Source organism: Pempheris klunzingeri, chromosome 7 (genome assembly GCF_042242105.1).
Source record: "Pempheris klunzingeri isolate RE-2024b chromosome 7, fPemKlu1.hap1, whole genome shotgun sequence".
NCBI classification, from domain to species: domain Eukaryota; kingdom Metazoa; phylum Chordata; class Actinopteri; order Acropomatiformes; family Pempheridae; genus Pempheris; species Pempheris klunzingeri.
In genome coordinates this window covers 12,686,623-12,917,659 of record NC_092018.1, presented here as the reverse complement: position 1 = coordinate 12,917,659, position 231,037 = coordinate 12,686,623, and the positions used below count along the sequence as shown (strand labels likewise).

The 231,037-nt window shown below is 40.0% G+C and overlaps 17 protein-coding genes across 26 annotated transcripts; 6 read left to right on the top strand and 11 right to left on the bottom strand.

Moving 5' to 3' along the window:
- Nucleotides 1–6,954: 6,954 nt before the first annotated feature.
- On the top strand, nucleotides 6,955–19,114 carry scarb2a (scavenger receptor class B, member 2a). The gene is made up of 13 exons (XM_070833594.1): nucleotides 6,955–7,244; nucleotides 11,267–11,424; nucleotides 11,625–11,772; nucleotides 12,084–12,278; nucleotides 13,140–13,231; nucleotides 13,916–14,035; nucleotides 14,450–14,628; nucleotides 16,028–16,146; nucleotides 16,783–16,856; nucleotides 16,981–17,032; nucleotides 17,122–17,274; nucleotides 18,498–18,545; nucleotides 18,872–19,114. Exons 1-13 carry the CDS (start codon nucleotides 7,122–7,124, stop codon nucleotides 19,001–19,003), a joined length of 1,593 nt encoding a protein of 530 aa, XP_070689695.1. The 5' UTR covers nucleotides 6,955–7,121; the 3' UTR covers nucleotides 19,004–19,114.
- An 11,617-nt stretch (nucleotides 19,115–30,731) lies between these two features.
- On the bottom strand, nucleotides 30,732–42,154 carry ppef2a (protein phosphatase with EF-hand domain 2a). Its single transcript, XM_070834084.1, has 17 exons — nucleotides 42,103–42,154; nucleotides 41,912–41,920; nucleotides 40,082–40,209; nucleotides 39,927–39,981; nucleotides 39,658–39,833; nucleotides 39,283–39,397; nucleotides 38,818–38,864; nucleotides 37,649–37,815; nucleotides 37,526–37,562; nucleotides 36,879–37,028; nucleotides 36,441–36,782; nucleotides 34,507–34,692; nucleotides 34,215–34,357; nucleotides 33,501–33,607; nucleotides 32,563–32,729; nucleotides 32,304–32,391; nucleotides 30,732–30,985 (listed from the first exon to the last, which is right to left on the bottom strand). The coding sequence occupies exons 1-17, from the start codon at nucleotides 42,152–42,154 to the stop codon at nucleotides 30,732–30,734; spliced, it is 2,223 nt and encodes a 740-aa protein (XP_070690185.1).
- Nucleotides 42,155–45,826: 3,672 nt separating this feature from the next.
- LOC139204073 (flavin reductase (NADPH)-like) lies at nucleotides 45,827–52,379 on the top strand. Of its 2 annotated transcripts, none has more exons than XM_070834031.1 (5): nucleotides 45,827–45,844; nucleotides 48,950–49,163; nucleotides 49,668–49,869; nucleotides 50,399–50,563; nucleotides 51,490–52,379. In XM_070834031.1, the coding sequence occupies exons 2-5, from the start codon at nucleotides 49,029–49,031 to the stop codon at nucleotides 51,645–51,647; spliced, it is 660 nt and encodes a 219-aa protein (XP_070690132.1). In that variant the 5' UTR covers nucleotides 45,827–45,844; nucleotides 48,950–49,028; the 3' UTR covers nucleotides 51,648–52,379. The 2 variants fall into 2 exon arrangements, with proteins under 2 accessions (XP_070690132.1, XP_070690134.1); XM_070834033.1 differs by lacking the exon at nucleotides 45,827–45,844 and adding an exon at nucleotides 48,778–48,794.
- Nucleotides 52,380–55,335: 2,956 nt separating this feature from the next.
- LOC139203746 (long-chain-fatty-acid--CoA ligase ACSBG2-like) lies at nucleotides 55,336–66,914 on the bottom strand. Of its 3 annotated transcripts, none has more exons than XM_070833603.1 (15): nucleotides 66,770–66,914; nucleotides 65,206–65,274; nucleotides 64,834–65,015; nucleotides 63,238–63,521; nucleotides 62,137–62,225; nucleotides 60,872–60,992; nucleotides 60,699–60,779; nucleotides 60,455–60,604; nucleotides 59,333–59,500; nucleotides 59,069–59,250; nucleotides 58,045–58,278; nucleotides 57,345–57,562; nucleotides 56,596–56,735; nucleotides 56,269–56,512; nucleotides 55,336–55,937 (listed from the first exon to the last, which is right to left on the bottom strand). In XM_070833603.1, exons 2-15 carry the CDS (start codon nucleotides 65,262–65,264, stop codon nucleotides 55,858–55,860), a joined length of 2,232 nt encoding a protein of 743 aa, XP_070689704.1. In that variant the 5' UTR covers nucleotides 65,265–65,274; nucleotides 66,770–66,914; the 3' UTR covers nucleotides 55,336–55,857. The 3 variants fall into 3 exon arrangements, with proteins under 3 accessions (XP_070689704.1, XP_070689707.1, XP_070689705.1); XM_070833606.1 differs by having other exon boundaries at nucleotides 66,717–66,795; XM_070833604.1 differs by lacking the exon at nucleotides 66,770–66,914 and having other exon boundaries at nucleotides 65,206–65,336.
- A 1,679-nt stretch (nucleotides 66,915–68,593) lies between these two features.
- hint2 (histidine triad nucleotide binding protein 2) lies at nucleotides 68,594–71,705 on the bottom strand. 2 transcript variants are annotated; one of them, XM_070834115.1, is made up of 5 exons: nucleotides 71,362–71,705; nucleotides 71,126–71,263; nucleotides 70,884–70,988; nucleotides 68,983–69,055; nucleotides 68,594–68,894 (listed from the first exon to the last, which is right to left on the bottom strand). In XM_070834115.1, the coding sequence occupies exons 1-5, from the start codon at nucleotides 71,584–71,586 to the stop codon at nucleotides 68,803–68,805; spliced, it is 633 nt and encodes a 210-aa protein (XP_070690216.1). In that variant the 5' UTR covers nucleotides 71,587–71,705; the 3' UTR covers nucleotides 68,594–68,802. The 2 variants fall into 2 exon arrangements, with proteins under 2 accessions (XP_070690216.1, XP_070690217.1); XM_070834116.1 differs by having other exon boundaries at nucleotides 71,500–71,700.
- A 561-nt stretch (nucleotides 71,706–72,266) lies between these two features.
- Nucleotides 72,267–76,368, top strand: mrps30 (mitochondrial ribosomal protein S30). The gene is made up of 5 exons (XM_070833339.1): nucleotides 72,267–72,873; nucleotides 73,632–73,777; nucleotides 74,023–74,128; nucleotides 75,044–75,220; nucleotides 75,892–76,368. Exons 1-5 carry the CDS (start codon nucleotides 72,279–72,281, stop codon nucleotides 76,149–76,151), a joined length of 1,284 nt encoding a protein of 427 aa, XP_070689440.1. The 5' UTR covers nucleotides 72,267–72,278; the 3' UTR covers nucleotides 76,152–76,368.
- Nucleotides 76,369–77,110: 742 nt separating this feature from the next.
- emb (embigin) lies at nucleotides 77,111–86,178 on the bottom strand. 2 transcript variants are annotated; one of them, XM_070834077.1, is made up of 9 exons: nucleotides 86,045–86,178; nucleotides 82,319–82,396; nucleotides 81,476–81,659; nucleotides 80,920–81,002; nucleotides 80,588–80,724; nucleotides 79,312–79,473; nucleotides 78,550–78,667; nucleotides 78,393–78,423; nucleotides 77,111–77,988 (listed from the first exon to the last, which is right to left on the bottom strand). In XM_070834077.1, exons 1-9 carry the CDS (start codon nucleotides 86,115–86,117, stop codon nucleotides 77,928–77,930), a joined length of 927 nt encoding a protein of 308 aa, XP_070690178.1. In that variant the 5' UTR covers nucleotides 86,118–86,178; the 3' UTR covers nucleotides 77,111–77,927. The 2 variants fall into 2 exon arrangements, with proteins under 2 accessions (XP_070690178.1, XP_070690179.1); XM_070834078.1 differs by lacking the exon at nucleotides 82,319–82,396.
- Nucleotides 86,179–87,854: 1,676 nt separating this feature from the next.
- On the bottom strand, nucleotides 87,855–100,935 carry malt1 (MALT paracaspase 1). Of its 2 annotated transcripts, XM_070833903.1 has the most exons (17): nucleotides 100,711–100,935; nucleotides 99,757–99,923; nucleotides 99,114–99,235; nucleotides 97,776–97,923; nucleotides 96,506–96,684; nucleotides 96,175–96,271; nucleotides 96,020–96,067; nucleotides 94,704–94,727; nucleotides 94,549–94,593; nucleotides 93,463–93,666; nucleotides 93,164–93,341; nucleotides 92,452–92,523; nucleotides 92,233–92,360; nucleotides 91,459–91,608; nucleotides 90,235–90,392; nucleotides 89,849–89,974; nucleotides 87,855–89,188 (listed from the first exon to the last, which is right to left on the bottom strand). In XM_070833903.1, exons 1-17 carry the CDS (start codon nucleotides 100,857–100,859, stop codon nucleotides 88,685–88,687), a joined length of 2,499 nt encoding a protein of 832 aa, XP_070690004.1. In that variant the 5' UTR covers nucleotides 100,860–100,935; the 3' UTR covers nucleotides 87,855–88,684. The 2 variants fall into 2 exon arrangements, with proteins under 2 accessions (XP_070690004.1, XP_070690005.1); XM_070833904.1 differs by lacking the exon at nucleotides 96,020–96,067.
- Nucleotides 100,936–105,972: 5,037 nt separating this feature from the next.
- Nucleotides 105,973–113,551, top strand: prlrb (prolactin receptor b). The gene is made up of 8 exons (XM_070834036.1): nucleotides 105,973–106,033; nucleotides 106,844–106,976; nucleotides 108,309–108,478; nucleotides 109,833–109,996; nucleotides 111,270–111,411; nucleotides 111,506–111,602; nucleotides 111,696–111,765; nucleotides 111,846–113,551. The coding sequence occupies exons 1-8, from the start codon at nucleotides 105,973–105,975 to the stop codon at nucleotides 112,617–112,619; spliced, it is 1,611 nt and encodes a 536-aa protein (XP_070690137.1). The 3' UTR covers nucleotides 112,620–113,551.
- Nucleotides 113,552–115,053: 1,502 nt separating this feature from the next.
- secisbp2 (SECIS binding protein 2) lies at nucleotides 115,054–123,951 on the bottom strand. Its single transcript, XM_070834237.1, has 18 exons — nucleotides 123,824–123,951; nucleotides 123,201–123,310; nucleotides 122,925–123,096; nucleotides 122,760–122,835; nucleotides 122,416–122,615; nucleotides 122,242–122,320; nucleotides 122,056–122,150; nucleotides 121,211–121,357; nucleotides 120,981–121,070; nucleotides 120,730–120,831; nucleotides 120,508–120,640; nucleotides 120,195–120,361; nucleotides 119,964–120,090; nucleotides 119,693–119,867; nucleotides 119,293–119,513; nucleotides 118,573–118,727; nucleotides 118,268–118,451; nucleotides 115,054–118,087 (listed from the first exon to the last, which is right to left on the bottom strand). Exons 1-18 carry the CDS (start codon nucleotides 123,830–123,832, stop codon nucleotides 117,963–117,965), a joined length of 2,367 nt encoding a protein of 788 aa, XP_070690338.1. The 5' UTR covers nucleotides 123,833–123,951; the 3' UTR covers nucleotides 115,054–117,962.
- An 883-nt stretch (nucleotides 123,952–124,834) lies between these two features.
- On the bottom strand, nucleotides 124,835–130,685 carry mfsd10 (major facilitator superfamily domain containing 10). Its single transcript, XM_070833338.1, has 13 exons — nucleotides 130,594–130,685; nucleotides 129,274–129,458; nucleotides 128,604–128,700; nucleotides 128,396–128,499; nucleotides 128,107–128,265; nucleotides 127,654–127,845; nucleotides 127,189–127,291; nucleotides 126,961–127,072; nucleotides 126,773–126,881; nucleotides 126,571–126,661; nucleotides 125,907–125,954; nucleotides 125,708–125,797; nucleotides 124,835–125,436 (listed from the first exon to the last, which is right to left on the bottom strand). The coding sequence occupies exons 2-13, from the start codon at nucleotides 129,424–129,426 to the stop codon at nucleotides 125,333–125,335; spliced, it is 1,362 nt and encodes a 453-aa protein (XP_070689439.1). The 5' UTR covers nucleotides 129,427–129,458; nucleotides 130,594–130,685; the 3' UTR covers nucleotides 124,835–125,332.
- An 11-nt stretch (nucleotides 130,686–130,696) lies between these two features.
- coq2 (coenzyme Q2 4-hydroxybenzoate polyprenyltransferase) lies at nucleotides 130,697–153,537 on the top strand. Of its 4 annotated transcripts, none has more exons than XM_070833342.1 (8): nucleotides 130,697–130,771; nucleotides 148,801–149,173; nucleotides 149,727–149,893; nucleotides 150,146–150,267; nucleotides 151,088–151,173; nucleotides 151,286–151,419; nucleotides 152,091–152,279; nucleotides 152,542–153,537. In XM_070833342.1, the coding sequence occupies exons 2-8, from the start codon at nucleotides 148,849–148,851 to the stop codon at nucleotides 152,695–152,697; spliced, it is 1,179 nt and encodes a 392-aa protein (XP_070689443.1). In that variant the 5' UTR covers nucleotides 130,697–130,771; nucleotides 148,801–148,848; the 3' UTR covers nucleotides 152,698–153,537. The 4 variants fall into 4 exon arrangements, with proteins under 4 accessions (XP_070689443.1, XP_070689442.1, XP_070689444.1 ...); XM_070833341.1 differs by lacking the exon at nucleotides 130,697–130,771 and adding an exon at nucleotides 148,259–148,306; XM_070833343.1 differs by lacking the exon at nucleotides 130,697–130,771 and adding an exon at nucleotides 148,282–148,329.
- Nucleotides 131,421–147,185, bottom strand: LOC139203607 (zinc finger protein 462-like). Its single transcript, XM_070833425.1, has 10 exons — nucleotides 147,102–147,185; nucleotides 141,155–146,136; nucleotides 140,772–141,061; nucleotides 140,561–140,679; nucleotides 140,024–140,149; nucleotides 139,667–139,910; nucleotides 135,572–135,714; nucleotides 134,813–135,036; nucleotides 133,061–134,267; nucleotides 131,421–132,134 (listed from the first exon to the last, which is right to left on the bottom strand). The coding sequence occupies exons 2-10, from the start codon at nucleotides 146,129–146,131 to the stop codon at nucleotides 131,992–131,994; spliced, it is 7,473 nt and encodes a 2,490-aa protein (XP_070689526.1). The 5' UTR covers nucleotides 146,132–146,136; nucleotides 147,102–147,185; the 3' UTR covers nucleotides 131,421–131,991.
- A 316-nt stretch (nucleotides 153,538–153,853) lies between the features above and the next one.
- On the bottom strand, nucleotides 153,854–156,632 carry mboat4 (membrane bound O-acyltransferase domain containing 4). The gene is made up of 3 exons (XM_070833424.1): nucleotides 156,573–156,632; nucleotides 155,484–155,588; nucleotides 153,854–154,808 (listed from the first exon to the last, which is right to left on the bottom strand). The coding sequence occupies exons 2-3, from the start codon at nucleotides 155,555–155,557 to the stop codon at nucleotides 153,854–153,856; spliced, it is 1,029 nt and encodes a 342-aa protein (XP_070689525.1). The 5' UTR covers nucleotides 155,558–155,588; nucleotides 156,573–156,632.
- Nucleotides 156,633–159,917: 3,285 nt separating this feature from the next.
- Nucleotides 159,918–178,176, top strand: gldc (glycine dehydrogenase (decarboxylating)). Its single transcript, XM_070833945.1, has 25 exons — nucleotides 159,918–160,324; nucleotides 160,490–160,568; nucleotides 163,645–163,780; nucleotides 164,221–164,385; nucleotides 164,857–164,934; nucleotides 165,195–165,342; nucleotides 165,837–166,033; nucleotides 166,170–166,266; nucleotides 166,405–166,510; nucleotides 166,671–166,810; nucleotides 167,405–167,485; nucleotides 167,654–167,751; nucleotides 168,434–168,518; nucleotides 168,618–168,659; nucleotides 168,807–168,949; nucleotides 169,745–169,820; nucleotides 171,503–171,628; nucleotides 172,092–172,241; nucleotides 173,031–173,143; nucleotides 173,592–173,733; nucleotides 174,507–174,618; nucleotides 174,796–174,891; nucleotides 175,063–175,235; nucleotides 175,344–175,424; nucleotides 177,102–178,176. The coding sequence occupies exons 1-25, from the start codon at nucleotides 160,037–160,039 to the stop codon at nucleotides 177,240–177,242; spliced, it is 3,093 nt and encodes a 1,030-aa protein (XP_070690046.1). The 5' UTR covers nucleotides 159,918–160,036; the 3' UTR covers nucleotides 177,243–178,176.
- Nucleotides 178,177–179,750: 1,574 nt separating this feature from the next.
- On the bottom strand, nucleotides 179,751–183,310 carry LOC139203604 (monocarboxylate transporter 13). Its single transcript, XM_070833422.1, has 4 exons — nucleotides 183,085–183,310; nucleotides 182,856–182,999; nucleotides 180,565–181,335; nucleotides 179,751–179,932 (listed from the first exon to the last, which is right to left on the bottom strand). Exons 1-4 carry the CDS (start codon nucleotides 183,284–183,286, stop codon nucleotides 179,751–179,753), a joined length of 1,299 nt encoding a protein of 432 aa, XP_070689523.1. The 5' UTR covers nucleotides 183,287–183,310.
- Nucleotides 183,311–185,941: 2,631 nt separating this feature from the next.
- Nucleotides 185,942–203,519, bottom strand: jak2b (Janus kinase 2b). The gene is made up of 23 exons (XM_070833337.1): nucleotides 203,297–203,519; nucleotides 202,624–202,747; nucleotides 202,220–202,337; nucleotides 198,881–199,026; nucleotides 198,211–198,502; nucleotides 197,650–197,769; nucleotides 197,294–197,451; nucleotides 195,980–196,091; nucleotides 194,966–195,152; nucleotides 194,682–194,806; nucleotides 194,343–194,477; nucleotides 193,273–193,360; nucleotides 192,131–192,258; nucleotides 191,880–192,018; nucleotides 191,392–191,543; nucleotides 190,567–190,717; nucleotides 190,289–190,425; nucleotides 189,727–189,916; nucleotides 188,560–188,684; nucleotides 188,300–188,472; nucleotides 187,938–188,055; nucleotides 187,501–187,614; nucleotides 185,942–186,789 (listed from the first exon to the last, which is right to left on the bottom strand). Exons 1-23 carry the CDS (start codon nucleotides 203,517–203,519, stop codon nucleotides 186,682–186,684), a joined length of 3,363 nt encoding a protein of 1,120 aa, XP_070689438.1. The 3' UTR covers nucleotides 185,942–186,681.
- Nucleotides 203,520–231,037: the final 27,518 nt, after the last annotated feature.

Genomic DNA, 231,037 nt, shown 5'->3' with positions numbered 1-231,037 from the left:
GGCTTTGTCAGACTATGTACAACGCATATATTGTTGCATAACTCTCCACTAAAGCCCCTGGGCACAGCTGACCAGCTGAGAGTGGGGTCTCACATTTTAAACATTTTAATCGTGGTGAACACTTTACATGTTTTAAAAATGTCACGATGGAGACCAACATCATTGTTTTCCTGCCATTGTAATGTGGTGTGATAGTGGTCCCTCCTTGAATTCTTAAATTAACACTTTGTTGCTACATGCGGGAACAATGAGCTGCTGTCTCTTGTTACAAAACACATTGGCTGAATGGTGGGAAATGAGCCACACCTAGGTGGACAGAGGACTTCTATGGTCGGTCCATCACTTAGCTGCTGTTGAGTAAATAAACTTGAAAGTCATTCCATGCGAAAGAATATACAATACATACAATGACAAAGACATACATCGGCCTTTGGTGTACGTTAGAGTATAGCAGTGGTGGAAGAAGTACGTAGATCATGTACTTAAGTAAAAATAGCAATACCACAATGTCCTGGGGTCGAGCCCCTTCAAAGGGGCACAAGACAAATTTGTGGAGTCTTGAAACAGAAAAGAAGAAAAAACTAAGCTCTGACACACAAATTTGTAATAATTTCCGGGCCTTTTTCCAGTAGTTTGTTTTTGTGAACCAAACTACAAACAGTTGTTAAAATGAAACCATCTTAAAGTGGTGGAACAACCAACAAATCATGAATCAAGTTTTCATCCAAATTTAGCACAGATTTTAACCATATTTCCATAAAATCAACAAAAGAACATACTGATTCATATGCAAATCCATCCACTACCGTTATGTGAATATTAGGAATTGGGCACATAAAGAGTTGGTAGCGCCGATTCTCCAGTCATTAAACCATTACAGAAGAAATGGGCTCAACAAGATGCGTAATTTAAAGGCAGGCAAACCTCAAACACGATGGAAATGTGTCATTTATGTTTTCACGCTTCACGGAAGTCATGACTTATTTGCAGAGTCTTCTTCTGCACTTGTTGCAGTTTGCCTCTATCAACACATCAACCTTTCTACCTCATCCAAGTGAAGTTCATCCAATAGGAAAAAGCTTAGCAAATTTTTTTTTTTTTTAGAATTTTTCATTTTTCCAATCAGGTTTTGTTTATGTGCAAACTGAAAATGTGCTTTTTAGAGATCTGAAACTTGATAAATAGCTTCAACTAAACAAAGCTCGCCAGCCAAAAAGCTACAATAAATTGTGTTTTATCAGACTGCGGTGTGCTTTTTCATGTAAATTTTGAATCTGCTGCCAGATAAATGAAGTGGACAGTACGGAGTAGACGTAGCAGAAAAAACTAAAGTACAACAAGAATATACTGTACTGGAGTAAAATGTATTTAATTACTTTCCAGCAGTAAAGAATAGGACATTGGACCTCTCAGCTATTCTTCTAACCACACCTTTTGTACTTCTCATATTACCCAACATTTCTTTTGTCTGTTACAACACAAGTAAGTTCTTTCGGTCACTGTGATCCTCTCCAAGGAGAGCAAGGAATGGATTAACACAGGGATAAATTCAGCAGTGTACTCTTCCCATAGCACTTAATGGCTCAGTTTGAATGAATCACCTCCAGTGAAAAGGTCTGCCACTCCTCACAAATCTCCACTCCCACAGCTATGCCTGTATATCAGTCTCTGGCCTTACAAAGACTGTCTCAGCCTCCAATGCACCGTGACTTAACGTTTGGTACCAGGCTCCACCGTGGTGCAGCCCTGTGGGGCGGAGAACACCGCTTACCACGTCAGGCAGTATTTACAGAAAGAGTTAATGTTGTCACTGTTGCATTGGTCTAAGGAGGGAGCAGCAGATAGGGAGGACAGATGATGGAATGTGACTGGTGGACGATGTGGTTGGTTTTCACATTTTTTCATCTTACAGTCAGAAGATTGTTGTTGTCAAGGAAAAAATACAACTCCTCCAAAATTTCATGTTTAAGAATAGCTGCCATGATTTGTGCATGGATCTGTGCTGTTTCGAGAGTGCCTGGTTTAAAGACAGGGTTGAAATGTTTTTCTATAAAAAAAGATGGTTGTTTTTTTCCCCCATGAAACACTAAAATTAACATTTACAGCTGAGACAGATCATTGTGTTGTAATGTGAAATGCAGGTTAAGGATTTGCATATCACTTTCATTGTGCAATACCTTGTATATTCACTGTCTCTGTTTAAGAAGAATGAGTTGCAGCTTTGTTTTCAGTCTTTCGGTCTTTTCAGTGTTTTGATAATAATTTCAGTTTATCATTTCAGATTTTCCCCCCAAAAACTTCAAACTTTAGGTCCACTCACTTGTTTTTTTTTTGACAATTTCAACCACATTTAAACTCTATCTGCTGTGAGAAAGAGATGTGATTAAAAATGCACAAAAAGCTACACAAGGGCCTTCCTGACAAACCTGTTTTCAAGGTCAAGATTGAACTTTCAGGAGTAATTCCTGAAAGTTCAATCTTGACCATTTTAGATTTATAAACTAAATGGCTGTAGGAGTTTATAAGCCCATAGTAGAGGGTGATGTTTGCGTTAAAGTTACATTTGTCTTTTTTGCCATGCTGGCCGTGTGGCTGTAGGAACGGCAATAGTCGCTCCGTTGGCTGGTCCGACACTTTGGTCTAGACTGAAATATCTGACCAACTATTTGATGGATTGCTATGACATTTTGCACAGTCATTTGTGCTGCCCAGAGGATGAATCCTACTGACTTTGGTGATCCCCTTATTAGCAGATGTTAGGATGCTAACGCGCTAAACTAAAATGGTGAACATGCTGAACATTATACCTGCTGAACATCAGCATGTTAGCGCTGTCACTGTGAGCTAGTTACAATGCTGAAGTTAACATTTAACAGACAGCCTCATATAGCCGCCATAGGCTATAGGCTGTGGACTCATAACTGCCTCAATCCAATCACACCTGGTTATCCTTGTTCCCTTGTTGATGTACAAATTCAAACCTCAGATAGCTTTGTGTTTGAGGGCGTTGGCAGTAGTATTTGCACAGTACAAATACAGTACGGTACGAATTAGAATTTGATGGATATGTCAGTGTGACATGAAGACATGAGTCATTGTTTGCATACTGCGTGTTTATTTGATATCTTTTTTGGCAAGTAAAGCATTCTTGCTCTGCAAAGTGCAAAATGAATCAACCCATCAACACTACACTTAACTGCATCACAAACAAGTGAAACTGAACCGCAGCTAGTGAGTTACTCGGTTGAACTCCTATTCTAATTATTGGGTGTGAAGATGGTGACCTTAAATTCCTCCCTAACACAATATGAAGTAAAGCCCACATGAGCTGCACATTGCCCATTTTGCACGGTTATCGCAGACAACTCCGAAAAGCTGACTGTGCAGAATGTATGAAACATTCAGACAATACTTTCCTTTCCGGACTCATGAATGGACATTTGTGTCCTAATAAATGTGAGTTCTGTTGAGCCACATTTGCACTTTACTCATGTCTTCAAAATGGGGGTCAAAATGTGTCGTAACACAATGAATGATTTGTGGGGACAACAGACCCTAGTTTGAAGAACTTGTCCGTAATTGTTTAGGCTTCGGATAAAAGTCTCCTTATTGTGGTATGTATTGAATGTTGGCCTTATTCTCACCATGAACCCCTTTTATGATGCCGTGCATAGAGATATAAAAAAAAACTATCTCTGGCCATCAAATAGCTTTGTGTAGGCGTTCAAAGTCGGGTCTCTTCTGTGTCCAACAACAAAAAAACAGAAGAAAAAAAAATCAGTGTCGCTCTGCTGACCAAACATAAAAAGAAACCATTACAAAGGTTGAACTGTTTTACCCCTCTTCACCCTCCCACCCTTTCTTTTGGCAGAAACAATGTTGCTGCATTACTTGACTGTTATCCTTCCCCCCTGATGATTTTCTTTAGCATTTTTTACTTCTCTTGTTTGAACAGATGCTGCCCCCCTCTTGCAGCCCCCGTCCTTAGGGATTGCCATAAGGCTGAGTACAATGAGGTAACACTCAATTACATTAATGTTGAGAGTCCAGCCCATCCAGTTCCTTCCAGTAAGCAACATCAAACAATATGATATATATCACTTCCTGAGGAAAGATTGTAGTCTTTTGTCCTCCTTTATCTATGAATGGGTTATGAAAGAGGGGGCTGCATGACCGTGTTCACCTTTCAGCCTATTCCTGCCCATTAAGCATTTTATAGAAGGACGTATCCCAACACATTGGCCAGTCAGTGAGTTTGGTGAGTGATCTGTGAATGAGCAGGGGAGTGGAGGCAGATTTAGCCAGCCTTCTCGTCTCATTAGGCAACCTTGTATCTGAACTGGCGTCTCCTCCACAAGAATTATGGGTAAAAGCAGCTGGTGTTGTCTGTAAATAAGGACGGTGGTGGCTCACAATTCCCAGTGTCCTGTTTCAGGCTCACACCGGTGAGATGCTTTGAGTGCCACAGAATCCAAAAGACATCAAGGAATCCCAGAGAAATGTCACCTTTGACCTTTTGTGGCATTAAAACACGGTCGTATTTCGACCAAATTCCTGCAACACATTTGAGGGCTTGACGTTGTGAGGAACTGGCGGCATTTGGAGGTGTGAAACATCTTCAGCATGCATTAGACGGCAACGGGTGACGTTCAGTGTTACTTTTCCGCTCTCGAAGCAGCTTCAGCAGCTACAAGCCCACTGGTGCAGGACTAGATTCTGACGCTACCACAACTACGTTAGTATTTTTGCTGCAGTTATAGTGAAAAATGAGCACAGAATCAATGTTCACTGGGCTGGAGCTCAGAGAAAGCTGCCCAACCAGAAGCTGCAAAGCACAGATCTGTGTTCGCTGTGCTGAAACAAATGAATTTTGTTGATTGTGTCTGCAGAGTTAAGGTTATTTCTATTTGCTGCGTGTAACATTAAGAATTCACACCACCTCTGTTACCACTGAAGCACTGCAGATTAAAATGTGTGTTTGCAACAAAGGGAAGTTTTTCCACAGTAGCAGAATGACACAACAGCTCAAAGAGATATACAAGCACAATTGTTCTGTGTTTCTTTCACTGACATTTTGCAGGTGAAACCATTAAAGACAACCTAAAATGTAGGTTGGTGCACAGACGTACACAACATCACCTTTATCCAACCGAGCCCTGCATGCCCATGTTAGACCAGTGAGAAGATTTTAGGCGTGACATAAAATACAGAAAACCTGTCGTGTAAAATAACCAAAACTATTGTAACTGTGACAGAAAATCTAGTGTTCAGTGTAGCGCTCATATGCCAGTGTTGCTCAGAAGGAGAAGCTGACTGGGAAAACAGGTTTGCTGGGCCTTTAATGGAGTGTTACTGCACTGTCCAGCTGTAATATGAAGACAGAAATAAATATGAACAAATATTGGACTGCATTTGAGAAGAAGATACTAAATATCAAAAGTTCAGAGGCAAAAAAAACATCATCAGGCCAGCTTCTCTCACTTTAGAACAAGAAATATCAATCTACAGTCAAGTTATGTGTTACTGCTGCATCCTGTTCATAGAATCTTATGAGGTTTTGTAAAAATTGACTGAAATGTAGTTTTAATTGGCTGAAAACACACACTAGTGTAAAATCAGCTCTTCAAGAGCAAATGTGAGTCATTTTCTTTTAGCACACAGTTTGGCTCAAGGTTAACTAAATTGTTGTCAACAGATCTTGCTGTTAAACTGTCTTGCAGCTCTGCAGTAACATTTCCTGAGGACTTTACATGCTCTTGTGTGCATAGAATTTATGTTTGTCAATACTTAGTGGTCGTTGGCCTCATGATGGCCATAATGCACGCCGTAAATCACCCACTTTTCTTCTGTTTTTCCTCTAGATCATCATCTGTGGTTTGAGTGGGCTCCGCAGCAGCAGTGGCTGAACATCCACTTCGTGCCCGTGCGGAGCATCACGCCGTCGGTTCCCCCTTTAAAGGAGCTCCGCCCCGAAATCAGTCGATCAAATTCAACATCGCTCTCACCAGCGACTGACCAATCAGCGCGCAGAGGGGGTGGTCTCGAGACGGTGGTCCGGGAGGGCAGCAGCCAATGGGAGCTCGAGCTGATCGGACAAAGGGCTCGCGTCAACGATCGTTGGTTGCTTGACTGAGACATTATTCATGTCCACGCGGTGCTTATTTAAGGAGACGCGATGAGGTGAGATAGCGGCATCCTTATAAAAGGTAGCGGAAACTCCTCCGCCTTCAAACACACACTGCTGGAGCTGAGAAGGAGAAGTCACAGGCTTTATTAAAGTTTAAAAAGTGTGAACCTGAGCATGTGAGCACCAACACACTCCCGCTAAGCTCGTTAGAGGAGTCCCCAGGTGAATTAAGGCTACTACCACCGGAGCACGCTGCCGCTAATTCATTCATAATCCCTGGTGGTGTTTGGCTGTGTAGTGCAGGCCCGTGCATGCAAGTAACTGAATATATGATCACACCAGCAAAAGCATCAGTGTAAAAACTCCACATCAAGCTCCTAAAAGTCTGAGAAGTTGTGCGTAAAAGCGCATGAAAAAGGCCAATAAATGTGAAAAATAGTCCCTCTTTTTGTTTATAACATTACTGTTTGGACTCGTGACATCATCCATGTCAGCTAAAGCTTCATCACTGCTTTTTTTTCCCCTTCCTTTTTACACACACCCACCGCCCAGGCAGCCTCCCCAAAACGACGCTTTTCGCCTGACCGACTTCATTAATGCGTAGAGGTAGGGAGGAGGCGGGCCGCCCTTCTTCGACGTCCCGATGTGCTGAGAGCTGCCGTTTCATTTCACCACCGCCTCCGAGCAGCTCGGTCCTTCCTCTCTTCAGGTGCCAGGCCGGATTTTTTTTCACGAGAAGTGCCAACATTTTTGATACTCGTTGTTTTTCTTTGTTTACCCCAGCCTCTCCTGCCTCGCCTCACCGGTAGGGAGACCACTCCAAGGCGGCGAAGAGAGAAGTTTAAACCCCAGCTGCCGCTCAGTGGATCAGAGGTTTCACGACCCCGCACATCCCTGCCACATCTGTCCTTTCTTTTCTTTTATTTTGGGAAGTTATCGCCGACTTCAGTGAAGTTTAATCGCCCGCGAGAGGACAACACATCCGCCCGGCATCATGACTCGGAGATCCTGTGCCATTTACGCCACGGGGATCGTGTGCGCTCACCTTCTCATAGTGGGGATCGCCCTGGTTGTGGCTCAAGTCTTCCAAACAATGATACACAGCCGGCTAAAAAAGGTGAGTGCTCCTTAACGTCAGCGATTTCAGTGTTTTTGTCTCCCCTCCATTCACACTCCCCCCATCTGTCACACTTGACGGGTTTAAATGTTAAAACGTTTCACCTGCAGTGTCCAACCGTGCGCATTGAGCAGCACACCGGTGGTCGTACGTGCAGGGTCACAATTTCATCCGGTGTGTTTGTGTGTAAATTGTCTTAATTTTAGAAGTCATTCATATTTTTGCTGCATTCTGCATCTCCAGCTCAGCGGGATGAACTCAAAGCCTTCCCCCCTCCACGAATCCGCATAATCCGAGGTTGTGCAGCGTGTAAGTCCCATTACATGGTTGGTGCAGCCTCGGGGTTTTGCATTAAAACAAATGATGAATCAGCGTGTGTATTTTAGCCGTATGACACCTCCCAATATACGCGTCGCTTTAGGTAGAAATCCCCTGAAACTCCCACAAGGGGAGGAAGGATTGTGTGGCTCTCAGAGGTGAGATTATCGTGACCTTACCCCCTTTTTATGGCGTTTTTATCTCCATTCACATTCCTTTACGGATCTGCTGCCTTTATATGTTCTGAGCAGTAATCCCATGATCCAGTTGTATCCAGTATGTTCTTTCAGATGGCTGATGCTGTAGCATTTTGATAATCTGCCCAGCATCCTGCGCATGACCCCCTGGCACATTTCTGTTGCAGGCTTGATATACTGACTCCTTCAGGGTTGTCTATTCTGAGGAGGGCTGCTGGTAGTAATAGTAGAAATCTCAGGCAGCAGGGACACGGTGGGCAAGGGGGAAGTGTGCAGGTCTTGAAGGAATGGGGGAAGGGAACCTGGGTGAGTGGACAGGCAAGTCAGTGAGTTCCCTGACTGCCTGTGGTGGATCTGTAGCAGGTTTTACATAGTGTGGCAAGAGGAGTGTGAGTGGCAGGCAACCAACTTCTATAAATGAGGCAAATCTGCATCCATTTGACTGAAGCATTCTTATATTTTGAAAGCGGTAGAAGCACTCATGTAAAAGGTGTTTCTAAGGCTGAATGATCCTGCAAAATACACTCGATTGTGCATTTGCAGGAGGTATAAATGCATGAAACTGCAATATTGGTCTATTTTGAGTCTTGACTGCTTCACAAATCAATCAGGGCTCGATCAGCTCTTTCCCTCTCTTGAGATGCTTTCTGCAAGTTCAGTAAGTTAACCAACACACAGATGTCATTTCCTTGAGCTAGTTGACTTTTTGTAATGATTTAACATTCATGCAGACAGCCTAGCGTGCAGGACACATTTAATTTTCAACTTGGAGGCATTGACATTAAGACAGAAATGACCACTCTTCTTTCATGAGTGTCCAGTGTCTGTTTATCAGGGCATTGTAGGGTGATGGGGTGTCAGCCCGATGGGGTGGGTGTGTTGGCAGCTGACACCCTGCAGATCCACCGCTGCTCTGATCCTTTTAAAATACCTCACATTCCTCCTTACTGAAATGACTCCCTGCGCTGGACACACTGTGCTGCTCATAATCTGTCTCTTCAAACCCCCTCCCTACTTCCGGTAGAGAAAAAGCCTGGAACGAGTCAGCAGAAAAGCTAGACGCACTATTTGTCCAAGTAGGTGACTCGCAAACAGTTTCCTCACTGACACAGTTTCCCCCTCCTGGAGCTCAATGTAGGTCTGCGTCTCATTTTGAATCATGGCAGCATCCCAGGGGACCCAAATTAAAAGAGTTAGTCAAAGTTCATTAACAAGGGACATAATTCTGATGTGGCTGGCGATTACATGAAATGACAGCATAGCTAATCCTCTTTGGCCTCAGTCTTCCCATTGAATTAGACGGGCCCGGACACGCTGAACCGACTCCAAAAATCTACCTAATCTGATGTTCGAATGTGGCTCTCTGTAATAATGATGTAGCCTAGTTGTTTGGGACAAGTCGAAGCTACCTCCAGGACATGGACTCTGTATGTCTAGTGAGCTGGGTGTGGAGAGAAGCAGTGTGAAAGCCATGTGAGGAATTTGACAGACTTCTTAGCCTTGAGGGCACAATTTTTGCCGTGGAGCTTTGTTGTTGTCGCAGCCTCGGCCTATCCCGAGTCGTCCTGCTCAGACAAGGAAACACCCGTTCGTGCCACTCCCCTCAGCCCTGTTTGGGAAGTCTCAAGGTAGTATGACTGATTGAGCTGAAAGCATTCAAGAGCAATGTCACGCTGGTAAAGCACAGTATGTTTCAGCTCAGAATGACCACTAACGGACACAGGGGACACTTAAACATTGTTAAAGGAGCGCCTTCTTTTTAGTAATGCGCATTTCTTTTTAACTGTTTTCCACATGTTGATAAAAGCAGGATCTTGTCATGCCACACCTTTGCTGTGCCTGAAGTTGTTTGGCCAAGACCCGGTTCTCATTGCCGTCAGTGTTTAGTTTGTGCGTTCAGCCTTTCCATGAGCAAATGTACTTTAAATCACACTGACAAACCTCTCCACTCTGTCCCTCGCTTCTTTTTTTGTTAGTTTGTGATAGACCAAGGTTTTTTTGTGGGAGATAAATGATGTACATTTAACTTTTTTGAAGGCCTTTTTGAAAGACCTTTGTTCAAGGTTGGTAAACACAGGGCCACAGTCACACGTTGGTCTGTCAAATGCTGCAGCAGAAAGGTCATTACGAGGCAGAAGCCTGGCTCAAAAAGTGATAGTTTGCATTTTGCTTTTAAAAGGGAACAAATTGGGTCATTTCTGCAAGTCTTGCAGTGCACTGACAGCCCACAATGGTCACACGCTTCTATTACATTACTTGGCTCTTAATTAAGAGGCAGAATGACTCAGGAGAATCACACTATTTAAATACCATCAGTTCCTTTTTAAGTTTTTTTTTTTTTTTGGGAAGTAGTAACGCAGCAGTGACATCAACGAAATAGATTATTCGTCATTTAACTATGACTGTTTGAATGTTAGATTGGGTAACGCAACATCAGCGATTCTTGATTATTAGAGATAGAATAAGAAATGTAAGGTGCTGAACGTAATATCGAACCCCTCTAGAGCTGCAACGACGAGTCAATTTATTAATCGTTTGATCGAAAGAAAATTAAATGGCAGCTATTGTGATCATTTTTCTCTCTTCTCCAATGTGAGAAAATGCTGCTTTTCTGTTGGTATATGATTATAAACTGAATATTTTTGGCTACATGGTTGACAAGTTAGCCTTTTTCCTTAGCTGTGTGTTTGAACCATATGTTTCTCCTCAGTTAGTTGAACCATCTCACCGTTTTTTTTATGCAGGCTATCAAAGGAGATGTTTTGGTTGACCCCTCTTTCCCCTCCTTTTCTCAAGTTTAGAAATACCAAGAATGGAGAAGGCTTGCTTAGTTTCCTGGATCACATTTCCAGTGAACTCACTCGCTGTTATGCAGTTTGAAAGGTATAGTTGACGGTTACGGCTCGTCATGTTCAGACATGTGACGACCACGCTCATGTCAAACGTGGTTATTTACCACTGACATCAATTTTCAGGGTTGTTTTATCACAGTGAAAACATCTGTGAAGCCACAACCGCCTTCTACATTTTGGCTTACGTTGTGCACGTAGTTTGTCATTTGGCTCATGCTGCAGAGATGCTCTCCCTAATCATTGCAACACGTTGCTAGATTGTGTGGGCTGACTAGTAGCCCACAGTCAGACTCTGGCCTTGGGCTTGCTGAGGTCAGAGACTGAGTGCAAAAGATTTTTCTGCCTGTCCTGAGGTTTTTTTTTTCTTTTTCCAGCTGTCTGAAGGACTTTTCTCTGCTTCCCTCTGGGTTTTGAGATCTTAGCCTGGCACCAGCTCCTTGCAGAAAAGTGCCATGTGTACTAACTCACAAGAGCGAAGAGGGTTGAAAGAGCCCAAACGGGAATAAAACATTGCTGCAGTCAAAGCGTGAAATTTGAGAAACCAAATGCTTTTTGCTATAGCTTTCCAAACTCCAAAATCAACACAAAATGCCGTTGCTCCTTTTTTTGTGTGCTGTTTCTCAACCTGAATTTGTATCTTCTTCTTTTGTTGTAGGAAATTACTTTGACAGAGAAGAGCCAAGTATTTGAGGCATGGAAGAATCCACCTCCACCTGTTTATATGGAGTATTACTTCTTCAATGTGACCAATCCAGAGGTGTTTTTGACAGGCGGGAAGGCAGCTGTTAAACAGATTGGACCTTATACTTACAGGTATGTACGAAATGAACACCCAAAAAATGTGTGAGTGATACTGTAAACGTGTGCTATGTATGGCGAAGGAAAAGGAAAGTGGTAATCATGTTAGTCATGTTCGGAAAGGTCCCGATGAAGGAAAGCCAGCTTGCATCTGGGTCATTGTGAAATCAAAACAAGACATCTGGACTAAGCAAGTCATGTCCTTTCCACACCAGGGAATACAGGCCGCGGGAAAACGTGACTTTCCTGGAGAACGGCACAAAGATTTACGCCCTCAACCCCAAAACTTTCGTGTTTGTGCCAGAGAAGTCAGCCGGTGACCCCGAGGTTGACATCATCAGGACCGTCAACATCCCATATGTGGTAAGACGATGTGTCTGTACAGGATGATGTGTGTTATGATCACATCCCATAGATGAGAGGTTTAAGCTATTTGATTGGCACGTGTGTCTTTATTTTTTCATACTATTCCCATAACACGTTGTCCCCTAAGCCATTGTCCTTTGGTTTTGTTGTGACATTTTGATTTATTGAACATACAAACCTCAGTCACATCAGGCCAAGACAAACAAGCCAAGTGAACTTAAGTGCAGCATTTAATTGAATTGTGTGTGATTGGCGCCAGTCTCTCCTTTGCCTAACTGTCTCTTTTTTTATTTATCTTATTTCCTTAGGCGGTGATGAACGAGCTGAACTCCTACTCCTTCTTCCTGCGAACTCTAGTTTCTATGTACCTGAATAGCCTGGGCGTCGATGTGTTCATGACCCGCACTGTCCATGAGGTCCTGTGGGGCTTCAAAGACCCTCTTCTCACAAAGATCCACTCCCTAAGGCCTGAGGTGGACGAATATTTTGGGCTGATGTGGAAGGTGAGCTTAGCACTGTTCCTGAGTCTATTTTAAGAGGCACGCTGAAGTTATTCCAGTGCAAAAACCTTAAGAAAGCTGTTGCATGTTGGTTGTGAGGGGTTACTAAAACAACAGACAAGTGGAAGTGTCTGTTACTGTCACGTAAGAGAAGTGAGATCGGCCACTTGCTGATGTAAGATGCTTGTGCTTCCTGTTTATAGAGCAACGTCGTCAACTTGGCACAGGCGGTGAAGACACCAGCCTTGTGATACTGAGTGCAGCGCTTAAATAGAGCTTGGCTCAGTCGAATACTTGATAAGCAGAAAGTTTGTGGTCATTGTTTCAGTCACTTTTAAATGAAAAATGTCAAAACTTCACGGCTCCCAGCCTCTCAAATGTGAGAGCTGGGTGATTTCTTTGTCATATGTGATATTAAACTGAACGTCCTTGGTCAGAAACAAGAAATTTGAAGAACTCAGATTGTAGGAAGTAGGAAATGAGCATTATTCATTATTTCACACTTTATAGGAAAAATAATTAATCTGTTATTCTAGACAAGAAATTGGCAGATGAGTCAACATGAAAATCATTTTTGGAGCCCTAACTGTAAAGAACACCCTCTAAAGAATCACTTTGAGGTCGAAACTGTTAAGTTTTTGTGCTCTTCAGTCATTTATTAATGCCTTACTGTGTGGAAATCAGATGAGAATACACTATGGGACATGCTAATGACAAATAAAGCAGTATTTATTTCACAGTTAACACGGTCCTTTGTCAACACACAAACACTGTTTCTGACTCAGTGTCTCTCTGCTGTTTCTTGGCCAGTCATCTATCACTGCAGCTCTGTCTGAACCTCGTGTGTCGTCTTGTTTTCCACAGAAAAATGGCACCCATGAAGGAGAGTTTGTGTTTCACACCGGCGAGGAAAACTACTTGGATTATGGCAAGATCGACACATGGAACGGCCTGAGGTAAAGACTCGTATCAGGCAGTATTTTTCTTTTTTCCTGCTTTCCTCAATGACCGGAAACACTTGTCAGCACATGGCTTCCCCTTACCCATGATCTTAACCTGTACCTCGTTACATAAGCTGTATTGGAAAGTGCAGAGGAGAAAGCTGTTGCCCCAGGGTTTTCGGTAGAACACGATTGCAAAATGAATGTTTGAATATCCAGAGTGACTTTGTACTTTGAATGCAATCCGCATGTGAAGGTAGATTCCACAGTGGAAGTATTTAGATAATTTACCTGAGCAAAAGTCCCAATAAAACTGCCCAAAAAAACTCTGTGACATGTAAAAGATCTGCATTTAAACTCTTTGAATTTTTATTTTATTTAATTTCATATCCATAGAAAATTCATCAGCAACTATTTTGACAGTCAAATAATCATTTCAATCATTTTTTAAAGCAAAAATGTCAAACATTTGTCGATTTCAGCTCAAATGTGTATCAAAAAGTCGTAGATGATGTTAAACTGAATCTCTTTGGGTGTTGAGACTGTTGGTTAGACAAGACCAGACATCTGAGGACGTCACCTTGGACTGTGGGAAACTGTGATGGCCATGCTTCACCATTTCATAGACAGCATAAAATCAAAATATTCATCAGGCAGCTACACACAACACTAATACACCCTGTGTTTCTTAATCAATAGGGAAATGTCATGGTGGTCCTCCAATCAGAGCAACATGATCAACGGCACGGACGGAGCAGTTTTCCACCCTCTGATAAACAGGAACGAATTGCTCTACATCTTTGCTGCTGATCTCTGCAGGTATGTGCACGTTGCTTTTGTGGTTATTAATTTGTTTAAAGTCAAAGCATTCTGGCAGGGCGAGGACCAGGACTGGCGGCTGAGTCATACACAATATGCTTTTATATCCACTGATAAGGCCCAGAGTTTGTGGTTATAAGCACTTCTGATAAGGCTGATTTCAAAACACACGTGGGAAAGCAGAAGAGCGTGACCTGGGAAGCTTATAAGAATGATTATACAGGAAATGATCACCATGTATTTACTATTCTCAACCTAACTGCCTTGAAATTAAAGAATAGGGAGGAGATTGTAGCTTTTTCCTTCTTCTTGATGGCTCTTAAGCTCTTAAATTAGACTCTTTGACAGTTTCTTGACAAATTCTTACTTTGATTCCCCAAAGTAGGCACTGAGCTTGTTTTCTTTCTCCCTTAGGTCTATCCATCTAGCCTATGTGGAGGACGTAGAGGTGAAAGGCATCCAGGCGTACCGCTTCGCACCCCCTAATGACGTACTCATGAGCCCCAAAAACAACCCCACTAACGAGGGCTTCTGTGTGCCAGCTGGAGACTGTCTCGGCACCGGGGTGCTTAAAGTCAGCGTTTGTCGAGAAGGTAAAGGACTTCCCCCTCCACCCTCAGCTGCCACATAGAGTCTGACCCAGTTATCCACCACCACCCACTTCTCTTTGAGTCCAAACGAGCCCCATGACACAGTTTTCCCCCCTGTTGCTACCCCTCTAAAAATGTCCTTTCAGTCAGCGACCATGTCCCCTGCCTGGTATCTGGCATTCCCACTGTTTGAGCATGCCAGATTTTTACTCAATACACGGTTCAATGATTAGCCGTGCTGACTGTGTGTGGAGGCCGTTGAAGTATTTTATGGTGGTCATTGACTGGAGGGCGATTGCTCTGATAAGGCAATCTCTACTAGAATTGACACATGAAGAAGGTGTAGTATCAGTGAAACGTGCTACTGTAACCAAGAGGGCTCTGCTGTTTGTACAATTTACATGATTTAAAATGATTAAATTATTTTTTTTTTGTAATTTTCTAGACAACACATACAGTCAGACAGTGGGAGACAACACTCACAGTGTATAACAGTAACACATAATGAATCATTTTAGAAAAGGTTTGTGCTGGTTTCACTTTGCTAAAACCTGATTGGCTGCCTACATCAGCTTCTTTGACTCATATGAGGTAAACGCGCCTGATTGGATGGATTTTTGTGATGCTTCATCAAGAGCCAATCAAGACCGAGCCCTGTTGTCATGTGCAAAGTGGTGTCATTCTTAAAGTCCCTGTTTGGCTGCCTCCCTGCTTTTTAACCACAAAAAAAATCAAGCAAGAAAAAAAATATAATGTTGCTTATAATAATATGATTGTGATACAGCAGTAGTCCTCTTTAGGCTGGTTCCTGTATTCTTAGATTAAGTTGTTAGTTTAAATTTGGCTTCTTTTATAAATAAAGCTTTCATCAATTCGCCTCCAGAATTTCATCCCTGGCAGTGTTGAAGGTTTTGAAACTGCATTTGGACCCTTATATTTGGAAATATAACTTCAAGAAAGTCTAGTTGAACAGTTAAATGAATAATAATGAATAACATGAAAAATCCAAATAATAATAAAAAAAAAAAATCAGAACTGGTGGTGGTAGGGTGTCTATTAGGGGACTCATGACCTCCACTATTTCTGCATTTTTAGCTACAGCCCTGCCCATGTGAGGTAAAGATGGGCAAACATTTATTATATTTATTGTGGCAGCTAATCATTATTTAGGTCCATTACAGTATCAATCACATTCTTTAGCTATCTGCTGGACTATACGGGCTACAGATACACCTTCATATCTACATATATCTGTACAAAACACCAGATAGTTCTTTCATTTTATCTCACATTTCTACTTTAATCTGTCCTCCGTCTTCGTTGTTGACAGGGAGTCATTGTGGGATATGCACGACTGACTGACTGACTGACTGACCCATGTGTTTGTCTTGTTCCCGTCAAGGCGCTCCCATCGTGGTGTCTTTCCCCCACTTTTATCAAGCCGACCCGATGTACATCAACGCCGTTGATGGGCTCAGCCCCAACAAGGAGGAACACGAGACGTACCTTGACCTGCAACCGGTATGGATAATGTTTATTATCCCATGTGGAGGGTTTATGACTTTATCTAAATGAGAGGAGTTGTTTTGTTTCTTAGTAATCGCTCCTCTTGTTTTTGTTTGCATTGAAGGTTTGCGTGTATTATTTTTTTTTTTTTGTCATCTTGAATTGGAAATGCTTTACAAAATGTTAAATTTATACTTGTTTACATATGATGATATTCATAGTTTGTAGATTTTAAAATTATAGGAAAAAGAAAATGACAAAGTAAAAACAAGATTGAAACTGTAGTTACATGGCAAATATTAACAAATATATTACGTGATAATACAGACTTACTTATGTAACTATTTCCCTTACTTATAAGGGACGAGAAGTCATTCAAAAAAACTAAACTAAAAATGCTGATCAGTCAGTCTTTTTGTTCAGACACAAGGTAAAAAAATAACAAAATAAACATAATAAATAACTGTCTGTCTTGTATATTTCCTGTGTGTACTTAATTCTCTAAATGTGAGCTGTGAAATCAATCATCCAGTTTCATTTCAGTGGTTGGGACAGAAGTTTTTTTCCTCTGTTTGAGAATTTTAGGAAAGAAAATGTTTCTGTGCTGCAGTGGGATTCACAGAAATATTTCTCTTCCTGGTTTTGTTTCAGACCACAGGCGTTCCCATTCGTGCCTGCAAGAGAGCTCAGCTCAATATCATCTTGAAGAGAGTCCAAGGCTTCCCGTAAGTCGACCTTTGTTGAACTCTGACCCACTTCCCTCTTGTCACACACTGTTCCCATTTTTGGCAAAATGTTGAGCCAGAAGTCCTCCCTGACCCCCCTCATCTCTCTCTTTCCACCCTGCAGCAAAACTAAGTTCATCAACGAGACCATTTTCCCCATCATGTTCGTCAACGAGGTGAGTGATTTTCATTATTCCAGTGAGACAGGTCTGTTCCCATGACTACAAGAAAGCCACAGATCAATAATCATCTCTCTCCACTCTAGACGGCGACTATTGACGACGAGTCAGCCTCCCAGATGAGAACGATGCTCCTGATCGTGACTCTCGTGTCAAACTTCCCTTTGCTCATCGTGGGCATGGGCATCATCCTGCTGCTGGTGCTCGTCGTCTTGTTCTGTCGAAACCGCCAGAAGAAGGTAAGACCTGCCGCTGTTGCTGTGGACTTAACTGTAGCATTAATCCACACAGTTACCCTGGTTTGAGAAGTGTGTGCTACCCGCTGGCATTAGCCTCGCAGTGTAAATATAGTCTACGTACTGTAGATAGATGGTAGTAATATGTCACAGTAAATGCTGTAGTTTTTGGGGAGTCTGAGTGGGTTTTTTTGCATGTCAACACTTTCCTGCATTGACCCCACCGAGCTGCTGCAGGTTTAACCTCAAGTTGCGTCAACTAACACATTGCATGATTCCTGTGCAGCAAAGCCAGCATGAGCAGTTTTCGACAATTCTGGATCAAATGTTTTTGTCTTTTTTTTTTTTTTTTGTTTGTTTGTTTGCTTGTTTTTTTTTTTCCTTGCTGAATATTTTCTAACAGTTGATGAATCTTTGTATTAAGGAAGAAAGCATCTTCTTTACCTTTTTGGTCAGTGTAGTTATGAGTCTATCAGCTAGTTTAGCACTATTGAGTAGCAAAATGCATTGAACTGGAATAGTCCTGAGAATGATGTACAACACATGTTCAGCTCTTATCTCTAGTAGTGCAGTGATTGTTACTCTGAAGCCTGGCCTCACCGCTCTCAAATTATTAGAGTTCAAGGTAGTCACTGTCTGAAGAGAGCGGCCTGCGGCATGTCAAAGGAATAGCTTGATATTTTGGGAAATGCGTGCTTTTTTTTGGCTGAGGGTTAAATGAGAAGATCAATACATCCTCATTATCGTGTGCTAATTATGAAGCTATAGCTAGGAGGAGTTAGCATAGCTCAGCATAAAGACTGAAAACTAGTCCAAAGGTAACAAAATCTGCCTAAAATCAGCACTAAGATGTTTTGTTTCTTGTCCAGAGGTGCTCTTATATGGATTTTATTAACATTGGAAACGAGGAACAAGCTGCCATGGCTTTATCCGGTCTTTGTGCTGGGCTAAGCTAGCCGTCTCCTGGCTCAAGCTTCATTTTTAGCACACGGACATTATCGGAGTGGTATCAATCTTCTTGCCAAACTCTCAGCGAGAAAGCAATTAAGCATATTTCCCAAAATGTCAAACTACTCCTTTAACATACACTTGCATAAAAGTTGAGACCTTTAAGCTTAGCATTTAGCAAATGTTAAAGAGGTGCTTAATTGCAATGTGAAGTGTTGTATTAACCATGTTCTAATTTTAATTTTCTGTAACCCCCCTTTTTTCCTTTTCTGTTTTAGAATGAAGTAAAACGTATTGATTTTACTGAAGCTTTTCATTCTTTTACTGTAAGTCTTAATTTTTGCCTTGTTTGCTATTCCCTTTTTTAATTTGTTTATCCATCATCTCTAATTATTATCATTTTTAATTATCTTTATGGGACATCATATTCCCTTTTCAGTTCTCGCCTTACAGTGTAATATGTTTCTTTAGTTAATTCTGTGGTGGTGGTTGTTGTAACTGGTGCATATATAGATTGATGTGGCTCACTGTGAACATTTCATTCAAAACATTTATTCATCTTTTTAACGTCAGTATTAAAGAATATGTGGGCGTCTTGCCACTTCTGATGTTTGTGCTAACGCCCTTTGTCTTCCCGACCTTTCCCGTCCAGACGGTGAAAGACGAAACGGCCTACACTCAGGTCAGCGACAAGCCAGACGAGCCGTCAGAAACGGCGGCCAACCAGCCGATGAGGAACGGCTCGTACATCGCCATGTCTCCAGTGGAGGCCCAGAAGTGTTGATCGAGGATCCCCTCCCCAAGTGTGGAGCTCAGGAAGGGGGCTGAGGGAGCAGCACATGGGCGTTACATTACCACGGGTGGGGGTTTGCATACACAGTGGGCTCATTTTCACTTGCGCTGGGTGGGTGGGGGAGGATAGGGGAAGGGGTGGGGGACACAAGCCCCAATAAATGTTAAGTCAACAAAGACATCGCTCCTCTTGCTGAGCCCTCTTATGACTGTCTGCCCTCCTCTACTCTACCTGCTGAGCATGGCCCTCACAGTCTGCCGTACTGCAACACAACAAACTCCAACACTCTCTTCCTCATTTCCGTCCTGGTTGGCCCTCAAGACGGAGGGACAGTGGACGGGCTCGGTCAGGACAAGCCTTTTTCCATTATTCTTCTGAGGGAACACGGTAGCATAGGTGTCGCTGTTGTACACAGATGCATGATCTTCTGAGCAGACTGCAGATTCATGTGGCTCAGCGAGTGTTTTAGTATTCACCTGAGCAACAGTTGGTGTCGTTACCGCTGTATTCTTGCTCTTTCTTCTCTATCAGTGTGGCGTGAGGAGAAAACTTCAAGCCAACAGATTTTTTTTTTTTTTTTTTTTTTAAAAAAGCCCCGAAAACTGAATTTGTAGGACGAAACTCTGAGCTCATGGGCGCAGAGGATAAAATGCTTTTGCTATAATCTTAGCATTTCCTTTTTGTATGAAAGGAGAAAAACGGACTGAGCCAAACTATTTATAGCATTTTTGCCTTTTTTTTTTTTTCTTAAGATGAATTAGTGCGCCCACACACACACACCACACTTCCAGTATCAGTTAGTGAAAGTGTGTGTGCACCATTATATTACACTTTAGTGTCCTGTTTTGATGGACAACAATTTTTCTTGATGCAGGCACAGTGTAGTGTGACACCTGGAATACTTGTGATTTCGATCCCTACCCCCCTCCTGTCTTTTGTCAGCATTACCAGAACACTAGTAAAAAAAAAATGGAAATATCCAGAGACCTCAGCTACATTTCCAGGTCACCATTAGTTAAGGTGACGGCTACTTGGCTGTGACATTGTTAAAAGGTTAAAGTTGCACCTTTTTCTAGGCTTCATCACGCATCCAACTTACAAGGGAGACTTGAACCTGTTTTCTGCCTTACAACGGTTCAGTGTGTTCATTATGTTCATACATTGTTCAAATAAGCTGGAAAATCGCTTGTGTCGTTGTTGTACATATGTAAAGGGGAAATATTGAGATACCTCTGACCAAATCCAGCAAGCAGTCCCTCTACGCGTGCTGAAAAAGACACTAACTTTGCTCTGGTGTCGACCGCTCCTGCACGTCTACACTGTTACTTATTAGAGAAAGCACAATTTGGATTGCTAAAACCAGTCCTCACACAAGGCTACCAGGTTTTTTTTCTTTTGTCCTATTCTATATACTTACATCTGACCTGTCAGAGACACTGTCAAGTGCCGAAACTATTAAGAAGAAAACAAAAAGTGGAATCATTTTGGTTTTGAGGGAGCCCTGCGCACCACTCGCCGCTGTGCAGTCATTCAGTTTGCCAAGGAGCTGTAGGCATTCAGGCAAATACGCAGCGCGCAGCACTTGAATCACTGTTTGTCTTACGTTTCACGTTGTTTCTCATTTTTCTGTCCGCCACACTTGTCTCGTCACATGTCAGACGCCAGTGGGAAGTGAATTTAAGGCCATAATACTGTCAACATGTAAAATTCCCTACACTTTGCCTGGAAATTGTGCCCTGTGTGTTTTTCATTGTTGTTCCTTTTTTTTTTTTTTTGTCCTGGTCGTTTTCAATGCAGGTGGTCCCTATGTTCACTACATTTCAATTTGTCCTCGTGAGTATTGGTTATGAAGGATGTTGTTGTAAATGGACAACAGACATCCACGCCTCTGTGTTACTTGCATTTTCTGCACATGGAGTGTCTTCTTTTGATATACTTTTGTATTTGTTATTGCTGCTAAAAAATGCCATAACCTATGGACTTGTATTTGTATATGGGGTATTAACCATAACGTGCTCGTATTCAGTTTCAGGTTGATCCACAGAGGCTTTTCTTTCCCTCCTTTCCCCCCAAAGTCTTCAGTCTTAAAGGCTTTCTGTGTTGCCAACCCTGTTGACACCTGAGCACAAGATACAAAGCCCAAAGCTTGCTGCCATTTATTGGAATTAGCAGTTACAGTTATCACTAGCAACATTTCTGTAAAGTTATCACATCTAACCACTCTATTAGTAGATGACCATATCGTGTGTATCGTTGGGGATTTTATAATAGGATTAGTAAATTTACCAGTGCGCTGGAGGTGCACAAAAAAGGATGAGCCACAGATTGGTGTCAGAAGTATGATTCTGGGATTAATAACACTGCGGTGGAGAGCATAAATCTATTCACTGAAGGCCTTTTTATTCCACCTACATGCAAACTCACAGTCCATCATTATCCACCTTTTCAAAATCTTGACTTGAACCAGAAAGACCTTAATCCCAAGAATCGTGTGTGAGTGTTGCTTGTACAGCATTTGTTCAAACACACACACACACACCCGAGCCATCACTCCTGCACTGTCTGACTTCTACTACACTGACCTTTGAGTCCAATCTTTCAAACCCATTGGCTCATCCCTGCTTGACCAAAGATAACCTGCATAGATCTGCCCCAGCGCCGTGTTTACTCTCCTGTACGATAACGGCTGTGCCAGAAAACCACCGCCTACCTTTTTTTTTTTCTTCTTTTTAAAAAAAATTCGTGCCACCATTTTCGTGAAGTATTTGCCGCAGTGTTGTGTGAACATGAACGGACGCGTGTATGTGCCTTTTACATCAAGGCGAAAAAGAAAAATGACACAAATTGGTAATCTGATGGGTATTGCTTTTTTTTTTTCCACAAAAGTAATCGCTGCTCTTTGCGAGCAGATCTCAGTATTATATAAGACAAAGCAATACAGACGTGTGTGAAATAATTGTGGATGTTTTGTAAGGGGCCACACAATATTTGTGTATTTTGGATTTGTCATTTTTGTTAGTTTCACTTGTGTAGAAGTATTTCCTTTTTTTTCTATAGTGTGATTTTAGTTATTTGAGTACAAGCACATTTCATTTTTGATCATTTGTTTCACACTGAAAATATAAAAAAGTGTAAAAGATGGACCAGTGTGTCACACTGGGAGCTTGTGGAGCCCTGTAAAATGCCTGTAAAGAGTGTTGATGAATGATTTCAGATTGTTTGTGTTGGATGAGTTTGTTTGTAAATTTGTGGAGCCAGTGCGCCGTTTCTGTCAAACTGGAGTCGTTTTACTGGAAGGCTGATTATCTTGATGAGTGAGTAAAGTAAAGCGTTGATGCTGTGTAACCTAATCTAGATGAATGAAGCCCTCCATCAGGGATGAGCACTAGTGCCATACCATCCTTTATTATTATTATTGATATTGTTATTTTTATTTTTCCTTAATTTGCTCTTGGGCATAACATCCACATCTCCCCATTTCAATGTTCTGAAGTCACTAACAGACTTTTCCTCTTGAGATATACAAATTTGTTTTGCTGCTGAAAATGACAATCCCCCTTGTCATGTTAGGTGCAAAATGAATTCTGAGTAATATCCATTTTTAGTTTTGATAATTTACACTGCACAGATGTTTCTACAGTGCTTTTGTAAACATTTCTAGTGTATTTGCAAAAAAATAAAAGTTGCAGTCAAGTGCAAAGTTCAAACGGTCGTCTGCTGTCATTTTTACGAACTGTCAGAGGAAGAAATATAAATCAGTTTGGTAATAAAACTGCTTAATCCAGAGGGACCTTATGCACTATGTGTTATAGACATTTAAACTCCTTATTGTTGAATTTATTCCCTACTAAATACTTTTATGAATATACTGTATATTACTGAAGTATTTCACACAGCTGACTAATTTTAAGCATTTTTATAGCTTCACAAATTCAGATACCTCAGATAATCAGGCCGCTCCAATCAGGTTACTTATGATCAACTCCTGATGAGCAACGAGGACGTGTGGATTTTCTGTCTGAAAAAAGTTTTTGAAGTTTCAAAACTTGAAAGAAACCACATAAAATTTCAAATTTAACCAAAACAAGTTCAGATTTTTGACTATTATTATATTTTCTGAAATGCGCATTCACTTTCTTGCTGAGAGATGATTAGATTGATACCACTCTCATGTCTTTGTGTTAAATATGAAGCTACAGTCAGATGGGTTAGTTTTAGCATGAAGACTAGAAATAATCCCAAAGTATTGTCACGACCGTGAGATTTAGTTCACATTAAACAAATGAGATATAACTTGTGCATTAGTGAGCAAATCAACTTATGTTGATTGTTTCCACGTTTCCCAAAATGACTGCTTTAGTTGTAGTTGTTAAATGTCACAATTTGTCATTTAAGGGATAATTTACAACGAGCCGGTCGGTCAATATTGCAAAATGAACACTGACAGGGTGATGCAGGTCCTGTTACAGAAATAATTTCCCAATCATAGATGAATATTCAACAAAGCCGAGTAATAATCAGTCATAAAATGACTGCTTGTAATATTCACATTATTATTATTGTCACCTTTTGTTGCCTCTATGTATGTGGAACAGCTGATGTGGCCGGTGACTTCTGCATGTGTTTAAAAAGTCTTATTAAATACAGTCGTGACATGTTTGTGGAGGGGGATCATGTTGTTTTTCTTCAAATAACTGGAGAAACACCTCTGGTGGAAAGTAACTAAGTACTGTAATCAAGCAAAAAATTTGAGGTACTTGTACTTTACTTGATTATTTTATACTTTTACTTCACTACAATCAGAGGAAAATATTTGCCTTTTTACTCCATTACACTGTTACAAGTTCAGATAACAAAAAAAAACAAATAAAATGTTGTTAGGAGTTTAACCACAGTGATTTTCCCCTCCAAGAAGTTACAAAAAATAACTCAAATGTGTGTTTTTGAACACACTGAAACAATCAGATAATGTCATTTATAAAATAAAGTAAATTTTGCTGATAACACTTTTACTTTTTAAGGACCTTCCAACACTGGATTAAATACAGCCCTGATACAATTTATTTTCAAAGAGGAAATTCCTTTATAACTATGACTCAGCATTCAGTCATAGGTCTGCTGGTGCTACTACTTCTGCTGAAAGTAGATTTCCATTTTCCGTGATTAACTGGACAAACAGACAAAGATTAAAGATCAAGGACTTCCCCTATGTTTTGCAGAGGAGCTGTCTCTCCCCTCCCTCTTTGCCAACCTCACATAGTTTCTCCCGCATGTACAAACCTCCATCTGAACTGGAACAAGCTCAGGCAGGTTTCCAAGGGGCAGAGAAGTTCACACACTTCTGTCATCTCAGCCTGAAACAGAGATGAATCCACGTGGTGTTGAAGTGCTCATAACTCAAACTTGTCCTCGTCTGAACTCTTCTGAGAGCTCACATCATCTATTTTCTCCTGAGATGATCGTTTCAGGGTCTGCAGGCGTCAGCACACACGCACTTTCTCCTTCCAGTAGGTGTTTATCTTTCACTTTTTAAAGACCTGATCGACCTTCAGCAGAGTCGACACTCATGTCTAATTCATTTCTACCCACTGGGGTCTGGGCTAATTTGTTTTTTTTATTCCTTGTTTAGCATCTTTATAAACTGCCCTCACCCCCATATGTGTGGTATCCTTTTTTCTGACTTCTCATTGGGTCATATCAATTGATTATTGATTGTACAGGTACCTTTACATGCACCCCTTTATTCTCATATTCTCTATCGTAAATATCAGTATTTCATATTTTATATTCACATTTATTGATTATGCGCCAGTATACTGAAGCAAATACCTTGTACCCACTTGGCAATTAGCACGATTCTGATTTTGTCAATTTAACAAAATATAAAGCTGGAACCCAAAATAAAAGAACTTATGAAAATGTATAAATTTGAAGTAACAAACACTCAAAATATTACTGTAGAGTAGTGCAATGCTGATAAAAAATACAGTTTTTTCATACACACAAATACAGCAGAAAAATGTAAAAGAGAATAAAACTATTATACAGTCTGTTAACATGCGAAGTGATTAAGAATTCAGAAGTTGTAAAATGTTCATATGTAAGTGAAAATAGCACTTTTTTCACACAAGTAGCAGGTCCTCTCATTGGAGAAGCTGAAAACATTTTTTCATGATTTCTGCTTGAAAATTAACTAAAAACGAGATTATCTTTGCCTCCACTGACTGATTGTATCAGATGTTTATGTCAAACAGCCTCACCTCTCCCTGGAGGCTTTTTAACCCAAGAAGTTAGTTCATGTTTATGTTCATCCTCTTTTTCTTTTTTTTTTACCTTTCACTTGATTTGTGGTTGTTAACAGTTTCTTCTTACAGTTCAAGCTACTTGGTGATAATTTCCTACAACATTTTGTGGAAGGCACTTTGTCATTTAAGTTAAACTAAAGCTAAAAAGCTGTAGACAGGGACAGCAGCTACTATAGTTCAACATGTATAAAGATGTTTCCATAATGCATGAAAATCCTCCTCATACTCATCACAACTAAACTAAATCGTAACTGTTTTTTGGTGACTTTCTAATAAATCTTTTGGAAATTACAGACTTCGGAAATAAACCGTCACCAACTGGAGTTGAAAACGATCAGTTTTTGCACATTTCTTCATTTTTTCTCATTAAATAATTGATAATTTTTTTCATTTGAAGAGCCTATTCTTGTTTGATGTCATTTTTCGTATACTGCAACTTTGAAGCTAAGTGAGGAGAAACTTATAGGAAAAGTTGTTAAATAAGAGCCGTCAACACTGTGTGATCTATAAAAAGTATTCTGTGGAAATGTGGAAAAATCCCTTATTTAAGGTAAAACCAGCAGGTCCAGGTGACACAAACACACTGATAATTTCAAACAGTAACTGATAGACTAATTATTCCCTTTAAGACCTCAGCAGTTTAATGTTATGTTAAAGTGCTGTTAGGACTCCAGTTGATGACTAATCTAGCACAGCGAGTGCTTTGAGACGCTCCAGTTGACTGAGAATCCTTCATTCAGATGTCTTCATTAGGCTTTACAACTGTAAGACCACCTGCAGACAGCAAACAATAGACGCTACCCTCCTCCGGTGCACTGAAAAATAGGTCCAACTGCCCTTCTCTTTTGTCCCACTTGTCGCCAGTGTGTGAGTTTTTGTACTTTGGGGGTGGTGGCGGCTGGATGTGAAAAGCAGCAGAGGGCAGGCGGCTGCATGTCGGCCTCCATCTCTGAGGGAGCAAACTGTGGGCTTTTTTTTTTTTTTCACATGTGTTTAAAATGTTGATTGGAAAACGTACTTGTGTTTTTACTTCTAATACTTTCAGTACATTTACTGATTATACTTTGGGTACTTTTTTAGTTTTAAGTACTTTTACTTCCTCTGTACATTAGTACACTCACAGGGACATTTTTCTGCATGAGTATTTTTACATTTAATTTTCTAAATATAGTTTCCTACTAATACTCTGCTTTTACTTAAAGTGAAAATAGAATATCTTATATTTTATAGTGTAACTTGGATTATTTGCTTTCTTGGTGAGAGTTAGATGATTAGACTGATATCACTCTCATGTCGGTGTGTGTTAAATATGGCACGACAGGCAGGAGTCAGTTAGCTTATTTTAGGATAAAGGCTGGAAATAATCCTGTGTGTATAAGTATTGTCACCGCTGTGAGATTTTGAGCACATAAAACTAATGAGATATAACTTGTTAATTAATGAGCGTAAGAGGTGCTGGTAGGTGGGTTTTGTTACCTTTAGACAGAGGCAGGCTAGCTGTTTCCCCTTGTTTCCAGTCTTTGTGCTAAGCTAAGCTAAGCTAACCAGCCGCTCCTGGTAGCTACACACAAGCATGAGAGCACTGTTGATCTTCTCAACTAATTCTCTGAAAGAAAGCAAATCAACTAATTTCTCAAAATGTTTCCCAAAACCACTGCTTTAAATGTCTGGGAGCAGCTAGTTAGCGTAGCTTAGCATACAGACCGGAAACAGGCAGCTGTGTCTGAATGTTAACAAATCTGCCAGTCAGCACCTCTAGAGATATCTGATTAATTTAACATTATATGTCTACTTTCTTTCTAAAGGCTACAAAACTAAACTGAAGTGTAAAAAAAGATGTGGTTTTAGTTTAGTTATGGGTTGGACTTGGTGCAGTCAAAATTACATTGCTATGCAACTGTCAGAGAAAGAAATCTGAAACTGCAACTTATTTAACAAAACAAAACTAAAAACCAAGATATAATGTGTTAACACATGAACTTTAGGGTTGCTGGTGGGTGGATTTAGTTTGAGCCAGGCTCTGTTTCCAGTTAAGCTAAAGTAAGCTAGGCTAAGCTAAGCTAAACTAAAATAAGTGGCTGCAGGCAGCTCTGTGCGTGCTTTAATATCCACCCACTTGAGAGATAATCATTTGAAAGGTAAACTACTGTCCAAACACGGGAGCTTTTAGGGAGATAATGCAGTTAAAACCCAGAAGAATTTCCATTGTGTGCTGCTGCAGCTCAAATTCAGGGCGCGGTGCCTTCAGAAATCACAGTTCGCCTGTTTGTTTGCTCTTTTGTAGCCATTTTTGATCACTAAAACATCTTTAACAACTAAAACACCATTAGCAACTAAAACATTTTTAATAACGAACCAATTCTTCTCATTAGTATAGTTTTAAAAAATGACTTCATGTACTTGAAGTACATCAGTTGTGATGTTGAACAACAACCATTTATCACACTGATGTCCACAAGTACTGAACTGAACTAAATGGTCTTTTGTGCCTCCTGCTGGTGATTCTAGTAATACTACTACTACTACTACAACCAACAACAACAACAACAACAACAACAACAACAACAACAACTACAACAACAACAACAACAACAATCTGACCTGCCAGGAAAAATCATAAATATCAATAAAACACTGTTGATAATTTGAAGTAAAAGTATTGCCTAAAAATGTATAGTGGTTGTTTATTTAAGACGAGGTAATTTAACTCTGTTAAATGAATTAAAATGTATAAAATGTCTTTGTGCAATTTTTAATTAAATATTACATCTTTTTTTTATCATAGAGTTGAAATAATTTGTTGTTTAATTGAATTGTTGAGACATCATTTATCAGGACCAAATGTCATTCCAGCTTCTTAGAGAAGAGAGTTTTATTTCTTTATTCATTTCTTTGTAATAAATCATAATAGATTTATTATCTAATAGTTTTTCAGCTGTTAGTCAGAGAAAACAACCAATTCCTCACTGATGATTAAAATGATTAATCAGTTTATTGAGAAAATAATCAGCAGACTAACTGACAATAAACAATGACTGCAGCCTTGAATTGTTGTGCGTTGATGTTGTGTTTTATGTGTATTAAAGAACAATGAATGAATGAATGACTAATGCTCACTATATGCAAAGGCAGCCTTAACAAAAGAAAAAGGAACAACAAAATAAAAATAACAATTAATGTCTATGGCTGAAATGAATATTAATGATCAGATCGCTGAGTTAAATTAGCTTCCACCGTTTACTTTTGTTAACTGAGGAGAAATTAAGAGGAAATATTGGAGAAATATTGGGGTAGATTGAAGATACATGCTCTGTGTTTATAGTACTGGAGATTTTCTAAAGGGTTATAGTTTCCCCAGCATGCAGCTTTTTAATCTGTTATGGTTCTATTGATTGTTAATTAAACATGACTGACCTCAAACACACACACACACACACACACACACACACACACACGAATGAGTGCTACAAATTTGACTGCGAGATGTATTTACAGTAAACATTTTACATGGTCGGCATGCTCAAAAAAATATACAATAAAATTTTGATTTTATAGACAAAATTTTACACAAGCACACACTTGATTTATTCATGTCTCTTGGTTGAGTTAATCAAAATTAAACAATGCTGGATTTTTAGCTAACAAAAACTGAAACAGAGATGATTTAACTAAAAAAGAACATTGACATCTCCATATATTAAAGGAATAATTCAACATTTTATTCATTAATAACTTTCTTGCTGATAGAAGAGATCCAACTCATCATGTCTGTGTGCTTCATATTAAACAGAAGAAAGCAAAGAAATATATTTCCCAAAATATCAAACTATCCCATTAAAATACAACAAATGTTCTGGGCTTCAAACCAACAGTTTGAAGGTAAGCACACCCTAAAGGTCGAATGAATAAAAGTTCTCCGCTCTGGACCAGGTGAGGGTTCGAATCCCACCTGAGAAGAGGATGGACCCCAGGACATCGTTGGCAGTTGGCACTGATACAAAACATCATCAGTGCACATGTCAGACTTAACTGCATCTCTAGAAGTTACAACGCCTCTACCGCTAAGGCACCAGCAACGTTTAGTTGCAATTAATTTGTGCAAATGTAGAGCTGCACAATTATTGATTGTTTCGTCATATAATTAAATTTCTGTTCAGTTTCTGGTATCCACATAAAGTCTTTAGGAGGAGTGAAGTTATTTGCATGTCACATGTGGATGCAAGGCTGCACACTGACTCACAGGGAGCTTTAAAATGTACAGAGGAGGATTCCTCCCTGAAACACACCTTAGACAAGCTGGACTAAATGGTCTTTTGCGCCTCCTGCTGGAGGTTCTGAAAATAACAACCGTAACCTGACAGCAGGGAGCAAAACTCACCACAGGAAGGACAGTAAATGCCATAAATATTGATATTCATTTGATATGAGTTTTAGATGTTTAAAGCAAAAAACAAAATCATTCCCTGAAAATCTACATAGGTGGTTTATGACAGAAAAATGCATTTTTTCAAGAATAAAATGGAAAATTCACTGTTTCCTGATAGCAAAATGTGAAGATTATCTAGTCTCAAATGTGAACATTTGCTCATTTTTTGTCTTCACATTACAATAATTTGGATATTTTTAGGTTTTGGCCACATTGGTGATGGTCATTTTTAATGAGTTTTCTGATGTTATGTGGACCAAACAAAACATTGATTGATTAAATAATTAATCTTTCTGGTGAAATATGTTTTAAATACGTTTTGTCATATAATGTTTTTGTATGTTTTCGAGATATTTCTTGATAAATTTCATGTATTACTGTTACTGTGCTCCCATCTGTTGGTACATTTCAACTGAGTTTTTATTGTGTACTTCTTGAACTGTTGAATCATTTTGAGGTTTCTAAACATGACCTGATAATAATCTGCTGTTGTCCATTTAAAAACATTTGTGGTCAGTGTGCAAGGGTTTCATCCTTTAAGTCTTTCACATCCACCAAAACATTTTCTGTCGTTAAATAATGATCAATATGAATATAAAATGCAGAATTCCTCATAATAACTATGATCAGTGCAGCCTTTTTGTTTCTGCATTTGTGAATTTGTGTTTTTGCAACAGTTTTAAAATATTCTAATTTAGCAAAGAAGAATAAATTCTTCCTCATGCTGTTTCACCCACTCGTCCTCGGTGGATAAAACTGCTTTAAATGAACATTTGCCGTCAAATACCCTGAACTCTAACCTCTTCTTAATCCCCTGCGATGCACATGGCTGCTGTTCAGCACCATCCAACGTCTTCATGTGCGTCATTAAAGCAGCTTGCGTTGGCTGCATCCTCCCGCCCTCCCGCCGCCTCTGCTCTTCTGCTCTGCTGCCTGCCGAGGAGTCCGAGCTGAGGTCACTCTCTGTTTTCAGTCACTCTCTCACTGCTCAAATGTTGGGGTCTCCCTCCAGCTTGGTGAGGTCGCTGGCCGTGCCCATGAACATGCTGCGTCCTCGCTCCAGTCGGCTCTTCTTGTCCGTGAGGCGGAAGGCCTCCATGAACTCGTCGATGTCGATGCTGCCATCCTGGTTCCTGTCGATGGTGATGGCCAGGTCGGAGATGGCCTCGTCCGTGATCTCCATCTTTAAGTAGACGCTCAGCAGTTTCCAGGTCTGCCGGAAGTCCTCGATGGTGATGAAGCCTGGAGAGGTTAAAGGTGAAAGACCCAGGGGCAGAAAAGAAGAGATTAGAGAGACATACTGAAAAAAAAAACAGTGTGTGTGTGTGTGGTCAGAGGTGGGGGATGAGGGAACCAGTAGATCAGTGGGTTAATCTTCATCTTAACTGGGAGGATTCAGGAGGCCGTAGCAAACTGAGGCCTCTTTTGCACGCTACAGGTGGATTAACAGAGGTTGACCTCAAAAACATCTCTATCTGGTCACAATAAACACTTCAGCTTTGACACAATTCACACCTTGACGGCACCAGACAGCAGACTGACTCTCTGGGTCAGTACAGTAGTTTCATCACCCAGTGTATAAACAAAACCGCGTTCTGGTGCAGGTTAATGTATCTCTGCTTCACTGTGGTGCACATATATGGGATAAAAACGTCTTATTAAGAACCTATTTCACGATGATTATGTTTTTGTTATGGTTTATGGAATAAAAACATCTTATTGGGGGCTTATTTCATCATTATTACATTTAATTCAAGCTGCTTAATTAAAAGGGTAGTATGATTCATGAACAACATATTAAAAAAAATATTGTCAAAATGGAAACGGCAGAGTTTAAAGATATCCTGACTTTTAGTCCAAACAACATAGGTTCCTACACTCCCCACAATGCAAATTGATCTTATTGTACATTAAATTGTTTTGGTGTTTTGGACTGACAGAGCGAGACATTTGAAGATACTGTGACGCACAGTTTTTCTCTGTTTTCTCATGTTTTATAGACTACAGGATTAATTACTTAAAAATTAACTGATAAAGAAAATAATTAGAGGCAGAAGCCTTTTACTGCTGTTTTCACAGACTTGAGTGCCACATAAATACTCTGAACTATGTACAAAATCGGTGGAGTGCCCCTTTAACCAACTTTCTTTTTTCTTTAATACTCTGTTCATTTTGTGTTATGCTTTTATTAGTTTAATTTAATTTCATTCTCATTTATCTCACTTCTGCCTCCTTCTATAATCTGTTTATGAAGTGTAAATTAACTAAAGTAAACTTCTACAATGACTCTTTTTCCTATAAGATTATTAGATTATTAATCCATAATGTTGAAAGTGATGGTAAAACCTGATATTTCATGGATATACCTAAAGATTTACATCCATGTCAAATAACAAATAAATAGACGGTTTAAATATAAGGAAATAGAAGGTAGAGTGACATTTTAAGGTGGATTTTCCATCTTAGAGGCAAGAGAACAACAGAAAATGTGTCCCATTAAAAAGAGGAAGAAGCCAGTGGAGTGTGTAGATGTTCACAGTCTGCATGCAGATTGTTTTACCGGAGTTGTCTGTGTCTACGATCCTGAAGATGGTCTCCAAGGTGGAGCGGTGGCGGTACAAAGTCTCAAGCAGACTTTGGTCGATGTGCTGTGAGAAAAGAAATCATTTTCATAAAAAAATCATTTCATAGTGAGAAAGGTCCTGACGGAGAGCTTTCAATGTTACATAAACAGCATTTAGGTGCATGATTAATCTAAAGTGTGATAAGCAGACAGAGGTGTTTCTGCGGCCACCGTCCTCTCCAGCTCGGGTACTTACATCCGTGTTGGGTCTCGCGATGGCGAGCTCGTTGAACCACTCGTAGTAGTCAATCATGCCGTCGCTGCTCTTGCAGGTGACCAGCTGGCAGCGCAGCATCCTCCAGGGCAGACCGAGGTACATCACACTCTCCACGGCGGAGGCCCAGTCGCACAGAGACACAAGACCTGATGGAGGAGGACATTTCTACCTGTTACCTGGTTTCTATTGTGGCATTAGACTTCAGCCAAATTCTCATCTGTGTCCTCATAAGGCCAATCACATGACTCCAAAGATCAACTCTAAAATCATCCAAAGTAGAGCTAATAAATCAGCAGACCAATATTAGTATTGGTATATTAGTATTATCCAATAAATAACAAGAAATTGCAGGATAGAAATGTTAAAGAGATGTTTGAGGGAACAATGTCAAATTTATTTTTCTACTGTAAAATGTCTCACTCAGTACAAATCTTGTGCTTTAATAACCAGATTTTACAGGATGCCTACTTATCTTTAAAACATGTTTCATTGTAACTGCCTGAACTATCAAAGGACTTTGCCCAGATTAACATTTAAAGGACCTTAAAAAACATTCTTTGGAGTTGATTTGTAAAGTGACCCTTTAGGATTTAGCCATGCAGGATTTTAGGAAAGAGTAAGTAAGTCTGTAGTAAAAAGACATGAGCTGAATAGAGGAAACTTGCTTATTTTCTTATTATGTTACCTGAGAAACAAGGATGATGACTGAATTACTGAACAGTTTCAGCTGAGGTTTCTGTGAAATTGTTCAGAATATTTTTTTTGTGAATGGGGATCAAAACGTTCCACACAAAAGTGTGAGCTCACATTTCTCCCCAGTCAGACGTGGTCCTTTGAGCACCACAAGGGAGAGAAAGAGGAAAGTACACGACAGACCTGTAATAAAACACTAAGTAACACCTGATCGCACCACACACCTGTGGTCTCACTGTCGTACTTTCTGAAGGCACAGATGAGGTCAGATTTGTGCGCAAACAGCTGCTCCCGCAGGACTTTGAGGGCTGAGCGCTCGGTTCGGCCGACACTGCAGAAAAGACAACAAGAAAATCCAACAGATAACAGATGGAGCGTGTGAAGGCCCTGCGGTTCTTCTAATTCTACGTCTTTAATGATAAAACAAAACAAACAAACTGGCACACACTTGGTGAAAATACTTAATATAATATGTGGCAAAACGGTTTCATAGCGCCTCCTTATATGATTTCAAAACAACACGTTTCTGTTTCATGTAAAATGTCCAGACTGACCTTCAACCAAGTCAGCCATTTTGAATTTAATGTGAAGTTGGTAGTTTCCTGGTAGTTTTCAGTACAGGAGGGAAAGACTTTAGGCTTTAAATCTACTGACTCTGAAGATTTTAAGGGATAACTTAAATATTTTCAAACATGAGGCCTGTTTTTACATATTTTGGGTTTGAAATGACTCATAGGTACAAAAGCTTTGGATCTTCATGTCTATGAAGTTCTTGTCTAAACCAGTAACAGATACAAAAGCATAAAAATTCATGTACTGTTATCAGAGTAGATGCACACATCCACACATATTACTGTATATGTAAGGGATAATGTTCAGTTGCCCCAGCAGAATTAATCACATAGTTCTGATGAACATTTTCTGGTAGTTTTCTGTACCTTTGTCTCACGGTTAGCTCTCTGGTCATGCTGCTAGCCTGGTACTGAACCATATAAGGCACAAGGTCTGGACCCAACTTCACGTAGGCCCCCCTGTTGCTTCCCACATCGTAGTAATTGGAGGCAGAGAACAGAGTGAGGACCTGAGTGAAGTCAACCAAGGGTTCATGTTTAACAGAGAGTGATACAGAAGGAATTATTTTGAAAAATCTGTGATCTTATGAAATGACGTATGAAATTTAACTTATATCACGTTGCACATAGTGTTGAACTGTTAAGTGTCTGAGCTCACCTTACGATTGTGGCAGAACTCATAACCCTCCTGTTTACACTCGTGGGAGCGAATGATGAGCTGCAGGTTATGTCTGTTCAGGAAGTCGTCGGTAACGTCAGGGCCCCAGTAGCAGCCTCCGCCCCGCACCTCGTTGGGTACGCAGCCCTCCTGGACCATTGGGTCGCTCCACAGCAGGTCCAAGATCTAGAGGAATGACAGGAGGGAAAGACTTAACTTTAAACCTCCTGACTGAAGATTTTAGGGGATAACATATCGATTACATATTTTGGGTTTGAAATGACTTGCACAAAAGTTACAAAAAGTTACAAAAAGTTTTGGTATAGCTCCAGTAGATCACCTCAGCCAGCAGCCGAGAGCCAGCATCGAATGAACAATAACGGCTGTAATGTAATCCTTTGTTGCAATAGATCAAACTATGTCAACTAAAGGCGCTTGTTTTTGCCACTGATAGGCTCAGTTTGTCTTTCAAAGTGTCTGACAACTTTACAGAAAGGATCCCGATATAGCAAGACCTGTAACATCCTTTTGTTTATATAAATAGCTATTATATTTCTTAGTGTCTAAAGCCACCGGTCTCCATTGACAAAAACAGTAATTTTGCATGGGAGTTGTCTACCACTGTCATGATCAGTTTGTTTGTTTGTGTTCTTGTGGGAATTTGGTCTTTTAAAGGGTAAACTTGGACCCAATACAGTATTTCTATAACATGAAATAACACAAACAAAATGTCAATCTTTTTGTCAATGAAGTCTTATGAGTGTGAATACTGCAGTAAAACAGCTGTTTCTAGTTAAACAAAAAGGATCTTGCAGATCTATCTCAGTGGGGATCCTTTCTGTAATATAATCAGACACTTCAACAGCTCATAATCTCATAATGCTTTACATCGATTGAGCATGGTTGAACCTCCAACAAGTACCAGAGCCACATTAGACCACTGATTTCTCTTCAGGTGGTGACGGCCAGTCTGAAAAGCAGATTGAATTTACAGCAGATGGATTAATGACGCAGTAGATTACAGCGTGTTAACACCCACGCAGGCAACAATCCAGAGCACAGCAACGCTCCTCTGAGGTGAGTGTTGATCACTGATGGAGCGTCTCTCAGGCTGTGACTCAGGACCCATTTAGTCCACTGGAACAGAGCCGAGACGCCAAGGCCACGACCTCTCACTGAAGTCACTAATTAAATATTTCCAGTGGGACGTGTAAGATATTCAAGACCTGAAAACAACAAACAACAAACTTGCCCACAGAGTAGAAAAAATGAAGAATTATCACCTTCATTCCTAAACGAGATGTCCGTACTTTGAAAACACTTCCTCTAATTTAAATTGCAGATTGCAGGTAACTATTAAAGAAATTTTCTATGAGTGAGTCTTCAGTTTGTTTATCTTATTTGATGGGTCTAGCTTCTAAAACGTTAGGAATTGCAGATTTAATTCCTGCAATATGATTAATTTTATAGACCAAATGATTAACAAATCATTAGAAGTAGAAGTAGAAGTAGATTAATCAATTATAAGAAGAATGTTTGTTTGAATCTTTATTTGAAGAATACGTAAGTATTCTAATTAGTGTAATTTTAGCATTAAAATATATTTTTGACCTTGGAAACAGTCGTGGTCTTCCTCAGTGGAAGCAAATGAAAGCCAGTCAAAGGATGTTAAGTTAAAAGAAAGTTTTCCATCATTATATTATTTTCTGAGGAATTGCTATTTTAAAAGCACTTGTGTCAAATGAGATTCATGTTTTGTTTTGGGTCATTGGATTATGAAAGAATGACGCTGCTATCTTTTGGCAGCACTAATGAGGTTCTTTAGGAAGCTCAGGCAAACAAAAGTTAAAACAAAGTGGGTTCGGTTGGTTAGAAGGACAGAAATCAGTCTCAGATTATCTGAGCTACACTCATGTTCAGCTCTCATCCATCACCTGTTTCCACTCGTCCTTGGAGTTGTCGTTGTTGATGGAGTCCGAGGACACACAGGAAATCGTGTCTTTTTCTGGTCTGTTCATGTCCAAGTTGAAAATGGACTGTTTCCTCCTGCGGCTCTCCAGCTCGTCCGCCGTGTTCACTTTGATCCGGTTGGAGAAGTCCTGCAGGGAGCGGTTCTGGAAGCTCTCGCGGGTGCCGATGGGTTTGGGAAACGTGAGGGAGGTCCGACGCTGGAAGAGCTTGTTGGTGGACCAGACGTCCTCATCTATGTCTGAGTCGATGGAGATCCCAGCAGAGCTCTGTTGTCTCCTCTTTGGAGGCCTCAGCGCTGACACATACTGGGGGAAAAAATAACAGACGAGAGTGAAGATTTCAGGGACTTTTAAATTAAAGCGTATCTGTCTCTGATCCAGGAGGGATGAAAGGGTCCTCACATTGTGTCGGTCCAGTCTGGAGAGGACGCTGAGGTCTGTGGTGTCGGAGATCCCTCCGTGGAGAACCAGCACCTTCTGGTCGATCACCGTCGCTAACGGCAACCAGCTGAAAATCTTCTGCAGCAGCTTCAGGATCCGTTTGCCGTGCATCTGAGGAGAAGCACAAACAGGAAATGACCTTCTGCATCCTCCTCTTCTTTTTGTTTTCTTCGTTTTTCTATTCTTTTTCTTTTTTGAGGTATACATTGTTCTAGTTTTTTCTTCATCTTTTAGGATAAAGCCTTTATTCATTATTCATTAAGTCTTTATTCCAAGGCTCAGGCCTTGGACCAGCCCCTTGTTATTCTGCTACAGGGGACTCCACCCGGACCTCCCAGACTCATCAGAAGCCAACAGAGTCAGATGTCCTGCCGTCATCTGGTTTAATGACCTCAAATCCTCTTAGCGGCAAGGAGGAGTCACCGGTGTTGTGTTAGGACAGAAGCTGGCCTATATCAAGCTTTACTGGGAATGTGTAGTGTTGTTGCTCCAAAGATAGTAGAGATTAGGGCACATTTTGGCAGTCTGGCTAGTTTGATAAGCAGGGATGAGGAGTTCCTACCAAGCAATAAATAAAAGAAAAGGGGTGTGTTGAGGCTTAAACCCACCTTGTATTTAGTCAACACCTCCTTTGTGAAGCCATACCTGCAACAATTAGAAATGTACGTTATATGTCATCAATTCTGAGAACAGGCGGAGCGTCACTGTCCCTCAGTTCAGTTTTCTGTCACCTCAGGTTGACTATATGGTCCTCGTGGTTTCCTCTGTTGAGGTAGACGTCACTCGGATAGACGAGCAGGAATGAAAACAGAATGAGGACAATCTCAATGGAGTCTTTGCCTCGGTCCACAAAGTCTCCGTTAAACACGTATGGCTTCTCCAAGGACGGCATGCCATTCTGTAAAGTAAACAACACGAGATAGAGCAGAGTTAAAGGGTCATTCTGTAATCTAAATGTAAACAAATGAGTTCAGATCCTGTTACATTCACTAGGTGATTTGTGGAGCTTCTTAAAGTAGAAAAATGCATAAAACAACATCTTTGTTTTAACCAAAGATTACAGGGAAACAATCAGTTGATTTATGGATTAGCTGATCAACCCTTCAAGATCAGCAAGAATTTTGTTGTTCCATTAGTGGTTTAAAGAATAACTTACGTGATTTTAAACCTGGGCCCCATTTTCTTTTAAATATATTTTGGGTTTGAAATGAGTAGTAAGTACAAAAAGTTTTGGAACTGGTCCAGAAAATACTCTCAATCAGCAGCCGCAAAACAGACTGCCATAAAGTCTTTCAGGACAACTGTGGTGTAGTGTGTTACATCAAAGTCACACATTAACACAAACAAACTAACCAATTTGGGCAGCAACAGACCAGCAACTCCTGTATTCTGCAAGGTAAAATTAAGGAGTCTGGAAGATTTGAAGAGCAATGTGATAATTGACTCTGTTTGAACGAGAAGGTCTGTCTCTGTAGGGATCCTTTCCATAATGTTGTCACTTTGACACTTTGACTAATAATCTGAGCTTCTCAGTGGCAAAAAAAGTGCACTTTTAGTGGACGCACTTTGATCAGGTGCAGATTGCCTCCATAAGTTTTTGTTCCTACCAGTTATTTCAAACCCATAATATGTAAAAATAGGTGTTAGACTACTGAAGTTATCCTTAAACCAAGAAAAGAAGGTAAAATGTGTGAATTTAGCTTCTTAAATTCGTTTTTTTTTTTCTCTCGTTTGACTTATTTGGCCACCTTAGTGTTTTCCACTATGTTTTTGACATCTTCAAAAATTGATAATAACAGCTCAGAAGCTAAAACACACAAAGATGGTCCTCAGCTGTGGCTCTAAGTCAGTTATTTCATTATTTGTGAAATTTTAAGATGTTAGAGGATGAGGTGCGGACCTTGTAAAAAATCAGCAGCAGGTCTTCCAGTTGCCCGTGCAAATCCCCTGTAACCAGAAGGATTTAACGTGGTTAAATAATAGTTCATTCATTACAACAAACAGAGAGAAACAGAACAACTTTGGCTCTAAAATTATTTTCCAGGAATTATATTTAGATGCTCTATATTATTAATATCAGTCTTTTGGCTTCCTAGTGCCTCAAGGGTTTAGGGTTTAAGATTTTTTCTGCCAAATGTTTTCTCATTTTAAATAATTTCAACTAGAAAATATCAGACATTTTATAAATGTGTAAAGAATTTTGCTTTGTAAAATATAGAAATAAAAGCACAATTAGACATTAACCCCCACCCCAAAAAAGATTCAGTTTTCTATGATAGGACATAAATAAAACTAGCAAATATTTGAGAGGCTTTTGAGCATTTTGTTAAAAATTATTTTAAATCGATGATTTCTTTCAGCTCACCACAAATAGTGATTTCCTTGCTGTGACAGGTGGAGACGCGATTGATATTTGGCAACATCCGAAACCGTTTCCACGTCTCAAGCAGGAGCTGGAGGACGTAGCGCGAGTGCAGCTGCTACTGGGAGAGAGACTTGTTAGCAAGAGGGTTTCAGGGCCACATGAACAGGTAGACATATTGCAGTGTTTGATTACTGCCGTCATATTTGCAAGCATGCTTTTTTTCCTTATTTGTTCCACAGAACTTGAAAAAAATAAACTAATAGTACATTCGATTTAAAGATTGTTTAGTAATACAAAACCAGGAATGTCAACATAAACTGCGATCAAGGCGATGTCTCTTAGAGGCAGAGCTGTACAGCAGTGGCGTGCACCTACTTTCTTGTTCCTGAAGGCCTCCACCAGCCCGACTGCCTGCTCCACCGTCAGAGGGAAGGTGAGGTGAGGTCCTGAGTAAATCTCAGGCACCTCGATGTTCTTGTAGCAGAAGTACCGCTCCCACTCTGCGTCCCGACAAACCTCATTCTCTCTGAAGATGTGCGAGATCAGGTTTCCTGGATGGAAAGTCAAGACGACAAGTTCAAGCTCAGATTTCCAGTTTTACATTGAAGGAAAAAGTAGTTTGTTAGTGGAAGTGGAAGTCTTACGTTCATTGCTCGATGGTGTGAAATTGTCCATGAGGTAGCCAAGGAAATTATAAAGCTGCACGGGGAGGAGACGTGAAAGAGGAGCTGTTATTTTTCATTATTACTCTATAGCAAATATACAGAGCAATGCTGGGTCGTCTCTGGTAGCTTCGCACCTTGATCTGGGCCTGTTCTCCAGAGTATTCGATGGACTGGAAGATGTGCCAGGTGTATCTCCGTCTCATCTCTGTGCGGGCTACATACTGACGGTACCATCGCTGAATCAGGACAGCAGCTTTTATGGCTGAAACACAAACAGGTGGTCAGAAAATATCTCTAACTTATTCTTCACATTTTACCCAACAGCTTTGCGTGATTTTCCTCAGAGAGGGGACATACGTGATGGAGGAGGGTAACTCAATACATTTACAAGTACTGTACTTAAGCACAATTTTGTGGTACTTAAGTATTTTTGTTCTCAGCTATTTAATACATCTACTGCACTAAAGTTCAGATGCAAATAATGTCCTTTTTACTCTGCTACATCATATCTGCTCATAACTTTAGATACTTAGATGCAAATTAATAATAAAAAATATGACAAATAAAACAAATGAACTGTGATGTATTATCATAGTTTAAGATAAGGCTTTACTGATCCCTGGAGGGAAATTCACAAGCTGCCCATCAGATCAAGTAAATAAAGTGGTCAAAATTGGCTCCACCCTTACCAGCTGCTGCAAGTGTGCACATTCATACATCAATAATTATAATCCAATCATAATACAACATTTTCTGAGGTGGATAAAGTGCATAATGAGTACTTTTACTTTTAGTACTTTAAGTATATTTTGTTGGTAATACTCTTTTACGTGAATGTAGGACTTGATCTGAGTAGTTATTCCACCACAGTAGAAGACAGTAGCAGGGCTGTGTAATAATCTTAAAATGTGTATATGTTTGCATATATTGTACTGCCTACATATCCCATATTGTAATATATTTCAGCATCTACATCAACATAATATTCATAATAATATAGTGGTATTCTGCCATGTTGCCCTGCTCTATTTCATACTGAAGAAACTGTCACAAATAAAACAGTCCAAAAAAATCTCCCCACCCTTTGGCGGCCAACGTTTGTGTTCATGCCAATTGGCTAAAAGGGAGCGTGACAGTGGGAGTGGCCTTTCATGAAAAGGTGCATAACAACCGAATGGATTCACAGACTTGAACAAGATTTTGTGGAAACTGATTCACGAGGAATGGACACCCACACACACACACACAATCTTTTTGGGGACTTCCTTGAGACACAATGTATACTGTAACTAAAGAATACTAAGCTATCCCTGACCCTAACACTTAGCCAAACCTTAACCATCAGCTCACAAATATTTTGACTATTTTAGTTTTATCAGTAACAACAACATAGTTTAGAAAAACATTGATCTCCTGGTGAGGTCAGGCAAAATGGCCCCACACTGTGGGTGTTCTCCCAGTTTTCTGGTCCCTCTAAGTAAGTAACACAAGAACACAAGAACACACACACACACACACACACACACAGCCTCCCAGGAAAGTCTACATCAAATGGCTGGGACGGTGTAGAGACGGGGCAAAACGCCACTAATGAAAGTGTGTGTGTGTGTGTGTGTGTGTGTGTGGTTGCAGCTATTGTACACACTCCACCTCCTCCATCAGAGAAAGTACAAATCTTTTGAGCTCATAAACAAATCAGTGACTGCAGAATCATGAGTCGACCCATTTAGGAAACATTAACTTTGTTCAGTAACTTATTATCATTTTCAAACTTTTGTCTCCAGTTTCTTCACTTCAGCTCAGCCGGAGTAAATTATGTAGAACAGTTTTTTTCTTTTCTGCTGAAGTTGGACATTAACTTTGTCCACGAGCTGCTGCGACCCAGATATTTGTGGTTTAAGCTTCAACATCAGGCAAACAACAACAACAACAAAATCAAACACAGTCGGACAGGTGTGGCTTACTTGTGACGGCTGCATGCAGCAGAGCAGAAAGATGGGAAAGAAACACAGACACATTAACACAACACTTACAACAACGCAAAGCAAAGAAAAAAACAAGAGAACCGTGAGGTGGTGATGATTTGTGTCAATCTGAGAAGATGAAAAAGAAATAAACCACGTGTATCAGTGTCTGTCTGAGGGACCATGGTTACCTTTTCCGGAGTTTTTGTGGAACTGGTCAGACTTTGTGACGCCACATCCCATGACTGTTCCTGTTAAAAACACCAAACAATCATCACATCAGCTAAAAATCAGATTTTTTGCTGTTGTTTTTATCCCACCCCACAATGTGAAACACTTTCTAATATCTCCCCCTTCTTTTTTATATTCCCCCTTATGTATATTATATTGTTTCTATTTTTATACTTCCTTTGTCTTAACTGTACATATCTTTTATATCTCCTCCTGTCTGCTGTGACATTGTAAATTTAGGAATATCTTATCTTATCTTAAAAGTGATTACAATCAGTGACAAAAAACGTACAGTTAGGTCACACTTATGTCTAATATGTATTCAGCTGTCTTGCTGAAGCGCTACAGGATGAATCCTGCTCTCTTAAAGTGACGTTTTGGAGTCACAAATCTGACTATTCATACATTTTTAGGCTGGTTCACTAATCCCATGGGCCTCTGTGAAACTCCTTCATTCAGAGAAAAACTTGAGTGCGTCTCGGCAGGAGCAGGGGAGCTGAAGCTGCAGGATGCTCGATTTTGTGCCCTTTTAATCTCATTACATGCTGGTTCACTCCTAACTTCAGTGATTGGCCTCAATCCTGCAGCAGAGGGCTGTTTTCCACGAATTCTACAAAGGCTTACATTACGTAACCTATGAAACCGGGGGGCAGGAAATGTCTTCACATCCTAAAGTTGTTTCAATGAAATGCAACAGCTGAGACATTGACATTTCTAATTGTCCTTCTGTTGTTTTAAGAGAACATGTTGCCTGAATTGCTGTTTACAATCTACAAACCCACAAAAAGGCTGAACACTTTAAGTCTGAACATGGCAGATTTCATCAAATTGTATGTTGGACATAACTTTCTGGTTCTGCAGGGCAGGTTTTGGCCTACTTACATAAACAGATGGGAGGCTCTTGTCACATGTGAAGATATTTAGCAGCAGGTCAAAGTCAATGGGTTTTCTGCTCTAAATCTTCACAGCACAGGCCTGGACTAGGCAAACATGACATTTTAAGAGGGCTAAAACAGACTTCTGGACAATTATTTGGACCATGTCTGCAACATCAAGATGTTTAAGACCAAAACTGAGATTTATAACATCAGATGTTTCTGTCTGTACCTGCTTATTTTGTGTTTTATTGAAAATCTAAAATGGTTACTCTATTACTCAACTGTGAGGTCTTTAAGTCTTTAAGTTTACTTACGCGGTCACCTCCTCTGTCCAGTCACCAGTTCCCAAGTTGTTTGGCTGTCTGTTCTCAGTTTCAGTGGGTGATTAAACAGCCATTTGCTCTGGTTCATCCTCCACCAACCCACCAGGATCAGGTGAAGAACTGCAGGACCAGACCGCTCATTGTAGGTGGATGAATGACAGCAGCGCCCAGTAACTCACCACAGAGGCCTCATATATGAAACTATCCCCACGGCGCAGCTCCCTCCGTCTGTGCTGCAGCTGGTTTAGCCTTTAGTCCCTCGTTGTGATCGCATAATCAAGGCACCGAGCCACAAGTGGATTACTTGAGCTAATGACTTGATGCGACTAGACTGGGCTTTATATAGGAAGATGGCAAAGCGCAGAGGTAAACATAGGCAGCAAGAGGGATGCCGGCATCTGTTTTTGGAAGTGTTTTTGATTACATGTGCTTTTTCTGGAGTCCAGGATTGTGTGTGTGTTTGTGTTGGACCAAAACTCAATCACATCTTCCAACAGGAACCCGTGAGTTGTTTTTTTATGAAATGGCTTGAGTGCACCACCATGCTTCAACAGTGAGTGCTGAAATCAGTTCATGGCAGGAGCACAAAATCACAACCCCTCCCCAAAAACAAGTTATACTGCCCTATATCATACATTTGAGGATATCCTTAATTAATTTATGATTTTCTGTTTGGTGTCTCTGTTATTTTACTGTGTTACTTTTGACCCCTTAAATGTTTTCCCTAAATAAAAAGTGATAATCAGTCACAGGAAGTAACTTCATTCCACTTTTATAAATCCTGAATCCCACAGGCTTAGTGAAATAAATGAATCTACATATGAAACACACATATAACTTATAACCTTGACGGCAGGAGTCCAGTCAAGTCAGGAGTGTGGGGAATTTTATTATTACTTTTGATCACTACTTATAAAAGGCCAATTATACAATACTGAGCCTCAAATTTGTACTAACTGCGCTAAATATATATGTAACAGAGTAAGTACTAACAACATCATATATAACCAATTAAAGAACACTGGATTTGAATTAACACTATTAATGTATTGATTAACGTTACCACAAACTGTATAACCTTTATTTGAACTAACTAAATTACCTGTGAGTGAACTAATAACACTATATAACCAATCATTAGAATCATTTGTGTTGCTAACATTGGAAGCTCAGTTCTTACTGACAATGTATGCTCTATGTTAATCAGCAGGGAGAGACTTATTAATGCAATGCACCGCCACAGGGAAGAGCCATACCCCATAGTTGCTAAAGAGGGGAACAAGCACTGGCCCCAGGTTCTGAAGGGTCAGACACATGACGATCAGGTGGGACATTTATGGCAAGAAAGCACAAGCACGCTTACATGCACTACAATACACACCTCATAAACCACATCTCGCACCATATACTGGGAGCTCCAAGGGCAAGGTTGGTGGAAGGCCGTGATTGTAACGGGAGGATAAGATAGCAGGCAGGGGAGGATGCTCTCAGAAAGACTCCATTGTAAGAAGCTCTCACATGATAGGGAAAGGTCATTAGGGAGGATACTTCGTTTACAGGTACGGCTGCTGGTCAAGGTCGTGATGCCCAGAGGCTGGGACCAGCCTGTGCACCAACGAAGGGAGGGCCAAGTCTAAACCGCGGTTACTCCCCAACTAGACAACCAATCAAAAATAATTGTATTCTTGCTGGAATGTATATACTGTTACTGCACATGTGTTTCGGGGCTCACTCTGTGACCTGTTGGCTACAGACTAACAGCTTGCTGACTGTGGTTTTCAGAGCTCAGACTGAGTCCTTGATCAAGATCAATACTTATTCACACAGAAAATAAAACACCTCAAATGAGAGAAGTTGCCTGTCCTTCATCGAAAAAAAACGAACGCGCTGACAGGAGGCATCCTATAAATAATCAGTAATTATGATTTGTGGGTTACTGGTGTAAGAATGCCATCAAAAAAAAAAAAAAAGATGAATGCTCATCACGAGAATACCAGACTCTACAATTTTGTGTTTATATTTTAGGATTGTCTCAATTTAACTCAAGAAAACATGGAAGAGCACACAAACACTACATCTGACAAGCTGTGAGCTGTAACTTTGGGGTACTTCTATTGATCTGTATTTGTGTCCTGCATCTTTTAGATGTTTCCCTGCTCCAACACACCTGAATCAAATGAATGGGTCGTCATCAAGCTCTGCAGAAGCCTGATAAAGACCCGTTCATTTTTAAAAACATGCAGGGCTCCAGGAAAAGGGTTGAGAAACGCTGGAGAAGTTAGCAAATAGTCACTGATTAGCTAATTTTCAGTAATATCAGTTTCGTGTATGCTAACGGTGTGTGTGTGGAGTGACACATTCTCCGTCTGCTTATAATGAACAAATATAACTTTGAAGCCATAATAAATGTACTAAACTGATAAAATCGTTGCTTTTCAAACAGACCTGAACGCCGCCGCTCCCGAACGTCTCCTTCAGCGGACGTTCAACGTATGGTGAAGGTGAGTTAGCTAAACGTTCGTCTGGAGGTTAGCTAGCAGCAAATTTACAGCCACGACTGAGCTTTCCTCTCTTTGACTGGGATAAAACTTAATGCCGAAGTGTAGTGTTTTGGAGAAATGTGGCAAAATAACATAAATAACTAAATTACATTAGAGAAAAGGGCATTTACGAGTCGGTCGAAAATACAAATGCACCCCGGTTACATATAAGTTCAATCAATCAATGGTTGATAAACGTTCACTCACCAGCTTATCAGGTAAATGTACCTAAAACTAATGCCATCAAACAGCGGTCCTGCGGTAAATAATGTTTCTGTGAAGGTTAAAGTGTTCAGCTTGACATAACCACTGATCCAACACCAGTGGGAAGGAAAGTCAACACTTCCTGAGTTTTCCAACTGATCATGAGCATTAAACAAGAAAACAAAGGTTTTACAACATTAAAGTCTGATTTATCCTTGTATTGAATGTCAGGTAAAGATGTCAGATGTTTTTTGTCAAAGGGTCTGAGTTTGGCTGTCAGTATCTATGTGCTGTAAGTGCAGAACCACAATGAAAGAAGCCTTGTTTTCATAGCTGGAAAGACCTGATGTGCTTTCAGTTAATTTTCAACACTTATAAAATAATTTTTCATGAATGCAGACACTCAGTGTGTTACATTATATGCGTATGCTTTCATAATCATCAGCAGAAGTGGGAGATGTGATCTCACGGGATTGTGATGCCAAAATGTTGCTTCCTTCATGCAAACCACCAGATTAATTTGAAGGATTTCTCAGGACATAAAGCGCCTCAGGGGCTCATTAAAACAGCAGTCAAATGCAAAATGGAAATCGTCCATCCATCCTGACCTGAATGAAGGTCACACAACGTGTGTTTTCCTCTTTTTTGGGGGGAACTTTTAACAGTTTTAAGTGCCAGAACAAGAGCAAAGACAGCTGTAGTAGAGCACAAAGTGACCTTTGACCCTCCGGTTAGATTAAAGGTCACAAAAGGTTCAGTGTAGTATTTATCGTTAAGGCTATAAATCTGTCTGGATTACAACCACATATCATAGGAACTTATCTGTTTATTCAGTGTGGCAAGAGGGTAAAAACTCCATGAAGGTGTGTACTGTGAAATATTTGAAGTACTACCGAGTAGTAGAGAGCTTCTAGCACTTAAATTGGTGTTTAAAGGGTGATGACACTTCAGGTACTTTTTACAGGAGCGTTACATTAGAGCTATAAACATTTTGTATTAGGATCATTTAAATCCAACTGAATTGTGGAAAAATGTGAACTTTAAAAACCTTAAAAATAAATTTTTTATATATTAAGGCACCATTTACATTATTGACTAACATTATTTGAACGTATATACACTACTCACAAAAAGTTAGGGATATTCGGCTTTCAGGTGAAATTTCAGGATGAACCTAAAATGCATTCTAACCTTTCCAGGTGAACTTAATGTGACCTTCTCTAAAATTTTTAATGCACATGTCCAACTGTTCAGTGTTTCAGTACTTTTTGCATAAGTTGCTGTTCTCTAACAAGGAGCTTAACAGCAAAATTCACAACAGGTTTGATCCATGAATCGACCAATACATTTCCTGCTTCAGTTAGAATTGGTATTTAAACAGTCCTCCTCATCATGCTGTTCACATTCTGACATCATGAGACCAAGACAACACCTAACAATTGATCAGCAGCACCTCGCCATTGCGAGGCTTCAAACAGGAAGTCCTCAGACGGAGGTGTTCACTGAGCTTAGAGGGTCACAGAGTGTCATCAGGAGGTTGTAACAGTGATACAGAGTGACTGGAAGAGTCACAGAAAGGAGAGGAGTGGACGTCCTTTGGCCACATCCCAATTTATTGAGACACTGAAAATGTTTTGTTGTGGTATACCTACCACTGTTGTTAGCTTTTCTTTCAATAAATAGTTTAAGATGAATAAAATTGCCATTGCATGCTTCTACTTAAATGCCCTACTTTCATGATATAATATCACTGTAGCATTCACTTTTTACATTTTCCATATATTTCACCTGAAAGTCGAATATCCCTAACTTTTTGTGAGTAGTGTATGTTGAGTTTTACTATTCAAAAGATATAAAATGTCAAGACATTTACAGCATGTACGTGACCCCTTTCAGCAAGAAGCTAACACGAAGTGCTTTACATTAGACAAAAAAGCCATTAAGATAAAAATGTCTTAAAGCTTTTACACAACACTGCAGTTACAGTTTAGCTTGTGGCTCCATGTCCACCAGAATTATCTTGAACACAGCAGCTACTGTATAATTTACCAAGAAATATGTTCCCAGAATAATTTCCTTACCAACATCAGCATTTGAGCTTCAGTCAACAGTATCTGCTCAGTCTCCTGTGTGAGCATCTGACCAACAGGCTTGTTATCCTCCGTCGCTGGAGAAATAATCCATCCGACCCAGTCAGGACACAACAAAGACGAGCAGTGAGAAGTATTCTTCTCACCTGCACGTTGGCTTTTTACAGCATTTTGATATTGACAGTAGCATAAAATACTCATAACTGTCTGAGCACGTATTAAAATCTTCAGATTGATGGCAGGTTGCTATTCCATGTAAGTCTGAAGCAATTAGTCAATTTATTGATTAGCTGAGAAAAAAAAAATGAAAAGAAAAATTATTCTCAAACAATTTTGCAGCCAAATTGATTAATTGTTTAAATAATATTTGCTGTTTTATTTTATATAATCTAAAATGTAATATATTTGGGTTTTGTCCTGTTAATTGGACAAAAAAGCATTTTTTGAATTAAAGTTTTACTATTTTCCAGCCTCTGCAGCTAATTGATCAAGATAAGGAATGACCAGTGCATTAATTGATAATGAAAGTAAGTTATTAGTAATCATCCTGTGTTGTGATTTTTGGTGGCAGAAGTACTCCACAGATTGTCCTCACTATACATGATTTAGCCTCTTAGGTAAGTATTTCTGTCGGATTAATGTATAAACAAGGATTCAGTGTGGCATCTATGTGCATTTTGAAGAGTAAATGCATCACATGATGATACATTTGTCAGAGAGGGCCTTTTTATTGCACCGTAGCAATCATTTTTTACACTTGAACTTGAAACAGGGAGGGAACTTCCCGGCTGTGAGTCTGAGGAGGTCCGAGCATTCAGCTGATCGGCTTCAGCCCTGACTGAGCTCTGAGGATGAAGATCGCCGTACTGGGAGCCACTGGGCAGACTGGGCAGTATCTGGTCAACCAGGCGCTGCAGCAGGGTCACATAGTCACCACCATCGTCAGGAACCCGGAAAAACTCACCATGCATCATGACAACCTGAAGGTACTGAGCTTGTGTCAGTCACACAGTGCTGCTGCGTGTGGGGTTCAGAGGTCAGGCGGTGGGAGGTCACATGATCAGTGTTTTACCAGGGGGTTGTATGAAAACCTGAAGTGCTGCAGGTGTTTCTGAAGAGCAGTTGCAAATGTTCTTGTCGGTTTAACGTTGACTCGTGTGACTCGGTGTGAGTAGCACTGCTGAGAACAGCACAGACGTAACACTGCACAGAGAAGCCTGGTGGTGCTGTTGTATATATTCCTCTTAACAAGTCACTGAAAAGGTCAACTAATGTATTATGTATGGGACTTTCTTTGGGGAGGGGGTTATCCACATTAATCAATTATGAATTCTGAAATTGGATTTTAAATGATCTCAATTACAACAGCAATGATTAATTGATTATTAATATAGTTGCAGCACTAACCTCAACCCAACAAAAGGGGCGTGTCAGCTAAAGTTAACATAAAGTTTAATTCCCTTCATGTGTCCCTGTCTTGCTGCCTTCAGGTGGTGAAAGCTGACATTTTCTCAGGAGACACTCTGAAGTCTCATTTCAAAGGACAGGATGTGATCATGTCCTGCCTCGGCTTCCCGGCCTCCATCTTGTCGGCGGTGACGGGCTACACCATGTCCATGAAGGTCATGATCGGCGCCATGCAAGAGGCCCGGGTCAACAGGATCATCACCATGACCTCCTGGTATACTGAGCGTAAGTGCAGCTCACGTTACGATGCCTTCTCTGGGGCCTTTATGTGGTTTTTCATTTATTTGTGATTTAATACGTTACAGGTTTGGGACGTTATGGGAGTTGTTTCATGTTGATATACTTGAATTTACTCTTAAATCTTCTCAAAACAATCATCAGATGTCCTTAGTGAGGCTGCAGCTTCAATCCAAACACCTCCAGCTCCTTATTACCAACTAATCTGTGAACATCGGCTTGTCGCTGCACTGCGGAGTATCGACGTTCTGTTACAGCAGAAATTTCCTCAGTTCATTTTCTGCTTATTTGATTTGGATTTTTGTTATCAGCTTTGGATCAAACCTTGTTTGAGCTTCTGGCACCAAATCCTGGCGTATTTTGTTATCTCATTGTCCACTTGTTAGCATTTATTTATTTTCCTGGAGTTTTAACATCACTTAATAGTCTGTATCAGTGGACAGACCTTTGTTTAAGTTGAGTCTTTAAGTCTGTGTGATTTCTATATCACTTTATCTTACTCTCTTTTTTCTGTTAGCTAACTCTGGAACACAGTCATCTTTCCTCATTCGGTTCCTCTTGCTGCCGATGATCCGAAGCACCCTCACCAACATGTACGAAATGGAGCAGTTTCTGCAGAAGACCGACGACATCAACTGGACCGTGGTTCGCCCGCCTGGTCTTAAGAACCTGCCCGCCTCAGGTAAAAGCAGATAAGCTTTGGCCAACAAGGGGCAGAAACAAACCCACAAACAGACTCTGGAACATTTATTTAACAACCAAAGTGAAGTGTTTACAGGATAACTTCAGTATTTTTAAATCTGGGCACTGTTTTTACATATTTTGGGTTTGAAATGATTGAAAGGTACAAAAACTTTTGGAATTGGTCCAGTAGATCTGAGAACGGGTTACAATGGCTAAATGCAACATAATCCTTTGTGGCAACCTTGCCCGTCAAAGTACCTAATACACCTACTGAAAATGTTTGTTTTTGCCAATGAAAGGCTCAGATTGTGGGGATCCCTGCAGAGATACACCTGTAAGATCATTTTTGTTAAACCAGAAACAGCTGCTTTATTGCCCTTTTCAAACCCACCAGGCTCCATTGATAAAAACAGTAATTTTACCTTTCAGAATTTGGGAGTTGCTGGTCTAGTTGCTGAGACGGTCCAAACTGACTCTTTATAACACCGAAGTCACACAGTAACACAAATTCACAGATTAAGGTAGCAGTAGAAAGGCAAACGGTGCCAACAACAAGCACTGTGACGACCGCAGTTGCCCCGAAGGATCACATTACAGCACTGTGGTTTGTTCGCTGCCTGTTCTCACCTGCTGGCTGAGGTGATCTACTGGACCAATTCCAAAACCTTTTGTACCCACCAGTCTTTTCAAGCCCAAAATATGTGGGGAAAAAAAAGAGGGCAAGGTACTGAACTATCTCATTAAGAATCCCTTCTACCTCAGGACTTTTTTTTTTTTGGAGTAAATGCTGTTCCTTTCCTCAAGGTTTTCAGCATGAATCCAGGTTCGCTGTTATGTACCTTTCACTAACTTAAAGACCAAATGAAAATGCTGTTGCTGTGAAGCGTCTGACTCCCAGTTTTTCCATCTTTGTGTCCTCTACAGCTCAAGAGTTTCTGACCCACGAGGGATACTTTGTGCCCGACAGCAGTGGTCAGCCTGCAGGCAGCTCGGTGGGGAGAGGAGACGTGGCTCGCTTCATGCTCTCTCTGCTCAACAGCAATGCCTGGGTGAAGAGGGGAGTCGCCATGACTACCAAATGAGAAAGAAGAAACAAGGGTTGGTTAACACAAAGTTAAAAAAAAAGAATATGTTTACTCACAGATCTCAAATGGTGTCTATTCAAACACCATTTGAGAGTAAGATTGCCTCTACCCCAATAGAGCACAGAAAAATGGCTCATTTATGCTTTAAATAAACAGTAGATTAAGTTACTATTTGTAATGTGAAAGGGGACTCTTGTAGTGAATTATCACCCTTTCGCACAATTCCCTCGATATCTTGAATCCCGGGTAAATAAAGTCCAAGCTGTCCTCATGGTCAGATTTCACCAGAGATTAGGGAGGAACAAATGTTCCTCTTTTAATTGGGGTGAACTGGCCCTTTAACAAGTCTATTGGATACTAGTGAATATAACTGCACAGTTGCCATATACAGCCTAATCTGTCTGATGAATGCCTTTATTATTTGCTCTCATTTGACATATTCTTGTTTTTAAATGTTTGAAAACCGTCCTACTAATTATGTTGCTGCTCCTACTGATTGTAGTACATGATTTCAGCCACACGGCGGCAGTGCTGTGCCGCAGTAAGAGAAAGCCAGCTGGATTCACAATATTTCCATTTGCTTTTTTAACTCATAATGAATGAAAGTCTTCATAATGTTGCATCATGTATTCACATGAGTGCTTCATATCCAAATATGTACTGTATCAGTTGTAAAATAAATACACGGTAATGGAAGTGCTGGAGGATCTTCAGTGCTGCAGGTGCTAATTGAGATCTTTTCTGCATCGTTTAAGGGAATGTGCCTTTCTTGACGGTTTTGGAAATCCTGGGAATTCTCCAGTATTTAAAGAGAGAACTGAAACTTATTTACCTCAATTTTAAGCAAGCATGCGGCACTGTGGGCCTCACCTGAGGCTGCTACATCAAAGCAGATGTTTGATATCATCTGTCAAAGGTGAAACATCTGGCCGGCTGTGATTCCAGTGGTCTGGTCAGGGGTCAACATGCTGGGTATATTGTCACAGATTATTCCTGGTTTCACCTCCTTCATTATTTCTCCTAGCAGAGGGGTGTTTTTTTAAATCTAATTTTTCATTATTAGCAGCTCCACCATGCATGATTGAATCACTTTCATTAATATGCAGTGTTAAAGCCTAATACACTAAGCTTTGTTGGTTGGTCACGGAGCAAGGAAAGCCTCCTTTAGTGTATTTTTATATTGACCTAAAGGCAATATGGTTTCTAACAACTGTCATTGTCCAAGGCGATGTCAGCATTTGGTTCCTACCCAAACTTACACATTAAACATGCAACTCTGTGGAACATGTAATAGATATGGCAAAAAGTACATCTGAACAGAGCCTAAAACATGACAGAGCTGAAGAACGGCTCCACTTTAAGATTCCTAAACAAAGTACAACCCAGAGTGGCTGCATAGTCCTGCAATACTCGGCTCCCATTCCAGCAGTTCAGATCAACGTGATCAGACGACAGAATAATTAAGATGGTGTTTATCAGAATGAGAAGCAGGTTTATTGCCAAGTATTACAAGGACTTTTACCTTGGTACATTGGTTTATAATAAAAAAAACATACATATATAAATGTTTACAATACGGGATATGAGAGAAATTTATTAATAAACACTGTACACTATATTTGTTTATAAAAGCTAGATAAAGCAATAAAAGGTTCCTGTACAATCAATAGTTCAGTGCAGCACAGATGACTCACACATTGTATGAGTGAACAGATTATACACAGAATGAGTCAGATATTAAAGCAGTGGAGCCTCCTAAGTGCCACCTAATGTGGAATAATCGCACAGTTCTTTGTGTTCAAAAGAGCTGAGAGGGTGGAAGAGTTTGTATATCTATAGGAATAAATCATGCTGTAAAGTTAACCTCATTAAAAATAAGCTTTTATGGAAGTTTGAAGAAAAATGGTTCTAAAATAACCTGCAAAAGCCAAAGTTAAGAACATGAAGTATCACATGTTACATCTCAGGTCATTCATCAAGTCAAAGGTCTTTAGTTGCACAGTTTAGAACAGGTGTTCTTCCTCTTTTAGGTCAGTCGATTGACCACAATGCGCCCTTTTTTCTTTTTTCTCCTGCACAAGTCATGATGATTTTAGTGGGTTCATTTTCCATGAATCGGCTCGACTAAACACAGGAATATTCGGGCAAAAAACTGGAATCTCTATTACATTTCAGTGTGTTTAATTTAGCTTACTCTGTTTAATAAAACAGAAAAAGGCCTGTTTTATTTAAGTAGCATTTATCCTGGTTTCTCCAGTTATACATAGTTAATGTTTTCACAGTGGTTTAAGAGTCCTGTAGACAGTGATGGCCTGATGGTCGGACTGTGAAAGTGCACTTTATTTAGATGTTATCTGTAGTGAACAACCTCGTACAAATAGTTTAAATAGTCAAACATGTTGGAGGATAAGATGCATAGATATATTTTCTTTTCCTCTGGCTAAACTACGGCAGTTTTGTTTCAAATGCCATCGTAACTTTAACAATCTGACAAACTGTTCTGCAATTAGAAGCAACACAACCAGTTGTCCAAGAATGCAATCTGATACACCTGTGGGCCCATGGGGAATTTTTCTAGATGTTTGTCTTTCAGTTTGAGGTGAAGAAAACAGAACTACAGCACAGACAGCAGCAGGAGCGATGTAGCAAAAACCAGGACCTCCTCTCAGTAAACAGAAACAATAATGATGAAGACCAAAACACAGTGAAAATACATGAATTTAGACCTGTGTTGATGTGGTTTACATGTTTTCTCCATGTTTGCTTCGGTCCTCGTTACCAAAGTTTCAAATGGCCATAAAATATTAGGCTTAATTTTTTTAGCTGCATTGTCAGTCCACTTTAAAAAATCAAAACGCACTGACTCTTGTAATAAAAATATGTAAATATATATCTTGAATACAAGTAGCAGTGAAAAATATCTCTACCAACCCACAAAATATAGCAAAAAAACCCCTAAAATCAAGATAAACGTAGATGCGGAGTCCTATTTGACTTTACATTTTGTCATCCTTTTCAGAATAAGAGGGATGATCATCTTTATAATGCTAAAACAATGAATTGATCAGAAAATACATCACTAAGTATTTTGGTTTATTCTAATTTATAAACGAGACAAACAGTCTACAGCCATGGTAGCGTTCACGAAGATAACCAGTAAAATTACAATTTATCTTGAGGTGAACATGAATGTTGTACCAAATTTCATTGTAATACTTTTATTAGTTCATGTTTAACTAAAAACCTCAAACGTCAACCTCATGGTGGCAAATTTTTTTTCCTTTTAAGCTTTGCTACAAATATCCATGTAGTCATCCTGAGGCCAAACACTTCACTGTGTTTAATTAGGACAAAAAAAAGCCTGAATAGTAGCATGTTCAGTCATATGTTGCCATAATTTTCAAAATTAGTCAGATGGTAATCTTTGAAAAGCTGAAAGGATTATTCGGCCACATGGTTTGATGAATTATAATTTATATTTTAAGTCATTAATCAAGCAAAAAGTGCCACATATTTGCTGATTCCAGCTTCTGTTTTGCACTTCGCTGCATCATATTTTAGTACATTTTATATTTTAAAGTGAAAATGTAACACAGATCTGATCAGATCCTTCCTGTATATGTTGTACACGCAAGTCGGCACATAAAAAAGCACGTTTAAATCTGGTTTGGTCAATTTGTCCAAATCACTCATTTTTTATTGACAATCATGGAACATCTATCACAAAATAAACATTTCAATATTTGTCAGACTGTACACACAGAAGCACAAATTAAAATGTACGCTTTACAATTTGCACACGCTTTGTGATTGGAGAAATTCAGACATTTGATATTCGTGTCACATTATAAAAATGCTTATTGTCTGCAGCTTTGCCGGATGTTGATTCTTTTACGTACAGAACATGAGAAGTTAATGATGACTGATGCCATCCAGCGTTTCTCAGTTATAATGTACAATTCACCTGTATATGCCACACAGTAAATGGCAAGATTTTGGCTCTGACTTGGGTGTTTTATTTACAAAATAGCTGCTGTGAAACAATATGTACATTTGACAGCTTAAATAAACCTCCCTTAAATACAACACAATCAGAAGCAGGATTTTTTTTTCTCTCCCTTAAGTCTCTTTTGCACTTTTAACATTCGGGGCACAATACAGTGTTCACGACCGCCTCTCTTCAGTATTATCTCATCTCAGTCTACTTCTATGCTGCTGCATACATTTCGTTTATTTTCTCCTCGTGCATCTTCACAACAATGGGCCTCCTCAGTTTCATGGTGGGTCCTGCACAGACAACAAAACAGAAAAACGGGTTAAAGCGCTCTAAAGATCCAGTTTCTGCACCATCACAATGGCAACATTTGATCCACCGTTTAAAAAAATGTTTCTGAGGGAGAGATTCAATCGCTATCGAGCAAACTCCCCTGGAATGTCGTCTGGCATACGACACAGTCACAAGGCTTGTCTTATTACGACATGACCTTGATTGAAGCTGATTAAACGCAACAGTAGACACAAATACTTCCTTAATATTAATATTGGGTGGAGACCTTTGCTCCAGTTTTAATACCAAAAGGAAGATAAAAGGAAGCAAAACAAAACTCCAGTAACTCACCAAGTTCTCCTCCAACGACAGAGAAGTCTCGCTCCAGGATGATCCACTTCTGGACCCTCTGGGCATTTGACGTCGCTTTGGCGTTGATGCGCTCGAAGCCCTCCTGAATGGCTTTGTAGATAGCTGGCTCCTTATTGGATATGATCTCTGACACCTTGGTCGCCGTGACACCGTGCTGCTGGCAGAAGTCCAAAGCCTCGGGGCTCAGGTCGTCCGTCGGTTCACCGTTGTCATCCATGGCACACTGTGGAAACGGAGAAAAGGGTCATTATTGTGTTTGTGTTATTTATTTAGTGGCTGTGACTGCATAAGCGTAGGTCCAGTTACTTTGAGAGTGAGCAGCATGGAGAGGAACTTGAGCTTGTCTCCGACCAGCATGGCGTTGCTGATGATTGGCACCTCAGCCTTCAGTGCATCCTCAATGGGCACAGGAGGGATGTTCTCTCCGCCAGCAGTGATAATCAGTTCTGCACAGAGACGACAGAAACACAATGACCTTTGTAGTTTCTGACACATCTTTGCTTTGTGTGTTTTCCTGGATATGTGCAAATGTTGTCTTTTATAGAACAACTAGTGGAGAAATTTATCATCAAGTTACCACCCCTAACTCTTAAGGCCAACTTCCTTTCACTGCAAACTCATGTAATACAGGAAAAGAACATCACAAAAAGTAATGTAAAAAAAGTATGTTTAAAAATATGAATAAAAAGAGTGCATTTGCATGCATAAATGCATAAATGATTTGTTGGATGATTTATAGAAAGTTAAATGGATAATTAAATCAATTTAAGTTAACTTAAAAATAATTTAAGTCACCTTAGACTTATTATGTAATTATGAGTTCCAGTTCATTTCACCTCTAAAGTGTACCTAAGTGCAGTACAGATAAATGAATAATACAGAACAAATGTCCTGTCTAAATGCACTTCCCACCATGGACTCTTAATGCTCGGGTGGACCAATAAAGACTTATGGGATGTCCCTGTGTAAATCCATGTTTCATACCAAAAATGCCCCAAAGAGATTCTAGTAGTGCATTTTCCACAAACTAAGACCATATAAAGAAGACATCTCACCCTTGATCCTTCCTGTGATGTACAGGAAGTCGCGCTGGTCGTGTCTTCCCAGATCTCCGGAGTGCAGCCAGCCGTCCTCGTCTATAGCCTCTGCTGTTTTGTCCGGCATGTTCAGGTAGCCCATAAACACGTGCCGACCCCAGAAACATATCTCTCCAGTCCCCTCCTTATCTGGCTTGTCCAGCTTAGTCTTGCAGCCTGGTATCACCTTTCCACAACTGGATAGACAAATCATAAGTCAACAACATGCTCACACAGACCTGACATGACCAAAAGTTGCACAACTGCACCCCTAATGACGTATAACACAACGTCAGTAGTATCTGTGATTATTTAAAGCACTGGTTTAAGGATTAAGTAGTAAATGGTTTGTTCCAGTAGTTCCCAGTGAGCAAAGACGGCAAAGATTTAAAGCTCTAATAATCAATATTTTCATATTAACATTGGACCACATGACTACTTGTCATGCAAGTGTGCCACATCAATTTTATAAGGTGTTAATCTAATGAAACACACAAAACATCTGTATTGTGTTTACAGCTTGTTTTTGTTGACCCCAAAAAATAAATTACTAAGGATTGAAATGTAAAGTATGCTTAATGGTGCTTTAATAGCTGTTTGGGACGGGTCACCACTTTGTTAGATTAGATATATCAACAAAACATTTTAATTATATTTTCCATAATGCTTTGCGTCTGACCTTGTGATGTGGTAGTCGTCGTTAAGGGAGATGGTGTGCGGGCCAGAGCTTTCACTCATGCCGTATAGCTCCAACAAAGGGATGTTCAGACTCAAGAAGTACTCCAGACTTTCTTTGGTGATCGGGGCAGCGCCTGTGAAGCAGACCTTGCAGCGGTCTAAGCCCAGCGCAGCACGCACCTTCTTAAAGACCACATTATTAGCCAGCATGAAGCCCCATGGCACCCGATTCTCCCTGTAAAACAAAAGGTAACAGGTCATATTTTTTAAATAATTTGATAGGAATTAAAAAGGAAACATCACCTAGATGGCAACGTTGATCTAGCTGTTGTTCATTAATATTTTTGGTGATAACCTGGCTTTTTTCCAGCACCGCCATGAAGTTGATAATTGTGTTTTTTATATGATTTGACAACTATTACACGGATTTCCAAGAAATTTGGTATAAACATTCATGGACCGCTATGGATATATTGTAAACACTTTGGTGATCCCATGACTTAACATCTAGCTCCATCATTGAGTCAAAATTTCGCATTGGTAGGCGCATTGCATTTACTAAAGAAAAATAAATTAATTTATAACTACCATAACATAATTTATAACATAACATAAGCACAATTTTCATGTAATTATGAGATACTGTGTGGTAATATTAATATAAAAAGTCATAACTATGAGACCATTTGTCCATCTATGAATGCAATGCTCTTCTATACCTGTATAACAAAATACAGTAATATTTACAGCATACAATTACATAAATGCAAAGTTAATGCCAATCCCATCCGCTGTACTTTGTGTTAATTGATATCTAGCAAATGTTAACACGTTAGAGAAGAACTGCCATTGCCACTGTTGAGATAGGGATGACTCATACCAATATCTGTGGAAACCTTGTCCCATGCTTTAAAAAAGCGTTATGGTCCAGTCATGATAATCGCAACCAAATAAAAAGGGGTTTTGTTTTCAACCAGGTGCACAAACACCTGACATGTGCTCTAACATCCCTGCTGCTGTCTCACCTGTTCATAACACTGTAGTTGTACTGCAGGCCTATGGACTTGGCCCAGTCCGCCACTCTCTTCTTCATTGGCGACACCTTGGCACCGACAGCTTTCATCTTCTCCTGCATCTTCTCCCACACGCGAGGGACCCCCAGGAAACACGTTGGGCGAGCTTCTTTCAGGGTGGTTACTAAGGAGCCCTGGAAAAATCAACGGGGATATGGTCACAAAAAGAAACCTTCATTATCAATTCCATGTTTATACAACAGTAGGCATCTTTACCTTGAGGGCATCTGGTTCTGCAAAGTAGGTGGTCACAGCAAAACTAATACACATCCACATGTCGAATATCTGGGCTGCCACGTGGCTAAGCGGCAGGTAACTGACCACCACCTCCTCAGCGTAGTTAATATTCACCATGGAAGCTGCTGTGTGGGCTGTCCATGTTAGCTGCACATTAAAAAGTAGGAGAGAAGACGTCAGTTTTTTTTAACTGAAATTTACTGAAATCAATTTTCCCTTTGAATTTTACAGTACAAATGCAAAGCAAAGAAACTGCTCACCAGACACACCAACATCAGCCTGCATTTCCATACATGCATGACATAAAAGGAATAATTCGATTTTGAAAATAGAGCAAACAGAGCTGCCCAAATATGGGCAGTGAAAGGGTTGGGATCAATAACTGTGCACAATTGGAACCTAAATTAGCACCAAATCTGAGGAGCCCCTGTCTGATTCTCTAGCTCCTGGAGTTCCCCAAGGCTCAACATTAGATCCTCCTCTTCATTTCTTTTACATAAATAGCTGATCAATGCAATACAAATGTGTTCTCAAAAAACCTGAGCTCTCTTCCCTATACAGAAACTACTGACACACTAAATTTATTCTGCCTCATTTTCACATGTTCTGTATTTTTTGGTGTAATGAATTTACTACACGTATTCATGTCCAGTTATCCTGCAGTACACATTGATTTGCGATTTCATCTTAATTGACCTTAATCACTATTTAAATTTTTTTTAATTTTACTTTAAACACAATTTTTTCACATTCAAAAAGCCTGTGCCTGTCAGACCTATCTATGTAAAGATTAAATGAAAGAAGGAACAGAGCTGAAACAATTAGTCAATAAACTGATCGACATAAAAGTAATTGGCAGCTATAAGGATAACTGATCAATTATTTCAATTATTTTTAAAGCAAACATAGTGAAAAAATTTCACGATATTCTCTGGTTCCAGCTTCTCAAATGAGAGGATTTGCTGCTTTGTTTGTCATATTTGACTGTAAATTGAATATCTTCTAAAACAGTCGCAAGTTGTTATACCTTAGAAGGAACATGTAAAAGCAGTTAAGTAGTGTGAAAACAATGAAAGTTGTTGTCTTATCTAGATCACTCACATTGTCATGGCTCAGCATGACTCCTTTAGGGGTGCCAGTGGTTCCAGAGGTATAGATGAGAGTGCAGCACTCGTTGGCTCTAAGACTGTCAATCACAGCATTCAGCTGCTCTTCAGGCACGTCCTCTCCCAGCTTCATGAACTCTGCCCACTGCAGAAATAAAAAGGTATTTTGCATTAAAAGTGGTGCATCTGTAGGCGTCACATACATTGCACTACCAGATGTTGTTGTTGAGTGAACGTACTGTGTACAGAGATGGTGCTTTCTGCTGCAGCTCGCCTCTATACTGAACAATGGCTTTCAGATGAGGTAGATGATCTTTAATCTGTTGGGAGAGGCAAATTAAACTGAGTCATGTGAGGAGAGAATAGTTATTACAGGCTCACAAGAGGGCGGTGAAGTAATAAAGCTCCTGACCTGCAGGATTTTGTCAAGCTGTTTCTGGTTCTCCACAACCAGTACGTTGGCCTCACAGTTGGCAGCAACATATTGACAAGCTTCAGGTGAGTTGGTAGTATAAATTCCAGTTGCAAGACCCCTATGGCACAAATCAGATACAGGACAGGAAAAAGCTTATTCAAATACACACCAGTTCACTGTGGATTTTACTAATTTGTAACGCAAGATTTGTATCACAAAACTGGCTAATAATTTTGTTCCAAACTATTTTCAGAGAAACTAAGCAGAAATTACTGAGGTCATTGTTTATTTTATTTATTCATTATTCTTTTTAAAACCTTAGTTTAACCAGAAGAGTCTGAGTGAGATTGAAAACCTGTTTTTCAAGAGTTTCTGGGGCAACATAGGCTCTATTAACAATGCGCTAAAACCATAAGACAGCTAACACCATATATTCTATCCTAGAAACAACCTAAATACCATTTTAAATTGACCTAAAATGTGCAAACCAATCTGACGCAACACATCAAGAATCAAAAATACCCCCAAAAAATCGACAGCTAGAAGAGAGAGCGCACAGTTTCTGCATTATCCACATTTATCCACAGGCCATTGCACTATTGAACACTTAAATCTACTATACTGAATTCACCCATATTCTACCAACCTCATGTATATATTGGAACCTGTACATAGTAATTCCATATTTACTCCAGCATCTTTGCACTCTGTATCATTGCACTACTGTCTTTTCACACTCTGTCATAGTTGTTTTTTTTTAAAACCTATACTTTTTTGCTGAAGTTAAATGTGTGTTTACTTTGGTCAGCTTTGTTGCTCTTGTCTCCCTTTTTGTCTGGTTATGTGTGAGTACACGAGAGCAGCGGAAAAACCAAAGTCAAATTCCTTGTATGTGTTCTCATACTTGGCCAGTAAAGCTGATTCTGATTCTGATTAATGATTAATGATTTAAACTGATACATTTGTTTTACTGGATATTTCATCGACTGCAGAAATGTATGTTTTTTCACTTAATCATCTGAAAATAGCAGCTGAATGCCAAACACTGACAATACTTGCTGTTGCGTCCAAAGGATTCTAGACAGCAGTGAGGAAAAGGCCTAACACCTACATTAGGTTCCCTGAGACTTTAAACTGGTGCAGGCAGAGACACAGAGATGGACTTTGAGATAAGCACAGATGTTGATAAGCGTGCAGTGTCAGGTGAAACAATGCTGAAAGTCAACACGGAATCTACCTCAGTGCCTCAAACGTGGTCTTACCCTGCAAAGATGCAGCCGATGTCTGAGATAAACCACTCGGGGGCGTTGAATCCCAATATGCCCACGCCATGGTAACGCTCCAGCCCCAACTAAAACGAGACAAGTTGTGTGTGTTTTTTTGAGAACATGTATCTTTAATGACACAGTGCCTCCATTACTTTTGACCTACATCTCGTTTCAAAAGCCACTCCAATTCATGGAACACAAACATGCCCATGAAACAAGATATGTAACACAAGCTGTGAATTTCACACACCCAAGTGTTGGTTTTCAGCAGCTATTTCTCTCACTACGGAGATTACAGTGAGAGACGGAGTAAATTCTGAGGCACTGTTTACAAAATAAATGCCAGAAAGCTTTATGCAGCCTGCAGTATCTGATATATAGTTAATGTCACACTAATGTCACAGGAATGCATACATTGAATCAAAAACTACTGCTATGCTAGTTTAGTTTACTTAAGATAAGTAGAGTAGAGTATCACCTACAATGCAGGCAAAAAGTAATAGCTAGTGATGTTTGTCATTGCTCTACTTCAGCACACTGGGTTTGATTTAAACAGTGACTATGACTTTAAAGTGCTGATGGTCCCCATGTCCACTCAAGGTGTGAAACTTTATCCCTAATCATCCAGTTTTACTACAACACAGGAGAGTAATGATTATAAATGCAAAGCAACCAAGACTTAGGACTTTAGGAATTTTTTGGAGGCCAGGCTAAAAGCAAAAAGCCCCTGAAGCAGGCACTAAAGGTCGGGTGGAGCATCACTGGGAAAGATACCAAACGGCTGCAGGGTTGTACCATTAAATATGATGACATTATTACAAACTGTTATAATTCTTCCTCTGTGTATAAACTGTCATGTGCAATAAATCAATTTGCATTTTCTGTTCCAGAAAATTGCTGCAGCACGTATAATGTTAAAACATCCACCAGCCACCACTTTAATCTCACAGTTAATGTTTCACTTAGAATCCGATGTGCTGAAGTAGAGAGCCAACACACCAAAAAAAAAAAGTGTCACTGCAGAAATATTTCCTGATTGTAATAGTACAACACAGTGAAACATATATATATAAGTCCATTAGCAAACAAACAAACCTTTAGGAAACTTTTAGCAGCTGCCCGACACTGGTCATAGTAGTGCCTCCAGGTCAGGGTCACCCACTGGCCCTCTTTCTTGGAAGCTAAGGCTGGATGATCCCCATATTTTTCCACCGTTTCCAGGAACATCTGATGGATGGTTATGGGCGTCACTGAGGCCGGGCCTGAGCCCTCCATCCTCAGCCTTACTGCCTTGTCTCTGCTGGAGCTCCATGGCTGGTCAGCTGGGGCCAGAGTCGTTGATACATTTGCAGGCGTCAGGGGAACTGCCTTGGGCTCTCCTGTATTGGGACAACAAGGACAGCATTTACCCGCCATCAATGACAAGTCAAATTCAGATGACTCGCACCGCACCAAGACACAGCAAGCTCGCAGAAGAGTCAGGTGTGGGAGAGGACAGCAGACATCTCTGGACTACGACTGTGTACACCTGCTGGCTCAGAGCAACATGATTGGGAGGTTATGCAGCGAACGGGGGAGGCTAAGCTGTCACCTGAGACGAAGCAGGAAGCTATGAAATGTCCATGCCTACCTGCCAATCAGGTTTGGTTAGAGGAAGAATTATTGTTTCAATAGAAAGTAGATTTGAGTTACTAGATTAGTTACTCAAAGATTGATTGAGATTGAAAGAACACAGTCACAATAATACTGCATTTGTTTGTTTTTTTACAAAATAATGCACAAAGGCCTTGCTAAAATTCTCTCGTTTTTCGCATTTTATTCTTTTTTTTTATTATTGTGCACAATGTTATTTTATTTTCCTGTCATCGCTCTGTCTTTTTATCTATTTTTTTAGTACCAGTCTCTCAGATAGTATTGATTTTTGTTTGCTCTTCTTTACCTGAAGTAAAAAAAAATCTGTTTTATCTTGCAGTCAGCTTCCCACAAAACATGTTCTCAACCCTTTGACACAACACTTTCGCCCCCAGCAGTTCATCTATTGGTACAGCTCTTTGACCTCAGGTGCATTTCCTCTTTGCAGTGAGGCTCATGGCTGTTAATACTTCATTTTAAGGTAGTCCAGTTTTACACAGCTTCACTGAACTCCAGCTCTTTTCATAAAGGTCACAAATGTCTGTCAATTGATGCACAAACTTATTTTATTCCGATCTTATTTTCTAAATAGCATGCTCTCCATGTTATCTGTCTTCTTCTACTGACTAATTCAGTATTATTCTATCTTTCTGTATTTCATTTTCCTTGATTATATTGTACACAAGCTCATGTTGCTTGCAAGACACACAGAGCCCAGAGTTTATGTTAATTAATCAGTTCAGTCCCTCACATATTTCATTCAAATCCATTTAAAAAACTTGCTCTTTCTGTCATAATTGACCTTTTACTGTCTGTTTTTTTATGTGATGTGTTTTATTGTTGCTTTCTAAATGTCCTTTTTGCTTTGTTTGCTTACATTTCTGCCCTTTTGGTTTTTTAAAGCCATATTCCACAGTCTATTCATCATCCTTTTTTGACAGACTGCATATTTCTACAAGTTCAACCTAAGAGCGATGCAGCCTTCTCAGATTGTATCATTTGAATAGTCTGTATCTTTTCCTATCAAGTTAGTTCCTCTCTCCAAACTCAGACTCTTACCAGATGAAAGTCCCTCTGCAGCTCCATCCAGCTCAGTAGATCTGGCAGGAAGGTTCTCCTTGTTCTCTGAAGTTGATGCTGCACTGAGCTCAGCTGTGGCGGCTTCTCCGTTTAGGATGAGAGTGGAGTGGGTCTTTATGTTTGAGGAGTCTGACACAGTCTGTGCCTTTTGGGTAATGATGCTGTGAAAGACATCGAGTACCCAAAAATATAATATCAAATGTTATCCAAAAATGAAAAAATTTAATTTTGAGATCCGCAGTTTAAAGTTTAATAATACTACTACTAATAATAATAAATGGATCAAATCAACAAAAAAATCATTTGGAAAAAAACTAAAAAGTAGTTTGGGATGTGCATAATTTTACTTACCTTGCAGTGTTTCCATTCATGATTGCAACACCATTGCTCGAATCTTTTTTACAACTCATCGTGTATTAGCTGGAATAAGAGAGAAATCTTAAATGGACATGAAGTAAAATTAGTATTAAAACACTTCAGACGTCCTCCTCTGAGGACCCTCCATGCAGATAAGATCTCCTGTTATGAAATGGCTCATTTATACGAGACTGACATTCACAAAAGCCATTGCAACAGATCAGAGCCAATGACCGCCATCGCTCATGATCACATAAGGCAGTGGGCTAAATGTCAGAACTTTGATTAGTGCTTGCATGCAGATGTGCCAATGCTTTCTGGCTCAATATTCAAACTCTTTGCCCCAGATTGTGAGAAGTTTTAACCTTTAGAAGCAGAATACACAGTATTCTATTCATATGCACAGTATTTCTCAGTCATCACTGGTTAACTCAGATATTAGATAAAATGTTGTCAAAATGACGAGAGCATGGCTTGAGCGCTCCCCCTCTTGTGTATGTGATGAAGGCAATGAAATAATGCCATCTAGTGGACACTATTCAATTAACTGCCTTATGGTCACAAGTTTTATCTTCAACCATCTACTCTGCAAAACAGTAAATCAATAAAAAAAAAATCCACATAGATAAAATATAAATTAACAACAAATGAGCAAATTCCCTGACATATGTCATCACACATTTGTAAACTAAATCGTATTTGATCAAGATCTGCCAACCCAGCAGACTCAGCCTGACCTCAGGTTTTTAAGATTACTTAAGTCAAGATTTCTCTGGAGCAAAGTTCATACGACTTACAAAACTACAGTGTGGCAATATGAAGTGGCAACAGCTCAGTCTTTGCCCTGGATTATGTAATTATCAATTAAAGTGCCCTGTAATGCACAAAAAGCAGATTTCAGTCTCATTACCAACCTGGATTTGCCCGTTACCCAGACAAGGAGGCATTACCTTTGAAAAAAATGTCTTAAGTTGAATCTTTAAGTAAATACAGTAAAAGTCCTACAGTCCCATAGGAAATACCAGCGAATCAGTCTGAGTGTGTAAAGATGAGATCCAGGAGAAAACACTTCATACTTGCAGCTGTTTGTTTAGCTTTTAGCTAAAGCCAATAGTTGTGGAGAGAAATGTTTAAAGAAAAACTCAGTCACAGGTCAAACAATAAAAGTCGAGGACTGGGCTGACATCAGATGGGGGTATATCCATATTTTAGTCTTGTGTTTGTCTCAAACATAATTACCATACATCCCTGCAGGCTGGTGACTTCAATGTGCTTCTGTCAACATGTAAAAACTCCAAAAGGATGCATGGTGGTGCACTGCCATTAAAAACCTACCTTAATCTGTGAGATTCATTTTTTATTTCTGTAATTAAACCCACAAATTAACACATGACTAAAAAGTTTTCTGTGTGCAACTTGGTGTAGAAATCCTCATAATTAACATGTAGTCCCAATGAAACTTCTGACAACAAAAAGACACCATACACAAGTTTTTTCACACTTACTGTCAAAACCTTCAAAAAGCATTCAATGGAGACATTTTGCAGATGATAACTACCTTTTCTGAAGCTGACTGGGATCAACTTGACTGCTGCTGTCAGGTGCAGGAGAGACCTGAGTCAACCTTTGCTGGGCGCAGGTGATCAACTGTTGCCCCTTGAACAAACTATCAGCCTATAGAGGACTTTCATGAGTGCATACCAAGTCCCCACACACTCGTCCAGAGCAAGAGAGACTTGCGCAATCCTCTGAACACCTGCTGCTGACGCCGATCCACAGATAAACTTGACCAAAGGTTATGGCTCCTCGAGGTGAAGACGACCTGGAACCTGACACACAAACAGCCTGCAGGCAGCTGAACCTGCCTTGTTTACATTAATTATACTAGCTGACACCTGCTGGCTTGGTCACAGTCCAAATCATTTAAGAGTATAAAGACTGAAGGATCCTACAAATCAATGTGATGGAGCTTGAGTAGGTGGGAGGTGTTGAGGCTTCTCTTATCCCAGATTGATTTATGAGGACAGTCATTATCAGATATGCATGACAGGGCTTGTCAGAGACATAATGATAAAACCACATATGTTCTCTCAGAGACTTTAACCCATAAAAAAAGTTATTCAATAGCGGAACAAAACTTGTGCAACTCTAACTTTTTCTGCCAGATTGACACATTGAGAAAGACGTTTCAAGATGTTGGCAAAATATGCTAAAATACACCAAATATTAGGGATATTTGGACTTAGTTTTCTTCACAACTCCTCTAATTTTCCTCTTCTCTGTTTATGTCTAATTCTTTTTGTTTGGTATAAAGTGTATAAAAGAAATCAGTAGGGGATAATGACTTTTACTTGCCAGTGCACTTCATGGAAATATGTTAAAACGTCCAAAAATCAGACTCTGCACACTCATTCTCATTAAATGTCATTAACGCAGGCTTCATTTCCTCTTTTCTGCTGAGCTACATGTCTCACAGCTGCGTCTGTCTGATAGCAGGAGGTAAACATAACTTTTTAAGTAAATACAGGGGAAGGTTCAACCAAATGACACACAGTTACCTTAGTCCACGGTCATGGAATCACACCACCTAGTCACACCACATCTGTCCTGACTCCGACCTTCACTGCTAATATCTGGGCGCATGCCATCTGTGGAGTTTGTGAATGATTACGGAGACGATTAATCAATGCCAGCAATGATAAAAAGACTAGATGACACGCAAGAGCATTTCAAAAGTGCTGTACGGTGTTGTGTGCCTTCAAACTGGGTTCTCAGAGCAAAAATGCCAGACTCTTCCCCTGATTTTGATTTTTAAATATTCAAAATGTATCTGATCTACCTTTAAAGCTCCCACTTGAGTTATTTGATATACATTTATATTACATTTAGTGTCAAAACTTTAAAATTTTTATGTTTGACATTTTTTTGTTTGTCTGATTTTAAAGAGTTTTTTTAAAATCAAATATCGACACGGTAATTGTTTAAGGTGTTTGACATTTGCCTTTGGCGTTTTAGGATTTTGATACTTTTTAAAAACAGTAAATTATAAAACATAAAAGTATTAAAGTATAAACTATAAAGAATTGTTTTAAATTGTGAATTTGATGCCCAACGAAGGTCCACAACAAAAAGTGTCTAATAATTGAACTAACAATTTTCTCCACATGATGATTTCAGTTAAAAACTATAGTGCAAAACATTCAGAAAATATGTACAATCTGTTAATCTGTTGTTCTATATTGCCATCTAGATTGAATTTCTGTTGTATTTTGTAACCCACAGTCAAATAATCTGTTGATAGGAACCTGTTGTTCTTACCTGTTCCACCAGATTAAAAAACTGAGTTGAGTCTTCGGCTTTCATTATTAGAAACAGTGTCTTTATTTACAGCCATATCAAACATAATATCTTTACTACTTTGATTTTTACATTTGTCGAGATCAACATATTTACATGTGATATTTTGCGTGTTTTTGTATTTTTGTATGGAAAATAAAAAGACAATATTAGCTACCATGTCAAGCTCACGGGATTAAACACATGAAAGTAGCCTAAAAACACAGAGAAGACTAATGAAGACACATGAAACCATTATCCTGGTGGCCACATCATCTGTCTCCCTCCCAGGATGTGGATGTGAAGGTGGTAAACTGACTGAGCACCGTGCTTTCCATCATTGATCACTGCAGATGGAAGAAACATACCCAGAATTTAAATAAACAGCTCGTATTTTCACATAAAGGGCTATTACAACTAAATCATGTGACCTACCCACTCTGTAGCCTTCATTAAGAGATTCTTGCTTTGCCACATTTTTGGCAACAACCAACAAATGTCCCAAGAGCTGAAAGTTAAAAAAAATAAGTTACTTTCAAAGATTCAAATTCTGAGTGTGACATGTAGGACATTTTGCAAAAAAGGACAAAGGTTGTACTAGATCCCTGGTGGTCAGGCTATATCCTGAAAATACTGATTTTAATATTTATCACATCTTAGTGTTTGGATTTTAATGTAAGACAATTTACCTTTAAATTGTTTTACGTGAATACCATTGCCTCACTTTAACTCTTCAGAGTCTTGGACTGCCCGTCGGCGTCAAAGACACAAACACAAAGAAAGCAAGCTAAACAGTTTTAACAAAGGTAAAATGAAAAGTAGTAAAAAAAACAGCCATTTTACCCCAAGACTCTGGAGGGTTAATATTAGATTTAGGACTGCAGTCATGTGTTTTCTAAGACTGTTAACTACTGTTAACTTATTTTAATTGAACTAATAAAACAATACACCTCAGGACACGTACAGAAGTTGAACAAATGAAAAGAGAAAACATTGAATAAACATCAAATACATAAGTGACTTTGGAGGAGTGTTCATCGGTGGTCAGCACTGCTGCCTCACAGCAAGAGGGCTGCAGGTTCGAGTCCAGGGTGTACATGATATTTCTATTTTGTCAAATTAGTTGAGCTACTGTATACTTTTTTTTTCCATGTGTCCCCAGGCAACTGCAGATGTATCCCCTGGTTGGGATCCACTCTCTAAGATGGAGGGGACACTGTAAATGAGTACAAAGTTGATCTGCGCGAACACCTTTTATCCTGTGATCAAACATTTCTATCCTGACGGGAGGGGTCTCTCCCAGGACAACAATGCCCCATCCACAGGGCATGAGGGGTCACTGAATGGTCTGATGGGTATGAAAATGATGTGAATCATATGCTTTGCTTTGGCCTTCGCTGGCACCAGAGCTCAATCCGACTGAACACCTGTGGCAAATTTCGGACTAATGTGTTTGACAGCGCTCTCCATCAACAACATAAAAACACCTAATAAGGGATTAGAGACAAGTGCTGGTCCAACATGTTCCTAGGACACATTGTATTGGTTTTTCCTTTAATCTGTCACCCATCTTTATAGAATATGTTGGATTTCTGCTCCAAAATATCTATAATATTGTCAGTTACATGCCAATGCAACCAAATCCTCTCAGTAAGATCAGCAACATTTATTCATATCTATGTTCAGATTCATATTTATGATTTTGGGTGGCAACAAGATGCTGTCCAGCTCCTCTGCTTAGTGTAATATGTCCTGAATATAATGTAGCTAAATAATTATTCTGAAGGCTGCATGTTGTGACAGTGACAGCAAATAGACTTTATGCACACAGCAGCCGGTCCTGGGTTTGAACCTGCGGGTATGCTGGGAGGAGTTTGCGTATCTTCCCAGTTTGTTTGACGATTGTTTAGTCAGGTGAACAAAAAAAAAGTGTTGCATGTACATATCACTATATGGCCTAAAGCATGCTGACATACTTGCGTACTTCTGGTTTGACGCTATTTCTTAATGGGCTGCTTAGGTTCAATTAAGGGAAACTTAATGCTACATGCAGTTGAATTTTAGACTATGGCATGCTTCCAATGTTGTGCCAACAAAGCCCAAGAAGCGATGCTTTTCTGAGTTTGCTGTAAGAACTTGAATAGCCCCGACATCGACCAGCTCTGTTGATGCCACTGGCCACCCAGCATCAGTGTCTGACCTCACTAATGCTCTTGTGCCTGAACGGGAGCAAATCCCTGCAGCCAAAATCTTGTTGGGGGTGTCTTCTTAGACCAGTGGATGCTGTTATATCAGCAGGGAGTCTGCGAGTGAAGAAAGCGGATGGACAAACTTACCTCAGCATCATCATCTTTGGCCTCACTTATCCTGGGAATAGGGACCCTTGGAATGACCAGGAAATGAACAGGAGCCTGCGGGCTGATGTCTCTGAATGCCAAACACTGACAAAAACACAAAAACAACATATATGAAATGTTGAATTGCACAAATTCCTTTATCTACATCTCAACAAACATGTTAGCATATCTCTGAACTCCACGTGGAGTGGACCAAATGAGATAAGCCCAGCATGTTTTACCTTCTCATCCTCATAAATAATATCTGCAGGGATGCTTTTGTCAATCACTTTGGAGAAGATGGTTGGAGCAGGGGAGCCATACTTCTTGCTGGCCTCCTCTGCCAGCCTCACTTCGTCGCTTTTGGTGCACAGTGGTCTCTGTGGGGGCAGTGAGAGAAATGGCACAAGGGATAGCTGCTGCTAGCATGCACACAAAACACACCAAAACAACTTCTGAGAGGCACAATAAACCAAACCTCTTGGTGGTGGGCCGCTGCAGGTTCCCTACAGCCACCACCAGAGCTGGCAGGACAGCTGCTGTCAAAATGCTCTGCTGCAGATAGTGAAAATAAAATGTTTAAGAGGACAAGACTGTTTATTTTTAGAGCAGCTACCTCGGCTCGACAAACACGGTGCAGACGGTTCAGGTGAGCCGCTCTGATCCCGACGAACTGCGTCCGCAAAAGCTGACGAAAATACATAACTAGCTAATTGGCTATTATTTTATAATATATCGAATATAATTATATATTACAGTTAGTACATCCTTCAGGGTTTGTCGCTGGTTTAACTGACAGTTTTGTTCACAGACCAAAACTCCAGGCGCTAATGCTGCCTTCACGTAACCCCCGTTGACACGTTTATGTATGCTTTGCTGAATCATGCGCCGTGTGTGTGAATCTCTACTCCACTCCCATGTAATTTACTGAAACAAAGCAGACTCTTTTCCTGTCACTTACTGGACACCACTTTGTTGCTCCTCATCTTTTACACCCAACTGTGTATTTTTTTAGCTTATTTAAATCTTACTATTTCAACGGTGATGTTGTGTTTAATTCGCATTTACGATATTTTTAGTGCACCCAAAGGGGGCATTTTTTCACCGTTGCCAGGGTCGCTTCAAGAGCATCAACGTTCTGCGGTGCTAACCGTGATGCTAACATTAGCAACATTAGAATAAATCATATAATATGGCGTTAAACGGAAATAAACGAGAATAATTATGTTTATTTCTGATAGTTTCTATATGAAGGTAGATTTTCAGACAGCCCTAACATTGTTATTAGACTTTTATTGTGACTTTTCGTGCTGTGGGGGCGCTGTTGTGGGAGTCTGCTAGTTCATATGTCAACGGAGCGGAAGGAGGCGAAGAAGTCACTCACGAACAAGCAACATGGCGGCCCGCAGACGGCTGCCCTTGCTGCTCCCTCAAAACCTGCCACGGTTCAGAAACCAAAAGCTTGTCCACACCGAGGCTGCCGTCAAGGAGCCCGCTTACCCCCCCATCGTCGCCTCTTTGACGGCTAAAAGCAAGTCTGCCCGGCTGCGCCAGGTTGAGGAGCAGGTGAAAAAGATCTGCGCCTCCCCTACGCAAGAGAAGCTCTCCCTCATCACTCGTACCCAGCGGGAGAAATTCGTGGTTTACCCCCAGACTTTTGCCCGGAACGCAGACAGGTGGTACCAGCACTTTACCAAGACCGCGTACATCCCGGGTCTGCCCGAGAAATTCACCCCGAGCCCAGATGAGCCCACGGGGGAGGAGACCTCCCCGCCGGCCGCGGTACCGGGGATCAGCGATGAGGCGTTCAGGGACATCCGCTCCTTGGTCACTCATGCGATTCTACATGAGCACTGGCAAATTAAGAAACGCAGACCTTTCCTGTACAGGGAGCAGGAGCAGATGGTCGGGCCTGTTCTGAGAAACCTGGTGACTGGACTCACCTACAGTCTGGCCAAATACAACCCACTACTCCCCCTGTCCAGTCTAGGTATGGATGAGCCACTTTGGCACTATTAGACCATCAATTCCTGCAGATATATTGTGCAGGTGACTGCACAATAGCTATATGGCCCAATATATCGGGTTTGACTAAGGTTTGGAGAACATATTAACTCATGGAAACAGTTGTAAGGTCATGTGGATACCACTGGGGAAGTAAAGACATTCATAGTTTATTTGCTGCTGAAGCGATTAGTCAATTCTACTAGTCTATCAATATAGAATTACATGGTGATTACTTGCTAAAGCAACAGCTGTTTTACTTGACTTTTCTGCAGTTTGTTCGACCATTTTCTCAGAGGAAATGATTAAGATCAATTAAGATTGTAATAAAGAAAAGTCAAATTTAGGGAAGGGTGTTGTTTCTTCTGTTGTGACACTAGAGCCTATTAGATATCTTTAATTTTCTACACAACCCTTTTCCATTCAACAAACTGTCTGACTAGAAAAGCTGTTTGAACAGAAGTAGCTGAAACTTTGCACAAATAAAGCAGTGTAGAAGTGGCAGATTTATGAAGATAAAGACAAAGAAAAACTCACAAATCTCACCAGACACATGTAGCAGGTCTTAATATTTTATAGGCTTTGAGACTCCAAAAACTACCACAAAAAAAGTTTTGAGATCTGACACTCAGACGCAAACGAAGATAATACATAAACCTGACAGTGTCTAGCTTCAGATTACAACAGCCACATTTCTGTACATTGGCTCAGCTGTGTGTTGATTTGTTTTGTGTTTCTTATCAGACATTAATCCCCAGGTAAATTTCTATTGGCGGAGAGGACAGAGGATCATCCCAAAGGGGCACCGGAGAGGCCGGCTGGAGCCAACCAGGTTCCAGATCGATGACCAGCCACACAGTCAGATTAGGATCACTCAGCAGCTGCCACAGGTAGAAATCATTTTCACACCGTGCAGGACGTGCACTCAATACCAGCAACACAAAAGCATCTCAAAACAAATCATTGCACACCATTAAAGGACACAAATCATCAACAGACACTGAAAGATTTTACAAAATGCTACTAAAGTTGAACTTTCTGTTATACGTCTCACACCAGAGACTGAAAAGACAAAGAATTACTTCCATTTAATGTCAACCATATGTGTGATTTTTGTCATTTTGGTCTTTCTTAGTTTACCCCTCTGGAGGCATCTTATGCAGCTGAAGTCCCAGAAGTCACATTAGCTCCCAACCTGGTGCCTCTGTTCAGAAGACAGTACGCCAACCACATCTTCACAGGTGACACAGCCGCAGTCACATCCACCGTGTCTGACGTGATGTTTGAGCACCCAAACATAAATCAGTAGTGTCGTATGCTGTTTCCATGCTTTGGTGTTTGAGTTCAATTCTCTTAATTCAGCTACGACTTGTTGCCACTAGGAGCCGCCAACACGCAGCTTTCAGTGTGTGATCAGTCTGTCACATGCTAAAACCTGCAGTGTCTGTAAGACATTTGTTCTTCCTGATTCTGGAGATATTTTCACTAAAGACAAACATCATTTCCTCTCATAGCATTCACACTAGTTTCAGCTTTGTTTTCTCTTTACTGTTTGTTCCAAGTTGGATGCTGTACTGTTTCCATACATCAACAACACATTCCTTAATATGCAGCAGCATTAAATATTATATGGAATTTATCCAGGTGAACGATTTATGTCGGTGAAGTTGGATTTTGGTGGGGGGGGTTCGAATCAGTGTGTAGGCTTGTGTACTCGCTGATACCCAATCCACCATTTTAGGCACCTGTGGTATTGATACTGTTCATCCGACAATTACTTTCAATATCAATAAATCTGCCAATTGTTTCCTCGAATATAAATAAATAAAATGGCAGGAAAATGTGAAATTGCCCATCATGCCCACCCAAAGACATTCAATTTACCATCATGTAAGACAAGAAAAAGAAAAATTCTTTGAGAAGCTGAAGCCATCAAATGTTTGGCGTTTTTGCTTAAACATTTACGAGAATAGTTGCTGATTAATTTCCTTTCAATCGAGTTGTCATTGCAGATCTGATCTTTTCCTTGTGGGGTAAATTGAACAGTTTTCATTATTTTAATATCAAACGAGAATGGAGAATATTAGAAATAATATCAGCATCTTACATTAACTCCTCAGTTTACATTAACCCTGCCTTCCTGGTGTTATTATCAGGTGCCAAGCTACCAGACCCGGCATGCTACGGTCACACCCAGTTCCACCTGGTGCCCGACCGCTACCACAGACACCGGATGGCTCGGCGGCAGCAGTCTGATCAGGTGGAGGTCTTCCTCAGAGCCAACGCACTGGCCAGCCTCTTCGCCTGGACAGGAGCTCAGGCCATGTACCAGGGTGAGTTATCAACAAGAGACTTTAGAGGCATCTGTTATTACAGCAGAGCTCCTGGAACATCCTGATATCACTCTGTCTACAGTTAGCCAAGTTTTAGTTAAAGTAAAGAAAGTTTGGATTATTTGAAGTGGGATTGTATGAGATACTTATTACCATCTATGTACAGTAGTTGGGGTCAGGTCACCTCAGTTTGAGGAGCAGACAGGAGCTGTGGACCGCTGTGGAAAGCTCACCTAAAATAATCAACTTCAGTGTCAAATGTACACTATATTTAGAATATTTTCTCTGCTTTATGTTCCCGTCAGAGCCGTTCTCTATTTCACTTTGCTCACTTCAAATCTACCAGACTCCATTGACAAAAACCTTAATTTTACCTTGCAGAACACCGTAGTTCACAGTGCTACCACTGCCTCAGTCAATTAACTAGTATGTTTGGCTTCAAACTAACTGCTTCTAACGGCAAAGTCACACAAAACACAAGCAAACTAACCAATTGAGGCAGCAGTAGACTAGCAACCCCCCAAGTCCTCTGAGGTGAAAATGACTGAATGTTTTTGTGTCAGCTTTAAATACATTAGCTATGGATCAATACCTCATACAATCCATACAAGCCCCATCCCTTTAAGAGACAAGAAACAGCTGGTGGTCATACGTCCCTCTGGCCTCTGCAGGTTTCTGGAACCACGAGGACGTCACCAGGCCTTTCGTATCCCAGGCCGTGATCACAGATGGCCAGTTCTTCTCCTTTTTCTGCTACCAGCTCAACACAGTCGCCCTCTCTGTGGAGATGGACACCAACAACCCCCGGAAAAACCTCCTGTGGGGCACAGAGAGCCTGCGACTGTACGAGAGCGTACAGGATGGAGTAGTGGTTGGTCTGGACGACGGCGTCCTCAAGCTGCTGGTCCAGTTCCTCCTGAACAAGCCGTAGAGTCCGTCAGATTTCTCTCTGAAAAATGGCTACGGGTTGAACGAGCTTTTAAAGACCCCGACATGGCAGACATGAGGAAGCTTTGAGTGTATAAAATGGTCAAAAAAGCTGAAAATGTGTCAAACAGGAGGACTGAAAATTACTGTACGCACATCCCTCGTTATCATTACTGTGCAGATTGTATTTATGCTAAATAAAACCATATGTTTCAAACTGACACTCAGTGGTTTTGTGTGTTTGTCAGTGGTTTCAAACTTTTACATTAAAACTTTAACATTAATGAGACATGTTTTTACTCACACACCCACTTTCCTTTACAACAGCACTACACAGATTATCTTTGTGCTCCTTTAACATTGGACTCACACTGGAGAGTTTAAAAAAAGGGATCAAAATCAATGCAGCAGAGATTATTTCAAAACAAATCTCACCTGACCATAATCTTTTTCTGGGTTTACATCCAATGAAACATAATCATTTAAAAAATGAACAGACGTTCAAAGATATTTAGTTGCTTTATACCAAAATATGTATTACACCTTTATGGAAAAATATCCAGATGAAGCAATACTCAGTGGGGAAGACAGATACTCAATAACGTATATTTTAAAGACATTTGAGAATATATGGAGGCCCTTCAAAATTAAGTTTAGGATTTAGATTTAACAGATGATCAAGTGAGTGACTAATTTCTGCAGACAATGCAGTGTCTAAGCTTGTAGAATTTTTATTTTTCTATCTAAAGTCCTTGTTATATTCTGCATCTAATGTTTTGTTTAAATTACCATTCATTAAAATAGGAAGAGCAAAATCCTTTTTTTTCTTCATTTTGTGTCATGCAGCAATTCTGTCATGTGTGACACATTATATGAATGTAAAAAACTATATTCCATGATGTTGAAAGTTTTAATAAAACTATTGTTGAAAAAAAGAAAACCGATGCAGCAGGACCAGAGATATCGTCTTTTATTATCGTCTTTTATTCCACACATTCTTCCTCCTGAAAACCTGCCACCTACATTACCCCAAAAACTGGCGGAGTTTAAAGACGCTCTGTGTGGTCGTCTGTATCAGCTAAGTTATAACAGGCAGGTACTGAAACAAGCACAACAGACGGTGACTTGTGTAGGTTTAATTTGCTTGTATATATACGCAGTGGGACAACTTCTACGTAAAGTGCAATTTGACACACAGACACACAGTTGAAGTTGTGATTTGAGTAAAAATTATCTTTCTCACCATCTCCTGATACATTAAAATGAAAAATCTACACAAGCATCTGCACATATGATGATATATCAGGATATATATTGTTATTAAGATAATATACAGTATGTTATAGGCACACATTAGTGCAAGGACAAACTCTAAAAAGTGAAAGAAAAGTTGTTGCAAGCAGTGTGAAGTGCTTTTTAAGAGGGTAAGGCACTGCTCACAAACCATGATGCTGAAGCAACGAGTGAAGAGTTGAGGCGTAGTGGTGTGTTTTTCCACAGGAAGTGAGAGTGAAACCGTTAGTAAACGTTATGCTTATCCAGTCATCGTGACACCACTGTCTAGCAAACAATAAAAATATGTCTTCCAGTGAAATACAGTTAAAAAAAATTGTGTGTGAATCAAAATTAGGACTATTACATGGTTGTTATTGAGCTGTCTTTGTTTGGTGAAAATATTTTGCATATATTCACAAATCAGTTGATGAAATATTGCTTTAAAGCTCTATTGTTAACATGTGAAAAGTTTTAAAGAAGCTCACATTTAATTGGATTACAGTCTTTAAACTCTCCGTTGCCTCATTGAAGAACTTCCCTCTGATCCGTTATTTTCTCCCTGGGTCCTGATGAGAGCATAAAAATCTACATCAGGAAAAAACATGTGGAGGAGAAAACTGCCATAATTCACAATAATTGAAAGCAGTAACTTAACAGATACATTAATATGCCATTAAATGCTCCATAGTATATTCATATTCATAGCATTTGTATAATGAAGCAGAAATGCAGGCAGAAATAAACATAAACACATAAACAAATGGAAAATTAAATGGTAAAGTAAATAGAGAGGGGAATGAATACAGAAGCAAGTTAAAACAGATTTATAAATCAATGAATTCCTATATTCCTATATTTAATTTTTATTCTTTTTGGTACATTAAATGGCATTTTAATTAATTTGGTGAAATTCATATTCATCATTAACAATATATATTTTAAAAATATATATCGTTCCTTTAGTACTCACACTGTGTTGCTTTGGTCATTCGTCCCATTTCCTGAGAATGAGGCAGATAATCTGAAGTTAAAATACGACGTACTGGATGCACACACACACACACACTGTGTGTGTGTGTGTGTGTATGCAAAATATGAACGAGAGCGTCTTTATGCTGTCTGACTACCTGCTGTGTGGTTTTTCTTGGACTGGCTTCTCTCGTAGAGCAGAATGGCGGCGACCAGGACGATCACTTCGACCACGATGGCGATGAAGGGCTTCAGAGGCTCCTGGAAGCTGATGACCTTCAAGTCATAGCAACAGCAAACCAAAGTAAAAATACTCCATCACAAGTAAAAACGCTGCATTCAAAACTGTGCTATTATATATATTATTACATATGAACATTACTAGATTACTAATACTGATGGATTCATGTGTGAGCAGCTTGTTACTGTTGTAGCTGGTTGAGGTGGAGTTAGTTTTAACTACAGGTTGGTAGTACAGAGGTTCCCATCTTTGGGTTTGAGTCACTACATAAATCTGGGGAGTCGTGAGAGGTGGAAAAGAAGAAGGAACAAAGTTCTGCTACAGAAATCTGTGTCCACTTTACTCTAAGTTTAGCTTTTTTGTGAAATATTGGAGACTTTTTATGTTTTTGGGTCTCAAAAAGTTGTTAAAACAAAACAATTGGAGAAGTTCAGAGGGGACAGTAGTGGCCAAAAAGGTTGGGAACCACTGATTTAATCTTTGATAGTATTTAATAAGTTTATTGTGTGTTTTTTAGGTAAATTCGTGAAAGGTAACAGGTAATTAGAGCAGTTAGATAAATGTAGTGGAGTAAAAAGTACAATATTTCCCCTAGAAATATATGTTAATATAACAGAAGCAGTCAAAATTGCGAGTAAAAAGTAAATGTACTTCGGCCAAGTTAGTTTCTTCTTCTGACCTTCAGCTCCACGTGGCTCATAGCGGTGCTGATGGCGTACACCGCTCCGCAGTAGTACAAGCCAGTGTCGGCCTTTGTCAGGTTGTGCACCAGCAGTTTGGTCTTCCTCTCCTCATTTTTGATTTCATAGCGGTGAGGCTCTGCAGCAGTGAAAATCTGCTCCTGCGGCACAAATGTGTTTAATATTCATTTCTCATCATCTCTGTTGGGCGTGTACTCAAGGGAAAATACTTTTCTCTGGTTTTCCAATCTCTCACAGTACAAAACATAAGTAAAAATATGTTTCTAATATATGTTAATATCAATACACTTTTGTTGTAAAGTGAGTTTTTGACTATGATTACGACTGAAGTCCTGTAAAATGCTCCATTCTGACTGCATAGATGTTACCAGTAACCGCTTATTCAAAGTTGTTTAGATCTCAGCTCAGGTTTGGAGCTATACTGGGATTAAGTGAGGTCACTGAATTGCATACATTAATAGAAATGCTAAAAATGTCCCATTTAAAGGATAGCTGGTATTTTTAAACCTTTGCCTCACAATGACTGACAGGTACAAAAGTTTTGGAACTGGTCGAGTAGATTGCCTCAGCCGGCAGCCACGAAATGAGCTGTAATGGCTGCAGTCTTTTGGGCAGCCTCGCCATCAAAGCACATCCACTAAAGGTGCTTATTTTTGCTACTCACAGGCCCAAATCGTTGTTCTAAGTGTCTCACAACATTACAGAAAGGCTCCCTACAGAGATAGACCTGTAAGATTAGATTGCTTTTGTTTAATAGAAACCATTAAAGCCATTACATTGCTTGGTTCAAAGTCACCAAACTCCATTGACAAAAACAGTGATTTTACCTTGCAGAACTTGTGAGTTGTGGGGCCTAGGTCAGGATCCAGTCTGTGCCCTTTTGCTGCATGTCATCCCCTCTCTCTACCCCCCTTAAGTCTACTCTGTCCTATCAAATAAAGCATGAAAAATGCTCAAAAACAATCTTAAATAAAAGAAGTTTCTGTGACTTTGGTGTTTTAACACTTTAGTTCGGAGCTTAACTAAATCTTCAAAACACTAAAGTCAAAGAATAACACCAACAAACTAGCCACTGTTAGTGTAATCAAACTCCCTTGTCCTTTACAAGGCAAAGAAGAGGTCTATTCAGGCAAATGAGTGAAAACACCTGTATGTTTCGGGGGCTTTAACCAACCATGAAGACCTGTTTGCGTGCTGGTGTCAAATCTCACTTAAAAAAAGCACACAGCATAAAGCTCTGAGCAGCTCACCCACCTTATCTGTACCATTTTCTTTATACCACCTCCAGGTGTTGGGCTTCGGTTTAGTTTCCTCCATTTTACAAGCAATCACCACAGAGTCCCCCACATAGCTGACTATCGGCTTATCTCGCACCTCACCGATCTGTGGAGCTGGTGGACAACAAGGAAAAAGAGCACAATAATGAGAAAATGCCACAGTACAATCTGCAGCATCAACCACAGATAATCTGAGTGAATATTGGTATTCATTAAGAATAAGCTGCTGGGACTTACTGTAGTAAGCTGAAGGCAACATAAATGTTTAAATGTGCTATTTATATAACTTGTGAAAGGATGTGGTCAGACCTGCCAAAACAAAGTCTATTTTTGCTTCGCTGCCAAACACACATGAGTAACTCCCGAGGTTTTCTTCACTGACGATGTTGAACCTGTAAAGCAGATAAGAGATTTTATACCAAAAACATATTATGTTCAATTTAGGATGAATGTTATGAAACAGTCTGTACATAATATGTGACTCTTTCATCAAAACATGGCTATTCTTCAAAAAATCTTGTAAAGATTATTCTTAATTGAACAAAACAGTAGTGGCAGCATCTCAGTGTGCTTTACTTTCATGTAAATCAAATAAGATCTTTATTTTCTTTTTCCAAATAGAGTCATTATAAAGTAAGATTGGGGTGCAGATGGATAGAAGCCGCTTTTTTGATACCCGACTCAAGTTCTCATGCAGCTGTATATTTTAAAAATATGCATTTAATTTGTGTAAAATATTTCCATATATTTTAATTATCAGGCAATACAGCTATGGGTATATACCTATCAACACAGACAAGTCAGGATAAAAAAAATGCATTTTCTGAAGGAAAGGGATGGGACAATGAAGATGTGAAGTATTTACACTCGTTTCAGATTATACTGCCCATTCTCCAGCGGCACTGTGAGTTGACTGTTCTCTATTTCGTCTCCATCTTTTCTCCAGAGCCCAGTTATGTTTGGGTTTTTGTCCTGATCGCCAGCCCAGGTGCACTCCAGTGTCAGACTGACGGGGTTCAACAGCTCGACCTTCTCAGTGAGACTTTCACCTGTGAGGAGGGTTGTAGACGGATTTCAAATACGGTGAGAAATCAGACAAATGTTCATCCTGGAAAAGTATGATAACGTTTGAATGAACAAGCACTCCTGGAGGCCGTGTGGGCTGCATTGATATTCTTCATTTATATATGCACTCATAGACTGTTTAATATAGAAGTGAGTGTTGCTTCTGGGCCTGTAATGCGGAAGTGCCTTGAACATGCATTCTTTCAAATGGTCAGCAAGAGGCGATTATGCTGGTTGCAAAAAGAATTTCAGTTGTATGGAAGTCTATGGGAAAAAGACCTTACCCCAGTAAATTACCCAAGTAAACACTTTCTTGGTGGCTTAATGGTCTCAGTCGGTAATTTAAAGTCTTCTTCAATACAGCATGATGTTCATTTAGTAAAGTATGGTCCCATTTAGAGGAAAATAGACAATAAAGCATGGTATGCTTTAGGGCGGGACTAAGCTGTTGACTAACCAATCAGAGGCGGTCTTCATGGAACAAACGTCACTTCTGGTTCCAAAAAAACCAAGATGGCGACGCCCTCAAAGCCAAACTAGAGGCTTCAAAATGACGGTCCACAAACCAATGGGTAAAGTCACGGTGGCTGTGTCCACCTCTTTTATACAGTCTATGGTTGCACCCTGCTGGATTGACAGTTACCTTTAAGAACAACGCTCCTTCTCTCCGTTGGCAGGGGACTGATGGGAACCAGGGGCGGGGGCGTTGGGCCAGGTGTTTCTGACACGAAGACAAATTATTGCGTTAACACCTTTGATGTTTAAAGATAACTCGATCTTATTCATTCCTATAAAAGTTGCTCAGTGCTGCATGAAGCCAAAAAAATCGACTTCCCGGGCATAAAAGTACCCGGATCATCTGTATTGTTGGGCCCATAGTGCGGAGCTAGCTAACTTCCGGTTAGCCGTTCGCTAATTTGAATGGGAATAAAATTATTTTATCGTGCGGCTCCTCCAGACCTCCCAAATGTTGTCTGACCGAATGGATCAAATTCTGATGGTGGTTGTGACTCTCTCTATACGGTAGTTCACAGACGTCTCTTTTACAATCTAAATCTGTGGGGAAAAAAACATTTTTGGGCCCAATAACACAACGAACGCCATCGTAATTACACGACTTGGCTGCTATGTTAAATTAGTTTCAGAGCCTGGCGCACTTACTGGGAGCTTGGTAAACACACAAAATTCTGGCTGACAATATTTATAGTCAGGACAGACTACATTATGTCAAAAAAAAAGTGTACCAAGCAAAAGCCGTTTGCTTGGGTGTTGCGAAATCGTTGGTAGGGGATTACTAGGTTGAGCCTATGATGTTATTGGTCAATGCTAAGCCATCTCTGTTTAGTTGCTAAGGTGTTTGGATTGTTGCTAGGGTGTTAATGGTGGTAACTAAGCATTTATTAGTTACTGTAAAGTAATAATTAAGGTGTGGCCAAATTTAGAGGTGAGTAGAAGACAACTTGACTTCTTGAACACACTTTTCATCTTCAGTTCAGGCTTCTTCAGGGTGCTGCTACATTTGTTGTGATAGAGTTGTGAGGTGGTTGCTAAATTGCTATGTAGTTATTTGGACGATAGCTAGGGTGTTGCTAGCTGTCTGCCAGGTTGTGTTACTAGGATGGTTACTAAGGTCTTGCTTGAAGGTTTCCATGGCAACTGCAGTATTTGATAGGGTGTTGCCATGGCATGGTAAGGGACTTCTTCGGTGGTCGCTCAGGGTGATCACCAGGGTGTTGCTAGGTGACTCTTAGGTTGCATTAGGTGGTTGTTATGGTGATTCGTGTGTATTGCTAATCTTATAGAACGTTTCTATTGGGCCATTATTGTAGAGCAATTTGTTAAATTTCTAAATTGTATTTCTTTATTTGCTTGTTTAAATAGATAAATAAATAAAAAATATTGTAGAACTATTTACAAATGTGAACGGAGAGCTGTGCTACTGTATATCAATCAGATTTGTAAACTTGTAAAATAATCACTATCTGTTTTTGTGTAATCAGGTTTGTATAAGTGTGACATTGCTGTTAGTGGCTGCTAATGTAAGGCAGATTATGATCAAATCTTGGAGGGAAATTTTAAGGTTAAGTATGACTCCAATGGTGCATTTCAACATGAAACATCCATGAGCTGATTGTCAAATTCTGTTGTATGAGCCATTAACTGGGCATGAGAATTTACCATGTTTTGAAAACTGAAAAAAAAGAGCAGTCATCAGCACATAAAGTTAAATAATGAAATACCTCTACTTAAGGGTAACGAATAATCGCCCCATATGTATCCATTCCCAACATGAAACATCTGATTGGATAACCTATTTACAGAATAAATGAAATGAAATGAAATAGATTTTTCAGTTTGTCTAAATGATAATCCCTCCAAAATCCCTGATCACAGCTATAAAAAAATGCATTATGTTTTTTTTCTTTCTTTTTTTCTTTAGCAAACTGGTATTAGTATATATGTATATATATATATATATATATATATACACACACACACACAGTGGTGTGAAAAAGTATTTGCCCCCTTGCAGATTTCTTCTGTTTTTGCTTTATTGTCACACTTACATGTTTCAGATCATCAAACCAATTTTAATATCAGACATAGATGACCTGAGTAAACACAAAAAGCTGTTTTTAAATGATGATTTCATTTATTAAGGGAAAAAAGCTATCCAAACCAACCTGGCCCCATGTGAAAAAGTAATTGCCCCCTCCTTGTTAAATCATGAATTAACTGTGATTAACCACATGTTTGAAAGCTGAGTTCAATTTCACTTGCCACACCCAGGCCTGATTACTGCCAGAGCTGTAGAATCAAGAAATCACTTAAATAGACAACATGAAGTAGGCTGAAAGATCTCAAAATGCAACACATCATGCCCCGATCTAAAGCAAGTCAAGAACAGACAAGAAACAAAGTTATTGACATCTATCAGTCTGGAAAGGGTTACAAAGCCATTTCTAAGGCTTTGGGACTCCAGCGAACAACAGTGAGAGCCATTATCCACGAATGGAGAAAACATGGAGCAGTGGTGAACCTTCCCAGGACTACTGGCCTACCAAAATTACTCCAAGAGCGCATTGACGACTCATCCAGGAGGTCACAAAAGAAGCCCAAACAACATCTAAAGCACTGCAGGCCTCACTTGCCTCAGTTAAGGTCAATGTCCATGATTCAACAATAAGAAAGAGACTGGGCAAAAATGGCCTCCATGGGAGAGTTCCAAGGTGAAAACCACTGCTGACCAAAAAGAACACAAAGGCCCATCTCACACTTGCTAAAAAACATCTTGATGATCCCCCACACTTTTGGGAAAATATTCTGTGGACTGACGAGACAAAAGTGGAACTTTTTGGAAGGTGTGTGTCCCGTTACATCTGGCGTAAAACTAACACAGCATTTCGGAGAAAGAACATCATACGGACAGTCAAACATGGTGGTGGTAGTGTGATGGTCTGGGGCTGCTTTGCTGCTTCAGGACCTGGACAACTTGCCGTAATTGATGGAACCATGAATTCTGCTCTCTACCAGAAAATCCTGAAGGAGAATGTCCGGCCATCAGTTCGTGACCTTAAGCACAAGCGCACTTGGGTTATGCAGCAGGACAATGATCCGAAGCACACCAGCAAGTCCACCTCTGAATAGCTCAAAAAAAACAAAGTGAAGGTTTTGGAGTGACCCAGTCCAAGTCCGGACTTAAATCCGATTGAGATGCTGTGGCATGACCTTAAACAGGCCATTCATGCTCGAAAACCCTCCAATGTGGCTGAATTAAGACAATTCTGCAAAGAAGAGTGGGCCAAAATTCCCCCACAGCGATGTGAAAGACTCATCGCCAGTTATTGCAAACGCTTGGTTGCAGTTGTTGCCACCAAGGGTGGCACAATCAGTTATTAGGTTTAGGGGGCAATTACTTTTTCACATAGGGCCAGGTTGGTTTGGATAGCTTTTTTCCCTTAATAAATGAAATCATCATTTAAAAACAGCTTTTTCTGTTTACTCAGGTTATCTTTGTCTGATATTAAAATTGGTTTGATGATCTGAAACACGTAAGTGTGACAAAAAAGCAAAAACAGAATAAATCTGTAAGGGGGCAAATACTTTTTCACACCACTGTGTATATATATATATTATCATTAGTAAACTGGTAAGTGCCCTTGCAATTTGGACAAAAATGAAAGAGAGAAATAAAGACAGTAAATTTCAAACCAAAACAAAGTAGATAAAGTAGTACATGAGGGTGTGGTAATCCTGTAACATTTCCTTATATTCCTCACAAGGTTGCAGATCATTTAGTGGGGAAAGGAGAAGGCAGAACAAGGCTTCAACACAACCATAACACAATTAAACCCAAATAGTCATTTACTTGTATTGATGTGTCTGCAGGAGACGAGAAGCAAGAGGATCTGAGGGAAGGGCTGCTTCCAGGTAGCTGACATGATTATTATCCTTCTGTCCCGTCTGTGGGCAGGTTTCTCACTGGTTCTCTGTCCTCTCTCTGCCTGCTGCTGTATTGTCTAAGCACGCTGCCCCTCCCTCCCTCCCTCTGCTGCACAAGTGACGCAGCCATGATATCACCCTGCAGCCCGTGGGTGGCTGATTCCATCCATTATTCAGACCGACAGGGTTCGTATCTCCATGCTCTGCTGCAGTGTGCTCTCCTGCAGGGCTGTGCAGGGACAGAACATGCTGAAATAAACTGTGCTTTGAAGCAAAATGTTACTCAGTGTGTGATTTGATTAAAATATTACGTCCCAACCCCGAGTGCTATTCTATTGCTACTCTGACGCTTTCTGCAAGATGCCACATCCTGTTGTGCCTGCCCTCATGAAAACAACCACAACCACCAGTGCTAGTAAAACTGTACTTGACTCACCTTTGTCATATAATTTTGCATTTTTGAGCATATTCTAAAATGAGAAATCAATTAGAAGTAGATTTTAGATAATATACGCCACTTTCATATGGGGAAACAATTACAGAATAGATTTAAAAAGAGTTGGTTTCTTTGATAAAAGTAATCACATCTACTTTAGTAGTGGAAGAAGTGCTCAGATCACTAAAAGTAGAAATACTTTCTAAAATTATATTATTTTATTTATTTATATTGTAAAAAAGTCTAAAATTATATAGTAGTAGTGTGGTACTGCATCATATCATATAAGCATTTTATGTTTTCTCATGTAAAAAATTAAACTACTTAAAATTGAACTATAAATGTAGTCAAGTAAAAACTACAAAACTACAATACTGAAATGTAGTGCAAGTACTTTAGAGCAAGTAATTGTTCTTAAGTACAGTAAATGTATTTAGTTACATCCCATCACTGTACTTAATCACCTCAGCTAATAGTACTTCTTTTTCCACTGCTGGAGACAACCCACATGAGCAATATTTATATTTATTATGTGCTGCATCACTGGCTAAAAAGTATAAAATGCACCTTTAATACATTTTGTACCTAATTTTCCCTCTGTTTTTTCTACATGAGGACATTTTGTATCTAAGTTGCGTTCTTTTCTATCTCTGTCCTCCAGTATTTCTCAGTCAGCTGTTCCACCTATAAATAATCCTAAACTAAATAAAAATCCTAAATTAACATACAGCAGCACATTATGTTTGTGTGTTTCCTGCTGCCATCCAGACGGGGACAGCCAGAGGACTGAAAAATAAAAGTAGCTTTGGGTAGATTTTTAATCTGATTTTATGTCAGACAAATTATTATAAAAGGTTTTAACCATCACTTTCTGTCTGCTTGGATATTTACATTTCATATGACCTAATAAAAAAACTTGTATTTACATTAGTTTCTTTGCCTTATATCTACACCATCTATGCATCTTCATACTTGTATGTGTATAATTCAGTACAAAACTTTCTTTTTAAAGTGCCTTAAAAAGGATAAACTTGAACTTACTACTGCCATATAATACTATATATTTATTTATTTCTACCTGTTTGTAAACTGTTAATCTATCACAGTATATATATATTTATGTGCTGTTATATATATTTGCAAGAAGGATCCTGAGATCTAAATATTCTTGTCAAAAACAAGGTTTGTACAATTCAAGCACTTTTCAGGCATTTTCAAGGAACCCTAACCAAAAATGTCCAGACTCTTGGAGCCTAAAATATTACTTTAACTGCAATGGTGAAAAAATAAAGGTATTCCTTAATACCTACAGCAATCAATGTACTCATAACTTTGTTTATTTTACCAGCTGTTCATAATAACCTTTATTATATGTTTTGATTATTCAATACTTGCTGAGGAATACATGAGTGATTGTGTAGCACTTTTCCAGCAGTATATTTGAATTCAAGCCTTTTCCAAACCTTGAAAACACAACAGGACCTTTCAGCGACTGCCTCACTCCGAATGTTTTGCATGAGACAGTTAAGAACTTGAACTATTCTAACTGAGCAGCAGAGGGAGCTCCTTCAGCCTCACTTTCCTCCTTCCTTCCTTTTAGACTCATCAATGAACAAATGCTTATAAAGCCATTTTTGCAGGCAAGACCTTGCGTGCAGACTGCTTCATCCTTCATCCTCTTAATCGTAAGTTTAATTTAGTTTTTGGACATTTGGCTTATTCTTCTAAACAAAGCCTGATCAGAGATACAAGAATCAGAGATTCCGGCTCTGAAAAACAATGATATTGTGATAATGTTACTCAGGGACTATGTCTAATGTTGTCAGTTATCATCCAGTATCCTTGCTTATCTGCTTGGTAAAAGTCAGAGAATCATTTGTTAATCTACACCTCCACAAAACTTGACTGGAGCCCGTTTACTGAAATACACTTTCACACTTTCATTCCTCTAAAAATGTATTTAAAAAACTCTTTAAAACTCAATTACAAAAGTCAGTGTACAGCATGTTGAGGCAAATAATGCTCATAGCTTGAAGAATATAATGTTCTAAAAAAATCTAATTAAGTTACAACATGTAACAGGAAGAGCAGCAGTATTCCAGATACAACATTAGACATTTAAAGCCATTTTTATTGCTGCTGAAGCTGCAGACTGTTGATGAACACAGTCTGTAGCTCGGTGATGTCGTCACTGGCCTCTATAGGGATGCTGAACCTGCCCGGTGAGCTTGAAAGCCCCCCAGCTGAGCCGTACTCTGGTTCATAGCGAGACTGGCTGAGGTTGTCATAGCAGGAATCCCCACAGCCTCCCACTGCACCCTGAAGATGCTCGTAGGTGTCCAGGTAGTGGTGCTGTGGCGACAGGCGGCTGTAGTCCTGAGCCTGGTGGAGGCCGTGATGGAGGTGGAGGCGGTGGTCAGGCCCCGGGCTGTGACAGGGGCTGTGACAGGGGCTGTGGGACGGGCTGTGGGGCATCCGGCACGTCTGCAGGCAGCTATTTCTCCGCATGGCCCGGTGCAGGTCCAGACGGGCGATGAGCGGCTTGCCAATGTTGATGCTTTTGGTCCAGTGGACGGGATCGTCGTCCATAGCGGTGAAGGTGCCCTGGAGGCACAAGGTGAAGACCAGCTCCTCCTGTTGTGTGCATGTGGGTTAAAGGAGAAGGAAAAACATTAAGAGACACAATGAGATCCCTTTTGTCTCTATGGCACAGAATCGCTTGTCTTGAACTAAACCAAATACTTTCTAGGACACATGATCACCACATAATAGATATTCTATGTTGAGTGAAGCAGATTATTGCCATCTAACTTTGTACTTTTTTAGCCACTGCAGGAATGAGTCTCTCTGTCAGACTAATGAATCCAACAGACTGTGGTGAACTCCTGACTTTTCCTCTAGCGCCATCATGACGTTTCCATTCTTCGCTTTCAGTGAAATGTCTCAACAGCTGTTCATTCTCATTCATTGATACAAGGGCTGAGTATTGGTACTCAATACCTTTAAGGTGTCACTACAAGCAGTCTTCGATAAGATGGGATAAAATATTCCTTTATTAATCCCACGGCAGGGAAATTCACTGTGTTACAGCAGCAACATTCAATAAAACAATAAACTAGTGGACAGACAGACAGCTAACTCCTGCAGCTACAACCCATACAGTCTGTGATGGTGAAGTCGAGCTCGGTGTATGTGATGGAGATGGCAGTTCAGTGTGCCAAGACAACACCACAATGTTTAACGCAGAATTATGAGCCAAAACTTCTTGTGAGAAAGTCCCGTTGAGAATTTTACCTTGAGCTTCTGCAGTGAGCTTACTCTGGTGTAAAGGCAGTGCTGCGGCAGGCTGCTGGACAGAAAGTAGATCCCTGTCTCCTCTGGAGTCTCTCTGTTCATCTCTTTGGGATCCACATCAAGGTCCTGCAGTGCAGAAGAAGCAGTTCAGTGTGAACAGGACGCACAAACAAACAAACAGTCTCGTGATAATTCTCGGTGCATTCACAGCATTCTGTGTATTTTAATTTTGATGACATTGTCTGTTGGTTCTTTAAATCTGAACAGGAGAATGATCTCTAATCAAATTCATTTTCCAATCGTACAATGTTCCTGTTAGATTGGTGAGAAAGATGAGAATTTCTTTGTTCTTCCTTATTGACTGGTGCTCATGACAACATACTGACCTGTGAGAAGTCTGTGACGTGAGCCTGGCAGAAGGCCATGTCCTCTGGCTTCTTGACGATGTGGGTGTAAATGACGAGGACGTTGGAGAACTCTGCAGCGAAGCCCAACTTGATCCGAGCGCCGCAGTCAAAGTTGAGACACATACTCTCAGGAAGCTCTGGTATGACACACAAAGCACCTGGATTTCATGCTCCACTCCCAAGCTCTCATGTATTGTCATTTTAACATTCTTTAAAATCGGCCCATTTACTTTAAATGTTAAAAAGAAACACAAAAATGTCCACTAACATCCTTTTAGTAAGAATTAAAGCAGCTACACTGAACTTTCATTTTGGCAGTGCCTGTGATAGATAAATAGAAATACTTTATTGAAACCCCCCCTGGAGGGAAATTCTAGTGTTACAAAATTCTGTGGACAAAAACGCTAATGTTTCCCAGAATAAAGACTGCATTTGAGCACCTTAGGAGCCATAGAAAAATAGAAATATACATGACAAAATGAGGCGTGGGTTTGCTGCAGGCATGGCGACCACCCTATGAGGACGTAGAAGAGAGCTAGGACAAATTGAGGTGAATCATTGCATCACAACTGGACCCGGTGGCAGGCGTTTAGAATTACAAAACAGAAAAGTCCAATACATCCAATCTTCTCACAGACAGTCCAATTTTCTTATGTAGGTCATATGAAGGCATAAATATTACATTGAGACTGTTTCATAACCAGTTAAAAACTCCTCATAGAAGGTTTAATTCACTGAATTATCATAAGAAGTGTATGTGTTGACTCACTGGGAGTCACAAGTTGACATTACTTTGTTTTAAAGGGTCATAAACCTAAAAGATTGGGAACCACTGTTATAGGGAACAATCCACTGATAGTCTGGTGGGCTACCATGTTGGAATAATCACTACAAGACCTGGTGGATTCTGTTTTACATAAGCAAATATTTATTAGCTAATGGAAGAGGATGAGGTGATAAAGTCTTTGGGTGTTTCTCACTCTTTCAAGCTTATTTCCAACAACAGTGACGTTGTCCCAGGAAGCCACCACGTGTGCAGGTGTGTATATTATGAGTGAAGACTGTGTGCTCAATCAACAATAACCAGAGTCAACATTTGACTGAGCGTGTAGGCCTGAGCAAAGTGGAGTTTTCCAGTGCAGCGATAACATGTGAAAAACAAATATTTAAAAGAGAAACAGACAGTTTGCGCTTCAAACTCACCGTGAGCTTTTGCCCACTGGCGGCTGTGAGCGTGAGCTAGGTCAGCGCTGTCGTCAGGCAGAATAGGGTCGGTGAGAGCTCTCCTCTCGGACAGACTGCTGCGGATCTCCAGAGCCTGCTTCCCCCTCGTAGCATCAAACTGACCCATGTCTGGACACAAAAAAACATAAATCACATGATAGCATTTCAACAGCAGCCAGTATAAACTTTAACACCCCACGAAATATCCATCACATGAGCTGAAACAGGGAAACGGGAGCGTTTTATTACGAGCAAATACAATTAATTTAACCACTTTGAGGTAATGTTAAAGACGTATCCTGTCTGTATCCTAAATGTTGTTTAATACTAAGTGTATCTTACAGCAACCTCAAATCATTTTCCTTCATTAACCCTGCATTTAAAACGTTTAAAACATCACCTCACAAGCAAGGTGATACAATTTTGACATGAATAATGCAAAATAAGCTACAGCTAATTAATTTTATTTCCCTTCTACTGAAAAGGAAACTGAAACATTTCCTGTAGAAACACAGCAACTGTAAAACAAACACATTTCATACTAAACATTGTCAGTGGCCTCTAGAAATTCATTTTAAGTGCTGCCTGAGTTGCATTTTAATAGCACTTATTGATGGACAATTCATCATTTTACAAAAAATCAAGACTACAGTGAATAATCTTACCCATATGACTATTCTGATGTAACTATCACTATTTCTTGCAGGGCTACTTTATGTGTTGTTATATTGTATGTTTCTGTTCCTCTCTCACCTTCAGCGACTCTGTCCAGCACCACAGTGATCTTCTCGTTGTCTAACAGTCGCTTCTTCAAAAACTTGACAAAGACACCGTTGGTGAAGCCACTGGAGCTCAGCTCAAAGGCCTCGGCATCTTGGCACCTGAACAGGCAAAAGAGGAATATAACATTTTACATTCTTAAAAAAACAGTGAACATTTAGTCTTGAATGGGAATAGATGTTTTAAACTCACGTGGCGTATCCAAAGACAATGTTGGCCGTAACCCTCAGGACAATGTTTGGAGTGCTGTCATCATGAATATTCCTGGAAAATGAATAAGTCTGTGAAATGTCTGAGGCGATAAATCCCTTACAGCTCTATGCTGGACAGAAGATTCCTGTTGTGGAATTACAGACAAAAACAATGTATCTATGTAAAAATAAAATCGAAGGTGTGCCCTGGTGTACCATCAACATCCTTCGATTGACTGCAGCAAGGGGCCTTTATTCAGTGGTAGAAGTATTCAGATCCTTACACTGTAAAAATACCACCCATTCAACTACATCCAACATGGCCGCCCACCTCTGAGCCGGGTTCTGTTTGAGGTTTCTTCTTGTGAAAGGGGAGTTTTTTCTTGCCATTGGCGCCCTGTACATGCTCTTTTGGGGATTCTTTGATCCTGATTATTTTCTTCAGTAAATGATTTATTGTTTGGTGTGTAAAACTTCAGAAAGTGGTGACAAACATTGTCACAGTTAACACAGAGCCCAAAGTGACACCTTCCTGACGCATCTGCTCTAAAAAATTATTAGAAAGAACTTACAATTATTAAGATAATTAAAAGAAGACACAGAAAATCCTCATATCTGAGAGACCAGAAACCATGAAACATTTTCCCGATATAATTTCAGTAAGAGTTCAATCCCAGATAAGTGCAATAAACTTTAAGGACAGGAAGACTCACCTCTTCCTGCACATGTCCAGCAGGAAAACATTGAGGCCCGTCTCCTTCTCCTGCATCAGTTTAAGGATGCTCTGCACACATAAACAGTTGGCTGACCGATACGGGTTTGGTGCGTCTACTGGCACCATGAAACTGTTGCCGTAGTTCTCATATCCATGACCAGCGTAGTACAGCAGACCTAAAGAGGGAGGATGTGTTTCAGTCACTCTTATAGACCTAAAACACAATTTATGTAATTCCTGTTATAGGATGTGACTCTCTCTGGGTTTACTATCATATTTACAATAATCCCAACATACCATAGACTCCCTTGTGAAGCAGCAGCAGGAACTCGTCGACAGCGTTTCTCATCTCTGACTCTGTGAGGTCCAGCAGTGAAACCACCTGGAAGTTCAGCTGCCGCAAGAGGTTGGTGAGATCGTACACGTCCACCATGGGAGCTTTGAGCTGTGGGTGGTTCTGGTAAGACAGGTTGCCGATCAGCAGGGCCACTTTGTCAGTCGCTGGAGCGGGATAAAACCATGCTGTTAAACTATACATCCACGATAAGGTGTACAAATTCAAGCAACAAATGTCCTCAACAAGATTCTGGCTCCAATTCAATGATCCTGAATGGCTGTTCTGTATGTTTCAAAGTTTTTTTATGGGTTGGCCAATAAATATGATGGCTGATTATAAGATATATCTGCGATAAACTAACAGACACACAGCACAGTAGGTGAGGGGTATTGAATCTTCCTGCCACATTGATCCATCTCAATGTGGATTCTTGTTTTTTATTTAATGTGTTTTTGTTGTGTTTTGGTTTATTTTTTGTCTTGCTTCTACTTTTTATGACATACATGCTGCTCTTTTTTTATGCTGCAGCAGGAACGAAAATCCCCCTTTAGAAACAATAAAGAACCAAACTTTATATAGAGTATGTTCAATATGTTTGTGACTGATAATAATAGCAGTTCAGATTTCAGTGAAATGACCATTACAAAGAAATGCAGGCAGGAGAGGAAGAGGGTCATATTATGTTCAATACCAACCATTTATAGCTGTTTGATGTCATGTAATACATCAGCCCTGCAGCATAAAACAACCTTTGTGAAGGTTGTAATTTTCCTTGATTAAGCTCTATGGTGTTTTTTAGGTATTATTCTCTGGTGTTGTTGGACTTTATTAAGCTGTGACGTGTTATATTGTTCTCCTGTGTAGCTGCTGATATCATATGTTACAAGAAAGCTACAGGTTTCACATCTTGATTTTGGTGTCGAGAGGGGAAGTGGCGATATAGAAGATCTTACAATAGTCACATTTACCACTAACATGAGTAGAAAACACATACACAGAGAACATGGACATGATCAGATTTGAATAATTCACAAAAAGACACTCACCATAAAGCTGATCTGGAATACTATTGAGAAAAAATTCACAGGAACCTAAAATTACAATTTCACAGTAAGGACAAGAAAAGATCATGTAGCAAGAGCTGCATAATGAAAATATGTGTTTGAACAGGCATGTATAAATATTTAATGAGTAGTCTTACCTCCCCCTATGGCGTAAACATCATCTAGGAATCAAATATAAAATAACATTACCATCATGTTATTTTTTAATCTTTTGATACAGGAAAAAATTATCAGTCAAAGGGAAGGTAAGCCTTACAGCAATAGTGGGATAGATGTCTAATTTCCATGCAAAAATGCATTTCATGCAATCAACTAATTAGAAATAAATCCAGATATTAAAGCCGGTGTTAGTCTATTGTCTATCTATACTTTTCTTATTGTCAACGAATCCCATGAACAGACCAAAACTAACAATACTTTTCAACTCTTTTGTCCCATCTGTGGCATCTTTAGGTCACATTTATGTGGTTTCAATGGTGAAAAAGGTTCAGGAATTCCCAAAACAGCTGAGTACTGTAGTATTCAGCAAATGTTACTCAGTAATTAATGCATTTGTTAGGGACTGTTTTCAGCTGCATTTAGTGCTCTTGTGAGTATTTAAAGCAGTATCAGGATGGAGTATTTGGGACTGATAGCGACCAGGTGTCACCTTTTATGCAGGACTGCACAGCATTTTTATCCCTTGTTCTGCGGGATTGGACCTAGTTCTCAAACGTCAAAGCAATGCAGGACAGATATTTTTCTAAAATCTGGGCTTTTAGCCGTGAAGAAAGCAGGGAGGGCCATCATCAGCTACACTCTGATTCCCTCCACTGTCAACAAGAAAGCCAGTGCAAGGTCAAGGTGCTAATTGTGGCTTTCTCACCATGTTTTCTCACTGTCGGGCTTCTCAATCTGTGAAAAATTATTTCTATAACCTCAAAACCTACTGAATAAAAAATCATCATCATCAGCATTGTGTCTTAACCTTGTCAACATTTTAAACTACCTCTCAGCATTGATGACGTGTCCCACGTAGTCCCACACAAACCAACGTCTTTTCCACACATTTGGTTTGTTGGGATCGGCTCAATATGGGGACCGACCGAATAAACTACAGTCGCCGTGTAGATTAATGAGCTGTATGGATCTGATCCTCTGACAACACTACGGCAATTCATTGTTAGTTTTGTTGACAATAAGACAAATACAGAGTACAGCCAACCTTTAAATGTACAGTTTATTGAGAGAGAAAGTAAAAATTCATGAATGTGAAGCCTGGAGATCAAACCCTGTGAGCCTTGCGGTTGTTAGTGTTTATGGGACAATAATCCGGATCATTACCCGTATGCTGTTACAGGAACAATTTAGAGTTGTGAGCAAAGTTATGATTAACATGCACATGCAGCTGATTCCTTCTAATAGTTTATCTATTGCCATTTCATACACCGACCACCAGTCCTTTCAACTCTACCTTCAGAGCACTCCATTGCCCCTGAAATCTGGACAGATATCCTTGGTGCTTTCAGTCAAGAACAGAGCAAATAATCACTCAGACATCACGAAAACTGAGGTGGTTTTACTGGATTGTAAATATGGTGTCAAAAAGTGTACTGAAATGTGACATACCTATCACAATGTCTACTTCATTGGTCCACATTCTCTCAGTGCTGCTGCTGATCTCACAGCGGTACCTGCCGTGCTGATCCTGCATCACATGAGGAATCTGAAACGCAGGTTTTATTAGAAAAAAAAAAAGTAAGCGTAAACAATGGTTGCTAGAAACGATTGTGTGAATCGTAAAGGTAAACTTTAATGTGTCACAAAAGCTACAAGTCCATGTTCTTTAACGTTTGACAGTTATAAACAGAAACAATTTCCAAAGAAAAAGAAAAAGTTTCCAAAGGAGATTTTTTTGTAACAGTAACATCATGAAACCTCTCTAACAAGCTGTCCTCACCACGAGTTTCCTCTTTGTGGCTTTGGGGATCGGGACTCCATTTCGGTGCCATTGGTAGCGAGGGATCGGCCGTCCCACGGCTCCACACTCCAGCTGCAGGTTTTCTCCGACGTGTAGCCGCTGGGACTGAGGCTGGATCACCAACTTCAGCCGGCCGTCTAGGGAATGATAACTCTGCCCTGGTGGTGGGAAGAGGAGACTTCATAAGTGAATTATCGTCTTTTTTCCCCCCCAAAACGAACCACACAATCACACACTGACAATACAAAAACACGCATTACAGACATCTCAAAATAAAATGACAGACAAAAAAAATCGTCATGGTGCAACAAGTGAAATAAAAATGTAACTGCTATAATGAAAAAATGAGTGATTAGCTTTAACCACAACAGAATGGACTCTTACAACACCAGTGTGGTGACACTAGAAAGACGATAATTCAGTCATGTGAGATGGGATATTCACCATGGAGTTGATAACAGGTTTCTCATGGCTAAGTGAGTGAGTTATCTTTTCCAAAGGTATGCAACTGTTCACTTCTGAGAGCCACAATCCAAGGGGCAAGTTTGTTACCATAAGCATTCAGTTAAAGGTCCCATATTATGTTCATTTTAAAGTTCATAATTGTGTTTGGATGTCCTATTAGAGCAGGGTTCCATGATGTAATGTTGAAAAAGTACAGTCCTCTTCTCATACAGACAAGGCTGCAGCAGCTGTTTTCAGCCTCTGTGTGAACGCTCCATTTTAGAAGATCAGAACAATCTGCTGCTTCGCTCTCGTCTTCAACATCTTTGTGTTACTGTGAGCTGGTGCTTAGTGAGGAAAAAACAATGACGAACAGAGAGGTGGATTCAGGAGGTTTTCAGTAGATGGGGACAGTCGGCCTGCTGCAGGGCTGGAGGAGGTCACATGACCAACAAATTACCTTATGACATCATAAGGGGGGCCAAATCTAAACAGAGCGTTTTCACAAACACATTTAGTGAAAGATGGAGCAGAAGAAGAAGAGACAGGACAGTCATTTCTCATAGTTTGAAGGTCTCTAGGCACACTGGGGACACACAATTATGTTGAAAAGGCATTTAAAAAGTGTATTTTGCACAATATGGGAACTTTAAAAGATTCCTGCTTCAGCTGGTAATCCTCATTTGGAAAACTACTCCACCTCAAATATCTAAAAATATAACAAAAGTGGTTCAAATGAAAAGAGAAAAAAAGTGCATGTATAAACGTGGCTCACAGGGCAGGACACAGCAGTCTGACTTCTTACCACAAGGCACGGCGACACTCAGGACGTCCACCTGAGCCCACTGGCTGAATTCAAACGTTTCCCCACAGTTGACTCTGCAGATGTAAAAGCCAGCGTCCCTCGGATGGACCGGACTTATCACCAGGTCTGGAGAGACGCCATTTGGCACCTGAGGTGTGACAAAATGTGAACCAGAAAAGAAGCCAGACTGAAATCATCGATTAGTCGATTGGTTGTTGCTATCAAACTAATCTCCACCTTTCTCTGATTCCAGCTCCTTAAATGTGAATATACTCTGTTTTTTTACTCCTCTATGACTAAACTAAATTGAATGTCTTGATAATGTAAATAACCGTTAGTTGCAGCCCTAGCCCATTTCATATTCAACCTAACTTGCTCACTCTGCTGGCTCTTCAAAGTCAAAGTATGTGTTTCCCACAGTATCTCACTGAATACATAAAATGTGCATGAAAATTAGCAGATTTTAAGATGCATACTGCTGGAAAACCAAAGTGCCATCCTTCAAAACACATCTCAGTCAAACTGTAGCTAGAGGTGCATAAAAGGTAAAACTGTGGAGATGTGGATGTGCGTAAATACTAAATGCTGTATGTATCTTTCCCATTGGAAAGTTTGGATGGCCAGCTCTGAAGCAAACTGGTTTCAGATTTTTTGTGGAAAAGGGGGAAGAGTACGACATTTGGCCCAATTCACTTTCAGTGGGCAAATGGAGCACAATGAAGGTTTTGTTTAAGAGAAAAACCAGTTTAGACACTTTGCTCCTCTGCTGCAAAAAGGGAGGATGGATGACAATTATCTAAACAACAAGCACAGAGTTTAGACATTTATTACAAATTTTTCACTGCAGTCAAATGCAGGTAAACATCCTGGAAGGCTGAACGACTCCATATTGATCTTTTCTTCTATTTAGTATATTTTGGTTTGATATTTATTTAAAACATTATAAACTAATAAATAAATTATATAGACATGTTTCTCAATCTCAGAAGGTGTGGCTGGTAGTGACGATTTCAAGCCCAAACCTGTGAATCTGGCACTTAAACTGCAGTTTGTTATTCATTGTTTTGTCTGCAGTTTTCCCTCGAGACCTGAGGCCGTACTACTTCAGTGAATACATCTGAGCACTACTGATGTAACAGTGATAAAAGTTAAAGGCAAAATACTTCACAAAAAGTATGAAGAATGGAGAGATGATGCAAAACATGGGCATGAACACAGCAAGGAAACTAACACCAGAGACAAAGAGGTTTTGATACAGACTTACTTTAGATAAGAAAGAGGGTTATGTGTGTGTGTGTGTGTGTGTGTGTGTGTAGTCGGAGGTTCGTCGTAGCTCACCTCTTCCTTGCTCTTGAACCACTGGTACTGTACGGGAAATTTGCCCACAGCATGGCAGCTCAGGCGCAGATTGTGACCCGATATAAGAGCCACAGACTGCGGCTGGATGAGGATCTGCAAGGCTAAATGTTGAGGAGACTTTCACTTTGTCTTATATTGCAACGCTGATTTCAGACGGGTAACAAACCCTTAGCAAAAAGACAATTTTGTAATTCAATTCTGTATCCTTGGATCCTTCATTTTGAATTCCTGAATCGTTCGGTCTCTCTCTTAATTAGAGAGTTTGGTCTAGACCTGCTCTTTATGGAAAGCGTCTTGAGATAACGCTGTTATGAATTGGTGCTATATAAATAAAGATTGATTGAGTGATTGATTGATTGTATGAAGCTGATATTTAATGTTACATATAAAAATCACCCAAGTGGGTTAATTTTCCAAAAGAGCAGTTTTACAGTACTTATCACCCCACCAATAATACAATTTAGGAGGAAACACGCAGTCATTACCAAACCATGTTTGCAATGACAACCTTGTACAGTGTAGTGCAGTGTAATCCTCTTTAAGCTAAAAAATAACAACACTGAGAACAAAGATCAACCTTGTTTGGAACATAACAACAGGCGCAGGGGCGGTCTTGGTGTACCTGACGGCTTCAGGCACTGCAGGGCCTCAGAGTTGCCCAGAGTTTGGAGGTAGTCGACCAGGTAACCCGCAGTGCAGCCTCGCTCTCCCATCAGCCTCAGCAGCACACGGCTCGGGCTGCCCTCCAGCTCCAGCACCTTCAGAGAGCACATCTCCATGTCGTCTGAGCTGGAGAACGAAGCGGGAGATCAACATCTTTCACCATATTTCAGATATCAGAGTCGTCTTGATTGGCCAGGCATGTCGGCACATGAGAGGAATTTTACTCTTGATATAATTGCATAAAGTGCAGAAAACAAATTTACAGAAAGATGCGACTCTAGATATACATCATCTCAAAAGATATATACACTGTGCGCACAGCAGTTATACAGTATGTAGGTGACAGTATGATAAAGTCAAGTCATAAAGGCAACATGGTGATGACTTTTAAGATAAAATAACAGGAATTATTTGTGATTTAAGTGCTATTTTTAGATCTAGATTCTTAGAACTATACTGAAGGCATGATTGTGATTTACATGTAAAAGTCTTTTTGTTGTGATAAAGTTTTTAGAGTAGAGTGAAAAACCAAACATCTTAATGGTTGTGTTACATAACCACAGCATCCCATTTAATCTTTAAGACTCACATGTACTTTAACATTTATTTATTACATTATTTACACCCATTATATCCCTAAATCTGCATTTGTAGGCCCTATAACCATCTATTGTATTTAGTAAGTGCATCATACATTGTATAAAATAGTGTTATTATTAATTATCAGTGTCTTTTATATCTGTTGTGTCAAACTTGCGTGTGAATACATCATATTATGAGTATATATGTTTGATATTCACAATAAATCAAAGTAAAAAAAAGTAAAATAAGCATATAACATGACATAAAAGTCTGACTCTGGAGGATTGTGGTGATTTTAGATAGTTTAAAGTATGGATTCATTTCAGCCTACCTGACTTTAAATCGTTTGTCATTGCCCACTATCTCTCCAAGTTTTCGCCATCCTTTATTGCTGGATCTGTCCAAAACCTCGCAGAGTTTCTTCACAACGGGCTCCTTCAACAGGCTGATCTTCGTGGACCGGTCCAAAGACTCCGACATGTCAGCCAGCAGGAGAAATTCACCATCAACACCGGAGACACCGCTACAGCACCTGAAAACAATTCAATACAACACAAAAAAAAGTTCACTTCCTGGAAGAAACGCTCTCAGTTGCACGGTCACACCTACGGTTGAGTCTCCGGTTTCAACCCACGGAACTACGGGCTGCACGAGCCAAAGATTATGTCTGCGTCAAGATAATGTCCTGTATGTAAACGCGATAGTTCATTTATTTTAACAAAAAAATTTACCTCGTCATTACTCAGTATTCACACGTATGGCCTGATCTATGAGGAAATACGCCACGGTTGAACTGTCATCATTTTAGTGGTGTTTCAATATTGAACTAGCTTACTTCAACTTAGCATTAGCATGTCATTATTTCCTTTACCACTGAAAGAGCTAGTTTTCGCTTTCCGTTAACGTTAATTGAAGGTGATAGCTAATCTTGCGCTGATAAAAGTTCATTAATTTTGGCTAGTTTAGCTTGGTATGGCTAGCGTAGCAAGCATAGCCGGTCGGACTCCGACAGTTTGAATTATTAAACCTAAATATTTTTGTTGGCTAGTTACTGTTACGCCTGTTTATTTTTTTGCTATCTAGTTAGATGTTGTGTTACTTTAAATGCGCCACAAATCACTGGTTTAACTGTTGGCTGCAAATGCTAGCTAGATAGCTACATGCCAATAACGTTATTTCAGCCAGGTTTTGAACTCGACGCACGAAAACGGAATCAGGGCATAGTGAGGCATCTCGCTTCGTCTGTACTCTTTGGCTATACTGTACTCAGGTAAACCAGACAGGTAACCCCCTCCTCCTTCGTGACACCTCTCTTATGTCATATCCTGTCTAAGATGATAGGCACGTGTGTATGCATTATAGCATTATCTACCTACTTGTCTAATTCAGGTGAATCCAGTTTCACCAGCCTCTCCAGTACTTTTCTTCACATTTGATCCGTCTGTGTTAATTTACAACCCTCACATGTTGCAGATCTCTTCTCTGATTAAAAGCTGTATGTGCTGCTGTTAGTCAAATAATAACTTCCATATAAATTCTCACATATTTTTAATAACAGATGATGTTTCATCTGCATGTGATGACCACAGATGGCCTGTATGTTTTAACTAATAACATCTGCAGACATTTATAGGTTGTGCTTGTTGTTTTCCCTTCATATCTCCTTGTTTTAGGTCAAAACAGAACGCACAGCCAAGCCACAGGTTTAAATCGGCTCATTAACCGCACGCTGGTGACGACACTTCCTTTTTCGGTGCTCACAGGTTGTGACAGGATGAGGACAGACATCGGTTTTACACTGCTGGTGCTGCTGTCTACAGCTGCAACAGTAAGGAGAGCGGCATCATCTTTGGCCAGAGTTGAGTCAGCCCCTTTAAAATGTGGTCAATTACTGAGTATGTATTACATGGCAAGTTTCGCAATTAGTAATATAATTCATTGGAATACAAAACAAATGTAAACTGATCTAAATTTCTTTGGTTTAGTTGAAAATCTGACACTGCAAAACTTTGCACCACATACAAAAAAATGGACGCTGTTTTTTCTCATTAACCATCTTAAAACATTTTCAGTATAAATAAAATACATCTTGCACATTCAGCATTTACAGTTGGTCAAACCAGCCTTACAAAAACAGTAGTGGCACAAACTTCAGGTGTACTGTGTGTATTCTGCAACAATTTGTAATTTCATGTACATTTTAAAGTATTCATTGTTGAGTTGACGTGTTTTAAAGACATAATCAAAAATGTAATTACAAAAATCTACTATTTGTTTTGTAATTGCATTTTTCTTCAAATGTAATCTAGGCTGATCATAGTTACTAATTTCTTTGCAATCTGATTATGTCATTTGATTAATCTGTTACTGCCTCACCCTGTCTTTGACCAATAACAAGGTGATGTTTAAAGGGTGGGTTTATCTCTGTTGGTATCCAGCCTTACACATGCAGGTATGTTGACTTGACATGTTTTAAAACTGTTTACAGTGAGGTCAACAGTTTTTATCAGTAACCAGGACACAGTTTCTATGAAGACATAATGCTATTGTTGTTTTTGTTTTTACCGCTGTGAGCACCACAAGCAGTGTGGTGCAATATTTACAATGTCTGATTTTGAACCAATCCAAAAGTATTCGGATTAGGTTACATTTGTTTTGTAATGCAATAAAACCTGTTGACCTCAGTTTTTATTGGAGCTAATTTCTCTCCACAGAGGAAGTTTTTACTATGAAAACTGTTCACAGCATCCAAAAACAAAGTAATCTTCTGTTAGACTGCAGCGGAGGAAGTCTCTGTAAGAGTTATCTCACAACCCGGGAACATTAAAGAAAACTATCTGCATGGCTAGATTCCCCTAAAGGTAAGTAACATGATTAAATCATTGGTTTCTAAACTGTGGAACCAAATCTCTCTTTTTTAATGGTATTAATGTTTTAAATGAAGGAGCTGATGCTTCTTTCTCACACACTTTTCACCAGTTTATTTCAAGGCTAAAAATCTACTTCCTGTATCAAAGAGCGATAAAGTCACACCTACTGCACCTACAAAGATTGTTTGTGCATCAAGATGAGTCACTGTAGGTGAATGCTTAGATGGCAGCCGTCACCTGGCTACTGCTCAGTGGAAGAAGTAGGTAGGTAGTAGACTGCAAGCATTAATTTAGTGTAAAATACTCTGTTATAAATAAAAAAATCTTTTAAAAAAGTATTATCTTAACCAAACACACTGTACTAAAAATAAAACCTCTTTATTATGGTGAATTATACTTATTGATGTATTAATTTGTACATCACTTTAATGTTGCTCCTGTTTTAACGACGTCACATTCTGCTTGGTAGCTTCATCTATAATAATATATCATAATTTAGTAGTTAGTATAGTTCGTATTAATAATCTAAATCTGCACAGTCACTAGCAGGCCAACTAATGTTGTAAAATAAAAGTATTGGCTGAAAACATGCAATATTTGCCTGCGAAATGCATTTAAAGTATAAAGTAGAATGAAATGGAAACAATACAATAAAGTACAAGTACAAAGACTCCTTTACAGGATGTAACTTAGCATATGATTAAAAAACATTTTAAGAGAAAGTACGTACTTTTCCTGTGAATTGCTCTACTTAAACATATTAAGTCCTTTCCAGGTGATCATTACCAGGAATCATTAAGTGTAAATGAATGAATTAGCAGTGCAGTGTCAGTGTCATTGTGGTTAGGAGGCCGCAGTGAGAGCTCTCTCTCTGTCTGTGCTCTCTGAAGGTGATCCCTCCCCTCCAGGAATCTCACCTGAAGCTTCAGACTCACTGCTGCACACCAGGTGTGAGGAAGAGGTCTGCAGAAATGTCATGACTGAAGAGGACTTCACCTCCGCTTGTCATTGTGTCAGCATCAGTTAAATGTAGTTAATCCACAAGGAGCAGAGGTTGACACCCGTCATCAGGTGGTGAGTGAACGTCAGAGCTGTAATTACCTTTATTTGTGCCACATAGTTCACTTTTATTGTTGTTTAGCACAAATGGAGAGTCAATTCGCTGTGTATGTGTTGGCAGGTAGCCTTACAGGGTATGGAAGAATAGATGCTGTACGTGAATCATTTTATTTAAAAATACTCTCAAAATAATGACTTATATTCAAAGTAATGGGAAACTCATTATCTAAAAATATTTTTGTTATATATTTTGAGATATACAAATCAAATCAAAATAATGGAGGACGTCATGAGATTGTAGTGTAGTTATAATTAATTGTTTTTTTTAAGAAAAAAAAGTCAGAATTCTTAAATGTGACTATTTCTGTTTTCTTTTCCCCTACATGACAGTAAAATTGATATTTTGGGGTTGTGGACAAAACAAGACGTCATCTTGGGCTTTAAGAAACACTGATCAACATTTTTCACCATTATCTGACATTTTATAGACCAGGCAAATAATCACAGATTAATCGGCGATGAAAATACTCTTTAGTAGCAGTTTTATTTCTGATGCAGGGCCAAATTAAAGGTAATGACATTCCTTAGTATTAAAAATAAAGTTTCTATGAGAATAAAAAAAACTGCATCTGGAAATAAAATCTAAAACTTGTGGCACATGAAGCTGAGCTTGTTGTCACCATGGTTACTGTACAAAACAAGAAAAGGAGATTACAGCCTCTTCAGGGTGCCACAGTGGGTGCAGCGAAGGGAACTTTCCCACACCTCTTCAGGTGACTAATTGCATAAAGCATTTCACTGTTGTTACGTAGCAAAGAGCAGAGAGGCAGAAAAAGGGCTTTCTTTGAGCCAAAGAACCAGGGAGCATAAATCTGCAGTCAGTCAACCTCCTGAAAGGTTCAAATGAGTTTAAAAACCTGCAGGAAAACAGTGCAGGACTGTGGGGTCAGTAAGTGCGTTAGAGCCGAGTGTGTGTGTGTGTTTGTCACTGCGTATCCTAAAACTCAAACATGCATTTTAAAGTGTATTTCACAAATCTGTGCACTGTGTGATCTTCACTTGAGTCAGTGGACCTCAATGAAAATAACATAAAAACATAAAAAGTCAATTTTGGTCATTCTAGAGGACATTATTGAGCTATATGAGTTAAAAAACAACATGTGGCAAAGTTTATCCCAGCAATCATTTATGACTGAATTATGTTCCTGAAGGGATGTTTTACAGATTTAACACCATTATGTTGCATAATCTTTTTCACAGCTATCTGACTATTTCAGGTAAATCCAGTTTCTGTCTGAAACCAGCCTCTCCAGTACTGTTCCTCACCTTTGATCCGTCTTTGTGAACTTATAACCCTCATTTGTTCCAGATCTCTTCTCTGATTTAAATGTGTTATGTGCTGCTGTCAGTCAAATTATAACCTCCATGTTAATTGCCATATTTTCAATAGTAGATCATGTTTTACTGGCGTGTGATAACCACAGAGTTTGCTATAACGTCTAAGAACATTTATAGGTTGTACTTGTTGTTTTCCCTTCAGATCTCCTTGTTTTAGGTCAAAACAAGACGCGCAGCCAAGCCACGGGGTTATATCACCTCATTAACTGAATGCTGATGATGTGGCTTCCATTTTGAGGACACGCAGCGTGACGGCTCTTGTCAGGATGGGGACAGATCTCAGGTTTGCGCTGCTCGTGCTGCTGTCTGCAGCTCTGGAGTCATTTGGTAAATTGAAAGGCTTGAATAAACAAAAACAAAAAAAGCATGACGTTTAAAGGGTCAGTTCACTCAAAATACAAAACAAAAAAAGTGGTATATACATGTAGACATACACATAGTTTTTGTTGGTAAAACAGCTGTGAAATAACTCTTTTTGTGTTTTCAGGGAGGGTAAAAGTTTTACAAATATGTTTTAAACAGTTACAGGAATCCATGTGTTACTCATGTCCGGGTTTGACGAGCATAAATGAACTGGTTTCTAAGCTAGACTTGGTCTGCTGGTGTCTAGATGGGGATGACACGTTATCACAAACCTCATAGATGGTTTTAAACAGTGTTAAAACTTTATTTAACATCCTTTCATAAGCATAAAAGGTGCAAAATACGGAGAATCTGTCACTTAATTTAAGTTTCTCTTAAGTCTCCCCTCAATGCCATATCAGAAACTTGGATTATGAAAAAATTATGTTACTGTTGAAATTTTAAGTGCAAATTTTTTAATGTTATGAGTAGAAACGAAATGATCCTTCATTAACTGTGATGTATAAGGAGTTTAGTCTAGACCTGCTCTTTATATAAAGTGTCTTGAGATAATATTTGTTATGAATTGGTGCTAAATAAGTAAAAATTGAATGATTGATTGATTGATGAAGACATCTTAGAGAGTCAAATAGAGAGACATATTTCATGGCGTAATTTTGGTGAATAAGCCCTTTAACGTTTACATTTGTTTAAATCAGTGTCTCACTGGGCTCTTTTTAAATCGTTTTAGTGCTTCGTTGGGAGCTGATGCTTGTTTGTCACACGTGTTTCCAGGCGTGTCTCCACCAGGGAAACCAGTCCTGCTTGGCTGCAGGTCCCCGGAGAAGGAGACATTTACCTGCTGGTGGCAGCCAGGCTCTGACGGAGGGCTGCCAGCCACACACCGCCTCTATTACGAGAGAGAAAGGTCAGTCCAATAACTTGCTTGCTTTATTTTTGGCCTTTTTCTTTTACTCAACAGGTCACAGTAGAAATACAGGAAATACTGAGGGAGGGAAATTGAGAACGACGTGCAACAAAGGTCCCCAGCTGGAATCGAATGAGGGTTTCGATCACCTCAGATGGCCCATTAAGGTTCTGATAAGTTTATCACCCGCACGGAGAGCAAGTGGGTGGAAAACTACCAGCATCCTCGTTCACACACAAATTATTTGTTGCTGTACAAGTAAAAACCTGCAGACTTCAAACGCCTCACCTGTCTGACCCTCACTCGCCTCGGGCCTCAGGGTAAAATGCCAAAAAGATGGCAGCATCAGCTGGTCGGTCCACTAGTTTGGTTCAGGCCATAATATCTTGACAACTACTGGATGGATTGCCATAAAACCTTGTACGGACAGTCAAAGTCCCCAACATGACCATCAGATCAGTATTTTGATCTGTCCAACTCTTTGGTTTAATACCTAACAGAGGTGGGAAGTGACTAGGTACAAATACTTTTTTACTGTTCTTGGTAGAGTTTTCAGGTATCTGTACTTAACATGATATATATTTATTTTTTGGACAACTTATTATTTTTACTTGCTACATTGTAATACAAATATATGACCTTTCTTCTCTTTACAGAAGGCCGTTGCGTTAGTTTTGTTACATTTGAGAGGAATTATCGCTTATATTTATTTTATTTGGCATCATTGCACACCTTCCCAACATTGAAACCCTTTTCGAACAAAATTGATGGGACAGTAGCACATAAAAAAGACAATCCCTCGGTGTATCCAGAGGTCCATATAATGCACAACAGACGTATCAAGACAAAACAGACAAGACGTCAAGCGTCTGGTGAATGTGACATCCATGCAGAGGGAACTAGCAGCAATATTTAGGAAAGTTAGCCGACGGAGCAGATTCAAATTCTTATTTGAGAAAATTGCAAGAAATATACTTTTATCCTTTAAGTACATTTAACAGCATTTACTTATTCACTTTTACTTGATTAAAGAAGTTAGAGAAGAACTCATCACTAATTTTTACCCCTTTTTTTACACAAGTATCTGTACTGACTGTCTTCAGTTTCTTAGAGGATGACATTTGGGATCATGTTGCAGTGATCAGTGGACACCACACCTGACTCATATCTGATTATCATTCAATCCCTGTGCTTGTTTATTGAATGCCAACATGTATTCACTGCCAACAGCACAGTTTTATGATGAGGATTTTTTTTGTGTGTAAGCAAAATTCCCTGAGTAGTGTTGGCTCACGTTCTGCTCAGTAAAGATCTTGTTCTGTCTGCGTGCAGATTGGAGGGAACGTACGAGTGTCCGGACTACCGGTCAGCAGGGAGGAACTCCTGCTTCTTTGACAAGAACCACACCTCTATCTGGGTGGACTACTACCTGACAGTGGTGGCCTCCAATGACCTGGGGAATGCCACCTCAGACACCTTTAAGATAGACGTGATGGAAATTGGTAAATCATTAATCCCATAAAAAGCAGATTTAGAGGAGATGAATGAATCAAATCTCACAGGAGGGATATTGAGAATATTCTGATTTTACTGACACAGATGTGCCTTGTATTTGTAATAGGTGCATTTAAAAAAAACCAGACATAAATATCAATACATAGAAGACAAGAAAGGCATAAAGGAAAACCAAAGTGCAGAATAACTAAGGAAAATTTCAGCAAAGTAAGCCTCTGTATATCTGCGTGTCAGACTAGGAGAGATACACTTTGCACTATTGACGTCTACTAGACCTGTGTTTTCAATAGGGCTGTAGCAGAAATGAGGGAACACAGCAGAAAACTATCTGCATTGATTCAGCTAATGATTGGCACGGTTTTTGTCCGTGCAGCGTTCCTGGGCTCATCAAGGAATGGAAAAATACTGAGTGACAGACAGGAGGCACAAATGAAAACCTGTGCAGAATGAGGTGGAACTGGTTTGTTGCTGTTGCAAAACTTGTGTGCAGCCTCGTATCAAATCTCACACCTTTTGTTTGGTTATGCAGGTAGATGTGCATGTGATCTCCATGCACTAAGCTTTCAATACATTTGGAGCAGAGTCTTTTCACATGTAAGAAATCAGTAACTCCACTGCACTGGATCTAAACTTAGGTTAATGTACAACATATTTTTGTCTAGACATTCTAAAGACACTTTGATGTCCACGGACCTACTTCATAAGTAATGTCAAGGATATATTAAAATTAACTGAAACTAAACTAAAACTAAAACAAGGTGTGAAAAAGTTTTAGTTAACTGAAATAAAAATAATGGCTAGACTTAGAAAAGAACAAAATCTGACACAATATTGTGTATTAACAACACTAACTAAAATAGAATTTAAAAAATACAGGAAATGTCTTTAGTTTTAGTCTTTGTCAATCTGGTCAAATCTGAACATGAGGAGGCGTTGGTCCATATATTTACTGAGACTAGCATGTCTACATGACTGTGAGTTAACTGCCTTGTGCCCCGGACAAATACCCCCAATTATTTTTATCTAAAAAATAAAACAAAAATTCACACAGAAACTGATAAAAACTAAACTAAATTTAAACATTTTTAAACAGCAAAAACTAAACTTAAAGCAGCAACGCCGTGAAAACTAACTGAAAACGAAACTGACTTCGACAAAAATGAAAAACAAAATACAAACATAAACTGAAAAAAAAATACAAAACTCTGCTTCAGACACTCATGATCCCCAAATAGATGTGAATCTTAACGACCACGTGAGCATCCTCACGTGTGCAGCCTCACAGAAGCGCTGGTGCGGGCGGCTGTGCACTCTGAGTCTTGTTCTGTCTGTGCTCCACAGTGAAGCCCGACGCTCCTGAAAATGTAGCACTGCAGGTGGAGGAGAGAGAGAACAGTCCACATCTCCACGTCAGATGGCAGCGTCCTGCTAACACGGACACCAAGTCCGGCTGGGTCACTATTAAATATGAGCTAAGGGTCAGACAAGACAACAGCAAGTGGAAGGTGAGTTTTAAATGTTAAAATTCCTAAAAACTCAGATTAATTAGCACATGAACAACATTTTCCACAGTGGGGCCAAATGACTTCACAGATCTGTTTTTAATCTTTTTGGTTCCCAAAACTAAAGGTGTTCTCATTGGATGACAGCTGCACGCTGTGTTTGATGGACTGGACAAAATGAGTAACTGGTCTTTTACTACATGAGTCAACAACACATAGTATCTAACTTCATGTAATTCATGTTTTCTGATTCGGATATAAGTGTGTTTTACAGCTGAAACAATTAGTAGGATTGTTTTTCACCCATAATGCCATTTATTCACAGGTCCCACCTTCTCAAATGTAAATTTTTGCTGGTTTTCTTAGTCTTCTATGATAGTAAGCTAATTATCTTTCAATTTCTGACTGTTCGTCAGACAAAACAAAGCATTTGAAGGCATCCGCAAGAGCTCTGGGATGTTGTAATGGCCTTTTTTCATCATATTTTAACATCATAATGAAAATATGTCAGATTAATTAAGATAATCGTTAGTTGAAGCCACAATTTAATTACATCAGTTTTGTTTGTGTAAACAACAGTAACATATGTCTGTTTTAAGTCATATTTGGCTGACAAACCCCATAAGATGTCATGAACTCGTGTAAAAAGCTCATCTATTTTAGCATGTGCGTACGGGGTCTTTGTGTTGAAAGATAATTAAAACAAAACACACACAAAAATAATGAAGACATAGGCCTGGATGGTAAGAAACTGGAGGTTATATGGTCTAATATTAAAATATTGAAAATCTATTATGTGAAAGGCCTTAAGAGGGAACTCAAACATGTCTGAGTTCCTAGCAGAGAAATTTAAGTTGTGAAGGCACTCCAGTTGTAAAATCTAACTGATAGCAAGTGATTGGAGGCAAAGATAAGGGTGATAATCCTGTTTTAAGTGCATTTTGGCTCCTGAGGAATCTAGTTTATTTAGTTATGATTTGCATCAAACTGCAAACTTCTCTCTAAGGTAAACATTCAAGTTGCTTTGTGTCCAGCAAGTAGGGGGCAGTAAAGGGTCTGCTTCCAGGACAGGTCCTTTGACCCACTGTTTGTACTCTGCACTTTTTTTTTTTTGTGTACTGTTTTGTTGCAGTTGTTATACAATAAATCAGCATAGTGTCATTTAATCAGATACATTTAATTCACCAATTCAGGAAAAACAAATGTATTTGTAACTACTGTTTGACCCAAATACGATCTTAACTTGGCACAAAGTGATACTTTCTTTTCTCTTTAGGAGCACAGGTCAGGTACACAGACCCACTTCAGCCTGTACAGCGTCAGTCCCGGGGCGGTGTACACAGTTCAGGTGCGCTGTAGATTAGACCACAGCTCCTGGAGCGAGTGGAGCAACACTACCTGCGTGAAAATCCCTAACTGTACGTTTCAGAAGCTGTTTGCTGCATCTTTGGCTGTATGGTGAGAAAGCAACTGGTTCTAATAATCACTAACAAACTATTTTTTGCGGTTTAGATCTTCAGAATGAGAGACCGTTTTGGATATTGCTTTCCACACTCTCTGTAATCCCAATTATGGCAGCAATGTGTATCTTGGTCATGAAGAGGAAAAAGTATGTATCTCCTGCAAAAAAAACCAACTTTTAATATAAAGTCAGGATGATAAGGATAGTTTGACTCTTGACTTACTTTCTTTTGCTCCTCAGTGTGAAGCAGTGTGTTCTGCCCCCCGTTCCTGGTCCAAAGATAAGAGGAGTTGATGTTCAACTTCTCAAGGTAACACTACACCTGCATTGTATTTCCAGTGTATCCAAAAAGCTGCTCTGTGCTAAATCAACCCTAAATGACCCTTCCAGAGCGGGCAATCCGAAGACGTCATCAACGCCCTGATCATCAGTCAGAACTTTCCTCTTACGGTGGCCAGGAAGGACCAGATGGAGGACTACCTAATTGTGACTGACGGTGGACTTCTGCCAGATCCATCCAATTGTCAAAAAAGGAAGACAAGCTTGATTATCCCCTCTGGCTTCCTCTTAGAAATCCAATGTAAGAACTCCACCCCCAGCCAAAATGATTGGAAGATGGCTGAGGAAAGAAAGAATGAAAAGGATAACTTTGTAATAAGCAATAAGCCTCTCTCTGAGGACAGACCATCTAAAGTGGAGCCATCTCAGATGCCTGCACAGAAACAGCAGTGTTCAAATCACGAGAACACAGCTGAGAACGCCATGAAAGTCCATGCAAACAGCGGCTATGTGGCTATTGAGAGACAAGTGAAACAGGCGGACTACAGCATTGTGAAAGCGGTGAATGGTGACAGTGTCCTCATCCTCGGGAAACAAACAGCCCCGTTTAACAGCTCTGGCTACATGGATGTTCAGAGACAGGAGGAGAACATGTCGGAAGACTACAGCAGGGTGAAAGAGGTGGGCAGCGACAGCATGGTCTTCCTGCAGAAACAAAACGTGCCCGTTGACTCTTCCTGTAGCAAGAAGGGAAACCATCACACAGACTGTGCCCTCCAGAAGCCAAGAAACCCTCATGTGACTGGATCCAGTAAAGTGGGAGTGTGCACAGAACTCATCGACAGCGGCTATGTAGATACTGTCCCTGCACCACCTTTAATGTAAAGTTTTGTTTTATATGCAACATCCAAAATTGACAGGCATCCCTAGTGATGGACTATTAAAGGTTCAGAGTGTGGGATTTAGAGAGATTATATTAGCAAAAATGGAATATAGTATTCTATGTTTTTAGTAGTGTATATAATCATCTGAAACTAAGAGACATTGTGTTTTCCCTACCTTAGAATGGGCCCTTTATTGGGGGCTGGTCCTCTTCCATGTTTCTACGGTAGCCCAGAAGGGTCAAACAAAGGCCTTTCACTTTTTTACATTGAAGAGGCAGCTTTAATTTGATGGTAAGAATGTACTGGTTGGCAGGCGAAGAGGAAGAAAGATAGTGCTTTTTATTTAGCAAAAGAAAAACCAAGGGAGCATGAATCCTACAGCCACAGTAGCTCATCTATATGCTAAGAGAGAGAAGGGCGAGGCGAAGGGTATTCACTTGGTTGCATTCTGCAAACAAACCGCTGGATGCCACAAAATCCTACACACTGGTCCTTTAAGAGTTAAAGAAAAAAAGCTAGAGGTGTTTGATGTTTTTGTCTTTGTTACTGGATGACTAGTCGTGACATTTGGCACAGACATTTATGGTCACCAGAGGATGAATCCTACTGACTTTGGTGATCCCCTGACCTTTCCTGTAGCACTACCATCACAGGGTTCAGGCTGAAATATCTTGACACCTATTGGATGGATTGCTGTGAAATTTATTACAAATGTTTGAGGCCTGTTGAGGATAATTTTTAATTCCATTGGTGATCCTCTGAATTTGCCTCTACTGCTGCAAGTAGGTCACAGTTTCTACTTACTCAGAAAAATAATGTTCCTTAATGGATTGGCACAGAATTCATGTTTTTTTTTTACAAATTTGCATGCATTCAACGTCCCTAGAGAATAAACTTAATAACTTTCCATTTAGCACCATCATCATGTCTGAATTTCAATCTGTACAATGATTCTTGACATAAATAAAAATATAGAGTCTCGCCAGATTTATCATTTAAAGGGACTGTTCAAATTTCAAAGTGGGTTTCTAGGAGGTACATCATTTTAAGCATACGCTACATTTAGAGTATTTTCACCACTTTACATTACAGCCACCAGACAGTAATTTCACCTCGCAGAACACAGGAGTTACTAGTGTACAGCTTCCTCAATCAGTTACAAACACTGATTGAGGCAGCTGTAGACCAGCAACTCCTGTGTTCTGTGAGGTAAAATTGCTGTTTTTGTCAATGGAGACTGGTGGCTTTGAAGCGAGCTAAGGGAAGAACTGCATTAGTTACTATTACTACAACTGGTAAGAGCTGTTTGATAGAAATGTAAAGCAGTTAAAATACTCTAAATATAGTGTACACTTAAACTGATGCTGATTTTATGCAGCCCCCATCTACAGCAGCACATCGCTTAGCATTTGATCCTGTGTGCTCCCTCAAACTGGGGTTGTGCTGAATGCTATGTACTGTAAGTAATGCTCTTACTATGGAAAAGTACATGCATACAATCCCACAAAAACTCCAAACTATCCCTTTAAGGAGAAGATGTGATGATTTGGTTACATAATGATTTTGCAGTCTGTTGTTTTTAAGGTAAATCATTAAGGTAAATTCTGGTCATTCTTGTTGATCTGGGATGTGTACACAAGAAAGCTTCTTTCAGAGCCAACACACTCATTGCAACAGAAAATATTCATGCAGTCAAACACCAAATGAGGGTGGCCACTCTAATATAAGCAAAAAGTGACTATGACCATACTTAATAGTTAAAAAATAGACAGACTGCATATAAACACGTTAGTAGTCTACTCAACTAAACAGTCTATGTATTTTGCAAGATCCTATTTACTTATAAATGCAAATGCGTGTTCCTATAAATCATTTAACGTACTGAGTTTCAATCCAAAATGTTACATATATCCCTTTTGAAATATCATTTAAAATCACAAATCATATTCCAGTCTTACTTTGAGACAGGACATCATGTTGTTCACATTTCACATGTAGAGGACATTTAAATCACATTATACAGGGAATTTAAAAATAAATTATATTTTTATATCTAGTCGAGTAGTTGTAAAAGAATTTAAATGTTTTAACACAGCTGACATCTAACAATTTAGTATTTTGGTTTTGTTTCATAGAAACAGATATCAGACAGAGCATTTTAAAATGATTGTAGTACATTTTAAACACCGTGTCTGGTCTTGAACGGTACTTTCCATAGTGCATTTTAAACCCAGGGTTATTTTTGCTGCATTAAATGAAAGACAGAAGCTTGAGGAGTAAACTTGACTTTCTTTTCCAAAGGTTATCACGTGGAAGATGTTTCTTCTTTTCTTTTAGCCAAATTAACAAAATGTTTGGGTAAACTGAACTTTTCAGATATGACTTTCACTTTCCAAGATTCTTTATTCAGATCATTCAATGATTTAACATCAACTTTGACTCTGCTGATTTTAATTTCCTATTGAACATGCGGCAACTGAAACATGACTATTAATGTATTACAAAAATAATGTATTCATTGTAACTCCATTCTCCAAGGAAGTTTGTCTGCAGTTCATCTTGCAGAGTTTAGATTGAAGAATTTAAAAAAGAGCTGAATCAGAAAATATATCTTTACAACAACATAAAGCCTTACTTAATGACTTTTTAATTCCTATTGTTTCACAGTTTGGTCTCCTACTACCACAGGATTTACAGGAGAGCATTTAAAGGACTAGTTTGATGTTTTGGGAAAATGCACATTTTGTTTCTGGTGGATAATTAGCTGAGTGAAAGTCAGTCGCTGGTTAGCTTAACTTAGCACAAAAGCAGGAAACAGGGAGAAACAGTAAGCCTGACTGTCTGGAAGGAATAAAATCCACCTAAATATGCTATTTATCACTTTATATCTTTTTTGTTTAATGCCTTTCAAAACTGAACAGTTAAAACAGCAATTTGCCATTCTATAGGGAGTTATGTGCCAGACAAATTCTTAGCTGCAAAAAGAAACTTACTGGAGTCTCAGCTGAATGCCAGTTTTCACACTGATTAAGCAAATGAGATATGATGTGTTAGCTTATGAGCTTTACAGGTGCTGGTGGATGTTACCTTTGGGTAGAGCCAGGGTCGCCATTTTCTCCCTGGTTCCAGTCTTTATGCTAAGCTAAGCTAAGCTAAGCTAAACTAAGCTTAGCAAATGAGCATTCTTCCCAAAATGTCAATGTCTTTTTGTAGAATTCATATAAAACTTAAAACTGTGTACAGACCTTTTTCCAGAGCAGATGTTTTGATTTGTCACAGCAGGAAAAGCATACGTGTTAAAACAACATTAATGATGGCTCCGTTCCATTAAATCATCCTAGTGTCCGGGCCCGTGAGACTCACATGACTACATGGAAAGCAGCCATAATTAACACAATTTGTCACACCTGTGCTTTTCCTGTTGCAACATGTCAAAATGTCGCCCACGAAAACATCCTATTTCTGTATCATCAACTTCCTAATAAGTTTCCTCCTCCTCCTCCATGTAGAACTGCAGCAAGGCATAAATCAGCAAAACTTCAGCATATCAGGTTTACCTTCCATCAACCCATTCACATAACACCAATTGCCATAACAATAAGATTCACCTTTTTCTACAGGTAATTTCTACTTCAAAAAGATATAACAGCAATTTTTTAAGCCTTCACAGGTCATAATCACTGGTCCTGTCCCCCTCACGAGTTCTCAGTTCTCAAAAATTTTAATTCTGGCTGTTATTTTTGTCCATTTCAAATTGTACTTATCATTAATGCATCTTTCATGTGACTGTCACCTTAAATTAATTACTGTCAGCACTTAAATTACTATAATTAGTCCCATTTTATCATTATGATATTTTACAGTTTTTTTCCTCACAATGTGGGCCAAAAGAAATCTCACTAAACAACTTATTAACCAAGTCAAGTTAACAGGACGTAACATTTCTTCCGTTTTTCCTGTTACAAGAAAATCAATTGTTACCATTTACACCCAATCACAGGCAGTACTACATACACACATTCTGTAGTACTGTGGCAGCCTCAGGCAAATAAGAAACCAGTCTCTGCTATGTAGTGCAATCCAGATAAAAAGAACACAAAGTTCTGGCTTGTCAGGTAAAAAATATTTTGTATGCAAATCAAAACACATTCCTTAATTCTTAATACTAAACTGACACAAGTTGTTTCCTGGTGGCCTCGGATTTCAAGACCATGGGCTCAAATATGGTTCAAAAAGGTTCTGAACTTGTGAAATTATATTATTATTATAGTTATATATTACTATAATTCAAAAACTCTGTGGTCGTGTGTCACCCTTTGTAAACCTATGAAAAACAGTCTGTGAATGTCAATCGATAGTAAGGTTACACAGAGAAAAAAATAAGGGCTTTAGCGAACACCTGAGAGCACATTTAAAGCAGAAAACCCAGCGCTCAAAGTTCCTACACTGTGTGTAACACTGAAGTCACAAATACAAATCTGTGGGCCTGAGGGGCGATCTGTGTCATGTACCGAGAGGGAACTTCGACTGCTGAGTTTTTTGACGACCACAAATCTTTTCTACGTTTACAAATTGAAATTTTACAAAGGGTCATCAAATCCCAAGATTAAAATCTTTTTGGCCCTTCTTTGAGCCCATACAAGACATTGACCACATAACTTCAATGCCCAAAGTTTAAATTCAGCTGGGAACCATTCATGCTGCCTCCCTTCATTTCCTGTCAGCTCTCTAATGGTTCTGTCAAATTAAAGACAAAAATGCCAGAAAATACTTTGAACCTAATTCATGAGAGAAAAAGCAACTTCACCAAAATGGCTCCAAGTCCAAAACCCTGAATCAATTCATCAATGATAATTTCTTAGTACTGGCTGATGTCCTGCACACATTCCATCCTGCACACCCTCCAGCCATGTCACAGACAAACATATTGGAAAATTCATATTGTGGGATCTCTTCACATGACTGGTTTGGTCCTAGTCAGTGGTTAATCACTCCAGTTTGCGCACACACGCACACACACGCACGCACGCACGCATGCACGCACACACACACACTTGAAATACACAGCCTTGCCCAATTACTACATATTGAATTCAAACACAAAAATATGACTTTAGCCTCTCAAAGTAAGATAATGGAATTCATACGGTATTGGAAATATTAGCAACATGATTATAATTTCCAGACAAAATCCCCAGAACCACAGCAGCAGAACAACTTCCATTGCTCTTTGTCTGCATGTGGGATGATTAAGTCCATCCTATTTTCTTCTAGGCTGGTGATCAGCATGAGTGGGTTATTTTTATCTATTTATTTTTTTTAGGCACAGAGGGCTTTGCCACTGTCAACTCTTCTCATCTCCAGTGTTTTCTGTACATTCACTGTCCAAGCGCATGGAGCTCAGCTGCTCCTCAAAGTTCAGACATTTGTGGTTGCACTCCTTCTCCAACATTTTCTTCCAAACTTTTACTGAAAGAAGAAACAAAAAAATCATAATTATTTGATTTTTTTTTGGAAATCTCTCACTGTATTCTCTAACTCTTTTCATATTGAACTGCATCTCCCTAGTGTGGATTTAATTGTCACAGCTTTCATTTGGTTCAAATAAAGGGCATGTATCACAAATATTGTGTCAGGACAGTAACTTACTGTATTCTGGTTCCTCAGGCTGTGTGGTCTCAGCGTCCTCAGCCAGGCTGCTGACCTGCAGCTCTTCCTCAGTGTTCCCTTCCTCCTCTGCCTCCGCCTGGCCGGTCTGCTCCAGACTCATCACCATCACCTCGTAGGCTCTCCTGGCCTCAGACGACAACTCAATCATCTTATGATAGAAGTCCTGTGGGTAAGAAAGACAACATTTTCAGCTACTACAATGGTCAAAAATCTCAATGTAATTACATTAAATTTCAAAAACACTTGTCTTGTCAGTATGAAATGCTGCTCAACATAAACCTGACCTGTGCACCATCGTAGTTGAAGATGCCCACCAGGCTGACAGGCACAGCCTTGTTGACGCAACGACCCAAAGCCTTCCTGGACAGGGCAAACACGAACGGCACCCCCTGCTCACGACAGGTGTCGATGATGGTGTAAAGAGCCTCATCCAAGCCTCCTGCAAGAGGAGATATTTTTCCGTTGATGTCAGTGTCAGTTTTAAGCAGGTTTAATTAATGGAGTTATTGGAGAAATAATCAGCAGCTTAATCAATAATGAAAACAATCCTTAATTGCAGCCTTAGTGTTCAGATTTAGCTGGCTTGAATAATAACTTTTTACGTATTTTGGACTTGAAATGGTATAAAAAGTTTTGGTACTAGTCCAGCAGTATTATAATGGCTGTATTGTAATCCTGTGGGGCAAATGTGCCAGTAAAAGTACATCGACTAAAAGTGTTTATTTTTGCCACGGACACGCTCAGATTATTATTCAGAGTGTCTGACAACATTACAGAGAGGGTTTCTACAGAGACAGACCAATAAGATTTTTAACCAGAAACAGCTTGGTCGTTGCTTGGTCCAAAGCCACCAGACTTCATTGACAAAAACAGTAATTTTACCTTGCAAAACATATTAGTTATGTAAACCTGCTGCTCCAAAATGTGAAAAGAAAACTAGGGCCCAGCTTGTACTGGAGTTATCATTTAATGTAGATGTAGTGTCACTCAACTGGACGCAGTACCTTTGGACTGGATGCGCTCACAGTTGGGTGAGATGACGACACACTTGACCTTCCTGAGTTTGAGGTGCTTCAGGACCTCTCGCAGCCCCATCACGATGCGTCTCTTCATGCGGGCCTTCATGGGATCCTTCTGGTACAGGCGGTCCTGGAAACGAACCAGCTCCTTTAGCAGAGCCGTCACACACTCATCCACTTCTTTGCTCAGCATCTGGCTGCAATAGCTGACATATACAACGATATACATTTAAAATGAAGGAAAACATGAGAAAAATGTATTTAAATTCTGTGAAATTTTATATTTTCTTATTTCTCAGCCACACATTCACAGGTGCAGAAAGCCAACAAAGATTTTCACTTGCGACTTGGTATTCAGAGAAGCATGATGCTGTTATAGTCTTACTCTCTGAACTTTCTGCTGTGGATTTTAGGTCGACTGACTGGACAGGGCACAGGTGAGATGGGGTTTTGTTGCTCTATAGTTTCATCCTTGTCAGTCTCTTCATCCCCCTCTTTCACCATCTGGTTTGTGTCATTTAACTCTGACTCAGGTTCCTCTGTAGGACTCCCAACCCCATCTGATGGTTCAGAGCACAAAATACAGATCAAGTTTTGTTTATAATCTACTTAAAAGGACTCAAATAAACTCTATTGTTTCACATGCTTGCTCTGACCTGTGGCATCTGTGTCACACTGCTCCTCTTGAACATTATCAGCAGGTTTGAGCTCATTTTCAGGCAGCAGCCCTCTCTCCTCCAGCAAACGTCTTTGTTTCCTCTCCTCCCTCTCTTTCAAAATGACCTGTTGATCAGACAAGAATAAACTAACAAGGCTGTACTGCTGAAATTCATACTTATGAGGTGTAGTGCATCTGTAGTTGCTAAAGAGTAAATGCGTGGGCTTGCCTTCTTGAGAGCGGTGGGTTTCTTTGCTTTGGGCACCTCTCTCTGCTTGCCTTTCTTCACCAAAGGGCTGGTGGAGTCCAAGGGATTGTGTGCAATTTTATCCTGCTGCCAAGGCAGCTTCTTCGGGACTAATGTTTGCTTCTGAACAACAGGCAGTCCCCCGCCAACTACAAAGAATTTTAAGAGACTTATTTATTCTGGGCTATGTTTTAATACAATGCACCATTTTGAAATAAAAATATTATTTTTGAATATTTTTTATTAAAGAAAAAGACAGAGACCCATTGAAGGCAGGCTGCTGTCCATAACCCACCTGAGAGAACGACTGGTTTGGCGTCCTGCTTGGTTTTTTGAGATTGTTGCTTCTTTTCCAGGGCGGCCAACATGTTTCCGATATCCAGCTGAACAGGAACTTTGCTCTTCTTCCCTGACACCTTTTCAGCTTTCTAGGAATAAGGAGACCAAGCACACAGGGGTACAAAACCAGGCTCAATCTATAATGTCAAAGGGCAATCTATTTGAGAAAAATACAAACCTGTCCTTTCTTAGCTGTCTCTGAGGGCTGAGATTTTACGGCAGGTGATTTGTCCTTGGCTTGATCAGCAGGCTGATGCTGAACACCTTCTCTTTGGTTTTCCTTGGAAAATAATAATAATAGAAAAAACACTAGTTACATACTTTTACACAACGCACATGAAATGTGTATTTTCCACCCTTGTAAATGCATTTTAACATATCCTAAAGACAGATTATAATTAGAAATAGAAATTACGGATAATGATTTACCTCATTGCATAGTTTTGCTGCATTGCTGCTTGTAATCAATCTATCAATCCCACTCAAAGCAAGAGTCAAGTCTGGAAACTCCTCTTCGTCCTAATGAGACAAAAACACAATCGAAATCCTCCTACGTTCAACACTTTAAAATTCTAAATTTTACATTTATTTACAAAATGGGTATTAATGCATCTTCTTTTGAAATACATAAATAAATTTAAAAAATAATTTCTATTTACCTCAAATTTTGGAGGCTCCTGATAAATTGCAGGCCCTTCTGACTCATCTTCTGCATCTTCACCACCACCTCTTGACTTCTTCTTCTTTTTCTTACGTTTTTTCTTCCCTGGGGCTCCCTCTTCCTGCTGTGCAGCAATTTCCTTTGTCTGAGGAGACGTTAAGTGTAATGGTGGTCCAGTTTAAAACAGGGTTTCTGCCGTATTGACCAAGTTAGATTCAAGACTTATGATCTTTTTAACTCCACATAGAATGCAATTTAAAACTTTTAACAGTCACACCAGTCAAAGAATGTGGGAAAAACCAGTAGAGAAAATGAGGCCTAAAATTATTTAAAGTATATCAATCTTTTCACATTTATATTATATTCCTGTCAATGTTCCCCAGCTGTATATAACAATATATACAATATAACAATAACAATATAATAACAATAATTCCTAGTAATATAATTAAGAAATTAAAAAGCCCTGTGCCCAGATAAGTGGCAGAAACTGGATGGACAGATTAACCATTTAAATAACAATAAATTAATTTAAGTTTTTGCTGAAATTGACACTTAATGATTATGGGTCAGTGACCTTCCTAGTAGTTGTAGCTAGAAGTAGTGACAGTGTTTCCTAAAAGTCTGATGGTGTTCAGTGAAACAGCCTCCTGCGCACACAATCCTCTGTTGCAACAGTCTCACTATTGCATCTATAGATTCATAATGTCTCCCGACAGTATCGGTATGACGTATGAGTGAAATGTAAGACTTTTTAATACCTTCTAATGCCCAGACTTTTCAGCCTATCCTATAAAAGTGAAGCTGCTGTGCTGAGAGTCTAAACAAATCATGTCACCCAACCTGCATGGGATTGCTGCTGATTGTCTTCTCCTTAGGGACAAGTTTCTTTGGAGGCTGAGAGGCGACATTAGCCCAGGAAGTCACAACTGGCTGAGCTGTTCACAAAATGAATAAATAATTAAGTCAGATGATCAATAGCTGAAATATTGACACTGCTTTATAGTCACTGTAGAGTCTTTCACCTACCTGGTGAAACAGCAGAGGAATCTGGCTTAGTGGGGATTTGCTGCGGGTCATGAGGGTTAGGGGATCCTCTCATGCCGGACTAATCCACAGAAAATCACCAAAATCAGCACCAAATTCATGAGCACAACTCATTAAAACTGTGCAATATCACATATGATATTTCAGTGAGCTCACCTTCCAGGCAGATGCGGATGCTTGCATTTGAGGAGTTGGACCCCAGCACTCTCTCTGAACAAGAGGAGGGCCTGCTTTGCCAAACGAATCTCCAGCCAACTCTGGGAAATCATTCATCTTCACCTCAAACGGGACCAAGTCTGCCTGTGCTGGTTTTGACATGCCTGCAGAGTTTGGGGCAGACCTGGCACCTCTAAAACCTGTTGTCCAATTACAAGCAAACAGTGATTAAAGATAATTGAGGGAAATAAGTGCATTATGTTCATGAAAATGATGGGACGAATGAGCTGAGGAGCAAGGAATCATTCAGGAGAACAACTAATAATGCTTTGTGCGATAACTACCTTTTTTCTGTGCATCCAGTGAACTCTTTCCCATAAATCTGCCTTGAGTAGAAGAGTCTTTGCTGCTTTTCGATGTCTGTGAGATTGATTAAAATATCACTGAAATAAGCTTTAGCAAGAACACTTGCTTACTCTATCATTTCTTTTACTCAAAGTGACACCAACCTTTGCTTGTGGATCCCATACGGACCTGTCTCTCTGCAGGAAATCATCACAGGTGTCTCTAACGCGGCCGCTGCTGCTGTAGCCATGACTCCGTGACACATTTCCTCCTTTTCCTGCAGGCACTCCATTTGTATTTGATGGATTCAGCTTTGAGCTCACACCTGACCGGTTCCTTACCAAAATCCAGAAATTTGCACAAATTAGGGACCTGACATCGGGCCATTTAGTGAATTAGGTGACTGGTTACTTTGATGAAGGTAAACATCATCCTCTCACCCTCTCAAATTCTGGTGGGACGCATAAGGATTCGGTAACATCAGAGGTGGTGATGAGGCTTCATCTGAAGGCTCCTTCCTCAGTCTCCTCTGCTGTTTCTGGTCAAAACACTAAGAGATGACAGGAGAGTAAAGATTACCTGTGACCATCACCAGTCTGCTGAAATACGACCTTTGACAATCACGTTACTGGTTGCACTTCAAGTGAAGCCTTATACTGCCACAGTTAGTTCAACACTATCTGATCACTTACACCACGTTTTTAACTCACACTTATCTCAGACGAAGTGTGCTAAACTTTATTTGTGATTCCAATACAGCTAACCACGAAGTTATTTAACTGTTAGCTGTAATGAACATCTAGCTAGTGTTACATTACATAGCCGTAACTTTTAGGCAACTTAGTGTGATACAAAACATCGTGAACAACAGCTTATTGGTGTGGTCAAAACAGATGGCAATTCAAGAGTATCATCTACGCGTTTACAACCGCTAAAGTTTGCTAAAAGTTAGCTTCAGTTCAGCTACATGCATCAGCCTAAGTTACGTTAGCGTCACCGGCTAACTTGCTAGCTAGCTAAAAAAAAAAATAGAAACAACTATTAATTATTTTTCTTGAATTACCTTGTCCATCTTCAGGTGTTTCCTATATGTAGTCACATCTCCACATGGTCACTCGGTCTTCCATGTGTTGTCAAACTCCCTGATACAGCGGTGCTACATTTATGTATCGCAATAGTGTGTCAGCTTTCCAGGCTAGGCAACCTGTTTGATAGCATTGGCAGTAGCAGCTAGTTAGCTAGCTAGCTAGCTGTGCCTGACTGAAACAGCTGATGTTTACAGTGAAGAGGGCTAACAGCGGCATCTTCTGGTTTACAGCGCAACAAATCAACCCTACAAGAACTGCAAAAAACATTTTAGAAAAATGGTTTGTTTTTGGTCAGTAATGTTGTCTGAGGCCGCAGATCTTCAGACTCAGGTTTGACTTGCGGTAATGAATTTGCATCATTGAGGAGCAACCCCACATTATTACCTGCATGGTGGTTATAACGCTTTTTGTCCTGTATTATAGTTTTATTTGTTCACCCTTGGTGGATATTTCTGAATAAATCCACCCATTATTATTTAAATACGGTGTTATATTCATTACACTCTAAATACGGAAGAGGATTAGGGTCAGAATTGTACAAAATGCCAGAAATCTCATGTTAAACTCAGAAATCTGACAATAATGTCAAAACTAAAACACATTTTTCAAATTTATACCAATCCTCTTTCGTATTTCTTTAAAGTTAAAGTAAAACAAAGTGTTATTAGCAAATAATTTTCAAAATGTCAAAGTAAAAGTATGTTTTGCTTTACATTTGGATTATTGATAACATGCAAGCAGTATTTAAATGCTGCAGCTGGTTGTAGAGCACATTTTTACAAATGTATATGCTGTTGGTAGAATAATCTGAAAATGCACCTGATTTTATATTTAGATCACATGCAAATAAACCTTTAATAGTCAGATATATACTGCAGAGTTAAAATTATGGAGTAAAAGTATCACAAAGTAAAGATAAAAGTACAAATACCTCAAAGTTGTATCATAGTACAGTATTTGATTTTTTATTAAAAACATTTTTCTACAATCTTTAAGATAATAATTCATTTCCAGAGACAGATGCTGACTTCTTCTTTTATTTTTTTTTTAACTTACAAGAAAATAGAAAATCATTTTTAAAGTCAGCTAAAATAAAAAGCTATTTTGTAAAATACAAAATCTGAGTGATTGAAAAAAATACTGCATTATAAAATTATAACGTTCCACAAGTATAAATGGTATTTGTAACCCACACATCTAACAATATGTACAGGTCTACATGCGCACGTTAAAAGGCATTATGTCCCCTCATTTCTCATTTGTACAATAATGGCGCTCTTGTTTTGGCATGTGCATTGTCTCCTTGCATTATTTTCTTTCATTTGATGGTCGTTGGTGAACAGCGCAGCAAGTATACATCAGTATACATTTTTGTTTGTGTCAAAGTGATAAGTTAGTGCTTGTTATACCGGCAGATGTAAACATCGTAACATTCAATGATACTATAAAAACAGCAAAATGTCTCTTTCAAGTGTTGGTGCCTCTCACTCCTCCTTTATCCTCCCTGCTGCTCTGAGGAGAGCCAGAGGAATGACAAACGAGGCTGAAGTGAGGAGAAAACAGGTCTGAGCTCCAGCTACCCAGTAAACTGTGGAGAAAACACAACGGATAAAATTAATACAATGCAAAAAGCGATTTTTACTAATCAAAATCATTAATATACAGAGTACATCGTCCTGTACACATGTCACCATGCCAAGTGTCTGTGCTACTTCAGGTTCAGAATAAGGTATTACAACTGAGGCATTCCAATCATCCTCTCTCTACAAAGTTAGTGGCTTGGTGTGCTGGCTAGTGCTTCATAAACTGTTCAGATTTTAGCAAGATTCAATGCAGTCACTGCCGTCTGCCTTCCTCACCGGAGGATGACACCACTGGTCCCAGAGCTCTGGCCAGAGCGCCCAAACTACGCAGAATCCCCATCACCGTGCCCTTCTGATTGGCCGAGCCTGGGGGAAATGTCCACAGTAGATGGTTAGAGACGACGTGCGCATTATAGTATGAAAACATAGCTGGTTTGTGCGTTTCCATGAATAAGAGTTGAAATACCAGGCTCACCGTGGTCAGAAACAAGCGTGGACAAGCAGGGCACGACTATTGCAGCCGCTATAACAAAGAATGACATGAAATGTGAAGACAGAAATAGACAAAAATAAATAACTAAACCCTTTAGAAGTAGATATGTTTAATGCTTCACATGTAATTCACATGTGTGATTGATGGTGCACTGGTTTTTATTTTTATTTAACCTTTAATTAACCAGGACATTTCTTGAGATGTGTTATGGGTGTAAAAATGGGAGCATAAAGTAGTTAACACATTTATGACCTTCACTTAAAGTACAGAATCCAGCAATATCTTCCTATTGTACACACAACTGTTGCTCTTCCCAAGGTCCAGTTAAAGTGTTTTTTGGGGGAGGTTTCCTGTACATTCCTGACATTTGTTAGATAAAGTTGCTGAGATTTGACATGTAGCACAATAACACAGACTGAGAGGCTTCTCTTTAAAACAGATATATTGCAAAGATCTATCCTTTTATTCTATCTATTCTCTTACTCTTACTCTTACTAATTTTGTTTTCAAAAAGTCATGAAATGTACCAGTTTTACTCTATGGGACTCATTTCATTCCATTATTTTCAGTAATTGTGCACATTCCTGGGTACAATAACAGCTTTAACTCATCTTAATATGTGACATACAGTGTGTAATGAGCTCACCAAATGAGTATAACGCCAAGCCAACATAAAGCATCGTTATATTCCATGCGAACCCGATGAGAATAAACCCTGGGATTAATGCTATGATTGCCTAAAAACAAGAAACACAGTTAATTAGAGAAGGATAGTGGCGCATCATATGGTTTGTGCAGCATTCAGTCATTTTTTGAGCAGCCATTTGTGACTATTTGTGTACTCCTACCATACGAACAGCCTTGATATGGTGCCCAGGTTTGATTCTGCGAGCGTAACCCCCCTGGATCAACGCCATGATGACACCAATGAAAAAGAACATCTTTCCCTGCTGCATACTACAGAGAGAAAAATGCTCGTAAAAACCATTGCTGTTCAGGCGTGTTTACTATAACTGATAAGGGTTTGAGTTCATACCTTGTAAAGTGGAAGCGTTGGTGAGTCAGAAAACTCAACGTGAACTCCAGACCGGAGAACAGGAAGAGGTAGCAAAAATAAACCAGGCCCAGCACTTGAAGCGTCTGCATTCCTGTAAAGACATTTTCACCTTCTATGAATTTGCCAAAGTTCAATCGCACTTTAGAAATGGGTCAAATGGGTGTGAATTTCTGCCTTATGGAGGAATCCAGTATGTGTGTTACTCACTTTCTTTTGAAGGGGGATCTTTTGTCCTGGTAACGGCTGAAAAATGGAACAAAGACAATGGATTCAGAAGGTCCCTGGAGTCCCCGAACCCTGAAGATGAAGCCTTGGATGAAACAAGAAAAATTATCTATTAAATAGAATTATGGTGCGTTCAGGGACAAATATTTAATTATGTTTTGTGTATGTTATTTCTGTGTGCTGTGTGTCTCCCCTGGCTGCTAAAATGATAAACTAATGTAAATTACCATTCTCATACCTGTCTGATGAATATGAGGCTACAGCAAGCAGCTGGTTAGCTAAGCTTAGCAAAAAGACTGGAAACGGGACATTTCTCAGTTCAACTAATTCTGAAAGTCACTGAAGCCAGTAAAACAATCAGTTTTTGGAAAAACATAGTGCACAATATACTGCAAATAAAACTGTGTGTGATTCAGTTTGACAGTTGGCGATGTTTCCATAGCCAACCTTGACATCCTTTGACAGCGTCTCCGGCAGCATGAGCCAAATGAAGATGAGATCAGCAATGCTGAAGGCCAAGGCGAGCAGGGCTGGAGTTTGGTAGAAGACATTTCCTGCTGTTCTGGACCTGATGGAAAAGTAGGCGCCTATCAGAGGTCCAACAGTGAAGCCCAAGGAGAAGGCGATGCCGATCATAGCCTGGTGATAATAATAACAAGGTTTGACTTTTTTTTTTTACATTTAAGACATCTACATGAAGGTCTTAACAGGTGTGACTTTCAAGGAGCATTGACTGGCTAAACAGCAACTTTATGTACAACAGAGAAATGTGAGGGTCTAAATATCACTGTGATCTGAGCAAAGCCAGCAGAGCCTGTTTTTCCACACATTAACCTCTAGCAGTAGATGGAGCCTGCATTCAATCACATTAACATTATCACAAAAAAAGTGTGTGCCTACCATTCCTCGGTTCCGTGCTTTCGGGCAAGGCAGGTCAGCCATGATGGCAGTGCAGAGGCTGACGTTGCCCTTGCAAACTCCCCCAATCACTCGAAACAAAAGGAACATGCTAAAGCTTCGGGAAACGGCCCAAACTGCATAGGAGGACATCAGGCCTAACTGGGAAATTAGACCCAAATTAATCAGCACTGACGGCAAGGCAGCACGGTTCCTCCTAATGATATTATTACACTGATGATCTTATATCTTTATATTGTACAAAAGTGGTGTAATGTGGCATTTCACTCACTGTGGTAAGAATGAGCAAGGGTCGTCTGCCATGGTGGTCTGACAGAGCCCCGGTTACAGGCGACGACAGGAACTGCAGCAGAGAAAACAGCGACCCAATCAGACCTGAAAGACAAATTAAGAAACACGCAAATGACTGCGGTTTCTTTGCATTATTCAAATTCTGCATTTAATTGATTAGCTTTTCATGTGAAATCAACCCAATATACCTCCAAACAGAACGCTGTTGTATTTCTTCTCCATAGGAATCCCCACGGACTCCCTGAACCAGTCTACGACACTCTGCAGAGACTCGTACACAACATCCTGTCCAACGAGGAAAAACAGAAAATACATCGTCACAATGGGACAATACAAACACAAGTACAGAGGTTTATTCAGCATGAGCCAGCACGCAGACTCACACACAGACCTGGCTGCATGACTGCTAATATAATCACTCATGAGTCGGCTATGGTTTTTATGGAACAGAGTCTTCACACAGAGCCCCCTTTGTTCAACACGTGATGGGTAATGTGCATCAAACTCTGCATGTCCTCTGCCCATTACATCCCATTCAAAATCTTTTTTACTACACCGAATCAGTTTTTACTGCCAGACACATTAAACGCTGGTTCCACGGCTGAAACTGATGTACAATTGTCTTGCCATTGTTCCAAACCTCTTCTTATAACACACTTAATCAAATAGTTTATCCTAATTTTACTGAGTTTTTTAAAACTTGATTTAACCAGAGACGTCCATTTATTTGATGTTATTTTACTGATTCTAGCCAGTTAATATATTTTAATACCTATAGGATTTCCTATTGAAAGCACCAGTAGATGGTATTTCTTAAAAAAAAAAAAAAACTAAACAAAAAAAAACAGCAAAACTAACCTCTGTTTGTGCATAATGGTCCAAAATTGAAGGCAGAAGAGGTAGAATCAGTGTAAATCCCAGCAGGTCCAGCAGCAGGATGATAAACACAATGTTGATGACCTTTGACGAGAAGGAGACATCATCCTCTGCAGATCTGTTCACGGCTGACATCCCTCCAACTGAATCTGACGTCTCTTCTCTTCCTGTTTGAAAGTAAAACATACAGTTTAAAAGAGTGGCACTGACATGGAAACAATTACGAAACAGGAACAAGTAAGCTCTTGTGGTAGCACAATATTAGCAAACATCTTAAATTAACGGATCTGCAATTTTCTACTAACTTTCTTGAAAGCATCTGGCAAGGAAATGTTACTTGGAACCTATTAAAGGGCATTTAAAAACAAAATTCAGACAGATATTAGAGTGTAGAGGGTATCTGTACATTCCTTCTCCACTTAGACCCCAGTAAATATCCGCTTAACTATCAATTTATTATCTGAAATTATATTCTCCAAATATGTTGACTTGTGTGCTGGATTGTATACAAATTTTCACATTCATGTGTGTTCAGCCTTGTAGGTTGTTCTCCACCTTTTCTATAATTCATATCCCATTATATAGTTTTTTTCCCCTGGAAAATACCTACAAATTTAGGCTTGTATGTTAGTCCCCATTTAGATATTTGTGAGAAACCTGTAAATAAAGCATTAATACAGATGGTAAATAAGTAATCTGCAGCATAATGGGTAGATCTTTGTGCAAATAGTAACAGGGTGTGTAGTTTAATTCCATGGGCTGCTCAGTTAGCCAGTGTGTAGAGATTTTACTTCAACCCATGCAAACAAATATAAGTTAAATATAAGTAAAATTATATTGTTAAATATAATAACAAATATAAGTTATTGACATAGCAAGGTGATTCTTGTGGATGAAAGCATCCATTACATGCCATTAATGATTACAAAAGTAGATGTCAGTAAATGCCTGATGCCAGTAAACCTGCAAGCAACCAGTCTCCTTCCTCCACCTCTTACAGTGAGTCACCAGTCAAGGGGGAATGAGGAAACAACATCTGTAAAAGCTCAGATCAAAGTTGACTTAATCCCAGTCGGAATGGGCTCTTCAGTAAATACGTTGACATGCAAACATTTAGCTGAAATTTGTTCTAAAACTGTTATTAGTCTCAGTCTCTAATAATTTCCCATACGTTGATGCTTCCGTGGAGTGTGATATCGATCCAGTGAGGGTGACCAATACTCATCAGCATCACCTCCTCTTCCCCACACTGCACGTCTAACCAAAAGAACAGACACACATGCTAACAGCTGCTGTACTCACACTACTTGTTTCCGCAGACTCGTGGACCAGAGAAGCAGATCACGGCGGGGACTCAAACAGCTCTACCTCGCCTGAATCTCATCAGTGTGTTTGTATCAGTCCGGACCAGGAAGCGGTGTCCTCTTACACTTGGATGACAACAATGTGTCGTAACCACGGGCGAGCATGCCGCCTTCAGGTGACCCTCCAGGGCTCGTATTTCCGCGTTCCAAGCTCCTGTCATGGTTTGTTGGCCCCACTTGTGAAAAATCCTATCCTTACCTTTATCCTCAAACGGTTTTTGTGACCCCACATGGCTATTTTATGCCCATAATTATTAAATATTTGCGTAAATCCACACACGTCAAAATTCGGTGCAGTAATAGCGTTAACTGTTAGCCGTACAGTTTGTGGAAATGTTAGCTTTAAAGGTTTGTTTCGCCCCAGAGAAGCATTTTATCATTTGAGGCAGACAGCAAACATCTGTGGCATAATGTAAACTCATTAAAAAGACACAACCATCCCCTGGAGAACCGGTAAAATGTTTTTTCCCCTCTCTAAAGTTAGCAAAATGTCTGTATGTGGATCCATGCTAACGGCCCGAGTGCGGAGTTCACGAACGGCTACACGTTAATTTGCCTCACGATTAAATTGAGATAATAATATCGAAAAAATATTACTTGTAATAATCTAACGCCAATGACAGTGGTGACAACTTAATGAGCTTTGTGATAAAATAAATTGCTTGTGCAGTTTTCCATTGCTCGAAATAGTGGATTAAATGTCTCACCAGCAAATAAAGACACGTTCGTTTTATTTATAACATATTTTATTTATAAAAGGTCCAAAAGTAAACAGAAATGTATTATTTCCATGGAATATCAAACTAAATACCCTTACTGAAACTGTTAACAGTCTAAGCTCGGTACCAATGTACACAACAATTTTAGATTCAAATACCGACACCACCTGAAGGCATCACAAGCATTTCCACAGGTGATGGTGATGAGGTGAGTTCAGGTCTGTCGCAGAGTTCACAGTGTTGATTTTTGCATGTTCTACAGCAATGACCTCTGATTACTCAACCTCCCTTCTTATAAACTGAAAAAAATGAGGATATTTGCATGTTAGTTATTCACGGATATCCATAAGAGTCTCTCCACAAAACAAATCTAAATAAGATATCAATGGGTCCTGAAGTTCAATTTATTGAATTGAACAAATTAAATCACAAGCAATGAGCTGTGCCATAAAATATTTCATTAGGAAAGGTTTAAAATCTATAAAACATGAAAAATTAGAGACCAGGTTGTTCAGAAATACATAATACAGTAAGAAAGCGGAGGACGGTTCAGTAAAATAAAATCTTGCTTCCCACAGTGGAAACCTTTGCTACCGTCCATAACATAAAGAAAAATGTTACATTCCATGTCGCATGACGTGACACTCCAGCTCAGAGCTGTTCTTGAGGTTTCGTCCACAAAACCCGCACGTAAACAGTTTCTTCTCCACAGTTGTTGGGTGCGGGAATTCAGCGGCTTCATCCATAACTGTGAGTGTACCTGAAGAACAAGAGAGATGAATTTAGGCTGGTTGCAAACGTAACTTTGGCTGCAGCCCAAAATGATTCCCATTAACAACTAATAATATTTTTCTATTAACCAATCAATCATTTAGTCCAGTGTTTCCAGTCACGCCCCTGTTTGCAGAAAACATCTAAAACATGCAGGGCACTGGGCCTCCAGGAGCAAGTCTGAGAAACACTGATTTAGCTTATAAAATGTCAGAAAATAGTGAAAAATCTCCATTACAATTTCCAGATGACTAAGACGACATCTTCTTGTTTTGGGTGTCTTAGCAGTACAAACCTAGAAAATATTCACATATTTACCACAAAATAAAACAGAGAAGAGAGGAATTTTGAAAGACTTGTATTTTCCCAAGCCACTGCAAAAAAGGTATCTACTTTATGAAATATATGGCATGACTGTCAATGCATTTGATATATACTGTAGGTAGAAAGGCAGCCTGTTGTGTTGTATCTCTAGACATGAGTGCTGCAATGAATAATCAATTAGTTGTCAAGCACTAAATGAAATCGCCAGCTTTTTTGATAATCGAATAATTGCTCTGACTAAGTGAGAAAAACAAAAAAATCTCAGATTCCAGATTTTTAACATTGACATGCAGGTAGTTGTGTGCAGGCTTACATGGAGAACAATGGGTGCAGGTGTTTTGATGTGTTGCCTTTCACTGAGCATCCAAACTCTTGTTCTGTCGATTTAGTTCAAAATCATTTAGATTCATTATGATCAATTCAGTATCTTACTATTCAATTCAATTAAATCATTTTATCGTCATGTAGAGTTAAAAACAAGTTTCACCACACAGTTGAATTCTTGCTTTGCCCTTTCACCTTCAATGCCTTTTCAGGATTAAAAAAAAAAGGAGATAAATAAACAGCAGCTATGCAGTAGGGGTAGCTTACCTTTAAGCACATGTGGATTATCAGCGACCTTCATCATGTCACCCTCCTCATGTTCCTGATTTGTGCATCGGTTCTTTTCGGTGATCATCTCATCCAGACCATCATTCTGATCTTCCTCCTTGCAGCAACCAAGCGGCTGCATTTCCTCTTTGAGATATTCATTCTCCAGCACCGGCATTTTCCCATAAGGGTCCGTTCCTTCCTCCTCATTTTCCAGGTTGTGCACTTGCTCCTTTTTGCAGTTTGTAAATGAGACGCCTGAGCTCTCCTTATGGCTTAACTTGTTGTGCAGAGTTAACAAATGCCTTTGAGCTGTTAAACTCTTTTGAGCCCTGATGTCATTTGCCTGCATATGATTTCTCTGTCCCTCCATGTTAACTTGATTTTTTCGATTGTGGGCCAAAGAGATGCTGCCCTCTTCATCTAGTAATGGGACATCATTTGGTGCATCATCTTCAGCCTCCGTCTCCATGTCCTGTTCCACCTTAACCGTTCTACCCTCATCTGCCTTCTTGTGCAACTTGCAAAAGCTGCTGTCCCTGTCCAGCAGTAGGATGCGACATAATATATCATTTTCTACCCTGGCCTCGATGTTCGTCATGCCATTCTGAAGCTCCTTAACATGTAGCTTGTGGGCCTGTGTGTTTTCACATATTTTATTGTATTCTGCTGAGGTCCCCACTGCTGCCTCCTCTTTTTGTTGAGTGAACGTTACACTGCCATCCAGTCTGGGATGGGTATGGTTCTCATTTGTCTGCCTCTCTTTCTCCGCACCATTGCTATCCTCAAATTGGACATCTGCATTGTTCCCTTCACCAACATTTTGTTCTACTATAGTTTCCATCGTCTGCCCTCTTGCAGCGTCTGCCAAGAGCTCCGTCCCTGCTTGTTCCTGTGGGTCCTGCTCATGCATCTCTTGGACAGTAGGTGGACTTTCTTCATTTGTGCTCCTTCCGTCCCGCCGTTGCTTGTGAAATGCCTCCTTGATCTGTGAAATCTCCCTGATGTTATTTCCTGCCAGGTTCTCAGCGCTTGTTTCATGCTGCACTTCATTACAGTCTGTGACAAATTCCTCTGTTTTAATATTCTCACAGTTGTTGTGCTCCGAATTGGACAAAGGTTCCTCTTGTTCTTCTGGCATCCTACCAATTCTCGCCTCTAACTGATCAAGGCTGACCTGACCCACAAGCTCATGATTCCTCACAACCTGCACAAAAGAAAAACAAAAAAACCATCAAACTACAAAAATACTAGAATCCAATTTCCTCCACAAGAAACATTTCCAGGGGCCCAAAAACCATTTAATGAAACCAAGACCCCGTGTTTCAACTGTAGTACTAAGCAGTAGTAATAATAGCAGCCACCTGGAAAGAATGCAGGTTTAAGGTGCTTATTCACTTGTCAGCCCTGGAAGCTTCGTCTACTGTTTTTACACAGTCTATGTCCAAGATGCATGTTAATACCATGTATAAACAGAGCATTAGCTTCTAGTTCCTGCTGCTTTGGTGGAAAACAGGACTGCAGTTTCACACCTGCAGTTACCTCTGAGCCCTTAAGAGGTCAGTGATTGAATTGTATTTCCTATAATGCATTTTATTTCTATCAGCTACTGAAAATGCGAAACAAAGAAGCTGTCTATGGCTCCCTTCACTTTTTCCAAATTCCAGTACATTCAAAGTGGATGAGTTATTATTCCTTCAGGCACAAAGGAATTCCAGTGATGCATAGAGGGTTTTAGCTACAAATCCTCACCTGATGCTTATCACTCAGGTGTGCCTCCAAGTCGCTCAGCCGAGTACAGTCAAAGTAGCACAGCCGGCACTTGTAGGGTTTGATGTCATCGTGCCTCATCATGTGCAAACAAAGGTTTTCAGCACTGCTGCTTGTGAAAGTGCATTTGTGACAGCGGAAGACAATGCCTTGAAGGTAACGGGACAGCTTCGGGCGACGCACCTCTATTGGCACGACACGCTCCTCTGAAAACAGAAGGAACAAAAACACTGAACCTAACGTGACAAATAAGGGTCATCAGTGGGTGGGAACACTGGCTCAGAATCAACACCAGAAATTATTACTACACTGGACATCTGGGACATAACACTTCATACAGGATTTCAGTGCTTTAGAATCAGTGTGTCGCATTACATAGAGGACATTGAAATAAAACGCATGTTTTCCATAAAAACATTCATATAAAACACAAGGAACACGAACATCCATAATAAAGAGGAGTGTCCTATGTACACGGACAGCCAAACACAAAAATATCACATGAATGATAGAAAACACACAGCTACACATATTACAGCTAAGTTATGTTAAAAGCCACGCAAAGTCAATTTACTGTTACATTTCATTAGTTGTAAGGTTATCCGTAGTAGCTTACTTATAATTTAGTACACATAACAAAATTCCATGACTTTTTCAAAATGTTCAAGGATTTTACAAATTCCATGACTTTTCCAGGTTTTCCTTGATGATCTGCTGAATCCTGTTCAGCATCTAACCTACCACGATGCAAGATGATGTGATCGATCATGTTATTCTTGTTCTTGGTCTGGTAGAGGCAGAAAGGACAGCGGAGGTCCTTCTGATGAGTGGGTTCTGACTGGCAGGCAGAGTGACCCATCTTCATGTGCATTTCAAGGGTTTTCCTGATGAAAGCAGGAGAAATAAAAGTGGGGAGAAAGCAGTTACAAAGTGTGCTGAATGTTAGGAGACAACCTTTGCTGCCACAAATATCTCAATTGAAACATTAAAGGCAAACTACAGAGACTGCCAACTCAGTGAACAGAAATTAAATTTCACTCTGACTTGAGAAAACTAGTGTTATGAGAATTGCCATCCAAGGACATGCTCACGAATTGCCAGACAGAGTGGCAATCGAGGGTGTGCTCTGCAACGGTGGGAAGCCTCATATCTACAAGGACAAGAAGAAGTTCTCACGCCAGTAGATGATCACACGATGTGTGAGAACTACACCCACAACGCCCATTATAAAACCTAACTGTATATGCTCACCAGATGAGCCTTTTACTCTGTAACCTCCATGATGTTGATGCGAAGCGCATGAAACAGGAAAAAAAATAATGTAAAATATTTGAAAAAATGGCAAAATAAATATGAGTTTAAGGGAAAACTGCAAGTAGGAGATTGCAGAGAATTACTGGCAAAGATTGAAACAAATACAAAGGGGAGTAAGATAAAAGCAAGAAAGGAAGGCCTTACAGAAGCCCAGGTGTGGTTAAACGAAGCACTCAGACAAGCTGGCCTTCAGCGCCAGAGGGAGAAAAAAGAGGGGGAGGAAAAGCAGAGACAGAGAGAAAAGGAGAAGGAAGCAGAAAGGGACATGAAAATTCCTAACCCTTATCCTGTGTTGTATTCTGCCCGAGATAAGCGAGTGCTGCTGTCTAGGCCTCTCCTGGGGAAAGTCACTTCAAAGTCCTCACCTCCAGGACCGTCCTCCTCCTCATCTGCCTCCCACCACTTGCCTCAATCATCCATGACTGCACAACCATCTCTGTCCGGGGTGGACACACCACACCGGACCCGAAGCGGTAATGTATACAATCCTTTACATTACCTCAGTCCAACACCACCAGTACCTAATCTAGGACTTAAAGATGCAGAAATGTTTCCTATGATAGAAATGCCAAATCCCAGAGCAGGACAGAGTAATCAACCCCCCACTGTCAGCGTGTATAGACCATGGACTGATGCAGATGTAAAAGAAGCTGCTGCTGGCATCGTCCATCCCAAATTAAATTTGGAAGAATTCCTAACAGAGATAAAGAGACTGTGTGACAGTTTCAGGCTGGACACAGTGGAGACTGAGAGAGTCCTGCGATGTGTTGTGAAACAGGATTGGTGTTTGGTGAAGGGGACGTGGGACCCCTTTGAAAATAACGTACCCATCTCGTTCGGACATGTGCAATACAATGAGAGGACAGAGGCATTGTATGGTAGAATAATCCAACACTACAGAGGACAGGCTTGTTACTCTAAAGTGTTGGAGTGCAAACAGGGACCAGAGGAATCAGTGCTAGTCTATTTCGATAGGCTGAGTCAGATTTTTGCAACTCACAGTGGTATACCTGTAGACTGTGCAGACACGAGTAATTACAACCTACAGCTAAAAAATGCATTCCTGCTCGGAATGCATCAACAAATCTGCAATAACATTAAAAAGCACCTCGTAGGATGGAGGAGTGCAGGGATTCAAACCATCAAAGATCACGCAGAACATGGTGAGGAACAAATGAATGTAAAGAAAAAGAAACTTAAAGCTAAAAGTAATGACACTTTTATTGTTGATGACTGTGATGAATTTCCCACTGATGAATATTATGATGTTTGTTACCGAGGAAATGATCAAAGAGGAGGAGGTGGACGAGGATGGGGACGAGGACACGGAGGGGACGGCAGATGCTACAATTGTGGCAAATTTGGACATTGGACAGAGGGCCAGAACACAGAGGGGGATCATGAGGAGGATGACGAGTGGCAACATGACAATGATCAGTCAGCAGAATCATTTTAGATTTGCAGCTATTTTTGATCCATGGGATTTCACATGTCTCAACAGGAGGGATGGTATCTGTGATAAATAAAACATTTACAATCTATGGTTATCAAAACTACTCCAAGACAAGGTACATTTCCTAAAGCAACCTACCATTTTCAATTTGTCTGTATGGATTTCATAGAACTAAACAAAAATTGAAGGAAAAGATACTGTTTGGTGATAATAGATATGTTCCCATATTCACATCCATGTTTTACTTTGTTTTCGTCTATCAGGGAAATAATGATTAGTTATTAGGGGCAGGTCCACTTCACAGGTACGATGGGATGACCAGCCTGGAGGTGGACAGTTTCTGTTCTTTTACGGATGTTCCCATACTCAAAGTTTCCAGAGTAGACAACAGCTATTTTTCTCATTGTGTACCGTTTGTGTGCAGTTAATTTTTGACATTATTGTGACCCTCTGGGAGTGCCATAGTGCGGTCGCCGGGGCAGCGGGACCGTAAGAGAATTTTCCTGTCCAGAAAGATTGATTGTTCTGCCAGACAGGTTTTTCGCTCTTACACTCCATGGGCTTTTGATATACATGTAAGGTAAAGTTCTTATATGTTACGTGGAAAGTTGCACTCTTGTGAGTGCAAACAGGAGGGAATGTTATGAGAATTGCCATCCAAGGACATGCTCACGAATTGCCAGACAGAGTGGTAATCGAGGGTGTGCTCTGCAATGGTGTGAAGCCTCATATCTACAAGGACAAGAAGAAGTAGATGATAACACGATGTGTGAGAACTACACCCACAATGCCCATTATAAAACCTAACTGTATATGCTCAACAGATGAGCCTTTTACTCTGTAACCTCCATGATGTTGTTGCACTGTCAAACGCTCCTCTTACATGTAAGATTAAACTTTGTTATAACTTTCAAGCAGGCTCCAATCTCCTCTACCTAAAGAAGAAGTCTTATGACAACTAGTTTCAGATTCAACTTTTGGCAATTTGAAAGATAAGCAGGTGAAACACTCACATGCTCTCAGTACACGGCCGACTATTTCTGCATGAATGTGATGTTCAAATGATAATCAGTTTCTGAATAGGAAATGCTCATGTAAACGTTCTCTGCTCACTTTTACATATGTATAAATACATATACAGATATGAACTGTGTCCAAAAAGCACTTTACAACAGAGTGTATTATGCTGTTGTTTTCAATTGCCTTTGGTTGTTGTTTTTGGTCTCAATATTAATTTTTAGAAATTGATCTTGTAAGTTTTATTATCTTATTCTTTTTCTGACCACTATTTGTGCCTTTTATGCTACCTATGCCACAGGCCTTTTTCACAGCAGACATTTAGACTTGTCCTAGTAGGAAAAGCACAGGCGTTGTTAGTAACATTAACGATGGCTCTGTCTCAGTAAGCTGTGACAGTGAACCAGCATGCATAAGGCCAGCAACCTGTATGTAGGGGAAAGGGTGACAGTTCTCAACAGACAGAAAGAGGGCTACACGCTGCAACTACAGTATTGGAAAACCCAATATGTTCATCACTCTGCTCAACTTCTTCGATAAACAACGAATAAACTGCAATTAACGGCGGGGTCTGTGTGAGATTACTCACACCTGTACAGGAAATACTGGAAAAATTGCCAATTCAAAGAGCATTTTAGATATTTAAACAAAATGAAGAAATGACCTAAAGAGTTTAAACAGCATATTATGATGCAGCAGCCAAAATAGATGATAAAAGATGATAAGACAAATATATCTTCTTAAATGTTTCTTCATGTATGCTCACCATCGCTACTGCATAAACCAAAATTCCTGAGTGGTTATTTTTTAACAGGGTTTCCACTCCCATGAAGACACTTTTGGCCATGCCCTGTCTGTTAAATCTAATTTAATGCTACCTGGAAAAATAATAACACCACATTTTTGTTATAAAGGTTGATTATGTTATATTACTGTAATTGATTTTAACAGCTGAACTGATTTTTAGCGACACAGTAAATGAAGTGCAATCATAAGGAGAGAAAACGTTCACATTTCAAACAAGGAAAATACTCACTATGGTTATAACTTACCTTAAACCAGTGAAAAAGTTGCAGTCCTTACACCTATGGATCTTCTTTCCATGGCGATTTAAGTAATGTCTTCTCATACTAGACAGGTGTCCAGTGTTGAAATTGCATATCTCACAGTGATGCAGACCGTTCTTGTGTAAATTGGTTTCTTGCATGTTATCTTTAGATGTAGCACCAGTCTGCGCCATCAGGTTATACTGGCTCAGCTGCCGCTGCACATCTGGGGGCTCCAAGTAGAGCGATTCTGTCAAAATATGACAAATAAGTCTTCATATGGCCACGAAAAGTGTATATTTAATATACATGTTGACAGTTTATACACATTCCGATTTATAAAACATGATAAGAATGACTTGCTTTTAGTTATTTCCTGCTCTTTATCAGGTTCGGGCAGATTGTTGAAATCCTCTGATGAGCTATCGTCGGCGCTCTGAGCGCTCTCCTCATCTTGGTTGTCAGTCTCAGCAGGATCCATAATAACATCTTGGATTGGCAGCAGCAAAGACAGAAAAACATTACCCACAGCCTCTCCTTTTTTTCTTAACATAGAAACACATTCAGTGGGACTAGTTATAATAAACAGAGGTCATTTTGGAGGATGTAGTTTGCGGTGCTGTTGTTGGATTATGAGGAAAAGACAAAAGTCTCTAATATTTTGTCTATTATCAGATGAGCTTCGTGGACCTAATAAACTGACAGCTGAGTGTGTACTAGTAACCTGTAACAGCTTATTTTACAAACATCTACCAAGATGTCCTTGAATGTGTCACATATTGATCAAGCCTACCTACAAATTTTCTGATAATTGATGATGCACATGATACCATTACCGGTTTATTTAGGTTTTTTATTATTTTATGTTAGGTGATGTTATGTTATATACAGGTTACTCACCTTTATGTTTCTTCATAAAATGACTCCTCCACAGGCCCATGACGGTGGTCCGATAGGAACAGAAGCTACACAGGAAAGGTCTCTTGGGCCCTGGTTTGTAGACGACGTATTTGTTAATGCTGTTGAGATAATGGTGAAAAATATATATTCAGTCAGATATTAAAATATGTATCTTTTTATATTTTCCCAGATCGTCAAAGTTCCCTCTTACTTGCGCTTTGATATTGAGGTAGGCAGGTTGTCCAGTTTCTTGATGGCTGCGAGCGCCGCATGGCTGCGCTCATGGGAACGCAAACCTTTCAGTGACATGAATCTCCGCCCACACTGTTTGCAAGTGTGTTTGTCTTCGCTCGATTCCGGCTCTGGTTGCGCTGGCTCAGTGGGTTTTGAAGGGGACGACAGAGGGCTCTGTGGCAAAGTGAAGGTCTGTACTGGTACCACGTTCCACTTTGCCAGTTCCTCCACAGTTTCGAACATGGGCAGTTCATCTTGCTTAAAGATCTGAAAATTAAACACAGCAATGATCAGCGTGTAGCTACAGCATGTGGGAAAAGGATGAAGAGTCTAAATGAGCGCACTGTAGAGTGAACTTACTTTGATGTATTCGGCTGCAGGTGGTGTGGAGAGGAGCGAGGGCTTTGTCGTTGCCTCCTTTTTCTTCCCCTTTCTGTGGTTGTCCAGGTGATAATGCAGCTTTCTAATCCCATTCATTTGTTTCTGGCAGAGGGTACATTTGTAAAGTCCTGTGCTCCTTTGCGATCCTTGTGATAAGACAATGAAGTCCAATATACAATCCCTGCTATGAAAAGTACTATAATGAGCAATGAGTAGCTGAGATGAGTCAAACATTAAGTCTGGACACATCTTACATTTGACAGGTTCACTTTTCTCAGATTCATCTTCACACAGGTGGCTGAACTTCTCGCGATTACCTTTGTTATATTTCTGCAGCAGCTTGTATGTGGTGAACGCATCAAATTTGTGAGTCTTCTTGTAGTGACAATACAAGTATTTTCGACACATTCCTGTATAGGTACAAATGTGGCATTTGTACACTGCCTCCTTGTTCCGTGCTGACGGCGCGTTTGATTGGCATGCCTCAGGAGCGCCCAACTGGTGACTGAAGCTGATTTCTTTGGTTCTCACTGCTGAGGTCTTGTTTTTTAAAAAGACAGCCTCCAATGATGAGCCCTGAGACCCGTTATGAGGTTGTTTTTCAGTTTCAGATTCAGCTGACTGTTCAAAAGCTGCTGCATCAGGCTGGTTGTGATCCCTCTCACAATGGATTTTCAGTGTCTTCAATGACATGTAAATTAGTGGACATTTTTTACACATGTACCCTCTTTCATTACAACCTTTTCCCACGTCACATCCGACCATGTTGGTTAGAAGTATTTCATCTGTTTGAAGTTCATCTGCCCTGGCAATGACGGCTGGATGCCTCATTTGGCAGTGCGTGAGAATGCCATGGTAGCTTGTATTCACATAAGGACAACGTGGACACCTGTAGAATAACTTCTTGTTTTCCTTTGTCGTCGTGCTAGAGTTACATTCCTCAGAAGTCTTTTCTGGTTGCAAAATTAAGGGGGTGTCAGCAGATGATGGTGCTGGCTTCTGGTGGACCTGGTTGTATAGTGGTGCAAAGTATTCTAAGTAGCTTTCCTTTCCATGTTTCTTAAGATAATGGGTTCCAAGACGCTTTTTCGTGAAATAGAGAGAGCAACACAGGACACACCTGTAGCACTCCAGAGCCTTCGAAACAGATGTAGTCTTGTGGCATACTTGCAAGTGTCGATTGAGCGCAATTTTTGTGCTGCAATTATAAGTACAGTGCGGGCACTTAATCACTGCATATATTTTATTACTTAAAAAGGAAGCCTTCGATAGTGATCTCTGATTCTTTTTGGTCATGAATTGATTGTTTTTACTCGCAGCTGAGAGTTTATGAGCTGATTTGAGTGTCTTTAGCACTGGATTTGCCACAGTCTCATTGTGGTACTCCTCGCAGTGTTTGTTCAGCTTCTCCAACGTTCTACAGATTTTTGGGCAGGTTTTACACATGTGCCCAACGATTCTCAAATCAGTACCTTTTCTTTTCAAACAGTCATCCCACATTTGTAAATGTTTGTCATCCAGGTGAAGACTGTCTGCCCCGGATGCAAGGGCAGGATGCTTCATCTGGCAGTGCGTGAGGACACCTTGATAACAGGTATTCACGTAGGTACAATGTGGACACTTAAAGACATGCGTGCGTGTTTGGATTGGCACTAGCAGTTCTAGATGTTCATCTACATTTTCAATTGCAGCTTCTCTGTGTTTCATTCCGTAGTGAGTTTTGAGCCCGTGCTTGGTTTGAAACCAAGCAGGGCAGTAAGAGCACTTGAGCGTTGTGGAAGATGCCGGTTCTTGAGATGAATCAGACAAGTTGTCAAATTCAAGAGGCACTTGGTAGGTGTCGAACGACATTTCATCGTCTTCCTTTTGCCTGCTTGCACTGGACTTCTTTCTACTGATGACATCCAGCACTGAGCCGTCTTCTTTCACAGACCAAGGATGAACAGCACGGCAGTGGCGTGTGATGCCTGACATTGAGCTGCTTTTAAATGAACATGCTCTACATGAGTACGTCTTGGTTTCATTTTGTCTGGATCTTTGAGTTGGTGAGCTGCCGTCAGTGTCATCAGCGCCAAGAACACCACCACCACCACCAGTGTGGATCATTTGAGGTTCCTTCCTTTTAGGTTTGGATGTTTCAGGACCAACATATAACCAAGTAGTTATGTACTCAAGGCTTGGTCTACGTCCTGGATGTTTGCCCTGGTAGTGTTTATAGAGTGCTGCTGCTTTTTGGTGGGAGAAAACACACAAATCACAGTGATAACCTGTCTGTAGAGTTCCTTGTTCAAAACCTGCTCTCAAAACATCTGTGACTGAGTATTTTGCCTTGTGGGTTGTCCATATGTGTCTCTTCAAAAGAAACACATATTGGGTGCTGTAGTCGCATCTATAGCACTGAATGGTCCTCTCCGTTTGCCCGGCTCTCATCGAGGGTGATGCTAAACTTTTGCCAAGTTTTGGTTTTGGCTTTGTGTTTTTCTTTTTATTCCCTGTTTTTCCAAAGGATGCATGACTGACTTCTTGGTTTGCAGGTGCTTTTAGGTGCGATTTCTTTACCTTTTCGAGAACCATAGAAGTATGAAGACGGACTTGTTCACTCTTAACAGTAAATGTTGGATGTTTTTTCAAGTAATGCTGCACTACTTTGTTCACAGTGCTCTGCCTGTAGTTGCAAAAGTGGCAGAAAAACATGTCTTCATCACCTTCATTCATAAGAGGAAGGGGACGATGTGTAGAAAAGCTTGACTCCTCATGTTGAGATTTTGATTTTTCAATTTCTTCATGAATCAAAGCTGTATATTTAATAACACATTCTATACTGGTTTGAATGTTCTGGTGAACTTTGACTTGGTGGTTCAATACTCCCTTCACAGATGGATTTCCATAGTTGCACTTTTGGCAGTAAAACAAGTTTTCTGCACATGCATAAGCATTCGATTCCTTCCCCGAAGCATCTACTGCTTCATCCTCTTCGTGGCGAAGCTCTTCACTTTGAAGTTTCTTTTTCTGCACCTCAGCACTATACTGTGAGATCAGGTCAATACAAGTTAGTACCTCCATTGCATGCTTTGCGTTCTGATGACCAAGAACACTTTTGACGTTGGCATTTGAATAAGTGCAAAACTGGCAGTAAAATAATCTATTTGGTGAACTGCTGGATAATTCCCTGTTATCTTTAGTGGATGACTGCTTTCCTTTACTTCTGTCTGCTGCAGACTCTTCGTTTTGGCAGACTTCTGATGCGCGCTTGCGACTTCTCAAATAAATTGAATTCTCCTTTTGCTCAGCTTTATCTTCCACTTCCACAGAAGAATCTGAGATCCGTTTTAGAGGTGTGGATTTTTCTATTACTGTAACAGAGTTCTGAGACGTATCAGGCGTCAGATGTGATGTTGTGTGTGACGTGACACAAGCTGATTGTTTGATTTTATCTATTGTGACTGCTTCATCCAGGTGGCATTTTTGGTAGTGGACATGCATAACAACAACTGACTTATGACTAAACCTGCAGATGTTGCAGTGATACAAGGCCACTGATGCTTCTTTCGAGGAGAGATGTTGAGGTGAGGATGCATCTTTGGCTTCCTTACATGGAGTATGGGGACTCTCAGGTGAGGACCCTCCTGGGCTTGGTGCCTTTTCATGTGTATTTAGCTGCAACGATCCCTCTTGGCATATTGTCACAGAATATCTACAATACATCAAGGAATTATCCACCTTATGGGTTGGGTGCTTTTCTTTGTGATGTTCTTCCAAGGCCTTCAATTCATTGGTGGCAAACAGACACACAAAACATTTGAAACCCAAATTGAGATCACATGATTGCATCTTGAATACATCTGGGGCCTCTGGGTGATTTTCAGCGTAGTGTCTCTTGAGGTCAGCTACATTTAAAAAGTCAACTGGACACTCCAGGCAACGGAAGTTGGCACTCTGATCGCTCGGATCCTGAATGTAGGCAGTGTTATACCTTACGTAAGGGTGGTCGTTGTTATAATGGGTATACATACATGTGATGTCCACATCACTGTATTCACAGTGCTTACAAAAATAAACTTCTGGGCTGTCTGTGTCTCCATTAAGAATATTCCCCCTCTTTTCATCTTCATTTTCGCTAAATTCAAATGAAAACTTTGAACAGTTTGATGATTGTTGTTTACTTGCTTTTGCTCTCTCAGGAAGCTCTTCTTTGTTTAAGTTAGCTTTTTTGGCAGGAGGACTTATTGTTGGTCTCAGGTCAGTAAATAGAAGGTGGTCATCTAGCAAAAATTGTTGAGAACCATATTTAGAGACAATATCAATCGTGGGCTTCGCAGTGACTTTGAACACACCGCTACCACTTGGACTTGGTCTTGGTGGAGACTCTTGCAAAATTAGTGCTCCTTTGGTGCCATCTAGAACTGCAGAACTATCTGCCAATGTCACTGGGGATCCAGATGATGCTGCAAAGTACTTGGTGATGATCTGTAATGGCCTCTTCTTTGCTTTCAGATCCTTTGAGGATTTTTGTGTGTATTTAGTTTTTGAGGTAGACTTAATTGAAAAAAAGGAGGTAATTGCGTTTGCTCCTGCCTTGCACTTGTTTGTTTTGGTTTCTGTTTTTTCAGAAATGATTTGATTTTCTATCATGCTCCACTCCTCAGGATTGGTTGAACATCGTTTTTCATGTTCATTTACAACGCCCGGACTACAAGATTTAAAATCACAGTGCTGGCATTTGAAATTATTTTCTGAATTGTTTCTATAGCTGTCAGCATTGGCCCCAGTGGATTTTAAACCTGCTTGTATGAGAGCAGATTCCACATCAAAGAGATGCACCTGGCTGAGGTGCTCGAAAAGGTTGACTTTGGATTTGAGGATGAGTGTACAGTGGTTGCATTGGAGAGACTTGGTCTTTAATTCTCGAGTGGCAGCTTGATTGAGTGCCATGTGATCAGAAGTGGAAACGTCCATTAGATCTGGGGGAGGAGGGTAAATAACAGATAGAATACAATTTCAGTATAATATTTAAATACGTTGTATCAAGTTTTAAGTTTAACAGCTCAAGAAGGTGCACTTGTCACTTTAGAAATAAATGGTGGGAATTGAGTGTATTGAGTGGTACAAATGAATATATTAGCTCACAAATTTAATTATCCCCTTTGTTTTTTTTGCAGTAACGGTGCTTTTCTTTATATATCTTTATATTCTTCAAAACTCTCTGTTACAGCGATCAGTTCCTCTTGACTGAAGGAGGCGTCACCATCGTCTCTGAAGCTGAGGGGAGTAAAAACTCTCTGAGCTGCAAATGTGAAGGTCATCTGGCTGAATTCCCCACTTGCCTTCAGATAAGAGGTATTTCATGGTGTCCAATCTAATGCATTGGATTGGATGCCAAACCCCAACAAAAACACACAACTTGACAATAAATCCTTTGCTGCTCATTTCATCTTTGTACATCCAGTGTGCAGGTGGTGGGCCAACCTCACAGTGTCAAGCACTAAAGGTCTAGTTTTGCTTCTTTTTCAGAAAAAAAAATATTGCTAGTGATGGTCCATTTTGTTAAGTTGACTCAACCTGGGTTAACACAGGAAGTTTTTAGGATATTGTTGAGCCAGCTAACCAGAGAAAGCCTGTCTATGTCAGATATGGTAGTACACCCCTGGACACTTGTCTGTTAATTTAAGTGCACTACTGAAGGTTTTAAGGAGGAACTTAAAAACGATTAAACATTGGCATTGGCTCAAGTGTCAAAGGAGGCCCAATTGAACAGCAGCACAAATCAAAGCATAAACTAGTTTGATGCGTACAACAGGAACGGAAACGGGCACCACACAGCCCCTTCACTGACTAAACTAAGGCGAACTCTTTAAACAACACGACCACATCAAGTGCACAAACTCGCCTCACTAAAACACCCAGTACTCACACGTGTTGTACTCACGCGTGCAGACAAACACGAGGCCTCGGACTCAATGTTTTGAATCGCCGATGTTGATAATGTAATGGGTGCCGCACGTTTCCGCCATTTTTCCCGCGAGTAAAAGTCTTCACATTTCGTCCTTCCGCTGCTACAACAACACCACAGTTCAGCTGCAACTCAACTTCCGCCCAGAGTCACGTCGCCTTCACAATAAAACTAATCAGAGGAGCTCGGCGGGATGTAGAGGACACGTTTGTCTGTAACTGCTGAAATATTAAATTACCAGCCAATTTGGCAGTCCTCACCGTTTGTGGAGAGAACCGTCTCCCGTATTAACAAAACTATGATAATACATTTTTCAAAATGTATTTTATCGTCGTTTATGTTGTAGCATGTGGCTCATTTATTCATAACATCATTACTGAGAGCAGTTCTAATATTCTTCTTAGTCTGAATTATTCTTAGGAAAGGAAATACAAATATGAAAATGCAATATGCAATATATCCACTGCATGTAGCTAGTTTCTACAATTAAATGAAATTGACACTCACAATTGCACATTACTTTTAAGTTATAATGACTTCAAAGCTTTCACAGTTTTAATTTCCCAGCAACTTGAATGTGATCGTAATCATTTTAGTGTCATGTTTTTTTTTAAAGATACTAAAGACACCGAGTAGGCTGCACTGCTCTTTGCTTACATCGGGTTACAAACTACTAGGCTTTTATTTTGAAAGCAGAAGGAGGAAGCGTCTGACCAGCCACTTCCTGTTTCGCACGATAGTAAACAGAAGTTTCACTGCGCTACTTAAACAAATACTTGAATTTAAACGCTCCTTTCGCCCCAGTCTAAAATAATATCTTTCCAGTTAGACAGTAAAAACGTTAACACTAAATAACAGATGAAAAAATATAACTATGACTTTACTCGCTAAGTTTACGAGTCTGCGAGTAAACGCACGAGGTGCTGAAGTTATAGCTAAGCTAGCGCTAACGGATTTAATTGTTTTTCGACATAGCAATATTAAACAACATTCCAGACAATCTGAAAAACCTTCCCAAAGATAAATTTGGACTGTCTGAGTTGTACATTGGTAACTGGCCGTTATACTGGCCACTCCCTGCCATTGGTTCCGGGCCCTGACCGTCTTTCCTCCGGAGCAATATATCCGGCGTACCATAACAGGGAAGGAAAGCAAAAGCAGCAGAGATTCTCCAACCACCTGTGTGTGTGGGGGGGGGGGGCAAGTGACCTGTAACATTTATATTTCCTCTACTGTAACCTACAGTGTATGTTTGTTTCACCTCTAACGTTATACGACGCTGTGTTCGCTTCAAGACAAGTTTACTTTAATTTAAATCCTTTGAAATAGAGAGTTAGCAGAGCTGTTTTTTTTGCCACCGTTCATTGCATATCCAGTATTAAGTCAATGATAAATTTAGTTCTTGTCGTTTTCAGTGTGGCTGTACTTGCAAGCTAGCTTACTTTTACCTATCGCAGCTAATATAAGCAGACAAGCTGATAAAATACTTAATAGCTGCAGCTGTACGCACACAAACAGCTAAAAGGGAGGCAGGTCTGTGACACATGAACATCTCAGTGTTTGTGCAGCTGATTCACTCCAGCACAAAAGGAATGCCTATTGTAGCAAACCAGTGCTCCTCTGTGAAAAAGCCAGAGTCAAACCATTGACTGTGCGTTTTTATTTGTGCGTTTAGGAGCTACATTTTCTGAGGAAAGGAAGATAATGACCTGAGAGAAGCATCATGTTCCCTGCCAAGCTGAACAGCCAGTTAACTCTGAATGCCCTGAGGAGGATTTACCATGGAGCTTACCACCCCTGTCTCTACTCCTTGTCAAACTGCTTCTTTCACATGGAAAGAAGGAGGACTAGAGATCGTCTCCACTCAGAGTCAAGTGTGTTGAGGAGAGAGTTTTACAGCCAGAGTGCCATCCGCCCATCGCTCAGACTACAAGAAACACAGCACTATGGGAGAAGATCATTCAGTTTATCAGCTGCTACAATTGTGAATTCAGCACCAGCATCTGTCCAGCCATACCTCCGACTGATGAGGCTGGACAAACCTATTGGTTCGTACATTCAGTTGTCATAGAGAGGTTGATACTGTATATGGTCGTAATATAGATATTAGTTTTTTAAAAGTATCATTGGGATTCATTCAGCATTATTTTCAGTGGTGATGCTCAGAATATTCTAATTTTTTTTGGAATAACTCACATTGTTGTGTAATAACCAATTTCTTCAGAATACAATAGTGTATTGAAAACTACGAATGACCTTAAGATACAAAAAACATTAACTTGATTTTCAGCTGCATTTTAAAAAGTGCATCTTAATGTTGATATTTGCTATCAGAGATATTCGTATCACTCTCAAAAGAACATATTAATACGCCCCTATATATAGATTTTGTTGAAGCTTAAAGTGTATCATTCTGCACACAACCATGCAAATCAAGCTGATGATATTTAACATTAGATCTATCTCTCTACATCTCCAGCTGGGAGTTCAACCAAAAGGTCCAAAAAATACATGAAAGCATACATTTTGCAGCACCATGTAAGTGGCAGAGAGTAAAATGCTTCATTTAAGGGCCCCTCAGCATTAGTCTGTGTCTTGTAGGCACATGGCTGCTGTACCTTCCGTGTACATGGAGCATCGCTCTGGCTGCTGACCCCGGGTGTCTGCCACATCTGGGCATCCTCACCCTGTTTGGTACAGGTGCCCTGCTGATGAGAGGAGCGGGCTGCACCATCAACGACATGTGGGATAAAGACTTTGACAAGAAGGTACATGAAACTGATGTAGCCATTCATACAGCAGCTCAGTTTTTTACCAACTAGGTATTTCATCAACAATCTCATCTTCTGCAACTTATAACACTAAATTCTCTTAAGTAGAAATCCTCTGTGATAATTCATGTTCATAACTATAAATACAGTGTTTACAAAGCCATAATACCCAATAAGATATGCAGCAATAAGAATTACATTCCCAATATGAATTCTGCACTGATTGAAAGCAATTATGTTTTTGTGCAGGTAGCAAGGACGGCTACTCGACCCATTGCATCGGGAGAGATTTCTCGGATGCAGGCTCTAGTCTTCCTAGGAGGGCAGCTCTCTCTTGCACTCGGGGTTCTCTTGTGTCTCAACTATTACAGGTACCCAGTGATCTTCATGTTGTCATCAGATCTGTAAAGCGATCAGTTTGAACAGAGAGGATGGAGCAAATAAAAGCCTGCTGAACTTGGGGCTTAATTTCTTCATGACGACCATGAGGTCACCAATGGCAAAAAATAAGTAGAGTAAAGTTGCTTAAAGTATAAGTTAAGTGTGTCTCTAATCAGGAGCCCATGTGTACATTGACACGAGTTTTAATCATCCTCTTTGTACAGGCCACGAAGAGCTCCCTTTTTAATATTCTTTCAATGTAAGTGATGGGTGACAAAATCCACAGTCCCTTAAATGGGAAAGTGTCTTTCAAAGTTTATCTGATGTTAATTTGAGGCTTCAACAATCAGAGTTAGTCAAATCAAGTGGATACGTTCCAAAATCGATTTAGTGCAAAATGCCCTGTTTTTGTTATTATCCCTCCTCTGCAGCTCAGCATGGGAACACAAAGAGGGTATTTTGAATTAAAAGACTGTTACAGAAACTCACTGGATTTGTCAGACTGATGAAGCCTCACATTAGCTAAACTTTTGAATACAATATTTTTGCACTAAACAATAATTGTGGATTCCATCACTTACACTGAAAGTATATTTAATGGCTCCTATGAACTAGAGGAATGATTACAGCAAAGGAAACCTGTTTCAGTGATCAAATGGCCAACTAACTGTTCTCCTATCCTTTAAACCCACACTGATCAAACTTTTCACCCATCTCCTTTTCAAGAAATGTGTGTTAAATTGCAAAGTTGTTCATATTTTTATTGGCTCAACACTGTTCGACTCACAGTTTTCATGATGCTCTTCACAGCATAGCTTTGGGTGCTGCTTCATTATCTCTTGTTGTGACCTACCCGCTGATGAAGAGGATCACTTACTGGCCACAGTTTGTGTTGGGTATATACGAGCTATATTATAAACATTATACCATGATGTTATACATCTAAATGTTTTTGCTATAAAGTAAAGCTCACGTCAGCCTTAAACTCCTTTCTCTCCTCCTGTTTAGGTCTCACTTTCAACTGGGGAGCACTGCTTGGTTGGTCGGCTGTAAAAGGCTCCTGTGATTGGTCTGTGTGTCTCCCACTGTACTTCTCAGGAGTGATGTGGACGCTGATATATGACACAATATATGCTCATCAGGTGACGTAGGGGGCTCCACAGATCTACTCACTTCTTATTTATGTTCACTGTAAAGCTCTTATTTGCCCTTAAAATTATCTGGGTAGGGACCTTCTTGAAATTTTGTTTTCCATCATTTCATCAATACAGTTTAGTCAGTGGTGAGTAAAGAGTAGAGATGTGATATTAAGTTGGCCTGGCATCTATGATGGTCTTATTACTACAGAGAGAGAGATAGAGGTCATTGCAGTTAAATGAGGACAATCACAACCAATAGCAGCCAAATACAGCCAATGTTATTATTATAATGATGGTGGAATGTATTGATTTGGATATGCAAAAGAGAGCAAATAAATAGAGAAAACTACATATTGGTTTAATTTACGATGATAAGCAATTGAGAAAATACTATATTTGAATAAAAAAACCCAGATTAACAGCAGAAAATTAAAAGTAACCTGGACAGAGTAGGTTAAATACAGTTCCTCTTTGCAGTTCAAAGTACCGTGTTATAGGTATCTGTCTACAATGCAATCACACATTGTATGTGTGGGTTATTTTTGCCCATAACTAAAAATGTTCTGGCAAATAAATCTAGCATGACAATATTCCATGTTGATCAGGCACGTAAACCAAAATATATTATTTTAGGTATATCACCATCTAATCTCTGTTCTGTCTTTGATCAGCAGGATAAGGAGGACGACATCAAGGTAGGAGTCAAATCTACAGCTCTGAGGTTCCAGGAACAAACCAAACCTTGGCTGAGTGGCTTCACGGTGGCCATGATGTCAGGACTGGTTGCAGCCGGGGTCAATGCCGAGCAGACTCTCCCTTACTATGCTGTACTGTCCACGGTGGCTGTTCACTTAGCGCATCAGGTGAGGGACATTGCATGTGGTATTCAATGTAGTCTGAGTTCTCGCTGTCTAAAGGGTTAATTAGTACAATACATACGCTACAGTTTAATACCGTTATGTTCAGATGTGTGAGTTAGTGGTGTGAATGTGTATTTAATGTCCCTTTGTTTTTTTAAGAATCAGTAACAGGTTTTCTTAGTTCTTTCATCCTAACCAAACATAGGTCTCAAAAATGGGGCATTCCATTAAAACATGACTTTGATTTTGCTCTCCTCTCTTTTAGATTTACACATTGGACATTAACAAACCAGAAGACTGCTGGAAGAAATTTGTCTCAAACAGAAACCTAGGACTGTTGTTATTTTTAGGCATTGTTGCTGGCAATTTGTGGAAAGAAAGAAGAGAGACTTTGCTGCAAAATGAGGAAGCAGTCAGATAAGTGAGATAGTCGGTACAAATATTATTTTATTACATTTACAGTACATCACATGCTACATACTACTACTCTTTTTCACTCAAAAAGATGAACTGTAAACAGTGATTTTAACCCACACAGTAAAATATTTGGATAAATCCCTTTGTTCATAAAAAACATAATTAAGTTTGTTGATTTAAAAATTAACTCTCAGCTGGATATTGTTGAGTTATTATAAGTCACAATAAACAGGGACAGAATTGTGGACATTATAACGTGTCGTTGTTGCTAAAGCTGCATTAAGCAATTTTTACCACTAGGGAGCAGAAAGATTAAAGATTCAGGAGTCACTCTGGTTGTACAAGTTTGATCCTGTGAAATTCTTTAGCTGGGAGCTCCAATACAGAAAGGTGTGTGTGTGTGACCCATAAATGTAAAATATGAAAGATTTACAAGTTATGTTGTTATGTTGAAGCCTCTTATCATGTTACCTTGGTCTAGGACACAGAATGGAAGTCTGTCCAGATGAATGTGCGTTATAGGCTACAGGTGATATGGTTTGAACTTGTGTGTGGTGTGAACATGTGGGAGTGTGTGAACATGTGGGAGTGTGTGAACATGTGGGAGTGTGTGCTATTTGTTGAGAGGTGTTATGGGCTGAGGAAAGACACTGTTCATCAGTCTGCTGGTGTGTGTTTTTGAGAGTTTGTATGGTAGCACAGAACAAGCCTGCCCCAACTTTTAATTTGAATTAATTAAGCTGTAATTGAATTGTTGCTTTTACTCGAGTTAATTTACTGTAAGTGGTTGCTGAAACAAAGAAAGAAAATATTTCTGCTGACGGTAATGCACAATTCCAGAAAAATAAAATGATGCTGCATTGCTGTGCTGTGAATAATACAGCTGTTTTTCAAACATGTACATTTTATAAACAGTATAAACAACAACAACAGCGAAAAAATACAATACAATTCGAAAATTTCAGACTCACCACGGTATGGACTCTTTATATTACAAATATGAAGGTAAGGGAGTGTGCTGTGTGGAAAGCCCAGTAGTTCAAATTTATGTGATTTTCAACAAGTTTCAACACATGCAAACAACGTGTTGCCAATGTGTTGTCAACATGTTGAAAATCGTGCGTATTTGATCCGTTGGGCTTTCCATACTTATGACTACATCAGTAGACAGTGTTGAGTTTTAATGAGATAAGCAGCAGGATTATATTAAAAAGTGGAAACAGACATATGTACGTGGTAGACAAAAGTCTCAAACTAGACACATTTCTCAATTCTACAGCCATAACAATGCAGGCAATAATCATTTGAGTGTTTATCCAGCTTAAACAAGTGTACGCTTTCCTCCACGTTGATGAATGTCTTGGGCACAGGTGTCTGTGTATGTGATAATCTGCTTTCACCGTCACTGCCCAGGTCAGAAATCCCACAAAGTGTCCTAAATGCCCACCGTGCCACCACAGTGAAAAACCAAATGTCATGAACAACGGGAAACGTCTGCACCTCAGATAAACCAGTCTACGCAGCCATGAAGCCGTTGTGCCGTTCCATCGGCGGCTAAATTCTGATATGCGGCTTGACGCCTCGATGGTCCAGAAATCTCCATCAGATAGGCTGCTCCAATCCGGGGGGTCTCCTGATGAATTTTCCCAAAAGCCAAACCCAGCTGCGTTATTGAGGCATTCACTGATCCTCCAGTGAGAATAATATTGTATCCTCAAAACCACCGCCAGACCCCAAACCCAAAGGACACCATAGGGGGCGACAGACTTGGAGGGACTGTAGGTGTTATGTTTCAGATAATACACAAGACCATGTCTTAAACACTCCAGGAATAACACCTGCACCAACTTTAGGAGGACCACACTAAGTGGATTCGGTGGAGGGCTGAGGCTCATTCCCGTCATGAGGGACACGAATCGGCTGTAGGAGCACAGAGGTCCTCCAAGCAGTGTGGTGAAGTTTAGGATGTAGCTGATGAGAGGGAGGAGCATCACACAAGCCTTCTTTTTGGATGAGGCATTAAATGATAGCATAAGACGTTTCTCCTGGAGATCCAAGGACAGCGAGGTTATTCTCTGAGTGAGCAGCATCAAAGAGGACGCTGCCAAAAACAATCTGAAAATGCAAGAGCTGTTAATCTGAGTCCTTAATGGCAGAAAGAAGAATAAGCGTTTGAATGTCTGTATAAGTTTTAGGCTGATACCTATATTACAACAACTTAGGTTCAAAGTTCGTCCTTAATGGTCGAAACCACTTGACTAAATCTCACTTTAAGGTCCATTTAGTGGCTGCTCTGGAGCTTTTGATCATATCGCAAAGGTAACTTTTGGAAAACAGCAGCTGAGGATGTCTGACAAGGAGTCAACGTAGATGAGACGTCCTAGAGGAGAGCTTTAGTTCTGTGACAATTGAGCAAACTCCCTCTGCCGATGAGGGAGGTGCCGAAAGCTCCGGGACAGCTGAAAAGTGGACTTTAAGGTGAGATTTCTCTGTCAAACTCAAAAACTATTTTCCAGATGGTTGAAAAGATAATCCATTTTGAGTAAAAGTTTTAGCACTTGATTATAATCCACAGAAGTTGTTATTTTTGGTAAACATCGGCTTAAAATAGAACATAATGTTTGTACTCATGTAGTTGTAATTTTCTGCATTTATGTTATATTGAGATGGTTTGTTTCTCAGAAGGTGGGTATCCATCATTGAACTTCCACTCATTAATTATGTATAATCTATTTCTTGTAACTGTGCATCATAAAGGATGATATTGGATACTCTGATACTTATCAGTACCTGATGCAGACGGGTTCATGCAGGTAGTATTCCCTGTACTGTATGAGCAGGTGCCACAAGGTTTGCCACATCATCTGGATGCCGAACGCCCAGCTGTGGACACAGCTGGGATCCACAGAGCACACGAGCAGAAGAAAGACAAAGGCAGAGGTGAACAGAATCGTGCTGTAGACGCCCATCGTGACAACTGCCAGGACACACCCTCCAACAGAAACAAACAGGTACCTGCAGAAAGACCCTCGTGTTTAAATACAGAGCTGCAATGATTAGTCAATCAGTTGATCCAATGAAAATTAACAAGGAACTTTCTCTCATCTTTTTTGAGAAATTTGTTTCATTTGGAGATCACATCACGTCATTTACACAGCGTCTGAAAAGACACACATGTCCAGTTTTTATCTTTGTTCAAACAGATAAACACCCTCCCGCCTCCAGTTAGTCCAATTCTTACAGTATGAATTAGTGTCTCGTAGCGTATTTAGTATTAAAGCTCACACATAATTTTACATGTTCAGCATCTTGAAAGAAGTACAGCTGGATACAGAATGCTGGGTTACCATGTCAAATTACTAAGTCGACCTAATCAGCAGCTGTTTTGCTTATTAATGAAATATGATGTTCATTTTTTAAAGCAAAAATGCCAAGAAATCTCTGGTTGCAGTGGATTTGATATTTTTTCTGTTTTATATCACTCACATACTGAGTATCTTTTGGGCCGTTGGTTGAACAGAACAAGACATTTTATGAGAGGACTAATTTTTCAATAGTTTCTCACATCTTAACGATTAATCATGAAAATGGTCTGCAGGTTCATAGAAAGATTGTTTTTTAATCCAAAATCATTTATCAAATTGCTCTTTCAGAGAAGTTTAAGATACAACCAGATAAGTAAAATACTAACCTATAAATATGAATAATAAATAAGTACAGATAAATATATAAGGCTAGCTGGGGTATTGTATCTGCTGTTAAAATACTGTGGTTCTGCTGTTGCCTCATATGATATAGCCATGAATGACTACTAACACGTGGCTTTTATAACGTTGTTCATTAAAAATAAAAACTAGAAATTGGTTTGTAATCACGTACCTGCATGTCAAGGACAGAAATCTCCATTTAGCAAGAAAATAAAGCAAAAAAGCAAATGGAAGTGACAAACACTGGTGCATTAAGAGCTGATGTTGTTCCCACAACCACTTCATCAAACCCATGTCCGAGTCCCTAGGTGAGTATCCAAACCACTGACGCCAGGTGTTTGGTGCTGATTGTCCTCTTTAAGAGGTGAAATACTTGTTTTACCCAGAGTGCTTTGCATTAAAGTAATTCCTTTTGTTTAACATTATCACACAGTGCTAATAATATTTTTCCCTTTTGTTTAACATTATCAGCGCTTCGGGATACAAAGGCCTTTGGCTGGTCCATATTTCAGCAGCTGTAGCAACCAGAAGAAGCTCCTCTTTTATTACCCCAAATCAAACAAATAGCAGCTCAGGAGGTCTGTTTCCACTTTGCTCCACAGTGTGTTTGCTTCAAATCTATTATTATCTTTTATTTTGCTTTTCACAGAGTTCATACAAAGTGCCTAGTTTTAATTTTAACTGTTGTGTTTTCATAGGAATATGCTTGAAATTTTAATATGCTCCTTGAAAAAGATTTTCAACATAATCCAGTGTTACTTCCACACAATCGCTCATGTAAACCAAAAATCTTTTCATATTTTAGATGAAATGTGTTGTATCTCCTGAGGCCTCACTCCAGATAATAATCCTGATCAACGCATTCAGTCTTATGAACAGCTGGTAAAATGAACAGGGACAATATACTTTGGTTGCTTTGGGTATTAAGGACTTTATTTTTCACAACTGCATTTATAGTAACAATTTAAATGTGATGATAAAGGCTTTGACAAGTTTTTGGTTCAGATTCCTTGAAAGTGCTTGAAAAGTGCCTGAATTGTACCTTTAAAAAATGGATAACCCATTTTTAAGGCTTGTGATCAAATCCTGGCTCCAGGTGGATTTACTGAATGAATGATTAACCATGATTAATCAACAGTAGTGGCAGTGACAAAGAGATAAACAGGTCAAAGACAAAAAGGGAGTGCCAGGACACTGCTCTGTGACATTTCAAACCCTGACAATGAAACTCTTGAAATGTGCTTTAAAGCTATCGGTTGAATAACTGATACATAAAATATAAAAAGAAAGAAAGAAAGTCACAATGAGACATGATGCAAATGTGCATCTTTTAACCTGCTTACCCAGGGTTATATTTGCATCCACATTATTAGTGAACTAACAAACTAAATGTCACTGTCGACTTTATACTGGAAGAAAACACAATCAAATTTATGATAAATGTTTTCAGATAAGGTCAGGATGTGAGCCACAGCATATTATTTCAGTCATCTGACAATGCATTACGACCTGCTTGATTGAGTATATTTACATTAAAAAAAAAAAAAAATATATATATATATATATATATATATATAAGTCCTGGTGTAGTTTTGGAGCAGTTACATATATTTTGTGAAGTGTGTGTGAAAGAATAAGTGATTCAACATAAACCAGTCAGACAGCGGTTAAGGCTGCAGGGTTACATATTTTAATTGGAGATCTATCGGCTCCTACTCAGTCTTGCCTAATGTTGTATAAGCACAAGCATGTTTGCTTCCTTACCAAAATTCTTTATTTCTGACTCAGCCGCTGCACCTCAATAACTGCCAATTGTGAAAACAGCTTCCACAGAAAAAACACACTTTGCCAACAGCAACTGTGACCCTCGTGGTGTTTAAAAAATACAAGCTGGAGACTGAGGGAATGTGTAGAAAACAATGGAGATAGTGGCTGATGTAGTCCCTCTGATAAACCAGCTGCTTTTCCTTCAGTTGTGAGCCACGATGAAAGCTGAATAAATTATAAATTGTATGCTTCCAAATGCAAACAGCTTATGTTGATTTGTTGATCAGTGTTTCCTGTTGTTCTGTCGCTATTTTGAGTGTGCAGATGTGCTTAAATTAAAGGAAAGCAGCAGGGCTGGGCAGCACGGTTGAAGTCAACATGTCAGTAATAAATTCTTTATTTCTGACTCAGCAGCTGCAACTCAATAATTGCCAATTGTGAAAACAGCTTCCACAGAGAAAACACACTTTGCCAACAGCAACTGTGACCCTCGTGGTGGCACCACAGGAGACGTCAGGGGATCACTAAACAATCGTGGCAACGTCTGCAATAGTTGCTACGATAGAGTCTGGATCAAAGTGAGGCCAGAGATCCCCAGAGCCAGGCTGCTATCGTGGCTTAAAAATGGCCTTCCTCCTAGTCTGTGTAACCCATATAACAGTGCTGCAATAGTGAACTTGATTTTCAGAAATCATCACAACAGTGTTACAGAGCTGTGGGTCCCAGGAGTTCATAAAGTTAGAATGTCTGACATGTATCAGCAGTGTGACTGGGGTTGGGCCAGATTACAATTTACAGGACAATATCTGTAGTTAGTATCATAATCCATTAAATTACAACACAAATTGTAATGTAATCTGAATACTCATGATAACTTTCATACAACACAAATGTTTTTTTTTCTCTTTAAACATCTCAAATCATTTCAAGTGTAAAAATGCATATTCAACATTTACAGTCGGTCAAATCAAATCACCTTCGAACAGAAGCGGGACTGCAGGTATACTGTGTGTATTCTACAACATGTGGCATGTGGTACGTTTTGCATGAGTGATGGCGATATTGTAGGTCTGGAGGTCTGTTTTGATGTTTTTTGTTTGTCTGTTTTTGTTTGCAGATGCTTAAAGCCTCCATCTTTGTGGAACTCCTGTCTAGAAAAGACTGTGTGCTAGATGCACTTGTCAAAAATGGTCAAATTCTAAAAACAAAACCAAGATTTAATCAACTAATCCTTAACAGTGAAACTATAATAACATTGAGTTGTTCCAACCCCAAATGTAATCTGATTACTTTGGAGTGTGACATTGGCTTCCATTACTTGTTTGGGCACATTCCTATGTCAGCGTGTGTTCACCTGGTAAATTCCTGCTTTATTTGTGAAGTAGAAGTGATCAAACCCTCTAGTTAGTTAGTTACTAGTCTAGTTAGTCACTTGGCTGCTGGGTGAATGTCTGGAGGGTGTGGGTGCCCCATGTCACCCACCTGCCCTCACACACTATCACTGAGCACACCTGGACTGCGATGGGACCGCTTGCTCGTGGTGGACTTCGGAGGCGAGTCCTGAAATATCCTCTTGATCCTGATTTCCTCGCCCTGGATCGTCGCACGGTGGGCACGTGAGAAAGTTCAGCAGCTGTTTGACCGGGGCTCCTCACCGCGTCACGCAGCATCTCCGCTCTGATTGGTCCGCTCTTGTGCAACTGTGCAGTTGTATAAAACTCTGCAGTTTGAAGGAGTTGGCAGAGTCTCCTGCAGGGATCGCATCAGTCCTCGGTGGGGGTAACGAACTCTGCAGAGCGAGGGGAGGAAAAGGCGTCACCGGTGGGGTTTTTTTTTTTTCCCTGCAGACTTGTCTAAAGTGATCCAGAGATGCAGAGCTGCGCCAAGTCCTGGGGGATCTTCTTGGCCAAGTCGGTGAGTCCCAGCGCACCGTGCAGGCGTCTGAGTGACAAGAGCCGCGTGGTTTGGAAACTTCAGTGCAGGATCCGGACCAGCGGGGCATCCCCACCGACAGCAGCCCGGGGTCTGAGGACGTCTGCAGCCGTCTCCTCCAGACAGATAGAGAGAATATTACCCAGGCATGATGATTTCACGGAGAGGCACATCGGTCCAGGTGAGAGGGAGAAGAGAGAAATGCTGGATGCTCTGGGACTCGAGGTAAGACCTGCCACTCATCCCCCCCAAAATCGGCGCTAAAACAAGCTTCTCCTTGTGATTGAACCAAATCGTTTGCTCTGACCAGCATAATGCGCTATTCACAGCCATGTTTTGCCTGCTTTCATGTATTAAAACGCTTTTTTTTGGTTTTGTTTTGTTTTGCAGTCGATCGACCAGTTGATCGAAAACACAGTGCCAGGCTCCATCCGCATGCAGCGGAGTATGAAAATGGATGATCCAGTCTGTAAGTTAATTTGATTGTATTTGTGATTTAATATAACAGCCTCTTTGTGCGTGACATTTCCAAGGCTGCACGATCAGCCTCGGTGCAATGGCGCAAACCCGATTTAAAATGCTTTTAGAATATCTTCAAAAATGCATGTAAAAACGGGGCATTTCTCCCACTCGTTTTGCACGGTGAGGCTTTTCCCACATGAAAGCGGGCGTTAAATGAAGCCAAGTGAGTGGCTGAAATGTAGGTTGCACCTCTATTGTGCGCCGCGGAGCGCTGTCCCCTGTTAAGTCTTCCTTTGAACATATTTGGAGTTGTTTTTGCGAAACTCGGCGAGCGGCACCAATCTCCTGTTGGGAAGCCGATGCTCATAGGATGGCAACTGGAGTGTAAAGTTTAGCCTTGAGCTCCGGTCCCAAGTCCAGTTCAATCTGGTTACAGCGTTCACATTACATCACAGCCGAGGGGGTTCCTAATAAGGTGACTTCTGTATGTTTTGCATGGGATCTGCCTGGATGTGTCTGTCCCCTGTGCAATATGCGCACATTTCAGCACCTGATAGCCTGTCGTGTTAAGCCAGTTTTTGTCTTATTTCCCAGAGAAAAAATACAAGCTGGAGACTGAGGGAATGTGTAGAAAACAATGGAGATAGTAGCTGATGTAGTCCCTCTGATAAACCAGCTGCTTTTCCTTCAGCTGTGAGCCACCATGAAAGCTGAATAAATGATAAATTGTATGCTTCCAAATGCAAACAGCTTATGTTGATTTGTTGATCTGTGTTTCCTGTTGTTCTGTCGCTATTTTGAGTGTGCAGATGTGCTTAAATTAAAGGAAAGCAGCAGGGCTGGGCAGCACGGTTGAAGTCAACATGTCAGTAATAAAGATAAGAACATGTTTTCTGGTATCAGTGCATGTTGTGATATCTCAAGCATGCAATATAACATTCAAAATAATCAAACTGATCTCCTGTGCGATGTAATCTGTTCCACTATTGCGGATTACATGAGACAAAACTCCTCAAATGTGAGTAGCAAAGTCTTCGGTCACTAAGTTCATTCGTTTGTGATCACATCTGGCTTCAAATCAGAATTCTGTATAACAACAATATAATCGGTGCTGCAGGTTGACCATATTTTCATAATCAGTTAAGCTGTTTCTTCTCAATTATTTTTAGTAGCTGTTTGGGGCTATAAGATTAAAAAAAGAAAAGCAATTTTGTCTGACAAACAGGCCAAAACCCAAATGTATTTGATTTACTATCACATAACAGAAAGATGTTGCGAGAATAAACAACTTAAATGATTAATCAACTATCAAAATGTCTGCTGATTAATTTTATGTCAGCTGTCAAATGGATGTTTCAATTCTAAATATAATAAGATAACCCTGAAAGTCAATAATGTTGACTTATAACACAAACCAAGCATAGACTCCTGCATATTCTGTTTCATGTAAGTTGTGTGGAGACAGCTTGTGTTTGATTGTGCGCAACAAATACTTGCTGACATGCCTCTATTGTGTGACTCTGCAACCACAAACCCGAGTCATTGATCTGACAATAGAAATCATTTTCCTGAGGTGATCGGCTATAACACGAGAGATCCACTGGAAAATCCAACCTTTAGTAATGAGATTGTTGTTTAAAATACAGCAGCCACAATTCCTCAGGTACTGTGGCTTTCCCATATCACCTTCTGTCAGTCGGATGTGTCGGCCCGTCCTCTGACTCTGTCAGGTTTCATAATGCAACAAGCCATGCTGAAGGAACAAACTGGAGGCTGTGCTGGTTTTCTGCTTGTTCAGCTTTGGAGGGCTTCAGTTTGCAAAGCCAGAGAGGGATTCTCTCTTCAACAATAGACCTCCTGGATGGTTCTGAATCAGGCTTTTTTGCTGCCCTGTAGAACTCCGGGACCATGGGAAAGCAGTCCTCCCTGCACACACTCGCACAAAAATACACACTACCGACTCACTCTCAACCTGTTGATAATCCTTCATCACCACAATTTTATTTTCTGTACTGACTTTGGGTCTGATTCACCACCTCCAAACACTTCTGCAGGGCTGAATGTGCTCCGAAGACGCTGTAAAAATCCACTTGTATACTGACAACTGTCCCTTTCACCACTAGGGACTTGGAGGTGTCTTTCTTTTACGAAAACAGGAGTAGTTAGGGCTCTCGGCTCAGACGGGCGGTATTGTCCATTCCTCGGAGTTGCTAGGCAGCCAGGAAGGCCAGAGGAATCTCAGAGGCTGGTTATGCATTGGCAAAGCCTCCTTACAGCACTGGGGAATGGGGCTAAATAACTGGCCCTCAGGGAAGAAACCATGGGTCTACTCCTGTTTTCTCCTTGTGATATTTTGTTTACTGTAAACACTCAGTTTTGACTTTTCTTTTGTGGGTAGGAGAGGATTTTTAATGCTGTATGCGGAGTGTGTGCCAGCTCTAACATGCTGCACGCCCCGCTGATCTTTTTTGATCTCATTAGTTAATTTTGTCACATGAGAGACGACACTCTGTTCATCTGATCTCGTTTGACTTTACTGTTGATTTTATTGATCCGTGTCAGACATGAATGTCTGTGGTTGTTTTTATGTATGATCCCACATCATAACCAGGGGCTAGTGTTGCACCAATCTGACTTATTCTCTCCCATTCCTCAACGCAGAATACCAGCCAATATTGATTCCTCATCCAATTCTGTCACTCCATTTTTCCTAATCTAAAATCTGCATTTGAGGTCAGGGGCTACTTTCAGGTTAAAAGAGAGATTTCTGCCTGACTTTGTAACTTAATAAATAGAACTGATAATGCTGAAACACTGGATTCTCTAATTACATTGATGAAGAAACTGTATTTGATTGGGATACAAGAAAGTTACTTCATAACATTGAGCCAAAAGTCCTGTAAATATATTACTGCTATGTACTAATATCACTATCTGATGAACAAAAGGTATTATGAATGATGTAGAAAAATCTGAACTGGTAGACAAATCTTATTTTTCTGAATACGATGTTGCATCATCTTTCCCTGCCAATCCCCTATAAAGCCGAGACAAATATTCATTACGGACTGAATGTTTTACAGGCGAGAACGAGATCCTGGAGTCTCTTCAGAAGATCGCATCAAAGAACAAAGTATGGAGATCCTACATCGGCATGGGCTACTACAGCTGCTCAGTACCGCCGCCCATCCAGCGTAACCTGCTGGAGAATTCAGGCTGGTGAGTGCCCTCAGATGACTCTCCCTGAGAAGAAACCCTTTGGAAACATGAAAGTGTAGTGAGCTTGTTTCCTCTCTAATGCCATCACAGATCTAATGAACTGATAAACAGAACTAATGTTTATTTAAAAGGTCTGGTTACTCATTTAAAGTAACGTGCCCTTAATAGGAAACCTTGTGACATGAGTTTATTAAAAGACTTTGCTCACATGTGAGGTCTGATGATGTGATTTTCTCCCGCTTTCTGCTGAACAAGATTTTCTTTCACCCAAATCCAAGTCAGCCATCCCAGCCCACGTTTTCTCCAAAATCCCGGGGTCAGGGGAGACATACAATGCATTCCCCTGTCCGGTCTCTGCTACTTGAATACCGCCAACTTTGTGCTATTGTCCTCTTGTCCGAGTTCACTCTGTTGACTCATTATGACTTCCTTGTCCTCAGGGTGACTCAGTACACCCCCTACCAGCCTGAGGTCTCTCAGGGTCGCCTGGAGTCACTCCTGAACTACCAGACCATGATCTGTGATATCACAGGCATGCCGGTGGCCAACGCTTCCCTGCTCGATGAAGGAACGGCTGCTGCTGAGGCCATGCAGCTCTGCCACAGGTATTTACAAGCTTATTGTAGATCACAACCACAAGCTTGGAGAGGACATGGAGAAGAATCACCTCAGACTGGGTTGTGACATTGTGGAATCTAATTGCATAAATACCACCAAGGTGATGATTGTCACAATCACTTTTGTTGCACCTGCTTTAGGAACTACCTTAATCCACCTTTATTCATTTATTTTTTCTTCCTTATGGGTGCCGAAACTTTTCAGTGCTGCATCCACATGATCAGCACATATGATTACGCTTTGTGACTAAGTCGCAACTTAGCTACAAGAAGAAAATGATAAAATGAATGCATTTTCAAGTTATCAGTAACATTCTGGCCTTCATGTTCATTTTAAGTAGATGTTATAGATATTGCTCTTATACTAGAAGGAATAGGAAAGTTATTTGTGACAAGTAATTTATATGTTGCTTGATGAGACTTTTGGCCACAGTGGTTATTTGTGCTTATTTCTTACAGACAGAACAAAAGAAGAACCTTCTACATTGACCCACGCTGCCATCCTCAGACCATTGCAGTGGTGCAGACCAGAGCCAAGTATGTATTATTTACACACAGACACACACACTCACTCAGTGTAGTAAAACAAAGTCATGTATATGAAGAAATCATTTGGGTGAACAGGAAAAGCAAAACATTGTATTGCATGAATTACCTCTGAACTACTGTACAGGGAAGCATTCTTTTATGGTATGAGAACAGAAAATTTACTTGTATTATTATCTTGTAGCATATACCAATATCTTATACCTCTCTTTTTGAAGAGTATCCTGTAAGTTTTCCCTGTCATGTTGCAGCTACATCGGGGTGAAAACTATGCTGAAGTTGCCTCATGAGATGGACTTCAGTGGGAAGGACGTGAGTGGTGTGCTCTTCCAGTATCCAGACACTGACGGCAGGGTGGAAGACTTCACAGCCCTTGTGGACCGGGCACATAAGGGAGGGGTAAGAGAGCTTTAACCAACAACAACAACAAGTAAAAGCACAATGAACCTGCATTCAGGCCACTCTGCAAGTTGGTGGTTTAAAATTGTAAAAAATACCAAGAAATAATAATATTTGATGATAATAGACTGGAAACTGCATGTTTGCTCACAAAACTGGCTGGTTTAGTTAGGTTATATCAAAGGAAAGTTGGGATTTGTCACTTTCTCTGGGTAAAGGAGTGGCCATATCTGGTCTGAATTCTATTCTCAAGGTATATCAAACAAGTGATTAAATACCCCTTTTCACAGCAGCTCCACTTAAAGTTTTATGCTGACGACACTGTAGTATATTTACATCAAAGACTTGTCTGTGTGAAACTTTAATGTGGATGCTGATTGAGGTTGGGCCATTATTTTACAGGAAGTGCTCATGTTGCATAACTGGAAACCTGTTATGTCAGAATAGTTGTTTTTTTTTGGACTTGATTATACCCTGATTCTTTCCCTGTGCAGGCCCTGGCTTGCTGTGCCACAGATCTGTTGGCCCTCTGTGTGTTGCGTCCACCAGGGGAATTTGACGTTGACATCGCACTGGGCAGCTCCCAGCGGTTTGGGGTTCCTCTCTGCTACGGTGGTCCCCACGCTGCCTTCTTCGCTGTTAAAGAAAACCTGGTCAGGATGATGCCTGGCAGAATGGTTGGAGTCACCAGGTGAGACAGAACACTGGCAGCTCAGAACTTGTACAGATTTTGTTTCCTGAAAGGGAAGTTCAGTGTACAATTTAGAGTACACTGAAACTCAAACTTCCTTATGGAACAGTTTGAAATTGATATATTTACATTTTAGGGACGCAGCTGGAAAGGAAGTGTATCGGCTTGCTTTGCAGACCAGAGAGCAGCACATTCGCAGAGACAAAGCAACCAGCAACATCTGCACTGCACAGGTATGACAGGGCTCATATTTTGTAAATTTTTATCAGTTCCACATATAAATAAATAAAGTGAAGTAAATAGATGAATGATTTTGAACAGTCTTTATACTTTTGTTTTTAATCTGTTGTTGTTGAACCATTGATTCCCAGGCTCTGCTGGCGAACATGGCTGCAATGTATGCACTGTATCATGGTCCTCAGGGACTCAAACACATCGCTGAGAGGACGCACAATGCCGCGTTGATTCTTGCTGAAGGTAAATTTATTGTTTTTTGACTTGAAATCAAGCTTTTATTGACACAGACTGAGGATCAGGTAGTCATGTCTGCCAATTTGTGTAAATGTTTTGCAGTTATTTATCTATATAAAGAATGTAGTGTGTGTAACCGTTGACCCACACACTTTCTTTGCTTCAGGTCTGAAGAGAGCAGGACACCGGCTGCACAGTGAGACGTTCTTCGACACTCTAAAGATCAACTGTAGCGTGGCAGCCAAAGACATCTTCGAGAGAGCTGCACAGAGGGAGATAAACCTGAGAGTCTACTCTGAAGGAGTGGTGAGAACTAAAATCATGCTCATATAAAATGCAGCATTGATGGTTTAGATAACCAGGAAACAACATTTTTTTTAAATTTGCAAGCAATGTTTTTCCATTGCTGCAGCGCTACAAAATTGATACTACTCTATAAAAACTAATAGAAATTCAAATGCTTATGACCGCAGCCTCACACAGTGCATCACCATATGCAACAAGCGCAAGGACACAAGAAGATTTCAAATTGCTAATCAGGAACCATTTAAATGCATGAATAGATTAATGTTTAATTCATTGACAAACCCCTTCTTTTATTAAACTAAATATGTGTGACCCACTTTTGCACAATCCCTAAGTAATTTATTTTAAAACAATCATAAATATGAAAGAAATAGGCGTTACATGCAGAATCTAGACTGATTTCCATACCTCTCCAGCTTGACCTGATCTATAATGTTTGATTAAGTATAGACGAGTTATTAGACATCTCCCCCAAACCGTTGAAGCAAGCTGTTGTTTCGACTAAATTGCTAGATGAACATACAATTTAAGACAGAGGCCTGAATTTCAGAGGCATGCTGCTGTTAAATTGTTTTTAATTCTCCCCGTCAACAGTTGGGTGTCTCTCTGGATGAGACTGTGACTGAGAGGGACTTGGATGACTTACTCTGGGTCTTTGGCTGTGAATCGTCAGCTGTAAGTTGATCGTTATTCACTCTCTGTTTTGTATTTTATTGGTTGTAAATTTTGTTCCTTTTCTGTCTTTGCCTCAGGGAAGCATAGTGATTTACTATGTATAAGAAGTAGCTTTAAGGTAGGGCATCACCTGCTTTGATTCTATTTTTTTGTGTTTTTTCTTTTCAGGAGCTGATCGCAGAGAAGATGGGTGAGCGGGTGAAGGGGATCATGGCAAGTCCTTTCAAGAGGACGAGCAAGTACCTCACGCACCAGATCTTTAACAGGTTGGCATTCTCAGACACCGCTACCACTTTCATGTCTTCATGAGGATACTTATATCAGAGTCTTACTTTCCATATTGATAATCTGGTATCAACCACAGCTGTTCTTGCTGCTGTTGTTAAATCACTGCATTACATAAGAGACTTCAGTACTAATTGTCTGATATGATATGGCTACTGGTGGTAAATCTGTTTTGTTTGTTGCATAACAAACACGATTTGCTTCAGATCATCTTAAGTTTTTCCTGTTATGGTTACAAACTGAAATCAGTATGTGATGTAACAGTGCAAAAACATTTTGATTTTCAAACAAAAGAATAGGTGTAATTTACCCTGGTTGGCCTTAATAAACAAACTAATGGGTTTTTAACACTAAGAACCTTAGTGGCAGCACAGGCATCTGTCTTGGCCACTAAAAATTAAGCATATTATCTTTATTAGTGCTCTAAAGACAGTCTGGTGTCAGAGCCTCTATTGTCTTACCTCCTCAGTTTACTCTCTGACATTCTCATTGTGACCTACTTGGAAAAACTGCATAATCAAGCTTCCTCTTAATGCACTTAGTAAGCAGGCTACTGGTGTTACTCTTCATTTAATTTATTGACATACCAAATATTGGGATCAGAGAATAAATATGCCATCAATTAATCCTGCTTCTGTCTATCTGGTTAATCTTTACCTCCAGTTATCACTCTGAGACCAACATTGTGCGATACATGAAGCGCCTGGAGAACAAAGACATCTCCCTGGTGCACAGCATGATACCACTGGTCAGTGCCACCTGAAGTCAAAGATATTCAGATATGCAAACAATTTAAATTCTTGTATGAGAGTTATGTGTTGTTTTTTTTTTGTTGTTGTTTTTTAAGGGCTCTTGCACCATGAAGCTAAACAGTTCTTCAGAGCTCATGGTGAGTAATTCAATACAGAGAACAAATAAGATAAAACTAAAAATTGAGCAACTTTTCCATAGTGAAAGGTGAACCTTAATGCTTCATATGATGTGGTTTTGGAACGTTGCTTTCTTTCCGACTCACCTCTGTCCTCTCCTTCTTTAGCCAATCACCTGGAGGGAGTTTGCCAACATCCACCCCTTCGTTCCTCTGGATCAGGCTGACGGCTACCAGAAGCTCTTCAGACAGCTGGAGAGGGACCTCTGTGAGGTGACAGGCTATGACAACATCTCCTTCCAGCCAAACAGGTAGGATGCACCTTTTTGTTTTATAGCACACAGCTATATCCAGTCCTGCACCTGAATGTTGCCGCACCTCACAAAGCAATGTGTACAATACCAATACCAAGCAGTCCCTGATGTCAAAGTGATGCTTACTTTCAGTTTTCACTTTCTAGGCAGTATTCAAGAAGCCTGGAAGGTCCCAAGATTCAGTATTTAACTAATTTAAGGCATCTCTCATTAGGTTAAAAATGTAAATTTCCCCTCTTTGTAAATATTTTAGTCATGCGAGAATAACTTCACTGGATTGATGTTTTTAAATGGATTGAATCTGCAGGCAGTCTGCTGTTCTGTTCTGGCCTTAGAGGCTGTTATGTTTGTAATTTTAATGATTTACAGATCTGTCACCATCTTTGACAAAACAGTGATCTTACAGTTTATTATTATGCATGTGGGGGGGGGGGGGGGGGGGGGGGGGAGACCAGGAGTGAATTTGGATTTTCCACTTGTGTGTGGGACTTTGTTGCTGGTATCAGCATCTAGTAGTCAAATGTTAGGAACTACATGCTTCATATTCCAGGTTTCAGCTGATAAAGCACAAACACACCTCTGCTGTCTATCACCACTTATCAGCAGCAGAGGGTTTATGGATAGCACACCATGCTACATTGGCCTGGAGAGTTATCATGCAGCCAGCTTTTCATCCCACTTCTTTCTCCCTTTTTGGTAATGTGTGTGCGGCCTGGTCTTTGAACTGTGCTGGGGTAAGGGTGTGTGTAGTTGTGTAGTACATGACCATGGTGTGCTTGCCTTGTCTTCCAGTGGTGCTCAGGGAGAATACGCCGGCCTGGCTGCCATAAAAGCCTACCTGAACTCAAAGGGAGAGAGCTCGAGAAGTGTAAGTGTGCTGCTGTAGAGTGACAAAAAGCCCAACTGGACCGCAGACGCACCACAAATCATTGAGAATTAGTAGCAAAGTCTTTATACTAAGCTAAGCGGCTGTGGCTCAGTGGTAGAGTGGGTCGTCCCTCAATCAGAAGGTCGGGGGTTCAATCCCCAGCTCCTATGGGTCAACGTGTCGAAGTGTCCTTGAGCAAGACACTGAACCCCAACTTGCTCCTGAAGCATGGCTTCAGAGTGTGAATGAGTATGAAAGAATAGTCCAAATTACATTTCTCCTGTATGATTGATGTGTGAATGGGTGAATGAGGATGTCATGGAAAGCGCTTTGAGTAGTTGAAATAACTAGAAAGGCGCTATACAAATACAGACCATTTACCATTACCATTTAAGCTAATTGTCGTCTCGCTGTAGCTTCATGTTTAACGCAGAGATCTAATCATAATTTGATCAAATATTTATTTGTTGTTCTTTGTAAGCTCAGAAATCAGCCCTTTATCGGGATGACTAAGTGATTGCTTTATCACCAGTAGTTTCTTTATCCTGACTGAATGCCAGCCCACAGTCTGGGTTAATAAAGGGCATTAAGTACATAAACCCTGAGGCTCACAATCAGTCTGTAATGTCAAAGTAGCCTGAGAACAATAAAGCTGACTAACGTGTTTCAGGTATTCTGGTTAGAAATTCTTTCAGTATCCTGACTTGCTGATTGGCAGTAGCTCGAGGACAAGGGGAGATAAGGCATCCCCTCTGATTAAAAACTGGCTGACTAAAGTATTTCTCCCTGTACTGTAAATTGGCCTTTGTTTTTTAATGGCTCCCTCATTAGTACATCTTAGATAGTGGCCTGAAACAGTCAAGGTCCAAACTAACAACCGTTTGTGCAAACAGAGGGGCAGAAAACACTGTGATCCCACTATAGGCTACCTGCTTTCAAGATTCCATATTTGGAGGTTATAAGAGTCTGAGAACTGCAAGTCACTGGTGTGACAGAGACAGCAGTATTTTCCCAGTCAGTCATTTGTCGATGTTACCCAATCCTCAGGTCTAAGTGCCCCAGTTTGACTGAGTTGCAAAATGTCAGAAGTGTCACCCTAATAAGGGATAAAATCAATTAGTGACCTGCAAGTGTGTTACACATTAGTGCCAGCAGTGGGTGTTGGCCGGATCAAAATTCAACCCAAGAGGAGTTACAGCATTCACACACAGAGACTAACCCTTTAAAAGCCCTGCATTAATAAAGAAATTATCATAGTGTAGAATAAATAATCAAAATAACAGTAGAGCTAGTAGTATTATTTTTAACAGAAGGGAGGCTGCTTGTTTACTGTTTTGATTTTGGGCTTAATATATTTTGGCATTCTTAGATTCAAACTCACACAATGACATGAATTATAATACTATAACCTTCTTGTAGTTGAAAGCCTGTTGGTCCACACTTGGTCCCCACAAGTCCTCTGGCTTTAATATATCCACATCCTGTCCTAACATGTCCTGTTGTGCTGTTTTTGAATAATGAGGCGTTCTCCTGCAGTCTGAGCCTGAATGGATGCTGGACATTTAATCAAATAACATCCAGGCTACAAATATGCCTTCATACTCAGGATTATCTTTCTTTTTCCTCATCCAGGTATTTTCACAGTCTGTCCTGCTACAGTGATGTGTTTCCTCTCACTCCAGGTCTGTCTGATCCCCAAGTCGGCCCACGGCACCAACCCAGCGAGCGCTCAGATGGCAGGCATGAAGGTTCAGGTGGTGGAGGTGGATAAGGATGGCAACATCGACTTGGCACATCTCAAGACCCTGGTGAGAGCTGGACTGTTTGCATTCCTCTGGAATCACACAAGAGGATCAGTTTACTTGTCACAATGATTACTTCTCAAACCCGAGAGAGTTTTAGTGTTGAGTAAGGAGCTGAGAATGTCATAACCCTAAAGGGGTTATCTCGGGTCAGCCATGAGGCTTCAAATCTTTAACAGTCTGTTACAAATTTGGGAAGTGGAAAGTTGAAAGACATTTGCATTCATAGATGTTACTGAGTTGCATCATGTGACTTGTAGCATCAGGTGTTTTGGAGCTTGGCCCACACTTATGATTAAAACTCAGGATTTCACAGCCGCTGCTCCTCAGGTTTTTACTTACTTAAATTAATTATATTTATCACAGCTCAGAAGTCACATGTCAGAGAGTGTGAGACCCTAATACTCCATATAATGTCATTTTGATATAAACAATGTTCTTGTCTCCCAAATCCTGCCCCCTTTTCCAGGTGGATAAACACAAGGCGAGACTGGCAGCCATGATGATCACCTACCCTTCCACCTTTGGTGTGTTTGAGGAGCATATCGGAGACATATGCGATCTTATTCACGAGAACGGTGGCCAGGTTTACCTGGACGGCGCCAACATGAACGCCCAGGTGAGAGAAGAAATGGCAGCCTGACATGACAACCTAATGTTTCACTTCATGGAAAGTAAAGCGTTACTTGTGAAAACTGAAGCCTAATAGGATAAAGGTTTATAGGTGTGTTATCATGCTGTAAATAGATGACCTTTGGTCTCTAGAATATGCAGATGGTGTTTTTTACGGCAATATCTCCTCCACCAATCCCTGACAGATGCACAGACCCTGCCCCTCTGACTTTTAACATGCAAACTTCCACCTCTTTTACTGGTTTTTGCCAGTCACATGACTAAATCGTGGAGGAATCTGAGATTACTTTAATCTGCCCCAATGATTTTCAGTAAGATTACTCTTAACATTAACATAATTACTCTCTCATTTTAGGTTTTTACTACTTATGGGCACCCAATACTTGTGCTGTATGTGTAAATAAATATTTAAATGTCAGTGCTAAATGCTAAAACTGAATATATGATAATATCACATGGCCTTCTTCTTAGAGAGTTTAATTAAATGGAGTATTATCTGTTTGACACACATTTTCCTGTAATGAGCTTGAATTTAAAATGTGCATCAGTTTATAATGTCATACTTGGGCATTCTGTACTCCACATTAGCAGCCATCATTTGGCTCGTGGTCACTGCACACCATATAGACTAGCTTTGGTAATAGTTGTAGTTTGTGGGTGTGTTTATTTCCCATTTCTTTTCTGTCCCAGCGGTCTGGGTTAAAAGCGAATATTGGTAACCATTCCATTTCTGGTCCGTGTTGTCAGCAGACAGTTAATGTTGCTGTTTCTCCAGGTGGGTCTGTGTCGTCCTGGAGATTATGGCTCTGACGTGTCTCATCTCAACCTGCACAAGACCTTCTGCATCCCTCACGGTGGAGGAGGACCAGGCATGGGCCCGATTGGAGTGTAAGTCAGATTATTATTGACTATGAAACTCCAGACTCACTGTGGATCATTTTCAGGATTAGAGTACAAGACAGTTGTATGGAAGCACAATTATGCCAATGTGGGGAAAAACAAAAGATCTTGTAAGTCATTATAATGAGAAACTGTCTTGAAATAATGGTTTAGTGTCTTAAAAATATTGAAAAACTTTCTCAAAATTTGAATAGACCTCAATTTTGAGAAAGCTGATCATTATTTTGAGTTCCCAAGTAATTATTTTGAGATACTAAGTCATTATTTTATGACATTATCAATGACTTGCAGGATCTCTTTTTCCACATTACATTGGTGGTAATAGGTTTCCATACAGCTGAGAGTATGCATACACACACACAAAAGTATTTTTATACTGTGATCTGAGCCGGTGAACATGATCAATCAGCTTCACACTTGTATCCCTCTCGAACAGGAAGGCCCACCTCGCCCCCTTCCTGCCGAGCCACCCGGTGGTTCCCATGCAGTCGGTCGACACCAGCAGCTCGCTGGGCACCATCAGCGCTGCCCCCTGGGGCTCCAGCGCCATCCTGCCAATCTCCTGGGCTTACATCAAGGTCAGCTCACATCATGTTGTGTTACTGTTATCATCTGGGTGAGACAACATGAAATATTATTATAACTTTGCAAAAGATACCGGAAACATGAAGGACACAAGACATACAGGAGAGTAACTGACATCAGCTTTACTCACTGGTGAGACGTTTTTCAGGCAGTTAGACCTCATTTCTTCACGTTGTTGTTGTTGTTGTTGTTGCTGTTGTTAAAGTCCTCTGGCTCTGGTGACTCTGACATGAAAACTCACATGACAGCCAAAGTGTTAATGTGTAATAAACTGCCTTAGAAGGAACGTCAGCATGGCGCTGTATGTAGCTAGTAAGTGTTGTCATAACATTTTATCTAATGTTTACCAGAACGATGTGTTCCTACTGGCTTCCTAATGTGTCAATATGTGCACATTATGTTTTTAATTATCTTTTTCAAGTTTCAGAGCCGGTTGCCTAGTTTCAGTTTAGTTTTTTTTTTTTTTTTTAATGTTCAGTTTCAGTTTAGTTTTTATTGTTTGGGGCTGGGTATTTATCACGGCAAACTCAGAACTGGTATTACAGCACAGGTATCACAGTCTCAATAAACATATGAAAAGCACCTCCTCATGCAAGAGATATTCCCTATAGATCATTTCAGGTTGTTTTTTTTCTAGTCTAGCCATTTAAAAAAAAAAAAAAAAAATCTCAATCAACTAAAATGTTTTTTTCACAGCTAGTTTTAGTTTTTATTTTAGCTTTAGTTAGCTGTAATGACCTTGGTCACTTCTGTTCTTTGTGTGTAGATGATGGGAGCCAAAGGGCTGGTTCATGCTACGGAGGTGGCCATCCTCAACGCCAACTACATGGCCAAGAGGCTGGAAGGTCACTATAAGATCCTCTTCAGAGGCAGGAAAGGTACAGCTGTGACACCTTTTTTTTTTTTTTTTCTGCCAATACATGATTATGTACTCTCCAAGCATCAGGTGATGTCTGCAATCAATTTTCAAAGAATTTATGCACCTAAGTGATATAATCAGCCTGTGTCGATGTTTAAAACACTCACCTTGATGTCTTTTGTGTTGGTCTGGACAGGCTTTGTCGCCCACGAGTTCATTCTGGACGTGAGGCCATTCAAGAAGTCTGCTAACATCGAGGCAGTTGACGTCGCCAAGAGGCTGCAAGATTATGGTGGGCTGAATTATGTACATCGCTCCTTAACTGTGATACAAAATATACACTGTGCTACAGTATTTGGAAGCGCTCCACAGCTGTTGGTGCCTTCTAGATGTTGAATTTACAGGATCAAACCATTTTTCTTGGGCGGGGAATGAACGTTGTCTCTGTCGTGGTTCTGTCCAGGCTTCCACGCACCCACCATGTCGTGGCCGGTGGCTGGCACCCTCATGATCGAGCCCACGGAGTCGGAGGACAAGGCTGAGATGGACCGGTTCTGCGACGCCCTGCTTGGTATCCGACAGGAGATCGCGGACATCGAAGAGGGAAGGATGGACTCTCGCATCAACCCGCTCAAGGTGCATTACTGGTTTCGTTTGTCTGTTTGTGTGAGGTGAAAAGATGCAGTGCGATGGCTGATATATGAAGCCGTGACAAATGGCGTCCTCACGTGTGGGTGTTTGCAGATGGCTCCTCACTCTCTGGCCTGCATCTCATCCTCCACCTGGGACAGACCCTACTCCAGGGAGCATGCTGCTTTCCCTCTGGTGAGTGTCCTCAGCCCTTTGACTTCAGTACACACTAAAGGTGAAGGCTAAAGGTTCTACAGATAAGAGATGCAGAAGAAGTCCAACTTTGGACTGCCGACTCTGCTCCTTGTCACAGTATTTGTGTTGGATTCTTGTTTTCTTACAGTTGAATTATCTCTCCGACTTTTAAGGCTGTAATTTATATTATTTTCACTGTCAAAACATTTCATGAACATTTCAATACTTTATGTTCTCCCCCATTAAATCCATATTGAAGAAATAAATCTTGTTGAGTATTCCTAAATGTGTAGGCTCACTCAAACAGAAGCAACTAGATGAATAAGCTACATCAGGCTTTGTCTACACAGATAGTATTTGTTTTATTGTGTGCCCTTCAGGTTCTTTTTTCACATCAGACTAATGAGAGCTTCTTTAAGATACTTATTATTTGCACAGGTTTTGAGATGTTTCTCAGATTTCTGCCTCCACATTGGGTTAAAAACAGATGAACATTTGTTTTTGTTTTTTTTAGTGCTCACAGCATTGAAAGTAAATTTAAAAAAAAAAAAAAATCAATTTCCAAAGAAATGCAATCTGAACCACCAAGTTTTTGCTGAAACTTGTTTCTGTCAAAGAAACATCTGTTGTTGACATTGTTTTAATTTCAATACAGTGAGCATCACTAACAAAGACTTCCTTTGTATTGGGTTTAGGGATGCAGCTAACTTATTTTCATTAGCAATTAATGTTTTTTTGTGGTAAAATATCAGAAAATTGACCATTATAAATTCCTGTAGCCCTCCATAAACAGTAACTGCAGCACAGAAATGCTCACTTTGTAATTATCTTTGTCACAATTGTTTAAAAAACAAAAGTAAGGGATCATTTTCTCTTTCATGTTAAGAATTTTGACAATCAGCCAATATGTTGTTCTTATTTTCTCACTACCTAAAAAAATCCAGTATCTATCAAATGTCTTGTTTTGTGTGACAGTCCAAACATTCACTTCTCTATCACATGTAATGGAAAAGTGACAAAATGGCTTTAAAAATGACAAATGATTATGAAAAGCCAACTAATTGCATGCTGATAGACTTGTTGAATAATCTTTTCAATTCTACTTGGGGTGGTGGAGAAAATCTGAGACCAGTGCACACAAATCTACAGCTGATTGACAGAAAGTGAATCAACTGCAACTATACTGATAACTCTGATAATTAACCTTTTTAAAGCAGAAAAGCCAAGAATTTGCTGGTTCTCGCTCCTTAAATGTGAGAATTTTCTGCATTTGTGTGTATTTTTATAAAATAAAATTGTCAATAGAATATCTTTTGGCTTCTTGATCAAACAAAACAAGACATTTGGAGACATCATCTTGGGCTCTGGTAAACAGACATTGTCTCTATCAAACACTTCATAGACAAAATTAATAATAGAGAAAATAATTGTTAGATAAATCAATAATGAATCGTTAATTATGTAAGACAAACAATTTTTTTTACTTCAGATGAGACTCAGAACTGTTTTTGAATTCACTCAGTGAATTCATTTCACCGTGTACTTACAGGTCTGTTCGACTTTTGTCACTTCTGTTAAACTTAATTTTACCGCGTTTTAATGCCTCACAGTAAATCACAATAAGCCCAATTTATCACTTAACTCTTACGTTTATCTTCCCTTTCTCTCTCTCTCCAGCCCTTCATAAAGCCCGAGACCAAATTCTGGCCGAGCATCTCCAGGATTGACGACATCTACGGAGACCAGCACCTCGTGTGCACCTGCCCACCCATGGAGGCTTACGAGTCTCCATACGAGGAGAAGAGAGCCTCCTCGTAGACGCTCCCTGAGGTCCAGTCCCAGCGTCCGGCCTGAGCTCTAAAACCTCACAGACCGAACGCCTGTTTGCTCAATGAAAAGGCTCAAAACACTCACGTTAGCTGGAGCAGAAGCATTTCTGACGCGGTTTAGTAAAACTGAGTGACTTTTGCTCACTTAATAATCGCTTTTATTATCAAAGTATGTTTTGATCGATTTTGATAAAAGCAAATTAAAACTGTCCTGCAGAAGGTCTCTGCTATCGTTTTCTTACAGCTTGTCAAAGGTAGTTTGTACTTAACATTAGTGTACACAACATAATTGTGGTAAATTTGCTCAAGCAGCGCCTGCAGCAGTGCAAAAACTCAATTACGTTTGGGCTCAAAAAGTCTGCCTGAGAATCCTCAAGCACTTTTTGCTTCCACAGTGGGACCGCCCTGAGCCTCAGCCTGCTTAGTACGAATGGGTGTCAGAGCCTGTGAAGTGTGAGGACTCTGGGACTGGGCTTCGTCCGATTGCACCCTCTTCTTTCCAGGGATCATGGGGATCCCCCCCTCCCCAACCCTGCTTGAACTCTTCTAATGGACCAAAGGTGCACCCTTTTGCTTTTCCAGATCGCGAAATAAGTGCACCCTTCCACACCGAGGCCGCTCCGTAACACACCTCTGAAATACTGTACTTTAAGTTGAGTATAGTTCATTTCTAGACTCCCAGTATCTATAAAAATGCCCTTGGTGCCTCGATTTGTTGTGTGAAATAGCTGCCTTGACTTTCCCTTTTTTTCAAATATGTGATAAAACATAGATGGCAGTTTATTCTAGGTTTTTGTTAATATGCATCTGTTGTATGAAAATGTTTAAATGTGTCTTATGACATTGGTTGACAGTAGATTAGGATAGTCTTAATGTTAGTTTTAAATAATTATTTTCTAATCTAAACTGTTTGTCTGTAGAAAAAAAATCATGTCTGTATTAAACATTTTTGTCTTTAAACAGCTTTAACTTCTCATTTAAGGCAACACTGCCCTCCAGTGGTGAAAGCTGGAACATTTCTCAGTTTAACACAAACATGACTTCTTAAGTTGTTTAAAAGCGGCTTTTCCCTGATTGACAATGATGAGGTTGTCTTTTAATGAATTCCTAAACTAGTTGCAGAACAAAAAATTTTGTCTTGGCAACTAGCTCAGCGTCAGGCTGAAACAGATTATTAGGTTACGTAACTGTTCTTAAAGGAAGGTGGTATGTGCTGTTCAAATTGCTTAGGAGTAACAGACACTACAAATATCCTGATCCTGGTATCAGTTTCATCCTGTGAGTGTTAGCAGGCTGTTCGGCATCTGCCTTCAGCTACGAGAAAGTTTAAAGGGAAGATGAGACAAATGATACACATGACAGGAAAAGTCAGACATGAAAATGTGACGTTCAAACCCACCAGTGATTTATTTCTTTAAATGCTGCATTTTAAACTGCAACACGAACTGGTGAACTGTATAGAGACAAAAAAAAAGTGCCCACCGATTCCTAAAAGTCGGGCAATTGTGCGCATGAGGACTATTATCACAGTACTTCAGCAACAATAACTTCTTTCAAAGGTCATTAACAAAATTCATCTATTGCATAAAAGTAGTGATTCGACTAGACACGTAAATATAAATAAATGCTACACCGTGACAAAATTTAAGAATAGAGCACACTTTACATACCAGCAACATAGAAAGCCAACACACCCGAGTTACTTAGAGCTGAAAAGTTGCCTTCGCTGCTGCCTGACCCACATATAGTTCACAGCCCCGATTAACCATATCAGCAGTATTACATCTATATCCAGGAGGCACAGTCAGACAGGACTGAAAGACAGACTAACATGTTTGTTTTGTTGACAATGAAACACGGAATTTCAACAGCCATCACAGTGTAATTAGTGTCAGCTCAGTTTCTTTGGCACTGACTGGTTTTTACCTGGGGCCGAAAAACAAAAATGTAAATATGAGTGTTTGGCAGGCAGCTTTTTTTTTTTTTGTTCCAATGCTGTGATCCTCCAGGGCAAAAAAGCTTACAATTGGTGTAAATGCACAGGATCCTGGTTCTGTTTGTCCTCTGAGTGCCTTTCAGACAGGCGTGTTCTTTAAGAACAACATGCTCAAACTTCTCTGAAAATACAAACACTGAAGTAGATCTGATGATTAAGCATCCAGCTTTACAGCTTGTCAGCCACTAAGTGAAGCAAAAGAGGTTTGAAATCCCCCCACCCCAAAATGTCTGGAGTTCAGTTTTAGTCCGTAATGTGAAATAAAACTCCGGAGTTTCTGCATCGGTTGCCAAATGCAACCTAAAATAAACATTTTAAAAACCACCTAAAAAGAGTGTTTCAACACCTGCTGACAATACTGAGATAAAATAATCTCTGATTTGTGTCAAGTCAAACTGGGTCAAACCACCCAGCAGTTGGCCTGTGATAAAAAAAAAAAAAAGTAGTAAACAAGGCACCTAGAGCTCATTGAAGTGACAAAAACCACAACGCAACAGAGTCTCACTTGGCTATTCCAGTTTCCCAGTCCCCCCCCTTGATTGCCTGGTGAACCTTGGCCCCCACGTCTTTTCTCTTCTGAATGAGGCGGTCGACCAGGACGACAAACATCGCTGATGAAATGAGGCAGAGGCCTGAGAGGTAGAAGGCGGAGCTGTAGTGGTTCGTCTGGTCCACGAGCCAGCCTGAACGATGAGAGACAGAAGATCAGAGTGCGTCAGTGCTGAAGAATACACCAACAAGATGTATCCCACTGGGCACGAAGAGCTGCAGCGACAGGGTTTGCTTATTAGCCATGGTTGATGGTTCTTTAATTATGCTCAACTTTGCAGATCCACCTTAACAATATTAAGGTTTAGCTCGCTGCCCAGTAAGGAGCTTGTTTTGTATAGGTGGGACAAATAATCAATACAACAATATATCTTCTACGTTATTACACTTGCATCAATGCTTTTTTCATTTGATTTACAAATGCTGTAGTCTGACGTTTTGCACACTGACATTAGCGTATCGCACGGTCCATGTTGCATTACGCAGCTTTCTAATGATGTTTTTTAGAGCTGTTCTACGTATTTCTTTCTCGTCTATGTCCTTATTTGGTCCATTTGTTGACCAACAGTCAACCTTACTTCCTTTTGGGCATCACAAAAGTGTGATCTTATCACACAAAAAAGAATTTACATTAAAGAACGTTTATATTCCCAAAACTAAGGTGTTGAATTAAGTATAGTTTTGATATCAGAGTTAAACTAAGGTAGGTGTCATATTATTTATATTATATTAATACTACTAAATAATCTAAACACAGACTGCTCACCTGCAGCAGGTGGGCCGATGAAGCCACCAATGCTCCTGAAAAGCATGAAGAGCCCCAGTCCATTGTCAAATCCCTCCAGGCTCACAATGTCCATGATGGAAATGACCTGAATGGCCACGACGCAGCCGAACAGGAAGCCGTAGAGCGAGGCGAAGACCAGGATGCCCCAGTAGTTGTGGCCCATGGGCAGCAGCAGGAGCACCACGCCGAGCAGAGTGACCACCATAGAGAGCAGCTGCAGGTTCCTACACAGCCCCATGTTGGCCACCCACCCGCAGATCAGCCTCCCCACCAGGTCTGCTAATGCCAGGAAGGAGAGGATCGAGGCCGGCCAGTAATTATCCATCCCCAAACTGTTGGCGAAGGGCACTAGAAAGAGCGGCGGGATGAAAAACGCAGCTGCCGCAAAGATGGCAAAGAGGATGTAGAGGAGAAATTCAGGTTTTCTCATGAGGGAGCACTGGAAGATACACTTCCTCTTTGGCAGGACCACACCAGCATCGCCTTTGGTGTCCTGTGTCGGGCTCTGGGAGGCCTCCAGGGGTCTCATGAGGGCACCGCACACACACAGGTTGAGCTGAAGGCCTCCGATGATGAGCAAGCAGCCCTGCCAGCTGTACACCTCGATCAGCCACTGGAAAAAGGGGCTGAACAAGATGGAGAAGACGCACTCCCCTGAGCTGGCGATGGCGTAGGCGATGGGACGCCACCGTGCAAAGTAGTGGCTCACCATGCTGTTGGCAGGGATCCACGAGAAGGAAATGCCAATTCCTGTTGATGAAAGATGGAAACTTTTAACCATTTAACTGTTTCTGGAGGACTGGGGTCCTCTCATTATAAATCAACTGAAAAAAAAAGGTCACCTCCGATTACCAGACATTTTTTTTGTGTTACGGGTATAGAAAAAATCTGCTTTCTGTAGAAGAAATGTATTAGGGGTGTGAGTAACTATTATTATATATCTATTATTATTGTCAATTAACCTGTTGATTAGTAATTCATTAGTTGTTTTGTCTATAAACTGCCAGAAATTAAGACATTGTCATTACAACTTCCAAGAGGCCACGGTGCTGTTATAAAAGTGCTTGTTGTATCCACATTAGAAAGATTTTCCCTTTAATAACATAGAAAGGTCATCTGTTTGTCATTTTACAACACAAGGTTGCACAATGAAATGTAAGTTGAAGTCCCGTCATGCTACATACACAGAGCACATATACAAATATTTGAATGTAGAATAGAATAAGATTAAATAAGTCGGTATATACAGTTATTTTTTTATTATTTTTACAGTTCTTTTTTTCCAAAAGTGATCCTAAAGCAAGGAAAACCGCTACAATGAGCTGTGGAGATTTTTCAAACATCCTCAGTAACTCGCTCCAGCTGGACTTTTGTCCCCTCTGTCAGCGAGGCAGTTTGTTCATTGCTGCAGTGGAAATGTTGTGCTCTGGGATGTATGAACGTCTTTATGGAGTTCAATTTGTGCTATGAGCTTTTATTGTAAGACACACATTTGCAGTTTGTAAACTGTGATCCTGTAAAGATCATCAGCTGTAGTTTATTCATTTTCTCTTTTAACCCCGTTTGTTCTAGCAATAAAGCGCCCATGAGGGAGGAGGCACACAACATAACAACACTGTGTGTATCTTAAATACGTAGCTACATTCACCTTTGTGTCTCAAACATGATAGGATGTATCTTTTACAACCTTTTCTTGTCTAAATAAGCTAAATTAAACAGTCTGATATAGTTACAATTTTAATGTGTATAAAGTCATTGGAGGAAAATATGTCTATAAAAATAAAAAGCCTTTCAACCACAGTTCTTCCCTCTTTAAGGTTTCATGCACATGCCAGCATTCTCTGACAAGTCAATTTAATATTAAAAACTGTGTTAAAATGGTCAAATTTAACCTCTAAATATGTCCCCAACATGCAACACTACACTGTCTTCAGGACCTCATTCCATTAGTCAGAGTTAAGTTATCAGATATGAAAATGCGTGAAAATTAAGCTACTTGGGGGGGCGATAGGGTTAATACCCCTTTGCTGTTTAACTGATGTGCAGTGGAGTGTTAGTTCCCAGCCCATTTGTCTGGTGTCTGCATGTAATCCCCTCTAAGCCTCTCAGACTTTTTCATTTCAACTGTTAGAGGCCTGGAAAGGTAAAAGTTTTTAAAAAAAATTAAAGATTGCATAAAAGTCAGAGAACAAAGAATGTAAATGTGAATCATAGAGCTACGTCTGTCCTCTCTGGCCTCTCAGATTTTATCTTGAAGCTTCGGAGCTTACCTTGCAGGATGCCCATGGTGAGGTAGAGCCAGGGCAGACTGAGGTCCAGAGACGCCAGCAACATCCCCGACGCAGCCAGCAGGCCTCCGACTATGATGACAACTCTCTGAGAGAACTGGATGGTCAGCACGCTGGCCACCGGAGCTGTGAACAAAATGAAAACACTTATAATAACAACAACTTAAGTGAAAAACAACCAAGAGCCTCCACCTGAAAACCAGATCTTTACCTCCCAGGTGAAACATGGCAATCGTAGTGGAGGTGACCCACGAGGTGGTGCTGCTCAGGACTCCAAAGTGACTCTGGATGTCCAGGAAGAAGAGGCCGAAGTTCTTGAGGACGGCAGCAGTGAGGCCCATGATGAAAAAGGCAGACATGACCACCACCCAGCCGTAGCCCCCGTCAGGAGGCCCGGCTTTCCTGGACTTCATTTTCAGCAGCTACTCTGCAGGCTGCTCCCCCGCCTGTGCTGAATGGGAGCCATGCAAATAAAGTCATTAACCTCGAGGGAACGCAGGGCTCATCTCATGAAAATGAGCATGCAAAATACACATACATACATGAAGTAGCAGCTGAAATAAGCTTGTAAACAGTCTCAGCAATGATTCTGGTAATTTAAGAACAAATCCAAGAAAAAAAAAAACGTCTATAAAATCTATAAATCTATAAAATATATTGTCTGTCTTAAAAGACATTTAATGGTTTCATTTTGTGAGATAGGAACTAGACAATGGCCATGCAGTAAAACACAGCTGGCCAGCCACAGCTTTTTTTAGTCTAACCAATAAAAAACAAAAACTCTTAAATGCCACAATGATATAAACACAAGTAAAAATAGCTCAAAGAAAATACAGACTGAAAAAGAGACAATGAACTTACCTTTTGCTCACGTGGGCTTCGTAATACTAAAAAAATATAATCATGAATTTGGCAACAAAAACCTCGTGAATAGCTCGTCTACTGCCATGATCTAACAGCAAACGCCAACAATTGACATAAGATCTCTGTCATATCGTATGAGCAGCCCCGACTCCCAACTAGCAGGCGCTGAAATCCGCCTCACCGGGTCTTTCCTCGGCTCTTTGTGCCGCGGCTCAGCGGGGAGAGTCAGTGACCGAGCAGCGGTCCTCAGCTCAGACAGTCTGTTTAACTTGAGCAGAAACTCAGCTATATGAAGCTACCCAGGGCGTTTCCATGACGACGGCGCTAAACAAAGATGGCGTCTGTGGAGGGAGGTGCACTGCTGTGTTTACAGCACAAAAGGAAGAACAAGAGGTGAATACGGAAGTGTCATAAATGTGCCGGTCAGCTGCAGCTTCTTGGCTACAGCTGGCTGTTTGGGGCGGGGGTGAACGCAAACAAAAAAAGGGGCTCAGATTTCGCTTTTTCTTGTTGTTTGTTGTATCACTGCGGCACATCCGGGAACTTCAGCTTGTGACACGATGAAATTAAATGACTTTAATGTTAAATAGCAGCAAAAAACAAAACTAATAGAAAGCCATCTGAATGAAATAATCCTATACACGACCTGTAGACACCATCAAGCGAAAGATACACGGAAAAGATTACTTTCACTCACGTCCCTTCGTTCTGGGTTGGTGCAGGATGATCCATCAAAAAACCCATGGAAATGATCAGCGGTGTCTTACCTGGGCTCCCGTTTTTACCTTATTGAGTCTCCAGGTTAGTTTCATAACATTAAAATGTTTTACTTTCCAGTCCTGCTTCTACTGTTAGTATGCTAGCTAGCAACAGCACTGTACTTTCACAACTGACCAAGCACTGGTACCGCTACTGCCTATTCAGGGTTAGCTTAGCTTAGCTTAATAACTGTTAGTAGGCTATAAAGAACTGGGGTCCCATTACAACCTTTTATTTATCGGGCTATGAATTTATTGTACAATTATTAGCTGCCTTGATTCTGCAAAGAGGATGAGCGTTCACATGCTCCTATTGTCCTGCCCTGCATGGACTATGGCTGAAAGCATCTGTGCTGTTACTGTTACATTCATGTAAATTTGGTTTGGCTTTGCGCCCCTTAAATAAGCTAAACTGGAACAAGGCTGACAAACAAAGGTGACTCGTTTTACACACTGAGCTCAGCTGAGCAGCGGCTAACAAACTAGCATATATCGTTAGCATGTTAGAGCAAAAACTCTTCTATCAGGATCTTTTGCAGGACATTGCAGGGAAACGCATCAAGAGATCAGCGATGTGGAATTTCATTCTTATGCAACCAACTGCACAGCATTTCAGGGCGTTGTTCATTTAAACTGGTTTGTTTAAGTGTGGACGCTGACGGCATCTACACGAGACGGTTTTACTGCTGAAGTGATCTGTAGCACCCGCTAGCTGTAGCACTCAGACTGCAGCTCATGTATGGAGAGCCAATCAGTTGAAATACAGCACACCATCAGCCCGCAAACAATGTGTTTTTTCCACGTTGCCAGCATGTGATCTCAGACATCAATTTCATACATGGATGTATTATATGTGAGGGATAATGCCTGATGAGGTAATAGACTCTGTGGAGTCAATGGAGTCTGCACATACACTATTAATTCCTGATTATAGACGCTTCAAAGAGCATTATCTTGCTCATACCATGGTCATTTCCTGATGGAAAAAGATAGGAACATTAATTTATATTTTGATGCGATTTGCATGCCTGGTCAAGACCAAGGGTTTGACTCGGGCATGACATGGAACAGCCAATACCATCACATTAAGTTCGTATGCAATGGAAACATTGTTCACTACTCCAGTAAATAGGAAGGATCATCGATATGACATGGCAACGGGAGATATTTATAGTTCGCTATGCTTATAGATCCCTTCAGCTCAGCTGCAAAAAACTGAAGTTATGCTAACAAATATAATTTGACAGTATGTTTAACACCAACAATAGCTAGCTCATAACTTATACCATCAAATTCTGCATATTTTGTTTTCAAGCTCCTTGGCTGGTTTTGGAGTGGCAGTATACAGTGTGGTGTTTCAAAAGCACATTAATACTGTTACACTGTGGAAATAATGAGGAGTTTCAAAGCGACAGACAACAAGAATTTGCTTATAAAGATGTGCTGTTGAATTAAACTGTTCTTTAATTTTCACACCACCTCTCACAATGAAAACATAAAGCAATAAAGGATTCTTAAATCACCTTTGTATGTTCTTCATTTACACTGACATCCCGCTGGCAGCTCAAATATAGTATTTACTATATTTTCATTTTATAAAATTATAAAATTTTTCTGGACATATGTACACAAATATACTGTAGGTATATACACATATATAGAAAACACTAACCTCTATTAGTCTGTTTCTTTTCAGATGAGGGGAAAAGGGGATGGCGAGAGCTAGCCCTGCTAGCTGTTTGTATGGATACAACACACACATACTCTCTCTTACACACACATACACACTCACACAGAACTTGTTTGACACAAGCATCTCTAGCTTTAGGCCTGGCAATGGTCTACTCACAGTCTCCATAAATTCATGAACTCTTCTGTAAAACTTTATGATGTTTGAATAAATTCTTTTTCACTCCACCTTCAACAGTTCCAAGCCTCCATTTCCATTCTTCTGCTCCACTATAGACATGGGGGTTGAGTGCCTTGCTTGAAGGCACCTTGGCAGTAATTTCTGAGCTGGTCCTCGTTTCGAACCACCACTCTCCCAGTCACTGCTCTGCCACACACTGGCACTCAGCAGGAGATGAACCTCGTTTTGGCCTTTGTCCCTTTTGCCACAAACAGGGCAACAATGTTAAGAGCAACTGGGTTGAAGAGGAGCAGGGCACTTTGGGTGGTTTTTCAGTCTAAAACTCCTTACTGTCCCTGAACAGGTCGATGCGCAGAGCAAGCTCCTTAAAAGAAGGACGCAAGCCGGGGTCGTTGTCCCAGCACTCCTCCATGATCTCATGTATCTGTGAGAAAGAGCAGCAGGAAAATAATTATTTGTGGATGAATTCCTGAGATGAGCAAACAACAAAATCAGTACAGGTCGGTCACTCCTAATGTCAACAACAAACAGCAAGTTTTCTTGGGCATTTTTCCCACTTTTCTCACAGTCAGTGAGAGACCAAAAACGTAGAGCAGGAATGATGTGCAACAAATATTAAAACATAGTCATGGTTGCGGTTCTGGACAGGTAACATTTCTGCAGGTTGACCCACAGTTGCTTTACACCAATGACTGGGACAGCCAGTGCAGAGAGGTCCATCCCAGAAATAAAAACAACAAAAAGAACATGTTGCATGCCACAGAAGTTCAACCTGGTTCAAGGGAGAGAACACAAGATGTATGCTAAAGGGGTAATGACATATTTTTGTGTTGTAGTCAACCTAATACAATACATCGTTTGCCTTTTCATTTATATTTATTCATGTGTCTTTTTATTTTATGGGACTGCAGATAAAGGTAACCATTTTCATACGTAAACTAACAAATCTAATGTGTACAGGACATCTAACTAAAGCTAATCTGCATAATAACTGTGTGCATGTGTATATGCATGTGTCCTTTGTGCAGTGTGTGAGTATAAGTGCATAGTGTGTATATATAGGTAAGGTAGGTAAGAGGACACGTATGCAACTCGTGGATCTGATCAGCAAAAAGCGAGCAGCACATGTTCCTACCTCCGTAGGACAGCCAAGAGGTTGAGGTAGCCTGCTGCCTGATTTGAGGAGCTCAATGAGGTGATAGACAATCAGTTGTCCCTGCTTGTCGTTTCCCATCATTGACATAAAAACCTGAGGGGGAAAATGATGACAGTCAAGACAAAGATTTAAAAAACTTTAAACAACTTGAAGGTAAATGTACAGAACGTGACATCCCAACAATTTGAGCTATAAATCTTCAATAACTCAGACAAGCACAAGGCCAAACATGTGGACCAACCAGAGGTTTCCAGTATTTAACACCACACCTGTTTTTTGCAATTAAAATAATTTTTCCAGTTCTAAACCTGCAATGTGCAATATTCAGTAATTTTCATACTGTTTTTAACACGGTTAAGAGTAACAGGCAGTAAAAAGCAGTGAAATTATGCATGTGGGTGTGTGTTATAAATTACTGCAGGGGGACTGCTGTTCTTGTCGCTGTGGGTGAAGAGCTCATAAAGCACCACTCCAAAGCTCCAGACATCTGACGCCACAGAGAACTTGCTCTCTGTCAACGACTCCGGGGCATACCTACAAAATACGACAGGGTGAGTGACTGTCTGTCCCATTTCGGCTTCTCTTAAGAAGGGAGAGAGCTAACTGGATGGCTTCAAGCATCACAGTTTTGATTGGGAAAAACTGGAATTAACAATTATGAATTAAGCGTTAGCTTCAACAGGAAATGCTGCATCACTGCTGCACACTTTCTTTAATAAAATCACACTTCTTTAGTAATATTAACAGTAACAGTAATAACAGAAGTGTGGAGTCTCACCAGAATATGGGACTCTCTCCTGGCTCTTTGACCATGTAGTACTCTTTGTCCTGAGGCAAAACTTTGGTGAGGCCGAAGTCTCCGATCTTCACCCTCAGCTCACTCTCCACAAGGATATTTCGTGTTGCCAGGTCTCTGTGGATATACCGCTTACTTGACAGGTACTCCATACCCTGTGAAAAAAAAATTATAGAATAACGTTTCCCCTCCGTAGCTCCAGTGGAGAGGAGCTTGTGACGAAACTGGGCAAAAGTAGGTACCTTGCAGATCTGAGAAGTGTAATGCACGAGCTTCTTGTGGTCGATCCTCTCCTTGTTTTTCATGAGGTAATCTCGCAAACTTCCAAAGGGCAGATATTCCATGATGAGACGGAGATTTCGTCGCCCTGAGAGAAGCCAGAAAAAAAGGAAACTGTGTCAGTATAGTAGGACCGAGCAGCTTTGAAAAAACAAATACTTCACTATTTGTTTGAACTTTCCTCTTTTACCCACAATAAGGCTGACACTGAGACAGAGTAGTTAGTAATAAGTAGGCATGATTTCATGTTCATGCAAAACTTCAATGAAAGTAATATGTTTTTTGGAGAGGACTTTTTTTTAGAACAGAATATTTTGACTTTTGCGTTTAACCCTTTAAACTCCGCCTGTGGCTACTTTGGTGTTTTTACTTAATGTAACATCATTTCTTGGAGTATCTTTAAATGCTTCATATCCCTAAAATCTGTACAACCTCAGCCAAAAGGTTAAATGTCAACAAACCATAATAATTGATAAATGTATTGAAATTGTGCCATCTGTTAAAAAAACATAAAAATCCTACATTTATTTACATCAAAACATATTGATCGAAAACATTTCTGAATGTAGAAACATAAACAAAATATCTCTTAACACTCTAGAAGTCATTTGAACTATTTAAATGTTTTAGTTTTGTTATGAGCAGAGTGCAAAGATGATTTGACAGAACAGAAATATTTCCCCAGTGCACTGCTACATTGGTATTATGCGTATTGTTAATAGGCCTCCACTATACACTAACTAGCATCCACACACTATAGACCTACACACATTTTTTTTTAATACTATACACTGAATATCTTATCTAACGGACCTATATGAAAATGACTATGCTAGTTTTTCCCTCGCCAAAATTTAGCCCAACTTTGGAGCCCCCTTGGTGACAAGCTAGGGTGAAATGGTTGGTACCAACAGATGCTTGAGGTCGTCTAGTGTCATATGATACCCATATCTTTACTCTGGCTTTGAAACTGAGCCGTTAGAGGCTCCGTCTTCACCACACGTGAAGTGTAGTTAAACAGTATATAAACAGGCCTCTGTAAGGGGAAGTGTTGAGGATGCGTGCACCAAGTAAAGTTTCAGCTGTGGGACATTGGGAGAATAAAGGTAACGACTACAGGTCAGCTGTACCTGCACTGTAACAGACGCCTTTGTACTTTACGATGTTCTCGTGCTGCAGAGATTTCAGGATCTCGATCTCTCGCTCAAAGTCCCGTATGTGCTCAGCGGTGCTGTGCTGGAGTTTCTTCACAGCCACGACCTCTCCAGTGTTGTCCTGGAGAGGGTCATATCGACACATCTCCACACTGCCAAAGTTTCCCTTAAAGACAAGATCAACTTTAGTGAGCCATTTCCTACAAAATTTTATATTTTAGCTCCATTTCTTACTTACTAAACTTGTGTTAACCATGTTATTAAACCCTTGAATTTCACCATAGAAAGGACCTAGAAATGGAAGCTCCATATTGAAAATGGCTTTTTTTAGGATGGGAAATGTGTTTTCTGCTAGAAACAGATCATTATTCTCAGGTCTTCCAGAATCATGTCGCCCTAATCTAATGAGGCAAGAGTTAATGTCTAAAATATCAAACATATGCCAAACACAACCTTACAGCAAGACACAGGGGTTTGCAGTAAGCTTATGAAAAATCATTTTTTTGCTCTTAAAAGCAGTTTCCACACTTCTTCATACCTTCCCCAGCTGCTGCAAAAATATAAGGTGTCTCTCTTCAAACTGAGCCGGCTCCTGACTCTCGAAACCCCCAGTCGACCAGCCAGAACCCACTGTCCTGTTCGGCAGGATGTCACTGTCCACGATCAACTCATAGTCTGGGGAGACAATGATAAATGTTCGTGTGGTCTTGGGTGTGTGCTGAAGACATTTGAGATTCCATACTAGTGTGACCTAGATTTCCTGCTGAGACACCAACAGGGGCAGTTTGGCAGCCCAGCTATTGAGTGCAAACAAACCTGGTGTGAAGAGGCTGTGGAGGTCACGGATAATGGCACGAAATGTGGGCCTGAACGTGGGCTCGTAATCCATGCAGCTGGTTATCAGATTAGCCAGCTCGGTCCACTTTGGGGCAGGTAGCTGGTGGTGGTCCTCGTAAAACAGGCTTTTCTGTGAGACAGAATTATGGGTTAGCAGTGTAGTGTATAGATGAAGGATAATGGACACACAGTATGCTCAAATACAGCCATGTTGCAGTTTTATTATTGGTGCAAAAAGATCAAATAGTGACGCTAGAGCTTGTTTTTGGGCCTCATTGGATTTTCCATTTAGGGTAAAGGGCACATTTTGTATTTTATGTTGCAGTGTGAGTAATTGAAAAAGGATAAGAAGAACACAATGTGCCAGTTGTGTCATATAAGGACAAAATATTTGAGCTATATGACTAAATGACACCTCGTTTCTACCTAGAGTTGGAAAAATAACAACCTTCCTCATAACATTTCATAGCAGCATACATGTTCATGCATGTAACCTCAATTTAGCATTTTGCCTACTTCTGCTGTGTTGATAAATGATAAGAGATTCAATATATCTGACTAGATATTAAAAATCTATAATAAAATTATATTAAAGTACATTAAGGTGCATCAACCATTTCCTGTAACTGAACAGAATTGTGGAAATTCCCAGCCCTACTGCACCTTGTACTGCATTCAAAACATTCTCCATTAAAATTAAGAAAACAAAAACATATACCTTGATATACACAGTACTGGTTCCATCCATTATTAAATATACATCTTTACAGAGTCTATATTTTAGGTCATGCCACCCAGCCCTACCTTAGAGTTGTCCAGTGTTGCTAAAGGTTTCTCCCCACCACTGCAGATCTCCCATAGTGTGGTGCCAAAGCTCCATTTGTCTGCAGCCAGGCTCAGGTTGGCAGGATCCTCGATACACTCAGGGGGCACCCAAGGGATCCTCTCAATCAGGACTGGTCAGAAACAAAGACATTTAACCCCTCACTGATTTCTCCTTTCTCAATAACAGGATTTGTTTGACTTTATCTAGTAATTGAGTGCAGTCCTGCACTGCACACTGCATAGGAATGAAATAAAAATCCATGATTGCATGACACAACTTTATATTTATTTTAATAGCATACTGGTGTCATACCAATAATTTTACCTGTGTCACTAAGCACCAAGTAATCCATTACAATGTGGATTTACAGAGACTACCTTGTTGCGATCACAACCTTGTCACATTGCTGCCTCCTGCTGATCAAAGACGTGTATTACAGTTAAGCAGAGAGGAAACATAAACTCACTTTCTTTGGGCAAGACAGTGATGCTGATGCCAGGGTCACTCAGTTTGATGAAGGGGGGGTTCCCAGCCCTCCGGTCATTCTCTCTAGTCAGGAGAACATTTTTAGCACAGACATTCCCGTGGACAAGATGCTTTTCTTCCTGCAGGTTCAGAACGGGGAGATTTATCAGTCTTTTACCAACACTGAGAAAATGATAAATCAATAGTGTGAACAGCTTGGTGGCAAATCTAGGATTATACACAGATTACTACCAGGAAGTTCATGGCCCAGGCCAGCTGCTTCGCCACCTCCAGTTTCCACAGGATGTTTATAGAGTTCTTGTTCTTCTTTAAGTAGGTGTCCAGAGAACCAAACTTCACATGCTCCTGCACCATGATATCTGGAAAAAAACAGCAATTTATCTGAGGTTAAAAGTCATGTACATCATGTCAATGTCAGGCCATGTTATTACTTTTATGAGCTACTTTGAAAATCCCACTTGCAAGGAGAGAGCAGGAATTAAGTGTCTCTCAAACTCATTTGAGATAGTGACAAGGATGCGGTTCATTTTTACATCATCTTCAAGTGATTTGTGTTTTAAGTACTTTTTTTAATTTTTTATTTGGTGTATCTACCATCACTCAATTTACCTCAATTCTTTCTAATGAAATTGCAAAATTCATTCGTTTTCTCTTACCAAATATGCAAGCTTTGCCAGCAGCTATTTCGTGAGACTTTTCAGTGTAGATTTTTCTTCAAAACCAAATTCAAAATTGATCAATGCCAATTCTGTCAGTAAAGACACAGCGATACAGACACATGCATGGCAGCCTGAACAGGTGCCTTCAGGAGGAGCAGACATTTATGAGGTGAAGAGGAAGCGAGGCAGGTGGAGGAGTATATGGGGCAGCTGACAGTGTCATCGAGTACAGATAACACTCACAGCTACTGCTGTCTGCTCAAATGACCAAGTGTTTTTTTTTCAGGGTACTGAAATTTCCAACTGATCAATGTCAGTTTTGATAGCAAAGACAGAAAGTAAATACAGACAGGTGCACAGCGGCCTAAAGACAATCCCACAGCAGCAGTAGAAGTCTTGTGAGGTGAAGAGGGAGCGGGACAGGTGGAATAGTTTCTGGGGCAGGGTATTGTAATCCTCCTAAGAATAGCCCACGATGCCCGTTGTTTAATCACAGCTCTGAGCCTCGGGCTAATAGAGTCTGGTCAAGATTATAACCAAGTATGTTAGACTCTTGACATCATTAGCCCATAAGCTCATGATGTTGGTCAGATGAACGTGTACTGTATGCAAGTTGTTTTTTTTTTTCCTCACTGTGAGGACAAATGAGGACACACCGTTTACTTACAACATGAAAGTAAGTCAGTTGAGTGTGTGTCTGTGAAGCTGACTTACTTTCTTCTCCGCAGACACACACGCCGTAGTTAAGGATAAGGTGCTTATGGGACAACTGACTCATCATGCTGGCAGCTTCAAAGAAAGACTGTAGAACAAGAGAAGGCAGAGAAGATATAAAAACACATTATTTATGTGCCCATGATGAGGATGGGTACGCAATTTTTAAAGTTCGACATTCAGGTGCTCATATGAACACAGAGTCATGTTCTGCCTGCTGTATTCCTCCTGTTCATTCTGGCCTTCCTAACGCAGTGTTAATGTAAGTGATGGGAGATAAAATCAACAGCATAAATACATTCAAAAGTCTGAGTTAGATATCTTCCAAAGGTGGTGTCCTTTTAGGTGTTCATTCTCTCTTTGTGTTTCATCAAATAGCCAAATAGACAATTTTCCTGCTGAAGCCTCACTTTAACTTCAGAAAAACTTTTAGCATTTAAAAATGTAGCATGTTAATAATGGATTTCTTAATGTCCAGTCTGAACAGGTGAAATTATTAATGCCAGCAAAACCTTTCTCAGTGTTTATATAGGCTTCTGATTATTTTAGACAGACTGGAAGAATTCTGAACTCATTGTGAACTCATCCTTTAATCTGTTGATTATTTTCTTGATTAATGTTTTGTCTATAAAATGTAAAAATGATCATTATACAATATAATACAAAACCTTATAGTTTAATATGACAAAGACAAGCAGCAAATTCTTCTTTTTTTCTAATTAGCAAATTCTAATTACAAAATAAAAACAAGTTTCCACCAAATTACTTTCAATCAATTGAAAAATAGTTTCAGCTCTTCCCCAATATGATTCACCAGACTGAATGATAAAAAAGAACAAGAGCTAGAAACCTGTCAAAGTAAAATTATCACCACTGCAGTTAAATAACACTTGGTTATTACTCAGTCTAAAAGCACCAACAGTAAATCTGCTCCTGCTATTCTAGCCTGTATAAAAAGATGAAGACAAAACAAATTTAATCTTCAGTGTTTTTCACTTATTGTGCTTTTAACAATAACAGATTTGACACTCTGTAAACAGAACTTTTTGCCCATCTTTAAAGCTACAGACCTCAGAGTAATTCCTGTGAGCCTGGTCCAGGACTTTCATGACTACTTCCGTTTTGTGAACAAGCCCATAGTCTCCCAGGTCCTTACGGACCCCTTTGAAGATCTTGGTAAATGTCCCTTGACCTAGACTCTCCATCTGAAAGGAAGACCGTTATTGTAGTTTGAATTTTAAAATCATCAACATTCAACTCTGACCAGGTAATTAATTCAGAGGACGACTTGTTAGTAAAATGCACTGGACAGGATAGTGGAATAGTTAAACACAGTAATGCAGAATCTAATACATCTTCATGTACAGACTTGTTGGATAAGTGATATGATAGATGCAAACTATACTTACAAATTCCAGATCTTCTTTCCTGATCTTGTGAAACACCATTTGACTGATGTTGTGTCGGTGCAGTGACGGCGATAGAGGCACTTCGGAGCCCTTGTTGCTCCTGCACACAAGGAGGCAGGACTTTTCTGATGTTGGAGAGACAAGAAAACAAGTTGATAGAACGCAGAATTTTCAGAAATAAAGATTTAAACTTTTCTTTGTTAAAAATGATCAAACAAAGTATCCACAGGCAGCTGCAGTTACTAATCTCTCAGAGTTAATAATCCAGAGTCTGCTTGTTTTACCTTTGGATTTAGGTGGGCAGCACTTGTTGAACTGAAAAATGACGCTGTCAGAGCGCACAGTTTCCTTTTGGTAACAGCTGAGTAATTCCTGCAAGCTGCTGAAGTTTCTTTTGGTTCCACTGAGGTTAAACTCCCCACTGGCAGACCTGGTTATCTGGCAGTGCTTGTATTCTACAGCATCATACACCTAGAAGACCCAAAGAGGAGGACAGGTGGTGGAAAGACATATAATTTGAGATTTAGTCAAGGAATCAAAAGTAATACAACAACACCAAGTGTGATTTTGGCACCAGCTCAGATGGTTTCAGTTCTACAATGAGTAGAACAAGAGGCTCATAAAAAAATGCAATACTGTTCATGTAGCCTTTTATAATGCAGCCTGATACAATGTCTGTACAACCAAACCTAGTACTGACACAGTCAAGTGCTGAGAGTTGGCACAGAATACTGGTCAGACTCTGTAGCCATGTTTGGAACGACAATAGCACCAGATTAAAAAAAAAAGACTCAAGCTGCTGCGTTGCTGTAGGCGTGTTGCTACGTTACAGGTGATGAGATGGAATACACACCAGGGAATCCAGTTTGAAGGCTTATCAAACACAAAGACGCTGCACTGCAGTTTATACTCAGCGGTCACAGTCTGGTTTACTTAGTCTTAGATCTCAGATATTTCCTGTTTTAAATGATAATTTTGTCAGTTCTTATTTCATTTAGGCCAAATTCTGCTGATCATCACAACCTTGAAGATAACTTTATACACCAATTCATCTGAAAAGTTTGATTGATCTGTACAGTAGAGAAAAAGAGTAAAACTATTTTGTTTAAAATCAGCAAAGAAAGGCACTGAAATATGTTTAGAACTATGTTGGTGCACAGGACATCTGATAAGTCAATGCTAAGTACCCCATAATAGATTTGGGCAACACACAACAGAGTGAATGTGACTGTATTTAAAGTTTTACTATCCTCTAAGTTACCAAAGCACATGGTGAAATGTGGTCAAGTGCTACCTACCTCAGCGGGGAAGGTCAGAAAATACTTGTTGAAGTCTTTAGGGTTACATCTCAAAATGTACAATCCTCGCTTGTTTCCACACTTCTGAAGCCGGTTGATGGCAAACTCCATTCTGCAACAGAAAAAAGGGTAGAACATATATACCAACCACCTGAGGATTGATTTTGGCAGGAATTTTGAAATATATAAATGATGTACCACATTTGTCTTCTAATATGTGTGTGAATAAAGTAAAATAATAAATGTAATTTGCGCTGGCTGTGTCCATTTGGACTTCTTTTTGCGCCTGGCTGATCACCGTTGGGAGATCAGACTGTCGGCCAGTTTTGGAGAACTGAACGACACGTCCACAAATCTGAGGAGTCCAGGTCCGTAGTCAACCAAAGCAAATCGTGGTCGACTGAAATCCTACCTACTCATCAACCAATTGATTGGTAGATGGGAGGGCTTCTTTTAGAGGACAGACGGACAAGCGGGCAGACTATTATACCACCGCTATGCTAATTCTATCACATAGACACAGACTGTATAAAAGAAGTGGATGGACCCTCTGGGTCTGAAAAGTGAGGCCAAGGCGAAAGGGCCTTAAACCTGCATTCTGCAAATTAATTGTCCCGTTTAGAGTAAAATAGACCATAAAGCAGGATATGCTTTAAGGCAGGACTACGTTGTGACTAACAAATCAGAGGCAGTCACTTCCGGCTCCAAAAAACCAAGAGGGCGACACCCATGAAGCCAAATTTTGAGGTTTGAAAATGACAGTCCACAAATCAGTGGGTGATGTCCAAGTGATTACATCCATTTCTTAAACACAATCTATGTTCACTTACTGAAGACACACATGAAATGCACAAAGAGCATGAAGCAGAGGAGGAAAGCATGTGTTGACCATAGACTGTATTTAAGAAGTGGACATAGTCACCGTGGCGTCATTCATTGTTTTGTGGACCGCCATTTTGAAGCCTTGAGTTCAGCTTTATGGGCATCGCCATTTTGTTTTTTTTAGGAACCCGAAGTGACGTTTGTGCCACAAAGACCACCTCTAATTGGTTAGTCACAACATAATCCTGCCCTAAGGCATACCCTGCTTCATTGTCTATTTTACTCTAAATGGGACCATGTCGATAGTGCTCCATGTTATTCTTCTTGCGGTCTCTCCTATCAATCACTCCCTTTAATCCAGTGCCAGTTCTCCATTAGTGGTGAATTCAAGTATAACAAATACATGAAAAAATGGATAAAGAAGGGTTTTCTCCTTATGAAAGTAGCACCAGCGAACTGATCAATAAAAATGTACTCTTATTCTTCACTTACGAGATGGGGCCATGGCAATGGGAAGCGATGGCCTCCACAAGCCTAGGAGGAGCCACTTCTTTGCAAAGATAGTGATGTGCGTCTGTAGTCAGCCGATAGTAGCCATCAATGAGGGACACAAAGGAGAGGGCTTCAGACAGGCTAGGGAACTCCAGCTCCTGGAATATACGAAAACCAAGATGTGAGACATGATGTGTAATGTGTGATGTGTTCTCCAGCGGTCTGTGCATTATATTTCTCTTCTTGCACTGAAAGCAGTATGGGAAACCGGATGCCTCTAAATCTTTGCCTGCTACTTTAACAGCCTTTCCCTGGTTACAACAGAGTAAAGACAGATGTTCAGAAAGTGAAATTACCAGGTTCTTGCCATCTTGGTTGTTGATGGTGACCACACGACTCTCGACAACACCCTCCTTGCTGGCCTGTTTGATGCTGATGTCAGTAACATCAGGGAAGTCACACAAGGTCTGCGGCTCCTGGATGAACAGCATAAGAAATGACTTTTGTCATAATATTATCAGTGACAGCTGTAAAGGGACTGAACCAACTAAGAATTTATCCCACTAACATGTATTATCCGTATAGCCACAACAGAAAAAATGCTGTTGAATTAGATGACATATTCCCACATTACAATGAACACACGGTCTTGTTTTATCTGAAATGCTGCACATGCTTCAGGACACAATTCTATGTTTCTGCTTGTTGTTTCTTAACCTCTTGATCTGGTCTTCTTTTGAAAAGTATTCTTATTTTGATGATTTTTTTGGATGATCTGGGAACTAAAGGCCTCTAGTGTTGCACTCATTTAAAGTAGCTCTGTATGAAAATAAGCTAAAGGTCTACGATGTAAAATATATCACAACAGAAAAATGGCAAAAAAAAGGAAGCTTAGTGACAGCACTCATGATACCAACCTGGTCAGAATCTTTCAGTTTCTCTCGACACCACTGGATGCCACTGTCCGCGGCCACCAGGATGATGAGCTGTCCGCGGGACTGGTCCCTGACCTGGAAGGACTCTGTGTAGAAGGCCTTCTCCAGGGACTCCATGCTGATGAGATACTTGAGCTTGAGGTCACGCGCCGTGGTCCGACACTGACTGAACTGCTGGATGAAGCGCTTGAAACGGAAGCGGATTCGCTTGCGTGTCAAGAAGTTGCAGTCCTGGATCTGAGCCCTCATGTCCTTTGGCAAGAAGGACTTGTAGCTAGAAGTTAGCAAGAGAGAAAAATTATGAAAAACGTTTTCTTTTGTGTGTCTGCATGAATTGCCTGAAATGTTGTATCTCTTGTGCATTAAAAAAAAAGACTATATTAAGTGGAGACAGTTTTTACTGAAATATGTGATTATAATTCTCTGATCAGATATTAGATATTTTTCTAATTTTAGACTATTTTGTTTTGGCAAAGTTCTTATCCAGCTGTTTTTGTTTTGCTGTTTTTTTGGCATTAATGCTGAAAATCTGGGTTGGTATTGGCACCAATTACACCAGAACATCAATAAGTGCTTAGCAGGTGTGTTTTTTTTTTTTTCAGATAATTTTCTAAGAATCAGGTCAAAAGCAGCCTTTGTTCTTGACTTGTACCTTATCGTGTGGTAGATGTCCAGTGGTGACATCTGTCTCTCTTTGGCTGTTCTTGTCATGTCGAGTACAGCCATACCGAGGCACTCTTCCTGAGTCTCATGGGATTTGGGGATCTTCACCAAGCCATTAACGAAGTCATTCCTCCACTGTGCACATACACACATATATGAGAGTAACATAGTAACAGTTGTGTACAACTTTGTGCTCACATTTGAAGTATACCAAAGTCTGTATACTGTGTGTACGCTGAGAGCTCTTCTCAATACAACAGTTTCACATCTAAGCTGTTCTATGCAGTTTTTTTAAGCATGCAAGAACATTGCTATTCAAACCCTGGCATGGACCAAACAAACGCACAAAGGCTACTGTAAACTGTGGTGCAGTTTGTGTATGGTGTAAAGCAGGAGAGCCATGTGGCATTTATGTGACATCACATAAATTCAAATGCTGTACAAATGTATTTATCTACTGATTCGGGCTGCATTATGTCCCCATCCTTTCACTGATTCAGTTTTCTGTTTTTTTTATTTATGAAAGATGCTCATTTATAACTTCTTTGTCATCTTCATGAGCTCCTCATGACCACAAAAGAAGATAAATAACAGTTAGGTACAACATGACTTGCTGTCAGCAATGGAGCAAACTTTTTTTCATTTACCCCTGGAGGTCAACATAGCACTGATAAAGCAGGATGAGAGCTTACCACAGCTGACCAGTGAGTGAGCTCCCTGTCAGTTTTTGTCATGAAGGGAACTGGGCTATGACTGTGGACACAACCATAGATGACAACCACTGATAGTTAGCCACATGGTATCATTTATCAATGTTGGGGAGAACAATGAAGAGATATGCTCTTATATTGGATGTGCACCCCTGTACTCCCACATCCCCCAGACAAATTTGTGGCTTATATTTGTTCATATTTTGGCAAAGTATTTGTAGTTCCTGTGTGTCCATGAAAGGATAGATTACTAGAAAAGTGCAATCGGTGAAATGCAGATCTGCACCAGGTGATCTGTGCCACGCCAAACCATGACCTAACCTACACCTAAGCCCAATTGCGGAGGACACTGCAACAGGAAACACTTTGGGGGAACAGACTTTGCACACCAGCTGTTAACAGCGGCTCACTTATAGTCAAGATGGCAGCGAAGAGAACAGAAACAGGGATTCATGTTGTATGGGGTGCAACTTTAGTGGACAATAATATATCAACAATAGAATTAATCTGCAGTTACTCCAGTTCAAAACCAAACCAAACGTATCTATGGATGTCAGTTTTTGAGCCACGGCAAAGGTCAAAATGTGACCTCCAGGTGAAATGGTATGGCTTGTTTTTAGCCGAGCCAAATGCCTTTTACTCTGTGATGCCAGACTGAAGCAGTTGTTGATGACTTGCAGCCCTTAACCTGCAGTCAACCATGGTATAAAATCACTAAAATAGGTTGTTCAAAAATTGTTAATCACAACTACATGAGGTTGTTCGGCATACAGGCATAAATGTGCACAGTGTGACATCCAAGATTTCTTACCTGCCACCACCAACCCCCAAAAATGAGATTTAATCAAAATTCTGCAAATGCTATCATTTATCATGTCCTTTGTCTTTGCTTTAGTTACTCTATTAGTTAACCTCCAACTCTTGAAAGCAGAGACACACTTCCCCATGCGAGTCATAATGGCCTTACTTTATCACAAACACAGGGGGCTCAGTTTGAGATTATACTGACAGGAATTCAACAAACCATTCACAAAGCAAAACACAACATCTGTGTCCATGTGTAATGGCTTAATGGCATCAAACACACAATGTACTGCACCCTCAAATGACCCGCGAAGCGGTGCTTCCCCTCTCCCTTATAGGCTTTTCCCGAGCCACCAGCGCAGATTTCAACAGGCATAATTCCACATAATCCGTCTGTTCACTGAGAGTTCAGCTCCAGTCACTAGTTTGAGTTACCTGGATTCACCTATACTACACACCTGCTTTCTATTGCAATGTTATCTGTTGACTGAAGACATGCAAAAAATGAAACTGTAATTACAACTCTGCTTTCCTTTGGCCTGAAATGTCAGTACAAATAATCATGCAGCCAAAAGAAAGACAGCAAATTTGATTAATTCATTCAAACACACAAAGCCAGAAGGGACTTACTGTAAGCTAAATCTTTAGTTTGGTCTTCTACCCATGGTGGGAAAACTTTTCTTTTATGAGACTTTGCGACCTCTAAGGCACTAATAAAGTAGCAACACTGTGAGCCAATGTGGCATCCATGGCCAGATGTGCCCGCTGGATAGCCCTGGGGTAAAAATGCACAAAGGGCCCATACTAATAAAAACACATAAATGAGCAACACTGTTGCACTGGATCACATCTTACATAATTACCATGAATATGAGCACTAATTTATTTTTTGTGAATTCCACATCAACTGTTCTAATGCTGAAAAATATTCACTTGCTACAAATCGCAGTTGAACATAGTCCCCAACAATTTGCACCTTTTACTCCTATTTGAGTAACATTCGCTGATAACTTTGTCCAGCTATTTTAGGATATTATATTTTGTCATTTTTTACAATAACAGTATGTATTTGTGGCCTGATCTATGTCCTCAGATCTACTTGTTAGGAAACAGTCAGCACATATTTGGTTTTGGTCTTTTCTTTTGTTGACAACAACAATAATTACATGTAATCTAAGTCTATATTGTCCCAACATAGCGCATATTGCTCCCAAAAATGAGCATTTGGTAAAATTGTGTCGGCACGCTAAACTTGGGAATATCCAATATCTTGTAGGTGCACCGTCACTAATGGAGCTTTACTGGCATTCTGACAGTAACCTTTGAATATGAAGAAATTTCAGTTTCAGAGAAACTTCAAACAATTTGATTTTTTATAAAATCGCTCTGCTCTGAGCCTTGGAGTGCACACAAAACACTGATAATGGGAATTTAATTTTGCTCTCTCATTCAGGTTTTGTGCACACTAAGGTGTGGATTTTTGCACACAAGGTGCAAAATTGCTCCCAAAGACTTAGAGTCAACTAACTGAAATCCTTCTCACCAAAGGCAACTATGGACAAGCAAAAGGCTGATAAAGAACCAGAAAAAGCACCACTTTCATAGCTCGTGACCTCTCTGTCTTTATCAGGGCTCCTCTGCCTTTAAAAACCTGAAATATGAAGATGTGAACTTGCAGTCTGACTAACTAACACCAGTCAAGGATGTGACCTGCTTGTTTTCTAATGCCTAACCTACAATACTGAACTGGAGGGTAATGTACAAACAATTACAACACACTTTTATGACTGTATGATGTAGTGTGACCTGCTTACCTGAGAGAAGAGGTATGACATTACGAAGTCATCGAGGACAGGACTTTCTGACCCCTTGGTGATGCCATATCGATATGCCCGCGATGCTCCACCACTGTACCAGCCAGGAAAGTAGTACCTGTGGTAAATGGTAAGAAAGAAAATGCAGTAAGTTTTTATGTCTTTATTTTGCAATATGCATTACAATATATCAGGACAAAAGCAGTCTAATTTCCCCTGCTGTCTACAGATTTGTTTCAATATTTAATAAATAGAGGAAACATTTTGTGTCCACACAAGAGCAATAAAAAAAGTATATTAGAGGAGAAAAATTGAGAGAAAATAGTCACCAATAAAGTTAAATTTTAATCTGGAAAGGATACTCAAGAGGAAACACAGAAGCAAAACTCTGTATGCTACTGTACCTTATTCTAAAAAACACATCTTCTGAAGCCAATTCATCAAGCTGGAAGATGTGGTTGGGGGAAAACCACAAGCGATCTTGTTCTCGAAAGAGACCAAAAAGGTTGTAGTACAGAGGTGATATACCTAAGGCAGACAAAGAACAAGAAAACACATTATGTCCTGTCATACACAGTGCAGATTAGCTATACTGTTTGTTAATAGCTTGATTAAAATAAATGTCCCTTGTTCATCTGGATAAATTAAGCGAACAAACAAATTACAGTATACATGTAGAAACTGTGTTCATTTAGGGGCAACTCATTCTAGTACGAACACAGGTAAAGAAAAGGTCAATAAAGATTGTCTAAAATGTCAGTTGTGTTTGGTTTATCATCATGTGATTCCAACAACATGCAGGTTAGTCTTGTCTCCTTCCTGCATGACCCTGCTCTGTGTATTAGATGCATCACACTTTTATTGACTCTTAAATCTTTAAAAAAACACTTTAAACATAGTAAAGAAACTTAGACTATAAACATGACATTGGGATGACTGAATAAGCCAACGATTTTTCTGCTGATGGGTTTCACTGTGGCCTCTTGATAACCTTATCTCTGGACCTATGGCCCGGAGTTACAGCAAAACACATGAATGGGGTTGCGTTATGCAGGCTTGCACAGCTTGAGTACTCACTGCACGCCTTGGCTGCATCTATGCACAGCTCCTCAGTCACATAGTCCCCAGGTGGGTAGCTGAGGAAGCTGCAGTCGGCCGCTCCTTGGCTGCGGTGGTAGAAATGAAGTCTGAGTACGGCAACAGCTGGCCTTGTGTCTGGAGATTCCCGATGGGCGGTCCCATTTTGGTGCACCGTGGGGCATGAGTTAGTCACTGTGTCCATGGCTGCCGGGGAGGTCATCAACAACACGCAACCTTAAATCAGTTAAATGCGAAATATCAGCAGACACAATGATGGCTTTTTTTCTAGCAAAGTGTGATGAATTTATTATCATGATCAGCTAGAGTACATGGTCCCAACTGTTGTACTGTTGTTCAAGTATTACATAAAGCTGCAGGGCAGAGGAGCCACTGTCTGGAGAGAGGCTATGAAATCTGTAAATCTAATTGAAAAATAAGGCTCTTTTCAGCAAGACATAACTAATACAGTCAGAGAAGTTTCACTGGAAAAAGTATCGATATTGATGCATGACATTTTTTGCATTAAGTTTCTCATTAATTACTTTGATTTAAATGAACAAGAACCTCCATACAGTTCTTACTGAGAGATGTTAACATTTTGTACTAAGCAGAGGCAAAGCAGAATAATTAAATTCCCTAATTCGAACACCTGATATTCAACCCACCTCCACTCACTTTTTTATGTAACCAGACCACCAAGTGCTCTCACTTAAATGAATGGACAACTAAATCATCAGACTGATTTGTTAAGATTATCAAATGTTTTTTTTGACATGCTTCTTTTTAGTATTTAAAATGGTACAACATTGACATAGGTGAAATGTGTTCTGTTTGGCAGATGAGAGACGCATCGCAACAAGGAGTCGACACCAACAATTCAAAGAAAATAAATAATGTTGGAGATGGAAAAAAACTAATTATTCCACTCACTATTTCATGTTTTACATCACTGAATCATAGATGTAATTATCCCCCCAACAATAAAAACTACAATAATAATAAAAAACACACAAAACTATTTTGTGACAATGCTACTGAAAAAATGAGAAAAAGAAAAAGAGTCAGTCATGTAATAATAAAAATATCGCTCAACTTTAAAGTATCATTGAGCAGGAAAAAATCAAAATCAAAAATCCAGTACTTTTGCAATGATACTTGTGAGGAATGCTGGTCTATGGCAGCTCTGAAGGAGTACAGATATATACAGAGACAAAAAGGACAGATCTCTATGGCTGAGACACATTAAATAAACTGTGCATTTAAAAAAAAATGTTGTTCAGGTGTGCCGCCAGTTGTATCTTTATGGCCGAACGGCAAAAAAATAAAATTGCAGCATTACGATGCGTAAAGCCGAGGCTATAATTGCTGCCAATATGATTATTTTCATTATTGATTATTCATTTAATCAACCCATTGATGGTGTAGACGAGACAATGTCTGGAAAATTGTGACAACAGCCCAAGGAAATTGCAACAGTCCGAAACCAATGATTCAATTCACAAAAAAATGAAACTGAGCAAAACGGCAAATCCTTACATTTGAGGAACTAAAAATAGTGATAGATCAGCATATTTACTTGAGAAAGCGACTTCAGAGTTGTTGTAGGTTAATTTTCTGTCGTTAACTTAAATCGATTGATCATTCTCCTTTAATCATCATCATTCATCACTTATGTTAATAGTCTGTGAGCAGAGAAACACTTAAACTGGAGCATCCAGTTACTGACTTTACCCACGGACAGTGAGAAATAGGATGTGGCACCTCTGACATCAGTGGACTTGGTGCATTGTCTTAACTTCTGCAAATTACACAAAAGATGGCTGGAAATACACCTGATATCAATTTAGACATAAATATTTCCCAATGAAACTCCACTATTTCGATTCTTGCCACTTTCAGGATCATTAAATAGGTGCATAACAGTATTCACAGAACCTGTGGCATCAGCTTTGTGTTTAGACACTGCACAAATCTAACTGGGCAAATTCTAGTCTGATTAAGAATGTGAAAGGAAAACATACTCCAGTCTCTGGACGCTGTTGTGGCAAGTTCACTGCTCACCTAAAGGTTGTTATGACAAGCAGCAAATTCCAGTTGAACCGTGCATTGTCCAGTCAAATATCAGAAACTTCTCTGCAGAACAAACTCATAAAGGCCGTGATCTTGCGTGTCACAGTTAGCTACAGCTTCAAGTAGATTAACTTCACGCTAGCAGATCACAGACCCAACCTCTTCACGGGTTAACTGTTAGCTGCCACACAAACAGAGCACGCAAGTATATTTCTGCACAGGGTTACAATTGTGACTCCGAGAGAATAAACCGGACAGAGCTGTCAAAAAATTATTATTGAGAGTGAACACTTACTCTGGTAGATGAGCCAGACGTGCAGCTAGCCAGCTAGCTAGCTAGCTAGCCGCTAGCTCCCTAGGCCAGCGCCGCAGCCAGGACGAGCAGGAGTTTGACCGCTACGCCCAGACAGCGCTGCTTCAGCTCTTTAAGATCAGCACTCAAGGAGCTGCCCGTGAATTACAACTTATTCTAGGGTCGAAACTCATCTGAAAATATTATTATCTCCATGTGGCACTCAGCTGGCTAACCTGCTACATGAGCTATCTCTGGTCAGTCTGGCGTTACCCATCTCACTCCGGAGGAACTTCAGCCGTCTATCTTGTCAATCTTGTAACTTCAGCTAAAGCTAGCTAAAACCACGCCGATCTCTCTTATTAACCGGTCAGACAACACGGCGACCATCTCCCCGTGTGGGAAACCTGTGGCTACAGCTGCACGACCACAGCTACATTACTGACATCTTGTCAAATGAATCGCTTTGACTCTGACAGGTTAGCTAGCTGGATCATCAGAGGCAGCCGAAGCCCCAAGTCAGTCAACAAACCAGCCTCTCCCAACACACTAATGCTGCCTTCAAGTCCTGTCGGAAATATTACAACAATACACTAACACATAAATTACTTTAGACTTTAGACTTTTTCTTTATTTTAAATTTTCATGTTACAGCAGCAACAATTGAACAGGGAGAGTGAAAAGAAGCAATAGTAGAAGAAAAAATAGCAATAGCAAAAAATAAATATAAATATAAATATATGGCTGTGATGAAATAAATATTTACACTATGGGATATTTACACTTGGTTCGGAAATGTACAGGTATGGACAGGAATGAAGGAATGAAGGAATGGAATGACATGGATGGAAAAACAGTGTATTAACATCAGCCAGTGATGCTGGTGAGAGAGTCTGAGAGAGAGAGAGTCTGATGGCTTGTGGGAGAAATGACCATTTATAAGTGTTCAAATATCAACAGTAAGATAATACTTGACCACCCTGAGTATTGCTTTTTAAAGCTAATATGCAGTATACTAATGTACTTCCATTTATAATATCAATTATATAAAAGTACAGCCCTAAAGGTGCTTTCAGTAGTGCACGCTAATATTATTTTATATGGTAATGTTTTTAAAGCCAGTGGTTAAAAAAAACACATCTTCATGAACACATTTTGTATGTTGACATGTGTTAATAATGTACATAATATCATCAATTAATATTTTAATGTGATATCAGTATTACAAGTTTCACTAGGCAGAAGGGAAGACTACAAAATGGGCCATGTATGTATCTCTGTTCTCTAAATGCTCTGTTCAGTTTAAATCTATACAATTTACCATCACTGGGAGGCACATAAAGAATAACAGGATACACAGGAATTGTCTAGTTTGAGGTTATAAAAAAGAAAAACAATATACAAATATTAGCTGACTAATATTAATCAGCTGACTAATCATTGCTTTCCCCAGCTGGGAGCACACTCTGGCTCTAACAGATACACATGTGCACATTGCACACTTTTTTTTATTGCATTCATGCCAGATAAGGTATTATAAACCTTTGACTCTGGGATTTTGGAGGTTAGGAAGACTCCCTGAAGGCAGCATCTGCACACTCAGTATGTCCCTTTGCTTGTCAATCAGCAAACCAGCAATCTAACCAACATCCACCCACCGAAACTACAATTAACCACTACTGACACAGATTACACCACGCTTATACAAGGGAGCAGGCAGAAGACAATCTTGTCAACGCCTTTATTATGAATTACAATACAGTTTAATGGCTTTGGAACAAAGCTGTATTGACTCAAACTGTATTGACTCAACGTTATTATAATATTTGAGCTTTAGATAATGATATTGCTTGTTTTCCCTCTAATTTGTTTGTGAATTTTAACAGTAATAAATCAAGTTTATTGATTTAAATCTGATTTTTTAAGTTATCTTTACATGATTAAAAACAACCAAAAATGCTATTATCAAAGCATTATTTCACATAATATTGGGCTGGTAGCTATAGAAACATTGCATAAACACCTGAAAAAAGCAACAACTAGGTAAATGGGTGGCGCTGTGGTTAGATAAACACTTTTTCTGTGCGATGGCTTAAGCAAAGCTATACTCAGTTTACAAGGTCGTTTCGCTGTGATTGTGACCAGCTGAAGAAACCCACAGTGAAGAAAAGTGAGGCATTTAGGAGGAAGTGTGCTGAGTGATGTGACATCTTCGGGGTGCTTTTCCAGGCACTGCTGCTACCATCAGAGCCTGGTGATTGTAGACCTGCTGCTCTCACTCATCTCCCCATGAAACACCTGGAGGGAATAATCAGAGGGAGAATCGTTTGGGACACAGAGCATCATCTGAACCCACAGCAGTGGGGGTGAAGAGTTACTCTCATTCTCCTCCACTTGTTCTTTAAGTATCAAGAACTTCAGAGGCTGCCTCTAACTAACAAGTTTAAACATCCACTACAGACAAAAGTCATTGTTGTGTTTCCTGCACCATCTTTCATATGACTGGGCATCCAGTGACTCTTCATTGACTTTTTATTTTGACCCCCATCAGTGAGGTTAGTTTCTGACGTTGGGTGATAAGGCCTAGTCAAAACATTCCAAAGGTCAAGGCTCTGTGGAGGCCAGTCATCTTCTCCACACCCAACTGGGAAAACTATTTCTTTATTGATGTCCTTTTGTGCAGGAGGTCATTGTTGTGCTGAAACAGGAAATGCACCTCAACACTGTTGGAAGCATACTATTGTCTAAAACAATGGTTGCCACCTGAGGGTTTGAGAGCCTCACAAGGGGTTGCAAGAGAGGTGTCAGGGGTCGTTCTAGTATCTGCCTATTTTCTTGTAAATTTTACATTTTCAAGTAAGGCTGTGTCTGAAATCACTCACTACTCACTATATAATCCACTATATAGTGAGTTGTTTAATACCTTTACAGATTGGATGTTACCAAAACTTGCAATCTAATTACATTTCCATCAGCCTCAGTTGTACTTTGTATTTAGTTTCTTAATTGTGCTACAGATACGGGATCACTACAGATATTACAATTCATCCTGAAGGGGGCATGAATGTCTCATGAATGTGTATCAAATTAAATGGTAATCTGCCCAATGGAGGCATTTTATGTCAAAGTAATAGTTGCTCTAGAGGAAAAGACTGAAATCATTTGGATTCATCGTTTGGGAACCGCAAACATTTTGTGCCTATCAATTTAGGCCTCGTAAATGTTGAGATATTTCACTATGGAGGTGACCTGCTGGTAGCGCTAGAGACTAGACACGGGGACCTCTGGGGACCATGCATGACTATATAGAATTTCAATGTTATTCTATCCAATAGTTTTTGAGATATTTTAGTCTAAAGTGGTAAATGGTTCTGTATTTGTATAGCGCCTTTCTGATCATTTCCATTACTCAAAGCGCTTTAACATCACATCCTCATTCACCCATTCACACATCATTCACTCAGGAGGAATCTAAGTTGGAGGATACTATTCTTTCACACACATTCACACACTGAAGCTATGCTTCACGAGCAAGTTGGGGAAAGGACACTTCGACATACTGACTCATAGGAGCCGGGGATCGAATCACCGACCTTCTGATTGTGGATTGAGGTGGTTGGGCACACTGACATTGCCATGGCACTAGCTAAAAGTACATTTATTCTTAGATCGAACTGGTCACAACCACTATACAGGAAGTACTGAGCTTCCTAGATAGATGGAAAGATGGATGGAAGGATAGATAGATAAGTATAAGGGTGCTGCAAGGCATTTTGTATCCCTTGGTGAAACCCGTGGGCAAGCACCTGATACACACACAGTTTGATGTATAAAGGCATTAGGAGAGTCCCGGGGCATTCAGGTGACACTTGTCTTTGCTGCTGCACACACAAACTCACTGAGAAAATATCTTCAGGATGTCCTCAGGTGTTTGGTGACAGCACTCATGCATGCCCATGGAGACACACACACACACACACACACACACACAAACACACGTGCGCACGCACACACACACACACACACACACACACACAGGAACTGGAGAGTCTGCTCTGCTCAAGCATTTATCCCTCCAGTGGATCTGAAACAGTATCACAGCCGGGTTGCCAACGGCAGAGAGAGGATAAGAGGTAGAAAAACCAGACAATAAGAGAGCGGGAGGCAGGGGACCGTGGAAAAGAAAGCAAAGGAAGGGAGACAGAGGAAGAAGAATGAGTGGAGGGGCTGAGAGAAAGAGTAAAAGACAAGTGTGGGGCTTTGGAAAGGAGGGGAAGTTAGGAAGGCGAGAAAGAGAAGGAAAGAGAGCATGCAGGAAAAAGTGTGTTCAGTTGTCACTCATCTAAATTGTTATTCAAATGAGTTATGTCTTAACTTTTTAATTATTTGTATTTATTATTGAAGCTTTTTGCATCTTTGTCTGATTGAGAGAACCTAATCACTTCTTTCCTTTCAAGTGTGTAATTCCAATATAAGTTCCATGTTATTTCACTGTAAACAATCTTATATTCTTATGATTACTGTCTGGAATGAAAGACAATACGACTTTTTGTATATTTCTTCCCTTAGCTGAAGCATGTATTACCTTTTATTAGCGACTTTTTTGCTGGGTTTTATTCGTTCAGTGTATCTTGTCCTACATGGATCTGTTGTTAGATCGTCAGAACTAAAGCCTTTGACTTGAAAGTTTAACATTTTGTGAAATATGCTTATTCAAACCAAGAGTAAGATGAGATGATTGAGTCCACTCTTATGTCTCCAAGGTCAATATGCAGCTACAGCCAGCAGCTGGTTAGCTTAGCTTTAGCACAAAGACAGAGTGGCTCTGTCTAAAGGTAACAAACTCTACCAGCACCTCCACAGCTCACTAATTAACCTGTTATATATTACTTTTTTAATCTGCACAAAAATTGAAATGTATAAACAACAAGATGTTGGTTTTAGCTTCCCTCTGCTATGAGTCTTTATGCTAGGCTAAGCTAGCTGCCTTGTGGCTTTAGCTCCATGCTTAATGCAGACATTAGTGGGGTATTAATCCTCTGATTTCACCATCAGCATGCAAGAAAATTAGCATCCCTACTATTACTGTGATATATATTAAATCATTTAAAATATCTTAGCTGTTGTAAAGGTGTATAGAGATGTATAAACATATTCCCTAACATTAACAAGTGTTAAATTCTAGATCAGTGGCTTCTGACTTACTCGAATAACATAACAAAAATAGAAACACCTTTCTATGGTCATAATCCTATACATACACCTCTATGTGAAGGCGACTTAAAATGACCACCTATAGGATTTACCACTAGATGGAGCTACCTGTACACAGCTTACATAGAGAGGAAAACTGAGAGGGAAGGAGTTACATAAAGAAATAAAGAAAAAAAAGAACATGGAGTGAAGAGGAGAAAAAGTGAGTGGCGACGAGGTAGAAAAACAGAAAGAACAGAGGTAAAAATGTTTTTCTTTTGGTCCCTGGTGGTTTGAACAGTCTCCAAAGGCTTTCCATGCCTGAAACTCACCACCTGCGCCTCTCTCCCAGCCAAACACGCACACGCACACACGCACACACGCACACACACACACACACACACACACACACACACACACACACACACACACACACACACACACACACACACACAGCCATCATTACCAGCAGTTCATCATTCATTGTAGCAAATAGGCCAAATCAAAACAACTGTTTTTAAAGATGAACTAATCTCTTTTTAAATCTGAATTTTTAAGCGAAAATCACAGTGGCCCATCTGGATCTTCCTTGTCGAAGCCGTAGCTGTTAGAGAAAAGCTTTACAGAGTGAATATGAATAACGCTGGAAAGTTCTTACTGATTCTGGACATGTTTTAAGTGTGTGTAATGGCAGCAAAATGAAACGGCTCATAATAAATCACATTGTTGTCCTCTTCAGGAAATTACTATCAGCTTTGAGAAAACTGATGCTTGACCTCATTTTTCTCAATCACATTTTTATAGACGTTGGCTTTATTCCTACATATTAATGTAAACCTTAACAGGTGAAAATAGACTTAGTTGCACACAGTGAATGACATAATTTCAACACAGAAAGAAAGCAGTAGGATGTATTTCACCAAATCTCCTGGACTTACTTTCCTGAACTCCTTGTATAAGATCATTTACATTAATGCTGAACCTACTTTAATCCCACTGTTGAATTTTGTTTGTTTTAAGAGCCGAACATTATTCATTTAATTAACTCTTGCTCTCCTACCCACTAATATTCCATTTTTCCTGTACAGTATGTGCTTCAGTATCTTTTTGCTGACTTTTTCTCATCCCAAATCTTGGGCTTGGTCAGGAACTATTGCTAATGTGGGCCTGTAAAGTCCATTGGCGTAAATTTGAATTGACAGAAATATGAGGAAATAATGTGGACTGAACTATTTTTGCAGCATTTCTAACAGCACTTTGAACGTTTGCTTTACCTCCACTGTACTAGTGTTGGTACATCTTGTCATTGTACATTCGTTTATTAAAAGTGTTCATGATATATATACTTTAATACTGTATATGTATACTTGTTTATCATTATGTTTCAATCCAAATAAAATACAGTGACTGTGCAATTATCGACATCAGTTGAAGCCAGAGATGATTTTGCTGTGAGCCGCCAGGAGCAGAGCCGAGCTGTGTGAACATATTAGCTCACAGTCCAAAATGCAGACTGAATGATGCTGACTGGCCTAGAAAAACTTTAAAAGACAGAAACATCAATCTCAATTTAGTTGAAGTATGACTCAAAAGATCACACAGAAATGTAATTTTGCTACGAACATGTATAATTGATGAGGAAAGACATTGTTCTCAAGAATTTGCCTCACACACAGATATCCATGATAATGTCAACTACAGCTTATATGGACTTGAACATAATCTCTCTAGCTTTACCTGTCTCTCTGTATCTGTCTCTCTCACACACACAAACACATTTGAACTTCTGTACTTGTGAGGATGTTGCCTAACCCTAACCCTTACCTAACTTTACCTTAACCCTAAAACCAAGGCTTAGCTCTCTAAAGTGTTCACACTCACTAAAAATGTCCTCACTCTCAAGGTCTACCATTCAAATTGGTCCTCACAGAGATAGAAGTACAAGAACACACAAACACACATAAAGATGCACAAGATACCCAATACCTGAAACGACTCAGCCAGGCCGAGCTGGGAGGCACAATTACGAGCAGCTGCCTTCTTGACCTTCTATCTGCCGAACCGATCAAATTGAATGATGATTATCATATGAGCGATAAGCTCCTTAGAGCACTTTTATATAACTTCAATTTTTTCCCTCTAAATGTTTGTCTTTTTCTTTTCCCTACACCGGCATCTTTCTGTCTGAGCACCACTGCACTCTCACCCTCTCTCACTTTTTCTCATCTATCTTTTCATCTCTCTCTTTCTGTCTCACCCACTCTATTTCCTCTCTGGAAAAAGGTCTCCCAAACTTTTACCACAGCAGCGATTTTACTTGGAAATGTCATATGATCGTTGATCTTATCCATCACAGTCATGCAAGAGCTGCATTTCAATACTAACATTTTCAGTTGGTTTGTGACCAAACACTGAACACAGCATGTGTTGTGTGACACACTGCTGAATTATGCTGAAGATACATTGTTCCTTTTGTCTTGTCTTGTCAGCTGCCGTTGAGGACACAGAAGTCATGCCCTTTGTATGTTTTGGGAACTTTAGAAACCTGGGGATGTTCTGCAGTTATTGAAGCATGCATGTTGTGTATTTGATTAGATAAAGTGATTGGATATAGTTAGATATTTATGATGTGTATTTACATTCATTAATCAAATTTTATTGGCAGTGGCGGAGTCTGCCATTCCCACACTGGATTCTGATTACCTATCTAAGCATGAGGAATTCACAGGCAATGATACATGCATGTAACTGTGTGTGTCACTGTGCACTCTTCACTGTCTTTGCAGCATGTCAGGGCTGTATTATGTTGAACTGGAGCTACAGGAAACGTGATGTATGCGTCGCTGCTGTTAGAGCTAACTGTGGCAGTTCATCAACAGTGTGTATCTGGGACGTGGAACTTGCTGATACCACGTTAACCGCGGGTGCCATCAAATCAGTCTAATCAGAAATGTTAAGCGTTACAACTTCAAATCTGACAACTTTTCAATCCAACAAAATAAATGAATAGATAGATAAAAGAATACAGCATAGAGATGGTCCTGAAACAGCATTTGGACCTTTGTGATGGTGCATTTTAATTATAAAAAATATATTTAAATAGTTGAATACAGAAAACTCCAAAATCACCTGACATGTAAGTCTTGGATAGGGCCCTGATTGTCTCATGCAATGCAGTGTCTAACATTTATAGTAAGGTTACAGTATTCAAACTTCAAACACTGTTTGTTCTACCCTTAAAATTTAGCTTCAATTATATTCAGTGATGAGTGTTAAATTCAAGTAAACAATTATCAGACGTGAATAAGAAACATTTTGTAAAAGCTTCATGTGTGAATCCTAATTATATTTATTTAAGTTTCCCACAGTTGTACAGAAGCATCTCTCAGTGCTGTGGCCTCTTTTTGAAAGCTCATAATGCCGCACTCAGACGGTTAATTTCACACACAAAATGCAGTAAAGCGTTCGCAGAATGAAGATCTGTCCCAAAGTTACCAGAGCAGCAGCTTGTGGCATCTGTTGAGTGGATTGTGACACAGATACCATGAAAGTTTCCATACTGCAATAAGCCTTTGCTTTATTGTATCTCTGCTTGGTATGTGTTGATAAAATATGTGTACTTTACTTATATGATGTTTCTACGAGAGCATGGCAACTCAGGGTTACCAATGAATAAATAATATTATTGAAAAAAAACAGAAATATGGCTGTAAATACAGTCTTTTTGTATATTTAAAAAACAGGGGAAAAAAGATACAGACACAAAAATACAAGAGCGTAAACTTCAATCAACCAGCATTTGTTAAAATGACTTCAAATACAAATGCTCACAGTGAATAGAATTTGCATCAAAGTACAATCATTCACAGTATAGCCCATGTAGAAAACCTGTTGTGATCACTGCATGAAGAAAAGTCGTCACAGGTGACCCCTCTCTCTTTACACGCTCCATTTTCTCCTGTAAGACGCACAACACGAAGTCTTGCAAAAGAAGTGACATGCATGTGTTCGGTGACAGCACAGCGAACACGGTAAAGAGCTATTTGTCATCTGGAATGATCTTCATATTTTGTCTGGCCTGTGCATTTTAGAGGAGGCACAGCAGCATGAAAGATTATATTTACACCACTTCATTAGCTTTCAATGAAGCAAAATGCAAAAATGGGTTGGGAGAGCCAGCACACAACAGAGCAGTCTGTGAGAAAGATGGGATTTTTGCGTGTGGGGGCAAAGTATTCATCACATTGTGGGGACAAAAAGTCTGATTCCACAGTCGCATTTTGTGGACTCAACTCCCATTTTGGGACACAAATTTAGCCCCCACAAGACCCCCATCATTTGTTAATATTATGTCAAGGTTAAGGGTTAGTGTGTTTTGGCTGTGGGTTACACACATAGTAATTATGGTTAAGGCTTAAGATAGATCCCCAGAGAATGAATAGAAGTCAATGCAATGTCCTCCTCAGTGTCTAAAGATGGTGTGTGCTAATGGCATGTTGTGTGTCCTTATTATGTCTCTTACAAATACCATGTAATTCATGTTTAATGAAATCCTTATACAGTGCAGTTACAGTGCAAAGTAAAGCTGCGGACTTGTATGGCTGTATAAAATGTTTGCTCACTTTGTTGCAGTGACAACATTTTTATTATTTTACCATGATCACGACCTTTTTGCATAAAACTTTTACTTTTTCATGTTGTTCAGCCAAATGCAAAAAACAAAGGAGCTCCTGTTCCCGCTGTCAGGAGATCGCTGTCATGCTTTATAGTGCAATTGAGAGAAATGTGCTTGTGTACGTGATTATATTGTGTATAGAAACATATGTGTATAGAAAGTGCATCCTTTTTAAAGTTAGCAGCCATTTGCGTCCATCCTGGTGTATGATCAAGACTTTAGTTTTTATATGCATGTGTGTGTGTGTTTTCAGGGAGTTAATGCGACCCTGGTGTTTGCTTGATGTTTACTGTACGAAGCAGCATGTGATGCAGCTCGTACATTTGTCCGTGTTCCGACCTGTCTCCCAGACTGTGTTTGCAGAGACTGCCTGAACAGGAGGGAATTCAATGGCACACCAGTTTCTCTGTCAAATCATCAAATATTTCCCTCACAGACACATATGAAAGATAAGAAGCAGTTAACCTATACAACTCCGCAGTTGCAGATAAGTTTACTTTTTTTGAGTGAGAAATCCCAATTATTTGCCAACTACAGCTCCATCACTGCCATCACTTTGGTTCTTGGTAACATGGGAATTTGTTGTCCTATTTTGACATTTTATATGCTAAATGAGTAATTGATTAATAAAAATAAAAAAAACAAATTCAAAGGTTATTGAATAACCACAACAGCTGTTTGTTGAAGTCCTAAAGATAACCCTGGTCTAATTTAAAGGGATAGTGGATGCCATTTGATTTGATTAGACAAACATCAACAACAACCTACTATTGAAAATGCTGAATATACAATCACCAGAATGTCTATAGGATTTAACTTCCATCGGACATTCATATTTACTAGTCTAACTAAATTGCAAGATTTGATAGCATAAATGTCAGTATTAAATTCAGTATTTAGATTTGAATTTGGGTGATAAAGTGCCTGTAAAACCTTCGAGGGTTCTGAAGCATTCAGTTAATTATTGGAGAGAAAGGAGTGAGAAAGAATTAATAAAATGGAGGCTGTGATGGAGGTTGAACTTTATCACTCTGTAAGAAAGCCCATACTGACTCTAGCAACTAAAAGGTCTAAATGAGATACATCATCTCCCCATGTAATGTGGTCAAATCATTATGCACATGTATAAAGTATCTTGTCCATATTTTATTCATAGAAATGAAAGAGAAAAACAGAGGGACATGTTGGCTGGTTATTCTTGTACATACGCCTGTCATTTACATGTTCACACCAAGGCACCAAGAACCACCCACCCCCACAGAGTCTGTATCTCATTTGTCCTTTTTCTGCATACATATTTTGTCACTTATGAGTGTGACTATGTGTGCGGTTCTGTGTGCTGTTCGTGTTCATGTGCCCATGTACGTCTATGTCTGGCTAGGACAGCTAATTCCCTCTGCCAGAAAATGTCCTGCAGCAAGAATTTGGACTTGAGAATGTGTCCGCTGCTCTGTCGATATGTGACGTGACCGGTGCCAAAATGGGCACGCAGCCACTTTCGATTACCGCGGCCCAAAACTGCCCGTTCACAGCTACAGCACCGCCAGAAACTGGTCAAGAGTGCTGAGAGAATCTCCATACTGCCAAAAACAAGTTTGATATGCTGCAAACAAAAAACCCATAACTGCCAAAAACTTGAATGCTGTGAACAATGAAAATAATTATAAGAAAATCATAATTGGAAATGGTGCTGTTCATGCCAGTCTCACAAAACTCCATACGCGTTGTTTGTTTACTGCTGGCCAAAAATTAGTGAGAATTAGTGAGAATTAATGACATGGTTTCTTGGATGTGGAAATTTCAAGAATTGTCAATAAATCTCTATAAACCAACCACTTGCATGTGGCATGGTAAAGGCTCATCTCAGTTTTAAGCAGGGACAGGGGAGGCTATGTTGTCATAAAATCTAATCCAAAAGCAAAACAATAAACATGGACAAATTCAGTGCTTTTGTGCATCACAATGATTTGATTTGGGCCTACCCAAAACCTGTACAAAATTGCATGCATGAATAACACCTTTTGAAAAAGAGAGACCCAATCGTAAAGAGACCCCAGGACCATCAGAGCCAGTCTGAAATAATTTTGTGTGTAATTGGTCCAAATCCATAATGTGGACGGCCCAAAGAAGGAGAAGATTTTTCTCCTGGAATGATTATTGACACACAGACCCTGAGACCTGTGGACACTACCTGAACCTGATCTTTATAATCTACAACATAAACTGTATATCATTATGTAGTTTTGACCAGCCCAACAATAAATACCTCTATTGTGATGGATTACCTTTCTCATTTCTCAAAAATTTACTTTTGATGTCCTGACTTCAGTGGGGAGTTCATTCCACCACAGTGGGACCAGTGGGAGAAGACAAATGGCAGCCACTTGTCCAGAGGCAGAGAAGCACGATGATTGTACTGGAGTGTAAATTTAGACTATGGCTCAGACGTAGAGAAGCCTAAAGTCAGTACCCTGTAGGCCATTAGAAAGAGTACAAGCTTATGGCACTTCAGCGCTGGCTTCACTTTTCATGCCCAGAAACTACGTCAACTTCTTTTATACAGTGCACGGTAGAATCACAGTATTGTATCAGTGCTGATAGACGGGTCTCAACATGGGCATCCTTTTCCCTGAAGGAGCACAAACTCAGTTTTGGCTTTAAGTGGTGCCTTGACATCTGCTCTGAGATATCTGCCAGGCAACCAGTGATGCATGTCTCCACCTGAGTATCAGAAGAGGGGAGTTTGACGAATAGTTTGGTGTTGTCAGCATAGCAGTGGTAGGAGAAGCCATGTCAGTATATGACAGCAGCAAGAGTTCTTGTGTAGAGGCAGAAGAATTTATGTGTATGTTTTGGAAAATGGTCCAACGGTGATGCTCAATAAGTGATTTGTAGTTGCTATAAACACTTTGAATGGTCCCTGAAGGCCTGTTGAGTGTCAGGCCTGACTACCTGTATGTCCTTTTCAAATGTTGGCTGCTTTTCTGATTTTATCAGTGCTTTTTATCCCACTCTGCTCTCTCCATGTCTTGCTGTATCAGCTAATAAAAGATAAAGTAATTTTACTTTGCCTTCACTTTCACTTATCTCTTTTCCATCCAATAACTTCTTTTTCTCCCTCGCTCTCAGCTGTCAGTATTTTGGTGCCTCCCTCTCCTTCTCTGCTTCCTTTCCATCGAACTGCCAGTATTTAGGGGCCTGGTTAACAAACCATTTAAGCACCATCCTCTCTGCTCCCTAATCACACATGCAATATTCATACATGGCTGTCACTCACGCAGACACATTAAGGCTATCATTCCCTCTCTGCTCTCCTCTTCCCAGTCATTTTTCTGCTCTCCCTCCCTCATCTCCTCATCTTCGCCGCTCTCCTTCCTCCTCTTCTGCCCGCTCTCATATTTCTGTCTCCCGCTTCCATTTTCTCCTACTTCCTCTCAGCCCTCCCTCCCTCTCACCCATTCAATCTCCTCGTCTGTTCCCATCTGCGCACACAGAAAGAACGAGACATCTTCAGTCTTTTCATGTGATCCATCGAGAAGGACTGCGGTGAACACTGTTTATCTTTTCATAGAGATGCTATGTGCAGGATCTGCTTATTAATAATAATTTGCTGTAATTCAGCCATGATGATACATTCTCATAACAAATATGCCTCTCACATTCAAGGATAAACCCAGAGGACCTGCTTGGTGTTTTAATTTGGGTGAATATGGAACTCTGTATGCTTAATTGCCTGCAAAATCAATTGTTTATGTAACTGCAAACGGCATCTTGAGGGTGAAAATAGCGAAATGTGGCCAAATCACAGTTCTGCCAGTATTGGCATTTTGAAATAAATCCTCAAATGAGTCATAATAAGCAAGGTGAAGATATAGATAACATGAAAGTGCCTTCTCTAAACCGTTGGATCTATCGTGTGCTCTAATATTAAAGAGTTCCCTTCACTTGAACCTCAACCAATCCTTCCTTCGAACTTTGCTGTTGGTAAATGCAGGCATCCAGGCAGGCGTCCGTCACACCCAGAGTTGTTCATCAAACTGCCAGATAGCCAAGCGTGTCCACCGTTCCAACAGGATTCACAATGCCTTGCACCAATCCAGCCTTCACATGGCATTGTACATGTTGATCTCAGGCTTGTGTGCTGCTGTTCGACCATGGAGACCCGCGCCACTCTCCATGTTGTTGTGCTGAACTTGCTTACTGAGGCAGACTGAAACTTGGATGGATTGTTGCTTTTAAGGACAAATAATTTTTGGTGAGTCAAGCCTTCACATTTTAGAGTTCCATCTATTTTCTTTTTGCCGTGTTGTTGACTCCCCTCCGGCATTTTGATCTCATTTAATTCAATAAAGAGTTATTGAGGAGAGGAGGAAAAAACTTGGTTTCTAACGAGTCAATAAATTCTCACATTTTATTCAAAAGATGGATTTTATACAATCAACTCCTGTCTTGTAACTGTCACACCATTCGTCTATCTATCTATCTATCTATCTATCTATCTATCTATCTATCTATCTATCTATCTATCTATCTATCTATCTATCTATCTATCTATCTATCTATCTATCTATCTATCTGTGCTGCAGTTAATTTACCGTGAGCAAATATATTGGGAGGCCTTTTAGAGGATTCAGACTCCTTTTAATTGGTTAAAATTTATCATTAATAGCAAAATGCAGACAACTGTGTGAGCTAATAAGTCTCCATCACTCTCTGTTTCTCCCTCCTTTGTTCACTCTGCATTTCTTTCTCCTTTAACGCCACATTGCTAATCAGCATGAGTGTGGATGGGTATCCAAATGCAATCACAGACAATTATACTCCTCGCTGTGAGCATTTGTGTGTGTGTGTGTGTACATTTTAGCCCATTAGGAAGTGACACACTGATTAGCCGTCAACTCTCATGCTGCCCGACTGCCAGTCACAGAGAGAACAAACAAAAAGCAGCGCGCGTGCACACACACACAGACACACACAGACACACACACACACACACACACACACACACACACACACACACTGTTTTCCACCCATTATGAACTCGGGACACTTGTCACAGTCATGGTCACAGCAGCGAAATAAACTGCAGCTAATTCAGTTGAATAAAATAAGTGAAAGAGTAGGGAAACATGTTTTAGCTGAACACCTTCATCAGCTGAATTCAGTATTTTATCATTTCTGGGTAACTTTTTTCAGATTTCTTTGCCTTTCTTGTTTTTATATTAGACTCTTATAGACTTTATTGTGCAAGTTCAGCTGCAGTCATCTATTTCAGTGGCATTGTGTCTCATTCTGCAGTCTGGTCCATTCTCCACATTGCTGACCCACTTGTGTGACATGCTCGCCCACCATCTGCCGCACTCTTTTATTGTTATTTATATGTTATTGTGGTGATTCTGCTACATTGGATTACTGTGCAGAGTTGTGGTGAGGGGGGAGTTCGAATGAGAGAGGAGCTGCTGTAGTTGGTTAGATGGTTTGTGTCCTCAAAATGGCAATGAGAAAGATTTATGCTGCCCCACAGAACAAAATGACCATACTGAAACAGTCTGTGGGAGTTCGTTGTTGATCAGCCCCAAATGAAGCAATGAAGCAACACTGTGTTGCTGGATTTGGATTTCATAACTGCCTTATCCTGCCTGTACTCTTATTTTGGAATGGAAACTTCCCACCCACTAGCATTTTGAGAGCACCCCCTCTTCCTCACACACACACACACACACACACACACACACACACACACAGCCCCAGCTGCTCAGCCAAGCATTGTTACCAGTGACTAATGCTACAAGACAGTCTAACCTCTGGAGGTTAAAGTGACACTTTTTCTTCCCCAGTGAGCAAAATACACCTTTTTTTTAGCTTGTTATTTCACCTTTTCATTCCTGCTCTATTACAGGTGAGCTACTGTAAATAAGCTCACCTGTTTCTGTTGTGAGTATGTGACAAACACACTCACTGGTCATGCTATTAGATACACTTGCACAACCTAATGTAATTTATTACAACTGCTCTGCCATTAACTCTACTTTTATAATACACACAATGTTTGCTCACAGATAGTGGTGTTTAAATTAAATCAAATTGTTATGTTTTAGCATTGAGGTCGTAGTGAGAGGTGGTGTTTTACTGGAGTGGAGAATTATATTATAATACTAAATAAAATGAACACAGATTGACATTTCTGACAATTTCAACCAAGGCTCATTATTTTAAGTTTGGTCACACATTAAGTAATTGGGTAGAATTTATGTGTATGTATATGTATTACAGTGGCTTCAAAGCAATAGTTTGACATTTTGGGAAATGTGCTGATTTGCTCTCTTACTCTCAGTTAGATGAGACGATTGATACCATTCTCATGTCGGCACATTAAATATGAAGCTACACCCAGCAGCAGGTTAGCTTTGCTTGGCACTATGGGTTGAAACACAGGGAAACGCTTTTCCCTAAAACACAGATTCAGAAATGACATGAGCAGACACATACATTAATGACAGGGTGTGTAACATTGGAGTAACTAGCACTTAGAACCAGCAAATGACTGGTTCACGTGATGTTTAGATTGATTCAGAAGTACACCAATAGATGTAATCATGTCTTTAAAGTTAAAATCGATTTCTGATAAATCTTTACATACCTAATACAAACACAAGCAAAATTAGCCGTCACACTTTCTCTGCTATTCTTACATGGCTAGCTCACTAGCTTTAGCAATATGTCTGGCTAGCCTTGCGGAAGACTCCGGTTATGCAGTGAGTGCACGAGCAGAGTGCACACAGGTAGGCAGGTACGAAAGTCACAGACCTGTGTTTTTTTGTCAAAGCATTTGATTGTTTGCCAAAGTATTTCTGATTGTTGTTGGGCTGTTGTGAGGATTTTAACGAATATAACAAAAAATGCTTTCAAAATAAGTTAATTACCCTGCCTTTAATACTTAGAAAAAAGTTATGGGTCGCTCATACAGTTTATTAGCTTTCACACACACACACACATACACACACACATGCTATCAAACCATTATACAACAGTCACATTACTAAAGGAACAATTTGATCTAGATCAGAACTGAGATGGCAGCGACACATCTGTATCACAAATGACACAAAGTTATTGGTTAATTAACAAAACAGCCCTGTCTTTCTCCTGAAGGTCTTCACAAACAGTCCATAACAAAGTCTTTAAGTTTTATTAGAAATCATCGTAACCAAGGAGGTGCTGCTTTTGTTTCCTCCTGGTGGACGTCTTTGTTTAGCAATGAAGCTCTGTGTCTCTAAAGTGGTACACATGTAGAACATTGTGGTAATGAGTCTTAGCGAGCTCATTGAGCAGCTGTTGAGAGTAATTAGTATTTAATCTTGGAGAGGAGAGTGCTGTGAATATTCACACTTTGATCAACACAACCAGCCCATCATCTCTTGTCCTCTCATTTCATTTTCTCCTTTCTTCATTTATTTGTCTCCTCCTCCTCCTCTCTTTGCATCTCCCACTTGTTTGCACTCCCCAAGGAGCAGGAGCAGTTTGCATCGTAATGGAGGAGAAATTCTTTTCCTTTCCCCATCTCCCTGCCTGTCTCTGGCTGTCTGTTTGTTTCTTTCTCTCTTTGCTCTGTTTGTCTCTTAGGGAGGATAACAGCTTCATTACATTATTGTACAATCAGCATGATAATATCTTTACTCGCCAAAGGCCAAAAAGTGCCACACCATCATAACTGGTGCTCTGCGGAAACCTGCAGTCTCCAAAAACAGCTTTTGTGCAACTCATAAAAGGAGCAAAAAACTTGTTTTTCTCCCAAGCACACCTTTGACATGTTTTTGTTCTTTTTGCAGTGAATTATCAGTAGTTTGTGGTGATCTTGGGGTTATAAAACACTTTGAATGTACAACAGAGAAACTGTGGCAGCAGTCACTAAGAGTGGAAAATAACAACAACAAAAAATACTTGTGTTTTCATGTTGGAAACAGAGGTTACATCAAGATAGACAGGTACTATAGACAAGATAAAATAGCTAGATAGATACTAGATACTTTAATGATTTGATAGCTTCGTGGTTTGAGGAACCTGGGATCCAACAGCTATTTGTGCCACAATGCTAATCAGTAGAAGCCTGGGCAGGTATTCAAATGCAATCACTGACAATTATAGTCTGAGCCATGTGTGTTACTCTATGTGTGTGTGTGTGTGTGTGTTTGATTATCCAATGTCTTGCTGATTAGTCATCATTCCTCATGGTACCAAACTGACAGTCAGGCAACAAACAGAAAGCAAAAACCACACAATAACGTCTGTGAATCTGTCTGCTTGTGTATGTCCATTTACCTACACGCAGACTTGCGAAATCAGTATCATTTTTTAAAATCACTTCTGAAAATGTACTCTTATTGGAAGGCTTATTTGTAATTGTGCACAGTTTTGGGTAAATGTGTTTGCACGTGTGTGTTTATGTGTGTATTCAAGCATTTATTATCTAACCTCTTTTCCCCAAGTGTCTTGGGGGGGCTGGAGCCAGTCCCAGCGGACACTGGGTCACCAGTCAATCAAAGGGCTATTCATGTGTGTAAGCTTATGTATGTAAGTTCATATGTAACATGCATGTTGTATGGTTTTCTTATTTTCTGTTTCTGTTTTCATTTTTGCCCTTGTAAATCACTTCATAGTTTCTGGTTTTGATAAGTGCTACATAAATAAACTCTAACTATTATTATTTTTTGTCATTTATATTTCTATAGCACGTGCATCCTTGTGTATTGTACAGGCTGTGTTGTCACGTGTGTTTTTTGAGTGTCCTGCCATGCTTTTCTGCATGTGCACGTGCACACCTGCATGCTGTATTTTAGCATTTCAGCTGTCATTATTCTGGTGCTGTAGCTGATTTCCATGGTTTCTGTCATGCTCCATGTCAACTAAAACAACAGAGTGAGGTATGATAGAGAGAAAAAGCAGAGGGAAAAGTGGGGAGAGAAAGAGTTGGAAAGCCAGACAGTAGCCAGCGCTTTATTCATGGTGATGATGTTAGGTGGAAAATGAGAGCATCTGCATAGGGATTGAAACAAAACCAAACATTTGCTGGCTTGTCCCCTGTAATTTTGTGTAGGCTCGGTAATGATGATTACTATTTGTGCTGCTTCCACTCTGACAATTAAAGATGCTGCATTGCCACGATTGGCTTCTGAACTAGCATAAAACAAAGACAGTGAAACGACAGGCAGGTAAAGCTGTCAGTAAAGCAATCAGTAAATAGATCCAAACACACAAATAAAAAGACAGGACCAACAAACAATTAATTAGACTAATTGAGAGACAAGTGATAATAACATGCATAGAAGCCGAGAGAAAATCAAATAGCCAAATCCCATTTTTAAAATTTGTGTCACAGGATATATAAGCCAGCATCTCTGCATTTTTTTTAGGTGATCAAAGCTTTGTTTATGCTGCTTCTGAACAACCTACCAAATAAAAGAAACAGGAAATACATCAACAAAAAAAAAAAAAGAGCAGAAATAGGAGATTTTCTGTCTGAAGAGAGAGAAAAAAGAAAACGACAGGGAACAGGAAGAATGTTATTTACTGATGATGTTCATTAGTTTGAGTTTGAGTCGTGTGTGTGTGTGTGTGGCGGAACACTGCAGAACTGATATAGCCTCATAATAACCCAAACTGCTTTTGGGAAGCAATAACATGAAGTGACATGAACTGTGAGCCACGCAGCTCACACACGTGACATAAAGCAACGCTCTGCTTGCTGAATTCAAAGTATGATTTTCTGTACTCTCTCTCTCGCTCTCTTCGTCTTTCTCTTTTAGCTGCATAATAGGATTTTTAACCCATTTTTGGCAGAGATCTTATCACCACATTATGGTCCACTACATTGCAAATAAAGAGAGAGAATAATAGAGAAAATATCAAATGAGACTGTATTCATTATAGTTATCTGAAATACATCATTCCATTTATTGTTCGCTGAGGACTGATCTTCAGTTTTATGTAATTTTATGAGTATTTATTTTATATATATTTATCACACACTAAATATTTACCCCTCCTCTCCTTTTTTTGTTTCTTATTTTTATCTTATTTTGCACCATCCCCTCTGTCATTCCCATGATAACGAGAGAGGTACAGTCATGGTGTGGGGGTGTCTGTCAGAGGGATCACACACGCACATACACAAACAGTCAAAAGAAAAAGACACACATAAACACACTAACACACACTTAAAGCTCTCTTTCCTCGCTCTGGTTGTCAATGAAGGTGCTTCGTGATGATACATATTTCTTAGTTCTTAAAGGCATCATCAGATGCTTCATTGTGCCATTAAAGTAGGTTGCTTCGTAAAAGAAAAATCCACCTTAAGAACAAATAGGATTTTTAGTCAATAATACGAGATTTGACACAGACAGCTGAATTTGATATTTTATTTCTGTTTACTTATCTTCAGCTTGATATGGATTTACCAGCAAAACTGAAAGCAGAGGAAAAGAAAAAGAGCCCAAGATATCAGGTTCTCCTGTCCTTCATGTTTTATGATACCTGCTCTGATCCGCTGGGAGATCAGGCCACTGTGGCAGCTACAGAGCACCACTGTTGCTTGATACTGCAGCAAGTTTAGCTGCTGTCCAGACCTGGAGCTGTGCATTAATAAAGGGCAATTTCGCTACACTAATCTGACTAACCAACCAACGCTAACATGCTAAAAATATGCTTAAAATAGGTTTGACTTAAAGTGTTTTAGGTGTATTGTTTGAGAGTATTGTCAGGTGATAGCTCATTCCAGCCTGTACACTGGAGCTAAACAGCACTGTCATGTGGAAACTCCTGATAGTAAGATGCTTAATGAGCAATTTCCAGAGATATAATGAAAATATTATAGCATCCTAAGACAAATAGAATATCAAACAGAAACTGCTCGTTCAATGGATGAGGTATTTAACCAATCTCAATCTGTACCCAGAAAAAAAAACCCACTCTTTTATCACTCGGGACAGTTTGGAGTAAGGATATATCGACTTTTTGTAACTCAGTTAACCAGTGTGGAGGTGCAAAATATGAAACTTTCCTCTAGAAACACAGACCATCGATTGGTGTTTAATAAATATGTTTGTAAAATGAATTCTACTTCTCTGTTTTTAGACCAAATTAAGTTGTTAGCTTCTCCACCGTATGAATTATGCTCCAATAGTTGTATTGGGACTCATTATGATTTGGTTTTGGAATACCAAACCTTTAAGAAAGTGCTAAACATGGATATATCTAATATTATACGTTTTTTACACAACTTAACGTCACATGAAATTGGACTGGGTGTCACATCCAAGAGTTCTACGCACATACATACCGATGTATACAAATAACATCCATGAACACACATTGATAATAGCCCTCAGAGGGAAAGTCATTGCCTAATACTTGTAACGTCTTGTAGCCGCTCTCAACCTGGAGTCATTTGTACGTAAACACAGTAACACCCTTGGGTAGCACTGCAACTCACTGGTGTATGCTAAATTATTCCTAAGGCAGCTGAAGCGCTCCACTAACAATAGTTGGGGGGAGTTATAAACAAAGCTGAGCCCTCTCTGCCTCCGTTTCCTCCAGGTGAATCTACTGTCCCCTCCTCCTCTGTCTCCTTACCTTACAGTATGCACTGTGTACTCTATTTGTTTTCTCCTCCCTCATCACCCCCCCCCCCCCATGGCTCTCCTGTTGCATTTTGGATCCATCTGTTGGGAATAAAAGTAATAACGGCAAAGCTTAAAAACAACATGAGGAATCAGGCGGAGGCACACTGCAGGGTTTAAACTGGATCCAGGTGTAATGCCCGACTACCTCGCCTTCAGGTTTTACCCAACACCTATCATAACAAACAAATGAGCAAATAAACTGAGGGGACTGTTTGGCCTTTTTTTTCTCTTGTTAACATCTGTGAGGGCCACTGAAAGGTATTAAAACTTGACATTACGTGAGCAAACTATTGCAGCTGGCATTGAGTTTTTCTTCCCTGCTTTGTGGTTGTTGTTTAGTGATTTTCTGCCCTACTTCTCCTTGATGAGATGCGTGGACATTTTTAAAAGGCAACATGAAGTTGTTTTCAACCTAAAGTTATTCTGGAAGTCAGTACACGTTCGCTGTCAGCAGTTGAGTGCATTGTTTCTAATCAGGCCACAGCTCATCCCTTGTCCGGCAATACAGCAGGATATCCGGACACGATGGCCTCGTTTTCACTACAATTTAATGATCGATTTTACTTCAACTTCACCTGCACAGCAATTAGAATTTCTGACCTATTTTTTTTAAATGTATTTATTAATGATTCATCCATTGGACTAAGCAGAAATGGGGTGGACAAGATCCTGAAGCTTAGGAGACATTTAGTAGAAAAGTAAAGAGAAAAAAATGAGGCATCATTCAGTTTGATATCTATTCGCTGCTTCATTATTGTCTGCAGAACCGTAAAGTAAAATGTACTTTTCTTTTGTCAAAAATGTCAGACTCTCTGTTTCATTTAGTTTGATTGTTTGAAACACAACGTTCCCATGACAACAGAGCGCCATTGATTTTTGTCTGTTTCTATGCCGGATTTTATACAAGTGGTGGGAAAAACACAATGTACAAAAGGAAGGTAAATAATAAAGAAAACTTAAGCAAGGACACAAAGAAGTGAATGGCAGAAAGAAAATAGAAGTAGCGGAGAAGCATCTATTATGGATACCTTTTCCACTCACCTACAATAGATATTTTCCACTTCGTTTCAGCCTTGATGGAGAAATAGACAGCTTGTGTTATGTGACACACAAAAAGTCCCATTACAATTAAACACGATGTGTTAGTGTGTGTGTGTGTGTGTGTGTGTGTGTGTGTGTGTGTGTGTGTGTGTGTGTTGTGCTGAGCAGGTACAGCTGGTGATTTCAGTGGGGAAATCAAAATAGTGCAGAGCAGGACCTGATCTGAGAGCAGTGATCCGCAGACATACACCCACATACGCACACACTCCTGATTGAAATAGCCTTCAAAGACACATTGGACTCTTACCAGCTTCTATTACTATGGGCTGCTCCTTTAACGCAACACCTTTCCACGACAGTTGTGCTTTATGGGAAGATGGTTACAAAAGATGTGTGTGTGGACTAAAATGGTGATATGTGGGTGTGTATGTGTGGGCTTAAATTACTTTCTCATTATTTGTTACTTGATGCTTTGTGTGTGTGTGTGTATGTGCGTGTGGGGCTCTTTTTATATTTGTGGGTGTGAATCACTTCATGATTGCTTCCTTGCGTTTAATCGCTTAATCTAGTGTGTGTATGCACGTTTATGTGTGTCTGAAAAGAGGCCACACAAAGATCAGGTAAACAAGCATTATCTCTGTACAGCTTTTAAATAGATTCTTCCTTCAAGGTCTCACACACACTCATGCACACACATAAACACACACGCTCACGTTACTTGAGAGGACCCTCATTGATAATGCAGTCCCAAGTCACAAACCCTAAACAATAAGTGTGTTCAGGCTGAGGGCAAGACGAGTTTTACAGGCTGCATGATATAAAGTCAAACATGAGAGTGGACGTAAAAAAAATAATGATTGTTCTAGGCATGACTGCAGGAAAATGTTGTGACTGTGTGTACAGAGATAAGAGTAGAAAAGAGAGGGATCTGAAGGAAATTAACACAAAGAGCTTCCTGCTAAGTTGTGATATCATAGGCTGAGCTGTCACACAAATACAACACTGGTAGTTGCTTTTTAAATTGTCCAGAGCTTCTTTAATATGTCCTCTTAATGCCTTTTTATGTCTTATGTAAAACACTTTCAATTAACTTGTTGTTGAAAGGCGCTACTTAAATGAACACTGCCTTAGAGCTAAAGTCTGTCTGCAGTTGGCATATTGGCTGTTTGGGGCGAATAAATAGGGATTGTAAAAACACAAACAGGAAGTAAATAGGAAGTGAACCGGAAGTCATAAAAATGAAGCAAAGTCATCACAAACAGGAATTAAACAGGAAGTGAACAGGAAGTCATCAGGAAGTGAATAGGACGTCATCAAAAAACAGGAAGTCAATCCATCATAAACAGGAAGTGAAAAGGAAGTAATCAGGAAGTGAACAGGAAGTCATCAAAAAAGGAAGTCAAGTCATCACAAACAGGAAGTAAAGAGGAAGTGAACAGAAAGTCATCAGGAAGTGAACGTGAAGTCAAGTCATCAAAAACAGAAAGTTAAGTCATCAAAAACAGAAAGTCAAGTCAGCATAAACAGGAAGTGAACAGGTATTCATCAGGAAGTCAACAGGAAGTTAAGTCATCAAAAACAGGAAGTCAGCAGAAAGTGAAAAGGAACTCAGGTAGTCACAACAGGAATTCAACAGGAACTCAGGTAGTCACAACTGGAAGACAACAGGAAGTTATAGCAGGAAGTCATGTTCATCAAGACAGAGGACCTTTTGCCAATCTGTGTTCTTGTCTGTTCTTGTGAAACTTCATCATCCACAGCCCAACTCCTCTTCCAATTCAAAGTCTGCATCGGGGTTACCTCCGTCCATTTTATCCAGGATGCATCAGGTCCTTAAGATTTAAGATTTAAGAGGTCTTAAGTTTTAATTTTGGAAACACTACAATTGTTACAGGATGTAGTTTTAAGACCTTAATGCAGGTGTGTAGTTTTTAAACTTCAAATCTATGGTGGATTTGTCAACATAAATCCTACTTGAACATTTTTTAAAAACATTTTAAATGTTAATGTGGTTTTTAAAATGGAAACAAAAGAGGCTGAGTTGTATTTAATATTATGTTTTTTTTTATTGTAAATGTATATTTTAATGACGATAACCGGAGTAGATGCGTATTCAGAGATGGTGACGTCTTCATGTCCGCTGCCGTTCCAAATGCAGAGTGACCGTCCTGTGTCCTCCAGACTCCAGAGTCAAACCTGCCGAGTCCGAACCACCAAGTACACAAGTCCGAACTTGGCGTGTTTGATATTGAGAAAGGCCTAGGAAGTCGTGTTCATTCCAACAGGAAGTAGAATCACAGAACAGATCTATAAATCAGTGCCAACCTTTATCTGTTTGGCAGTTTGGCAGGTCATGTTGGTGCGATTAAACCTATACACACATAGCCGCTATAACTGTATCAGATCTAACATGCATCATCAGTTCCTACACTGCAGGACTGAGCGAGTAACTTTCAAATCTTTCTTGCTAGGTTATTAATTTGCTTTTATTTGCCAGTTAACAGTTGAGATAGATGGGAAATATGGGGAGAGAGCAAGTGGGATGGTGTGCAACAAAGGTCCCCAGCTGGATTTAGGGGTGTCGTGATCATATGGTTATAGTGATCAACCATTTATCAAAAAGCTTGGGACAGAATCATACCTATACAAATGCTGTTTAAATGATTTGCTTTTATTAATCATGTGTTCTTTTTATTCATTCATTTTTGTTTGTAAAAATAAATAAAACATCATTAAACTTCTGTAAGTCATTTTCTTTTGCCTTGTAGTAACCTGTCTACCTCTGGCAG

Bases quoted from the DNA above. Each gene is read 5' to 3' on its own strand.
- scarb2a (XM_070833594.1), top strand. From the start codon at position 7,122: ATGACTCGGAGATCCTGTGCCATTTACGCCACGGGGATCGTGTGCGCT. The intron at 13,232-13,915 runs GTAAAGACTCGT...CTTAATCAATAG, and splicing joins GACACATGGAACGGCCTGAG to GGAAATGTCATGGTGGTCCT. The intron at 17,033-17,121 runs GTGAGTGATTTT...TCTCCACTCTAG, and splicing joins CCATCATGTTCGTCAACGAG to ACGGCGACTATTGACGACGA.
- ppef2a (XM_070834084.1), bottom strand. From the start codon at position 42,154: ATGGGATGTGGCGTCACAAAGTCTGACCAGTTCCACAAAAACTCCGGA. The intron at 38,865-39,282 runs GTGAGCTGAAAG...TTCTGGTTACAG, and splicing joins CAAGGAAATCACTATTTGTG to GGGATTTGCACGGGCAACTG. The intron at 37,029-37,525 runs GTGGGTTTAAGC...GCTTCTCCTCAG, and splicing joins AGGTGTTGACTAAATACAAG to ATGCACGGCAAACGGATCCT.
- LOC139204073 (XM_070834031.1), top strand. From the start codon at position 49,029: ATGAAGATCGCCGTACTGGGAGCCACTGGGCAGACTGGGCAGTATCTG. The intron at 49,164-49,667 runs GTACTGAGCTTG...TGCTGCCTTCAG, and splicing joins TGCATCATGACAACCTGAAG to GTGGTGAAAGCTGACATTTT. The intron at 50,564-51,489 runs GTAAAAGCAGAT...TGTCCTCTACAG, and splicing joins TAAGAACCTGCCCGCCTCAG to CTCAAGAGTTTCTGACCCAC.
- LOC139203746 (XM_070833603.1), bottom strand. From the start codon at position 65,264: ATGAGTTGTAAAAAAGATTCGAGCAATGGTGTTGCAATCATGAATGGA. The intron at 63,522-64,833 runs GTAAGAGTCTGA...GTCCCAATACAG, and splicing joins TGCAGAGGGACTTTCATCTG to GAGAGCCCAAGGCAGTTCCC. The intron at 57,563-58,044 runs GTCAGACGCAAA...TTGTCTATCCAG, and splicing joins GACGACTACCACATCACAAG to TTGTGGAAAGGTGATACCAG.
- hint2 (XM_070834115.1), bottom strand. From the start codon at position 71,586: ATGTATTTTCGTCAGCTTTTGCGGACGCAGTTCGTCGGGATCAGAGCG. The intron at 69,056-70,883 runs GTAAGTTTGTCC...TTTAACTTTCAG, and splicing joins CCAAAGATGATGATGCTGAG to CTCTTGGGACATTTGTTGGT. The intron at 68,895-68,982 runs GTAGGTCACATG...TTCCATCTGCAG, and splicing joins TAATGAAGGCTACAGAGTGG to TGATCAATGATGGAAAGCAC.
- mrps30 (XM_070833339.1), top strand. From the start codon at position 72,279: ATGGCGGCCCGCAGACGGCTGCCCTTGCTGCTCCCTCAAAACCTGCCA. The intron at 73,778-74,022 runs GTAGAAATCATT...GGTCTTTCTTAG, and splicing joins TCACTCAGCAGCTGCCACAG to TTTACCCCTCTGGAGGCATC. The intron at 75,221-75,891 runs GTGAGTTATCAA...TGGCCTCTGCAG, and splicing joins AGCTCAGGCCATGTACCAGG to GTTTCTGGAACCACGAGGAC.
- emb (XM_070834077.1), bottom strand. From the start codon at position 86,117: ATGTCAGCTACCTGGAAGCAGCCCTTCCCTCAGATCCTCTTGCTTCTC. The intron at 81,660-82,318 runs GTAACTGTCAAT...CCCTCCTCACAG, and splicing joins AAGGAGCGTTGTTCTTAAAG to GTGAAAGTCTCACTGAGAAG. The intron at 79,474-80,587 runs GTGGGTGAGCTG...TTTGTGCCGCAG, and splicing joins AAGAAAATGGTACAGATAAG to GAGCAGATTTTCACTGCTGC.
- malt1 (XM_070833903.1), bottom strand. From the start codon at position 100,859: ATGTCGGAGTCTTTGGACCGGTCCACGAAGATCAGCCTGTTGAAGGAG. The intron at 99,924-100,710 runs GTAGGCTGAAAT...TTCGTTCTCCAG, and splicing joins GACAAACGATTTAAAGTCAG to CTCAGACGACATGGAGATGT. The intron at 93,342-93,462 runs GTATGTTGGGAT...CTCCCTCTTTAG, and splicing joins GCTTCACAAGGGAGTCTATG to GTCTGCTGTACTACGCTGGT.
- prlrb (XM_070834036.1), top strand. From the start codon at position 105,973: ATGGGGACAGATCTCAGGTTTGCGCTGCTCGTGCTGCTGTCTGCAGCT. The intron at 106,977-108,308 runs GTCAGTCCAATA...GTCTGCGTGCAG, and splicing joins CTCTATTACGAGAGAGAAAG to ATTGGAGGGAACGTACGAGT. The intron at 111,412-111,505 runs GTACGTTTCAGA...TTTGCGGTTTAG, and splicing joins CTGCGTGAAAATCCCTAACT to ATCTTCAGAATGAGAGACCG.
- secisbp2 (XM_070834237.1), bottom strand. The intron at 122,836-122,924 runs GTTGGTGTCACT...TCAATCTCACAG, and splicing joins TATGGGATCCACAAGCAAAG to ACATCGAAAAGCAGCAAAGA. The intron at 122,151-122,241 runs GTAGGTGAAAGA...TTTTGTGAACAG, and splicing joins TTCCTCTGCTGTTTCACCAG to CTCAGCCAGTTGTGACTTCC.
- mfsd10 (XM_070833338.1), bottom strand. From the start codon at position 129,426: ATGTCAGCCGTGAACAGATCTGCAGAGGATGATGTCTCCTTCTCGTCA. The intron at 127,846-128,106 runs GTAGGCACACAC...TATTATCACCAG, and splicing joins AAGCACGGAACCGAGGAATG to GCTATGATCGGCATCGCCTT. The intron at 125,798-125,906 runs GTGAGCCTGGTA...CATTTCCCCCAG, and splicing joins CACGCTTGTTTCTGACCACG to GCTCGGCCAATCAGAAGGGC.
- LOC139203607 (XM_070833425.1), bottom strand. From the start codon at position 146,131: ATGGACGTTTCCACTTCTGATCACATGGCACTCAATCAAGCTGCCACT. The intron at 141,062-141,154 runs GTAAGTTCACTC...TTTAATTTTCAG, and splicing joins CTGCAGCCGAATACATCAAA to ATCTTTAAGCAAGATGAACT. The intron at 135,715-139,666 runs GTAAGTTATAAC...TGCTTTCATCAG, and splicing joins AACTTTTTCACTGGTTTAAG to GAAAACCCTTGAAATGCACA.
- coq2 (XM_070833342.1), top strand. From the start codon at position 148,849: ATGTTCCCTGCCAAGCTGAACAGCCAGTTAACTCTGAATGCCCTGAGG. The intron at 151,420-152,090 runs GTGACGTAGGGG...TTTGATCAGCAG, and splicing joins ACACAATATATGCTCATCAG to GATAAGGAGGACGACATCAA. The intron at 152,280-152,541 runs GTGAGGGACATT...CCTCTCTTTTAG, and splicing joins CTGTTCACTTAGCGCATCAG to ATTTACACATTGGACATTAA.
- mboat4 (XM_070833424.1), bottom strand. From the start codon at position 155,557: ATGATGTGGCAAACCTTGTGGCACCTGCTCATACAGTACAGGGAATAC. The intron at 154,809-155,483 runs GTACTGATAAGT...TTGCATTTTCAG, and splicing joins CATGAACCCGTCTGCATCAG to ATTGTTTTTGGCAGCGTCCT.
- gldc (XM_070833945.1), top strand. From the start codon at position 160,037: ATGCAGAGCTGCGCCAAGTCCTGGGGGATCTTCTTGGCCAAGTCGGTG. The intron at 160,569-163,644 runs GTAAGTTAATTT...AATGTTTTACAG, and splicing joins GAAAATGGATGATCCAGTCT to GCGAGAACGAGATCCTGGAG. The intron at 167,752-168,433 runs GTTGGCATTCTC...CTTTACCTCCAG, and splicing joins ACGCACCAGATCTTTAACAG to TTATCACTCTGAGACCAACA.
- LOC139203604 (XM_070833422.1), bottom strand. From the start codon at position 183,286: ATGAAGTCCAGGAAAGCCGGGCCTCCTGACGGGGGCTACGGCTGGGTG. The intron at 183,000-183,084 runs GTAAAGATCTGG...TTTTGTTCACAG, and splicing joins TGCCATGTTTCACCTGGGAG to CTCCGGTGGCCAGCGTGCTG. The intron at 179,933-180,564 runs GTGAGCAGTCTG...CTCATCGTTCAG, and splicing joins CATCGGCCCACCTGCTGCAG to GCTGGCTCGTGGACCAGACG.
- jak2b (XM_070833337.1), bottom strand. From the start codon at position 203,519: ATGACCTCCCCGGCAGCCATGGACACAGTGACTAACTCATGCCCCACG. The intron at 197,770-198,210 runs GTTGGTATCATG...CTGTTCATCCAG, and splicing joins AACTGAAAGATTCTGACCAG to GAGCCGCAGACCTTGTGTGA. The intron at 193,361-194,342 runs GTCTGTAGCTTT...CTTGTTCTACAG, and splicing joins CTCACAGGAATTACTCTGAG to TCTTTCTTTGAAGCTGCCAG.